The 288,358-nt window shown below is 39.6% G+C and overlaps 2 protein-coding genes, 1 non-coding gene and 1 pseudogene across 8 annotated transcripts in view; all 4 read left to right on the top strand.

Moving 5' to 3' along the window:
* Window positions 1-69,520: 69,520 nt before the first annotated feature.
* On the top strand, window positions 69,521-209,756 carry Mlip (muscular LMNA interacting protein). Its single transcript, XM_051140834.1, has 14 exons — window positions 69,521-69,681; window positions 75,801-75,956; window positions 78,600-78,992; window positions 89,350-90,903; window positions 102,881-102,952; window positions 126,370-126,435; window positions 126,517-126,600; window positions 126,724-126,783; window positions 133,050-133,094; window positions 140,270-140,314; window positions 159,051-159,179; window positions 178,657-178,863; window positions 206,547-206,621; window positions 209,607-209,756. Exons 1-14 carry the CDS (start codon window positions 69,637-69,639, stop codon window positions 209,754-209,756), a joined length of 3,081 nt encoding a protein of 1,026 aa, XP_050996791.1. The 5' UTR covers window positions 69,521-69,636.
* A 6,447-nt stretch (window positions 209,757-216,203) lies between these two features.
* On the top strand, window positions 216,204-218,306 carry LOC127184450 (coiled-coil-helix-coiled-coil-helix domain-containing protein 2-like; annotated as a pseudogene).
* A 22,430-nt stretch (window positions 218,307-240,736) lies between these two features.
* On the top strand, window positions 240,737-240,927 carry LOC127184507 (U2 spliceosomal RNA). Its single transcript, XR_007830145.1, has one exon. It is a non-coding gene; the product is annotated as a U2 spliceosomal RNA (small nuclear RNA).
* A 14,446-nt stretch (window positions 240,928-255,373) lies between these two features.
* Window positions 255,374-288,358, top strand: part of Tinag (tubulointerstitial nephritis antigen) — a 140,409-nt gene continuing 107,424 nt past the window's right edge. For 4 of the 6 annotated variants that reach the window (XM_051140161.1, XM_051140159.1, XM_051140158.1 and 1 more), the window contains exons 1-4: window positions 255,374-255,912; window positions 276,023-276,086; window positions 276,723-276,812; window positions 283,412-283,526. In XM_051140161.1, coding sequence (XP_050996118.1) covers window positions 255,558-255,912; window positions 276,023-276,086; window positions 276,723-276,812; window positions 283,412-283,526 — 624 coding nt within the window. In that variant the 5' untranslated portion in view covers window positions 255,374-255,557. The remainder of the gene's footprint in view (window positions 255,913-276,022; window positions 276,087-276,722; window positions 276,813-283,411; window positions 283,527-288,358) is intronic. The other 2 variants (XM_051140163.1, XM_051140162.1) reach the window with 1 other exon arrangement.

The raw sequence follows: 288,358 nt of genomic DNA, 5'->3' as shown, positions 1-288,358 counted from the left end.
GTGCTTTATGTAAAGAGCTGAACACCAGGAGCAGCCAAGCAAGACTTTCCTAAATGTGTCTGTGCCCCTGCCAGCTCAGTGTTTTTGTGCCATTGATAAGCCTTGGCCTTGATATTACTTATGGCTGATTCTTTTTTTTTTTTTTTTTTTTTTTTTTTTTTTTGAATCACAGCCATATTACACACCTGCTGGATAGGGTTGATGGGATTCACCGGATCCTCAATTCAGGTCCCACAATGGTAACTGTTAGATGCAGGTCAGCGAATGGGGAACCTATCTGGTGTTTACAACGTGAGGGACGGGTATGACTAAGATACAGGCTTGGCATGTGGAGATGCTTTTTTTTTTTTTTTTTTTTTTTTTTATATCACAGGGCAGGTTCTATAGTTCTCTGCACCCCCCACCTCAAACCCCTTATTTAATGCATTTAATGTTGAGCTCTTCTGTCATAAGATTACTAATCTAATACAAATCCTCTGTGTTGTCATCAAGTAGTTTTGGAGAATTTTTGTGAGATGGTACTCAAAAGAAATTAAAGAGTTTAATTCTTTCTTTCAGTTACTTAAAAAGAAAGCGATGTAAAATTTTACTATGCTAAAGCGCAACATTGCATGTTTTCTGATTGAAATGTTTCTGGAAGCTTAAAAAGTATTCTGGAATCAAGGAAATGAATTTAGGTTTGACTTAAGGACTTGATGGAATTGTACAGTGGGCATGGGAGTTTTTATTTCAGGAAAAAGAGAATGGACATGCATTGATTTACCATTTTTCAAGTAAGCACAAGAATCCCAGAGTTTATGTATATTTTAAGATTATTTTCACACAAGTAAGGAATTAGGCTTGTATATCACACACACACACACACACACACAGACACACACACACACACAGACACACACACACACAGACACAGACATATTCACGCATGCACACATAAATAAGCAAATAGAAAAAACTGAAAACACACGCAACATTTCCACCTTCCTATACAAGGGGACCACTATTAATGCTTTGGGGTAATTTTCCCACGTTTTCTACACTCACACATGCATTAGTTCTGTCTAGAGTCCTTAGCATCCTTCCGTTTACTACATTTGGACACTGTGGCCCTCATCCAGTCTTCCTCCACTGTACACTTAACTAGACAATGTTTTTACGGTTTGAATATTGTACTTTATTTGACAACCTTCTGCTAGGTATTAGATTGGTCCTCCTTTGAGATTTTAATTTCATTTTGCCTTTTCCTCCTGTAAAGGGTGCTACATTGAATATGTTAAAAGGAACACTCAAAAGACATTAATGCACAACCGCAGAATTCTGGGAGAGAAGGCAGTTTTGTTTTGGTTGAAATAGTGTGAAACAGGATGCATGCTTTATACGTCAGCAAATATAAAGCACGACACTGTGTTGGCACCCTGGCTCTGACAATACTCGAAGCCCATGAACTCACTAAGCTCTCTCAGCAGGCCGCACCTGCTATTATTATTATTATTATTATTATTTATTTTTTTAACAAACTTTCCTATGATCTCTTTGGGTCTGTGACTCTAGCTTAGAAACACACCATGACCTATCTGCACTCAGGCTCTTTGCCAAGGATGAGGCGCTATTGTGCTGTCCCCTGTCTGGGTCAGGCCTCTGAGACGCGAGTCTTCAGTAAAGCCAGTGTAAAGGTCATTTTGTCAGTGAAGTCTCCCTCAGTCTTTTGGAAAGAGTTTGCTCCTTTTCTGTGCCTCTGGATCCCCACTGTCCTTTGTACCCACACACCCTGTCTTCTCATTGGACCTACAGTTTACCCAATGGACAATATCTGAGTGGCTATTTCTACTGTAAATATCAGACACTTCCCACACTGTGCTATGTTGGGCTTTTTATGTACCTGAGTTCAATTTAAATTCTTGGAATTGATTAATAATTCATCCTTAAAAAAAGACACTTCAAATACTGAGTTTTTTCCTTGTCTTTTTAAAAAAACTGTAGCACAAAGGCAAAGAATGAGTAATAAAACAAATGAGTAATAAAGCATAAGTAGAAAAACTATAATTTACTGATTATTACCCAATCTTATTTGAAAATAAACAAAGTTCTAAACACGCAAAAAATACTTCTCTACTCAGCTTGAAGGTAGGCTGTCCCTTTTCACTTCTTTATCTGTGCCCGAGGGCTTCTCATATGTATCTTAAGCCTTAGTTAATTCTGAGAGCACCTGCATTTCAGATAATAATATAATATTATTATCTGTATTATTAAAAATATAATATACAGTGTTTTAAACCGAACACATGGGTAAGAGAAAGTTTGGGTTAAGACAATAGATGTCCAAATAAGAGCAGTTTGATTATAAAAAGTTCTCTAGCCTTCTGGGTCTCAGTTCCTCTGGGAATGGGTGATCTCTCTTCTCATCTAAGTGTAAAGTTCCATATTACAAAAGCGTGGTCTCCCTACATTTTAATTTAGGACACTTGCTATCGACTAGCAGTATGGTGAACATTAGATATACTTTATAGATAGAGAACACTTGCCATAGACTTTTACCAGCCTAGTATTTCCCGTATCTCTTTGTTGACAGCAGAAATCTAGTTGAAATGGCTGTATTTAAAAGGAATTCACCGGCTGACACTACTCTAAGGATGGGAGGATATGGCCTGTATTATGAAATCCCAGAGCATTGGTGACACAATCAAGTGCGTTCACACAGGCTTACTGCTGTCATGATATTTTTGTGTGTTTATCCCTTGGCTTCTCTGTGTTGACCTTACATGCCAGGGACACAGTGCCAGAATATGCAACATGGAGCTTGAAGCTCGGCCCCCTGGGTCTCATGCTCACATCTTAAGCCTTCCAATGGGTTCCACTATATGGAAGTTTGTTTTTGTGGTTCAAAGCAGTCAAATAACAATTATTTCTTAGGGTAACAATCAGAAATGACCAGATTCTTTGACTTCCTTGCCTATCAGTAAATAACTATATTTTTCTGTCTTTCAAACCTCCCACGAGTACAATAAGAATCCATCCTATTCTTCTGGCATAGTTTAGAGCCATTTGTCTTTTTCTCTCTCCTGATTCTCATTCCAGAAAAACAGAGTAAAAATCTATAACCTGTAGCCTTGATTACTATAGCCAGAGATGTACATACAATGTCATTATAAAGTTCAAGTGGCATGATACTAAGTTTTTGACTCACCGTAGCAAGTGGTTGTAAAATTATAATGGGGAAAAAGTCATGTCAGCTACAGTGTGCTGATGTGATCATGGCATTTGTGACTTGGAGGTAGGTAACCGAGCATAATGTAAATACATTCATAATGTAAATGTACTGTCATAATACCATTGGAACAAGAAAAATAGAAACTACACAGAAAACTCCGAGGAGACTGCTGAGTTGAATACTTTTCTGTTGTTATTGTCATCATGCTTGCAGATTTTTAAGTGTGGGTTTGAGAATTGTGTCTGTCTGGATGTTTTGCGATATTGGGCTGAGACAATTATACCAATAACTGATACAACAGACAATTCAGTAATTACTTGAAGCAGGAAGTGCTCTACACCCTCTCAGGACACTCAAATCTCTGTTCTACTGTCTACTCCTGTGGAGATGTTTACGAGCGAAAGTTTAATTCAGAGTTTCAATTTTCTGGCATGGAAACCTTCCAGTTTTGTAATTTGAACTTACCAAATCCCAGGAAACCCACCCGTCTACAACTTGCTTATTTTGTCACAGAAAGACTGAGTGGTAAAAGTTCTTAGCGGTCTGTCATAGGTCATAGCGACTAGGAGAGCGTATGAGAGAACTTCCCCCTTCTTCTGAAAGGGCCCTTCATCAGCACACTACAGGAATTTACATCCGTGCTGAGTGAGTCACGCTGTAGGCTTAGTGCTTCCCGGCAAGCAGCTTAGCCTCAAGTTCCACAGCTATTCTTAGCTGCTCCACACCCCGTAATGGATGGAAGACACTGGATGAACTTACAAATGACACACTGTACTGATGGCAAACAGGACAGGCATATCTGTCCTATTGGGTTTCTTTGGTGTATTAATGTAGGAGAGGAGGGCAAAATTAAAACACACACACACACACACACACACACACACACACACACACACACACACACACACACACACACACACACACACACACACACACACACACACACACACACACACACACACACACACACACACCCACCCCCCCCCCCCCCCCCCCCCAGAAAAACAACAGATGGCCCTCCTTGTGATTTCAACACTTCGGCAAACATGAGAGCTCGGATGGGATTCGGGGAAAGTGGACTCGCTCTTTTCAGTCCTCCGGATCTCCAGCTTCCGGCCTACATTCCGGCTTAGACACCGTACGTCATGTTAAAGCAATAACGATTCATGCTTTACCAGCGCTACAGCACCGTGATCAGTGATTTTTTTAGGAGTTGCAGCGTTGCTTGTAAAATGGTGTTTGGGGTGGCAGATTGTATCATCCCTGGCTGGCAACGTGGCCAGTGAAGTTCCCGTCACGCAGGCAGACATTTTGTCTCAGAAGCTAAATGGTTTCAGTTCTTCCCCAGACAATTTGTAGCTCTGCCTACCAAATTGCATCATCACTATCTTTTTTTTTTAATTAAAAGAATATAGTCACATTTAAACAGTCTGCCTTCCTGGCTTTTGTCACACATGTTTGTGTATCACTGTTCCTTGCTCGTATTTCCGGCGCTGCCCTCTTCTGCAGCTCACCGTCGGTGGTCGGCTTCCTCGTCTCCAGTCGTCCTTTTGCCCTTACCCCTCATGTGTGCACATGTGCAGATGCCTTTTCGGTTTGGATTTCCCATGAACGAAAGCATGTGAGATTTGCCTTTCTGACTCCCAGTCTGGCTGTTGTTTTCCCAAACAAGACCCTCTTTGCTTCTATCGTGTGTCTACAGCACAATTCTTCACGTACTCCTCTGTCGGTGGGTCCCATATCTGGGCTATTTGTACACTTACGTAGCAAACTTCAGTATCTCTGTGGGATGCCCACTAACGTGCCTTCATTGTTTTTCATATGTGTATTTCCTGTGTATGATTTTCTCTTCTATATTTCCCAAGTACACGACAGAGCTTGTTATATAGCTGGGAGTTATGTATCAATCTGGACTTGCATATATATGTGTATGTAGGGAAGATAGGATTATGCAATACTTATATTTGTTGCCTGACTTTCAAATTCTTCAATGCTTCTAGAAATGTAGATAGTGTTCAGCATCAAGATATAGGGATGCATACCTTAACACAGTTTTTAAAAAAGAAGTTATCTTTTAAAAACACTTACAGTTATTTTAGGGAGAGGAGAGAAAAATTTTAAAAACCCAAATTTCATAATAAAGATTCAATAAATTCACTTATGACCTTCTATTTTTCTGAATATATATAAAACATATGAATCAACATAACTATTAACTTATACTGAGTTCACACGTGATCAGTAATATATATAAAAAAAAAAAACTTGAACGGGAAGTATTGGAAGGAGATTTGAAATAAGGACAGCCCAAAAGAGTGACATTAATTAAAGGACCAGAAGAAGGGCTCCTGTGGACTTCCTCCAGGGCAGAGGTCCCAGCTGTTTTTGTCATGTGTACGTGGGGCTTCATGCATTCAAGCAGATATAATAATTTGGATAGTTTCCAAGTACGGCAACATCGATTATTTCTGTATTTTATACAGGCATATCATTTCCATAGTCTTATACAACAACCATATGGTACTTTTGAAATAGAAACAATCACTATTCAATATTCTCTCTCTCTCTCTTCCCCCTCCCCCTCCCTCCCTCTCTCTGGTGCTGCAGATTGAACCTAGGGTGTTTTGAACTAAGCTTTATTTACCATGTATGGGGACAATTCTTGCTTTGGTTTAAGGGCTTGGTATATGCATCTTGAATTTTGGCTCTAAGTTCACCAGGACTGGAAAATTGCAAGATTGTGCTGAAAATATGAACTGGGACACACTGTACAGTAGCTTGAATGTGAAAGGTCAGGCTGACCTTTGGGAGTAATTCGGAGGCTGTTGCTCATCACTGCCATCTTCTCTTCCCCACTTTTGGCAAGATGCCGCCCTTTCCCTTCGTTGGAGGTCACGCTACCCTCCCCTGCTCAGTTGATGGCTTGCTCTATGAACTGAGGCTCCAGGAAGTATTCACAGAACTAAACAGTGGGAGGCTCAGGGCAGAGACCTCTTCTGATCCTCAGAGGATGCTCTGACATTTTTGTATAGTGTGTTTGTAGTTCCCTCTGCAGTGTAGCAAAAGCCTCAAGGTTCTAGATGTAGATACAGCCTAAAAGCTGGCTCTGGAAGCTGAGTGTCAAGAATGCCTTTGTCCCTACACTGTCATCTGCGCTGCGAGCTCCACTGGCCCTTCGTGGAACATTTCTCACAGAGAACAGAGAATCAGGACGAACAAGCACTCTCAACTGAAGGAAGGTCATTTCTTAGTTTACGATTCTGGGACTTTTTTCCCCCCTGCTGGTTTTTGTATAGAAGTCATGCACTTGGAAGCATGTTCATGTCTGTCCTGTGATTGTCATTTGCTCTAAGTTGGGGGTGGTTATGTCTGTGCAGTCTTTTCAAATGAGAAAACCAAGACCTAGAAAAGGTAAGAAACTTGCTTGCAAGGATAGGGCTAACAGGTTTTGGATGCCTACCTGTGTCAGCATGGCTGTGTTTGGTATGGGTCTGATATTTGTAAGCTCTGTACGATAGTTGAGGGGACTTTGGTGTTATATCTTTCCCAGTTTTTCAGATCAGGAGATGAGGCACTGTGATTTGCCCAAGGACAGGAAAATCTAGTTAGTGATGGAGAACGTGCTACTATCCCACCCCCTGGGCCTGGCAGAGAATACTGAGCTCATCAGTGTGGAAGCTTGGTGAGGGTGGAAGGAGAGGAGCCTGTTTTCAGGGGCTTCCAAGTGTAGTTGCTGCAACTGCCTGACCATGGCTACGGAAACTGGTCTCATGGCTTGCACAGCCAACACAGGGAGCACACAACCGAACGCACTCCTAGTGATCCTATTGGGATATTTGCTATAATAGATAACGAAATGACAAAATGCCTGTAGATTTACATGAAGGGAAACAGTCATTGCTCTGTTGGCAAAAGTATCTGCATTCGTAGGAAATGCTGAGACTGTACATTTCTTTGCACTCTTTTCCTTCTTCTGGATTCTCTTTATAACAGCCACCAGCCCACTTCTGCTCCCTCGGGCCCTGAGCCATGCATGCCTGCTTCTCCTTCTCTCTGTCTCTGTCTCTGTCTCTGTCCCTGTGTCTCTGCACGTGTAGTTTGATTTATGTGAAGATACTCTGGTACTCAGAATTTGCTTTCCTTTTTTAAGTATTAGAGCGAGAGCTATGGTTTTGAATTGCCTTTACTGAAAAATAATTTGCACACCCCATGTTATCTAATTAAACGTAGAGTTTAAATAGCAGTTTAAGTAGCAGTTTCCAATGCATTCTCAGAGGTACAACCACTAGTATAACCCACTTTAGAGCCATTTTTTCTATCCCTGAAGAAAGAAACCCGTAACCAAAGAGCAGACACTTCCTCACCCCTTCTTCTCCTGCACTCTAGTCATCCATTGATTTAAGTTTTGAATTTATAATTAATTAATTAATTCACTTTATATCTCGGTCATATCCCCCTCCCTCCTCTCCTCCCGGTTCCCACCCTCCCTCCCTTATGCTTTGTATTTTGAATGTAGTAAAATATTTTATTTTAAAGGCTCCAAAATGGTATTTATACCCCTGCAGTTCATTAGAACTCTTATACATTTACATGTATATATATATATATATATATATATATATATATATATATATAAACTCTCCATGTATATGTATATATGTTTCTGTGCTCATTGTGTTGGCTCTGCATATATACACACACATATGTGATGTAGGCATCAGTAAATGTTTGTTCATGAAGGTAAGAAAGAAACAATGATTCAAGGAAGTTTGAATTCAGAAATCCATGTAAACAGATGTCAGTAAGCACATACTAAATACTAACAGAGCAGCCTTTCCCAGAGCTTTCTCAGGATAGGCCGATTGAAACACAACTGCCTGGTATGTACTATATATTCTATCTGGAAAAGCACGAGAGCAAGGCAGAGGGGCATGCCCAGGTTCAGGTGCACTGACCAGAGTGGGTGCTATAGCTACTTCTGACATCCAACAAGAATAGACATACCTTATAATTTGGATGTAAGTGTTTCACACAGGAGGCATGAAATCATTTTCAAGAACAATCCAGAAAATGAAATACATCTGAGGTAAAAGACCCTCTGTCTTTTTTTTTCCCCTGGAGCCTCTCTAACAGTTCCCTGAGGCCTTGTTCACCATGGTTCATTCTTTTGACCATGTTCCAACAAAAACAACTACAGAAACAAATTTTAATCAGCCACTCATGTCTATTCTTGTTGGATGTCAGAAGACACCTTGCTACTGTCAGGTCTCGCCTACCTTTGCCTTCTCAATCTCAGGCTGTCAGTCATGATGACTACTGCCTTCTCTCCACCGAGCCAGCCTCCATCTGAACACATTAACTGGAAGAAGTGATGGTTCTTATGGTTAGACCTTGACTTGACTTCTGAGAGGCAAAGTTTACAACATCACAATTAAACTTGATGATTAAGTATTTTCCAGGTGCCAGCTATTTGTTAGGTTCTGGGCACAGAGTGATAAAGACGGAAATGGTCTCTGGCTTGAGGGCGCCATGTGTTGGTACATGTCCACTGCCATTGTCATAAGTGGGGCCAGCCTTGGGCAAGCATTTCGGTGGATGAGCCCTCACCATCCCATAGGCTTAAGTGCTGGAGAAAGGGAACACCTATGGAACCAGCACAGGCATACCATGTGATCTCTAGCTCTGCTCTAAGAAGCCCAGATGCTAGCAAGAAAGGAAGTCTCTGAACACATGAGAAGTAAATGAGAAATTTAAGGCATTTTTGTTTGGGTCAAAATGTGAGAAAACCCTTTTTGAGGAGTTGACATTTCGAAAGATTATCAGAGAACATGGTTAGGAATTGAAGCCACACTGAAGAGCCAGCTGCTGGCCTCATAGAGAAAATTGTAACGGAAATGCATAATGTCCTCTCAGAGACAGCTGTGGTTTGCAGATAGCTGAGCAAATGAGAGGAAGGAAGAAATTTAAGGAAAGGTGTAAGGTTGTTGACACATCTTCCTCCACTCCTGCGAACTTGAAGTTTGGAATGGGTGTTTCAGTGCTAACAACAAATAAGCACCATACAGCAGGCCCAAAGTGCTGTAAGAGCACACTCTGCTTTCCGCTGGATGACAGAAGACCGCAGCCATGACAATTGATGGCCGTTTTATTTCGTTCCTCATCCAGAGGCTGGGATGTCTTGGCTAATCTGCCTCTATGTCCTAATTTACTTTTTTTTGCTCTGATAAACACCATGACTGAAATGCAACTCTTATAACTTCTCATTCACTCGTGGGGGAAGTCAGGGCAGGAGTTCAAGGCAGGAACTGAAACAGAGGCCAACCATGGAGGAACATTGCATTCTGGCATGCTCCCCAGGGCTTGATTGGTTTGCTTTCTTATACAACTCAGGACCACCAGTTTGGGGGTGGTGCTTTCCACAGCAGCCTGGGCTTTCCCACAGCAATCATTAGTAATAATAATAATAAAACCTATTCCTATAGAATTCCCTACAGGCCAATCCAATGTAGGCAATTTCTCAGTGAGATTCCCTCTCATCACCAGACATGGCTAGGTTTGTTTGTTTTTTTCAATGGTTAGACTTTGATTTGGCTCTAACTAGGCAGCATAGTCTGTGAATGTCTTTGTTCTGCATCATGGGCAAGGGACAGGGGTCAGAGTCTGTAACTATCCCACTCCAACCATAGCGACATTAGTATAGTCATGAGAACAGACTCCTTGTGGCTTAAAGGTATCTCCCCCTCCCATTTTTTTATTTTTTGTTTTTTGAAACAGTCTCTCTATGTAGCTCTGGCTGGCCTGGAACTTGCTATGTAGACCACATTGGTCTGGAACTCAGAGATCTGTTTGCCTCTGCCTTCTAAGTGCTGGAATTAAATGTGTGTGCCATCACACCAGGCCAAAGTATCCTTCTCTTAGGACCATTAACAATGGAAATTAAATTTCAGCATACATTTTAGAGGGAGCTAACATTATAGAGACTGGCGTATTGGTTGGAAATATGTTTTCAACGTAGACAGGAGAGAGAAAAGAGGAGAAATCATGAGGGAGAGACAGAGCGTCAGAGACAGAAAGACAAAGAGAGACACAGAAAGAGAGGAGACACGGGGGGGGGGAGGGAGGGAGGGAGGGAGAAAGGGAGGGAGGGAGAAAGGGAGGGAGGAGGAGCCTTTCTTTAGGGATTTGGCGTTCTGCTCTTCCTATATTACAAATATACTGGTTTTATTTTTAAATAAAAATAAAGAAAGAACACCACTCTGCTTCATCCTTCACATGAATTCAGCCAAATCAAATCTCTGTGCCTTTTGCTGGGGCTGCAGTGTTTGGGCAGCTGCTGGACGTTGCTTTGCTCTTTGTGTATGCAGCTTAGGATGCTTAGAGTTGATGACGACATTAAGCTCACCGTGACAGTGTGCTCTGATGTGATGCTTTCCCAACACTGCTCCTAGTTCCAGGAAATGCTTCCACTTCACTCTCACAATCCATAGAGACTATTTGTGTATGAGAATGGGAAATACTGGGGGAATATGACATGAGTTAAAAGTTAATGACTTTTAGAGGGGAAAGTGAGCAATGGAATGCTCCTAACTTTGCTGTCTCTCGCAGTTACAATGGGGATACTCTTCTATGCCTGCTGAATTTGCTTTCATTTATTTCAATAGCTACTTTTATTTTCTCTCACAATATTTGAAACCTGATTAATTCATTACAGGTATGCATTGCTACTCCAAAAGACTCACAAAGTACAATTTTGTTTAAAGACCATTTTTAGAATAGTAAACTTGGTGCCATCCTGATGTCCTGAGTTTTCTCTGCAGCCTCCACATAGTGGAAGAAAAGAAATGTTTTCAGCAAGCTGTCCACACACTTGACATAGTACAGGAGAGCCTGGGCACACACACCAAAAGATCTAAGTAAATCAATGTAATTAAAACAAATTAGCTATGGTAAATTTACTGTGTCCTTGTAGTGCTTGCTTTGTAGGCCAGGCTGGCCTTGAACTCACAGAGATCTGCCTGCCTCTGCCTCCCTGAGCACTGGGATTAAAGGCGTCCACCATCACAGCAGGCTTGTAGTTTTTTTTTTAATCCTCACATTGCTACTATAAAGTGCAAGATGATGCAAATGCCTGCCATGGAGATTGCTGTGTCCTGGAAGCTGCAGGCCTCTCTCTCTCCCTCCCTCCCTCCCTCCCTCCCTCCCTCCCTCTCTTATTCCCTCCCTCCCTCCCTCCCTCCCAGAAACTTCTAAGTGCTCTCACAGCTTCTGGAAGCCATAGTTACAGATTATATTTAATGGCAATATCATGTTAGGAAACTATAGAATTCTTGACAGAATTCTAGAATGTTTCACACTAAGACATTATTTTCCTGGGTCACAGATCTTTAGAAATGCTTTTCAACTGAGAGGGAGAAAAATCTCATTAGAGAGCCTATTTATTTGTGCCATGGTTTGGCATTTTCTCCTGTTTATCTAATGTTCCTAAATGTTCCCAAAAGGCTGGAGAAAATCAGATGTTTGCCTCAGTGGAGGTGTTTGTGGTCTAGGTGCATAGTGATATGTGTTGTCAAGGCTGCAAGGTATGACCCCACTGGACACTCTGACCTGGACTACACTGTCTCATTGATTGTGCTTCTTGTCATTCAGTTAATAGATGTATCAATAACATTTTGACATCATTATAGGAAAGCGAAAATCTATGAAATGGGGGGGGGGGTGGGGTGGGAAATATCTTTATTGTCAAAGGCAATGAATCTGTCAGGAGTAACAAGCATTCTCATTTATTAGTTCTGGAATTAGCTGAAAATGAGATGAAAAACAAAATGTATTTAAAATAAGAACAATAAATTCCCAGGAAGTGTTTATAAAGACAGAAGGAAGACTAATCATGACATGAACAAAGAATACAGGCAAAAAATAAAAAATAAAAAAAAATTTCCTTAATTTGAAGAAACTAGTACCTACTTTGGCACACCACCTTAGGGAGGAAACCAGTTAGAGGTGCTCAGGGAAGCTAAACCTAAACCCCTTGATTAGGGACACCACTGGCATTTCAAATTTTTTTTTTTTTTTTGCTAAAGAATTAAGACATTTGAATTTCACAAATCTAGCCACAGTTGGCATTTCACAAAAACTGAAAGGGGTTGAGCTACCTGGGAGAGCTGCCAGGACAGGAGACTTAGCTGCCAGCCTTTGTCCATTTCACCCTTCTGAATACTTTCCTGAATTACTTTGGCTTTGTAAATATTTCACCATATTATTAGAAACACAGCTGGCTCAGACAGGCAATGGAAGCAAGAGAATGGGGCTAACAGAGTGACGTGTCTTGTGGACAAAACCCAGAAAAGCAGGAGGAAGCTCAGAGGTAGACTCTGCTGCCCACCTGGTAGTTCCTATCAGCTACTCAACACGGGGCTTGTTTCTTATCCGTGGATGTGAACCAAACCGTGGTCTGCTAGATATTTTCGATGATCAAACACATTAGTGCATAATCCTCCCTAACTACAAGATTGACAACATAAGCAAGTAACCCCTGTTAATGATGGTATTAGCTGGTATTCTATTGTGGTGAAGAGACACCACGACCACAGCAACTCTTATGAAAGAAAGCATTTAACTGGGGCTGCCTTACGGTTTCAGACTTACTCCATTATCCTCATGGCACGGAGCATGGTGGCATGCCGGCAGACATGGTGCCGGAGAAGGAGCTGAGAGTTCTACATATGAATCTGCAGGCAGCAAAAAGAGTGACACTGGGCATAGTTTGGGTTTTGGAAACCTCAAAGCTCACCCAAAGGGACACACTTCTTCCGATAAGGCCACACCCACTTAAACAAGGCCACACCTCCTAATCCTTCTCAAGTGATGGTACTTACTCCCTGATGACTAAGCATTCAAATGTATGAGCCTATGGGGGCCACTCTTACGCAAACCAACACAATGACTCAGGTCCTACCTTTGAAAATGTTTGATAATTCCAGGAGTAAAGCATGCATGCTGACTTTAAATGTCACTGAGTAAATGGAGAACATTGTGTGTTAACCACTGTACAAACTGCGGCATCACCTGTTCCCTAGGGGGATTTTACACTGAATAATTAGCATAAAAGCTAAGGCAAATTGTACTGAAATGACGACGACAGTGCAGATGTGAAATGTTAAAGAAGTCACCAGACTATTGCAGGGTTAAACAGGAAACTCTTGGAGAGACAGCAGAGCCAAGGTTAGTTTAGAAGTCAAATTGGTTGGAATGCAAGGATTGCCTGGGGATTTGTGTCAATCCCATTACTTCCTCAAATTGGTTATATATATATTTTCCAAACCACTGCCTTTTAAAAGTCTTTCCTTTGAAATGTTCTTCTTTTCACTCTACACGTTTTAAGCATTTCACTTTTAAGAGACTTCTGAAATCTTTTCTGGTTGACCTGATTTTATATTAGTCACCTTGGTTATCAGACAGGCAATGACATACAGACAGTAAATCCCCCTCCTCCCCATCAGTGTGAGGGGCCAAAAAAGGCACGAGGATAACCATTATTTTTGATATGAGAACTGTTTTAGTTTTCTGTATGGCCATTAACTACGGCATTAGTCTTCCTAAACTTCTGTTTTCGTATATGACTCTTCTCTTATGCAGTCATGGTGTTTTCTTCCCTTTTGCCCTTGTCAACTCCTAACACAGTTTTTATAAAAGTGTTGTTTGCCAGCAGTTCATCTCTTCATCACCATGAATATCGTGGGCTTTAGTCACATGCTTTCAAAGCAGAGTACAGAAGGGTCGAGCAGCTGCCAAAGTACATGTAGAGGCTATTTCATCCTTTAAAAATGTCAGGGTCTCTCCTCAGAATGAAGTACAGTGTCGTCTCCAGCAGCATTTATCTAGGTCAGTGGCTAGTGGCTCCCTCTTCTGAACTCTGCAGAATATGCAACCCTTTCATTTTGTTTCCACTGGAAGATAAAGATGGAAGAGGCTGAGCAGCTGGAAGTCCTGGGTGGATGTATAATCCCTGCTCCATGTATGTCTGCACACCAGAAGAGGGCACCAGATCTCACTATAGATGGTTGTGAGCCACCGTGCAGTTGCTGGTAATTGAACTCAGGACCTTTGGAAGAGCAAGCAGTGCTCTTAACCTCTGAGCCATCTCTTAGGCCTTCATTTAACATTAACATCTACTTCAGACTTTAAAAAAGGAAATGTGATAGTGCGTGATCCACAGTTATCCAAGAACGAAGGAAAAAGAAGATGCTGGGGGTTGGCTTAAGAAGAGAGACTTTTCAACATAGTTTGAGTGGAAGTCAAGCTGTGTCCCTACCACACAGCAGGTGCTCGGCAGCATCTGTAGGGTGACTAAGACCTGCAGCTGGAGACAAAGTGGGCCAAATGGTGAGCTCTTCTCCCCCCCCACCCCCCGACCCCTCCCGAGATCTATCATTTCCTCATTGCTTCCTTCCTCTTTTAGCTTGAGAAATCTTGACACTATCAATCACCAGGGATGTGTGAGCCTTTAAAATTAATTAGAGGCAAAAACATTGTATTTAAGGCTTCCTTGCTTTGCCTTGTTTTGTAAGCAGTAGAAGAGATATTTTGTATATGATAAAGATGTTACGTTTGTCATTTAAGAAAAAGACGCACTAGGTTTATGTATGTGATTAATTATGTTGATGCCCTATAAATAGACATTAAGGAATTCAAGCCATTTGGCTTCATCTGTTACTTATGACTGTAGTTAGGAGATTTGCACATGGTAGGTGAATTGTAAAAGCTCTTCTAAAATAGGGTAAGGTGGAAGAAGGCAGAACTTGGGGTGGCGTGTGCGTGCGTGCGTGCGTGTGTGTGTGTGTGTGTGTGTGTGTGTGTGTGTGTGTGTGTAGTATATAGTAGTGAAATCTTGCTCTAGATTTTATTGTTCAAGGCAAATATTTGTGGTTTGAGAATCCGTTGTTGGCTCCTGGAATTCCATGCTCAGTGTAATTGTTCTAATCAAAGAGTTAAATAAGACGCTTATGGCTTTAAATTAAATATTTTGTTTTATCTAGAATTTCCAATTAATGTTCCATTGGAACCAAGTTAGCTCTGCTTGAGGAATCGTTCTCATTTGGACTTTTTGCTTCAGGTCATAATATTAATGAGCTCTGAATTTCACACTACTAAAAACTGCTGCCTTTACTTTAAAAATAATTTGAGAGTAATTTTGTTTAAGAGAGTAGGGAATAATGAAAATAAAAGACCAATAAATTACAGTGGGTCATGGTTAATTTTTACTGTTTAATTAAATTAATTATTAATTTTTATTTTCTTCTAAAAAGTGTATTCTTTGAGAATGTTCACACACACACAATGATATATTATAAATTTGTATAAAATAAGATTTTCCCCCCACTAACTTCCATGGAGCCTCTTGACATTTCCCCTTCCCATCCTCATTTTTTTAAAAAGTAAGATGACCCACTAGGTCTAATTAATTAGTGCTGCCATTTGTGCTTATGTATAGAGCCATTCACTGGAGCACGGGCAACCTGCTGGTGGCCACATCTGAAACAAGAATGATTCCTCCTTCTCCATTAGCTCTCACCTACCAATAGCTCTTCAGCTAGGGATGTGCCCTTGTGAGAACTTGTCCTTAATTCATGCTGGCGTTTCGGCTGGCTTGATGTCATGCAGATCTTATACAGGAATCTATTGCTGCAATGAGTTCATGAGTTTAATAACCGTGTCATATCCAAAAGGCAGCATTTCATAGCATTTATCCCCCTCCTCTGGCGCATATATATATATAATTTTTTTTTCTGTCTCCTCTTTCACAACCTCAGAGGAGTTAATAAAAATGTCTCACTTAGAGTTGATCACTCACAGTGGCTTCTTTCTGTTCTGATTGCTTTTCTGACTAAGGTTGATAGCAGCCCAGATCGATGTATAAACATACACATAAACATCACTTAGCAGAATTACAATAGTAGTGTCTACTCTAGTGTATATGACGTCGTGCCATGGTATTTTGAAAAGATTTACAGGAGCAAGCATAGAATTCCTCCTGTGGAGCAGGCCCCAAAGCCAATCAGAAGGCAGTTGGCTACCCCCATACCAGTTACACTGCTATTGCATGGTTAGCCTTATTAAATAGATTCACTTCCAATTGGTTCTTGGCTTAAGAGTTCAGAACAAGGCAACATTAGGTTATCTAAGGCAAGTGATTTGACTTTAAGAAATAGCAGCATTAGATGTCTGAAGCCCTTCATGTTTTCATCACTGCTGATGGCTGAACTGTAGACCCCTGCAGATTTGTCCCTTTCCTTCTGCTCCCCAGCACCATCAATACCCAAATGTTAGGGCATTCAACTTAGTAGGTTTTCATACAGCTTTCTTGACTAGCCTTAGCGTTAGTTATCTCTTGCTCTACAGCCCTGCTTTGCCCTGACCCCCATCTCCTTCCCACTAATTCCTTCTTCCCAAAACCTGCCTCTCCCTTTCCTGTCACCAGTGTTCTGCTATCTCTGTCCCTCGAAACCTTTCTTCTACCTTTGCACTAACTGTCCATTTCCAGTTTCCTGAATCCCATAGGTATTCATCTAAACAAAAATATAAAGATTATATACCAAGAAAAAAATATGAGTGGGAACATGAGATGTTTATCTTTCCAGGACTGGGCTCCTTCATTCTATAGACTTTCAGAGTCCCTCGAATTTGTGAACTATCAGATAAACATATAATCCCTCATATTTGAATCACTGTCATATACATGAAGCTTAGGAGTATTTGAAATGGAAATAATATATTAACATACACTAATCCAAGGATAGTAACCCTGTCATGTCTGTGGGTCACTTACCCGAGTGACTCATGTTGAGCAAATGGTAACTTCTAAAACATTAGAGTTTAACTGTATATACAGTGCATATATACACTGTTCAGGGTCACTGCTGAATGTAGGGTTGAAAACATCTGAAGTTGCAAACAGCTACTAAGGAAAGGGATACCCTTAAAGACAAGCACTAAAATTTCCACTCTCATGTCTTGCCTGAAGAATAATGAACCAACATACAGAAACTGGTGTTTTTAAAAAAAGATAGACACTCACAGTTTTCCATATGATATTTAACTTTATTTTTTTAAAGATGTGAATTAAGGGCTAAGGTAGGCAGTGTTGAATGTGACTGGGCAGCTCTTCATTTAGACAGTCGTTATCAATCCTAACTCTCTTGTAACTGAGCTGTCAAGTCTTGGACAAAAGCTATCCCTCCCGGTTCATTATATGAAGAAAGGACTAAGTAGCAATGCAGGTACGTATGGGTGTCGTGCATCTAAACAATCCATGCTAAGCACCCAGAGCAGTGCCCAATACATGCATGGTCTGTGTCCGTTGTTAGCAGTGTAAGCTACGAAGAATCATTCGCACATAAAAACAGTCAGGAAACCTGATGGATTTCCTTCACCCTGTGTCAGGTGTGGGTGCTATAACTTCCCAAAGGTGTGCCTTACCAAACATTGGTCCCTTTGTGGGGGGTAGGGGTGGTGGAGAAGGAGGTGGAGATTGATGCAAAATTAATTTTAAAATTCATGAGTTGGCACTTGATCTTTAGCAAGGCACTAGATTAATCCAGCATGTTATGTATGTGTAACCGAATCAATCAAATTTGCTGAAATTAATAAAAGAAGAAATAGACTTTGACATGCTGTTTGATAGGTGTCATTAATTAAATGCCCAAATGCTTTAATAAAGTGTATAATTAATGTGGAAATAAAATGTGGCTTATTTTTTTTCCCCAAAATTGTCTAGAATTACCTCTCAGTGGGTTCTGAAAAGCCCTTAAAGTAGAGGATTCTTTGAAAAAAAAAATAACCTGCCCAGTCTATATGTTATTCATATGCATGTTTTCAGGGATGACCACTGGTTTTGAATAACCAATGGATGTGCTCATCCCTGAGGAAGACTACTTCTCCCATTCCCAGTATTCCTGTAGCTCTTTGTGTAGGGCTCAGGCCTTGTGGGCTTTCTCCCACTTCAGTCACAATATATTTATTTATTTTCCTCTTTAGGACTATCAGATGTATTTGTTTCTTTCTGAGATAGTTTAGAAATTGTTCAAAGAAGGTTATTTCCCCCTAAATTAATTAGATTTATCTTTCTCACTTGGGTGTTTGTGGCTAACAAACAGGACAAGGAGAGTCATTTGTACATGTTCCCCTAGGGGTGCTGCACAGTTGCTGGATGATAAAGATAATGCCTATTTCAAAATGAAGTTGCTTGACAACCAGGAGATCAGTCCTTTCAACAGATGCATGGGAGTTGTATTTTTGTACCAAGCATGATAAACGGAGCAACAAAACAAGCTTAAATGATATGTTATTTCTTTTCTGTACTGTAATGTTGTAAACATAACTCTCTGAAAGCAGAACCAACGTAGAGTAAGGCCCAGAGCAGCTCCTTTTGGCCTTCTCATTCTGCTTTCCTGTTACCACAGCGATGGTCCAACTCCTGTGCAGATGTTGTCTGAACAGTTTCCAGTCACATCCGGGATACCCAGAGTCCTTTGTCTTGGAAAAGCTGGCCAAAATTTACTGTTGTGCAGCTCTAAAAATGATCTCTCTTTGGTAAACACGAGCCTGTAATTCGTGCACTGCTCAGTCCCCACTCTGGGGATTCTGGATAGTGTCATGATGAAAGATGTGGCCACACCCTTCCTCTCCTGAAAGATATAATGGTAAAAGAGAAAAAGATCATCTCAGATCACCATCAGGTGTAGCTGGGCTCTGGGACAAAAGGGGCGTCATAGTGTGGAAAGAGTTACTGAGAGCAAATAAGAAAATCTTCAAAGGCTGAGGTGCTCAGCCTTGGGAAAATATTCTAAGCTGTATCAGCTCGGATCTTTGTTGTGGAAAACTCAGCCAGTATCAAGTGACTGCTAATGATTTAAAGACTGTTGCTACCTCAGGAGACCAATCCTCACCTGATTATATCAACCACACTAAGGTGAAATAGAAACAGAGGGCAGTTGATGGTTATCAAGCTTTAAGAGATGGGGGCTGGCTCACAGAATTTACCAGAACTGAGCAGCAGCAAGGCTGTGCTATCATCAAACTCAGAACCACCGAATGCTGTCTGTTGTGAGAGCCAGTCTCTGATTACAACAGAGAGATCTGTGTCAGAACACAGAAGGAGAGCTGGATTGGAGGGCGTTGCCCCTGATGGAACCCCTGTTGGATTCCTGGCCATCTGCTCCTCATCCTGAAGGCTGCCAGGAGTAATACCTGGAGGTGGCTGACTGTCTTCCTGTTAAAGGCTTTTCATATGAGAAGTGTCTTGTAAAGAAAACAGGCCAAGGAAACATCCTGCTTGTGGACTTCCTCCCTCTAAATGTGGACAAGGCCATCATTTAGATAGGAATGGATTATTCAAAGTTGGGCATTTTATATGTCTGCTACACTAAGGCGTGTTATGTAGAGAGTCTCTGATGTTTTAGTCACAGAGATCCATGAGGTGGATCTAGGTAGTTACTTCCAGGTTGGCAGTGTTTCTCCAACCATGCTGCTGCATTTCTGTCTGGAGAAGGCAGCACGTGTCAAGCTTATGACATGCAAAATGTGCCTTGTAATCATGTTCCTGTTTTCGTCACAGCTAGAAGACTACTGTTGTTTTCAATAGATGGTTTGTCTTCAGAAAGAGCCAAATGTCACGAGTTACCTTCTTTTGGATCTAAAAGAAAAACAGGGCCTCTTTTAAGACAATGGTATCCGTTCTTTTAGAACTAAAAAAATTTTAAATTAATTCTGAGGAAAAAAAACGTAAAATGTTTCAGAAAGTAGAGCACCGTACTCCGCCTGGATGTATTGATATTGTGGATCAAATTCAGGTCCTTGGGCGTGCTCAGCAGTAGCTCTGCCGTCCAGCCACACCCAGGCCCTCCAAAACAAGCTTGTCATACATAGCAGTCACATCAGCATATGTTTATTGAACACACCTTTCTTCCAGGCAGGTAAGATGGATTCGTGAATGAGGATGCTTGCCACTGAACCTGAGGCCCTGATTTTGATTTCAGTACTCGCATGGTAGACATGGAGAACTGACTCAAGAGGGTGTGTGACTTCCACCCACGTGAATACTGTCACACACACACACACACACACACACACACACACACACACACACACAGAGACAGAGAGAAAGAGGCAGAGACAGAGAGACACACAGAGAGATGTAGACAGAGAGACAGAGACAGAGAGAATAAATAAATAAATAGTGAAATTTAAAAGATTAAAAAAAATTAGTTTGTGAGTCACGTTTTGCAATTGGGGCAAAGGGAGACTGTTTGATTGGCTACCCAGTCCTCTGATTTAGCTGTCTGTTTCTTGCTGCTTTAGTTCTTTTAGACTCAGCTGCAGGCTGGATGGAAGGAGGCCTTGCTTACACAGGTGCTCACCAATGTTAGCATTAGCGTCCTGGAGTTTCCTGTGTTCCACTGCTCAGAGCCTACTGTGATTTGCAATGAGATCCCGCCATGACCTGGGAGAGGTACTAAGCAGGGTAGAGACACAAAGTCTTTCCCATCTTAGTCAGAAGAAGCCATTTTGCCTTTCTCCTTTCCCCCTGTAAATATTTTCTGTAACTATTTAGTGGTTTGTGATCTAACATTCTATTTGCCCCTGATTATGAAATGCCAATAGCAGTTTTAGTATGAGATATCTAACTGTAGATGTTAAATTGGTTTTTTGGATGTGACAGACTTTTTGTATTGCATTTAGATATTTGTAGGGAAAACAGCACATAATTTGTAAATTTTAATTTCTGTAGGTTGAGAATTGCTGCAGTTATATTTTCCCTTGATTACTCCTGTGTGTTTATATTTTATCCAGTTCTAAACTGGATCACATAGTTTGTATATCCTAGCACATATAAAATTTTCAAGTTTTGTACAGGCCTATGCTGTTGTCTTTGCCACCAGACTCCAGAGTTCCCAATTTGCAAAGGTTGGGTCGGAAAGTTTGCACTCTAATGGATTAAGAAATCACTGTTAAGTTCTTCTGTTTAAATTTCTTCTGCATTAGATCGAGTTGTTTATTTCAATCTGAATATGAACTGGTCAGTGTCTCATAACTGAGCACAGTCTGCAGGACACTGAGTCCTTCCACATCCTGCACTGAAGGAGGTGTCGGTAAGGTCCAGCCTCCTGCCAAGGAGCTGTTGGAAGGTGGTGATTGCAGGGGTTGGGAAGTGGTAATTTCCTCAGGGGTGTAGTCTGTACTGAGTGCCCCACATTTCAGCAAATAGCCCTCATCTAGGCTTTTGCAAGCAGCCTTTAGTGGATTTAAAAAGACAGCTTTGAGAGTAGGGGAGCGACTATTTGGGAAGGAAATGGCGGGAGATGGGAAGTGGGCAATAGGTGCATCAAATACCATAAAAATATATTGTTTGTATGTATATGAAATTATAAAAAGGGAATATGAGTTTTAAATTACTCAAATGAACACAAAGATCAATGGACATGCATCATGTTTAATTCTTTGCTTATTTTGAAGTTTGCAATTAAATCCTAGGCCCTCAATTTATATCAGGAATCTTACCCTCATTCCTCATCTTGTGATTTAATCTATTAGATCAATCTACTTTTACTTAATTGTGATCAATTTTCTTTCTGGTCATTTGCTTTTGAGCCATACTTTCTTGGGAATTGCCTTTCCACAGTTTTACAAACCAAGTTTGTTATCTTTTTAGTTTGAAGTCAATAGTTTCTGCCCACATCCTGCTCACCCCCCCTCCTCCAACTATTGACAAATGGCTTCCAGTGTATTCTTGCTACAATAGGTGAAGAAACATAACTAACTTTATTGTAGTGCCAGGACTCTGCTCTGGAGACTGCCTACACTTGGCAGATGTGTGAATGGAATCAGAATGGGGGGAGTTCTGTTGTTACTCCCTGAAAGGTGCTGGGCTGGGCTTGGGAGGCAAACAAGCATAAGGTTGCTTTCCTTTTTGGGGATGTGGAAATGAAATCAAAGCCATGACATGTTTCTATGGTTGGCTGATATGTTTTCACTTTAAAAACCATGTACCTTTTGATTAAGGTAAAGATATCTTAGTTGAGATGTCGCTGTGAAATCTGAACATTTCTCTTATATCTTTGATTCAGGAGGTTTGCCTATAAGCAAAGAACAGCTAGAATTTGCTATGTTTTATGAAAATGAGTGAGGTGTTTCCTTGTCCCTGTGTGCATGCTGATACATTCTGTGCACTGGGAGGCATTGGTGCCACCGAGAAAAACAAGAGGTATTAAAGAATGAGGCCAGAGGGAGAGAAGTCTTGAGTTCAAAACTCAGTCTGTTACTTTAGGTAAAGTGCGCCCTTCACCTTGAAAAATTAATCAATTTCCTTGTCTCTAAGCTGGGAGACAATTGTAGGGGGCCTGTAGGCCTGGGAGAGATGGAACACACACAGCAGCTGTAGGATGCTTGGTACTGTGAGGAGCTGATAAGTAGAGGTTATTGTACACAGAGATTCAGGGATTTGTGTATTAATTTAGAGCCCCAAGTCATTTGCCATTTGCAAAAGAGCAGCTAGCAGTTGAGAAGCCTCCTAAGGCATTTGGTGATAACCAGCAGTCGCTTACATGTTTCTCACAAAGTCTTTATTCAAGGTGACTTCTGATCACTTTTCATAGCTTTTGTTTACTGTGTAGGGAGATTTGCGATTGGCTTGATGAATTTTAATTGCTGCATCAGAACTTTTACCCATTTGATCAAATTCTTCAAAGCAACTTTTAAGTATGCAGTAGCTATAAATAAAATGTCTATGATCATCTGATAAATGTTGAAAATCTTGCCCAATATTGCCTAGTGGTTCTTTTAAGAATAACACTCTACAGTATATGTTTCAAGTGTTTCCTGTCCCGACCACCACTTAAATGGTGTCTGTTTCAGATGCAAGTTGAGATAAGAGCTGTTGCCCTTTTTATACATATAACTTCTTTCTGGTCTTTCAGACCACTAAGGTTGTTTTCCTACTTCCCTAGTTACTGCATCCAAGGAGCTTTTCTACTCTGCATTAGCATCTTAGAGGCCAATCCACAAACCCAAGTGAAGCCTTGACAACTATGACTCATTTCTCTACACTTGAAAGAAGAAGTTTGAATATATATTTAATCAATTTGGAGCCATTTTTTTCTTGTGGTTTGTAAATGGTATAAAATGCAGAAAGAAGTATAATCAGATCCTGATTAAGAATGATATTAGCCAAGTGTGGAGGCCTGTAATTCTAGCACCACTGGGGAGGCAGAGGCAGAGGCAGAGGCAGAGGCAGAGACAGGCAGATCTCTGTGAGTCTGAGGCCAACCTGTTCTACAAAGTGAGTCCAGGATACCCAAGGCTACACAGATAAACCCTGTCTCAAAGAGAAGAAGAAAGAGGAAGAAGAAGAAGAGGAGGAGGAGGAGGAGGAGGCGGAGAGGAAGAGATGGAGGAGGAGGAGGAAGAGGAGAAGAAGAAATAATGATGTTTGATATTAAGGTTATTTCTCTCTCTCTCTTTTCTAAGTACCAGAGCTTATTGCTTTGCTAAACATAAGAATGATTCATTTCTGATCTTTGGAGAAGTATTCCTCTCTGTCTGTAGCTCCCCATCCTCTCCTATCCCCATGAGTTTGGAATCAATGAATTTGGCAATGGATGAGTTAGTGTGAGAAAACCTAAGGTTTTGATTCACTGCAAATCTATCCAAAGGAAACAAAAAAATTATCTATAATTCATGTACTGATTGTTCAAGCATTGGCAATATGTAGACAACATGAAGACCATGTTCAGACAGGCTGATGTGTCTTGGCTTTGTGCAAGGAGGGCAGTCTGTGATGCAACAGTGGGAGGGCAAGTCTGGGTCATCGTTTGGGACCAGTTGCTGAGCCCTGTTTTGGGAGGAGGTGTCGGGACAAGGTTATCATGCCATTCAAATGCCGATTTCTGTAACCCACCCCATACCTGGTTGCAAACATTGTTCTGATAATTTCCTGTCTAAATGTTGTATACACTTTGCTCCTCAATTGTACCCCTGATATGTCAATTAAGTAGCTTACAGCCAATTGATATGAGCAGGAGAGAGAATAGGGCTGGACTACCTGCCAGCCAGGGAGGAGAAGTTAGAAGAGGAAGGAGGGGACTCAGCATCAGATCCGGCCACCGGCAGGAGAGCTGCAGCAGGGACAAAGAAGATTCAGCTGTAGCAAAGGAAGAACTGAAAAGCAAGTTCCGGAGGGATTTTTGGCTAAGAGGGAGTCAGGATACCATAGAGGGTCAAGAACAGACTTAAACTGCTCAAGATTGTGTTGTAAAGCCTTATAAACAAACCTTAAAAAAGTCTCAGTTATTTGTGTGATAGCTGGGTTAGGAGAAAAACTAAGAGAAAGAAACACAGCTTTGTAAAAAAAAATAACTACAACAAGGAAGTGAATCCAGTGCATAATAAACAGAGGTGGATTGAATCTCGAAGACTCTCTGCTATGAGCCATGGTTATAATTATTCCTCATGGGACATACTGAAAGAAACTCTGAGTGGCCAATAAATGACTTTTCCAGGCATCAAAGAATACATGTTGTGTAGTATGTCCATTAGCCTTAATTGCCAATGACACAGCCAAGATTTATCAGGGCAAAGTGCCTCAATGAGAGATTGTTTACCTTGGATTGGCCTATGTGTCTGCTGTGATTGCTTTAGTTACTTGATGTGTACAGAGTCAGCCTACTGTGGGCAGCATTATCTGTTAGGTCTTAGGCAGATGGTCTTGGCCTGTGTAAGAGTAGATAAACAGCTGAGCACAGGCAAGCAAGTGAGCACACATGCTCTCTCTATGCTACTGTGGGTGTGGTGTGACATATTGCATCAAACTCTTTACCCTTGGCTTCCATCAGTGATGGACCAAGACCTGGAATTGTGAGCTAAAAGAAACCCTTAAGCTACTTTTTGTCAGATTATTTTATCATGGTAAAAGAAAGGAAATTAAACGCAGTCTTCAAAGATGCTGCCAGGAATGAAGCCTGTATGAAATTATGTCTGAACAGCCTGGTATGAAAAAGCATATGTGCACTATATTGCCCTAATGGAAGCATATGAAAGACCATCACAACATGTCGCTATTGTTTATGGTCTTGATTTAGGTTAGTGTTTCTAGGGTGAGGGTAGGAGTTGCTGGAGGAAAGAATTTTGTAGTATTTGTAAGGTGTTTAGGGCTAGGCAGAAACAAATAAAAACAATTAATTAACTTGAGTTTTATAGTAACTGGCAAACTGTACCTTAGGTGTTATTCCTACCAGAGGCAAAGTTCAGGGGTGAAAGATCTTCTGGGAAAGCCTTTGCATTGAAATGAATGAGATTTATCTTCTATGCTGCTTTGCCAAACAATTTTATATCAATAGTCTGTCAGACATCACACAGTAATACAAAGTCTAAACTGTCAAGCCTGCAATTATTGAAGCTTCAAAAATATATCTGTACCAATTCCAGAGGAGTGGTCAGTACACACAGCTGTTGGTAAGTGTGTATTTAGACCACAGGTTGGCAAATAGTTTTTGTATAGGTCCCGATGATCAACATTATAGGCTTTGTTGGCTATAACTACTCATTCTGCTTCTGAGCAAAAAACTAAAATGTAACTAAAACTGTGAAGGTGTCTGTTCACGCAAAACTTATTCCACATTAGGTCAAAGGTCAAAATTAGAATATAGACTGTTAGGTGTGACTCCTCAGTTCACACCATACCGACAAACCAATAGATACCAAGTAAATTCCAAGTGTCAATTCTAAAAATAATGAAAAATATGATGCATCATTGTTATCTGTGAGCAATAGCTGTATGAACTTACAACCAAGACTGATGTTGCCATGTCATTTATAAAGCTTGTAAGCACAAACCTGCTTTGAAAAGCAGACTATGAAGTTCAGTGAAGAATATCTGTCCTCAGGTATATATGATTCAGAGAACATACCTTTTTTTTTTTAATCAGATGTAGAGATGAATTGTTTAAACCTTTATGGAGGGTTAGGGAACATTTTTCCCCATTGATGAGAAAACAGCTTTTTGTGGGTCAAAATTAGCAGCCTCCTCTATTGGCAATCCACTTTGCTGTTGTCTAGACTATTCTTATTTTCACTCAGCAACTGAACAGAAAAAGATAGAATGGTGACCCGAGTAGCCTTATGTCCTCAAGGGCTGTTATGTCGGCAGAGATGCTTAAACGTGCCCCATTTACCTCCGCTGACAGGTAGTGAGTTCTTTGTGATACTAAAGCAGCCAGCCATCTTTGGGACACTCTGTGCTTCTTATTGTCACCACGTTTACAGTTTGTAAGTGGGTTTGCAATCAATTCATTTTCTCTTAAAAACTGATGCTCAGGAAACATCCCAGAGGCAGTAAGTGGCATAAATACTCTTCTGTTCCTGCCTGATCACATGTTTCGGCTCCTTTTCTCATCACCAGGACAAAACACCCAACTGAAGCAACACTGGGAAGCGAGGCTTACTCCGACTTATGGTTGAGGGGACACAGTCATTAAGATGACATGGCTGGGTTCATGTTGATGGGAGCCTGCTCCATGGCTTGTTCACATCTGAGGGGATCAGGAAGCAGAGAACTGGGGCTAGGAGCAAGGCCCATGACCCCAAAGGCCTGTTCTCAAAGGCCTGGGTCTTACATCTTCAAATTTCTACAACATAGAATTACAATATGATCAGCTCTACTATCACTAAGTATTTATCCAAAGGAAATGAAATCCCCAGACAAAGATAGGTGGAGGTGGAGATCACTAAGTTAACTGAAACAAGCTGGACACAGAATGACAGTATCCCATTTCCTTTCTCCTATGCAGGAATAAAACTTAAAGTAGTGACAATAAAGGGAATGGATAGAACCACCAATGAGAGAAGACATTCTTCTTCTTCTTCTTCTTCTTCTTCTTCTTCTTCTTCTTCTTCTTCTTCTTCTTCTTCTTCTTCTTCTTCTTCTTCCTCTTCTTCTTCCTCTTCTCCTCCTCCTCCTCTGCCTCCTCCTCTTCCTCCTTACCCACCCTCTCTTTCTTCTCCTTTTTTTACTGGATGATTTGCCTGCTTCGCAAGGTCTCCAATCCATGTAGTCTAAAGAGCTACACTCTGGTGGGGATCATCTTTATCTTTAGTGTTCAATAGTTGGTTTGATTTCTTTCTCCATTGGGTGGAAGCCCCTCAGAGCCCAGAAAAATATTTTATTTTATTTTTTCCATTCTTTAATTTTACTAATTTATTCATATTACATCTCGATTGTTAGCCCTTCCCCTGTTTCCTCCCATTCTTCCCTCCCTCCCATTTCTCTCCTTCTCCCCTCCCCTATGTCTGTGACTGAGGGAGACCTCCTCCCCCATATATGCTCTTAGAATATCAAGTCTCTTCTTGGTAACTTGCTATCCTTCCTTTGAGTGCCACCAGGTCTCCCCATCCAGGGGACATGGTCAGAAAAGGGGCACCAGAGTTCGTGTGAGAGTCAGATCTCACTTTCCACTCAACGGTGGAGAATATCCTGTTCATTGGCTAGGTCTTGGTAGGGGTTCAAAGCTTACTGCCTATTTTCTCCTTGGCTGGTGCCTTAGTTTGAGGAGGACCCCAGGATCCAGATCTGCCTGTCATAAAGTTCTTCTTGTAGGTTTCCAGGACCCTGTGGGTCCTACTATTTCCCCTTTCTTCCATGCTACTCTTGCCTAAAGTCTCAATCGGATGTCCTCTCCTCTGACCCACTTTCTTGATAAGTAAAGATTTTCATGGTACGTATCCCTTGGACTAGTGTTTTGATATAAGTGAGTGTATACCGTTTGTCTCTTTTTGCTTCTGGGTGAACTCACTCATTATGATAATTTCTAGATCAATCCATTTGTCCACAAATTTCGGGAATTCCTCGTTTTTAATAGCTGAGTAGTATTCCATCGTGTAAATATACCACAGTTTCTTAGTCCATTCGTCTACTGTGGGACACTTAGGCTGTTTCCATGTTCTGGCTATTATGTATAAAGCAGCTATGAACATGGTTGAGCATATGTCCCTGTTGTGTGGTAGGGCATTTTCTGGGTATATTCCAAGGAGTGGGATAGCTGGGTCTTGAGGAAGCCCTATTCCCAATTTTCTGAGAAAGCGCCAGATAGCTTTCCAAAGTGGTTGTACTAGTTTGCATTCCCACCAGCAATGAAGAAGTGTTCCTCTCTCTCCACATCCTCACCAACATGTGGTGACATTTGAGTTTTTGATCTTAGCTATTCTGATGGGTGTAAGATGGAATCTCAGTGTCATTTTGATTTGCATATCTCTGATGACTAACGAGGACGAGCATTTCTTTAAGTGTCTCTCGGCCATTTGATATTCCTCTGTTGAGAATTCTCATCTATTCAATGGAAAAAGAATAGCATCTTCAACAAATGGTGCTGGTCTAACTGGATGTCTACATGTAGAAAAATGCAATTAGACCCTTATTTGTCACCATGCACAAAACTCAAGTCCAAGTGGATTAAAGACCTCAACTTAAAACCAGAGACATTAATTCAGTTAGAGGAAAAAGTGGGGAAGAGCCTGGGACACATAGGCACAGGAAACAACTTCCTGAACAGTACACCAATAGCCCAGGCCTTAATGTCAACAATTAATAAATGGGACCTCATGAGGCTGAGAAGCTTCTGTAAGGCAGGAGACACTGTCAAGAGAACATAGCGACAGCCTACAGACTGGGAAAAGATCTTCACTAACCCTTCATCTGACAAAGGTTTAATATCCAAAATATATAAAGAACTCAAGAAATTAAACACCACAAAACCAAACAACCCAATTGCGAAATGGGGCTTGGAACTTAACAGAAGAATATTTTAAAAGATCCCTGGGGAGAGTCAGACTGCCTCCATTCTCCGTTTACCCCATTCCTCACCCAGTTCCCTCTCGCAGAGCTTAAACTGTGACTTTGGTCCTCTTTGTTCCTCTAGACACTGACTCGCTGAAACAGAAACGGACTGTTCCAAAGATTAGAAAGGTACTGAGGGCGACTCAGTAGAACACAGTGTCCTGGGTAGTCATTCTGATTCTGGAAGATTCTGGAGATTGGCTTTGCATTTGCCGCATAATTTCAAGCCCAAGTCTTTTCGTCAAGCTCTCATCTTGTTCAAGAGCCTTTCCTGGCCCTGGCAGTTGTTGCTTTGCGATGTCTCCTGTCTCTCAACCTGAATCCTGGTATTTCTAATCCAGAGTTGTACATTATTTAGGCCGCCCTTCCTGTCTACCTTTCCAGGGGCCTTTGTTGAGCCCTTAAGTCCCCTTTCCCAGCAAAGATGATGAATATTCAAAATAGCTGGATCCTATAATTTTAGATTTTTCTCCTTTATGTGGTGCTTGGTAAGTGACACATCTCTACCTTTTCACGGGTAACCTGGTGGTTTGTATATTATTTTAGATGAAGCTCTTTCATTGTGTACATTCTTATTTTTCTAATCATTTCACTTTACATTAATGAAAATGAAAACATTAAAATTTGCAAGAGGTTATATTCAAATTGTAAAGATGCAGTTTTATATTCACATGTAAATACAGCTACACAAAAAAAGCACATCGATTTTTTTTCCTCTCAGAAATGTACTGACAAAAGAACCAGGACATACTTTGAGAGTAGCCTTTGAAACTGTGTGAGCCAGGTCAGTTCTTGGGCACAATTTCCTTCACAGAGTTGTTCCTGTGGGTGAAAGGTCAGGTACTTTTCCTACCTTGGTGCCCCTGACCTCTTAGATATTTTTTTTTCTGAAGTCTGCCCCAGCTCTGCTGCATCATTGTGTGACTGTTTCAAGTGCCCTAAGAATGTCACCAATCTTCGAGCCTTTCCATTTCATTTTGTTAGGTTGTCCTGTCAAATTGCTGCCTCATCTCTCCCCAAGTCAGCTGGAGTGTGTAGATTCTTCTAGACAACCATCCTGGTTTACACATCTCTCTGGGAGCTTCCTGCAAATGCAGGCTATGTCAAAGTCACATTCTGTGTGAGTCATTATCAGCTCATTGGTCGTAGAACATGTAGGTTGTTGTGTGTCCTGGCTATTCTGAATAGAGCAGCAATAAAGGTGGCTAAGCAATTATCTCTGCAGTAGGATGTTGAGTCTGTTGGGACTCCAGTGTTAAATCTGGCACTAATCTCACCAATATTCCTCTTTCTCTTCATGATCTTATTGATTATCTGGTTTTTTTGTGCTTCTCTATGAATCAGGATTTTTTTTTTTCTATTTCAATGAAGAACTAATGGGAATTGCATTAAACATGAAAAATATTTTTTGATAGCTTGGTTATTCTCACGATATGAATTCTATCAGTCCATGCGTGGGCTTTCTTTCCATCGTCCGGCACCTTCCTCAAGCACTTCCTTCAGAGATTTAAAGTTTTCACTCACTTCATTCTTTTCATCTTTTGTTTGTTTTACTTGTTGATATTTTCGAGGCCGTTTTGAATAAGAATGATTTGATGAACTCTCTGTTAGCATTCCTGGCATTGGTCATTGTAAGGCAATTTTTGTATCCTGCCACTTTGCTAAGAGTGTCAATCATTTCTAGAAGTTTTCTGGCACAATTTTGGGGATCTCCTATATATAATATTATATCATTTGCAAATAGGGATAGCTTGACGTTTTTCTTATTTGTATTTTTTTAACTTTCTTCTCTTATATTATTGATCTAGCTAGGTCTTTAAACACTGTAGGAAGGAGTGGGTAGGGTGGGCAGCCACGTCTCATTTCTGATTTTAGTGTGTTTGCTTCTACTTTTTTCTCTATGAAGGATGATGTTAGCCATGGTTTGTCGTTTGGATCCTATGTTGAGATATGTTTCCTCTAGTCCTACTCACTCCAGAACCTTTATCAAGAAGGCATGTTGGCTATGCTCAAGGGTCGTTTCTGTATATATTGAGATAATCATGTGATTTTTGTTTTTAAGTCCATTTATATGACTGATTTCATTTATTTACTTGGTGTGATGAGCCAGCCTTGCATTTTTGGGATAAAGTTAACTTGTTTGTGTTGGATAATCTTTTGGATATATACTTGTATTCAGTTCAAAATCATTTTTGAGAATTATTGCACCTATGTTTTTGTATGTATATTGGCTTATAGTTCCTTTTTTTGTGTCTTTACCTGGTTTTGATATTAGAGTCATTCTGGCTTTGTAGAAGGCGTTCAGAAGAGTTTCTTCTATTTCTTTTCTCTTTTATTTTTATAATTTAAGAAGTATTGATTGCAGTTCTTTTGGAGTCTAGTAGAGCTCTGCTGTGAAGCCATCTGTGCCTGGGCTATTTGTGGTTAGAGTCTTTTTATTGCTGCTTCAATCTCATTGTTTGCTTTGAGTCTGTTGAGTTTGAGTTGTTTATTTCCTCTTGGATAACCTTGGTGATTCAGATGAACCTAGAAGTTGGTCCATTTCTTTTCGGTTTTTTAACTTAACTGAATATATGTATTCATAAATATATGCACTAACCCATACTGTCCTGAGTTTCTTTGATGTCTGTGTAATGTTTGTCTCTGATTCTGTAATCTGAATCTCCTCTTTTGCTTCACTCAGGTTAGGGTCTGCCAATCTTGTTTACCTTTTCAAAAAACCTTTTTGTTGCTTTGTTTCTATTTCATTAGTTTCTTCTAATAAAATAAAATAAATTTTAATTTATTTTATTTCAACATAACATTCTTATTGGTTATTTGGGAATTTCACAAAATGCACTCTAAATACTCTCATTTCCCAATTTTCCCAGGTCCAACTTCCCACTCTTGTGCCCAACCCCACCAACCCACCCCTGCAAAAAAAAAAAAAAAAAAAAAAAAAAAAAATCACATTAAACCCAATTTGTGTTGCCCATATACTCTTTGGAGCATGACCAATCTCCCAGTGGACAGACCCTTTAAAGATGATGAGTCCTCTCGTCCCTCCCCAAGACAGAAGCCATCAACTGTGAAGAACTACAGGTCAGCATCCTTACCATACTGTTTAAGGACTTTCTTCAATGGCTTTCTGTTTAAACTGTTTCTTTCTTTTTTGGCGGGGGGAGGGGGGGTTGAGAGAGGTTGTCACAGAATACTTTGCAACCTCCTCCCTTTCCCAAAGAAAATAAGATATAAAAAAAAAAAAATAAATAAATAAATAACATGTTGTTGTGGAAGCTGTAGTGTGTGACAGTCTACATGTCTTGCAAATGCTCGTTACAATGATGGCTACACTATCTATACTAGATCCTCAGGAGGATTTCTCTCGGATGTCCTGTATCCTGGAGATCTCACAGTTTTGGATCTGCAGGACTGACCCTTTCATGTGCTCCAGTAGTTAGTTTATTGATGGAGTAGACGTTGGGGTGAGCCAACTCAAAGTCCTGAATCTGGGTCTGGAAGGTAGCTGAGTTTGTCAGCTTGCCAGCTGTCCTGTACTCACACCAGCAGGTTGAGGTCTCCAGCATTGCTCCAGCTAGTTCACCCCATGGCACAGCCGGAAAGGGGCATGGTCAGTCTCCTGCCTTCAAGTTCTTGGGGCCAGCTTACTTGACCTTCCATCACCTGGGCCAGCCAGCTCCTGCAGGGCCAGCTCTCCTGAGTGCTGCTGTTGGTGAAGGGCAGAGACAGCTCTCCCACTCTCATGACCTCAGAGGTGGCAAGGGATGAGGAGAGGGATAGCATCTCTCCCTCCCTCAAGCCACTTCACTGCAGACTAGGGGTGGGGCCAACTCTCCTGAGCACAAGCTCTTGGGATTGCCTCCCCTGTCATCAGTGTCAGACATTGACGCAGACCCCAGTTGCAGCAGGACCAGGGACCCAGACATAGCCCTTAATGGCTGTCCAGGCGAGGACCTCACCATGGTCTCCTCATATCTGCCTGTTACTGCCATCAAGACTCCAGTTCCACCTTTCTCCACAGTGTATGAACTCCACAGCTTTGTTTTCTCTTTCATCTCTCCACCGTACTCCATCTTTTCCATCTCTCCATCACATATTTGTCCACTGGACTTGTGCCCACTGGCAGGTGCATGGCTGTGTTTCTTCTGGCCTCTCCAGGCCAGTGTGGCTGGGGTGGGCAATTAGGTGTCTTTCTTCTGGCTGCAGTGGGCAGGCCAGCTGAGACCATTAAAGTTTAAAGTTATTATTGAAAGGTTTGTGATCATTGCTGTCCTTCATTTATTTTTGTTTTTGTTGTTAGCTCTACTTTGTGTTTTAGTAATCATAACATCATTTGTTTGGTTTCTGTGGTCTCTTGGCTCTGCTTTTAACTGCCTATAGTTTGGGGTATTGTGTCTAGCATTCTCTGTTGGGATGGTTTGGTAGACATTAATTATTTTAGCTTGTTTATATCATGGAAATTTTCCTTTTGCCTTTAACAGTGGTTGATAGTTTTCTAGGTGAAGTAGTCTGGATGGCCACCCGCCACCTTTTACAGCTTGGAGTACATTGCTTGACGCTCTTCTGACTTTTAAGGTTCTATTGAGAAGTCAGCTGTTATTCTGATGGGTTTTGCTTTACGAGTAACTTGTGGTTTTTCTCTTGCAGCTTTCAATGTCCCCTCTTTGTTTTGTAGAATTAGAGTTTTCATGATACCATAATGTGCAGAGTTCCTTTTCTGGTTCTTTTTGGTCTTTTTTGTGATGTTTATATTTGAATGGATATGTCTTTCCTTAATTTAAAGAAGTTTCCTTTTACGATTCTATTGGGTGAATCTTTGATCTGTGCCACCAGCCTGATATTTTCTCCTTCTATGGAAGCAAGCCATAGATTTGCGCTTTCACAGTGTCCCAGGCTTTTTACATATTCTTTGCTGGAGTGGTCCTGTTCCTCTACGTTAAGTCCTCATGGTCTATAGCCACTTCTTCTCTTCTACTGGTAGGCCTGAATTTTGAAATTGGACTGTTCAGGTTTCCACTTCCATCTGATGTTCAGCTTGCCCTTTCTTCAGCATTTATATTTCATTGTTTAATTCAGTTTTCAGATTCAAAATTTCTTTGTGTTTTCATTCATCTGTATATTCATGTATTCATGTCTTCTTAGACTTCACTCAGGAAGTCTTTCTTTCTTTCTTTCTTTCTTTCTTTCTTTCTTTCTTTCTTATCCTCTTTAAGTTCATTGATGTGTTTGTTCATCTCTTCTTTCAACTCTAAATTCTTTGATCATGTTTATTATTATTGCTCATTTAAGTTCTGCATTCTGGAATTAAATCTATGTACTTCTCACTGGAGACCATTTCTGCAGAGGTGACACACTGCCTCGGCTTTTCACGTCGTTTATGTTTGGGGCATGTAACTTGTGCACGTGAACTTATTTTGTTTGTTGTTGGCCTGATGTGAGATTGAGGCCTTAGTCTGTTGAGGGGAAGTTTGATTCTGTTTTTGCTGTTGCCCAAGATTGAGTGATTCAGAATCAGAGATGAAGAAGTGGCAGGCCAGCCCTCAGTGTTAATTTTTGAATTCAAAGATTTAGGAGTGATTCCAATTAAATGGTGACCAAGGAAGTGTACAATATGACTTCTGGCTATGGTTGGCTGGTCTGGTGTGCAATGTGTGCTAGCTTGGCTAGCTCTTCTGAGAGTGTGCTTTTCCCCGAGTCGGAGGTCTGGGGTACCCAGCATGACTGGCAAGCAGGCTGTGTAGTCCCAGCTAGATCTTCTGGGAGTGTGGGGTGTGCATGGGAGGTTAGGGGGTCTGGAGCACTCAACCAGGAAGGGCAGATGCACCAGTTACTTAAACTGAGCTAGGGCCAAGACTGTAGGGTAAGCATATACCAGCAAAGATTTAGAAGCATTTTCACTTTGAAGAGACACCTTCAGATCTCCATTTGTGGCATGAAAAACCAGAGCCTTTCATGCTTTTGAAAGCTGTATGAACCTTTGGATATTAGGGGCTGTTTTCAGCCAGGGGTTTTCTATGCAAGCAAATGGGTGGAAATGCAGTGGCCTCGGTGAATGGGTCCAAGTTTTCAGAAGAATACTTGAAGACACTCTGACCTTTCTCTGGAAGACTTTTAGTACCCATAATCATCCATTGTCATTTTATTTGTTTCAATTATTGTTGCGTTCTCAAGAAGGACCAAATGTGCCATTACTTGTGTTTCAGTTATTATGAACTTTTTTTTTTTTTTTTTACTATTTGGGACTATTTTACATTTAGGGAGAGGGGATATAACGCATGTTCACTCTTACCAGAAACTTCTTGAGTAGCCATCCCTCTGGCTTTTGCTCATTTCTGACCAGTTTATGATGTAGTTTATAATTTTCATAAATGATTTACATTAGTGATCGGTACTGAAGCAAGCATAAAATGATGTATGCTTACCTTTTCATTTCTGGGATATTCTACATATCATAAATACTTTTTGTTTTGAGTTTCAGGTGTGTTGAAGCATTCAGACCTATATGATGCATTGCTTTGTGTCTCTCTTCATTCAGTGACTGTTTTATGCATGCTTATGTGTACTGAGCATGTATGTTGTTGCTTCTGTTTCTCCCTATAAAGCAACAATAGGACATGCAGGCCCATGGCTTCTTGGAGTAGTCGCTGGGATTTCTCTAGGGTTTGCCTCTGGGATAAAGACTGCTGATCACACCGTGTATTTGTTCGCAATGCCAGACGGCTTTCCAAAGCACACCTGCCAATCTGTGCTGCCTTCATGTGACATAATGTATTGCTCCACATTCTTGTCAGCATTAGGTTTTGCCCATTTGGTGGGTGAGAAATGAAATTTCATTGTGTCTTTAATTTGAACTTTTGTGACTCTTAGTGAGACCTTACATGTATCTTTGTCATGCATAGTTTTATGTGAATTTTTTTCCTAATAGAAACTTCAAATCATTTTATTCTTTAAAAAAAGATGAATCTCAGAGAACTTAAGTACATTTTTATTGGTTTCTATTACATTTATGTATTGATATATGTGTGTATGCATGCACATGTGTGTGTGTGTGTGTGTGTGTGTCCTGTGGGTGAGTCTCAACAATGAGCCCAGCCCCTTTACCTATCGAACCACATTTTTTAAAATCCACTTGGTCTGAGAATTTAGGTTATTAGGTCAGCATCCAAAGCAATGGCATTCCTACACATACATGCTGCCAGGCTTTGGTCTCAGTGATCTCTCTTTCCTGCTGTTCTCTTCTCTCTGTTCTCCTCTGACTGGTTCCCTGCAATCATGCAGGCCACACCCTCTTCTGCTTTCTTATCACACGGATGCCACAGGAAAGACTCTCGTAAATGGACAACTATGACTGTGTGAAATTAGAAAACTTCCGTCCAGCAAAGGAAACCAGAATGAAGAGACCGTCCACAGAAGAGAAAGATCTTTGCTTACTTAAATAGACATTTTACTTTTAAATCCTCTTTTGTTTTTATGTTTGGCAAATACACTCTTCCCATCTGTGAATTAACATAGTAGTTTTAAAATAACTCTAGGAAAAAAGTTAATATAATTATTATAGGAGCAGTTATAAATTTAAGCCTTTGCTGAAGTTTCATCCTAAAGGCATTTCTATCATTCCTTTCATAGGACATATGCATATATTCATTTTGTGCACATGAACATATAACCATATACATGTTAAGAGTGGCACTGTTGTACCCTGTCAGAATAGGCTGTTTTTTCTTTTATTTACTTTCAATTGAAAATATTTCCATTTGTTATTATTATGATGATGATGATGAAGGTGATGATGATGATGTACATGTGTGTCTGCATGTGCAAGTGTGCATGTGTGCATGCATGCATGCATGCATGCAGTGGTGTATGAGTTTGAGGCATAGGTGTGTCATGGCACTCACATAGAGTTAGAGCAGCTTTCACAAGGCTCCTCTCTCATTTCCAGTTACTGACGAGGGGTCTCTCCTATGTTTCTGCCCTCTTGTGTGTTCTAGACTGGCCAGCTAGTGCGCTTCTCAGCAACTCGGTCTCCACTTTCCATTTTGCCAGGAGGATGCCAGGATTACAAATGTGCGCCACCACATTCAGCTCTTTGTGGGTTTCAAGGATTGCGCTTGGGTCATCAGTAGTGCATGTCAAATGTTTTTGACCATTGAGCTATCCTGCCAGCCCCTTCGGAACGTTCACAACAGAACTCTTGCGTTCTAGACAGTTATTCTCAGAACCTTACTGAGGCTGAGTAGGTTAATCGATCCAGGTGGGATTGAAATGGCTGGTTTATTGTTCAGAGTTGTGACAAAGCAAGAGGAAGGGGGGTGTGATTTGTACATTACTTTGTCATCTCTGCAGCTCGTCACTATCAGTAGCTGACACAGGCAAGTGTCTGTCAGTGAGCACTATTGGCTGACACTAACGTTGTCATTGCAACCACTGCTTTCTTAATGCCTGTTAGTTTAACATGTTCCACCTTCTGTGCAGTTGGTAAGTTAGGCTGTGTGTTCCCTGATATTGGTGCAATTCCTTTAAACTGTCACTGTGTCGTACCTCTGACATCAGTGATCATTGCATACTTTAAAAAAAAAATCTTGTTTCATGTCACATTAGCTATATTTTAGGCAACAGTTGCTGTTTATAATGAAGAACAGTAGAGAGCAGATGTTGAAGTGGCCATGAATCAGCATGCCTTCATTTAGGAATTGTTCCCTTTTACTGTAAATTTATATATAATGAGAAATGAAAAAGAATTTATGTAAGTAAGTTGTGGGTAGGAGTGAGCATGAAGAATTTGAAAAGTTATTTTGAATTTAAGCTGTAACTTTTTCCTTTAAGATTTCAAATTTGTATTATGTTATATTTATATAATTTTGCTGCTACAAAGACATAAAACATAAGATAAGATTAAATTAAGATTACACATTTAAAATTTTCTTTTTTATATTTTAAGTAGGGAGAGCTTGGGAGTTTCAAATGTGGCATGATTGTAATTACTAGTTATTGAAACAGATTTCAAAATGTAAGCCTAACTTTTTATTGCAGTCTTAGTTGTGAATTAAGATTATAAAATACAGAACCAGCGTCTCTTCCTCCCACTCTCCTCTTCCTTCGCCTGCCTGGCCTTTCAGATATACTTCCGTTCTTCAGGAGACGCTTAGGACGTGACTTAGGAGGTTTCGTCCTCTATTTTGCTCTCGATGCTTCCCTTTACGACTAAGAATCCTACCAAGAGACTTGATACCCTAGCACCATATTCAGGGGGAGGAGGTCTCCCTCGGTCACAGTCATAGGGAAGGGGGATTGGGGTGAAAGTGGGAGGGAGGAGGGAATGGGAGGATGCATGGGATGAGATAGAAAATGAGATGTAATATGAATTATTTTATTTTTCAATAAAAATGTGTTAAAAAAAAAAGAATCCTGCACAGTACTCGAGAAGCACATCGGCTGTGTTGGCTGTCGGGGAGAACTGCATCGGCTGCTGGAATAATAAGTGGTACTGAATGTTCCAGCAGCTTTTATGGGAGGCACTGCTCTGCCACAAGGGTCATATTACCTAGACGGAGGCAAAAATGAGATGGGCGGAAGAAGATTTGTCTAATCCCCTGCCAACCCATCCCGGAGTGATTTGATTGTTCTCAGAGTCTTTGAGCAGGTTGGGTGAGTGGGTGGGACACGGGCACGCGTACGAATAGCTGGGAATATCTTTGTATTTGTGTAAGTAAGGAGGGGAACGTGTTTGCTGCTTTGCATAGTGAGGGATTTCCCCCTCGAGTTCTTCAGATAAGAGAGATCAGTATATTTTTAGAGATTCTTAGCTTGTTCCCCCAGCATAGCCGCTTTAACTGTGCTCAGTGAAACCTGCTTATTGTAAAGGCCCTTTAAATGAATAGTGAACAAAAGCTCCGCATTTTCAACCACTGTGGATTTCTGGAAATCTCTCTCTACCTCATTTATTTTCTTTCTAAAAGTTTAGTGTGTCAAGACTCGAAGGCTCCTTGAGAGGGATCTTCAACGACTTCTCTTGAGTGTGGTCACGTTTTGTCACAAACATACACTTCTTAAAAGACCCAATAGCGTAGACAGAGGTGATATCAGATGCACTGTGTCTGGGTTGCAGAGAGCTTCTCGCTAGAAGCTGGACTCGTGGCGCACTGTTTGTTTTCAGTGAGTCATGACTCCACATGACGGTTCCCTAAATGAACAACCGAGGCACAGAGCCAGAAGAGTGACAGCCACATCTCAGCCTTACTCATGACAGCAGTCCAGCGGCACCTGTGAGAGGAGTACCCCACCCCCGGCCCTGAGAAACATTGCACTATAGTGGTTTAATAGCTCAGTGCAACGAAGCCCAGAAGACCTGGACTCTGCTGAGAGCTCAGCCTTGGTGAAGGTGAAGTTATTATTGTCAAGCACTAGAATTCCCCCCATTTTAAAATGTGAATAATACTAGTGTTTAGCTTATGGTCTCTATAAAGTCTGAATAGGAAGGTACTTGGAAACATTGTGCATACAGTTAGCAGTAGGTGCATGCTAGCTTGGATTTCATGTTCATTATTATGTTGTGATTGTCATCGCTATTTCTGGTGAGAACAGAATTCGGTTGGGGGGGCGGATCTTTGTACATAGCGGGTTTCTCGTTTATAGCTAGGATACAGGTAAACAAAAGCAATCCGTGAGATTAAGCAACAAAAGCCAGCATGGCGAGTCTGAACAGTGCTGAGAGCACAGCTGCAGTATTCTGTGAGAAACCTTTAACTTGCCAAGTGCTGAGCCTCTCTTTTGAAAAGGTCACGGTGTAAGGGACTGCCTACCAGTGCTTACCCTCACACTATTCATGTCCGTTTTCTTATTCATATGTCCAGAGTGCGAGCCTCTACTCAAAGCCGTCAGTTTCTTTCCCCCTAAGAGACACAGTATAATTTGACTTCCTGTCAGAACATTCTCCACAATTGAGTGGAGAGTGGGATATGACTTTCTCACATACTCTGGTGCCTTACATTTGACCATGTCCCCTGGAGGGGGAGACCTGGTGGCACTCAGAGGAAGGACAGCAGGTTGCCGAGAAGAGACATGATACCCTATGAGCATATACAGGGGGAGGAAATCCCCCTCAGGGACAGTCATAGGGGAGGGGAATAATGGGAAAATGGGAGGGAGGGAAGAATGGGAGGATACAAGGGATGCGATAACCATTGAGATGTAACAAGAATAAATTAATAAAAAAAGGAAAAAAAATTTGTAATTAAATTTAAGTAAAATTTAAAACTAAAAAAAAAAAAAAAAAAAAAAAAAAAAAAAAAAAAGAGACACAGTATAAGTGAGCCAGGCTTTACCTTGCCTTATGTGATGCCTGCAAGTCCACAACTTCTGTTCTTGCTCGGACATTCTAAAGAAGGTTTTAGGCTGCATTCTCTCTGAGATGTCTCCCCGTAGCCTAAGGTTCCATAGCTCAGCCTCCCATCCTGCATCCTACAACTGAGCTACTGAAGGTGTTCTGGAGACACACTGTAGTTTTCAGCCTTCATCCTCCCATATAATTGCTTTTATAACTACTTTTATTCTTTGGTTATGCAATGTAATGTAATCTAAGGGCCATGGACACTCCCTGTATCTTGTCCACACCACTTATGCTGTCTCCACACCTTGGATTTGAGTGTGTTCAACTTCTTGTTCAGCCTTTTCATTTGAACATCTGAAAGATCTCTCTCATCTAAATCTAATTCTAATCTCTCTAATGTCATCCAAAAATTGAACTCCAATATGTTCTTACCTTAATTCATGTACTCCGAGTGTATACATAAAATTTTAGTTCACCCTTGTCTTAGTAACTTTTTGCACCGGTGGGACAAGACGTTTGACAAAAGAACTTATGGAAGGCGGGCTTTCTTTTTGCTCATGTGTGAGACTACAGTCCATCATAGTGGGGAACGCATGGCGGCAGAAGCAGAGAGACAGGTGATGATGTGGAGCTACCTTTTCACTTTTATTCAGTCCAGGACCCCAGGCCATGAGTAGGTGGCACTGTCCACATTTTGGGTCTGTCATTCCACATCATTAATTTAACATGAACACCTCCCCTTGATGGGGAGGCCTGGTGGCACTCAAAGAAAGAATAAATAGGCTACCAAGATGAGACTTGATAGCCTACGACCATATAGTGGGGGAGGAGGTTCCCCTTGGTCATAGACCTAGGGGAGGGGAGTAGGGTGAAAGTGGGAGGGAGGGAGGAATGGGAGGATACGAGTGATGGGATAACAATTGAGTTGTAATCTGAATAAATGAATAAAATTAATTTAAAAAAACAACAAAATGTATCAAGAATCAAAATGTAAGAGTCAAAGCAATAAAATTACTAGAAAAAAAAAAAAAAAAAAGAAAAGAAAAGAAACTCTCAGAGTACGTGAGAAAGTCATATCCCACTCTCCACTCAACTGTGGAGAATGTTCGGACCATTGGCTAGATCTGGTATGAGCATATACAGGGGGAGGTAATCCCCCTCAGGAACAGTCATAGGGGAGGGGAATAAGGGGAAAATGGGAGGGAGGGAAGAATGGGAGGATACAAGGGATGGGATAAACATTGAGATATAGCAAGAATAAATTAAAAAAGAAAAGAAAAGTAAAGAAAAGAAAAGAAACTCTCTACTACCCATTACTGTGTCTCCAGGATCTAGTACACTATCTGGAATTGTGATTTAAGTCCCTCCTTGTAATTTTTCGCTTATTAGTGCTCAGTTAGTATTTACTGAACAAGTGTAAGCAAGGAACACAACTGAGAAGAAGGAAGGGAGGGATGCTTTCCAGAAGTCCTTACTGACAGGCCCAACCTCCAGGCAGCCTCAAACTTTGTTGTTTCTGGGCTTGTGAGGAGCTAAAGAATCACCTCAAATGTTTACACTGCAGAGGAAGTAGAAGTTTCTAATTTATTGCAACTAGATTTAGTTCAGAGTCTCTACTGCCAACTGCTCTGTTGACTCAGTAACTCAGGGGAGGTAGGTGCTTTTGTAGAAGGAAATTGCCTGGGAGATGGCTCAGAGGTTAAGAGCACTGTCTGTTCTTCCAAAGGTCCTGAGTTCAATTCCCAGCAACCACATCATGGCTCACAACCTTTTATAATGAGATCTGGTGCCCTCTTCTGGGGTACAGATATACATGCAGGCAGAGGACTGTATACATAATAAATAAATAAATAAATCTAAAAACAAAACAAAACAAAACCAAATAAACAGAAATGTCATTTGATAAAAGAGAAAGTTTGTAAGAAAGATGGAGAGGAAGAGGATGAAATAATGGAAAGGACAAAGAAACTCCAGATGACTGACGGACTCTTCGAAAAACTGTTGTGTTTCCTTGATTCTTCACCAAGGGGCAGGGAGGAGGGGGGAACCCAAGTTCTGGGTCCACATGCTTAGATCCATTTTTGGGGATCCTGAAACTACTTAGTCTAAATAAAAAATGCGATGAATCCCAACAGGCTGCTGCTTCCTGTTAGTGGCTCAAGTAAGGGCAAAGTTTATAGAAAAAGATACTTTAAGATCCTTTTGGGGGAAATAAATGAATTGATTAAGTTTTTAAAATTTACTCTACTGTGTGAGACCCTGGCCCCATGTCAGGAAACCTGTTCCCAGTGGGAGTGGCCTTCCTGTGTGTCCTGAAGTCAGCTTGTGGAATGTGTGCAAAGGAGAGTCCCTGGGTGGTTAGACATTGCCAGTCACCTCCACCCAGGAGCTGCCTCGGCACTGGGAACATCCAGAAGAGGCCATGGTGCTTTGTTCACATTGCTGGAATTTCAAGAGATAATGCAACGTTTTTTTAGGATAATGTATTTTCTGTGCTTTACATGTTTAGTTTAAGCAAGAGGGTTTAAGAATTAAAGTGAAAGGATTTGTTTCCTTTGAAGAAAATACAAGGGAAAGGTATGTGCCCACATGCCCCCCCCCTCTCTCTCTCTGTGTGTGTGTACCAGATGCTAGGATTTGAATGTTCCTTCCACAACTGCCTTTGAAATTTAATTGATGTCTTAACAGTGTTGAGAGGTGGCACCTTTAAGTTGTGGTTGGGTTGTAACGATTCTACTGTCACAAATGGATTAACGCACCCGTATTGGAAGTGGATTGGATAGCAATGGCCTTCAAGCCTTTCTTGTCTCTCTCATGACCCCTTCTCATGGTGTGTTGTGATGGTGCAAGAAAGCTCTTGCCAGATTTGGTCCCATCAGTCCTGGACTTTCTAGCGTTTCAATCTGAGTCAGATAATCGTTTGTTTATCTTACCAGGTCTGTGGTATTTTGTTATAGCAGCAGGAAGCTGACTAAGACATTGAGGTTCTGTGGTAGATTAGACGATCTTGGTGCCGGAGCTGCCAGAGATGAGAATGTGATAGACCCTGAAAACAGATGCCGCTCATCGCCTTTCTTCCTAGCTCATTGTTTTAATAATTGGGAGCATCAGAGAGTGAGTCTCCCAAAGCGTACCTGCTCCCAGGTGTTGAAACAGACTGCCTCTCAGCTTTTGTGGGCATCATTTTCCAGTCCCTGTTAACTCTGAAACATTTATGTTAGAAAAATCAGCTCCTGCTCTTGAATAGACTAAACTACATTGACTGTAGTGCTCTCATAACCGGTAACTACATCCACACTTTTAGTCTCTCTTTGTAATTCTTCATTTACATGATACATTCATGAAGAAGTATGTGCCTATTGAAAAAAACATTCATACATTGACTGAAACTTGAGCATCCTCTGCTCAGACTCAGGCAGTGTTTCATAGGTACTTAGGAGTTTTTGTAAGTCCTCAGCATGGCAGAGGACACTGGTCAACCACAAGGGACCTTCATCTTTCTAAATGTACACACTCATTCTTATGGATAACTCAGTATTTTAATGTATTCTTTTTATTAAGAGCTATATGAAAAAATGGAACCACATGGAAGGGAGCAACCTTCCAAAAAACAGGAAATTAAAAATTTTAGGGTTAAATTATGGTGAATTTTAAAGAAGTAAGTTGTGTTGCCATAGTAACAGTATAACATAAGCATTGTTATTTTCAGAGAAGCCATCTTTATTTCCTAGGGGGAATTGAATGAATAGAGGAGCAAAGACTTAAAAGATGTATATGAGTTTGTAGAGATTTTCCATGTAGAGGTATGCTGAATCATGTAACTAAATTTTTCAATGCTAGAGATCCCTTGAGCATAGCAACAGGTCATCAAGGGATGTGAGTGCTGTGCGGACCTGTATCGGCTGAGCTTGAGTTTTGGACTATGTGTTATTGCATTTTGCCTCGATAGTGTTGTGTCCAGAGGACATAGGATAACTTTTTTTGTAGGATTCAAGTTCATGCTTTTTTTTTTTTTAAATAAAAAAACAAGTGCAAGTGTGTTGATTATGTCTTTGTTTGGTCAATGCTGGAAAGAGGAAGGGCCTTGGTTTCAAGCCTGGCTTGGTTCTGCGGCTGACTTACATAGCAGAGCTCTCACTCTGAGATGGTCCCTCCTACAAAGTGCTTTCACTTGGTCATTTGAGTCTCACAGGAATAATCCTCAAACTCTAGTCCCCAAATAAAGTGCAATTTTCTGCACTACCAAATATACTTGAAGGATTTGATCAAGTCCGAATTAAGTCCAATATTGAGTTTATTTTCTTAGCCCAAAACTTGTACTGATCCTACTTAATTATATTCTTCCACTATCTTTTGTGAACTGCTGTGAAACCTAAACATTCTCAAAGTTATGATGCTGTAACAAAACTAGGCTGTCAATATAGTCTCTGGAAGGAGGGGGCTTAGCCCAATGCCTTGCCTTCAGTCCTGAACTGAGCCGGCTCACAGCAGTAAAATCCTCCAGTGCCCACATGCATCACCACAGTTTCCCTACTTATTTTTGCTCACAGTGCCTTCCTTTTTTTTTTCAATCCACCTTGCTCCTAACATAGAAACATTGTCCTGATAGAAAGTAAAATAAGTAAAATGACCCATCAGTTTACATTTATTTTCTCCTTCATTATTTCTTGTGCTCTTGCATTTGTAGTCGCATGAGCAAATGTTCCTCAAGTCTGTTGATCATCAGAGGAAATCTGGGTTTTGTGTGAGTTCAGAGTTTGCCTCAACTTTTCCATTGCCTAAAAAAAAACCCTTAGCACTTGAAGCAGGAAATGCTCAAGACAGAACTGTACAGAGCACCTGGATCTCGTGAGGAAACATGAGATATATGTGCTGTGTCCTACACAACTGCTCTATTACAGATAGTGACTCTTAGAGTCTACTAGATTTAAAAATTATCATATTTTATTGTACACTTGTATGAAATGCTCAAGAATATTGTGTGTGTCTGCATTACGTACACACACACACACACACACACACACACACACACACACACACACACACAAACCTGTCCCCAATTTTCTAATAAAAGAAGAGTAAAAACAAAACAAAACTCCCAAAACAAAACACTCAGTTTCTTTGCCTCCATAGCAGGGTGATTTTCAATTTTAGTCTTGATTTTCTATTTACAATGTTTTGCTTTCGAGTCAGAACCACTTCCTTTGCCCATTAAAATGATGCAGTTTAGATCTGGACTGTCTCTTACAGACTCATGGTTTGAATTTGGTCCCCTCCTAGTGGCACTGTATTGGAGATGGTAGGCCAAGCTCAGCTTTTAAGGCTGACAGTTTTAAAGCTCCCACTTGCTCCTAGTTCAAGGCTTTTGAATCCATGAGCTGATATAAACATTCTCTTTCTTCTGCTGCATGTCAGGCATTTCATCACACTAGCAACAAAGGTCGTGAGTTACAGACATCAGTCTCTCCAACATCAAGCCAGCCTTCTAGTTGCAACCGTCCCATGGTGCTGAAGATTGAACCCGGGCTTTGAAGCTGTTAGAAACTCCCTCTGCCACAGGGCTACATCCTCATCCCAAGGCAGTCATCATGACTCCGACACAGCAACTATATATGAAACAGTTGCCATGAAGTAATGAGGACCAGTTGTGTTCAGGGTACTCTCAGTGGATGTGTGTTTACATGTGTTTGAGGCAGAGCAATTCCCAGTGCTTACTCTCACATACCTGATGGAGGAGCTTTTTGGCATATATGCCTTTGCCATTCATTAGCAGTCCTCAAATTCCAAGTGAGGTACTCAGGGGACGATTGATCCTTTTGCCCAGCATAAATTTGAAACTTATATACATGTACAAATCAAATTTCAGCATTGTTCCAATCATTTTTTTGTGTTTCTGTTTTCAGAAAGTGTGTTCTATGCTATTTCAAAAATCACAGCACTATTGAAATTTTAGGTTAGTTATATCTAGTTTGTTTTTTGGGTGCTATTCTGTGTGCATCAGATGTCTCAAAATATCCTTATTTTCTTCCCACTAGATGTCAGGAACATAACTCTTCCTGGTAACAAATCAACATGTCTTTGGACATAATAAATATACCATGGGGGACAAAATCTCCCATGATTAGGAGACGTTTGGATGATGAGTGAAAGTTGAGCCATAATTCACACCTATATTGTTTTTTACAGATAATCTGTTATACTTTGTGATTTATTCCTAAGAACCCATTCCATTCACAGCATTATAAATTTGACTTAGACTATTTTTGTTTTTTAAAAGTATTTCTTGATATGGAAAATGAAGTAGATTAAAATCTCTATTGCTTTTAAGGAAAGAAATCTGATAGCTATGGCCCTTGCTATCTCTCCTATGATCTTTGATCTGAATACTATCAGCTTTTTCTGTCGAATATCAGTGCACTTGCTTGATACAAGTGTTCTTCTTCATTTACAGAAATTACTCAGCATTTGCATGTGTGATAAAATGGTGAATGGGAGCAGTTATCTTTTAGAAACCTGGGCAGAAGACTGTTGCGATTAACCTGTTTGTAATATAGGAGGAAAGATACATTTTAAAGAAGTCATAGAAAAAAGTCATTGAGTTCCAGAAAAATGTCACATTCCACCCAGTGCATTACAACTGTCCGCTGCCACAGTGGGGACCCAGTGTGGACTGGATCTTCAGAGTTGAAGCCTCTAGGGGCTCAACCTGGGCAATTCTTGCAATCATCAGCCCTCACGCCTGCCTTGCAACGCTTATAACCATAGCTATTGTCTATTGTTTCAGACCATGTAACGGTGTTTTTTTAAAAAAGTTCTGTCTCACATTTTTGTACTTGACTACTTTCATGAATTCTAAGTCTTCAGTTCTCCTAGTTCTTTCTCTATGCATCGTGATTGGCACCATCCAAGCTTGTGTTTTTGAATGCTAACCCACCAAGGTAGTATTCAGAAGAGAAATTGCATCTAAGGGAAGCACTGGCATTTGTCAGCCTGGAGACTCTCCACATGACTGGATCAGAGTCTATACCCAAACACCCAAGAGATGACCAAGAGCAGAGCGGGTCCAACTTCAGAACACGGCTTCTCTCGCTGTCCTTCTGGTCCTTTGTATTCCATTTACTACCTGCACTGTGGATTCTTCAGAACTGGCAGTGTTTCCTCTGGGGCCTCTAGTCTGATGACGCAGAAGCAAGGGGCCTTGTTTGTTCAGCTGGATAGTTTTTGCATGCTTGTTGGGTATAATTTTAAGGCAAATTGTAATTATTTGCCTACAAATAGCATAGGCTTTTCTTCAAGTGGAGGTGAGAAATGGTAGATTTTGTGTTTCTTATGCATTTTTACTCTAGGTTTACTCTAGGACTCTAAAGGAATAAAGCCAACAGAGTGAGTGTATATGATGTCCCAGTAGTCCCCAGTATGATGCTGGAATCCTGGAGGATTTCCAGGAAACTGTTGGTCTTTAGTTTGCACTGGAATCCTGAAGTTGTAGGTTCTAGTAGCAGTGAAGAAATGCCTCAGCAGCAGAGTAGATGAACTTGCCACTAAGAGTGAGAACAGGCAGGCAAAACCCAAAAGATTCCTTTTCTTTTCACACATATCTTTTCATGTGTACTGCCACCAGAAGGGGTGACCCAAATTTAGAGTAGTTTTTTTTTCAGTTCAAATAATCCAGTCAAGAAAACCCTTTTAAAATATGCCCAGCTTCTTGGGTTTTAGTTGCGTCCTGATGTGGTCAAGATAGCAACCAAGCTGAGTCACCAGAAATGATTGACATTGAGTCACTTCAAAATAATCCAGTATTTGATGTTATAAATATCTTATTTAATCTTACTGTTCTATTAGTAGTTAAGAAAGTAATGCCTCAAAAGACAGGTGACTTTTGTAGAACTTATTTTTTTATAGTATTTTCCAATCCAAATATAGTTAAATATATACATATGGAATTATATATACTTAAAATCTAGCAAAAGTAGTGTTATAACAGTAAAATAATAGGAATACAAATGCCATTGTGATAGAGTTACTATGGCAACAGAATGGTGGCTATGGTTTTCCAGCAATTGCACCACCTGGCGTTGTGGAGGAGAGGCAGTGCCTCTGTCACTTCAGAGTATGGACTTAGTGGTTTTATTCAGTGAGGGTGAGCTATAGTTGCCAAATCTCAAATCATTACATAATTCTTGGATCATCTGCTTCAGTAATTTTCAAACATAGGAACCACAAGCCAAGAGCGTATGTCTTTATTTTTTCAAGCTAACAATGCTTATTTTATTCGTCTAAACATTTTCATTTTGCTATAGATCCTGCATGGAAACATTTTCCCTTTCCCCCCCCCCCAGTGGTAAAAAAAGTCAAATTTTCTGGTGACCACTTAAAAATAAATGTATGTTCTCCTGAAGCAGCTATATTAAGTAACATGGAATATGATGAGAACAGTGGCACAACTTAGCTGCAATGGCGAGAACACAGGGAGGCAGAGAGGATACTGTTATATATTGGTGCACCCTGGAGGTCATCTCAGTCCCTTGGAGGAAAGAAACAAGAATATAAAGGGTAGAGGACCGCTGGGAAAATCTGTCCTTCAATTGACCAGAAACTGTGGGTACTGTAGCTCTCTACCTTAAGGGAACAGTAGTTGGGCTATAACATGTTTAGATGTTTTCAGAGAAAGAAAAGAAGCTCATTAGATGTTATTGAACAACTGTATGAGCTGTGGAGAATATGCTTGGTATTTTAGCGGTTTAATGTCAAATTTGTGTGAAATCAATTTGGGTGAGGATTTTTTATTTTATTTTATTAATTTATTCTTGTTACATCTCAATGGTTATCCCATCCCTTGTATCCTCCCATTCTATCCCTCCCTCCCATTTTCCCCTTATTCCCCTCCCCTATGACTGTTCCTGAGGGGGATTACCTCCCCCTGTATATGCTCATAGGATATCAAGTCTCTTCTTGGTAACCTGCTGTCCTTCCTCTGAGTGCCTCCAGGTCTCCCCCTCCAGGGGACATGGTCAAATGTGAGGCACCAGAGTACGTGAGAAAGTCATATCCCACTCTCCACTCAACTGTGGAGAATGTTCTGACCATTGGCTAGATCTGGGTAGGGGTTTAAAGTTTACTGCCTGTGTTGTCCTTGGCTGGTGCCTTAGTTTGAGCAGGACCCCTGGGCCCGAATCTGCCTATCGTAATGTTCTACTTGTAGGTTTCTAGGACCCTCTGGATCCTTCTACTTTGTTATTCTCCCATGCTTCTCTCATTTAGAGTCCCAATAGGATGTCCTCCCCTCTGTTCCAGTTTCCTGGTAAGTGACGGCTTTTGTGGGACATGCCCCTTGGGCTAATATGCAGATATAAGTGAGTATATACCATTTGATTCTTTCTGCTTCTGGGTTAACTCACTCATTATGATCATTTCTAGCTCAATCTATTTATCCACAAATTTTGGGAATTCCTTGTTTTTAATAGCTGAGTAGTATTCCATAGTGTATATGTACCACAGTTTCTTTATCCACTCTTCTACTGAGGGACACTTAGGCTGTTTCCATGTTCTGGCTATTATGAATAAGGCTGCTATGAACATGGTTGAGCAAATTTTCTTGTTGTGTGCTGGAGCATCTTCTGGGTATATTCCAAGGAGTGGAATAGCTGAGTCTTGAGGAAGCCCTATTCCCAGTTTTCTGAGATAGCACCAGATAGATTTCCAAAGTGGCTGTACTAGTTTGCATTCCCACCAGCAAAGAAGGAGTGTTCCTCTCTCCCCACATCCTTGCCAGCATGTGGTGTCGCTTGAATTTTTGATCTTAGCCATTGTGACGGGTGTAAGATGGAATCTCTGAGTTGTTTTGATTTGCATTTCCCTGATGACTAAGGAGGTTGAACATTTCTTTAAGTGTTTCTCAGCCATTTGATACTCCTCTGTTGAGAATTCTCTGTTTAGTTCCAAGCCCCATTTCTCAATTGGGTTATTTGGTTTGGTGGTGTTTAATTTCTTGAGTTCTTTATATATTTTGGATATTAGGCCTTTGTCAGATGTAGGGTTGGTGAAGATCTTTTTCCCAGTCTGTAGGCTGTCGCTTTGTTCTCTTGACAGTGTCTCCTGCCTTACAGAAGCTTCTCAGCCTCATGAGGTCCCATTTATTAATGGTTGACATTAAGGCCTGGGCCGTTGGTGTTCTTTTCAGGAAGTTGTCTCCTGTGCCAATATGTTCCAGGCTCTTCCCCACTTTTTCTTCTAAGTAACTTAGTGTCTCTGGTTTTATGTTGAGGTCTTTAATCCACTTGGATTTGAGTTTTGTGGAAGGTGACAAATATGGGTCCAGTTGCATTTTTTTACACATAGACCTCCAGTTAGACCAGCACCATTTGTTGAAGATGACCATCAAGTGACCATATGTGTGTGGATTCATATCTGGGTCTTCGATTCGATTCCACTGATCAACCAGCCTGTTGCTGTGCCAGTACCATGCTGTTTTAATTACTATTGCTTTATAGTACAGTTTGAGATCAGGTATGGAGATTCCTCCAGAGCACCATTCGTTGTACAAGATTTTTTTTAGCTATTCTGGGTTTTTTATTTTTCCGTATGAAGTTCAGAATTGAACTTTCAATGTATTTAAAAAATTGTGTAGGTATTTTGATAGGGATTGCATTGAATCTGTAGATTGCTTTTGGTAGGATGGCCATTTTTACTATGTTAATTCTCCCGATCCATGAGCAAGGAAGATCATTCCATTTTCTCATGTCATCTTCAATCTCTTTCTTCAGAGTTTTAAAATTTTTTTTCAAACAAGTCCTTCACTTGCTTAGTTAGAGTAAGTCCTAGATATTTTATAGTGCTTGTGGCTAATGTGAAGGGTGTGGTTTTCCTAATTTCTTCCTCTGCAAGCTTGTCATTTGTTTATAGGAACTACAGACTTTTTTGAGTTAATTTTGTATCCAGCCAATTTGCTGAAGGTATTTATCAGCTGTAGGAGTTCTCTGGTGGAATTTTGAGGGTCACTTATGTACACTATCATATCATCTGCAAATAGGGATAATTTGACTTCCTCCTTTCCCATTTGGATACCCTTGGTCTCCTTTTGTTGTCTTATTGCTCTGGCTAGAACTTCGAGTACTATATTGAAGAGATATGGAGAGAGCGGGCAGCCTTGCCTTATTCCCGATTTTAGAAGAATTTCCTTGAATATCTCACCATTTATTTTTATTTGGGCTATTGGCTTGCTGTATATAGCTTTTATTATGTTGAGGAAAATGCCTTGTATCCCTGATCTCTCTAAAACTTTAAACATGAATGGGTGTTGGATTTTATCAAATGCTTTCTCTGCATCTAAGGAGATGATCGTGTGGGTTTTTTATTTTCAGTTTGTTTATATGGTGGATTACACTGATGGATTTCCGCATATTAAACCATCTCTGCATGCCTGGAATGAAGCCTACTTGGTCATGATGAATGATATCTTTGATGTGTTCTTGTATTCGTTTTGCAAGTATTTTATTTAGAATTTTTCATCTATGTTCATAAGAGAAATTGGTCTGAAATTCTCTTTCTTTGTTGAGTCTTTGTGAGGTTTAGGTATCAATGAGACTATTGCCTCATAGAATGAATTTGGTAATGTTCCATCTATTTCTATCTTTTGGAGTAGCTTGAAGAGTTTCGGTATTAGCTCGCCCTTGAAGGTCTGGTAGAATTCTGTACTGAAACCATCTGGCCCTGGGCTTTTTTTGGTTGGGAGACTATCAATGATTGCTTCTATTTCTTTAGGGGAAATGGGACTATTTAGCTTGTTTATCTGTTCTTCACTCAACTTTGGCAAATGAACTTGATTAAGAAAATTGTCCATTTCCCTTAAATTTTCAAATTTTGTGCCGTATATGCCTTCGAAGTAGGATCTTATGATTCTTTGAATTTCTTCAGTGTCTGTTGTTATGTCTCCCTTTTCATTTCTGATTTTGTTGATTTCGATACTGTCTCTCTGCCCTTTAGTTAATTTGGCTAACGGTTTGTCTATCTTGTTGATTTTCTCAAAGAACCAGCTCTTGGTTTTGTTGATTCTTTGGACTGTTTTCTTAGTTTCTAATTTGTTAATTTCAGCCCTGAGTTTGATTATTTCCAGGCGTCTACTCCTCTTGGGTGTTTCTACTTCTTTTTTTCCTAGGGCTTCCAGTTGTGTCGTTAGGATGCTTATGTGCGATGTTTCCAATTTCTTTTTAAAGGCACTTAGTGCTATGAATTTTCCTCTTAGCACTGCTTTCAATGTATCCCACAAATTTGGGTATGTTGTTCCTCCATATTCACTGAATTTCAGAAACTCCTTAATTTCTTTCTTTATTTCTTCTCTGACCCAGGTGTCATTTAGCAGAGAGTTGTTTAGTTTTCACGTACGTGTAGGCTTTTTGTTATTTCTGTTGTTGAATTGCAGCCTAAGAGCATGGTGATCTGATAGGATACAAGGTATTGTTTCAATCCTCTTGTATCTATTGATGCTTGCTTTGTGACCTACATTGTGATCAATTTTGGAGAAGGTTCCATGGGGTGCAGAGAAGAAGGTATATTCTTTCTTGTTTGGGTGAAAGGTTCTATAGATATCTGTTAGATCCATTTGACCCATGGCATTGGTTAATGATGTTATTTCTCGGCTTAGTTTCTGTTTCAATGACTTATCCTTCAGTGAGAGTGGGGTGTTGAAGTCTCCCACTATTATTGGGTGGGGATCGATGTGTGGTTTAAGCTTTTTTAGCAGATCTTTTAGAAATGTGGGTGCCCTTGTATTGGGAGCATAGATGTTCAGAATTGTGATGTCATCTTGGTTGACTTTACCTTTGATGAGTATGAAGTGTCTGTCCTCATCCCTTTTGATTAATTTTGGTTGAAAGTCTATTTTGTTCGATATTAAAATGGCTACACCTGCTTGCTTCTTGTAACCATTTGCTTGGAATATTTTTTTCCACCCTTTTACCCTGAGGTAATGCCTTTCATTATGGGTGAGATGTGTTTCTTGAATGAAGAAGAATGTTGGATCTTGTTTATGTACCCATTCAGTTAGTCTGTGTCTTTTTATTGGAGAATTGAGACCATTGATGTTGAGAGATATTAATGACCCAGTGACTGTTAAGAGTCTTAATTTTGATGTTGTTTCAGTCGAGCGTTTGTGTAGTTGTGTTTTTGCCATGGTATAGTTATCTATTTCCTGAGTAGTTTTGGTTGCAGCTTGACCCCTTAGGATGGAGTTTTCCTTCTAGTACCTTCTGTAAAGCTGGATTTGTGGATAGGTACTGTTTGAATTTGTTTTTGTCATGGAATATTTTGTTTTCTCCATCAATGGTTATTGATAGTTTTGCTGGGTAAAGTAGTCTGGCCTGGCATCTGTGGTCTCTTAGGGTTTGCAGGATCTCTGTCCAGGCCCTTCTGGCTTTTCTGGTCTCTGCTGAGAAATCAGGTGTAATTCTAATAGGTTTGCCATTAAATGTTATTTGGCCCTTTTCCCTTGCAGCTTTTAATATTTTTTCTTTGTTCTGTATGTTTTGTGTTTTGATTATTATGTGACGGGCAGTTTTTCTTTTCTGGTCAATTCTATTTGTTGTTCTGTAGGCCTCTTGTATATTTATAGGCATCTTTTTCTTTAGATTGGGGAACTTTTTTTCTATGATTTTGTTGAGAATATTTTCTGGGTCTTGGAGTCTGATATCTTCTCTTTCTTCAATGCCTATAATCATCACATTTCTTCTTTTCATCATGTCCTTAATTTCTTGGATGTTTTGTGTCAGGAGTTTTACAGATTTTACATTTTCCTTAATGGTTGCTTCAAGATCTGTGATTATATTTTCCAGACCTGAGATTCGTTCTTCCATCTCTTGGATTCTGTTAGAAAAGCTCACCACTGTGTTGCTTGCCTTCTTCTCTGAGGTCTCACGCTCTCGTTTTTCTTCTGTCTGTGTGTTTATCATTGAATCAATTTTCATCTTCAGATCTTGAACTGATTTATTGATTTCTTTCATCTGATTTTTTGTATATTCCTGAGTTTCTTCCATTGCCACTTTATAGGTCTTCAGAACTTGAACCGTTTTATTTATTTCTTTCATCTGGTTGTTTGCATTTTCCTGAAAATTTTCCATTTCCACTCTATGTGCTTCTTTTATGTCTCTCACCTGTTTGTCTGCATTTTCCTGCATTTGATTACGAATTTTATTTGTTTCCTCCATTATCATCCTTATTACCAAAGATTTGAGGTCATTTTCTTGTGTTTCTGTTGTATTTGAGTTCTCTGGGTGGTTTTCTTTGGAATAGCTGGAAACTGGACACGCCATGGTTTTTTTTTTTTTTTTTTTTTTTTTTTTTTTTTTTGGTATGCTTTTACACTGTCCTTTAGACATCTTGCCATCTCAGTTTTTGTCGGGTAGCTTCCAGAGTTGGATGGAGGGAGTCTGATGAGAGATTCACTTGTTTTCTCACGACTTCCGTAGACTGGAAGCTCTGATGCTTCACTGGTGTAGATGGTAGGAGATTAGCCCTATCGTTTTGGGCTCTCACAGCCAGTGATCTTCAGCTCCCCTGTGCTGTGGGTCCTGCAATTGTTGGTTCTCTGAATGAGTGTTGGGTCAGGCCAAGGTATCAACAGCCTCCTGGGTTGCCTGCCAAGTCCAGCCAGGGATACTGGGCCTGAACCACAACGTCGAGCTCAGCTAGATTCTCAGGGCCTGAATCGTCTGCCGAGCTCAGCTAGGGATTCTGGGCCCAAAATGCACACAGGGTCCAGCCAGAATTTTTGGGCTGGGACTGTGCACCAAGCTCAGCTAGGGGCTTTTGGCCCAAAGTGCGTGCTGTGGTCAGTTATTGACTCAGGGCCAGAACCGTTCACCAAGCTCAGCCAGGAATTTTGGATTCAAACTGCACACTGTGTCCAACCAGAGTCTTAGAGCCGGGACTGTGCCAAAAGCTCAGCTAGAGTGTCTGTGCCCAATATGTCTGCCAAGCACCGTTAGGGACTCTGGCCCCAAACTGCACGCCGAGCTCCACTGGAGTCTCTGGGGTGGATTTGTGCACCGAGCTCAGCCAGGGACTCTGGACTCACACTGCACGCTAGGATCAGTCCTGGACTCCGGGCCTAAACTGCGTGGATAGTCCAGCCAGAATCTTAGGGATGCTGAGCCTGTGCGCAAAGCTCAGCTAGAGTCTCTGGGCCCAACTGCCTGGCAAGTCCAGCTAGGGCCTCTGGGCTGAATCTGCGTGCTGACCTCAGCCTGCGTCAGCACCCCAGAACTGCCCGCCGAGCTGAGCTAATGTCTAGGGCAGAACTGTTCACTGAGCTGAACTAGTGCCTCTGGTGGAACTGAGTGCTGTGCTCCGCCTGTGTCACAGCAGGAGAACTGCAGCTGCACTGAGCTAGCGCCTCTGGTGGATCTGAGTGCTCCGCCCCGCTTGCGTCACAGCAGGGGAGCTGTGGCTGCACTGAGCTAGAGCCTTGGGCAGAATTGCTTGCTCAGCTGAGCCAGTGTCTCCACGGCACTGCGCAATGAGCTGAACCCGGGACTGTGGGGCTGAACTGTCTGCCGAGTCCAGTTTGGGTCTCAAGGCACCACGTGACCCAAATCCTGTCCAGAGTCCCCTCTCCTGCAGCAACTCCCACTGGCTACCACACCAATTGCCTCCACCAGAAGGCTCTGAGCTGCAAACCTCAGCCACCGCCGCTGCTGACACTGGTGCCGCTGGTGCCACTGGTGCCGCTGCTGCTGCTGCCTCTGCTACTGCTGCTGCTGGCTCTGCAGCTGCTGTTTCAATCCGAGAAAATTTGTGCTCCTCCCATGTGCAGGGCCACAGAGGTCCTCCACACCCTGGTCCCTCCCAACTGTGGAGCACTCCTGCTGACGTGGTGTGGGGACCTTGGTGTTCCTGGCTCAGAAATCTGTGCAATTCCCTGAATTGTTCACTGGAGCCTCCAAACACAGTCCACACTGCTCGCTACCATCTTGGATCTCCCCAAGAGTGTATGTCTTAATAAAACACCATGATAGCTTCCAAATTATAACTTATTCAAATGTTTTTTACTGAATTTGGTTCTATTCTATTTTCTAGCTAAAAATTTAAAATGTGGGCAGGAATCGCCAAAAGGCCTAATTCCCAGCTAGAAAGTGCTCTCCTCGGCCAGCAGTTGCTTCCTAGATGGAGAACCTGTACCTGGCAATATGAAGTCACTTACGGAAGGTCAAATGGTTTATTAGTAGCTCAAGGCAGTAGTTTTTTGTGAAAACAGTTGTAGAATTTCAAATTTAAGTCATTCAGCATTTGGTGATTTGATGATGGCTTCCAGCAAGTCCAGTGACCCTGGAGGCAGTGAGGATGTGAGCATGCCATATGATGGCTGTGCTTGCTCAGTGACACATGTGTTTGCTCTGTTGCTGGCCTTTGACCAGGCTTATGGTCTCATTGGAACACAGGCAAACCAGTTTATTAGGATGTTTTGTATGGCTGTATTATCCTTATAATAAGACAAGTCACTGTGATGGAGCTGATATGGTTCATAGAATGTTCACCATTTGTCCCTTCACAGCAACATTTGCCAATCCCTAAGAATCATTTAATGTGGTATCTATAAGTTCCAGCACATAGGAGCATAAAAAGAAAGGTGGTTACTATGCAGTGGAAACGGTGACTTAGATGACAAGATGATAACGGTGATGCTGGTCATGATTCAAATACATTATAATATTAATGATACTAATAGAGTATAATATTAGTGATAATGTGGACAGAAATAACAAAAATATAAATGAAAGTAATCTGTTTCTTGGGCTACATATTTTGGATTATTTTATCTTTTTAGAGAAGCAGCTTTTTATATTGCTCAGTTAATACACGCTTAATACGTTTCCGTTGGCTTGCTATCAAAATTTATACCGAGGTTCTGGAGCCTGCTGCGAGATAGACACATGAAGCTCTCAATGTTTTTGTCCAGTCCCTGAGTGCAGGGAACTACTTTGGATGACACTCTGGCCTACTTCTTGTGAACATCTGCATAATGAAGTCTCTAATCTTCTCATCTCTATATTTTTTTTTCTCATGTCGGACATCTTGTGGAGAATTTTCCCCTTTGAAGTTCTCTCAGGTCCCACTGGCAGTGTCCATTAGAACCTTTACCAATGTGAGTCTTGGAGGTGAATTTTGATCATTTTCTTCAGTCCTGATGGTCTTCCAGGAAATATGTTTGCCTTGTTTATGTAATTTTAAAGAAAACATTTCCAAAGACAAAACAATGAAAGAGTTTTTGGCCTATACCGATAAGAGTTCCTATTAAAAGGATAATTTTTGCTTTGTCTGTGGCCTAAAAATGTATCCCTTGTTTATGCTACCCATGGACATCAAATGTGTCTTAAAGAAAATAGTATTCACCCAGAGACTTATCCATTTCTTCTCTCAGTTATAAATTCACAAATAGATCCATCTCTCCTTTTAAAGTGGTTTCCCTGGCAACCAAACCACCCTGATGTGATCAGAGCAGTTTGTCATTTTTGAAGTTTGACTTTCTGACAAAGGTGCCTGACTTGGGAGGATTAGGAAAACAACATCTTAACACAAACATCCCAAAAACTTGCCAGTGGTGGAGTAGAGATGGGGAGTATGCCGAGCTGACTCCTCTGTAGGTTACATGTCAGCCCCCATCAGCACCTCCCTCCCCCATCAACTGCAAACAGAAGCATGTCTTGAAGTAGCTATCTTTGTAGCAGGGAACAGATGGGAGTGATTCTTAAAGTGGATCAATTACCATAAAGATATATTCTGGGCAGCAGTGGGTAGACTGAGATAGGGAAGACGGCAGCAGGCACACAAAGTGAACTCACCTTGTGATTGCTCAACCATGCCTATCTTAAGGCTAAATAAACACATGGGTCACTGCTGACAAGTTGTGGGAATACAGACACATGTCTTGCTCACAGCCAGATAGGGCAAAATGAGAGCAGTGTGGGTCTTACTGAGTCCCCAGACTGCCTTTTCATTTGTTTTACTATCTTTACAATGACATGAATAAGAATATTTAGTGTCTATCCCTGGTGCTCCCCCAGCACCACAGGGATTGTGTTCATTTCTGGTGACCAGTCAGAGCCTCATTCACTTTGAATTTTCCTTCCTTTCTGCAATTCAACTCTAGCTCTTGTAACTAGAGAGAACGCATCCAGGGTGCCTCGTGTGGAAGGAAGAGTGTAAATCTGTTTGATTTTTAATATAGTTCTCTTCTAACCTGTAACAAAAGTGAGAAAGAAATTTACAAAGCTTGTAGAAAATGTTGAGATCTATAGTGACTGCCCCCCCCCCCACAACCCGGATGGGCAGAAAGTCAAAGAAGACAGAGGAGCAGAGAAGATGCCACAGTTGGGGACCTGGTCAAAGTTCTCTCCTGATGAGTTGGCAGTTACTGTTGCAAGCAGAATGACAGGCACATGCGCAGTATGGTCCAGCTTGCTGATGTTGGGATGGTGCATCATCGGAGGCCTTATCAACATCCAACAGGGGGCTCAGCGCTTATGCTCCCATTACAAGGAGCAGAAGAGAAATATTTGACAGTTTTTTTTCCTCATAAAGGAACTTTTGAATACCTTTGCTGAGGTACAAGGGGATTAATTTCCTGAACATGATATAGATCGTGTTTCTTAGCTTACTCAGAGAAGAAACTAAAATGAAGAGCTCCATAGATATTTAGCAAGAATAGATTATATGTATTCTTAATATTAAAGTTAGCATTTTGGAAAGTGAGTGTAGATACACACAGAGATAGGGAACATGCCGTAGTTGTCTTTTGAGAAAGATCCTGCTCTTGAGCCAATAGTTGGTAGTTTGTTTCTACCTGGTGCCTATTTGGGGGACACCTCAGCTAAAGAATGATACTTTGCTGAGTTCCCAGCATGCCTGTGCAGCCCATACCAGGTAAAGCTGCTTTGGATAGGTATGATATGCTTTTCTTTGACATTGCTTCAAACCAGCACATATTAGGAGATACAACCATTAGGGAAATCCCAGTTTCCTGCTCAATTAGTTTTGGTGGATCTGTACTCTGACTTAGTTTTTCATTTGTCCCACTCTGTTTCTGCCATAGTTAATCTTAACTGTCTACTTGATTAGATTAAGGGCCACTAGGGGCGTATTTTTGGGTCCTGGGAATATGTTTATGAAGGCACTGGAAGAGAGGATTAGATCATGAGAGCTCTTGCCTAATGCATAGATTTATCTATTGATAGACTCTTAATACAATGACATTACTGAAGATGGAGAAAAGTAAGGAGGCTTCAGAGACTAGGTCTTGCTCAGGTTACTTTTTGTGTGTTTCCAGTTTCCCATAAAGTGGACAACTCTGTGCCATAAGCTTCTCTCACCATGATGTTCTGCTCACATGTATGGGGCAAGGCCCAGAGGCTATGTTCTCTGAAATGTTGTGCTAAAGGAGGCCATCCTCCATTGAATCCTTTTGTTTAGGCCTTTGGGTTACAGTGATGCAAAAATAAGGGTTCTATCCCATCTTCTCACCTGTGTTTACTCTTCAAAAATGTGTGGCATCCTGAACACATCTTGGGGGGCTGTTTCTTGCACACCCTGTTAATGAAGTAACTCAAGACATGAGGTGATCCTCTGTGGATTACTGGTGAGACCAGCAGAATATATGTGCTATGGTGTATTCACATGAGAGAAAGATGTTTAATCAGTTAAAAAATATGAATGGTATGTATGTATGTATGTATGTATGTATGTATGTATGTATGTATGTATGTGAAAAATTGCAGAGGAAAAGCTGGAGCTGAGGTCAGGGCAAGTATGGAAGCCAGGGTGGACTGTGACTCTCACCCCACTCTGTTGACTGTTGGAACCATGATAAAAGACCATACAAAGTCAAGGAGGAAAAATCTCTGAAGATAGGCAGGCAGGTAGCATGCCCAACTTGTCTCTCGGAGGAAGGGACCCAGAGGAGTCACTGGAAGAAAACCAAGGAGGGAAATGTCACACAACTCCAGGAGAATGATTTCTGGAGAAGAACGGAATTAAAATATCAACAGCACAGAATTTTTCAAAGGGAGGAAAAGCCAATGGAGCTGCCCCAAGAGCTAGCATTGGGCCACAGCCCTGTGGCATCACTACTTTGACCACCTCTGTGTGACCTGTCCAAGGCCATACTGCTCTTCAGTGATAGAGCTGGCTGCTGACGTCTTGCTTATGATTCTAAGAAAATGAATGCATGTCTTGTTTCTCTTCTTCTCCCCCCTTTTTGTTGTAGCCTGTTGACCTCAGGGGCCAGTGCGGCATACAGACTATGACTGAGCTGTGCTCCAACCAAAGGCTTTTTTGTTTTAATGTTTTTTTGTTAGGCAATGGAAAAAGCCCATTGCTTCCCCCCTCACTGCACACAACATATAATAATATTGGATGAATTTTCAAAGAAAATACTAAATATATTTAATTATTATTTATTCTTTCCCCAAATAAAATGTTTTAAGGAGAAGTGAATTTTGGTCTATTTTTGCTGCATTATCTTTTAAGGCTATATATAACCATTATTTTAAAAATACTGTACGTGAACTTTGAAATTCTTTTGGAAAATAGTATAATTTTATGAGTAAGCATATTGAGACAATTCAAATGATACACTCTGGATCACAGTAAATGTCTCTGGAAATAAAGATGGCATTTTATCTTTAGGACAAAACCTTCTACCAATTCTGTACTACAATAGTACTCCTTTGTGGTTTGAATTCCTTTATGCCCACAGACTGCTGAGCTGAATGCCATAAGGACCTCTAGAAATTATTTTCACATATTTGAAAGCTCACCCCTCTCCTACACGGTCATCCTGATAGGAGAAAGCCACCATGTGTCACAGCTGGGCATGGCACAACAAGGGCAGCTATTGGAGCCTGAGGCTTAACAGACTGCTGCTCCATGTTCCAAGCCCTTCTCAGACAACCAGATTAACACCACCAAATACTTTCAAATTTCTGGTAAGAGACTTTTAAAATATTTCCAGAATGAACATGGCAGATATATCTTTAATAAAATAATACGATTGAATTAAAAAAGAGTTAGGGTCCCTTTAAAAAGTGTGTGTCTATAACTTGGTAGTAATTAAAAATCAGGTGATTTGAAGACAGTTGGTTTGCCATATGAATTAATGGAAACATAAGTGGGAATAAAGTCTGTTTATATACAGACCTATGAAGGCAAAGCTATCAAAGCAAGAAAGATAAATAGAGATGGATTGGGAAGGAAAGAGAAATCAAAATGGTGATTTCTCTACAAAGAAAAGTACTTTGGAATATACTTGGTGCCAGTGTTTCAGTTCCGTCACAGATATGTACTGGCTTTTATGGTGCTCTCAGTGTTACATGCTAGGTAATTGGGAAACTGTGTATTATACCATACAGCCACAGCAGCAAGTGGTATCCATAGCTGAGTGCTTACTGGAGGAGGCTCATGGTGGGAATGTTCTATACCTATTTTTATTTAATTCTTAGAGAAGTTATAAGAGTTAGATCACCTGGTGGTTTCTGGAAATGAAGGAGTCATTTCCATCGTTTTTTACTAATAACTTTGTTTTGACCTGTGGGTCAGTTTAATATGTAGAGGCCCTCTCCTTTTCCCCATCCCAGGTGGTTGCTCTTATAGTCTTTCTATGTTGTACAAAATACCTTTCAGCCATGTTATTCTGTTAGCTTGGAACGTTTTCTTTTTATATAGTACATTATTATTTCATTATATCCCTTGAAAAAATTAAGTAAACCATTTTCTCATGTCATCTTCTGTTTTCTGTCTTGCTATCTCACCTTTGAAATATCATCTGTTTCTGATTTAGGCAACTTTCTATCACCCAAGGTGGCTTGGTGAGAGACAAGAGAGTGGCAGAGGAGGGTTCAAATACATCTGCTGCTCCTGGTTTACACTAACTAGTAAGAGCTCTGGGGGAACAATTCTTTCCCCTTTGTCTTCCAGTCCTTAACTGCGGACACACAGTACCTGTGTCTCTTGCTTTCTTTGGGGTGAGTACACACTATAACCTTACCCAGGGGCACAGGGTACCCACTGAGCCCATGCAGCGGGGGCAGAACAACAACTCAAGGAGTCATTATCATTATTGCTGTCCGCATAGAAGACTGCTGTACTCTTCCCCAGGATGCTTCTCAGGCTGTGGGGACATGCTGGCTAACTATGGTTTCGAGATGCATAGAAACTGCTGTGTTGAAAGTAAAGCCAAAAGCAAAGACCATTCTAGTATAACCTGATTCACCTTCAAGGTCTCACGCATCCTGCTAATTGTTTACAAATGCACACATCTTCTTGCAAAACAAGACTTCAGCGTAAACGGAGTGAAAACATTATAGACAGAAAAAGGGAAATGCTATAAATAATAAACATACAAATGTGCTGTTTGCATTAAGTAGAGGTTTTTGCTAAACCTCATGTGTTTATTCTATTCTAAAAAGAAAGAGAAAATAGTATTGATTGGGCTTCTACTGTGTGTAAAATATCTACTAGGGGCTTAAATGTCATCTTAGTTTTCACATATTATGAGACTCTTTAATGATCATTTTATAAGGAAAGAAACTAAAGTTCATAGAGTTTAACTAAAGATCATTAATTAATAATAGATTGATTTAGAATTTGAATCTCATTCTGAACATCATTATTTCTATTAGCATAGATAATAAACCAATGAAATCACACAAGAGCATAGAGAACACATATTACCTCAGATATATTTTACACTTTTTATTTTATGCACATGGGTGCTTTTCTTATATATATGTTTGTGTATCATGTCCATGTCTGGTGCCTTGTGAAGCCAGAAAAGGGTGTCAGAGTCATTAAAACTCATGTTACAGGTAGTCATGAGCCACCATGTGGGTGCTGGGAATTGAACCTGGGTCCTCTGGAAGAGCTGCCACTGCTCTTAACCTCTGAGCCATCTCTCTAGCCCTACCTTACGTATTATTTAAGATAAATATTATTTGTTAAGAACTTTGGTAACTGTGTGCATTGCACTTCCAACATTGAAAGTTGTATATAATATCTTTGGAACTCTACCAAAGCTATTTATACTTGGGCAAGCTCTTTTCTACCTTAAAGCAACATGCATTGCTTTCACATCTCGGATTAAACATGTGGACACTAAGTGTAACATCCATGAATAGTTGTATAGTCATATGAACAGACAGCCTTTGACTAACAGGGGCTTAAGGGATATATTTTTCTGAGCTCAATTTTCCTGGATAGGAACCATGTTAAAAACAAATTCCTCTCTCACTATGGTGCTGTAATTTACCATGATCTCCCACCTTTCTTATCACTGTTCTATAGTTGAGCATGTCTAAGATAAGCTTCAGAAATGGGGACCAAAGAAAGGCAGCCTGACCCCACCTTCTGGCATGTGGGTGCCACACAAATCCTCACACTGTGTGCTGGTCAGTGAGGCCTTTAATATTCCTGAGGACTCATTTTTCTTTCTTGGCTCATGAGCATCATTCTCTTCATGCTTTTTAAGAATCACAACAGATGAAACATTGAATACCAAAAGCAACCTCATAAAGCTTGCTAAGTGGCATGTCTCTGCTGTATATGCAAAGAGAAGTCAAGTCTCTGGATGAATGTCTGAGTTGGCTGGCATGTCAGAGCATAGCTGGCTGCCAAGGAGGTCTGATTTTGAACCGGGATGCTTCCTTCATCTTTCTTCATGGCCTGTCCCTCTCAAACACATACCAGCTTCATGCTGATTCTTCTCCTGGGTTCTTCAAACATCCAACAATTTGGCACCTGGCATAGGCTATGTCTTATGTTGCATCTTCAAAGTAAAGAAACAAACAAACAAACAAACAAACCAACAAACGATGACTAACTCCTGTTCCTCTGTAGACATTGAGAATCTTGGAACAGAAACCTCTGGATCTACATGAACAATACACACTATCGCTTGTTTATTTAATAATAAACGTGTTGGCCTTTGGAGGTGATGCACAGTGCTTCATTTAATTTTATTTTTTAATTTTCTAAATTTTTATTTATTTATCTGTTTTGTTTTTTGGTTTTTTGTTTTGATGCACACTGTTTTAGGTGCTAGGGGTATACAGGGAACAAAATTGAAAGAATTTCCCGTTGTCTGTGTGGTGATACCCCAACTGGAGAGCTAGATGCTAAAGAATTTGCTGTCTACCATAGAGGTAGGACAACAAATAACGCCTATGTAGAAGTCCAAGGTGAGAAGGGAGAGTAGATCAGGAACCTCCCTGGGACCTGTGCTGTCAGGGAAGCCATTAGGCAGTGCATTTACAAAGAGTGACCTGTGTGAGAAATTGCTTTTTTTTTGGTGACATAACATAAAATATCTGCAACATACTCCATGTTTCTGAAAGATTAGCAGAGATGTATCTAGGGAGAAGGTTGTGGGAAGAATTTGAAGCAGACAGTGTAGCACCTTAGACATGTGTCCTACTCCATTAAAAAATATCTCCCTATTTCCCTCTCTCCTTCTCTCTCTCTCTCTCTCTCTCTCTCTCTCTCTCTCTCTCTCTCTCTCTCTGTGTGTGTGTGTGTGTAAAAGAGATGTGCCATGGTACGTCTGTGGATCTGTGGAGGTCAGAGGACAGTCTTGGCTGTCAGAAACCACACTGATTAAGATGATTTATCAGAGTGAGAGAGTGTGTCAGGAGGGAATGCACCCTATCTTCTGGATGGAGAAATGGTTTTTTACCATTGTTTGGACCCCTCTTTTAAGTTCTTCTGTGAATAGGTCATGTTTATTTCATCCGAATATATAATTACGTAAAAATTTTAGATGTTCGACTTCTGATAAGTTCCTAGAAATTTCTGGCACACTTTAGTTAAGGAAGGGCAGTGATACATTTTTAACCAGGGGGAAGACTCCACTACAAGGGGAAGAGAAGACACAGCATTAATGGCAAATGCAGATGCAACCTAATTGCTCAACCTGCACAAAGTTAGAGTTGTGTGTTAGTGGGCTCTCCCTGACTCTTGAGATGACATTGGCTTTGCTTGACATATATCATATACCTGTAGATTGGGATGATCCTGATTTGGATCATATAATCATTATAATCACCCCAGGAGAGAAGAATCCATACTCTTAGTATTTCTTATCAACAGGGGGACAAAAATCACAGGATGGAAACAGAATAATAGCTGTGTCCTAATGTTGGTCTCTAGAAACAGGACCAGAGAATGCAAAACCTAAGATGACTCTTCGCCAGGCACAATCCGAGGTCGATTTCCCATGCAGCCTCCATTCAGTGCCTCTCTCCTTTCCCTCCTTTCCTTCATTCACCTTGATGTCACTTGTGATGGTGTCTCCTTCCAGAGCCTACACGCCTTGCTTCGGATGTCGCTTATGAAGGCATCTCCTTCCTAAGACTATATGCCATGTTGATAGTAGGGTCTCAGAGTGTAGACGAGAGCATAGATGTTTTTGGAGGCCGGTGAATGGGAGTGCTGCTGTGTGCGTGTGATCAAGCACCGAGCCTAAGATCAGACAAATATATGTCAGAATGACCTTGGCAGGTGACTCTGTTCAGTCATAGGTGTCTTGGCAAACTTCGAGTGGGCTCATCTACTATTTGTCTCAGACTTGAATCTCGTATCAGGAAGAGAGATTGTTAACTCCATACTATCTATTTTAAAAGCAGCATCTCAGTCTTTCAGCTCAGAGGAACTCCAACAATATTTGTTTCGTAAGAAAGGAAAATGATGTCTGCTTTGGCCATCACCTGTGCTGGATGCCAAGGAGAGCTTTAGACTGAAGACGTCTGTTGTGAGCATTAATATTTCACACTTTCTTTTGGAGAAAGAATGTCCAGTAGAGTAGTTTCTGGTCCTTGGTGGAAGAGAGATCACTGGAAGAATGTGCTTATAAAAAGCTTAGGGTGCATGGGAAGATGGTTCTCCTTGACCAGAGGAAAAATTATTATACTTGTAGGTGACACTCTGCCACCTTGTTCAACCCAAGTAAAACACCACATTAGAGCCTAGAGGGGTTTTTGTTTGTTTGTTTGTGTTTTGTTTTAATCAGAGTCATCAGTTCCTGGCCAAGTGAGCATGGCTTCTATAGAAGTTATTCTAAGCTCACGGACTCTATAGAGCTATAAGTGTTACTAACCAGATGGCTGCCGTGTGTTGCTTTTAAGTTTTTTTTAATTTTAAGTAAAAATTATGACTTTGTCACTGAAATAGTTCTAATAGCAAATTATTTTTAATGAAACAAAAAAGAAAATTATTAGAAAAAAGTTGTTAAGACATAGGCAAAAACATCTATCTAGACCCCAAAACATCTTAACCCCTAAACAACTAATGACGAGATGTGCCAGATATTGATTTACATTGAGAATTTTAGATGCAGCAAGATGGGAAAGATATTTTCTTCAAGGCTGCCAAATACAAATAGCCAAAACCACTAAGAATGTAGTATTTATATAATTCCTGATTGTGTCATGGTTCTTCTTGCTGTAGGTAGTTTACTGTATATATGTGTAATAATATAAATGTATATGTAAAAAAAAATTATCAAAAAATAAAAAGTGAAGCATAACAAAAGATAGACAAAAATAGCAATTTCACAGGTTAACTGTTCTCATGTTACAAAGTGCTTCAAGGAAGGCCTTGACTATAGTAAAGACAGAGGCTAAAATATTTCCTTTTCCAAATTTGTATCTTATTGCCCACCTTGCTTTATGGTAGGGGAAGAGAACGGGTCAAAGAGGAGACTGTAGGGGCGAAGCAGAGTGACAGACAAGGCAAGAGCACCAGAGGGGCTGAATTCATTTAGAACACATGGAAGCACGTACAGAAAACTTGATTTCGCTGGGCCAGGATTCAGAGACAAGCTACAACTCAGAGGAGAGTATGACTAAGACACAATGGCAGCCACTCTGAGGTCTTGGTCCTTACATAAATGTGCACATGTGCATCTCTGCACCGTTACTCCATGCCGCATAAAGCTAAACTGTCTTGATTCAAAGTCTTTGATGATCATCTCGATTCAAAGTCTTTGATGATCTAGATTTGACCTTCTTTTCTGGTCGTGTGAGCCTTTATTCTCACTAATGTTATTTATAAGGTTAAAAAAAATCCTCAAACAAGCCACGGTGCCAAGAGAAGTACCATCCACGGGATATTGCCTGGCACATAACCACAGGCTTCCAAAGCTGACTCTAACTGTAATACTCTGAGGTCCCCCGACTTGTGTCCCATGCCATGTGACTACTCCTGCCACTCACTTCTCTCGATGCCCTAGCAAAGGCTTCCACAAATCTCCCTCACCTGCTAAATAAATTCTTCTAGATCTAATAGGGCACCATTTCCCCATTCCAAGTGTAGCCAGATGCTTGTCATGATTTCACTGCAAGTGTCCGTGATCCCTTGGCTTTGTGAACTGTTGGTAGAATGCCACTGTGCTGTTTAGGTTTTGAGAACTTGACACAAAGTTAGAATCACAGGGAAAAAACAAACTTCGATTGGGGAAATGTTTTCCTTATATTGTCCTGTAGGTACGTCCGCTCACTGAGAGCAGAGGGCCCAGGCCACTGTGAGCAGTGCCACTCCTGGGCACCTGGTACTGGGAGGTGTAAGAAAGTGAGTTGAATATGAGGCTGGATGCAAGCCAGGAAGCAGTGCTTCTGCATGGTGCCTGCCCTGAGTTCTTTCAGTGGTGGACTATGGTCAGGATGTATAAGTCAAGTTAACCTTTTCATCCCCAAGTTACTTCTGGCCATGGTGCTTATCAGAGTGACAGAGAAGCAAAGTGAGACAGCAACGCAACCGCAACAGGACGGAGCCAGGAAGTTTGCTGGAAATGCAGGTGTGGAGACTCCACTACAGAAGCTCTCAAGCAGAAACTGCTGTTCTAAAGATGCCCCAGATGGTGTAGTGTGCAGTGACATTCAAGAGCTATAGGGTGGGAGTTTCTTTTAGATTCTCTTTACTTCGTCTCTCTGTTACTTATATGCCAGGTTTATATTCTCAGCAAAAATGAAAAAATTATTTCTTGCCATCAGGTATACATTACCTCTTTGTATCTTTAAGTGTATATGTCAGATTATATATATTAGTGATGTAACAGCACATACATTCAGAAATTTAGCCCAATTCTAGGTCAAGATGTATTAATGTTATTTGCAATAGTTTTCCTGCTTCTTAACAGAATCACTTTGAGTTATTATTATACTCATGATTTTCACAAATTCAGGATTTTGACCATGTTGAAAATGTTAAATGCTATAATTGTACAAAAAATAAAGCCTTCATTCCTTTGCACAACGCGTAGTATATAACCAATTCCTTCTGCACTGCATCTTCCATTGCCTAGGCACAATTATAGATAGTACAGATTTGCAGGAAAAAAAATCAATGCTTAGAAAATAAAAATACTGTACGCTGATACCTTCAACCAGTCTCCCGAGAGACACTTTTGATTTGTTTAATATTAGTCAGGACAGTCACTGTCTTGCGGAGACAGTGGAAAGGAATTTTATTTTGACAACTATTTGGTGACAAGCTCTATTTCAGAGCTACTTTTGTTTAACAGCAAAACTTGAGTCACTCAGATGCTCCCGTATCATTGACTGCCATTCACCACCGAGGACTCATTGAAATGATTGGCTTTTCCAAAACGATCGCTGTGTTTTCCGGCTCTTTATTTAGACACTGTGTTTGCATGTGTTTGTACCTCTGAATGTTCTTTGTGAGTGTGGCCAACCGATCACTGAGACTGGCAGATGCCAGGGCCCTTCAATCAGCTCCTCATTGCTCTACAATCTGGCTCCTTTTCCTTTCACAGAGTGCATAATTGGACGGCGTGCATGAAAGGAAACGAGGGCAAACACATATAGGTGGCAATTTTTCACTTCCACTGATCCCATTTTAGCAGTCAGTGTGACCTCTTGCGAAGTTCCAAATGTAAAAATTGTCAAAACAAATCCTTTGGAGCTGAAAAATATTCAACTCAGAGAAGACTCTGCTCTGCTTTCTCTTAGATTCCACCCCCCGCCCCGCGCCCCGCCAACGTGTGTGTGTGTGTGTGTGTGTGTGTGTGTGTGTGTGTGTGGCGCGCGCGCGTGCGCGTGTGCCTGTGTTGTTTTAGTAACAGGCTCTCTTCCCACCTCAGTCATTGGTTTGCTCACTCTCTTATGTGATGAGTCAGTGCTTCCAGAGCAGGGGCTTCTGAGTGACTGTTGCAACAATTGCTTCCAAATGACCTCCTGCATCTTAGCGGGGAGCTTTGAGGCCACACCCAAGGTAAAAAAGGACGTCTTTGCTTAATGCTTTCAGTAACTTTTAAAGGCATCAGTATTCCTGGTATATGGCAGAAGGTGTGAGGGCGCGCTACCCTGGTGCTGGTAAATTTGTATGTGTATCGACAGGAGACATTATCTACAGCTAGAGAGAAACGGGCAACCGATAACGACAAAACTGCTCACTGGGCAAAGAAAATGTTAACGATTGCTCCTGGCACAGAGTTAGTGTTAGAATGCTTATGATGCCTTTCCTTAGGAAGAGGCTAGTGGCCCTCTGTGCTATAAGTGTCAACGTGGTGAGTGTGTATGTGTGTGTGTGTGTGTGTGTGTGTGTGTATGTGGAGAACTTTTAGGGAAATAGGAGAAACAAAGGCACACAGCCTGAAGCTGAGCAAACGAGCAAACAGCCTGTAAGGCTTTGGTGAAAAGCATTTCTCACATTACTAGACTGTGTGGTGATTAGGGGCCAGTCTTACAAATTCGGGGTATCGCAAGCCAAATTTAGGATATCATTTTAATCCATTTAGCTCTTATTTCTATTATTAAAATAGTTTCCCGGTGATGAGTTGCTTAAATGGCATTGGCTGCTGAAAGTGTTAATTGGCAATTAAGAAGTGAATGCCATTAACTCGCATCTGCTTCTGCTTTGTTGGAAAATGAATTTTTTTTGTCACCATAGCGATTCATTTTGGGGCTCTGTTGGATCTACCACACAGCATGCAATAAATGGTAAATGGCTTTTTTTTTTTTTCTCCCGAACAAGGAATTCATTAGTCTACTGGTTAACGTGGTTCTTCAGAATATTTCACAGTGTGACTAGTGTGGTTTCAAATCCCATTCCATCAAACGGTCTTTTCAAGTGAACTTTATTTCTTGTATGACACAGGTGTTAGATGAAGATGGTGAAAAGATCCCTGTGCTAATTTTGTAGTACTTTCTTGCAAGATAATAACAAAGGCTTGCCCTTTTCCTCATGTTCTGGGCATGTGCATATGGACAGGAATTAACCCCTGAATTTATCACTATTCAGTGAGCCTTTAATAATCATATGCCTACATATACAATACATATATACAAACATACATACATATACATATATATACAACTAAAATAACAAGGTAGAATTGTTTTCCTGCATTGGTGAAAATATTTTACTTAGGGCATTACGTTTTCTCTGAGGAGAATGCAACCATAAAGTTGACGGCGGCCATCTTGCCTCTGTTTAGTGGCCATCTTTTGCATCATGTAGTGATGTTTAGAAATCCCTCCATGCTACTGTGATAAGAGCATATCTTATTCCCTCATGAACTGGCTTCCTTATATGCTTTGTTCTTGGTTTATTCACTAAAGTTATAGCTACAACTTTTAAAAAGGTGATAGGTTGTAACATAGCACCTGTAGAATTCTGTACGGTAGAGATTTAAGCCAAGTTGATTTGAGAAATTGTGCAAGGCACTTGGAGAAGTAAGTTCTGATCACAGTGGGTGTGTTAGAAGGCGTGACTACTTGCTGTTTATTAAGGGTCAGTGAGTTTTGTAGCTCTGGGGTATTTATATTGAAGTCTTTCACATAGAACTATTTAATTTCCTTTGGATAGTCTTCAGGTGGACCAAGCCACTTCATAGGAAGATGGGGGCAGCTATAATCACCAGGAAGTAAGGCCAAATTTCACCCCTCCTTCTTGATTGTAATCAAATTACTGTTTTGTCCAAATGAGAAGATAGGATGATTATTTGAATTACTACAGCTACTTTTCTTTTTCGTTGTAGCTAAATACTGATCAAAAGGCCATTTAAGAGAGGAAGGGCTTATTCTGGCTTGTGGTTTGAGCATGTAGTTGAACATACTCAGGGAGGCATGGCAGCTGGAGTGTGAGGCAGCCTGCTCAACTGTGCTCTCAGTCAGGAAGCAGAAAGAGATCAGTGCTGCTGCAGACCTGGCATTCAAAGAACTGATCTGTTCGTTTAGTTGGAAGCCCAGTCTACTGGATGCTACTGCCCACGTTCAGGTGGGCTCTCTTCTCTCCTCAGGTCAGCCATTTCTGGAGGCACTCTCATAACCACACCAGTGGAGTGTCTCCTAAGAGATTTCAAAGGCCTGTCACATTGCCAATGAAGCTTAACTCCTGAGTATTCCCAGCAATGGCTTTTGACATTGACAAGATGAGCTTTGTAGGCAAAGCTTCCTAGGAAAATCCAGGAAGTCTATAGTATTATGTGCTGTTGATCAGCCTAATGGCTCTTCTTAGCCTTATAAGGGATCTAATCTTTCTTCCCACTAAGGGAAAAGAGTGACTGACTACTTTCTGATGATGGGCTACTGCTTGTGGACTCCGACATGGCTATCATAAAGGGTTACCGACAAATAATTTTTAAATTTATATTTTGTTCATATTATTTCCCCTCCCCAGCTCCTTCCAGATATTTACCCTTTCTACCCACACAACTTCATAAACTGTCTCTCAAAAAATAAAATAAAATAAAAGGAACAGAAAAGAAAGAAAGAAAGAAAGGAAAAAAAGAAAGAATAAAGACCTATTTATTGGTGAGAATTTGGTATTGAAGTCATCCACTGTGTGTTAGGGTCAATGTGATTTTTAGCTGTGGTAGGTTCCTTTTATGAAATTGGATGCCCTTGCATTTATTACACAATTGTTTACAATTATCTTATTCTCTTGTTTGACTTTCTCCTTTTAATGTGTATGCATTGTGATTTCCTGTGTCTTCAGATTGGTTTTCATTTGAAGTCTATTTTTGTCACTTACTAAAATAACTACACTTGCTTGCTTCTTGGATCCATCTGCTTGGAATTGCTTTTTCATTCCTTTACCCAGAGGTGATGCCTATCCTTAATGGTGAGGTGTGTTTCTTGGAGTAGCGGAAAGGCAGATCCTGCTTTCCAATCTAATCTGTTGGTCAGCGTTTGTCTGTTGGGGAATAGAGACTCTTGATGCTGAGATTTACTATTGAGTAGTATTCATTAATTTCTATTATTTTGTTGTGGATTTTTTTGTTTTCTTGCTTTTGAACTCTGATTATTCATTCCTCGGGTATGGTTAACATTCTGTTCAAGCTGAAGCGTTCCTTCTAGTACCCTCTGTAGAGCTAGATTGCTGGACAGAAATTTCTTAACTTTGTTTTTATTACAAAATGTTTTTATTTCTCTTGTGATTGTGATCACTAGTTTCTCTGAATATAGTAGTCTGAACTGGGGTCTATAGTCTTTCAAAGCTTATAAAACATCTGTCCAGATGCTTTTGGCTTTCAGAATCTCCATTGATACGTCAGCTGCTGTTCTAATTGGTCTATCTTTATAAGTGACTCGGGTTTTGTTTTTGCTTTTAATATGCCTTTTGTTCTTTATAGTTAGTGTTTCGATTATTATGTGTCACGGGGATTTTCCTTTCTGTTCCTAGCTGATGTTCTCTGTGCCTCTTGCACCTTGATAGGCATCTCTTTAGAGCTAGGGATTTTCTTCTATGATTTTGTTAAAAATATTTTCTGTTGTTTGGCTTGTGTTTCTTCTCCTTCATCTACCCCTATTATTTGCAGGTTTAGTACGGTTGGTGTTTTTGTAGAGGAAATTTTTGTACTTGGATTTTTTTTTGAGACAAGTTTTGTCTGTGTAGGCCTGGCTGTTCTAGACTCACTTTGTAGACCAGGCTGGCCTTGAACTCACAGCGATCTGCCTGCTTCTGCCTCCTGAGTGCTGGGATTAAAAGCGTGTGCCACTGCTCCTGTCCATTGGATTATTTTTTAATTTAAATTTCTTTTTGATTGAGATACCAGTTTCTCCTTCTTTTGTCTTCAAAACCTGAATTTTTCTCTTATGTTTTATCTAATCCACTGATAAGGTTTAAAAAAAAACTTACTGTTTGATTTCTTGAGTTTTCCTTTCTAGTTTTATTTCAGTTTGACTTTTCTTTAGTGATTCTATTTCTTTGTTAAATTCTATTTTCATGTCTTAATTGTTTTCATTATATCATTAAACTGTTTGTTTATATTCCTCAGTCACTTAACATATCCACAGTTGCTGTTTTGAAGTTCTTGTCTTGTCCTTCCATTAATTTTCTTTCCTCAGGGAATATTACAGTAGGGCTGGGGGCTCCTGGAGGAGGCATAGTGTCTTGGTTGTTTATATTTATATTTTTTGTAATGTTTTCCAGGCATCTGGAGTTAAACATGTGATATTCTCGGTGTTGACATCTTGTCACATCTTTGTTTTGTGGGCATTTGGAACTTTGTTTTCTGGTACCCTAATCTTCCAGGTTGTGGATCAATTGAGTGATTCTTCTTCTTCAGTTCTGAAGCCACTCTGGTTTTCAGGGTCTCAAGGCACAGTGGTTGTTAGGTTGGCTGCACATAGAGAGAAGGGGATGGGGAAACCACTCTTGGGAACCTCTACCTGAAGCTGAGGATAAAGCTCTGGGCTCTGACACCACTCAGTCCTAGATTGCTGCAGTAGGAATGACAGAAGAACAAAGGGCTACTGACAGATATTTTTAAAGGTAGAAGAGCCTATTACAAAGTAAAAGTTGAATCAAAGGAGGGTGTCCATATGCTTTACATGCCCCAAGGAATAGGTGTTGTTCCCACAAGGCATGGTTGAGTAAATTACCAGAATATTATACCCTGTGATAAACAGTACAGAGTAATCTAGATCTTTCTAGAATGTGGGTGAAATGTAACACAGGCATACCTAACTTTCTTCATTTGATTCATGCTCACAAAGAATATTTCCAATCAACAATCTTATTTCGATGTTGCCAGTTCCAGAGACTCTTTGGACGCCATCTTCACATTTTTACATGTTTGTGCCAACATACTGTCTCTTGGTCCTCCTAGCCTTCCGCTCACCCCACAGGGAATGGCTTTCCTCTATACAAAGCTAGCCCTGTCCTCCATTGCTTCATATTCACTTGACCTTTACATGTTTAGTGCCTTTCCTTTCAGCTCATCTTCTCAAGGTCAAAGGCCAGAGTCCAGAGTCATTTGGAATTTCTATACTACTATTTTTTGTGGGAACACCTCTTACTTTTCTAGGGTAAAATATAGAACTTGAAGTGGTCAAGATAGAACACATGCACAGTTACTGTGGAATATTCAAATGCTTAAGAAGTTTCCCTTTTGGCTCATATATGCTTTTAAAAAGTGTCAAAATTGATGCATAACATGAATTCAGATGGGGCCTGGTTTTCTACTGAAAATGAGACATCTATGTTACACAAACAATGGTCTCACAGAAGGCAAGGTAAGCCCGGTTTTCCTCTAGGATAGCTAGATTGCTGGATTGCTGGCCTCCCCAAGTTACAATGCCTCTTTCCAGGCATTCGTAGGCATCTTTCAATTTCCCTACCAAGTCCTGCAACTTTTTAAGTTTTTAATTGTGTGTGTGTGTGTGTGTGGTCTGTGTCTGTGTGAGTGTAGGTGCCTCAGAGTTTAGAGGAGAGTGTTGTTTCCCTTGGAGTTGGGGTTCCTGGTGGTTCTGACCTAGGATCCCGACTCAGATCCCTGAGAGAGCAGTATGTTCTCTTAACCACCGAGACATTGCTCATCCCCTCTGGTTTTGAACTCTACCCTCAAATCACTTCAAATGACTGGGTTTCTCATTTCAGTGAGTGCACTCCCATTTCCCGTAGTTACCCAGTTAGAAGATTTTGTACTTTTTTTTCAAATCTTGTGTATCTTAAATTGCAATTTTCTTGCATGTTTGTTGGCTTGTAAGCCAATAATCTGAGTCTTGTTACCTTAGGGTTAAATTATTGGATGCCACATTTGAAGCAGACTAGGTTCTGCGTCTAGAGTGACCCCTCTGCACACAGTAGGGCCACAGTGGGCATCTGCTAAATGGATTCCAGACTGCTGCTTTGTGCTGTGCCCCCTGCCCCCATCCCCCTGGCAGGACTCCTCTAAGGCAGACTGCTTTCCTTGCTACAGCAGTTTTAAAGGGGTTCTCATGTGCTGTGGATATTTTTAATGTGGATTTTATTTGTATCAGTACAGGTGAACCCATGACAGCAGGCAGTTTATCAAAGTGATTGAGATAAATATGGAACATGGAGAATAAAGTCAAGACAAACCCCTGCCAGGCTGAACGTCTAATTTATTACGTATCTCATAGGTCTCTCCTGGAGATTCTGAAGCCAAACCTCTGATCTTCACCTTTGTCCCCACTCTCAGAAGACTACCAACCCACATTCAGTTGGCTGACACTTCTAAATTCCTTGTTAAAATTCCTGAGGAACCAAGTGATAAGAGTCCAGAAACTGTAAATAGGGTAGGATTATTTTTCTTCTTTTAAAATTTTGAATGATAATCTAAACATTTCATAGTAGTGACTTAGAAATTTATACCAACGTGTATTTCCTCTGTTTAAAGTAAGATGATGATGAAATCTAAGGATGATTTAATGTCTAAGAAAGAGGGTTGAAAGTTTAGCTCTACTGTGGAGCAGGAGCCTAGCCCGAGCCCTGTGGGTTCCATTTACAGGACTGCCATCTGTATGCATATGCATATATGTATAATATATGTAAATTTAGCCTAAATAATGTCAGTTTCTCAAAGTGCATTTCATAATTTTCTGCTCTTCTGAGTTGCTGTTTTATTATCTTCTACAATTTTTGCCTCCTGGGTTCTTTCCCAAATGCATCTGAAAACAAAACAAAAAAAGCAAAACAAAACAAAACAAAACCCCAAAATGTTAAGTGTCACAATTCACCCTAAAATAATCCAAGAGAAAACAGCAAAATGTTATGATTTTTTAAAAGATTTATTTATGCAGTATTCTGGCCATATGTGTGCCTGCATGCCAGAAGAGGGCACTAGATCTAATTATACATGGTTGTAAACCACCATGTGGTTGCTAGGAGTTGAACTCATGACCTTTGGAAGAACAGAACTTGACCTCTGAGCCATCTCTCCAGCGTAGGATGCTATGATTTTATATGTGGTGAATAAAAAAATACATATTGGGACAATTGTGGGACTATTGACATGCTGTATTTTGTTGCTAGGACTTTTTCTTTTTGTATGTTTGATGGGAAACCCTTATCTATACTCATAAAGCTGCTCAAATGTATTTTAATGTATTAGAAAGAAAAGAGTTACACAGAAAATGATTGGGGGAAAAATAAAAACACCGTGATATCTGACAAAGAAAAAAAATATTTCTAGCATATGTTCTTGACAAAATTATAATTATAATATGTATGTGATTCAATAGAAATCTTAATCTTTGAATATTAGGTAATAAAATATACTATAAAGCTATATATATATATATGGTTAAGATTTACATTGAATCATGCATTCATTATAATAACTTTAACAAGGACATATATTATACGCATATACATGAACACATATATACATATATATCTATAATCACTAAGCGTCTAAAAACTTAAAATTTTTCTTCTTAGATTTAAAAGGTTTGATATTATAAGAGATCATTCTTCATTTGTTTATATATTCAATAACTTTATGATATGTATTCCAAGTGAATAAAAACAACTTGCAGGATTACTAAGTAATAATAAGAAGGCCATGGAAGTAAATACAGGAAGAGGGCACAGTGACACCTGAAGTAGTGGCAGGCAAACGCTGCGACACTCATCAGAGTAGAAGAATAGAGAGAGACAGAAGGCCGCGTAGACAAATTTTACCTGTGCCAGTTAGGCTGCCTCAGTATTGGCGGCAGCCACACAGTGGGGCTTGGGAATGTAATTTACCTCTTCAACTCAGTTGTATTTAGTCAACTTTTGACTTCTTACTCTAGACAGGTAACCCATGCATGTTAGCATGTGTGAAAATGACCGCCATAGTTGAACTTATTTGAGCATTCTAGAAAAGTTGTCCTTAAAACAACAACAACAACAACAAAAAAAAAAAAAAAAAAAAAAAAAAAAAAAACCAATCACAGAGTAGTTATTAAAACAAGGAAATTGGCATTGAGACTTATAAGTACCATCTGTCCCTGGCTGTTATTTTAGAAAAAGAAATTTGATAGCTTGATAAAGTGATATTAATTCAGGTCTCATAAACATTCTGAGTACTCATAGAAAAAGTGTATCAAAAAACAGAAAATTCTCAATGAAACAGTGTACTAAAACACTTTATATTAAATTTGTTTATGTGTTTATACATGGGCCTGTATGTCTTGTCCATGTCCGCATGAGTGGAGGCCAGAGGTAGACCCTGGGTGTCTTCCTCAGTTGCTTTCTTACCACATTGCTTGAGCCAGGGCCTCTCACTGAACCTGGACCTCACTGTTTTGGCTGTAGAGGCTGATTGGTTGCTTAGGAAGCATCTTGGCCTCAGTGATGGATAATAGGCTTGTGTGTGCCACTTAGCTTTTTCTTTTGTGGCCACTAGGTCTTCATTTAATCCACTCACACGTCTCTCCAGCTCCTGTATCTTTAAAAAAAAGTCCTGTTTATGAGCCACATCCAGTTAGCTTGGATTGTTTATTCGGATGCACTTTGTGTCGACACTACCTCTCCTTTCAAAAGTTTAGAAAGTTACTTTATTTTGGTATCTTTTAACTAGGATTTCCTCTCCCAACAAAACCATTAGTAAAGGGTGTGCTGGTTGTTTGACAATTACGTAAAACCTTTTCCCAATGCACATCACAGCTTCTTTGTGAATGTTGTCACTGCTCGACTTTTCCATCCCAGCACCTTTCCCAAGCACTAAGTTTTACATGTTGATGTTAAGTCTGAACTCCAAGGCTTTTGGACTTGGGGCAGTGAACAGGTGAGCTAGTAAAAAGGACCATGTGTTTCAACCCGTCTCTCTCAGGCAAGCCTGGTATTTAATGTTTTAAAAGCCTTTCAATGAGTAGGTTAAAAATTTTTAGCATATTTTAACAAAAAGGTGTCACCCCCTTGTCAACAATTTTATCTTTCTACATCTGTTGCAGTATGAATATAGTGACCATATGACCTTCAGCTGTGAGAGCAAGCAGGAGAGGGACCAGAGGACACAAGCTTATCCCTCAGAGGTCAGTGGAAGGAATTCACAGAGAAAGGAATTTGATAGGGTTGAGCTTCAAGGAATGCAGAAAGGCGATCTCTTCAAAGCGGAATATGTTTTTATTGTGGATTCTGATGGGGAAGATGAAACTACAAACAGACAAGGTGACCAAGCACCCCCCGGAGGACCAGGAAACATAGCTACCCGGCCCAAGTCCCTGCCTATTTCTTCGAGTCTGGCCTCTGATGTGGTGCGCCCCAAAATACGAGGGGTTGATCTCAAGGCCTCTTCCCATCCTGAAGTTCTTCATGGGATGGCCCCTCAGCAAAAGCACGGGCAGGTAAGTTTCATCTGAGTGCTGTTTTCATTCTCTTTTGTTGTGGGTGTCCTGCAAACATCCTCCTTTATAAAGAATATATGACTCTCAAAGAAAACTTTATTAAAACCATCCAATCTCGAGGTCACAACTAATCACAGTGTAAATGAACATGGAGAAATTGATGACACCAAAAATTGTATTGTGATTCAACTGGGCAGAAAATATAACACATTTAGCTAGAGTGGATTTGGGGAAATTTTGTCATTTCCTTTTGAGTGGTATTTGGAGAAGGTTGGTGTGATAGAGGGTCTGTGGAGGGTTGGGTTGTCTAGAAGCACATTTTAAACATGAACTATCCAAGGAGAAATGTTATACGTGTCTTAGGAATAAACACATGCTTTTAGACAAATAAAGGAGTAATAAAATGATGGGGCAGAAAATAAGAGAATGTAAGGAATATGATTTCCCCACATGTGTCTTAAAGTAAGCATCCGTCTGGTGTGCTTCTGGCGTAGCTAAGACAGGACTGACTTCAGCGAGGCTTGGGAGGAGAGCTCACTCTGAAATTTATCAGTGAGAGATAGAAGCCTCCTCTCAGGTGGAGAGCTGATAGCGTGTGGTAGAAGAAGCCTGTTCTGTGATGGCGAGAGAGCTAGGGAGGGAGTGTGGAGGGAATCATGAGAGGCAGATTCTTATGTTGACTGAAATGCCAGCATCTCTGCAATGCAAGGTGTGGTTAGAAGACCAGGGGACCACTTGGCTTCTGAGGTAGTCAGTGGGGAGTGATCTGGTTCTGAGACACCCTGTCTAGGTCCTATCAAACCAAGCTCTTCTAAACAATATACAGTAGCTTGAAGGACGTTTTTGGTTGATAATTGGTCTTTGTGTGACATTAGGATTCCGCAAGATGGTACAGTAGTTCTTCCGCGTATGTTGTCACTCACGTCTATTCCTACAGCCTTCCCTGGTTTCTGATGCTGTAGCTTTTATTACTTTCATGCACCCAGGATACTTTACTGCCTTTGAGTAATGGAAGATGCTCATTGGGGTACTGCTATTCTGGACCTGGGTCTAAGACGTCTCTTCCCCTCCCACATTCTTTTAACAGTTTTGTTGGTATGGGTGTTTTGTCTGAGTGTATGTCTATACCTGTTGCCCATGGAAGCCAGAGATAGCTTCGGATCCTCTGGAACTGTAGTTATAGATGGCTGTGAGCTGCCATATGGATGGAGGGAATTGAACTCAGGTCCTCTGCAGGAGCATCCAGTGGTACTAACTACTGAGACATCTGTTCAGCCCCTATTTTTTTTTTTTTTTTTTTTCTGATAGTTTTTTCTCAGCCAGGTGCTGGAACAAAGTACTATAGTAACACAATGTAGGGTGTTTTCAAAAGGCAGTGTAGGCTCAGACATTGTTTTCTTGCCTCAAGAAAAATGATAGAAAAACAAAAAATAAGAAACAGAGCCTGTAAGTTAGCATCACTGGCTCCTCAGGAGAAGGGTATTCCTAAGGAACGGCTTCAACTCTTCACCTGGCTTTTTCCCTTTCCGTAGTCTAGACAGTGCCTAGCTACATCTTGCACAGCTTTTCTTCAGCTCTTGTGAACTACCATTCAGTATGAACAGCCTACCTTTCTAATGCTGATTTCTTGACTTCTGTCCTGAATACTGTCTTCCCAGAGCCCACATCCATGTTGCTTGATACTCAGGCTCAGGTTTAGCTGGATCACTTCTCAGAGTTGAGTAAGTCCTCCTCTGTTTCTATAACTTTCTTTGATGATGGATTTAAGAGCAGGGACTACCTCTGGCATGGACTTTGATGCCAATGATTTGATCACTTCCCCCTTGGCAGGGCGACCTTGCAGGGCCACAGAGGAAGAGGATGCAGATTATCCTAATGAGACCTGATAGGCTGGGGTCAGATTGTAGAGCCGGAGGGCTTCCCCTGTCACAGGCCTAGGGGAAGGGAACAGGGGGAAGAGGGAAAAAAGGTAGCAATGGGAGGATACGAGTGAGCGGGTAAAAATCGGGATGTAATGTGAATAAATTATAAAAATGAAAAAAAAAAAGAGAGAGAAAAATCTCCACCATAACTTCTTTCTACCTTGAAACACTTGATTTTCTTTTTCCTTCATTAGATTGAAAATAACTTGAAATAAAGGCGTATTTTTTGTTAATGACTTTAGTGTGGTGTTTCGTATATAGGTGGGCTCCACTAACGCATAGGAAAAAAACCCTCCCATATCATTAAGTGCTCATTCTGTTCATGTCTGAAGTCCCTGCTCAGGTACTAACTCCATGAAATTTGTTCGAGTTCCCTCAGTGAGAACCACTTCCCCCTATACAATTCTGATAGTTCTTTAGCACACAATTATGTAATGGCCACAGTCCAGCATGCATTGTTACTGTATGGTACATGTCTTATCTCCCTTAACTGTTTGTAAGCCCTTAAAGATAGAGCTCATGTTGATTATCTTTTTATTAAACATTTTATTTCCTATTGAGCTAGAATAATATGAAAACAATAATATAAATTTTGTGGTTTGGCATAACTCAATGATGTTCTTTGCAGTGGAATGTTTACAGGAAAGCACTTTACCTAAATGAAAATAAATAAGTGGGTGTAAATAAGAAGTAAAGATAGTATTGGAAATAAGATAAATAATAGAATAAAAAAATCTTCTTAAATGAAATTTGGAACGAAAACACTTAAATGTTCATGTAAATGTCTTAAAGGTTTTCTTGTCTATTGATAAGAGACTAAAAAAAAAAAAGGAAGTAAGTTTGTAATTAAAATATAAAACGGGACCAACAAAGTGGGCACTTTAAGCTCATTAAATGTTAAAATTAGGAGATTATTTGATGACCTTAGTGGGAAGAGTATGAGTAGGGTGCTACGAGCAGAAACAGAGCTGCAAATGGACGGGAAGTGAGATCAGGAAGTCTTGTGTAGGAGGCAGAGCTGTAGGAAAACAGGTGCAAGACAGGAGCTTCCTTGCCTGAGACTCTCAGCAAGTACTCGGAGTCACGACTCCTCTCTTCCCTCATAAAGTGAAGTGAGAATATTAGCCCCTATCTGTCAAAGACTAGGCTCACAATCAAAACATCAAAAGAACATCAACTTCTTTTATTATTAAATGAGATGATACAAACACACACACACATACAGACACACACACACACACACACACACACACACACACACAGACAGACGGGGGTGGGGGACTTGGAACTATGGAACTGTGTCTGTCTATGGTAACCTCTTGACACTTGATTTTCTCAGTTTAAGAAGGTTGGAATGGCAACATGTTTGGGTTTACATGATAAGAGACATATAAAAAGCAAGAGACTTTATACATTTGTTCAGATACAGCCTGGATATGGGAACTGGGGAGAGGATGGAGACAATAAGATTAAAAGAACTGGCTAAAGTAAAACACAGGGCTATTATATAAACTTCTGGTCACTTCGGACATTACTGCATGCACTTGCTGGTTCCAATAGTGTGCAGTGTAATAGTCATTTGCCTGGTGATAGATGCACATGCATTGTGGTCCTAATCAAAATTACAGCACACAGTGCTGCTGTGGAGGCCTTGATTCTGTTTGTACGCTCTATAATTTTTGCACAATGATGAAATCAGGTAATGATGCATTTCTTAGAATGCATCCCAATCATAAGTGTCAGTAAGTACTTGCGTTTCATAAATCTTTATGTTTTCCAGCTTCAGTTTTTATAAAGGAACACCTTCTTTGTACCAGCACATCGTGTCCCAGTGGCTTCTGTATGTATGTCTTATCCCATTAGAACAGTTCGTTGACAAAACTTTGTCTTCCTTCTGGTCCCTAACATCTAACACAATACCTGAGCCAGTGAGAGTACTTAGAAAATATCACAGGACTGATTAAACAAATGGTCCTGGGAAATATATACAGAAAAGATATTATTTATAGATTAAAACTCTTGATGAATGTTCACAGATGAATGAGAGCTATAATAGGGCAAAGAAGATAGCCCTGGGCCACTGTCTCATAGTTACAGACGTTGCTAATGTTTTGCTTCCTAAAGCAAATCATCCTGAGCTTATAGCCAGAGGAATTTAGATGCCGAAGATCTTAAAATAAGTTGGAGTATTAAACTTCTTTTTGGATCCAGCGAACTTCTGGAAGTACTAAGTTGGGGCCTACCACTTGGTTTCTGCAATGTGGCATGCTTGTAACAGAAAGTCAGGCAGCAATACATACATGATTACAACTGGAGGACTCCAACTGTGGGCAAGAGAGAAAACACAAAAGTAGTCCAAACTTGCATGGGCAGGTGACAGGTGATGGAAGTCTTAACTAAATACGTCGGCTCTCATAGTTGATAAAAAAACCCCCATGAAGTTATATTCATTTAAGCCACCTTTCTCTAGTGATGTTTCTTTCCTCCATCACCTCACTGTTCTTTTTCTGCTTAAGTTTGCTCCATTAGTAATCTCTCTCTCTCTCTCTCTCTCTCTCTCTCTCTCTCTCTCTCTCTCTCTCTCTCTCCTCTCTCCTCTCTCTCTCTCCCTCTCTCTCTCTCTCTCTCTCTCTCTCTCTCTCTCTCTCTCTCTCTCTCTCTCTCTCTCTCTCTCTCTCTCTCCTTCCATGGCAAGTAAGAGTGGATACAATACAGGAGGAGCCTTTTTCCTGAATTAGTTGGAGTCTGCAGGCTCCTTGAAATTCTGGGAAAATCCCTATTATTCATGAATAGTGGTTATTTCCTCCACATGGCTCAGTTTGTATTAGTGGCCATGTGCAACAGGAGTACGTGAAAGTCAGGTGGCAGTAGAAATTCCAGCAGGAAAGGCTGTAGGCTTTTTACAGAATGGTCTTCTGATTTGCTCATGTCAGTCATGTTGACTGTGTCTGGGGAGGTAAGAACTACATCAGACATCAGTGTCCAGAGCCCAAGGCAGAATAAGAACAGTGTGGTATGAGCTGAGAGTCCAAGAGGAGCACAAGCAGGCGACTATTTCTGTAGAATGGTACTTCTTAGCCTGTGGGTTGTGGCCCCTCTGTCAAACCTCTATCTCCAGAGATATTCATGTTCATAACAGTAGCAAAATTAAAACTATGATGTAGCAATGAAAATAATTTTATGGTTGGATGTTACCGCAGCGTGAGGGGCTGTATTAAAGAGGTGTAACAGTAGGAAGGTTGAGAACCACTGCTGTGGAAGACATTTTAATCATACCACTGGCCCAGATTATGTTTTGAGACAAGAGACTCAGTGACAAACAGAATATTGTTGGCATTTTTCACCAGCCACCACAGTGACACTTCCTGTTAAAATTTGGAGAGATAGGTCCTTTTTTTTTTTTTCCATTTCTGTTAGGATGGGAGAGTTAATAAAACTATAAAAAGAAGGCTACATAGAACACGTGGAATACAGTTGAGTGGAGAGTGGGATATGACTTTCTCACATACTCTGGTGCCTCACATTTGACCATGTCCCCTGGAAGGGGAGACCTGGTGGCACTCAGAGGAAGGACAGCAGGTTACCAAGAAGAGACTTAATACCCTATGAGCATATACAGGGGGAGGTAATCCCCCTCAGGAACAGTCATAGGGGAAGGGGGGGGGGAAGAATGGGAGGATACAAGGGATGGGATAAACATTGAGATGTAACAAGAATAAATTAATAAAAAAATTAAAAAAAAAAGAACACGTGGAATAGCTGATGAAGTGAGATGCCTGGAGAATCAGCAGTGTTCCTGTGGGTTAGAGTCTACGCAGAGAAGCCAACTTTTGAAAAACTGCTGTGGTAAGGGTGGAGGAGAATATTAACTTTGGAACAGGTACAGCATGGAGATGGAGAGATGCCAAGTTCTAAAGCAAACATACGAACAGACGCAGCCAACACATATAAAGTCCAGCTGAAGCTATTGACCTTGAAACCGATCCATGGTGCATTGTCTTACCCAAATGTGTCTTGAGAAAGGCACGAGTGCAGGGTGTTTGCCCCATTCTCACCTGGTGCTTTTGTACAGGGCATGCTGTAAGTCAAATGCGGTGATCCTGTTATTTGATGTGGTGGTGCCATTTTTTTTTTCTTTCACAGCACCTTTGGGCAGATAATGGCCAGGAATGTAATGACAGTTGTAGGATTAAACATGAAGATTTTTTTTTTTCCATAGCATTGACTAGAGATCAAGTTTGCTAGAATGTTAACAATATTTGCAAAAATACTTGGGATGAGGAAAGTATTGTCAAAATCTAAGATGGAAAATAGCAAGAAATTGGGGTGATGAGACAAAGTAGCTAGAGAAGGCCTTTGTAACAAAAGGGAGATTTTTGGTTCTCAGTAGCACTGGTGAGGTCTTGAGTATCTTGAGTATAGATGTTCATTGATTAGACCATAGCAACCTTATTTGTAATAGCCAGAATCTGAAAACAACCTAGATGTCCCTCAACTGAAGAATGGATAAAGAAACTGTAGTACATTTATGCAATGCAATACTACTCAGGTATTAAAAACAAGTGAAATTTGCAGGCAAATGGATGGAACTAGAAACAATCATCCTGAGTGAGGTAACCCAGACCTAGAGAGCCAGGCATGGTATATTCTCACTCATAAGTGGATATTAGCCCAACATAGAAGTCCTCTGAGAGATTCCACCCAGCAGGGGATCTGGACAGATGCTGAGACTCAAAACTAGACTCTGGGCAGAGTGCTGAGAGTTGTGTGGAAGAGTAGGGGGGGATGGAAGGACCAGGAGGGTTCAGGAGCCCTACAAGGAGACCATGAAGGCTGGAGGGTCTGGACCCAGGGGGCTTGCAGAAACTGACGCACCAACTAGGCACAATGTGTGCGGAGACCCTAGACCCTCTGTTCAGTTGTAGGCAGTGGACAGCTCGTTCTCCACAGTTGCAGGGGGTGGGGGAGCGGGCACTGCCTCTGACACGAACTCTGGTGCCTGAGATTTGATCACATCCCCTCTGCAGAGGTGCCCTGTGGGCACACAGAAGAAGAGGATGCAGGCTGTGCAGATGAGACCTGTTAGGCTGTGGTCAGAAGGTGGGGGAGGAGCCTCTCCAAATCAGAGGTTTAGGGGAAGGAAGTAGGGCAGAAAAGGAAGGAAGAGTGGGAACGGGAAGATACAAGTGAGGGAATAACAATTGGGATGTAATATGAGTAAATTATAATAAAAATGAAAAAAAAATCCCCAAAAGTTCAATTTAGTGCTGTGTTATATGGATTAAAGCTAGAGTTAGGAAAACCAGAGAATATTATTTCATTAATTCAGATAGGAAAGGCTGGGAATCATCCTGAAAGCATGATGTGCATGCTTTAGAGAGAAGAGGACATGGTTGTGGAGGACCAGCATCTGGCAATGTCCATGTGTCAGAAAACAGAACAATCCTTTCAGCTTTGACTTAGAATGTTCTCAGACCCTTTTGACACATTGGAAGAAGTGGATGTGTAAAGCCCACAGTTAACTTTAGATTCACTAAAATAAATTACACGACAGCTCTCTAATAGTATGGTTGCTTAAAGAACGGAGGGTCTCGATGGCAGGAGGCACAGTGTTGAAGTTCACCTGCCCCCAGCTCACAGCAAGAGTTCTGCTGCTGCACCCCACAGTGGAGGCTGGTCTTTTGTGGAGAGTGGAGGAAGCCTGTGGTTAAAAGCTCAAGGACATGAGAGAGTGGAGGGTAAGGCCAGCCAGCACTGCAGGAGTGTTCAAACACTATGGGGGAGAGGACGAGTGGTTGAGAACCCAGAGTAGTTATTAACAAAATGAAAGGAGGTACTTTGCATATCTCGACTAAGAAGTTTTCCCCATTGGTGGTGCTGGCAGCCACAGTGAAATGAAGGGCTCATTCCAGGTTACTGACTGAGAATTTGATGAGTGCCCCTTCTTTCTCTGTGAAATTATTCATTTTTGTCTTCCTCCTTTTTTCTTTTTCTTTTTTTTTGAAAAAATAAAAATAATATGGATTCAGGCATGTGCATTCCTTTTTTTTTTTTAAAAATTAAAAATGAATCCCTTGTATTTGGAAAATATGTAATATTATGATGCCACACTTAATTAGTGTTTTGTAAATTGAAACAGTGTTAGTGTAAATTAGAATAACATTATAGTTCATTTGGAAATCACTAATGAATATATTGTAAATATAGTAATATGCCCACTAGAATAAATAAGTAAAGACGTATGTAGATCAATGTAAACTAGTAAATATTAGACAACTGTGTTCTAGAATTTTCTCAACAATTAGATCTTAAAATGTCTGACAAAATTCTGAATTGTTAATAGAAAAAAAATGTCATGTAGTGTAATATGCTGTTGGTGAATTAGAAACCTTCCATGTTGAGGAAGTTTCAGGGAGACCTTTTTCTTTTAAAAACACCTCAAAATTATGAACCTCTGTTCTTAACCTGCTGGTAAATAATTGAGGTTAATTGGTAGTTTGTTGCATATGTTGAAACTCTTAAGAAACAACATAACTTGAAAGATAGTTGGATTCTTGTAGCCGGCAGTACTAATTTGGAAAAAAAAAAATCTCCAGCAAATTCTAACAGCTTTTCTACACAGCAGGCAGAGATACCCTGGACACGTGAACTGTCTCCATTCTTCTTGAGAGGAGAAATAAGGTGTGGAAATGATAAGAGAAAAATATTTCATGGTTAAGACAGATGCACATGTACACCAGCACACACACACACACACACACACACACACACACACACACACACACGCATATCCACACACACTTGAAGTTTCTTAACATTAACCATGACTCCAGCTACACATCATTGCAGAATTCCAAGTGAAATGTCGTCTTTTAGTAGCAGAAGCATTGTGTTGCCCAGTCACTGATGTTTGCACTTAAATATCCTCCCCAACCATATGAATCAGTTCAGTAAACACCAGCCAAGTGGTGTTGGGTCCAAGATAAACTGCACGGGCATGATTAAGCTCTCGCAGTTTGACTGAGTTCTGTTTCATTTCCCATTTTCACTGATGTTTTGATATTCTAGACTCTGTCAATGATTTCAAATATTATTTATGTGGTGAAATTACTTGTTGATCTATAAAAGGAGTCTTTGGGGTATGTTTGCTCAGAGGCAAATAAATTTGGAATGAAATGTTTGAATTTGTTTGACTTAAATGTTTTTAGGGCTTAAGGATACATATCATGAAGGTCATCGCAGTGGGTCTTATAGAAATTTTACCCACATGGATCTGAAACAAATTTCTAAAATATGTCTTTTATCTGCTGATAAAATTTTACTGATTTAATTTTATAGGCATTTCCTTAGTGTAATATATACACACATATATGTATATATATTAGTATTTGCTAATATTTTAGATTACTCATATTTTTCAAATTTACTAGTCATGTTTATCTTTATTTTATAGTCTAATAAAATGAAATGAATAATTTTAAAGCCTCTGTGTAAAAACTTTGGCATGATTTCACCATTTGCCTTAAATTATGGACTAACCAAGTGGTTCACAAACACATGTACAGGCTGTCCCACAGGCTACCTCTGTCTTATACAGGCGACATCGCAGGCTTTCCTCTACCTTTTAAATTAAAATTATATTTTAAAGACATCATTCTTTTTATGTGAGATTGACAGTTGCCTAGTTTCCAACAGATAAAGTGCTCTGGTTTCTCTTCCTAAGAAAGAAAGCCTATTGATCCCAGAAGAACGCAAATCATTGGTTATGTGTTTATTAAATTACTATGATATGTTTATTCTGGCAAGTACATGGGGAAAATAAGCTAAGGTGCCCCCTCCCTCTATTTTGAGCTTGGTGTTCACTTTCTCAATTTATCTTTTTGTATTGGTGTTGGGAATTTCATCCTTTAAATTCTGGGCACCTTTTCAGGTTCAAAATATGTGGCCATATGTAGTCCAAGTCCTTAGAGTTTTAAGCAATTGAAATATATTAACTTACAGGTTTCTCATCATCATTGAACTGTGGTTTATATTCTTTCAATGGTAGAAAAGTCTATCTCATTTTCCAAAATGAAGTTTGAAATTTGTAATGATGACAATTCCAATCCTTTCTGATATTCCAATTCCAAATTATGACAACTATTTTAAATATTGTGAATGAATTATTTTTACAGTAGAATTATGAAAACAAATTTTATATTGATTTTGTTTCAGGGATTAAATGAGCCATAGAATGTAATACTTCACAGTTTATGTCATAAAGTCAAAGCCATGTCTCATTTGTAAGTATTAACTCCTTCATTATTAATGGAGGCTTAAAATGTCTCATTTCACGTAAAACTAGTAGAAGGGCTGTTTGCACACGCACACAGCGAACAATATGTTGGTAATTTCCTAAGTAATGTCCAATTTCAATCTATTTTTCTTCCCTCTAGCTAACCTGTCCCACTACCTCTGGGCAGCTTGCTCATAAACCACCTGCTTTCTCCTTTGTTTTTCCAACTAATCAGAAAACGCCACGCGTCCTAGCTGACTTCAGCGGAGCCTCTGTGCTAGAGGAGTTTCACACTCGCAGGCTGGATGTCGCTGGGGCCTCAGTGGAAGAAACAGCTACGTCTTTTTACACTACTGCTCACGAATCCCCTTTCTCTGCATGGAAGGGCGCTTCGACGTTAGCATTTTCTCCTTCCACTCAACTGCCAGGTTCTAGTTTCTGTGGCTCAAATGTCACTGATCACACACACGGGCTGGCATCTGAAGCACAGAAGAAAGCGTCGACTTCGCATGCGCTTAACCCCAGGGAAGATCTGAGAACCTCTCCTTCGCCTGCCTCTGGTGCTTCTCTGAAGTCACCTTCAGCTTCCTACATACCAGTCCGCATTGTCATGCATTCACTGTCTCCAAGTCCCAAGCCACTTACCTCCTCTTCCCATGGTTCTTTATCTACGGTCTGTAGCCAAATGTCATCCAGTGGGAATCTCTCAAAGTCAGGGCTGAAGTCCCCGGTACCCTCTCGGCTTTCTCTCCTCACTGCTATCCTTAAGTCAAACCCTTCTCACCAAAGGCCTTTGTCCCCCGCGTCCTGCCCAACTTTCTCCCTCAATTCCCTGGCCTCTTCCACTCTTACACTTGATCAAAGAGTAAAGCAAACACCATCCACACCTAAGAAGTCCCTCTCCAGTTGCTCCTTGACAGCTGGATCTACAGAGCAAGGCGATCACCAAGCTCCTGCAGAGACCCACCAATCCCGCCACCTCCCTTTCTTTACCAAGTCTACCCCACTTTCTCAGGTGTACCCCCTCTTTCCGCCAGCACCTGCCAATAGCAGCTATGCTTCTACAGATGTAGAGAGAGTCCCAGGAGGCACACTGGGGAGCAGTGCAGCTCCACCCCCATTACAGACTGATACAGCCAGTCTTGCTGATGTCCCTTCCGTGGCACCAGGCTTGTCCTCTGTTTCTTCCTCCAAGGGCAGAAAGGATGATGACCTCATGGGTCCGGAAAAGAACAGGAATATTTGCACATATCCTTCCACCTTATCATCCTCTGCACTGCCTGCTAATGAGAGCCCTGCCCTTTCCTCTCCAGAGAAATGTTTCCATCCTTCCCCAGCCCTCTCAGACCTGATAGACAGATCCAAAAGAGCGTGCTTGCAACAGCACCCAGGCTCAAGACATAGCCCCTCAGTTCTCCCTGCTCCCCCAATCTCCAGTGCTGCCTCTGCTTCTCCTCCCAGCTTGGGGCTCTCCGTTCTTCTCCCCCCTGAGAGTTCACTCACCCGGGTGCTCCAGCCTAATCCTTCAGCACTGCACCCAAGTTGTGGGGGTGACACAAGTCCTTCAAGACCTGGGATGCCTGAAAGTACAACATGCAGCCTCAGCTCACTTGTTCCAACCCCATCACTGCCTGTCTCTCTAACAAGAACCAAGGAGCTGATCTCACCTTATGCATTGTCCATGTCATCAGGCCCTGAAAATAAGAAGCCCAAGGTATTTTTTTTCTTGCATGCTGCATGCTTATCTTGAAACACAGAAGAATCTTCTTTTTAGGAAAAAGTCAGCTATTATTATATCCATTGTATGACTACGACTTCAGGGACACACAGACACAGACAGACAGACAGACAGACAGACAGACACACACACACACACACACACACACTTTGGTCCCCTCAAAGCTTTGGTCCCAGCAGATAGCATTTTGCAGTATGCTACTTTTCTGATAACTTAATATCAAGGGTCTCATTATCCATCAAAATAGTTTGTACTGAGCATTGAGTTAGTTGACAGAATTATACTGTAGGTGTACACTATAGATGCATATTATAATGTCCTAATGCACCTACGCTCATGATATAGCCAACACTACTTTGAAAATTTTCTGTTTCTTTGTCTTTGTTTTATCACCTTTCTTTCCCTCCTGCATGGCTGAGTTTTCTTTTTTCATTGCTCCCCATGCTGCAAACTATATCAAATTGTATTTTATTCTATACATACAAGGCAAAATAGAATAGAAACTTTTATATATAAAAATATTTAATTTGCTATAAGCACTAAATATTCCACATTATTCAACACAGAAAGAGTGAACAAATGGCATAAAGAAACAGAAATAAGAAAAAAGTAATGCTGATTTTAAATGCTCTGCTGAGAAAGGGTGTACAATAGCATTTAGCTAGTATGAGAGACGAAACATTTGAGGAGGACCCCACAGTTCAGTGCTGCTGGAGCAGGCTCCACCCTGGGGCGCAACAGCTTTCCATGACTCCTCAAAGGACTCAGGAATGGATCTTAGTTCCCTCAGAATTTGATAGTAGTTAAGTGAGTAAAATAAAGCTATGGACGCACCAGTGTTAGTAGCATGTGGGATCTTCAATTCAATGTGTTTAAATAATAGGATTTCAAGGCTTTGGAGTATCACAGAAACTGCGCTTAGTTCTGGTATTACCAGATGACAAATGTAAGGCTAAGGAAATAGAGCAACTCACGTGATATTGTCATTGATACTGCAACACACTGCAACAGAAAAAGTAGGCATTGCTCACAGTATGCCGACCACTGTCTTAGCTTTCTTAGGGGTCTATGTGATAATTTTAAGAAGAATTAAGAGGTAACTATTTATCTTGAAAAAAACTCATTAACATTTGACTATAAATGCATGATTGTGGAATTTGTGTGTTATGTACTAAAAATCATCAATCTAACAATTTCCTTAATGTGTTGATTTGTTATTTTTTAAATTTAACATAGGGTCTCCCTACATAGACCAGGGTGGCCTCGAACTTGTGATTCCTGCTTCAATCTCCCCAGTGCAGACACATATCTCCCCAATGCTCTGCTACTGATAATTATTCTTTAATGGTTTCTTGATGTTCTGGTTTCCTTTTTAGTTGATGTGATAAAACATCATAACCAAAAGCAATGTGAGGGGGACATGGTTTGTTATTCCTTACAGCTTATAGTCCATCATGAAGGGAAACCAGGGCAGGAAGGCAAGCAGGCATGGGACAGGGACCAAGGAAGATGTGCTGCTCCTTAGGGCTGTTCAGTTTGATTTTTATACAATCTAAGTCCCTATTTCCAGAGATGGTGTCACTCAGAGTGGGTGGGCCCTCCTACATCAGTCACCATAAAACAAAATATCCCCACAGACATGCCCACAGGCCAATGTGATGGAGGCCTTTTCTCAGTTGAGATTTCCTCTCCCCAGGTGACCCAATGTTGAGTTGAGTTGACAGAAACTAGCCCGCACACTTGCCATACGCTTATGTTGCTCATTATCCTTGTGCAAAGTCATTTCACCACAGAAGCTTGTTCAAAGGGTTTCTATTTGTGCTCCAGTGTGCTTTATTCACATTTGGCCCTATTGTAGATACAGTCAAGGTTTGATGAGGATAAGCCTGAAAAGCTTGTGATAAATTAAAGGCCTGTATGTCAGACCTACTTTCCCCTGGTTTTCTTTCTGCTCTCAATTTTGAAGAATTTTCAGTACAAATTTTCTTTATTTAATTTCCCTGACTTCTAGTTAAGAAAATTGTAGCTCATGGATGTCTTTGTTGAAATTGGCGTCTGTGAAAATAACAACAAGAATAGTTTACCCATCAGTCAAAATATTAACCTATTCTTTTGTTTATAAAATGTTTTAACACACAAATTTATAATTTCTGCCAAGAAGATGTTTCTGAGACATACTCTTACCTCTCAAATTAAGTTTTTGTCTTCTTCTTCTTCTTTTTTTTCTCCTTCTTCTTCTTCTTCTTCTTCTTCTTCTTCTTCTTCTTCTTCTTCTTCTTCTTCTTCTTCATTGCATAACTTTAGTTTAGAAGTTTAGAATTAGAAAACCAGCTCACTTTTTAATACAAACTACCCTTCTTGGGAGTTATGCCTTGAGTACAGCATTTCATTCAAGTTGACATGAGCAGCGGTGAATTGCGTTTCAATTTTATTTTTACACCTGGCTGTTTTGTTTAAATTGGTGCAATTACTTCACAGGAGGCAATGACAAAAGCTCTGAGACACCAAAGAATTAATTTGCTTTCATGAGTTGTGTCTTGCCTTAGTCCTTCCAGGGTGGTGCCAATCCAAGCAAAGTGCTCTTTTGAAGTTGAAAAAAAAAAAGTTATGCACCAAACAGATAGGGGTCTTCAAACACAGGTAGTCAACAAACTGAAACAGAAATGCCTGCAAAAAATCAGTTCAAAGTCTGGGCTCTACCTCCTATCCTTTGATACTAAAATAAAAATGAAATGGCTAGGTAGAGCGTGCTGAGATGAATTCAGAAAGAAAACATGTTTGAGGCTCCTTTGTCATTGCTGTAATTATATTGCATTAATATGGTATAATTTACATGCTAATTTCAGGTGTAGCTTTAATATATTCTGTTTTATATTCATGGCCTAGACATGATTGGCCTCTCCCTGAGTATTACTCAGACTGTTCTCTGGTCAGCTTCTATATTGTTTGAGGCAATTTCTCCTTTTGGGAAAGATGGGGATACAACATTCACTCGAAGTTGGGTTTGAGTTACAAATATAATTGGTTGTCATTTTAAAAATAGTTTGATATTTCCCCTCCTAGTAAGCTACCACGATGTTTCACATAGAATTGGAGAGAATATTATATCAAAAATCTCATATAATCTAGTGCACACTGAAAGTGGTTTCAAATTTCTTCCAAATGAGTGCTTCCGATGGTCTGGCTTGAAGCTATCTGGACTCAACTTGTTTACGGGATCAGTTGGCGTATTTATTGCTGCACAGGGTTTTATAGCCAGTGCCCTATTTATTAAACTCCCAGTCCTTTAAGGCATCAAAACATTTCCAATTTTGCTACACTGAACACTCAGTGCAGCAGACAGGATGCGACTTCCCTTGTGTTGTATAACCAAATATCATTTTAGAAATGAGTGACAGGAAACATGAGCTAAAAAATGAATCTAGGTCACTCATTCAATAAACAGATATTGCCATTCTAATCGGTGCTTTCCAAAGCCATAAACATTACGAATAGTGAAAACGAAACAAAACAACAACAAGAAAGGAGGTTTGCACTGTGTGGTGGAGGAGAAACAAATCATTTCCCAAATTTAAAGTCAGTTAACTTCTTGGAGGGTGGAGAGGTTATGGAGAAAGTCACTACAGATCTGTGTCAGATGGCTGGGCTATGTGTCTTTGAGAAGTCATCACGCAGGAAGTGTGCAGTGAGGAAAACCCCTGAGATTAATAGCTACTTGATTGGTAGGTAGCAGGACCAGGTTTGGAGCAGGTGCTGGACCCTATAGCCATCAAGAGGATGCTGACTTCTGACGTTGTCTGAGGAAGATGGGCTGGAAGCCAGATTCTGCTATAAAGTCTCTGACTTTCACTTTGAGGAAGGCAAGAAGCTGGTGGAGGTTTTTCATTTTTTTTTTTTAAATTGAAGTTTTAAAAATGTTTTTTGAAAGTTTCATACAAGTACAGTGCCCACCTGGTTTTCACATCTCTCTTCCCCACCACACCTCTTCCTACGCTTCCCCACTCCGTCTTCAATTAATGACATCTTACTAAGTATCATTTATAGATGCTTGTATACAGATGGGCTTAGGGCTGACTGTGTGACTTTACCCATCACAGGACTTCCTTCTGAAGAAAACTGATTGTCCCTCTCTCAGTAACCATTGAATGGCTGCGGTTCTTCATCTAGAGACCTAACTGTCTGAAAAATTTCCCATCCATGTTGTCATGCTGGATAATATTTAGGCAGCCATATTGCTGAGATTTCACGGGAAGGATGTTCTTGTGATGTCAAGAAGATGCTGTTTAACAGCAGGCGTCCTAGTCCTCTGCCTCTTACGATCTTTCCACCCACTCTTCCTCAAGACTCCTTGAGCCTTAAGACGTAGGGGTTGCATTGCAGATGTAGCAGTTGAGGTTGAGCTACCGTGATTACTTATACTTTGCATTATGGCCAGTTGTGCATCTCTAATAGCTTCCGTCTGCTGTGGAAGGAACCTTCTTTGAAGAGTGGTGAGAGCTGCACTGATTTGTGGGTATAAGCATACATGGTTAGAATACATTTAGATGTTATATTTATTTTTAAAAAAAATGATAGCAGTAGGTTCTTCTCTGGGGTCTTTGACCCTAGGGTAGTTGGCTAGGGTTACAGTATCAGGCATGGATTCTCCCACTTGAATGAAAGTCTTGTGTCTTTTTAGACAGCTGTTGGTTACTCCCTGGATAAAAATGCCACTATTGCAGCAGCTGGGTGTGGTGGCGCACGCCTTTAATCCCAGCACTCCGGAGGCAGGTGGATCGCTGTGAGTTCGAGGCCACTCTGGTCTACAAAGCGAGTCCAGGACACCCAAGGCTACACAGAGAAACCCTGTCTCGAAAAACCAAAATAAATAAATAAATAAATAAATAAATAAATGCCACTATTGCACCATTGGCAATATCTCGCTTGGCTGCTCACTAGTGAGTTTGTAGCTTAGAAGACTGGGTAGGACTAGCGATTGCTTTCCTCCATTAGAAGCTTCCATAGCACCTTTGGATACAAGGAGAGTCAGTTCTCAAAGAGGAAGCTTCCAGTTCCAGTTCAATTCTGTTCAGTCCTGTGTCTGAAGAGTGCAGGGCCTTCAGTAGCAGGGTTTTATTTCTAAGTTCTGGGAGGCTTTTGAATAACTAGGTGACACAATCTCGACGTGTATAAAGAATGGAATATACAAGGGTAAGCAAGGAAGTAAAAAGGCCTTGGGGGTGGTGGTGGTGATGGTAACTGTCTAGGTAAGTCATGGCCAAGTAACAGAAGTGAAAGTAAAGATGTTTGTTTATATTTTGTAAGTTGTATAACTTTTCTGTCACTAACTTTTTTTTTTGTACTCTTAATATGTTTCCTGTGATTTTTAGGGGACTAATTTAGGACATAATTCTCTTATCCTTACTTCTGTCACTCCCATCTCAATACTGAGTAGTTTTGTTTCCCATTTCTTTGTCTTTTCTCCAGATGGACACTGAGGTCTTCTTCGTGATGCATCACACTCACGTGTCAGTAGTTGATTAAAGCGTCTTTTTCATCCGAGGGGAGTGCTTGCTGTTTAATTGGGGAGTTGTTCAATTTGATTATAGAAGAGACTTCTTATTTTTCTTTTTGACGTGTGTGTGTGTGTGTGTGTGTATGTGTGATATAATCTTGAGTGTATGTGTGTCAACTAATTTGTGTGTGTGTATGTATATATATGTGTGATGTAATCATGTGTATATGTGTGTCCTCACCTGCTATGAACATCTGTAGCTCAGCTGTTGATAATATGATACACAACCTTTTTCAATTTGCTCTGTACCATATATTTTAAGATGGGGCAGCTCACCATTTTGACTTGACTGGCTGGCCAGAGAGTCCTCGGGTTCTTCCTGTAACTGGCCCCTGCCCCATTTCCCCCCCCCAACCCCTGCCCCAAGTGCTGGGGTTGCAGATGCGTGGAGTCACACCTGGCTTTTGCATGCTCGGAATCCAACTCAGTTCCTCCTGTTTGAGAAGCCAGCACTTTATCCAGTGAGCCATCTCCCTAGCCCCGGATACATTTTTTGAAAAAAAAAAAAAAATGGAAAAAGAAAACAGGTTCCAAGTTCATGACTTAAATGTTACTATTTCACATCAAGAAGAAAAATAAGGCTGAGTGTGGTGGTGCACACCTTTAATCCAGCAGGCACCCTGAAGGCAGAGGCAGGCAGATCACTGTAACTTCTGGGCCAGCCAGGACTGCAGAGTGAGAGACTGTTTCAAACAAAACAAAACAAAAAAACCAAACAACAACAAAAAACCAAAACCAAACCACACACACAAATCAACACCAACACCAACACCAACACCAACACCAACACCAACAATGATGCCTGTAGAACTTTAGCGTTGGAAGTTCCTGGGGAGGGTTTGATGGGGAAGGAGAGGCTCCTGATGGTCAGGGTTGTCTCGGGCCAGAACAACAGGTGAAGAACAAAGCGTGTACCTTTTCATGTTCTTTGGATTTTACTGTAATCTTCAGTTACATTTTTAGTCCGATACTCATACAAGCAAAGCGTGCTGCACATTTGTTCTGTGCTAAGCTGGTTTTAAGTATAAGATAATAAAATAAGAGGAGAAAGAATATAAAATCTCTCTGCTAAAAGACCTAGCAGTTGAATAGGGGCAGAAAAAAAATACTCTAATGAAATAAGTTTAATATATTTGGGATGTTCAAGTCACAGAAATGATAAATCAGATATGGGTAGAATTCCTGTGAAAAGCAGTGTACAGACAAATTTTATTAGAAGCTGCATCTTTCAAGTGTTCTGTTAGGCATGGGTCCTGACTGTAACATCCTGGCAGCAATCTGAAGGCAGTCTAAAGAGATACTTGGCCCATCAGACTATTGAAGCAAGGGGCCCTAAAAAATTGGAATTTTCTCAGATATATCATGCTGAGAGAAAGAAAAGACAGAAGTCTTGTGTCAACTGGAAGAATAACTTGTCTCTGGGGAAAATTCCTTATAGTTGACATCTTGTCAGGATGATTTGCAAGAGAGACAAGCAATGGTGAGCAAGCCACGTCTGGTCCAGGACTGTTTCATTACATATACACTGCTTTTCATTTGCTTACGTTGGAACCTCTCATACCGGGACCCCAAAGATGGATGTGGTTACCGCTGGGTATCTTTGTTTCATTCCTAGTATGGCCTCATTAAATAAGTCTTCTTTCTCTGCTTTTCACTATCACTTGTCTGTTTAATTGACTTACAGAGGAGGGCAGAGTACAAAGCCTACCTTGCCAGGCCTGCCAAGGTCCAGGGTCTGGGCCCAGCAATCCCAGTTACATTAACCCTGCATGTTCAGTTATCAGAAACATTAGAGACTGTGTTGCCAAGCACTGCAGAAATAATGTGATGGGTGTCTCCTACGAGTGGGCTCTGAGTTGAGGCTGATCTCAGATCTTACACCACAAAGATAATGACTGGAGTGAAGTGGGTGTGGTCCTGGAAAACTCAAAGATATAAAAAGAAGCTGGTTACTGTTGCAGTAAGAATTTACACCATGGAACTCATGCTCTTTATGCTGTGAAATAGTCTATATTTAAGATATATTAGTCCTGGGCCAGCCAGGACTTAACAGATGCTTAACTGAAAATACAAATTACAAGTTGCAGATCTACAGTGGATATCGTTGCACTGTTTGTCAGATTCAGAAAGATGCTTAGAGGTGCGTTTTCATTTCTATGTGAAGCTGAATATGATTCTTCTCTTTAATGCTTATGATGATTGTGCAGGTATGCTACACGGGTGTGAGCGTATACATGATGTATGTGTGTGTGGGGTGGTGGTGAAAGTGAGTGGAGGTTGGGGTACACCTTTGTGGTGTCAGATCGGCTCTTTGACCTTTATGTAGTTTCTGGGGATCACACTTACGTTCTATGAGGCATGTCGGTACTTAGCTACTGAACCATTCCTTCCCACCCTACTGAAGGTGATTCTTGTAATAGCTCAGGCTGTAATTCAAGTCATCTCAAATTATCTTCTCTACAACAGTTTAGAGTTATACTAAAGAATTCACATTTATACCAATGAGCTTTGCGTATCACCTGGAAGCTTTGGAATCTGGGAAGAAATTTGTTCCAAATCAGAACAAGGAACTCCATATTCAAATCTAAAAATATTGAGGAAACTCAGAGGAAAGACGCTAAAATCCAAAAAAGCATCTCTTATGGCAATAAGCGTGAGTTTTCAGGCTGAAAAATCAGGGGAAAGGCACTGTCTTAGAGAGGTACTGTATGCCAGAGAGTAGCCACTCAATAGGTAATTGTTGATGAATCTATTAGCTAAGTTATATGTATCAGTAAGATTGACAGGATGTTCTAGTCTACCACATTGAGAGAATCTGGTAGTAAGAGCTTTCCATTTTTGACGTATGTCTTGGATAACGATAAAGACGACACATCTAACAGAAATGGCTCATGAAATAATATAAAAATTCTTATTGTCATAGTTTAAAACAAGAAGAAAATCCTCTAAGAGGAAACTAGATAGAAATAATGCTCCAAGTCTAGGATACATGCTTTGACCTCAGATTTTCCCGATGAGTCTTTAGCTTCAGGGTTCTGTAAATGGATGCAATTTCCCCCATTGTTAATAAAGAAATTATAATTTCATTCTAAATCCTCACCCAGATACATTGCTTTCTAGAGGTGGCAGTGTGGCGGGATCACTGTAGGTACTGGGACTGGAACTGACCCCAGGGATCCTCCAGGAATTGTGCCTGAAGAAGATGATGAGAATACTGGACCCAAGGGAGTTGGAGGCTTACAGGAGATTACAAAGCTGCTGCTTCTTATAGCAAAGATGTGTTTGGAGAAAAGAGAGTACAAGATAAATAAACAGAACCTATTTTCTGATGAGAGCAGTGTTCGTATTCGGAGGTCTCTTTGTGTTTTTATGTTTATATGAGATTATGGGTATATGCATGAATAGAAATGCATGTGTGTGTTTGTATGTGTGTGCATGCATTGAAATACGTGCAATTATTTGCATGTGAGTGTCAGTGCGGGGTTGTGATTGACAGAATACAGCAGCTTCCTGACATCCTGACCTTTGGTTGCTAGTTTCACTATATATAATATAGTAAATAGAATGAAGAGGAAGAAAGTGACAAGAAGAATGTTTTTGGCTTTCAATACGCACCGTTGTTCTTCCTCTGGGTCTGCCATAAAGCTTTCTCTCTCCTCAGGCTCTTCTTAGGAAAATGAATGTACTAGATGCAACCTCATCATACAGGCTTAACCAAGTTTATTTTAATCACATCCAGAAAATTCAAGGATTTTTTTTAATTGAAAAAATTTTTCCATACAATATATTCTGGTCATACTTTTCTCCTCTTGCAACTTCTCTCACGTCCTCTCCACCTCCTAATGCACTCAACTTATACACCCTTTCTCTCCTTAAAAAACAAACAGGCAAACAAACAAACAAACAAACCCCAACCAAGCAAGCAGAGGAAAAACCCCACAAGAAACAAACAAACACCACGAAACCCCAAAATTGAAAACCACATTATACAAACAAAAGACCAATAAAACCCACCTCCCCACAAAAGCCTAAATTGTCTTCACAAATACCATTGCATTTGCTTTTTGTTGGCCATCTACTGATGGGTGTAGGGCTTACTCTAAAGTATGTTAAATATATCTAGTTAGAGTCTATTGGAGAAAAAGAACCCTCTTTGTAAGCAGGTTTCAATTGTAGATAGTGTCTTGGTTAGGGTCGGGAGCCTGTGTGTACTCCCTGCTCTGCCCTGGAACCCAGTATAACTTGAAACTGTGCAGGCACTGTACTTGATGCCACAAGTTCTGTGAGTTCACAAGTACATCAGTTCTGTTGTGTCTGGAGTATGCTGTTTCCTTGGAGTCATTTATTCCCTCTGTCTCTTAGAATCTTTCCACCCCCTCTTTCCTATAGCTTCCTGAGCCTTGAGAGGAGGGACTTGATGAAGTCATCTCAGTAAGGACTGAATGTTTCAAAAATCTCTTATTCTCTGACCATTGTGGGTCTCTGTGTTAGTTCCTCTTCTGTTGCAAGAGACATCTCTGATGAAGGCTGAAAGAGTCACCAAGCAGAATGTCACTAGAACTTATTGTATTTTTTTTTTAGCAAAATGAAGTTTGTGGCTGCCTGAGATGTGTCAGGCAGGGGCTCCACCACTTGGAAATGGCCTTAAATTGAATCAAACAGTAGTAATTAGTCACTCCAACAGTCTTTGTGACATCATTGTAGCAGTGTGTCTTGTAGGCAGGTCACCATGATAGTTCACAGGGTTTGTAGCTGGGTTGATGGCTACCATCATCCTTGGTACTGTATGGGGCTACTTTCCATAAACACTAGCCAGGAATGGTGAAACCTCTAGTTAGGCAACAGCCCAACTTTTCTGTGTCCAAGGAGACATGTTAATATTGTCATCAGAAATAAGATGACATCAACCATCAGTTTGAGGACAGCAACCAATAGCCCTGGCATTAGCCTGAGATGTCTGGGGCTTCCCATTGGGTCCCTGTGGCCAATATTCAACTAGATATAACTTATTCCTGAACAGGAGATATTACTTGATATTGAAAGGTGTCTAGTTTGGGGCATTGTCTCCCCCATGATTTGCTTTCTCCACTTAGATTTATTTCTCATATAGATATATGCAGAAGCCTTTTCAATAACAAGTTTACACACAGCCCCTCAAATGGCCCTTAGTGTTAATTCTCACTCCCATATCCCCTCCCTTGCTCATTTCTTCCTAATTTAATCTCTATTATGATTTAATCCACCCACTTCAGTCTTCTACCTCTCTATAATTATATATTCTATTTCCCCTTAGGTTTTATTTTTTGACAACTCCAGTTTTTATTGGTTAACACTTTGGTTTGCTTTTCAAGGAACTGAGGCAGCTTGGAGTGCTGTGCCATGCCCCTGCTGGCTGTGAGCCTCTGGAGAAGCTGCCTCAGGTAGGGAATTTGGTATAAAAGGAGCCTTGAATTTAGGTAACTAACTCAAGACCAGAGTAACACCAAATCAGAGCTTTTAATAATAGATTTTTATCTCATCCTAATTTCTACAGCTTCATTAATCTCCAACTCTCCCAAACAACTCCAAAACAAACCAGAGTTATGTTTGACTTAAATTTGGGATGTTTTAAATTTCTTTTGTTAACATCACTCATTAGAAAACAGAAGTATTTATAGCACTAAAAATGAGATTAAGAGATTGGGCCTCATTCCCACTATGGTAGAGTTTCTGATACTATTTAATTGTTGCCCAGATTGCTGTGTTAAAAACATCTGTCAGCCAGGTATAGAGGTCTAGCCAACAATTCCACCACTTGGGAGGGAGACACAAGGAGATTGTGAATTTCGGGCCCAGCTTGCGCTACATAGGGAAGTCAAGCCTTTCTTAGGCTATGTAGAGAGACCTTGCCTAAAAAATTAAATCTAACCAACCTGAAACTGCTGCCAAATTTTTTAGTATAATCTTCATTTTTATGAATGATACACATATGTATCAAGAGCTCAATTAAATTATTGGCATATTTACTAATAATAGCTATATAAAAATAAAAAAAATATTTACTTGAGAATCCAACAGAATTCTTATCTCATCTATAGAACTGTACATTGCTGACGAAATGCAGTTACTAAGACATTTATGCATACTGTTGTGAAAATGAATATTTGAAGTAATAAAACTGAGTACTATATAATTGCTCAGAATCTGCAGGGTAGCATGTTATTGTGGTGTTTCTTGACTTATCATTCTAACAAAATATTAATATGGTGGACTAATTTTTCTTTTTCAGAAACAAGTTGTGGAAAATAACCCTTTCCTTCATCTGATATTGTGTCCTTTAGCTTGATAGACCTGTCTAGAGTTATGTCATATCCTTTTCCCTTTTCATCTCCACTCTTGCTTTCTGGTTACCCATTCTAGCAATACAAGACCAAGCCAAGCTACAAGGCTTTTGCAGCAATACCTACAAACACATTGCTCCTGGAACAGAAGGTCAGTGTTGGGCTTCACAGAAAAGTGATGTTTATGTTTCTAGTATCTGTTTCGTTATTTGTATAACACTTCTACTTGGAAGATGTATGTTTTTCCAGTTATTTTACTAAAATCAAAACTGCTCCTAGTTTAGGACACTGTGGTGAAAGCATCTTGGTTAACATAATGGCTGACATCCTTGTTATCATTAGGGCTTGAATATGATCTCACAGATGTCTTGCCAAGCAGACTTGGAGGTTTGGCTGAGACTTCAGTATGTCTTCCTTTATGAATTTAAAAGATGTTTTGTTTAAGAATAAATTAATAAAAAAAAAAAAAAGAAAAAAAAAAAAAGACTGAAAGACATAGTAACATAGGTGTATAAAAATGAAAATTTAGGACATAAGGTGAATACTATGGTCATTTAGCAGAATAACAGTGCTAAATTCTCTTAGGAATTATGATCTAGCCAGATACCTGGCTTCTTGTTTTGTTTTGTTTTGTTTTGTTTTGCCAATTAATGGTACCAGGCATGAATTCCTAAACAGGCAAGTAAAGCAAGATCTCAAGTAAAAACCTCAAACGAAACACTTGGTTGTGGGGGACAGTGGCCAACAGTAGAAAGAGAAGGGGATGGATCATAGGGCTGTAGCCTATGGGATAAGACAGAAGGCTCTACAGTCTAGCATGAAGAAATTTCTGAGTAGAGAGCAGGAAGTTGCCTTTCAGGTGCAAAATAAAAAGTGGAACTATGTAGATTTTGGGCTAATCATTAAATGGCAATGTAAAAAAGATCAGCAAATAATTTAAAAGCCTAATGCACTAATTGCTAACACCAAAATTATACAAGCCGAGGATGGGAGCAGACGGTTATACTAAAGAAAGCCTTTCTTTAAACCTAAGAACCATTATGAAACTAAAATCCTCTATATTAATCTATACCTGCAACCTGATGATTGTTGCAGCTGGTTCAGGAAGAGGGAATGTGTGTGTGCACACACATTCACATACATGAACACATACAAGCACAGACATATGAAGACATACATACACACAAACACACAGGAACAATGATCAAAAGCAAAAAGATTTTTTACCGTCTGTTTCAGCACCCCACTATATTGTGTAATAACAAAAATAATGGTTCGTTATTCTCAGTTATACATTAGGGGATTGAGTTAGACCAAGGTTGGATGCATATGATTTAAAATTTATTCAAATAAATAACAATTGTTACCCATTTTGTAACAATTTCAGTTTGACCAGATAAAACAATGGAAAAATATTAACAATAATGAAAGAAAGAAAAATGTAGTATGAATTTCATTACCTCAAAAATGATGCTCTACAGGCGGGTTGCTGTGAGTTCGAGGCCAGCCTGGTCTACAAAGCTGGTCCAGGACTGCCAAAGCTACACAGAGAAACCCTGTCTCAAAAACAAACACATAAAAATGATGCCCCAAAAAAAGGCCCACATATTACAATCACAGTATGTATTATTTTTCTGGCCATTATTTATCACCCACAATTCAAACAGAAATAAATCATAATATTTCATATGGAAAAAAAAAAAAAAAAAAAAAAAAAAGAGTTTCTTCCTCTGTTTGCAAAAACCAAAGTAAAGGTGAAATAAGATCATATGTACAATTGGATACCTTTGTCATTAATTGATTAAGATTTGAGTAATATCAGCTTTCATTACGATATAATGTGCATACCCAGATATAATACCCAAATGTCTGCTATAGCAATGCAGATTCTATCACCAGATGAACCCCTTTTTTCATTCCTGTCAACCATTGGTTTTATCCTTCTCCCTTCTGATTAGCAAGGAGATTAGAGATCACTCCTAATGACTAAATAACTTTCATATGGATCTAGGTACTTTATTTTCCTTTTAAACATCACCAATTATAAAATTATAGGATGATATATATTTTAATAAGTTAATTACATGTATACAAGTGAAATCGCGTGAAGGAGTCACATCAGAATCAAAGTGAAAGTGTCTACCAAGTGTGGGAAATTATAGATGTCATATGTTATTTTATGGTGATTTATTTAGGATATTTAGTAGTTATTGCATTAAACCTATTTTTTTTTACATGGTTAATGATAGTGTTTCAAATACTGTTGCTATCATTTGTCAAATGTTAATTGTTTGTCAGCCAGATGGTATTTCGATAACCGGTTTATGATTCTTCACTCTTATTCTCTTAGAATGATCCAGAAAATGAAGCTTTTGTATGGTATCTAAAAAGTAGAAAGTATGTGGGAAATATTTAGCAATGTACAGTCAATATTAAGTAGGTAACATTTCTTGTAGCATATGTCTATGGTAACAACTCCCAATTATACACATGTGGTGTCTGAAAGTTTGTATTCTGTATGCACAAATGCTTTGATCTACATAGTTATCCACTGGGGAAACATCTGAGAGTTGGTCTCTAGATCCTTTCCCAACTTTCTACCTGGAATACCTTGGTAAAAGTTAAGATCGGAGTAAAGCCTTGGGAGAGATTGGGAAGTGACACTCCCCCAGGTGCCCCTTTTCTCCCTGTCTAGGGGCACCATGGTGGGACATGGTGGCAGCGTTTAGGAACATAGACTGCCAGTTTCAGGTGGTCATCTCTGAATTCTCACACCAGCATCTGCCTTCAGAGAACCGGGAGAGGTTTCTATAGTGAGGCAAAGCAGGCTCCCAGCCTGTTGTCTCTTCGGAGACACACTCCTTGGGTGTGAGATGCTGTGTGTTACTATCCTAACACTCTATGTAGGAAAACAGGTTGTTAGTACTACCTGTAGGTCTTTTAGATATGATACTAAATCATATTTCTTTTAGCACTTCTGACTTTCTAGCTTTCTTTTCTACTAACAAAGTATTTTATAGGGGTTATGATCTGTTGGATGGTAAGGGTGAAATTCCATCTGTTAACTTCCAGTTTTATCACAAAACTATTTCTAAAATGTATGTGAGGATATTGCTGCATACACAATCTGTGAAGTTCATATGAGATAGATTCTGTGTTTTACTTTGAATATAATATTATATAAGAAAATTAGTATCTTATTTTGGTACAATGGGATGTAGATGTCATGATACATGATTTAAAATAATGCTTCTCTAAGGAGGAGTAGATTATTGTAGCAAACACTAGTGTAGTTATTTGGCCAAGGTGAATTATTCTAGACCATAGATATTTTGGCTACTGAAAATCTATGAATTAAATGAGAATGATTTTTCATTTTCAGATCATTTGTATAATTAAAAAATTACACTAGTGACCTCACAATGCCACCAATCTTCTTCTCTTTAGTCAAAAGTGTCTCCCATGAACAACAAAACATTCAGAGTATACCCTTCATAGTGTTCACTGGCCACATTCTGGTTTTTACCTGCAAGGGATATGATAGCTTTGAAATAAAAGAACCCCATCAAACAATAAAAAGAATGAGCCTGCTTCCTCCAAGCCTTTCACCAGCAGTGTTGCTTTCATAGATGGAACCAATCAAGTCATATGCAAACACAAAATGAGTGCACCATTTGAACAGCAGAAAATGGAGCAAGGAAATTGTAATTTTACAATTTTCCTTCCATCCTTCCTTCCTTCTTCCTTCCTTCCTTCCTTTCCTCCTCTTCCCCCTCCTCCTTCTTTTTGGTTTTTTGAGACAAGGTTTCTCTGTGTAGCTTTAGATGTCCCAGACTCTCTTTGTAGACCAGGCTGGCCTCAACTCACAGAGATCCCCCTGCCTCTGCCTCTCTGAATGCTGTGTACAGGCATGCACCATCATGCCCAGCTTACATATTCTTATTAATTTTTCTTTTTGCTTGTTTTAAATCAGATGATTATTTTAAAATACTTTTTTTTAATAATTCAAAATTTCCCCTTTATACTTTCTTTTTCTTTCCTCTTTTGACCCATTCCTCTCCTGTTTGTGTCTTTTTTTTTTTTTTTTTTTTTCCTGTTCGGTAATCCTGGAGACTAAACCCAGGGCCTCGCGCATGCTAGACAAGCACTCTATCATTAAGCTCTATACTCAGCAGAGCAAAACTTTATGTAAAGTCACGTTCATTTCTTCCAACCTTTTCAAAGGATGGCGTACTGCTCATTTTCAGTGTTGTAGCTTATCGGAAGTGATTCAGTAACTTGAATTACTTGAAACCAACTGTTTATATGCAGTATAATTCATCAAGTTATCGGGGTAAAAGAGATTCACTTCCTAGTTGAGTGAGAAAACTAAGAACTTAACACTTAGATGCTCTTTTATTTTGGAAAGAATCAGTAATTTGGAATTTTAAAAAGTCTGCGTGCTTCATTTGTACATCTGTTTGTGCACCACATGTTTGTCTAATGCCAGGAGAAGGCACAAATCCACGGAAACTGGAGCTTCAAAAAGTTGTGCCATATGTGTGTTCAGGGAATCAAATCCCCTGGTCTGAAAGAAGAACAGCCAGCACTGTTCACTACTGACTGAGCCAGCCCACCAGCTCAGTAGTTCTCAGGGGTTACACATCAGATACTTACATGTCAGACATTTACATTATGTTTCACAAAAGAAGCAAAATGACAGTTATGAAATAACTTTTCGGTTGTGGGTCACCACAATATGAGGGACTCTATTAAAGCTCCTAGAACATTATAATGTAATATTTTATTAATTATTTTAAAATGTAATATAATGCGTTTTGGCCAATATTCGCTCCAGATACTCCCTTTATTTCAGTGGTTCTCAACCCGTGTGAGCTCGCTGGCAACCCTCTACACTAGAAATATTTACAATTATGATCCATAACAGTAGCAAAATCACAATTATATAAAGAAGATAATTTTATGGTTTTGGGGGGGGGTCACCATAACATGATGGTCTGTATTAAAGGGTCACAGCATTAGGATGGTTGAGAACCACTGCTTTAACTTCTAGACCAACTTCTCGCCTTCTTTCTTGTTTTTTAATAACCCACTGAAATTCGTTGTTCATGTGTTTATGGTTTGGTCTCATGGCCATTTGGTTCCAATGGAGAAAGGCCAACCTACCAGGGGCCTATTTCTTAAGGAAAACTGACCCTCCCTCCCAAAGACACAAACAACTGTCAACCACCCCCCCAGGTTGTGGTGGGGTCCATACGCTGCATCTCTCCCTCTGTGCTCAAACAGTGACTGCCTTGAGTGTGGGTAGGTCTCATGCATGAAATAACAAATGCTGTGAGTTTGTGAATGAGAAAGTTCTGTCATGTTCAGAACATGGTCCCACCTGACCTCTGGCTCTTAAAATAATTTTCACTCCCTCCTCTGCAGAAATCACTGATCCTCAGGGAGAGGGTGATATTGCAGTTGTCATGGTTGTCTCATTTTGATGGAGTACTCTGTAGACGTTTATCCTCTTTCACCAGTTGTATGTTTCTCTGTAAACCTCTGTTCACTGCTCAAACAAGCTTCCCTAGCGAGGTCGGAAAACTGCACTAATCTCTATGTACAGAGATCTGTATTTAGAGAACAATTTGGCACTTTGCACATTTAGCAGCATAATCGTTCTAGGTTTATCCACAGGGCCATGATCTCCCAAACCATGAGTTCTTGGCCAATTTATAGTATCAAGCATCTGTTTCTTTGTATGGAAGGGGCCTCAAATCCAATCAGAAAATGATTGATTACCGCCATAACAGTCATGTCACTATGGTTCCCTTGGGGATATCTTGCCATGCCAGTAGTTATTAGCTATTACAGACCATAGAGTTCAGAGCTTGGAAAGACAGTTGATAATCTGCCTCTCTAGCAGCCTATACAGCACCTTCTAGTACTCTGAAAGTTATCCAGCAGGGACAAAGCTTCCTCTTTAGTACCAACTTGATTTATTTATGTCCTAAGACCAAAGTTGGTAGCGTCTTCAGCAATAGAGCCTTACCTTCAAGTTCTGGAGGGTGCCCGTCTTAGTTAGATTTTCTATTGCATTGAAAAGAACCATGACCACAGCAACTCTTATAAATGAACACATTTATAAGCTGATTTACAGCTTTATAGGTTTAGTTCAACATCATGGTGAAAGCATGCCAGTGCGCAGGCAGACATGATCCTGGAGAAGGAGCTGAAAGGTCTACATCTTGATCCACAGGCAACAGATGACTGTGTGCCACACTGAGTGTAGCTTGAGCACAGGAGACATACCCATAATGATACACTTCCTCCAACAAGGCCACACTTCTTAGTAGTTCTACGCCTCATGGCTAAGCCATTAATCTATGGGGGCCATTTCTTTTTTTCTTTTGTTGATGCTTTTTTTTTAAATTAAAATTAAGTTAATTTATTCAGATTACCACTCAATTGTTTCCCCATCACTCGTATCCTCCCATTCCTCACTCCTTCCTGCTTTCACCCTATTCCCCTCCCCTAGGTCTAGGACCGAGGGGGACCTCCTCCCCCACTATATGGTCATAGGCTATCAAGTCTCATTTTGGTAGCCTGATTATTCTTTCTTTGAGTGCCATCAGGCCTCCCCACCAAGGGGAGATGGTCAAATATAGAGCACCAGAGTTCATGTCAGAGTGAGTCCCTGTACTCCACATAACTGTGGAGAATGTCCTGTCCGTTGGCTAGATCAGAGTAGGGGCTTGATGTTTACTCCTTGTATTGTCCTTGGTTAGTGCAATAGTTTGAGCAGACTGCCCTGGGCCTCAATCCACCCATCACTATGTTCTTCTTGTAGGTTTCTAGGACCCTCTGGGTCCTTCTATTTCCCCATCTCCTACATTTCTCTTATCTCCCAACAGATGTGACCATGGGATACTAATGTATATCCCACCTTCTATAGACTTAGTTAGGAATGAGGTACCTAGATAAATGACTTTTTAAATAGACATTAACTTCAGTCATAATGTGTACTTTTGTATATTTCAGAAAGTGTTTGAAAACTTTACAAGTTTTTTAATTAGTTAAGGCTGACAGCAATAAGAAAAACTTTAAATTGTGGAAGCATACTAATATTCTGAGCAAATATTGTTTTTACTATGAAATTGCTTTAAGGGAATAAAAAAGGAAGAAAAATCTATATGAAATAAAGTTATATGCACCTCATTGTGTTATACAAGACTAATTTTTTTGTAGAAAGATAGTTTTTCCCCTGAAGGAAGCTCATATTGTCTATTCCTGACCTTTCAAGCGTCCATAAGGATAACATCTTCATCTAGTGTTAGATACAACTTCCCCAATAAATACCATTACTGCTTGCCATTTTAATGCTACATTTAATTTATAAATAACTGTGTCTTTCCCAGATTCCAGAGCAGTTCAATCTTATGTAATAAAGTAAAATTATAGAAATAGTTTTTCAAATTTAAAGTTAAAAGGTTTATTTTACCATAGCAGAAGGATATAAGAAAGCTATTTTGACAACCACAATGAAAACTGTGGCATAAAAAAATAGAAAGGTAGAACTTTGGTTTATCCTGTTATCAAATCAATTTATCTCAAGTTGTCTGTTTAATATTTTAAAGCACAGTTGAGTGGAGAGTGGGGTCTGACTTTCACATGAACTCTGGTGCCCCATATTTGACCACGTCCCCTGGAGGGGGAGACCTGGTGGCACTCAGAGGAAGGACAGTAGGCTATCAAGAAGAGACTTGATACCCTATGAGCATATACAGGGAGAGGAGGTCCCCCTCAGTCACAGTCATAGGGGAGGGGAGTATGGGGAAAATGGGAGGGAGGGAGGAATGGGATGATACAAGGGATGGGATAAGCATTGATATGTAATATGAATAAATTAATAAATATAAAATAAATAAATGATAAAAATATTTTAAAGCACAGGTTGCTAGCTGCAGCCTGATTAAGTATAAGTCTTTAGTGAATGTTTAAAAATTTCATGGTTCAAAAAACAGTTTAGGACATGACCTACCAGAGTTATCAGTTAATATTCTGTTTTTTTATTTAATAAAGATATGCCCAGGACTCAAATTTGTACTAATTGGTTATACTCAAGTGTTGTCAGCTATGCATACATTGCCTTTAGAACACCTGTAAACACCAATCAGGGACCTATTGGTTCCCTTCTTTTAAAAAATTACATCGTGTCCGTCTTCTCTTTCCTTTCCCCAATCTCTTCCATGTAACCCCCTTCTCTCATTCAAATTCATGGTCTCTTTTTAAAAGATTGTTACACACACACACACACACACACACACACACACTGCTCAGTTCATAAACTATTATTTGTTTGTATACGCTTTCAGGAATGATCATTTGGTGATGTTTGTAGTTCTTTGTCTAAAACTGAGACCTCATGAGCTTTCTGTTTTCCGTGATTGCGTGCCTATTGGCATTGTCCTCATTCAGATTTTGCATAAGCAGTCATGGTAGGGAAAGATTCTCTGTAAATTTCTGTCCCTCAGAAAATTCTAGCTCTTACAATCCTTCTGTCCCTCTCTCCTGCAATGATCCCTGAACCTTAGGTGCAGGAGTTGTTGTTTTATGGGAACTGAGCTCTGCAACTCTGTTGTGATCAGTTGTGGTTTTCAGTAATGCTGTGTCTATTGCATATAAAATGTTCCTCGATGAGGGGTGAGAAATACACTTAACTGTGGTATAAGGACACACACACACACACACACACACACACAGACACACACTATGCTGGTTTAGCAAAATGACAGTCGGTCATAGGATCTCTTTTGAGGCCATGACTTTACTAGCCGTGGGTAGTTTGCTAGATTCTTAGTGCCAGGTATTTTTTTTGCCTTTATTGAGTTGGGCTTAAGTCAAATTAGAAAGCTGTTTATTACTACCAAGGTATGATGCAACTACTATACCGTAGGGTTACTGTGCTGTACTGGACATCGTTGCGGTGTAGAGGTGCATAGCTGGTAGGACTGTCAATTGCTTCTATTCTTTGGAAAATTTCATGGAACCTCCTGGAATGGTGAAAGCTAGTTCTCAGGAAGGAGGCTTTCAGGTCAGATACAGCTTAGGGCCTCTGATCCCTGTGTCTCTAGGCTGCAGAGACTTTGTTTGTCTATGGGAGACAAACCAAGGCAGTATCGATGGCCTATACTGTTTTGGGAGTCTCTTGGACAACCCTGGCCAACAATTCAAAAGAATGATTCTCATGTCTGTTAGGCTTTTTGCTAGCTAGTCTATGGCTCTTGGGGGAAGCATTGTCAGCCCAGATGGCAAAATTTAATTTAAACTATATGTATACACCAGCTTATGTGTATTATCAATATTTGTAGCTAGGTGGTTAGTAGTATGATTCCTTATTATTTTTCAGATGTCCTTACCGTTATTTTATCCTCCTCCTTTCTTCCTCTCCCCTCTATTATTAATTACAGTTGCTCCCTTTTTCACATTTTCCTTTATATCACTTATACACTGCTAGTCTAGTCCCCTCTTTGTTTCTTTTCCACTTTGATACCAGTGAAACATTCTCTTGTCACTTTCCCTGTTTCTGCAGTTACTCCAGATTGTATATTCATATCTGAAGATGTGTTTTAGGAACTTCAGATGATAGAGAAGAAGTGACACTTGCCATTCTGGGTTTGGGTTGTCTCACTATGATCATTTTTAGTATCATTCATTTACCTGAAAATTTCATGATTTTGCTTTTCTTTTTAGGTTAATAGTATTCCATTGTACCACATTTTCATTATTCATTTTCAGTTGAAGGAAGTTTAGATTATTTCCATTTTCTAGCTATTGTGAACAGAGCCACAGTGAACATGGATGAGCAAGTATCTGTGGATTAGGTGTTGGTTGAGTCCTTTGAGCATGTGCCAAAGAGTGCTATAGCTTGGTAATATGGTAGATTCATGTTTAACTTTTTAAGAATTCCTTACATTGATTTCCAGAATGGCTGGACCAGTTAGCATTACTCCCAACAGGGAATGGTGATACTCTTTCTGTATACCCTTTTCAGCATCTAACACTGGTTTTTTTGTTTATCTTTGCCATTAGGTAAGACAGAATCTCAATGTTAGTTTGATGTGGAGTTCCCCAATTGCTAGGGATGAGGAACATATTTTGGGATATTTTGTTTTTCAATTTGTCTAATTTTGCTTTCTTTAGTTCTTTTTATATTGTTTATTAACCATCTGTCAGATGTAAAACTGTCAGAGTCTCCCCTATTCTATGGACTTCCTCATCATTTGATCGACGGTTTCTTCAGCTCTTTAGAAGCTTCTCAGTTTTACGAAGTTCCATTTGCATTCATTTGCCTTAGTACTTGGACAAATAGGGTCCTACTAAGAAAGTCCTTCTGTGCAATATATCAAGTAGGGTACAGCCTATGTTTTCACCTATAAGTTTCAGTGTTTCAGGTGTCACATTGAAGTCTTTGATCCATTTAAGAGTTAGATTTTGTATAAAGTGATAGGTGTCTAGTCTAATTATTTATATGTAGGAATCCTTAAAAATAGTTTATTTTCTCCAGTGTATGATTTTGATGTATTTGTTAAATATTTACTGGCTGAAGTTGCATGTATTCATGTTTGAGTCTTCCATTTTGTTTCATTAATCTTCATTTAATTGTGTGCCAGCACCATTTTTTTATTATCAGGTATCTCTAATATATCTTGATATCTGGATGGAGCAACCTCTCCAGTGTTGTTCTTTTTCCTCTGGATTGTTTTGGCTGTCTGAAGTCTTTTGTGGTTCCCTGAAAGTTTTAGAATTGGGGATGTTGACTTGGATTTCACTGGATCTATAAATGGCTTTTGATAGAATGGCCACTTTCACAATACATAAACTAGGGATGTCTTTCTATTTTCTAGTGTCTTTCCCTGCCTGTTTCTTCAGAGGCCAAAAGTTTCATTGTAGAAGTCTTTCTCCTCCTTGTTTATGTTTATTCCTAGATATTTTATTGCCTATTGAAATGAGAGTGTGTTTATGCTCCTTCTCTGTGTTTTTGTTGCTGTGGATAGAAAAGCTATTGACTCATGAAAGCTATTGATTCTGTATCCTGCCATGTGCTGAATTTGTTTATCATTTCTAGAAGGTTTCTGGTAGAAGCATGTACAATATGTGTACAGTATGTGCATTTATAATAATGTGTCATCAAAACAGGCATAGATTGATATCTTCTTTCCTATTAGTATCCTCTTAAGTTCCATCTTTTGCCTTATTGTCCCAGCTAGTGACTTGAGCACAATACTGAGAAGGAATGGGGGTAGTGGCCACTCCTATCTAATTTCTGATAACGTTGCTTCATATTTTCTCCATTCTGAATGATAATGGCTATGGGTTTCTCAATACAGTCTTTATTATATTAGGGTATGTTCTTACTTGTCCTTCTTTCTAGGATATTTGCCATGAAACCATATTGGATTTTGTCAAAAATTTTTCTGTACCCCTTGGACTAGTGTTTTGATATAAGTGAGTATATACCCTTTGTCTCTTTTTGCTTCTGGGTGAACTCACTCATTATGATAATTTCTAGATCATTCCATTTGTCCACAAATTTCGGGAATTCCTCGTTTTTAATAGCTGAGTGGTATTCCATCGTGTAAATATACCAGAGTTTCTTAGTCCATTCTTCTACTGAGGGACACTTAGGCTGTTTCCATCTTCTGGCTATTATGTATAGAGCAGCTATGAACATGGTTGAGCATATGTCCCTGTCATGTGGTAGGGCATTTTCTGGATATATTCCAAGGAATGGGATGGCTGGGTCTTGAGGAAGCCCTATTCCCACTTTTCTGAGAAAGCACCAGGGATACATGCCATGAAAATCTTTACTTACCAAGAAAGTGGGTCAGAGGAAAGGATATCCGATTGAGACTTTAGGCAAGAGTAGCATGGAAGAAAGAGGAAATAGTAGGACCCACAGGGTCCTGGAAACCTACAAGAAGAACTTTATGACAGGCAGATCTGGATCCTGGGGTCCTCCTCAAACTAAGGCACCAGCCAAGGAGAAAATAGGCAGTAAGCTTCGAACCCCTACCAAGACCTAGCTGACGAACAGGATATTCTCCACCGTTGAGTGGAGAGTGAGATCTGACTCTCACACAAACTCTGGTGCCCCTTTTCTGACCATGTCTCCTGGATGGGGAGACCTGGAGGCACTCAGAGGAAGGATAGCTAGTTACCAAGAAGAGACTTGATATTCTGAGAGCATATATAGGGGGAGGAGGTCTCCCTCAGTCACAGACATAGGGGAGGGGAGAAGGGGCGAAATGGGAGGGATGGAAGAATGGGAGGAAACAGGGGAAGGGCTAACAATCGAGATGTAATATGAATAAATTAATAAAAAAAGTTTTTCTGCATCTATTGAGAGAGTCATGTGGATTTTGTCTTTAAGTCTGTATATTATGTATATTACATAGTTTATTATACTTATTGATTTGTATATATTGAGCCATCCATGCCAGTTATAAAGCTAATTTAGTCATGGTAGATAATCTTTTTGAAATGTGTCTGTATTTGAATTTTAATTATTTTTGAGCATTTAAAAAAATCTATATTAATCAGCAATGTTGGCCTATAGTTTTGTTGTATCCTTTCCTGTTTTTTGGTTATTAAAATAATACTGGCTTCATAGAAAGAACTTGGGAGAACTCTTTTTGTTTTTATTTTCATTTTTAAAAAATAGCTTAAATAGGAAGCTGGACATGGTGGCACACTCCTGTAATCCCATCACTTGTGGAGGCAAAGGCAGGTGGATTTTTGTGAGTTCAAGGAGGTCAGCCTAGTCTATAAAGTGAATCCAGGACAGCCAAGGCCATATAGAGAAAACTCTGTTCAAAAAACAAAACAAAACAAAAATAAAACACACACACAAACAAACAAACAAACAAACCAAAACAACCCAAAAGTTTAAAAAGGGTTGATTATAGATCTATTTGGAAAGTCTGGGAGAACTGTGTGTGTTGCAAATCCATTGTTTTAGTTGGGGGACTTTATTACATTTAAATTTTCTTATTTGTTAAGGGTTTCTTTAAATTGTTGACTTCTTGTTTAATTCTGGTCATTTGACTGAATCTAGTAATTATTCTATTTATCTTAGGTTTTCCATCTTAATGTAATACAGGCTTTGAGAGTATTCCCTTATGATATTCTGAATATCTTTGAAGTATCTTTTGGTGGCTCCTTATATGTTTCTGATTCTGTTTAATTTGGTTTCTCTCTTTACTTTGAGTAGTTGTGTCAAGGGCTTGTCAATGTTATCTTCTCAAAACCCAGCTATTTTACTTTTTGCATCATTTTCTTTGTCTTTATTTTATTTATTTCCCCTCTGATTTTTATTATTTATTTCCATTAATAGAGTTTAGATTTGGTTTGTCCTTGTTTTTCCAAAATGTTGAGTTGCATCATTAAGTTACTTATTTGTACTTCTGATTTTTCCATGTAGGTACTTGGTTCCCCTCACAGGATTGCTTACAATATCAGAGGATTTTTGTGTTGTGTTTCATTTTCATTTAGCTCCAGGAAAAAATTTCATTTTTTTTCTTGAGTTGTTTTTTGGCAAATTTACCATTCAGTAATGAGTTGTTTAATCTCCAGGAGTTTGTATATGTACTAGAGATTTGTTTGCTATTTACCTTTAGTCTTATTGAATTATGGTCATATCAGATATACTTAGTTATTTTAGTCTTTCTGAATTTGTTACGATTTATTTATTTTTGTCCATAGGTGTGGTCTGGTTTAGAAGTTTCCGTGTGCTGCTGAGTAGAATGTATAATCTTTGGCATTTGGATCATGGCTTAGTTAGGGTTTCTAATGCTATGATGCGACACCATGACCAAAAAGCAATTTTTGGGAGGAAAAGTTTTATTTGGCTTATGCATCCATAGCACCATTCATCACTAAAGGAAGTTAGGGCAGGAACCCAGTCAGGGAAAGAACCTGGAGGCAGGAGCTGATTCAGAGGCTATGAAGGGGTGCTGCTTGCTGCCTTGCCCCACATGGCTTACTCAGCCTGCTTTTGTATAGAATCCAGGTCCACCTGCTCAGGGATGGAGCCACCCACCATGGGCTGTATCTTCTCGTACTAATTAAGCAAATGCCCACAGGCTTGCCTGCTCTCAGCTTATGGAAGAATTTTCTCAACAGAAACTCTTTCATTTCTGATGACTTAAGCTTCTGACAAGTTGACATAAAACTAGCCAGGATATGTGGAACATTCTGTAGGTACCTGGTAAGTCCATATGATGTCTAATGTTATTTTATTCTGATGTTTTTCTTCTTAATTTTGTCCAGGTAACCTGTCCATTGTAGAAAATGGGATATTGAAATCACCTACAATTAGTAGGTGGGTCTTAATCTGTGATTTAAACCCAGCTATACCCCTGTTTTAAAAAAAAATGAAATTGGGTGCACCAGAATTTGGTGCACTCAATGTTTAGAATAGTTATCTTCTTGGTTGACTGTTTCCTTGGTTAGAATGAAGTGTCCTTTATCCCCTTTGAGGTAGCTTTAGTTTGAAACCAGTCTTGTCACATAGGATAGCAATGACTGCTTCCTCGTCTCATTTGATCAGAGAGTAGCACCCTTGTATTCTATCACAGTGCCTATTTTTAGAGCTAAGAAGTACTTCTTGAAGACAGAAGTTAGATGGATTTTCTTAATCCATTTACCAAGCCAGTGTCTTTTGATTGGAGAACTGATGTCAATAATATTGAAAATTACTGAAAGTGTGTGTGGTTTGCAGTCATGCATTGTTGATTTTTGTTCTCAGTGGTCCTTTGTGTTTTTAGTAATTATGGCTTCATATTTCTTTCTACAACTTCTTGACCACAGTCCACAGTCTTTTCAGTCCAAAATTTTGCTTGTTATATTTTGTTAAGGTTATTTTGTTGCATATGGTTATTTTTAAATTATTTATATTGTATATTTTTTTCTTTCTCCTTCAACAATGGCAGATAGTTTTGCTGAGTAGTTTAGCTTAGGCTGGCTGTCATGGTACTTTGGGACTTGGAGTACATTGCCACAGGTTCTTCTGGCTTTCTAAGTTTCTAACGAGAAATCAGTTGTTATTCTAATGGATTTTCTTTGTATGTGACTTGTGTTTTTTTCTCCTGAACGTTTCAATATTTTTTCTTTGTTCCGTATAGTTAATGTTTTAGCTATATAATACTGCAGGGAATTTCTTTTCTTGTTTGGTCTATTTGGTGTTCTCTGTGAATAATGTATCTGTACAGGTATGTCCTTTTTAAGTTTGGGAGGATTTTCATAGTTGAAAATGTGGTTTATGCCATTAACCTGGAATCCTTCTCCCTCATTTATTATTATAATTTAAAAATTTGGTCTTTTCATGGTATGCCACATTTTCTGTATATTACTTTTATGTTTTAAAAATTATATTCTTTGCTTATTTCATCTATACCCTCTACTTTATCTTCAAGTACTATTGTTCTATTTTCTGTTTGCTTTACTTTGGGCTTTCTAGTTCAGTGTTTGTGTTTTTGAATTCCATCTTAATTTTAGCTTTAATACTTTTCAGGGTTTCTATCACTATTGAATTCTGTTTTCATATCCTAGATCATCTTCATCTTCATAATTCCCATCAGCTCCATGTTTGTGTTTTATTGTGCTTCATTTAGGCATTTTCTCTTTTTTAAACTCAAATTCATTGAACTATTTGTGCCCGTTCAACTCTTTGAATTCTTTGATAAAACTTAATTGTTGTTTTAAATTCTGTGTTCTAGGGTTCATCTGGGTAATTTCCATTGCCACACTAGTGGGGTTGGAGGGAGGATACAGCCTTGATCTTTCATATTCTTTTTATTTTTGTGATGAGATCTAGGCATGTGGGCTTCTTTTGTTAGTCCTACATCTGGTATGCATAGAGCAATTTGGAGCCACAGAGAACATGTATAGGTCAGGTTGGGCCTAGGAGTTGGGTATGGCTTAGGTGGATTGAAGTCAGCTGGATGCAGGAGATGGGGTTGATGTGCAGTGTGCATCTGGGTCCAGGAGTGGAGTTTAGGGGTAGAACTGGGGATTGGTGAGGCTTCCTGGGGATTTGGATAAGAGCTGGCTAAATCCTGGGGAAGGATTGCAGCATCTGGATGGATAGATAAGTGCATGCAGTGTGGTAGGGTCCTGTGGGTGGGAGGCAGGCATGGAAGTCCTGGAGGAAGCTTAGAAGTTGGATATTGTATAGGCAGAGTTGATTGGACTAGCCTAGGGCACTTGGGTACCACAGGGGCTGGATCTGAGAAGCTGAGGTAGACATGTGCATAGAAGAATCAGGATTCCTCATCTGGCTGGAGCCTAGAGAAGGTTCTGTAGAATCTGGCTGTGTGGTTGGACAGAATAAGTCCCATTCATTGTACATTCACTGAATAGTTACAAAAGACCTAACTAGAAGGGAAGTTATTTTATACCTGATGACTTTTAGCACCTGGACAATGCAGTTAAGAGAGCTTCTGTATTGATAACTCAAGGATATGATACATGCTTTGATATTTTTCTTTTTAAAAATTCTATTTGATTATTCACTTTACATCCCTATTGCAGCCTCCTTCCTCCCCTCCTCCCAGCCCCACCCTCTAACCCTCTTCCTCATTTCCCCCTTCCCCTTCTACTCAGAAATGAGCGTGCCCCTACCCCATCCTCAACAAATCCTCCCCAGACATCAAGTCACATCAGAACTAAGTGCATCCTCTTCACCTGAGGCCCTACAAGGCAGCCCAGCTAGAGGAAAGTGGTCCAACAGTAGACAATAGAGTCCAAGTCAGAGACAGCACCCACTCTAATTGCTAGGGCACCCTCATGAAGACTGAGATGTCCATTGGCTACGTATGTGTAGGGGACCTAGGTTAAGTTCTTCCGTGTTTTTTGGTTGGTGCTTCAGTCTCTGTGAGTCTCCACGGTCTTCGGCTAGTTGACTCTATCGGTCTTCTTGTTTCTGAATTCGAGTCCAGCCTAGTCTACAGCGTGAGATCCAGGACAGCCGGGGCTACACAAAGAAAACCTGTAACAAAAAACAAAACTAACGAACTAACTAATTAATTTTATTTATTTATTTATTTATTTATTTATTTAGTGAAATTTAAGAACATTTTTCTCCAGATGCCCTTTTATTTAACATAGTGTGGGCAATTGGATTGTTTCAAAGTCACAGCCTCACTTCCCAGCATTCATTGTCATGCTGACATTCATTAGGTATAGTTCAGTATTTCAAGTGGCATAAGAATTATACATTCCTGTGGTGATTTTCCACAGACTACGTATTGACTTCATTTGGTTTGGGCTGAAAAAAAAAAAAGTCAATTCATGAATACTGATCACATACTAAGGTCTTTGATGGCAATGAGTTGAATAGTAATATTTAACATACTTATTGTGTTAAACACTCAGTTTATGATGGGAGCAGACGCAGAGTCCTACAGCCAAATAGTAGGCAGAGCCTGAGGAGTCCTGTGCAGCAGTGGGAGGAAGGATTAGAGGAGCAAGAGGGATCAAGGACACCACAAGAACATGACCCATAGAATCAACTGATGGTGACTCAAGTGGGCTCACAGAGATCAGGGATCCTGGATGGGTCTGTCCTCTGTCCTCTTGTTATGGTTTTGTATCTTAGGGGTGTCAATCCACCCTGGAACCTCAAGTTCTCACAGGACTAAGTGCATCCTCTTGCACCGAGACCAGACAAGGCAGCCCAGCTAGGGGGAAGGGACCCAAATGCAGGCAACAGACTGTCTCTGATTCTTTTGCTCATTGTTGGGATCTTTTTTCTCTTATGGGGTTGCTTCATTTAGCCTTACTGTGAGAATATATGCCTGGTCTTCTTGTAGCTCATTATGCTGTATTTGGTTGATAATTTTGGATGGCCTGTTCTTTTCTGAGGTGAGGAGGAGAGACTGAGGAGAAGAGGGATGGGAAAATGTACTCAGGATATAATATATGAGAGAAGAAAAAATACAGGGAAAAAGAACCACTCAGTTTAAATCACTTTTCTATAGTATTTTACTGAGAACTACAATAAGTATGTTATTTATCCATTTAACTCTCTTTCTTCCTCAGTTTACCCTTCAACCTATTCTAAATACCTTTATTAGTTCCTTGATCACAATGTAACGAAAGATTCAATAATTTAGAGATACAATTGAAAAAGCATCCCTGATGCAATAGTATTTTTTTGATTCGTGTACATGTGCGTGCGTGCATATATGTGTGTGTGTGTGTGTGTGTGTGTGTGTGTGTGTGTGTGTGTGTGTGCGCGCGTGCGTGTGCGCGCATGGAGAGATCCAAGGTTGATATTGGGAACTATTTACTATTGCTTTTCTACCTTAATTCTTTGAGGCAAAGTTTCTCAGTGAAATGAAGAGCTCTCTAGTATGGCTAGTCTTGCTAGCAATTTGCCTTGTGAGTTCCCTGTCTCTACCCTCTAAAGCTGGAGACACAGGAGGACCACGATGCTTACCCTGAATTTATGTGGGTTCCTGGGGATCTGAATATGGTTCTCATGCCTGAGTGGCAAGCACTTAACTGTGGAGCCATCGTCTCATGATACAATACTCTTCAGATTTGCAAACGGTACTCCTATCCAAGGAATGGCTAAATTTTGGACTGGATTGAGGTCAAGAGAAGACATTTGGGTCTTCACAGGTGAGAGGAATCCTCTATGTGAAATTTAGAGCAAGTCAGTCCCTTCCCCCACAAAAAGATATGGAATTCAAGGGACACAAGTGGTTCTTTTTGGCTAAAGAATGGCAGTAAGACACACATGGGAAATCATAGCTGGGAAGTCGAGGAGTGGCATAAAACAGCTCTTCTGCTGTGTTTAGCCTCCTATACAAAATTTGGATTTTATTTCTTGTATCTCTTTTCTCTATAACTAATACTATAGTGAGGGTCTCTGTGGTCCAATGCCCAAAATAGATTCAATATTTCATGTGGCTCCACATCTGGCAAATGAGAAGATCCTCCAATGTTGAACTATACCTTGCTTCTCCTACATATCTGGGTAAATGTGGCTCCCTCGCCAGACAACTCTTCTTCTCGAAAGACCAGGTGCTGCTCCTGCTTATGCCTTAGAAGCAGCTTTCAGTAGCAGCAGGTTTGTTGCAATAGTCGAATCACATATCTCTGTAATCAGGTGACACCTCATCCTCTTGATACTGCGAAGGCTTCCCTTACAGTCCTCCGTTGTTCTTTAGTAGGGTTCCCTGGCTTATTTTACGGCCTCATCCTCTGGACTGTAGCTCCCCATCACTGCACACACTATATTTGAAGCACTGTCACTCAATCTGTGAAGTGCAGGCATCTTGTACTCTGTAACATTAAAGAACATTAAAGAACAAGTTCTTCCTCACCTACAGGGGAAATAGCGGATGAGAAACCCACACCGGGGAAAACTAAGCTCTCTGAGTAGCTCTTATGAATGTCTTTGTTTCCTTCCCACTATTTCTCATGATTAATCATAATTTTAGGACATAAAGGACAAAAGCATAAGGCTAATTACTGTAAGATTGTCTATTGTTATAATTAATCTCCCAAATTTTGTATTCTAATAGAGATAAGCCGAATTTGAAAACAAAAAATTTCAGACAATATTTTTCTAAATAAGGAGTGTTGGAAGAAACAGTCTTCCCCAGGGAAGATCATTCCAAATGGTTTTCCAGTGCCAAATGGTCATCCCTGAAAACACATAGGCGACTTACATAAGACTGAGTGGTTATATTTAGGAGTATATATGTGCATATATGTATGGATGTACGAACAAGTAAGGAAAAAAGAGGTAATGAATTTAAAAAAGACCAAGAATGTGTATCGGGAAGGCTTAGAGGGAGGGAAGGGGAAATGATATTAGGATCTCAAAAATTAAAAAAAAAATATAAAAATTTAACTATTAAAGTAAACCATGAAATTTATCTTTCACGTTCATTTTCTTGAACTCTTAGGCGTATATTCCGTGTTCAGATCATAGTTCTACCAGACACAGTGCCTGTTAACAAAGACTAATAATTTTAGATCTGTGTCAGTTCTTGCTCTGTAAAAATAAATAGGAAAAAAAAAAAAAAAACCCCAAACACCAGATCCTGACGAGCAGTGAGCGCTGGGGTCCCATGGCTGGTGAGACGCTTTGTTGTCAGGGTATAAGAACATCAGAATAAAGGAAGGAAGGGTAATTAAATGAAAGTGTAATAGAAAATAAATGGCTATAAAATCAGAAAGAAGTCATTGGAGGAAAAAGGTGGCCTGTGGGAGGATCCAGGAAATGGCAGACAGGTATGAAGGAAGAATATCAGTAAGATACAAAGTACACTACAGAATGCCACAGTAAAACTGCGCTGGCTAATCTTGGTTTTCATTTGGAAACATTTGGGAATAGTCAGCTTTTAGTTGAAGAACTGCCTCTATCAGATTGTCCTGTGGGCATGTCTATGGTTTCCTCTCTTGCAATCCTCTTTCCACTTTCGTCAACTGTAATCACACACACAAAATATAGAAGATAGATAGATAGATAATAGATAGATAGATAGATAAACAGACAGAGTGATAGATGATAAATAGGTAGATACAGATATATAGATATTGATATAGATAGATATAAATAAAACTAGCACATCTGCATATGAGAGAAAGAACCCAGCATTGTCTATGTCTGGGTTATTTTGTTTAATCATTTCACATTTCATCTATTTTACTGTAATGATGTCATTTATTGAAAATAAATTCTCATAAATAAAGCAATTTGATGGGTCAAAAAAAAAAAAAAAAAAAAAAAGAACATCAGAATAACGGTGACAACGTCAACACTGGGAAGTGAATGCAGATGAGAAGACAGGGCAGCTTGTTATTCCACACACTGCAGAAGCCATTCCAGCCGAGAACTGTCTTATTCGTCTGTTTACAAACCCTACTAGGACACACTTATGCAAGTGATCATTTTTCTGTTGTAAAGCTACTGCCTTAAGGGATCAGACATGTGTTCTAATTACTGTGCTAATCATACTTTATAACCTTTTATAATTGCCTTCAAACTCATCCCACATATTTTTGAATGACTTTAATGATGATAAATTGTCAAACTTTGAAAGTGAATTAGGACTGGATATCTTGAGAAATTCCCTGTAGCAAAAGACTGAGAGTCAATGATCAGAAATTTAAAAGACAAATAGGTATAAAGGGTTAGGATATGTTACGGAGTAGGAAAGGTCGAAGGAGAGGCAAGGGCAGCGTAGAGGAGAGAATATTGAGAGACAGAAATGTCACTAAAGGCTTTTGAAAAAGTCATATGGAAGCTTACTACTGTAGAAGCTTCTGCCTACATAAGTAAAAAGACTTAAAACAGAGAGAAAGAAGGTCAATTTTCTTTACCAGTGTAGCCCCTAATAAGTAGACTATGACCATGCTTTAGTGGAAGGCCACATATCCACATTTAGACAGCATAAATTGGTCATGACAGAAGAAAAAATCGACACAAAGTTGGCTGAAGAGATAGGGGAGGTATGTGTGGGATAAGTTGTGGGGGAGAGAGTGAACATGATCAGAAATTCTCAAAAAAGTAATGGACTAGATAGAAATAGGTAGAAATGTATGAAATTACCATTTACTTAGGTAATTTTCAAGTGAATACTGATAATTCCATATGCTTCGACCCAAGAAAAACCTTGACAACAAAAATGTAAGAGGAATCTCCAAGTTGTCAGAAAATGTTTATTTGCTTTCTGATGCTATTTGGAAGGTGTTGAACTTTTGTCAACCAGGCAAGAGTTGAGAAGTGCTGGGCTGTGAAAGGCAGAACTAAAAATTGCATTACTCTTCAAAACCAAGATTTTTAAAATACTGAATTCTCTAGAACAAGATGGATGAGAAAATATTATTCTCAAAGATACATGACAACGATATTTGCTTAGGTAGGTTAGAAGTGACCTTTAACCAGAATCTTAACTTTTAAGTGAGTTTGAAACTTAAATTCACAAAATCTCCATGTTAAGAAATTAGTGAGCTTAAAAATATTAAATTAGCTTCTGAAAATGGATGGACAGTCCATATTGGGGCAGTTGTCTTGCAGATCACAAATAATCCCAGAATAAAATGTCTAAAAGAAGCTTCTTGCTGTAGATATAGCTCAGCTGATACAGTGCCTACCTGACTTGCACATAGCCCTGGGTTTAATCTCTAGTAGCAGATACACTAGGCAGAATGGTGGCCCATGCCTAAGGTTCTAGAACTTGGGAGGCAGAAGCAGAAGACCAGAAGTTCATATCATTTTTGGATACACAGAAGTTGGAGATCAGTCTAAAATGTATAAGACGATAGCATCACAAAACCAAAGAGGATGGTATGACATCATTGGAAGAGTAGGGAAAAATTACTGAGAAGAAGAAAATTCCACTTGGTTTCCTTCTAGGTTTTATTTACATTCTTTCAAGACTGACCACTATTTACTCACGGTCAAGTAGCTAAAACTTAGCAAAAATCTAAAACCTTGTTGATAAAGAATCAGAGAAAAACACATGAGGTCATGTAGAAACTAGAATTCGAGGGGAAGGAGGGAATACTGGAAGTCTCCTCAAAGAAGGGCCCCAAGTGCTGCTTCATAAGACCAGACATAGTGCACAGTAGCTGAGTAGAGACTTTGGTTGCTACTCAATATCAGGGAGACCAAGTTTAAAGCAAAAGACTAAAGAAAGGGCTGATGAGATGGCTCAGGAGGCAGAAGTGCCTGCTACACCTGAGGGTGAGTCAACTCGCATTAGAACATCCATGGTAGGGGAGAAGTAGTCCTCTGATATCTGCACAGGTATTCATCACGGCACGCACGCACAGAGCAAACAAATACAATGGAAGACTTGATACCCTGTGAGCATATACAGGGGGAGGAGGTCCCCTCGGGCACAGTCATAGGGGAGGGGAGTAAGAGGAAAATGGGAGGGAGGGAGGAATGGGAGGATACAAAGGATGGGATAACCATTGAGATGTAATATGAATAAATTATTAAAATAAAAAAATGTAAAACTAAGTGAAAGTAGTATTTATGGGTTTAGAACAGAATCAGGAGTCTTTTTACATGTACTGTTGCCTCCAGATCATAACTTTTAGGCATTCAAAGAAACAGAATAATGTCACCCATATTCAAAGGAAGATATAAATTCATAGCAATGACTTCAAGGCTTTGCAGATGTTGTAATTAACTGGCATGGACTTATGCTGTTGTGGAGATGAATAAGAAACAAGCCACATTTTATCAGCTAAAATTTTAAAAATTGAGTAAAGGCAAAATAGAAAATATAAAACAGTTGTAAGAAAACAATAAAAAACCAGACTTCTGCCTTTATCATTACTGCACCTTATACTGAAAATACTGACTTCAGAAGGGAAAGTGGACAGATGTAAAACGTGTCTTCATGATGCCTGAGAATATCTCACCAAAAGAGTCCATTAGTGGGTTTCCATAAAAATACTGAGATTTATTTTCTGGGCTTCTTAGTAAGGACTTCAGCGCAGCATTGGAATTGACAAGAAACCTCATATGAGAACTGTTTCATTTATCACTAGGCACTAGATGAACCAGCCAAGACTGACAGCAACTCCAAGGCCAGCGTGTTAGACCTCCCAGTACAGGTAAAGACGTCAGCTTATCCTGCTTTGGTAAGCAGTGCCCAAACTCATTGCTAACCCCATTCCTGGTTTCAATTCTTCCAGTTGTGTTTCCCTGCACAGCTCAGGCAGCAAACCGACGAGCTCTGTGCTACTATTGATAAGGTCTTGCAGGACTCCCTGTCTATGGTAATGCTGTAGAGTAGAGTGCGCTGTTCAAATCTTTGCTTTGCTTTTCTTCGTTCCCCTCTGTCTTGCCACGATGCCTCATAGGCTTGTCCTTTCCTTTTCTTCTGTTCTTTTCTTTTCCAGCAATCTTCTGACTCTCCTTCACGGCCCCCGCAGACAGTGTTGGGTTCTGAAACAATCAAAGTATGTATGTATTTATGACGGTTTACCATACCCTTCAATTTTCTGCATAGATGATTTCAAACCTTTATTTAGGGTTCAGTAGTAAATTGAGAAACCAACTCACTAGCTAGTAATCGGTGCACACACAGCAAAGTGCAGAGTTCACTTTTGCTTCTGTTTTGTTACGTGTACACACATAGGTCAGTCTTCCCAGAACTGCAATGTAATTTTTTTTTTGGCCATGGATCAATTTCAAATAGTTTGAAAACCAATATATTAGACTTTTGTGGATTTACATGTCAAGTTTGTAGCTTATATTAATTTTGGACCATAGCTTCAGTGTTAATGTAACTTACATTAGAGGTATAGAATTGAGATTTGAAATTGGGAAAAGCAACACTCTTTAATAAAGCTTTCATATGAGTGTTAATTCTTCAGTTCTGATCAAATTTATTTCACTGTCTGTGACTTAAAGGAACAGAACTTCGGAGCCATTAGATTGTCAGAGTTGCTCTGAGTGTTTGTTTCTTTCTCATAATGTAGCTGTTTTCATTTGCTAGATCAAAGCATATAGTTCTACAATTTTGTATCTTTCAGTGCTTAATGTAGCTTTGCTCATCCCAATTTCAAAATAAATTGTTTTTTTCCTATATGGATAACAAATTGCTTTAAAAATAATTTCCACCCTTGTTTTCTCTCTTTCAATGAACACAAACACTTTTGGCATATACTGTTTATGATGGGACAGTTATGGATAAATGCAGATAATGTTATAGATAAATATCACGATTTTTTGTAGTATTGAAAAGTTTCCTTTGCTTCAAGTAACTATTATATGCCTACTATGTGCTTGGGCTTTGAGGCACTAGAAAAATAAAGACAAGCTAGGTGAAAATCCTAAGGAGCTTACTGCAGCCATGTAAGAAGAGATAGGATTTACTCTGAGATACACACATGGAATGGAGTCAGAAAGACCAGGGACAATGTCTTCAGGTAAAGGCATAGAAATCTCCTAATTTCCCGAGGCAACGTAACTTGGTTCTGTGTAGATGTTGAAAAAGTCAGTGTATTTGAAATTTAGTGAACCAGGGACAAACATCATGAAATTAGATTGGGAATCTATTTGTCATGATATGAGAGTTGGGTCTGAAGGAAAATAGAGAAGTATAAAAATGATCACACTGGCAGCTGGGAAGAGGCTACTGAGGAGGCCAGGGTCACAGTTGCTGTTGGTGTCCTGGAGCGGTGGACTCAAAAGATCCATGGAGAATCAAATGGGCTTGTGGCTTGATAACAATTCAGATATGAACAATAAAGGGGAGAAGCCATGAATGAGCCCTACATCTCTGCTCAGGGTACATGACAGTGAACTACATGCAAAATAATGGAAGACAGAGGATGCGGTAATTTAGACAGTGTTTGTATGAGAATTGTATGAATGGAGTCGTTCAGTTTGCAGCTAGTAGGTGAGCTGTGGGCATCACATACTGCCAACCTGTACAGAGATCCAAGGAACAAAACATAGGCAGGTAGAGGTAGAGCAAGTCAAATATATTGAAACGGCTTTGTTAAGAGGATAATCAGAACAGTATGCTATCATAATAGATGTGAGAGTATTTAAGAGAATAGAATTGTTTATTGCTACCAAGAGGCAGGAAAAATAAGTCTAGGAGAGAGTTTATGAGATTTGACTTGTGTATTTTGAAATTATATTACTAATGTTTATAGTAAGATCATTCTCAAATTTAAAATTGTATAACTTTGCTAGAATATAATCTTTTTTTGAACATAGAAATTTTCCTGTATGATAACATAACCTTATGATAAAGTAACATTATGTTTATAATTTTTTAAATGTGTTTTTCTACATGTGTCTTCTCTACTTTTATCTTTTGCCTTTTTGTATCCCTTTGCCCATTTTTCTTTATGGTCACATATTTCTACGTATCCCTTTATATTCAATGGATTCTGTTTATTTGGAAATTTAAGCCAGTTACAATTATTGTAGTATTTGTCATTTCAGTACTGACTACTGTTACTATTAAATAATATTTTCAACTTAGATATTTTTGCTTTTTTTGGTATTTTGATTAATTTATATTTTTATTTAAGTAACTTGACATTTACTAATTTGAAATTTAAAGTATATTACATCTTGTCATTTTTGTGATTGCACACATGTTAAGGAGAGTGTTTTTGCATGTTGGTAAACCATTTCACATTGGATGACTGAAGAAAGAAAGACACTCACGGATGTAATAAAGCTTTACAGCAGCAGAGTGGAACAGCCTCAAAGGACCGAACCCTGATCTGCTTTGCAGAAACATTTTTATTGATTATTATAGAAAAGCTAATTTTAGAGTAAGTCATACCAGAGCCTCTGATCTGATCTATGTGCTGCCTGAATGAATACATGACCCACACACTTCTCATTTCCTTATTGGGCAGGTTTGCAGGAGTGTCTTGTGACTGAGTCATGCCAAGTGCATAAAGTTCCTTCAGAATCATAGCTCCGTGAATCTCAGAAAAGAATTGTTGCTCAGACACAAAAGACTTCCTCAGGGCTTAGGTGCATCTGAAAACAATCCCAACAATCCAGTGTTCATGCCAGATACAACGTCTTTATTAACTTCCCACTGCAGTTGGGTTTATGTAAAGCTCATGAATGTCTTTCTCAATATTATATGAGACAGGACTTTTTACATGTTTTTTTTAACCAAACCAACACACAGATACATACTATTTGTTAGTATATTTGGAGTTGTGTCTGAATTTTTATGAATACACCTTTCAAATTCTTTTTTACTTAGATCTTTCATTATCATGTATTTATATGCTTATTTTTATTGTTTTTGTAATTGTGCTGCTGGTTGTTTCAACCTAATCTACTTGGGTATATTTTGTGACTTCATCTATAATAAAATCTTCATTTTGCTTTTTCATTTAGTCATAGATCTTGGTTTGATAAGATGGTCAGTGAGTAAAGACACTGTGCCCCAAGTGTGATGGCCAGAATCATACATGAAAGAAGGAGAGAACTGGCTCCTCCAAGTTGTCCTTTGACCTTCATGTTTATACTATGGCCACCCACCCCCCCCCACACACACACACACGTGCACACACACCAATGTAATTAGAATTATAGTTTTGCTAAAAATAGGGTAATAGATCTTCTCTTTGACCTCTGTCTGTCTAGATTCTCTTTCTCATACTTACAAAATATTTTGACTGTGACATTTGTAACTCCTCGAGGGTGACCGATTTTAATTTAGCTCTGTATACAATTTAAATATTGACTAAAATATTGATAATTTTCCCCATAGGTATGTAGGAGTGAATTTTCATGTTATGTATGTCTACTGTTACTGTCTATGATCTTTCACCTTGAGCCTTTAGGCTTCTTCCCTAAGTTTTGTAGACAACTTAGCCGTATGTGTATCTGACACCGAGCATAGCAATAATAATTTCAGTACTAGGATTTGCCAGTGTTGTCAAGGTTCCCTCAGTATTTTCATGGTAAGAGAAATGTCTACCTCAGATGTTCCCTAGTACCACCTTTCCCGTTGCAGGTGCTCCAGGCAGTAGGGACCCTGAGCCTCATTCCCGACCCCCTCGCCCCTCTGCCTACAGCTCTCTTCTACTCCTTGTCTTGGTTGTCATTACAGAGGAAGAGTTCAGCAGAGAACTAGCAGAAGCTATAAGCTGTGTGACCGTGTAGCAAGCTGCTTCCTTTTCTGCGGCCTGCACAATGGAGCGTGGTGACACAGTCACTCCCTGAGTGTGACCCTTTGCTTGCCTCATTGCTGGTGTTGCAAGAGGGCCGAAAGAAAACATGGAAATGTCAACCGTCAACAGTTGTTATGGAATAAGATGGCGCCTGGTGTTATTTCGTAAAAGATAGAGCAGTTGTTTAGGAAAGGGATCAAGGAAGACATTTTTGTTTGCCTTTTGAGGTTTGGAATGACGAAGTCACGTTGCTATGTTGGTGGGTCTCGTGTTTAGAGGCATGTGAGGTGCTGGGTCTACAAAGAAGCAGAGATGCTGTTGAAAGATCTTCCATCTGGCAGATCTTAATTTGAAAAACAATGTATTACGGTCTGACCCCCCTCCTCCAGGAATTAATCATCCTGGAAGCCATTGTTGATCTGATGGTATAATGTGTGGCTCTTCAAGTGTGACTGGGTTATGGGGATAGAGTCTTAATTAGTGGGATTATGAAGAAGAGCAGGGAGAAACTTTTTACCTCCTCCAACATGTGAGGAAAACAAGAGATTTTAAACTGTGAAGGAAAATACAGGGCCTTACCATGCAGTAAACCTGTCTAAGCCTGTCTGCCCTGAACTGTGCAGACGAAGGAGCTTTCATTTACAAGCTACCCAGTCCATTGCATTTAGTTTTAAAATGAGAGAATAGCTTCCACTATAGTAGGACAAATGATAGGAGACCCAGGTCCAGATGTAAGGATAGTTATAAGGTGAGGCTGAGAAAATAATTTCTTGAGTGATCTTATTTCACAGTGAACACATTTCAATGGAATAAGTTTAAGATCACAGCTGAGCACAATGTTCTCCCAACTTCTCTGTGTTATTATGTCTTGCCTTCCTCTGCTTGCTCATCTGCCTGTCCCACACTGACCGGTGTGGGAGTGACTAAAGGATCGGTTTCTCCTTCCTTTAGCATTGTCACTCAGCCTTGTGCAAATTGCATACATGCTGACAGCATCAAGTGTATACATGTGGCCCAGTACCTTTTTCTATTTAGATTCCTATTTAGCCTTTGTTCCATCAGAGCTACAACAACCTTTCAAACTCATCATAGCTGAAGATGAAGTCAAGACTTTTTTCTCCCATCTGATCTCACCTTCCCCCTTTTCACGACTGTTTGATTGTATTCTTTTATTTGCTTAAGTTCATAAACTTTGTATGAAGGTTTTCTCTTTTTATAACATTCAATATCTTTTCTTTTTCTACCATAGCAACAAAATAGCTGCAGAATGTGATTATTTCATATCATCTGTGCTACTAAAATATCAAACTGACATTTTAGCATCATTGTTACATGGGTACCTCACTCTACTCTGTTATAAATAGACTACACATAGATTCTATTAAAGTATTCCTTTATTACTCTTGTCTAAAACACACATATTTTCCCCCAGAATATAAGGCAAAGTCCTTATAAGATGATTTATTATCAGGTCTCTGAACACTATCGTGGCTTGTCCTCCCTGGTACTCTCTACTCTGCCTTGAGTCCTGGTAGCCTCTTGCCTTGAATGTCCCAAACTTGCTACCACTTAGTACATATTTGGTTATCGAATTCCAGAGGCTGACAGGTTAACAATGAAGACCAACCATCACAAAGAGCAAGTGGAGTCTTTTGGGTCACTCTTGAGGCTCATATCTGTTCTTGGAAAATCTTGTTCTAATATCAGAAAATAGAACTAAAAGAAAAACTATTGGGGGATTACCAAGCCATATGGATCACACACAGGCGAAGTTGATGACCATTTATTTAACACGAAACCAAGCTGTGGTTGAGAATTCCACAAAAACGTTTTACTTCTCAGGTATAAGTATAGAGAGATAAATAGATCAGAGAGCCATGTAAGACTTCTGTTATTGTTTTACAAGTGAACTTCTCACACAAAGTGAAGGTGTCAGGAGGAATGAAACTATGAAACATGAGACTGTGAAATAGCGGTAAACTAAGAGGTAATAGAACCAGAATACAGTTATGGAGGGAAAATACTTTAGAGATCCCACTGTAGCATAGCTGAGAGCTGAAGAGCTAGAGACATGAAGGTATGGGTAAAGAGGTAGAGTTCCGAGAGAGGGACATTTGAAGTTGAAATTTCAGAGAACTTCTATGTTATTGTTGGAGGTAAAGTTGGGTTTGGTCTTCAAAGTAAGTGATTTAAATGGATGAATGTCTTTGGATGTAAGGAGTACAAAGAACTGACAGAACAGAAATTTTTAGTACATTCTGAGACAGCCAAAAATGATAGAAGAAATATGATGAGAGACTCTAGGACTCAAGGCTAACATTATCAGTAAATAAGAGGAAGTTCCCAGAGTATTAACAAATGATAGCCGTGAAGAGAATAACTTAATAAAGAGGTATAATTTAATAAAGCAACTTTCAAAGTTAAATGGAGTTTTGTATATATTAGTGGGATTCATGGCTACAAAGTCTCAATAGATAAAAAGATGCATTTCTGCCTTAACTTCCGAACCTTTCATTATTCACTAATTATTGAGATGCATAATTATTTTTATTTTCATGCAGACTCCTACAACTCATCCAAGAGCAGCTGGTCGAGAAACCAAATATGTAAGTATCTTTCTAACTATGCTTACTGCTTCTTCAATGGAGGCCTGTACATATTTTAAAGGGAACTCAGCTTTACAGCAATTATAGTGGAATTTGCCTCTCTTTCATAAATGGCATGGGGCAAGATGCTATGATTGGCTAAGACACAGGAAATCAGATTATGCCAGCTATACAGCAGTAAGTAGCCTGATCAACTGAATTCCTTCTTAAATGAATTATTGTCTAATCCACTTAGCCATACAAAGCATAATTGTATCGCACATCTTTTGCACCTTCTGGGTTTAAGAAGTAGTCAACTCATATGCTTGGCGCACTGAGGTTAGTACACATCTGAAAGAATCTCCAGTTTAATTGAGTGACTAGCTTGTTGCTTTCCTGTGTTTAAACTAGCAAGTAATTCAGTGTCTGTTTATGAAAATATCTTAACCAGGGATCTGGAGAGATGGCTGAGGGGATGAGAGCACTGGCTGCCCTTTCAGAGCACTCAGGTTTGGTTCCCAGCATCCACAGCTGGGTGGACACGCAGCTCCCTAGCTCACAACTGGCTGTAACCCCAGTTCCAGGAAATCTGATTGTTTAAGTTATTTTTATAAAACTCTATCTGTTTCTCTTAGCTTATTTCTTAACCCAGTTATCACACAAATAATTGATACCCTTCTATATTTTTTATAAGGCTTTTCAACACAACCTTGAGCAGTTTAATTCCATTCTTAAACCTCCATGTTATTTTGACATACTCCCAGCAAACATGCCAGTGATACTTGCACTTTGTAGCTTTCCTTGGCTCCAGCTCCTTCCTCCTGATCTTTCTTGGGCCTCTGTCCTGGTCTGAATACCCTGGCTGAATCACCTACTTTTTCCTCTATCTCCTCCTCCCCTGGATGGCAAGAAGCCAGTACTATTCTCTCCCCTACTCAGTGACTGGCTGTAAGCTGCTTTCTTGGCATACCAGGGGACAGTTTGAGAGCCGTACTTACACAACGCTGAGACAGAAATGAGAATCTAAGCTAAACAATAACCTTATGACTACATCTGATGTTAGTTTTTTGGCCCTTGGCAGGCAGCAAGTGCTCACATGGCACACCTGTATACACTCAAACATGCACATATAGATAAAGAATCTCAAAGAAGAATATTTACACTAACAGAGATGTAGACATGAACTCACACTCTTAATTTGAATGATGCTGGGCTGGTTTAGTACGCTATGCCCATAGACCCTTACCCGTTACTCTCACTCATTTCATGATTGTGGTCCTCATCTGATTCTGCACAAAAGCATTCTGTTATGAATGAGGCAGTTTCTTAGCAAGTATTGAGCATTCACCCTAAAACAGCTCATTAAACCACTTCTGCTACACCACATACTGTTTTCTCTACCCTGCAGTTTTCATTGCTAGGATAGTTATTAAATATGTATCATGTATCATGCCATCCTCACACTTCACACCTTCCCACCTTCATTTGGTTCTCCCTAAGGCAAATAATAAGCTCAGTGAAACTAGTAAATTTTATCACATTCAGGAAGTGACGTTTACATGATGTGGCCGGAGCATGGTTCCGAGCATTTCCTGGAAGCGCTCTCCATTGGTGTTCATTACTATTGGAAGCCCTTTGGAGGCATGCTCTGAAAGAAGCCAGTAGGCTAGACTTGGATGGAGACTGCTGCTTCTGTGGAAGATCGCTTTCCTGGGCCTTAGTTTTCACCCCTAAGATAGGGAATGGTGATAGCTTTCTCATTTGATTAATTTAAAGCTTACATAGTCCTTATGTGAAAAGTGCTTAGAGCAATCCGAACACACTGGAGTGATCAATCATAGTCGCTCTCTTTCTTTCCCGTTCATTTTTGCCTTCATCTATACCCTCTCCCTCTTACATCTGCCTATTGTTAGAAGACTAGCAGCCTCATGATTCAGGTTCCTTGATTCTTTAGTGGGTACAGGAAACACTCTCTTTAAAAAAATCTTTATTCTCTTTATTTTTTTGGGGGGGGGGGTGTGCGTGATGTATGCATTCTGTGGTCATAAGGACTGGTCCCAGAACAGAACAGCTAAACTCTCTTTCCTCACTAAACTTTCTCATCAATTGCTGCAGTTTCACAAAGTGTTCTTGAGCAGGCCACCTTCCAGGCCTGTTTGGCAGCTGCTAGTTTCTAGCTAACCACACCCCCGGGGGAGGCATCTTAGTGTTAATAGCCGCTGGGATAGCTCGGGAAGTGCTGCTTTGATCACCAGAGATTATTTTAAATCATTTTTTAATTTTGTGTTTCTTTTGCACATTCAAATGCCGGTAATAACTGCACTTGTGTGGGAGTAGAGAACGGAGGCTGACATCATGGGTTTCTGAAATCACTTTCCGTTTTATTGACCAAAGCAGGGACTCCCACTGGAACTGGGAGCTTGACACTTTAGTTTGTCTAGCTAGCTTGCTGTCTCTTGAGTGCTAGGTTATAGGTGGCTTGCTCTGTCTGGTGAGGGTACAGTAAAGGCTGGGGTCCTCAGACACACATAGCAATCATCCTACCCACTGTCATCGACCCAGGCCCTTAAAAGGTTCTTTATTGTTAGACCCAGCCAAAGATTATTTTTCATCCCCAGGGCTTGTGAGAGCAGTTGAGTCATTTTAAGTTAACTGTGAATCATTAAAGGCAATTCAGGATTAGACTAGAACAAGCATAACTTTGATTCTCCTAAGATTCGTGACCTTAAAGTTTGTTTCTTGAGCAAGAAGCTTTGGTTTTTTACTCTCTTACAACATAATATTGTAAAAGTGTGGCATCTCAAATATGTCATTGTCTTTGGAAGATATGTCTTTTGGAAGAAAATCTTTTATAATGGCAGGTAAAAAGTTGGTGTCAACTTTTAGACAGCTCACACTTGCCAGCACACAGTTGCTGTTACTGTAATTACTAAGTGACAGCTGATGCATTTACTCTGAGAAGAAAATAATACAATTTTAAGACAGAAGTTCAGTTTAGCTTTAGGCCATCCTCTTATGTCAACCATCTCTCTTAAACTCAATATATTCTAACTTTTAAAAAAATGAACAAGGCAATAATTCATTTTTGAAATTAGACTATAATAGATAAAACACATGATGTTTCATCAAAGTACAAATTGAATAGTTTTTAGTTCATTAATTTCTCATTTTAGTTTTCTGTCATGTACTGTCAGGGCAACTTTGAAAAGTTTGTAGATTAACGTTTTAGTATTTCACTCTGTTGGGTAAATTAGACACATGCACTGTAATATATATGCCGAGACTCCTTGTTTTATTAACTTTGAAGAGAGTCCTAGATTCCGTTCAAATGTGAGGGTCATGTAGTTCACCAGCCCGTGAACTACAGAGAGGGCAGAGCAAGGTGGGATTAAAGCCAAGAAGAGAACTGTCTTGCACTTGAGCAGGTTAGCTCCCAACACACTAAACCCCTCATTTCAAATGTCATCCGGGGATCATTAGTAATGGAAACACTAATTATCATTTTCTAACTCTGCTGTCCAATTTCCAGCTTTTAATTATTGGTTTGGCCAATATTTATTGAATATCTTGGACAAGTCACTGAGGCGTGCTAGGGCGAGTGAAATGGACACAGTGGTAAGGTCCTCACGTCTAAGATGCAAAAGGCCAAAGGAGGCCACAGCAAGCAACTAGCACAGCACACGAGCTACTCATGTTCTTACAGAAATAAAAGAGGACAGGCTAGAGAATTGAGTGACATTAAAGGAGACAGAGAGAGGGGGCAATTCCTGGTTTATCAGCATGTCAGGATGCTCACGGGATTTCCAATGTAATAGCTTAATTGAGTAATAAGGCCTTTATGGATCATTATTCTATTTGGGTCTTGGGTGGAAGGCTTCCTTCTTAGAAAGAGAAGAAGAAAAGTGGTGGAGAACAAGAGGAAGAGAAGAGAGGGGAGGGAGGAGGGAAGTGAGATAAAGGGATGACAAGAGGAAAGTAGAAGGGAAACGAGTAGACCACAATGTTTCTTTGGCCCTTATTAAGTGTCTTACTACCTTTTACAGTCTGTTTTAGGATGAGTCTGGATCAATGAAACTCTCATTCATTTAGATTAAAGGTTACTTATTGCTTCTCCCAAGGTGTGCTTGAATTAAAGGCCATTTTAAAATAATTTAGTTGAGATATCTTAAGGATAATAGAAGCAAAATAGGGCTAACAACATATTGACTATGTAGTGTTATTTGTCTTCTGTAAGACCAATAGGTCAGTTTATCAATAATTATTAAACAGACGTTAAATTCAGCAATAGCAGCTAGTGGCAAAGAAGCTTTCACTAGTTCATTTAAACCATCTATGAGTCCTATGAGGTGAGCTTTATTATTACAAAAATTTACCCCCTCTTCTTCTAGTGCTGGGAATCAAACCCAGGCACTTGTATATGCAGGGCCCTGATGTACCACTGAGTCAAACCCAGGCACTTGTATATGCAGGGCACTGAGGTACCCTGAGTCAAACCCAGGCACTTGTATGTGTAGGGCACTGATCTACCACTGAGCTGAATCCAAGACTTCATTCAGCGGTGATTCTGTCCTCTGTGTGAAATAAAAAATCTTATATTAAGACACTGCTTCTGTTTTCATTCAATCTCTTGGCATTGGAAGGAATTTTTTCTGTTTTGTCTTTATTATTTTACGAACTATCACCTTCATAAATCTTTCATTCATGCAATTTAAAAATCATAACATGCATTCTTAATAAGATTCAATCTTAGAAAATAGAATATTTGTGCTTCTAATGAATTTATCAAAAACTCTTGATTTTGGAGTAACATTCTATTTGATGACAACTTATTTCATGAACTTTTTACATTTCATGAATTACTTTTAAGTTCCATAAAAGTAAATGGTACAACCTTAATAAATATATGATCCTTTATAGGTAAAAATCTCACTTTATGAGCTTGAGGGTCAGAAAATGTCATTACAGTGGAGGAATATTGATTCCTAAATATCACAATATATTGAAAAATGTGTCAAATCTTATTAAGAATATTTCCCATTCTATACACAGATATTCAAATAAAGGTCATCTTCTCTCATTTACTCAGCTCCCACATTCTCCTTGTTGCTATGCTTGGAGGCGTTGCTATGCTGAGGTGACTCAGGCACTGCTAAGCAACAGGCATAGATCTTAGTGGAAAGGGTACCCTAAATCCCACCTGGGGTCCAGATCTGATGCTAGAGGCTGAGGCCAGGGGCTGATGAACTATAGGAAGAGCTGCACACAATGGAGACAAGAAATGCCAGGGTACCGATTATCTTCATTTTCCTGTCAGATGTGCCTCTGCAGTGCGCGTGCGTGTGGCCTGGGCTGAGGGAGGAGTAGAGGTTACCATCAGTCTCTGCTCCGCTGAAGTGAAGAGGACAGAGTTGGTTCTGTGTCTTACATTCACAAGAGGATATATATATATATATTGCAATTTTGGAGTTTTTCCAATATCGGTCCCAAGGAAATAAAGCTCTAGACAGTGACTAAGGGGCCTGGTGGCACTTTATGACTTTGGTATTATGTCTTTAGGAAGCAAAATTAGTTTCTCTAAATCTATCTAGCATCACAGGGGTCCCTGTGAAGTCATTTGTCTTTCAGTGACAGTCATATTTTCACTTTATAGTCTCTACTCTTTTAGTTCATATGTAACCTAACTGTAAGTAAGGCATCCTTGCACATGCTCCCATTGTCGGCACATGGAGGCTGGGGCAGGAAGGCCAAGAAGTTGAGCCCACCTTATGCTGTAAACAAAACCCAGGACACTCCAAATCCAAACTAACCAACCAAACGATATAACTAACAGACTTTCTTTGGTGTTAACAAGGTTGTAAGCTCACTGAAAATGTGATCTACTATTTTTTTTTAAACTGTGTATCTTCTTTAATTGGCAAATAATTTTATATTCGTGGAATACAGTGTGGTATCTGAACTGTGCATTCATTAGAAAATCTTTGGGTAAATTAATCAACATACATATCTCCCTACCTAATTTTATATTTTTCTATGTGGTAAGACTCTTAGAAATAGACTAGTAATTTTGAAGAAAATGTTATTCGTAACTGCAGCCCCAGTCAGTGCAGTTGATGACTCATACTCAGTCTGAATGGAACTTCATCATGTTTCCTTCATCATCACATTTTATCTTCCCTCTGCATGGCCCACCCACAGCACCCCCAGACTCCAAAGCATCATAGTGAGGCACATAATATTATTAAGAAAAGGGCAAAATATTAACTAAAGGTCTGATCACCAAATTATGGTTTATTTTAAGGGCAACAACAGAAGCCAGTGCCAGTGAAACAGAAAAGTGATATTAGCTTGGAATTCTGAGGGCATTTCAATTCTAGCTCAAGTAAAGAGAAAATAAAACACTTAAAGGAAAAAAAATATCATGGAAGTAAAATCTGAATTAAAAAGTAGTATTTACTACAGCAAAAGGAAATCGGCATTAGTGGCACTGTGAGGGAGGGGACGCTGCGTGGTGAGCACTAGGCTTCAGTTAAGCAGGTTGAAAGGTGCAGTGGACAACACAGACAGGTGGAGTATGTGCTGCTAACAGCTCTGTGCACACACTTAAAGCTCGTACAGAATGTAGAGCTTATGTTAATACTCTTGACAAAATACAGTTTAATAAAAAGAACCAAATTAAGATCAGGTGAAAGGGGTGAAATATAGGAACCGATGATGATGAGATAATATTAACAAACTCGCTAAGAAAATTTGAAAAACAATTATTTCCATTCAGAGACTCTTTGCATTCTTTTAGTATAAGCAAGTTTTGAGAAAATCCTGCCTTGTTTTTTACTTTCATGTAAGTAAAAATAATTAACAATATTGTTGTGTTTAAATAAAATATGGACTGAGCAAACAAAAATATTGTTTAACCCTGAAGAATCTTTGGCATCATGTGATCAATGGTGCTTACATTGATAATAAGAAGGAAAGCAACATATACTTTACTATGTGAACTAAAGTACAGAGGACATGTGCCACGTTGCTCCAAAGAACAATTTCTTGATGTCATGCTTTAAAAAAATTTTTTTTATATTTTTCAATACTCTATAATAAACATGTATTGTTCTAGTAAAGTACTTAAAATACGTAGAAACATGCATGTAATTCTACCAAATAATTAATTTCACTAATATGCATCATATTTATATTTTTAGGCAAATCTTTCATCAACATCCTCTACAATGTCTGAGAGTCAACTGGTATGTATCTTATTCTATGTGGTTCACCTGCTTTGAACATTCTTAGCTCTCAAGAAATCTCAAGGAAAGAGAGGGAAGAGATAATATGCTTGCTTGCTCATTTGTCTAACAAAATTTGCTGATGTTTTCGTAAGGCCACATGATGGCTGTATTTTTTTAGGTGGCTAATAATAAGACACTTTATAGACTGTAACTACCATTAGCTCTAACAATGGTGTTACAAGAGATTGAATTGAGTCACAAGAAAAGGCGATTTGGATTTAGAGATAGTTTCTTGATGAGAGGGACCCGAAACAGTTCAAGGAGAATAAAATAGGTAATGTGGGGAGGAGCTTCTGGATGTGTGGGCAAGAAGGAGACAGCCATACATGGGGATTAGCACGTGGATGGTCTAGATCTACGCCGATCAGTGGAAAGATACTGTGAATGACAAATGTAACTCACACATGAAATTTTAAAAAATTACTTAAAGTTCTTTGAGATTACAATATGGCTACATAATTTCCCCTCCTTTCCCTTTTTCCCATCTTAAATCTTCCCCTATATCATCCCTTGGCTCTATCAAATTCATGGTGTTTGTCTTAAATTGTTATTACATACATATTTAAAATTTTGTAGTCACTCTATGAAAATTTGAGGGAAACAAATGAACCAGTTTCAATAATTGGATGCAAATGCTAGATAAAACATTTCAGTAGAATGTTGATATATTTGTACATTTTTTTTAGGAAGCAAAGTCTTTGAGATGGGCTAAGTATTTACATATTTATCAACTCTCAATTCAACTATTTGTACTTATCATATGAGTTGAAGGGCCAGTGCTTTGCACTCTTGAAGGACTCAGCAGTACTGGAACTGTGATGAGCATTACAGATCTAACCTCTAGAACATGACATTTTAACCCACCCCTGGTAGAGCACAACTGTACCCCAGGACCTTGAAGACAGAGGCAAAAGGAACAATATTAGATCCAGGCTAGCCCTTGATGCCTACAGAATTTGAGACTAGTCTGGGCTACATGAGACTGTGGCTTAAAGAATAGAGACACACAAAACTGTTGGGTAATTTAGTAATTTTATGCCCCTAAACATTTCGGCCTGGCCCATCTACTTGCTTGTTGTCATCGCAAGTATGCAGCTCCAAAGAGTCATGACTTCAGCTCTTAAAATACTTGCATTCTGGATTTGGGGTACAGCAAAGCAGTGACGCACTTGTCTAGCATCCATAAGACCCAGGTTCAATCCCCAGCACTTTAAAACACAAGCAAACGGAGTGTGTGTGTGTGTGTGTGTGTGTGTGTGTGTGTGTGTGTGTGTGTGTGTGTGTGTGTCTACATTTCCATCGTTTATTCTAGGAGTCAAATGATGAGAGACTATTTTGGGGACTCTTTTGTTAAAACTTTTTTTTTAATTGAAAATTAAAATCTTTCATATTACATCTCAATTGCCTTCCCATCCCTTGCATCCTCCCATCCCTCCCTCCCTCCTGCTTTCACCCTATTCCCCTTCCCTATGACTGTGACTGAGGGGGATCTCCTCCCCTTGAATATGATGCTAGGGTATCAAATTTCTTCTTGGTAATCTGCTATCCTTCCTTCCAGTGCCATCAGGCCTCCCCATCAAAGGGGCATGGCAAAATATGGGGCACCAGAGTTCATGTGAAAGCCAGTCTATTTTGAGGACTCTTATAAGACTCTCCTACAATATTAGCTTTTCCTCTATTAACCATCAAGATAGTAGATAACATCTGGAAAGGAATTTCCTACCTGTAAGTAGGAATAAGTACTGTACCAGTCTGAGAGATTTGATTGAGGCTCATGTAGAGGCTCATAAGGTGGCTAAAGAATTTTCAATATGGTCCTGTAGAAAATTATATCACTCTACCCCAAAGCCTTAGCTTATTAAGATTCAAGAAACCACTTTTACAGGTGGGATATAGAGGCTGCAAGGGTTTAACTAGATTATCTAAGACCATAGCATTAGTATTCCTCCTTGCTCTGTTGGTTTTCCAAAGGAATCACTATTATTGATCTTTAACTAGTTCAGGGGTCTTAAGAAACATCTGTTGAGTAAACTGAGAAATGGGCCTCTGGAGAACCGTGGTCTTCCTTGTCCACTTCTAGAGTCTGGCTCATGCTGACATTTTTCATTGTCTGCTAAATGTGATGATTTAATTAAGAGGTGCAGACAGGGTGCAGAGGGTGGACGCAGTAGGGGCATCAGGGACACTGGAGCCCATTGGGAAGCGCTTCCTTAGCATATTAAGAAGAGCAAGAGGAAATGGAAGAGAGAGGCTCTCAGGTTGAAGCTTTGATGAAGCTGTCCTAATTGTGCAACGGGACCATCTCAGTCTTAATAAAGGTGGCTGTGTCCTTTTTTCTCTGCTTGGGAAACAGTATAGTTGGGACAAGATGGGTAAGCTCTGTTTGTTTATTTTTATTTTACAAGAGGAGCTAGCCCTTTTGCTCTTGGAGTTCCATGCCATCTCAAATCATTCAGCGTTGCTTAGGATGAGCTGCTAAATCTGCAGAGCAGACCTTAAGAGGTTTAGAAAATAAACCACATGACCACATAGAAGTAAACGCAAATGCAGCTTACTGGAACAGAATACAAAAGAGCCTTAAGCCGGTAGTTACTTTGTCCCTGGTTCCCAGAGAGCCAGCTGCTGTATCCTGCTTTACTGGGCATGACTCATCTTTCTGAGGGCCCTTAAGTCCCTGTTGTTTAGAAAGGCTTTTGTGTAGAACTGATGTCTTCTTTAGGCTCAAAGGCAGCTTCTCCTTGACCAGTTTTCCTTGACACAGCATCCTTAGGAGCCACAGTATTCATCATGTACGCCTCCTCAGCTGTGACTCATGTTATTGTCTTTTTTTTCCATTGAAACAGTTCAATCGGGTCAATCTATTTTGTGTATACTCCACAAAACGATTCTTGAGCTATGGGATGTGATTTGTAATATTAAATCCCTGTGTTTAGTTTTATAGAACTGTTATGGTGGTTGTAAAACTTTTAAAAATAAAAATACGGTAGGTAGATGTTTCCATGAGTTGTCTTGGGTATTTACAGTTGACATATTCTATATACATTCTATATTTTTAAATATGTATTTTACCTTTCATTTTAAATAGTTTTCTTTACAAAGTTTTGTCATTAATCTTCTTATTGGACACACATAATCACTATGTGCCATCTCAGTTATCTCAGGGTATAAAAATGAACTCTCTTTATTCTCAGGAGACTTAAAATATGTTAGAAGGTTTTGATATCTGAGATACTTATTTGAAGGGAAAATAGCAAAAGTATTTGATTCAAGTACTTTCTAATGAGTTAGACTCAGTTACCCTTTACTGATTGAAAGAGTGAACCACTACATAAACAAATTAGATAATGCTTCTTTTACCTACCATGTATAGTTATAGATTTTGGGTTCTTACAAGCTTTTTACTACAAAGTTTTGAAGGAAAAAATCAACTACTGAATGGTGCGAAGATGGGAAGCAACAGACACAAGTACCAATCATGTTACTTTAAAAATGTTTTGGTCTGTCAAATCAGTTGAGCTTGTAGCAGGTTCTCAGTGTTTGCTATGTGCTGCTCTATTGCTTTTTAACTGCTCTGTGACTATCTTATGATTCAAAAACAAACAAGCAAAAGATGTAAGAGATTTGAAAGCTGGGTCCGCCTTATGTATTTTGTTGCCCATCTTATCACCTTATAATTCACTCCTGTAGCTACAGGCAACCTATCATTCCATTTGTTGAAGTCATTAATTTAGAAAAGATGTTGCTCTAAGAAGCCATCACTTTAAAATGTTGGCAACAAACTTGCTAGGTCACTGCTGGCAGTAAGTCTCAAGCTTTGGTCTACAGCCAGAGACAGTATCAACTTTCTGTCAAAGAATTATGATCGTAAGTTTTCAAGGCTGGAAAAAATATCTAATTTCATGTGCACTAGTAGCAGTGCTCAAGTGAAAATGTGCAAGTGATGGATTATAAATACAAATAAATAGCAGCTGTACACTAATGTCTTTCAACTCCTCCAATCACATGAGTCAACTCCCAGGACTCTATTCTTTTCGTCTCAGACTTTTTTCCCTGAGCATAAAAGAGAGTGAGATGTAGTGTAAGCCTGTCTCACTCCTCATTTGTATTTTCCAGAAATGGTGACCTTCAAAAAAAAAATAAATAAATGCACGTGTGAGTGTCTCAACCTGCATGGCTTTGGCATTGGGATTGACCTAACTGGAGTGACAAAAATAGAGAAATGACAGGCACACATACTGAAATGCTGGGATTGAATGGGCCGTACACTCTGATGGAGACACTACAGTATCAGCTTGGAAACTCAGTGCATTGATTTTATTATCTACAGAGTGAAGGAGGAGGTGGCAGCTTTGCTAATCTCTATAGGAGACTCTGGGGGGCAGGGAGCATGCTCAGGCTGCAGTCCTCCTGGAGGAGGAAGCTGCAGTTCCTACTTTCTGCACATGTTGTCAACTTGTCATACTTGTACCAGGGGAAGGTCTTGCTGTTGATCTGAGGCTGACCCAAGGAAGGCTTTGCCATTTTTATGAGCCTTATTTGGGGAAGGACTTGCCATAGGTCTGAGGTATTTGGGTCCTTGACATAATTTATTCTCATGTCATAATACACACTTACTCAGGACTCCATCCACTTTCAGCATATGAGTGAGGAGTACATGTGTATGGGATGGCACACAGATACATTTATGTATATGCATATTGTGGCCGATGTAGCACCTGAGGTGTAATTCTCAGAAATGCCACCCACTTCTTTTTTTGTTTTTGTTTTTAAAATTTTATTAATTTATTCATATTACATCTCAATGGTTATTCCATCTCTAGTATCCTTCCATTTCTCCCTCCCTCCCATACTCCCCTCCCCTATGACTGTGACTGAGGGGAACTTCCTCCCCCTGTATATGCTCATAGGGTATCAAGTCTCTTCTTGGTAGCCTGCTATTCTTCCCCTGAGTGCCACCAGGCCTCCCCCTCCAGGGGACGTGGTCAAATATCCCACCCACTTCTTTTGAGATAAGGTTTCCCAATAGCCTGGACCTCATCAATTAGGCTAGGCTGGTTGGACAGCTCCAGGGACCATCTTGTCTTCCCATCATTTGACTTGGATTACAAGTGTAGGCAACCATGGTGACAATTTTATGTGCAGCATCGGGAATCGAACTCAGGTCTTCAGAGATCTCTGGCCTCATGGAGTTTGTTTTGTGTCAGGTAGTGCAGGACAATAAACACACACACAGATGCCAGATGGTGGCAAATGCTGCAGGGTTGTAGAGATGAAAATTTTATGTGGATGATCAGGAAAATTCTCTCTTTTGAAGTGGTATTTGTGCAGATACTTGAAATAACATCCGCATATAGGGAAGAGCAAGTGAAAACTCCCGGAGGAGGTCCACAGAGGGCTAGTTACAGTGCTGTCTAGTCAGGGAGCCAGGGTGAGTGTACAGATGTGAGGGGTGGAGCATCAGAGGACAAGGTAAAAGGAAGAAGACAGGGGAGATGAGACAGCGCAAGAATTTGTAAGTTTGAGTGAGAAGGACAAGGGCTAGGAGTCTTTGAAAGATCCGTTGACATGATTTGTACATGAACTGAGTGACATTATTTGGCAGTTGAATGACACAATGTGACCTACACTGTAGTTATTCTGTGGATGACTTGATGGGGCTGTGAGTTCTCTGAGTTGGAGTTGTGCTGTATCCATTGACACTACAGTTTTGGTAGAGCCTAGGTCTCATTCGACAGAACAGGTCATAACAGCCTTAGATAGAGGCATCTTCAGAGTCCACAAACAGGCGGTTTCTTTTTGAGGCACCTCGGAAGGTTCGCACCCAGAGTTAAGTTATTTTTCTCAGTCAGCTTGTCACGTTAGCCAACACTCTCCATCTTGAACCCCATCCTTTCTGTGGTCTGGGCATGAGCTGTACGAAAAGGCCCTTTCAATTTTCCCACTTATTCCAGACTCAAAATTACAAACTCTCACTTTCTGGCATAATTGGAGTGATGTGTATCTATCTGTCAAAAGTCTGTTTATTCTGTAGATTCTACAAGTGACAAGAGGCCCTCTTTTGATGGGTTTAGTTGTTGGGCAGTGGCAGTCTTACAGTAACTCACTTTTATGGACTCCTCTAATTCGGTTCATCTAATTCTCTTTGTATTTGTTTGCACACAGACTTAGAAAATTAGATTTGCAAAAATTAGGGAAATCCTTCAAGAGAACTCCTACTTGATGTTCAAGGGTAACAGATTACTTTGAGCAAAGAGAAAACAGAGATGCGGAATTTGTAAAGAACAGCCTGTCCTTCTTCCACAGGAGACAAAAGATTCTTATAAACAAATGTGTCTGGAATGGCAGAGCAACTTTCAGCTAAGCAGCATATTTGACAGAAGCCCTGGTGTAGTTCCTTGTGCTTTTTACTTTGCACAGAAATCATCTATGGATCTTGTAAAGAGCGGGCTTTACTTCATATGTCAAGGATGGCTCTAAGATCTGCCCTGTGTTAAGCTAGGTTCTCAGGAGATGCTCATAACTTCATGTATATAGACCCTATTCTGAGTGGCAAGGCACTGGGAGACCATTTGAATGGAGCTGTTAGTTTACTTTGTGCAGTAATGCTATGTTGAGAAAATACAAATTATATTATCATTTGACATAGAGAAACAGCATATCAGGAAGAATAGGAAGGAAGTTACTGTGGAAGAGCCTCCTGTGTGCCATGCTAGTCCTTGCTGCATCATGTACATTAAAGGCTTTCTGAGGTGTATTTTGGAACTGCATTTGGGTGATGGATTTGAATCCATAGAAACAAGGTTGATGCACATTCATTATGTGGTGTCATTCCTGAAGAGACAAGGAAATTAGGAATATAATGTGGCACTACCCACTACTAAAGGCACAGTTAAAGATCAGAATTATAACACTTCATGAGGTTTGCTATATGAAATGATTTCCCAAGATTTTGTTGTCTAATACCTATGTTACAGAAATGAAAATTATTTCCTTTCACTCTCCTTATCCTCCTATCATGCTTTGGGAGTGGATTGTTAATTAAATCTAGAGAGTAAAAAATTTAAGACTCATTGGGTGGTGGGATTGGGGAGGAGTGTGTGTGTGTGTGTGTGTGTGTGTGTGTGTGTGTGTGTGTGTGTGTATTTTAGCAGAGTACATATATATGTATATAAATCAGAACTTAAAAACTTGGAGTTTTAGCTGGGTGTGGTGGTACACGCCTTTATTCTCAGCACTTGGAAGGCAGAGGCAGGCAGATTGCTGTGAGTTCAAGGCCAGCCTGGTCTACAAAAGTGAGTCCAGAATAGCCAGGATTGTTACACAGAGAAACCCTGTCTTAAAAAAAAAACCTTAAAAACAAACAAAAAATCCAAGCAAAGAAAAACTTGGAGTTTGATAGTGTTCAAGAAATATTTAGAAGATCTAGTGGGGAAAAAAGGGAAATTAAGAATGATACAATGAGGATCCAAGATGGCGGCGAGCAGTGTGGACCGCGTTTGGAGGCTCCAGTGAACAATTCAGGGAATTGCACAGATTTCTGAGCCAGGAACACCGAGGTCCGAACATCACGGCAGCAGGAGTGCTCCACGGTTCGGAGGGACCAGGGTGCGGAGGACCTGCGTGCCCCTGCACACGGGAGGAGCGTGGTTTTTCTCTGATCGGAGCGGCAGCGGTAGAGGCGGCAGCACCAGCGGCACCAGCAGCGGCGGCTGAGGTTTGCAGCTCATAGCCTTCCGGTGGAGGCGATTGGTGTGGTGGCTGGTGGGAATTGCTGCGGGAGAGGGGACTCGGGGCAGGATTTGGGTCGCGTGGAGCCTTTGGACCCAGATTGGACTCGGCGGACAGTTCGGCCCCAGAGTCCCGGGTATTGGCCGGGCCCAGCAAACAATTCTGCCTGAGGCACTAACTCAGCGTGGCCATAGCTCCCCTGCTGTGGCGCAGGCTCAGTTGAGCACGCTGCTCCACACTAGGCACCACCTCAGCTCAGCGGCAGCTCCCCTGCGGGGACACAGTCTGGGCTGAGCACTTGGTTTCACCACAGGCGCTAACTCAGAGCAGCCGCAGTTCTCCTGCTGTGGCGCAGGCTTGGTGACGTGCTCGGTTCCATCCTAGGCACCACCTCAGCTCAGCGGCAGCTCCCCTGCGGTGGCACAGTCCGGGCGGAGCACTTGTTCCACCACTGGAGCTAACTCAGAGCAGCCACAGTTCTCCTGCTGTGGCGCAGGCTTGGTGACGTGCTCGGTTCCATCCTAGGCACCACCTCAGCTCAGCGGCAGCTCCCCTGCGGGGACACAGTGCGGGCGGAGCACTTGTTCCACCACTGGCGCTAACTCAGAGCAGCCACAGTTCTCCTGCTGTGGCGCAGGCTTGGTGACGTGCTCGGTTCCATCCTAGGCACCACCTCAGCTCAGCGGCAGCTCCCCTGCGGGGACACAGTCCGGGCGGAGCACTTGTCCCACCACTGGCGCTAACTCAGAGCAGCCGCAGTTCTCCTGCTGTGGCGCAGGCTTGGTGACGTGCTCGGTTCCATCCTAGGCACCACCTCAGCTCAGCGGCAGCTCCCCTGCGGGGACACAGTCCGGGCAGAGCACTTGTTCCACCACTGGCGCTAACTCAGAGCAGCCGCAGTTCTCCTGCTGTGGCGCAGGCTTGGTGACGTGCTCGGTTCCATCCTAGGCACCACCTCAGCTCAGCGGCAGCTCCCCTGCGGGGACACAGTGCGGGCGGAGCACTTGTTCCACCACTGGCGCTAACTCAGAGCAGCCGCAGTTCTCCTGCTGTGGCACAGGCTGGACAGAGCTCTCGGTTCCACCAGCTCTAAGACTCTGGTTGGACACAGTGTACAGTTTGAATCCAGAATTCCTGGCTGAGATTGGTGGTCAGTTTGGGCCCTGAGTCAATAACTGACCACAGCACGCACTTTGGGCCAAAAGGCCCTAGTGGAGCTTGGTGCGTAGTCCCAGCCCAAAAATTCTGGCTGGGCCCTGTGTGCATTTTGGGCCCAAAATCCCTAGCTGAGCTTGGCAGACGGTTCTGGCCCTGAGAATCTAGCTGAGTTCTGCCCGTGGTTCGGTCCCAGTGCTCCTGGCTGGACTTGGCAGGGAACACAGAAGGCTGTGGATACCTTGGCCTGACCCAACGCTCATTCAGAGACCCAGAACAATTGCAGGATCCACAGCAGAGAGGGACTGAGGATCACTGGCTGTGAGAGACCAGAACAACAGGGCTAACCTCCTAACATCCACACCAGTGAAGCTTTGAGCTCGCAGCCTAGGGAAATCGTAAGAAAACAAGTGAATCTATCATCAGACACCCTCCATTCAACTCTGGAAGCTACCCAACAAAAACAAAGACGGCAAGATGTCTAAAGGACAACGAAAAAGCATACGCAAAAAACCCCAAAACAACATGGCGTCTCCAGTTTCCAGCTATCCCAAAGAAAACCACCCAGAGAACTCAAATACAACGGAAATACAAGAAAATGACCTCAAATCTTTAGTAATGAGGATGATAATGGAGGAAACAAATAAAATTCGTAATCAAATGCAGGAAGACGCAGACAAACAGGTGAGAGACATAAAAGAAGCACATAGAGTGGAACTGGAAAAATTGCAGGAAAATGCAAACAACCAGATGAAAGAAATAACTAAAACGGTTCAAGCTCTGAAGACCTATAAAGAGGCAATGGAAGAAACTCAGGAATATACAAAAAATCAGATGAAAGAAATCAAAAAATCAGTTCAAGATCTGAAAATGAAAATGGATTCAATGATAAACACACAGACAGAAGAAAAACGAGAACGTGAGACCTCAGAGAAGAAGGCGAGCAACACAGAGGTGAGCTTTTCTAACAGAATCCAAGAGATGGAAGAACGAATCTCAGGGCTAGAAGATACAATCACAGATATTGAATCAACCATTAAAGAAAATGCCAAATCTGGAAAACTCCTGACACAAAACATCCAAGAAATTAAGGACACCATGAAAAGAAGAAATTTGCGGATAATAGGCATTGAAGAAAGAGAAGACATCAGACTCCAGGGCCCAGAAACTATTCTCAACAAAATCATAGAAGAAAATTTCCCCAATCTAAAGAAAGAGATGCCTATAAACATACAAGAGGCCTACAGAACACCAAATAGAATTGACCAGAAAAGAAAAACTGCCCGCCACATAATAATCAAAACACAAAACATGCAGAACAAAGAAAAAATATTAAAAGCTGCAAGGGAAAAGGGCCAAATAACATTTAATGGTAAACCTATCAGAATTACACCTGACTTCTCAGCAGAGACCATAAAAGCCAGAAGGGCCTGGACAGAGATCCTGCAAACCCTAAGAGAACACAGATGCCAGGCCAGACTACTTTACCCAGCAAAATTATCAATAACCATTGATGGAGAAAACAAAATATTCCATGACAAAAACAAATTCAAACAGTACCTATCCACAAACCCAGCTTTACAGAAGGTACTAGAAGGAAAACTCCATCCCAAAGGGTCAAGCTACAACCAAAACTACCCAGGAAATAGATAACTATCCCATGGCAAAAACACAACTACACAAACGCTCGACTGGAAACAACATCAAAATTAAGACTCTTAACAGTCACTGGTCATTAATATCTCTCAACATCAATGGCCTCAATTCTCCAATAAAAAGACACAGACTAACCGAATGGGTACATAAACAAGACCCAACATTCTTCTGCATCCAAGAAACACATCTCACCCATAATGAAAGGCATTACCTCAGGGTAAAAGGTTGGAAAAAAATATTCCAAGCAAATGGTCACAAGAAGCAAGCAGGGGTAGCCATTTTAGTATCGAACAAAATAGACTTTCAACCAAAATTAATCAAAAGGGATGAGGAAGGACACTTCATACTCATCAAAGGTAAAGTCAACCAAGATGACATCACAATTCTGAACATCTATGCTCCCAATACAAGGGCACCCACATATGTAAAAGATCTCCTAAAAAAGCTTAAACCACACATCGATCCCCACACAATAATAGTGGGAGACTTCAACACCCCACTCTCACTGAAGGATAAGTCATTGAAACAGAAACTAAGCCGAGAAATAACATCATTAACCAATGCCATGGGTCAAATGGATCTAACAGATATCTATAGAACCTTTCACCCAAACAAGAAAGAATACACCTTCTTCTCTGCACCCCATGGAACCTTCTCCAAAATTGATCACATCGTAGGTCACAAAGCAAGCCTCAACAGATACAAGAGGATTGAAATAATACCTTGTATCCTATCAGATCACCATGCTCTTAGGCTGCAATTCAACAACAACAGAAATAACAAAAAGCCTACACGTTTGTGGAAACTAAACAACTCTCTGCTAAATGACACCTGGGTCAGGGAAGAAATAAAGAAAGAAATCAAGGAGTTTCTGAAATTCAATGAAAATGATGAAACAACATACCCAAATTTGTGGGATACATTGAAAGCAGTGCTAAGAGGAAAATTCATAGCACTAAGTGCCTTTAAAAAGAAATTGGAAACATCGCACATAAGCATCTTAACAACACAACTGGAAGCCCTAGAAAAAAAAGAAGCAGAAACACCCAAGAGGAGTAGACGCCTGGAAATTATCAAACTCAGGGCTGAAATTAACAAATTAGAAACTAAGAAAACAGTCCAAAGAATCAACAAAACCAAAAGCTGGTTCTTTGAGAAAATCAACAAGATAGACAGACCATTAGCCAAACTAACTAAAAGGCAGAGAGACAGTATTGAAATGAACAAAATCAGAAATGAAAAGGGAGACATAACAACAGACACTGAAGAAATTCAAAGAATCATAAGATCCTACTTTGAAGGCATATACGCCACAAAATTTGAAAATCTAAGGGAAATGGACGATTTTCTTGATCAAGTTCACTTGCCAAAGTTGAGTGAAGAACAGATAAACAAGTTAAATAGTCCCATTTCCCCTACAGAAATAGAAGCAATCATCGATGGTCTCCCAACCAAAAAAAGCCCAGGGCCAGATGGTTTCAGTGCAGAATTCTACCAGACCTTTAAGGGCGAGCTAATACCGATACTCTTCAAGCTACTCCAAAAGATAGAAATGGATGGAAAATTACCAAATTCATTCTATGAGGCCATAGTCTCATTGATACCTAAACCTCACAAAGACTCAACAAAGAAAGAGAATTTCAGACCAATTTCTCTTATGAACATAGATGCAAAAATACTAAATAAAATACTGCAAAACGAATACAGGAGCACATCAAAGATATCATTCATCATGACCAAGTAGGCTTCATTCCAGGCATGCAGGGATGGTTTAATATACGGAAATCCATCAATGTAATCCATCATATAAACAAACTGAAAATAAAAAACCACATGATTATCTCCTTGGATGCAGAGAAAGCATTTGATAAAATTCAACACCCATTCATGTTTAAAGTTTTAGAGAGATCGGGGATACAAGGCACTTTCCTCAACATAATAAAGGCTATATACAGCAAACCAATAGCCAAAATCAAAGTAAATGGTGAGATACTCAAGGAAATTCCTCTCAAATCGGGAACAAGGCAAGGCTGCCCACTCTCTCCATATCTCTTCAATATAGTACTCGAAGTTCTAGCCAGAGCAATAAGACAACAAAAGGAGATCAAGGGTATCCAAATGGGAAAGGAGGAAGTCAAATTATCCCTCTTTGCAGATGATATGATAGTGTACATAAGTGACCCTCAAAACTCCACCAGAGAACTCCTAAAGCTGATAAACACCTTCAGCAAATTGGCTGGATACAAAATTAACTCAAAAAGTCTGTAGCCTTCCTATACACAAATGACAAGCTTACAGAGGAAGAAATTAGGAAAACCACACCCTTCACATTAGCCACAAGCAATATAAAATATCTAGGAGTTACCCTAACTAAGCAAGTGAAGGACTTGTATGAAAAAAATTTCAAAACTCTGAAGAAAGAGATTGAAGATGACCTGAGAAGATGGCGTGATCTTCCTTGCTCATGGATCGGGAGAATTAACATAGTAAAAATGGCCATCCTACCAAAAGCAATCTACAGATTCAATGCAATCCCTATCAAAATAACTACACAATTTTTTAAAGACATTGAAAGTTCAATTCTGAACTTCATATGGAAAAACAAAAAACCCAGAATAGCTAAAACAATCTTGTACAATAAAAGATGCTCCGGAGGAATCTCCATACCTGATCTCAAACTGTACTATAAAGCAATAGTACTTAAAACAGCATGGTACTGGCACAGCAACAGGCTGGTTGATCAGTGGAATCGAATCGAAGACCCAGATATGAATCCACACACATATGGTCACTTGATTTTTGACAAAGAAGCCAAATCCATTCAATGGAAAAAGGATAGCATCTTCAACAAATGGTGCTGGTCTAACTGGAGGTCTATGTGTAAAAAAATGAAACTGGACCCATATTTGTCACCTTGCACAAAACTCAAATCCAAGTGGATTAAAGACCTCAACATAAAACCAGAGACACTAAGCCACTTAGAAGAAAAAGTGGGAAAGAGCCTGGAACATATTGGCACAGGAGACAACTTCCTGAACAGAACACCAACGGCCCAGGCCTTAATGTCAACCATTAATAAATGGGACCTCATGAGGCTGAGAAGCTTCTGTAAGGCAGGAGACACTGTCAAGAGAACAAAGCGACAGCCTACAGACTGGGAAAAAATCTTCACCAACCCTACATCTGACAAAGGTCTAATATCCAAAATATATAAAGAACTCAAGAAATTAAACACCACCAAACCGAATAACCCAATTGAGAAATGGGGCTTGGAACTAAACAGAGAATTCTCAACAGAGGAGTATCAAATGGCTGAGAAACACTTAAAGAAATGCTCAACCTCCTTAGTCATCAGGGAAATGCAAATCAAAACAACTCTGAGATTCCATCTTACACCCATCAGAATGGCTAAGATCAAAAATTCAAGCGACACCACATGCTGGCGAGGATGTGGGGAGAGAGGAACACTCCTTCATTGCTGGTGGGAATGCAAACTAGTACAGCCACTTTGGAAATCTATCTGGTGCTATCTCAGAAAAATGGGAATAGGGCTTCCTCAAGACCCAGCTATTCCACTCCTTGGAATATACCCAGAAGATGCTCCAGCACACAACAAGAAAATTTGCTCAACCATGTTCATAGCAGCCTTATTCATAATAGCCAGAACATGGAAACAGCCTAAGTGTCCCTCAGTAGAAGAGTGGATAAAGAAACTGTGGTACATATACACTATGGAATACTACTCAGCTATTAAAAACAAGGAATTCCCGAAATTTGTGGATAAATGGATTGAGCTAGAAATGATCATAATGAGTGAGTTAACCCAGAAGCAGAAAGAATCAAATGGTATATACTCACTTATATCTGCATACTAGCCCAAGGGGCATGTCCCACGAAAGCCTTCACTTACCAGGAAACTGGGACAGAGGGGAAGGCATCCTATTGGGACTCTAAATGAGAGACGCATGGGAGAACAGCAAAATAAAAGGATCCAGAGGGTCCTAGAAATCTACAAGTAGAACAATATGATAGGCAGATTTGGGCCCAGGGGTCCCGCTCAAACTAAGGCACCAGCCAAGGACAATACAGGAGGTAAACTTTAAACCCCTTCCCAGATCTAGCCAATGGTCAGAATATTCTCCACAGTTGAGTGGAGAGTGTGATACGACTTTCTCACATACTCTGGTGCCTCACATTTGACCATGTCCCCTGGAGGGGGAGACCTGGTGGCACTCAGAGGAAGGACAGCAAGTAGCCAAGAAGAGACTTGATACCCTATGAGAATATATAGGGGGACGTAATCCCCCTCAGGAACAGTCATAGGGGAGGGGAATAATGGGAAAAATGGGGGGGGAGGAATGGGAGGATACAAGGGATGGGATAAAACATTGAGATGTAACAAGAATAAATTAATAAAAAAAAAAAAAAAAAAAAAAAAAAAAAAAAAAAAAAAAGAATGATACAATGACTACTCAAAAGCAATTTGAAGCATAAATGAAGAGATTAATTCAATTTAAACAGAACAAAAAATGGAAGGACTACACTATTAGTTGGATGTTATAGGGAAGCTGCTGTTTTACACAGATTTTAGTTTTTCTCTATTGTTCTTTCTGTCTCTTAAGTACAAGTGAAATTAAAATTACAAGCAGGATGATCAGACCAACTGACCTAAATTTAGATCTCGGTTCATTATATTAACTATATGACTTTTGGCTTTTTGTCTTTAAAGCTCCCACAGTGTTTGTGAAAAATAAATATATAAACCTTAGTGCTTTGATGTGGGTGAACTATGGACTCAGGGTGTCTGGAAGAATGAGATGTTATTAGCCACTGATGGCCCACAAGGGTGTGAAACTGGCTATGAATTATGCAGAACAAGACCAAGAGGCATGGGATACCCTCAGCCTGATTTGTTGTGTACAACGATCACAGTTTTTTTCTTTTATTTTTTTTTCATTTTATTATTTTATTCATATTACATCTAGATTGTTAGCCCTTCTCCTGTTTCCTCCCATTCTTCCCTCCCTCCCACTTCCCCCTTTCTCCCCTCCCCTATGTCTATGATTGAGGGAGACCTCCTCCCCCTATATATGCTCTTAGAATATCGAGTCTCTTCTTGGTAACTTGCTATCCTTCCTCTGAGTGCCGCCAGGCCTCCCCATCCAGCGGACATGGTCAGAAAAGGGGCACCAGAGTTCGTGTGAGAGTCAGATCTCACTCTCCACTCAATGGTGGAGAATATCATGTTCATCGGCTAGGTCTTGGTAGGGGTTCAAAGTTTAATGCCTATGTTCTCCTTGGCTGGTGCCTTAGTTTGAGGAGGACCCCAGGTCCCAGATCTGCCTGTCATAAAGTTCTTCTTGTAGGTTTCCAGGACCCTGTGGGTCCTACTATTTCCTTATTCTTCCATGTTACTCTTGCCTAAAGTCTCAATAGGATGTCCTCTCCTCTGACCCACTTTCTTGGTAAGTAAAGTTTTTCATGGTATGTATCCCTTGGACTAATGTTTTGATATAAGTGAGTATATACCATTTGTCTCTTTTTGCTTCTGGGTGAACTCACGCATTATAATAATTTCTAGATCAATCCATTTGTCCACAAATTTTGGGAATTCCTTGTTTTTAATAGCTGAGTAGTATTCCATTGTGTAAATGTACCACAGTTTCTTAGTCCATTCTTCTACTGAGGGACACTTAGGCTGTTTCCATGTTCTGGCTATTATGTATAAAGCAGCTATGAACATGGTTGAGCATAACGATCACAGTTTTAAACTGACCAATAGTGAGAGAGTTTGAAAGCTATGATAAAGGCCATGTGACAGACAATATGAGTGAAGACATTGTCTGCCTGTTTCTCTCCCCACAACCCCCGCTGCCCCGGTTTGCACTTGTAGCTATGAAATACTGACAATTATACCAGGTTATGGTACAGAAGCAAAAATAAAAACGAAGAAAGAGCCAGTGCAAAGTTTAAGGAAGAGCAATTTGTGACAAGCAGGGTGGCCATGTAGAGCAAGGATGACTCAGGTGTCTCCTGCAGACTAAGCCTGATGTGCAGTTCTTAGTAACAGTAAAAGGTGGAAAACCTCACAGCACAGTGGAAACTGGACACAAAGCTGAGAAATCATCTAGTAGCGAGGAGACCATCATATCCAGGAGCACACAGAAAGCCGCCAACATACAGGCTGGCACAGAGGCAATGTGAGGTAATAGTAACTGACTGATAGCTTAGTATTTCACACCCTCAAAAGTCTCCTTCCTTTTTTCTATTTCTACATTATTTTAAAGTGTGTGTGTGTGTGTGTGTGTGTGTGTGTGTGTGTGTGTGTGTGTGTGTGTGTAAAAGAACAGAGGAGAACTGCTAATGGGAATCAGTTGTTTCTTTCTACCACGTGGGTCTTGGGGATTGAACTCATGTCCTCTGGCTTAGCAGCAACCTCCTTTCCTCTCTGAGCCATCTCAATGGGCCCAAACGGTTTCTTTTCTCATCTCATCCTTGAAGGTGTTGGCCACAAGGAAGATGGGCTCCAGGCCAATATAACTCAAAACACCTGCTTGCAATGCAGGAAATGAGACAGGCACATTTCTCTGGCGTGGGAATTCTCTACCATATCATGTTCGGTTAGGCAGTTTCCCCTCTCTATGTGCTGACACCTGCCTTAAACTCCTAAATTTCTATGTTGGTTTGGGCCCATGGAAGGTCATTTTGATTTTCCATACTGATTTCATGAACAAAATGGAGGAATAGAAGAATAATTAAGGAGAAATTAGCAGGTCATTTCATGGAAAAGAAAAACATCTGTACAACATAGGTCCATGGTCCTGGCACCTGGCAATAGCATTGGAGTGGCATGGTCATGCTGTGCACTTGAGGACACTTGCTCTCACGCTTGCTAAATAACTGGATACCACTGGCTTATTTTTCTCCCTGGAGATAAAGCAGTTTCTTAAGTTGGAGCTATTTCTCAGCCTGGAGAGAGGAAACACTTTCTCAATCTCTATTTCTTCCCTTGGCATATACGTGGAAAACAGCTGGGGAAATAGCAACTGAATGAAGTATTGCAGAGCGACATTTATCCAAGACTCAAAATACATCAAATGCCTTACAGAGCAGAGAGATAGATGTAATCCCCTAAGGCCTAACTTGTGAGCCCCAGGATTGACTAGCTGGTGCTAATTTACAGCTTTCCAAGAGGAATGGGATTGACAAGAAGGATTGTGGGGGGAAAAAAAAAGCTTAAACAAAGAGTGGTACAATTTCCCTTTATTGAATTTTCACTTGGCACGATTCAAGATGTATCAATCATCTTGTGTCATTTGACAGTGTGACAAGATTTTTACACTTTGTGAAACATTTAGACATTTTTTTTTCAAGAAAGAAACCCCTTCTCATATTGCCATTGGCTACAAATTTATGAGTTCCTAGTGACTGATGTGGTAGCTGACGGTGTTCTGACATAGGCGACATCAGCTGGAGCATACTGCATGAGGAGAGGACAGCCTTAGGGAACACCAGGGCAGGAAGCCCAGCGGGGCCCCTTGACTGTTTTGGCATTTAATTCCAGTGCTTTCCTCTTTGGGCTGCAGCTTCATAAAGCTTCTTCATTTCACCAGAACTGCCTATTAATTTAAATTAGGGCATTTTATCGAACCTGCTTTGATGCAAAGTAATTGAAGGTAACTCAGATCTCACTATCACATTGTGGGGAGGTATAGCCTCTATTCCATCTAGACCCAGCTCAGCTGTACATAATATTGGCTTTGCTTATACATAATTTGGGTGGTATATTTTATATTACAAAACAGACACTCAAAGAATATTTATCAAATGAAGGGTATAGAAATATAGCTGGTATGGTTTTGCAATTTTAGATTATGATGGTAGATCTTTATAATTTGGTTGCTTAGTCAATGAACTCATTGATTATGATTTTTTTTTAACAATTATATTGACTTTTATGAATGGTTACATTGTTAAAATGATCTCATTTCTAGAGTGTCCTATCCATTACTTTAAAGTTAAAGTTGCTTTATTAAAAAAGGATCCTAAATTAAAAAGAAATACTGTGAGAACATTTGGATAACAACAATAATGATACTTACTCATTTTAATAGTATTTTCCCTCTCTATTTTAAAAACATTTTCCTTCATGAAGACTAAGCCTGGAGTAATTCGCCCAGTACCTATAAAATCCAAACTGTTACTGAGAAAGGAGGAAGAAGTTTATGAGCCCAACCCCTTCAGCAAATACCTTGACGACAACAGTGGCCTGTTTTCTGAGCAGGTGCGTATACACCTAAGGAAGTATTTCATATTATGATAAGTGCCCACATAAAGAACAATATCATATCAAGTGCAAGAAAATGTGTTTACAAGGGTCCATACTGGTTAATAGAAAAGGTCATTTTGCATACAAATAGAAATTATTTATCCTTCAAGGGTGCTATTTTGAAGCATCTCAAAGTTTTTCCTAAACAAAACAAAGCAAAACAAAGACCAAATGAACAAACCAAACTAACCAACCAAACCCCCAATATCTACACATCACGGTGCTGTGTAGGAACCTGCACTGTTCATCTTAAGACCTCAGGAGCATGCTGTGGATGGCCACCTGACACTGAATTATTATTTCTGAGTCTAGCTTATATTTGAGAATATATGATATTTTAGATTTCTTAGAGTTGGAAAAAAATCCCAGTGTCCAGATTCATATTAACATAGTATGTGTGAGGAGCGATGCGATTCTTCTAGCTCAGGAATGCTAATTACTGTATAGGACTCGAGACATTTCACTTCTGTGTGTAGAGAACGCATGCTCTATTTGCATTTAGTGTGCTGAACGCTGCAGAAGGGAGAGAGGAAAACTGTCAGTAGAACCTTTCTATAACGAAAGAGAATATGGCATTACACATGCACATAATATAAAACTGCAGAGCCTAGAGAGGTAGCTCATCAGCTGAGAGCACTCCCTGATGCTGCCGAGGACCCAGGTTCAGTTTCCAGCACCCACATGGTGGTGCACAACTGTCTGTAGCTAGTTCTACGGATCTTATACCTCTTCTGTCTTCCTTGAGTACTGCATGCATGTGTGCACTTATACATGTCAAGAGCCGAACTCTCATGCACATAAAAGAAAAATAAGTTTAAAAATTTAAATGTATATGCAATTTCATTTTGCCACCACAGAGTAATTATACAGCTTTACTTGACTTTATTAAATGCAACATATAGACATGGGCTGTACTTTTTTTGTTCTTAAGAATTAAGTGGATAAGCAATGCGAAACAGAAAAAAATGTCATAAAATCAGAACACATAAACTCATTACGTTTTATAGTCTGTGATGGATATATTCATAACAGAATGTGAGTATAATATAGTCTTTAAATGTTTAATTCAAAGGTCATAGCCGGCAATTTTCTTAAAATGTAAATTACATTTTTATTTATAAGATGTAAGGGATGTTTCTTACGCCTGGTATTAGCTCTTTGACCCCAGAAAGATTGTTTTCCTGTGGCTTCAATTTCTTAATATGTGCAGTAAGCTTTGAGGATCAAGCCCTTTTCACAGGTCATTTAAACTCCAAGACTTGGGTTAGTTTAAATCATTGCTTAACCCTATATGGCTCTGAAGTCTTTAAGGAGCCTTGAAAAAGTTGGTTATATATACTTTTTCATGAACAACCATTGACTTTATTCATGTCCAGCTGTGTTTCTGGCCCCACGAGAGGCTGAAGTGGTACAACCTCCTGATGCATTAGTTCAAGTCCAGACTCGACAGCACAGTGAGATTTCATATCAGAAATGAGAAGAAAATTAAGATTAAAATGTTTCCCAGTTACTTACGTTCACTTTGTGAGACTGCTCTGGTTTTTACAAGTTTGAACCTTTAAAGAGGGTCAGAGGTAGTCTGTTTTCATTTGGGGAAGAAATCTTATTGGTATGTAATTTATCATTATTAATTATATACATTATAAGAATATAAGTTTCTATTAGGAAACCAGATTTCATTGTCAATGAAAACACTTATGAAGAACCTATTGTTTGTACAACACTAATATTTTTTAAGATTAATGTGACGTTTTGGATCATAGAAAGGCTATTAAAATATAATGTAGTGTTTATATGAAAACAAACTAGATGCTAAAATAAATTTCACATATTATTATCTATGCACATTTTATTCCTCAAAATTTGGTTAACTGCTATAAATTAAAGATTGTTAGTTTTTTTTTTATAATCTTGAAACTTAATTTTTCTTCAGTCAAATGCTCTTTTGGAACATCAGGTTAAGTTGCCTATAATTTATCACTTTCATTTTCCTGTGTAATGATGAATTTCATTTCTAGTTCAGGAAATTCTTGTCATTAAAAAGAATTGACTTGTGGTTATACAAGTCAAAAGATTTGTTTATGCTACAACTTACATATGTGCACTCAGATAATTGGATGCAAATGTCTGTTTTTCAAATGGTTGTGGACTAGAGACATAATTGTGTCTACATTTTCTTTCATTAATTAACTCTTTTTATATATCCTTGTTTGAAGGTAGGACATCTGACCTAATAGGATGCTACAGAATATTAAGAACTGGAAAAAAAAAAACCCTAGCATTCAACATATGAATTCTAACACTTCCTTGGCTTTGTTTGCTGACTGTGTGGGAAGGGTGAAAGTCTGATAGAATCCTGGGGCCACTGCACTACCAGGAAGGGCACATAAGCTCAACTGCTTTCTATGTGTCGAGCACTATTTGTAATTTCTTTGTGTCCAGAATTTACAGTGAAGCAGCTCACACATGGACATAGCGATGTCCGCTTAGAACTCGGTGTGTATCAGTGACCCACGATGCTAGCCTTGCTACCTCACCATGACTTCATATGAAGGTGCTCACATTCAGCTCCAGTCACTACTGCTCTCTCTCTCTCTGTCTCTCTCTGTCTCTGTCTCTCTGTCTCTCTCTCTGTCTCTGTCTCTCTCTCTCTCTCTCTCTCTCTCTCTCTCTCTCTCTTTCTCTCTCTCTTTCTCTCTCAATCTGCCACAGAACAACAAATCAAATGTTTCCAGACTTGGTTGATCTCATTCACCCATGTAATAGAAAATTCCTTAGGCGGGAAGCCAGCCAAATTGAAACAGCTCACACACACTAATCTCCCTTGTAGCGGGGGGCAGTTCCACATGACAGGACGTGTTGGATGGGATTGTTAAGTTCATAAATTTCCCCTAGCAGCTTCACTGCCATAAAATACGATTTCAAAAAACTCTGTTACAAAATGTCAGATGCTAAAGACGATGAGACGAGGCAGAGATGTACGTGTCGTAGCTCAAAGAGATTCAGCTGAGCACCCTATTGAACAGATTAGGAGCTGACAAATTGCCTGAAAATAGCCTCTCAGCACTAAGAGCAAAGTTTGAGACTAAATGCAAAATCTAGTAATTGAGACTTATTATTTAATGATTTTTCTTCATCAAAATGTCCTAGGGAGAAGAGTATCATTCTATATTATATGGATTTAAAAATCAAACTATTTTGAATGAAGCTTATGCTTCTTGGAAATCAAGTCCAAATTCATTATTGTATCAATTTATGGCCCTTTTTGAATTATTATAAAGACATCTTCCCATTCCACCCCAAATATACAGACTTACCATGATGCCCATGTCCTCTGAAGGATGCTTGTATTGACCACTGGGGCTTGATTGGGCCAGTGAGCACTCTGCAGGAGCAGAGATCCGAGATGAAATTTTGTTCAGATTGCTTTGATGACTTGTCAGCATGCAAAGTAACCAATGCCTCGCTAATCATCTAACCTATCTATTTAGGTGAAGGTAATTTCTCCACTGAATATTTTCATTTTAATATAACGTACAATAACTTAATTCAGTCTTACAAAGCAATGTGTAAAACACCTTTTCTTCTTTATAGTTATAATGCTGTCCCTGAGACTAGATGTGTTATTACCTCCTTAAAGCCTTAGCGAGCCAAGCGTGAAGGCCTGGACTGAAAGCAAGTGAAGCTCCTACTGGTTTTTTTTTTTTTTTCTGTTTTTCTTCCAGAGCCACTTTATTTTTCTTTATGAATAATAGTGTTTCTAGCATGTCTGCCCTCTCCATTTTATTTTCCTTCTGACCTGTTTCAGTACAGGAGGAGATGTGTTTTGGTTAAAACAACCATTTAGAGCAGTGGTTCTCAACTTGTGGGTTGTGACCCCTCAGGAGGCTGACTGACTCTTTTACAGGAATCACTTAAGAGTATCAGAAAACACAGATAGTTACACTATGATTCATAATAATAGAAAAATACAGTTATGAGCTATCAACAAAAGTAATCATATAGGTGGCGGTCACCACAGCACGAAGGACTCTATTGGAAGGTTATAGCCTTAGGAAGGCTGAGAAGCACTGACTTTAGAGAATTTTATCCTTAGCACTCATAGAAATATGAAAGGATCATTGTGGGAGAAATTTCCTCCTTGTATTATTTTCATTCATTCCTCACCCCCCCCCCACGCCAGATATTTTTAAACCTTCAGCTTGTCTCCCTTCCCTCCCAATTTCTCTCTGTTCAATATTTCATCTTGACAATGATGTGAGAACGTTTCAGATTTCTATTTAATTATCCATCAAGTTATATTTTAACTGTGACCTTCAACTACTCCTCCTTGCTCCCCACCCAAGTGAAATAATGGGAAAATATCTTTGTCACAGATAAAAGGAACAATGCCTCCTTTTTATTCTGAGTGCCATAAATTACCAACTTTTTTTCAAAAGTCATTTTTCAATCAAGGTGGCTTAGTTTCTTCTGTCACAAATGTGCCTTCTATCATGACTAAGCTTTGACTCATATTTTCAGGTAAGATGTTTACAAGAACCTTTTTAGCTGTAGAAATGACTAAATGACTTGGGTTGTTTAAAAAAAGTGAAAAACAGAGTATGTTTTAGTGTTGCCTCGGTTTTGGAAAGTTTAATCAAGAGGATTTGGCGTTTTCTCAAACAGTGCTATTGTTGTGAATGTTTCTTCCTTCCTCCCTCTTTCCTTCCCTTCCTCTATCCCATACAGCCCTCCTTCCCATATATATACATACATACATACATACATATATATATATATATATATGAAGGTATTATCATAAATATACTGATAAATATATGTAACAGATATTTTGTCATAAACATAATGAGCTGATTTATTCATTTGTATTTTTTGAAAACTGTCCCTTTGAAATAATACTATTTCTCCCCAGGATACAATCAGATATGCTCACTGCATATTTAAGCTTTCATTACTCTTCTTAGGCATTACAATTATCTTGACCTTGTCTTCACATAAAAATCGTAAGGTCATAACTAAAGCACTGTAGTTTCTGTTGCCAGCCTTTATACTGCTAAGGGAGACTTCTTTTTCTGTCCACTTTACCTGATGTATATAAGGGTAAAAATTTTCAAAAGATTTACTTTTGTTTTGTTTTTGTTCTTAAGCAAATATAATAAGAAACTCAGCTTTGTACTTCTGATGTCATGATACAAGGCATTATTTGTTACGGAATAGTTGGTGGTAAGCCCTCATTCAACAAAGGAAGGATATCACTGTGAAAGCTTTACACAGTCGTGTCCTGAAATCTGTGTAGCCCAAGATTCTCCGTCTTTGTTCAAGGGCTTGGCCATTGCCACAGTTAGGGCCTCTCATAGAAATGCAATCTAGTTTTAAATAAGAGCCTCGTTAATATAGATTTTTTTCTAAAATCCATTTTGGTTTCAATTCTAAAAGTATTAAACAATGGAACTTCAAAACAGAAGATGACTGTATCCAATGGATGCTATTCACAGGGAAGAGCTTTGGCGAACTTTACTGGTTGGGAGGAAAAGAGGATGCATTCTTCCATGTCACTTTACAGGAGTCTCTATGACAAAAGGTTCCCTTGAACTTAGCGTCAAGGCAGCTTATGTCTGTCACTGCAGAGTGTTCTGATCATATGCCTTATATTTATGTCCTGTGGCTTAATACAGGATAATGCCTATGGCTCTCTCCCTCTTTGCACAGCTCCTTTCCGCAGCTTTATTGGGGGGTTTTTAAAAAGATGTCCTTTAAAAGTGTGCAAAGTGACAGAGGAATAGGGATTTGCTGTAAGCTTGTGTCTTCTAGTCATGTCAGAAGCTACAGCCTTCAAGCCTCACCAACATGAGTTGAGTTCAATCTGCAAAACTCATTTTGAAAAGCCATGTGTAATTTCAGGGACTTGCAGGGACTGTGAGGACGGACAGGGTTCCTGGGACTCACTGGTTAGGCAGCCAAATCTAGTGGGTGAGCCCCTGGTCAATGGGCGCCTCAGTTCCAATAAACTATATGGAGAAATCCTAGGGATGAGATATGCATGTGCACACTGGTGCAACACATACACGAAACACCCTCCCCACACAAACACACCATATACACACACATCAGGTAGCCGTGTGGGCTTCTCTCCACTCTATATTTTATTCTAGTGGTCTATAAACCTGGTTTTGTGTCAATAGAATGGTGTTTGTATCACTGTGGCAATAATATAATTTAAACCTAGCTATCTTGGTACTTCAAATATTGCCTTTTCTGCTTGGATTACCTTGACTTCTCAAGGACAGTTATGCTTCCATGTGAACTTAGGATATTTTTTTTTCTAAGTATGTGAAAAATCATCTGAACTTTGGTGGGGTTTGCCTTTAATGTGTAGGTAAGTTTTGGTATTGCCTCTTTTCTAATATTAACTAGCCAGGGCCTACGTCCGGGAAAGATTTTGCCTTCTACTGTTTTTAATTTCTTACTTCAGTGTTTAATGTTTTCATTCTATGTGTCTTTTGCCTCTCTGGCTAGGGTTATTCTTAGGTATTTTTTTCTTTTTATTAGTTTTTTTTCACATATGTTCTATTTTGATGATATTCTTCTCCTTTCCTCCCAACCCAGTCAACTTTATGTTCTTTCTCTATCTCATAAAATAACCCAAAACCAAACAAATGAATATCAAAACAAGCAAACAAACCAAAACCAATAAGATGGAAAATACGCAAATTAAACAAAATGAAACAAATAAGCAAAAAGCTCTATTTCTCCATGGCTCATAGCACAAACAAGTAGTGTCTCTAGAAACAGTTTCTTACCATCAGGTTGTGCAGGGTAACCAATAACATTGACAACAGTCTATGAGTTTTGCAGAAATTTATGGGACCCCCTTTCTACATTTTGAATGAATGAAATGTAACCCATTTCTGATACTGGAGTTTTTACTTGGTGACATAAGATTTCCAGTTGGGGTTCTGTATCACCCACTGTTAGTAGTTTAATATTCTTATGTATTCTTTTGTTTTGAAGCTATTGTGAGTGAGATTTCTCTTCATTGCCCTCAATTCTTTATTGACTGCTTTTTCTATTGGTGTATAAGTTTATATGTTGATTTTGAATCCTGTCAAAAGTATTTATTAGGGCTTACTGGTTTCTTCTGGAGTCTTTAAGAATTTTTAAGGGGTAGATCCTGTCGTCTGGAAGCGGGCTTCTTTTTCTATTTTTCTTCCTTTTCTCGTTTTGCATTTATGTTTTTCCTTTGTCTTATTGCTCCATCTTAGAATTTAAGACTGTATTAAAGAAGAGAATAGATAGTCACAACCTTGTGTTGCTCTATGTTTTAGGGAAAATGCTCTTAGTGCTTCACTATTTAGTATACAATAGCTATAGGTTTTGTTGCGTGTAGCCTTTATGGTGCTGAGGTATGTTTCTTCTATTCATAGCCTTCTTTTAATCATGAAGAGATAGTTCATTTATTGTCTTTTGTGTGTTGAACCAACCTTGCATATCTGGAATAAAACCAACTTGGTCATGGTGTAAAATTTTCGTAATGTGCACTTGAATTTGGTTTTGGAGAAATTTGAGAATTTTTGTGTCTCTGTTCATCAGAGAAATTGATCTATAATCATTTTTTTCCTGTTGTGTCCTTTTCCAGTTTTAGTATTAGAGTGATGCTGATTCATAGCAGGAATTTGATAATGTTCCTTCTGTATTTATTTTGTGCATCTCTTTGTGAAGTATTGGAACCAGCCCATTTTTTAAAGGCTTGTTAGAAGGTGGCTGTGAGGATCTCAGGACACGTTTTATTCTTCCCTCAATCTCATTCAGTGCTGTGGGTCTGTTTAAGGTCTTTGCATCCTTTTGACTTAATATTGGTAGTTCTTACGTGTCTGGTAATTTACCTATTTCTTTTAGCTTTTCTAGATCTTTAGAATACAAGTTTTCAAAGCACTACCCATTGATTCTCTGTATCATATTGATATCCACATTGAAATCCCATTGAAATCTTATTGTACTTTAATCTTATTAATTATGTCATCTCACTTTTGCTTTTGACTGTTTTTGCTAGGAGTTTTTCAATATTGTCTTTCTTCCCCCCCCCCCAAAATCAACTATTTGTTTGATTGAATTTCTCTATATTTTAATTTATTAGTTTTTACTTAATTAAAGTATACTTATATTATTTACCCCTTCACCCCTTGTCCACCCCTCCCAAATTCAACAACCTTTTTAACCCTTGCTTTATACAGTACATGTAAATGAATAAACATATAAATATAACCTGCTGAAATTGTTCAGTGCTGCTGGCATGTCTATGTCTCTAGGGCTAACCAATTGATATTGAATAAACAATCAGAAGACTCAACCCTGAAAGAAGACTAATTCTCCTTCTAAACATCCATTTCTTTCTATGCAGCAAGCAAAAGTTGTCTATATATTATTTTTTATTCTATTTCATTAATTTCTTCTCTGATCAAGGGTGTTTTGTTTATTATTAAAGTATTTGTATCATTTCTGTAACTTTTCATGACATTGACTTTTAACTTTATTGAACTATGATCTTTTTTTTTTATTAATTTATTCTTGTTACATCTCAATGTTTAACCCATCCCTTGTATCCTCCCATTCCCCCCCCCCCCCCATTTTCCCATTATTCCCCTCCCCTATGACTGTTCCTGAGGGGGATTACCTCCCCCTGTATATTCTCATAGGGTATCAAGTCTCTTCTTGGTAACCTGCTGTCCTTCCTCTGAGTGCCACCAGGTCTCCCCCTCTAGGGGACATGGTCAAATGTGAGGCACCAGAGTACGTGAGAAAGTCATATCCCACTCTTCACTCAACTGTGGAGAATATTCTGACCATTGGCTAGATCTGGGAAGGGGTTTAAAGTTTACCTCCTGTATTGTCCTTGGCTGGTGCCTTAGTTTGAGCGGGACCCCTGGGCCCAAATATGCCTATCATATTGTTCTACTTGTAGATTTACTATGATCTTATAAAATGTATGAAATTATTATATCTCATTTAGCCTAGAATTGCACATTGATACTCTTGATATATTGTGTTTTCTAACAGAATTTTGGTATCCAGTGTCCTAGATATTTGAAGGCAGAATGTTTGCCTCCCAAACATGTACTTTGAAACAAACAGACAAACAAACAAATGAGTAAATCTTTTGTATGAAATAATACCTTAACATCCCCACTCTGAGCATTAAGTCAGAGTTCATCTCTACCTTCCGTGAATAGCTGAAAGAAGAGACTTGAAGATACAATTGCGTGGCAAGTGGTTTGTTTCCCCCAGCGTGGTGGTGTTGTGGTTGGTGATAGTTGGTGCTGCTGTCTCCCTCCACACTCTTTCCTTCTTGTCAGTACTGTGTTAGTTCCTATCCTGCTGCTGTGATAGAGCATCATGACAAAACACGGCTTGAGGAAGAGTTTATATTGGCTTACAGTGCCACAGTGATGGGGAGGGATGGCAGCAAGCTTCGGACATGAGAGTAGGAACAGGAAGCCGAGCCATCATGTCTTCACCAGCAAGCTATGCAGCAGAAAGACGGTAGTTAATCAGAAGTATGGTGGAACTAAGAAAGGTCTCAAAACTGCCGCACTGCGTGTCATTTTCCTCTAGCAAAGCCACACTCCCGAGCTTCCGTAAATGGCAGCACCAACTGGGAAACAAATGTTCACGCACTAACTTTCTACACATTGGTTACCGTCTTCCTAGCCCCTCCCCACTCTTCACCACTGCGTTGTTCGACTCTGCTTCCTAGGGTTTGGCTGTTTCGCCTTTTATGTGTAAGATATGCAATATTTATCCTTTTTGCAGTTGACTTGTTTCATTTGAAATAATATTTTTTGAGTCACGTGTGTTGTTGAGAGAGGCAAGGTTCCCTTTCTTAAGGCTGCATAATATTTCATTGCCTACATTTTACATTAAAAAAAAAATTCTATTCCTCAGTGACAGGCCCTTGAGCTGCTTTTATGTCTTGGTTGTTGTGAATAATGTTGGTATAAGTAAATGAAACGGACTTGGTCAATGGGTTCTGGCCTCTTTGAAGGGGTACAATTTAAAAGTATTTACTGTCATAATTTTCTTTGAAAAATCATACTTTGGGAAGAAGGAGATGGACTTTTTCCAGAGAAGTCACTGAGTACATCTCCTTTCCATTTTGAGGGACCCCAGAAACTTTTTAAAATAAGCCACCCTTACATTTTTTTTTCAACCTAGGCTTCTCTAAATATGTCCATATGAACAGTGTACAAATGTGAAATCAACCATAGATACCGAAAGGTGAAAGACTTGGTATCTTATCCCTCCCCTGCTGATACGGTTAGGAACTATTTCCTCCATCTGTTCTGTTGAGTTCTTGCTTCAGCCATCTTCATCCTGATCCACATGCTTTGTGAAACTGCCAGACACCACACACTCTCATTACTTAGGATCCAAAGTCTTTCTTGAAAATTAGGGTCTAATTATTTTATTTTAAAAGAAGTAGATTTGAAATAACTAAACACATGCTAAAATTTTTCTTACTTCGCAAGTTCACTTCTTTTGAGTTGCCATCGGTTTTCAAAATAGATGTGCTAGTTTAAATGTGTCTGTTCTTAAAATGCATATGGCTTTGTCAAAACTGAGATCTGTGAACAAGGAGTTGTGCCTCACGTTCACAGTTATGAAGCCTCGTTGACTTGACTGATCTTCATCTGCTTTTAGGTCTTGGTTGTTGTGAATAATGTTGCCAACAAACAGCCAGAATCTCCTTCAAAGTACTGTGGGTTCTGTGATGTTATCTGTAAAACAGTGAATTTATTTTGGATAAGTGATTCATACTCTCAGGATATACTATAACTGTTCCTGACTTTAACTGGGTGCTGCCTTAAATTAAAAGAGAAGATGAACCCCATGATTCTGAACAGTTGAAAATATAGTTTACTGTTTCAGCAAAGAACTGGCAGGTGCCTAGGGGATGTAGCTGAGACTTGGGACTCTACCCACTGCTCTGGGTCCCACAGTTGGCCTGGGCTCTGTAGATAACCCTCAGCACAAACAGACAGCATCCGTACAGAGACAGTGAATTTTCACTATCACTTCCAAACTACAGGAAAGGAGGTAGCATTTAAAATGCTAGGAAAAGAACAAAGGAGTCTGAGATCTGCATTCTTCAATAAGAAGCCTCCAAAGTGCCTTAAAATGCCCCTTTATTGCAATGGAAGTAGCTTTTGAAGTTAGGAGTTTAATGGTTGAGGAGATGGTAACCTTTTCTAGAGTGGCCAGTGGCCCAGACAGGACTGTGACATTAATTTTCTGATGTCTTTGTCAATTAAGCAGAGCCAAATCAATTTACTTACCACATACTTGTCTGTTAATTTTTTTTCTCTAATGAACAGGAGATTATTGTTTCTTATACCCATGGCTTCTTGAAGTTTTGCAGTGTACCATATTAAAACCAACGAAATTAATTTGCCCCCTTTCAATAATCGAACTTAAATAAGGCTTAAAGTTTTGGAAAGTTTTCTGAAAGTAATTTTATACTGAAGAGGGAAATTATGAAGAGAGCAAGTGGCTTGAAACATTTTACCAGAAATAGCTCCCTGCCTATTATACTAATAAGAGCAGGTATGATATCTTTGTCCTTTAAAAACTAGAACTTGAAGATTCACGTGCTGAGTGCTGTGGTGGAGGAGGATGGCAAGCCCTTGAGATCATTTAGAAAAGTGATTTTCACCGGGATGTGCTGAGCACAAGATAACTCACTAGAATTGAGTGAGACAGGATGTGGGTGAGGTATGAGAGATCATTAATGCACTTTAATAATAAACTGAAAAGGGAGTTTGAGACCATGGCCGGAGAGCAAACCTGTGCCACCAATATCTTTATAAATAAGCTCATTGGAGGTCAGCTGCTCCCATTTATGATGTGTCTTGTCAAGGCTGCTGCCACACTATAGTGGCGAGGTCAAGTCATCACGGAGGGCATAGATGTGGGACTCTAAAACATCCATATACTGATCATTTACAAAGTGGCTGCAGATTCCACCTAAAGTAGGAAGGCTTGTGCTTTGCTTACTGTCTCTTGTAGAGTGATTTCAAAATGGTTGACTATCAAGGGCATTCAAAAGTGAAGCTTCATGGGAAATCAGCATTGTCCAGAGAGGTGCAGGGTTTTCTTGCATTTAATCCTCTTATATTTGCCATTTCAACTCCCCAATAAAACTAATATTAGCATAAATAGCAAGAAACACTATGTCCCACATAGGCTTATCAACCATAAACATAAATTTGAAAAAGACAAGAAGACCAGTCTGAAATTATATGAATTATTTAAGATATAGATGTATATCTGCACCCTTTGTGAATTTAACTTGTTGTAAGTGTATAATTTCGTCTTGTGCTATGACTAAAATACAGCTTCTCATGATAAGACATGAAACCGAGGGCATGAAGGGCCTGTGAAATTGTCAGTATTGTTTGAAGACAGCATATTAAAGGCATACAACATTTAAGGTAATTGTTGAGCTAAATAATAAAGTTCTCACTACAAGAAGTGATATAAAATGTTAATAACCGAATTTAATAGGTGATAAGTATATTCTTTTTTGCTGTAATAAATATCATATAATGATGAATGGAAATTTTCCTTTGTAGTCAAGTACTTAGAAAACGCATATGAGTGAGTCAACCTTAAAGATTTTGTGAAAACGAGTAATGAGAAACTCAGCTTATCACATTTATGTTCTAAATATAAAACATATGAACATCGACATTCTTTAGCCTTCAGGGAAAAGTAGGGAAAGAGCAGAGAAATAGCCTTATTAATAAAGTCACTGTTAATGGGATAATATGGAATATGTTGAGTATAATTAAAGAAGACTGTGAAGGGATGATGAACATATAAGAAAGGCCATTGAGGAGCGCTAATGACACAGAAGAATCTACATTAGAAGGTTAAGGGGTAAGGGGCTCCCTACCCCACTGTGAGGCCTTGAGTTCAGCTCTCCAGCACCGATATGTAAGACCTGGGGCGTAGGGATAGAGAGGAGACAGGTGGCACTCAGGGACTTTTGGCTCAGCCAGTCTAGTTAAGAAACTGTCTCATAAAAAAAAAATAAGAGACAAGATGGACACGCAATTTAGGAAGACATTTTACACCCACCTATGGCCCTCACATGCGCCTGCAAATGCTTCTGCGCACATATCTTCAGAATGAACAACAGATCCTTAAGTAAGACAGTGTTTTCTCCTAATGCTAAAGAATAAAACTAAAAAGGAACATGTGGTCAGAGTATCTTAATGCTAAATTTACTATCCACATACAAAATTATGAGATTATGTGAAAAGATATTAATGACAAAATCAGTTTAACTTATTTTCTGGCTTATGACAGAACTATTGGAAAACAGAAACAATGATGCTCTGAACTACATATAGTAAATAAAATTTTGAACTCTGAAATCTCACAATCAACCCCAAGTGAGAGAAAACACTATTCCCTTAATATCATAAAACTTATCTGTTAGGATGAACACAGTCTTCCACTAATCGTCAATGTGGGCACAAGACACTCAAGTCTGTCAGACCACAAAAGTTCATAAACTAACAAACCAAGAATCCCCAAAAGTTTCCTGATATCTGTGTAAGAAGTATTTGCTTTCTGATTAAGGAAGAAACTCATAATAAAATTTCTAATTTTCTTTATACCTTCTTTTGTTGGTTTATGATAAAAATAAAATCATATATGCTTAAGGTATACATCTTGATGTTTTGATATTCTTTTAAGTTACAAAATGGTCTCAATCAAAGTAGCACATCCAGCACCCAAATATACACATCAACACTTGTCATTGCTCCTGCGGGAAGAGCACTTTGGACTCATTCTCTCAGCATGTTTAACAGTGAAGGATTGCCACTTATTGCAATGCTACATACACCTGACCTCCACAGCCCATTTAATTTGCTTAAGTGAGGCTACGTGCCCTTTGGCAGGCACCTCACATGTACGTCACTGCTGACTCCAGTCACCCTACATTGTAGCGGCACACCAGAACTTCTTGTTACTCTCTGACCATCAACCAACATTTCTCATCTCCCGTCCTTCCTTCTCCCCCATCCTTCGGTAACTAGCATTCTCCTCTCTGCTTCTATGAAGTCATCTCTCCCAGATCGCACAATGTGTTAGTGAGATCACTTATTACCTGTTCGTGTATGGCTTTCCACTAAACAACAACAACAACAACAACAACATCTTTGTGTCACATCTGGTGGGATTCTATTCTTTTTTTTTATTAAATTAATCATATTACATCTCAATGGTTATCCCATCCCTTGTATCCTCCCATTCCTCCCTCCCTCTCATTTTCCCCTTATTCCCCTCCCCTATGACTGTGACTGAGGGGGACCTCCTCCCCCTTTATATGCTCATAGGGTATCAAGTCTCTTCTTGGTAGCCTGCTATCTTTCCTCTGAGCACCACCAGGCCTCCCCATCCAGGGGATGTGGTCAAATATGGGGCACCAAAGTTCATGTGAAAGTCAGACCCCACTCTCCACTCAACTGTGGAGAATGTCCTGTCCATTGGCTAGATCTGGGTAGGGGTTTGAACTACGGCACCAGCCAAGGGATTCTATTCTTAAAGGATGAACAGTGTCTCATGCTGCCTATGTGTCACCTTTTCTTCATCCGTTTGCCGGCTGATGAGTATAATAACCAGGAAAGTAATCGTCAAAATACTTTTCATTGCTTTTTTTTTTCCAGAACATTTATTTAAAATGACTTTTGCATATGTTGTAAGGGTCCAATTTCATTGCTATACATGTGGCTATCCATTTCCTCCATTTTGCCTTGACTTTCTTATCAAAGGTCATGATGAACTGAGCTTCAGACTCTCTCCTCCGTTTTGCTGGCTTATGCACCTCCTTTCCCAGCCACCATAGTGTCTTGATTATTGAAGCTTTGTGATTTATTTCGTAACCAGGAGACATGTTTCTTGGCATCCTAAAAGCCATGTTAGAAGAATGCTTCTGGGTTCATAGGATTAAGAGAAGCTCTTCATATTGTCATTTTAGATTGTTCTGTGTTTTGATGTTTTAAGTAATGGTTGTGTTACTTTACGGTAATACCAAAGCCATGTTGTAAAATAATAAAATAGAATACAATTAAAAACCAGTTTAATGTCTATCTAAAAGATATACTGAAATCCCAGTACTTAACATTGTTATTTATTAGACTACTCTAGAAATTGTTAAAATGGTTTTAGAGGAAATTTTTATAACTGTCTACATGCTCTATGAAGAAAAGAAAGATAATTGTGTTTTCACACTGGAAATCCCAAGAACAGCTAGAAGACAAAAATATAAACAATTAAAGAAAATATTATTTAGGAAGAAAATCATTATCTGCTCCCTGTAAAAAGCAAGAGAGTAGAGTTAACACTAGATGCCTAGAAAGGAGAAAATGTATAAATCACAAACATGAAATGTATCCTTTGAAAACTATGTAAAACAGCAAGCTGTTTGCTAGAAGATTAGAAAAATAGAAGAAAATATAAAATACAGAATAAAAACTATACGTGGAAATAGCTAACAACACAGAAGCCATTAGAACTACAGCACTCTTTCCTCCTTATACAGAGGTAAATCCAAGGAAGACATACAACTTAGATATGTCAAATTTCGGACATATTTCCTAGAATATTCCACCAAACCTGTTACCAAAAGAGAAACCATAGAAGTGGTAGAAGGCATTTCAGGAGCACAAATGGGTCAGCAGGGCTTCAGTGGAGACAGCTGTGGAATATCCACTAAAGTACTGGATGACACTAAAGATGATGGCAAGCCACTTAGAGCCTTGTGATCACCACCCAAGAGCAAGTGCACAGAAAGGAAACAGGCCCAATTCAGTTAGGAGAAGCCATGTAAACATCTCAGTTTTGCCTGCACAGACTTAACAGTGCATTAAAGAGCCAACAGGACTCATTCTAGACATGCAGGGAGGAAATAGACCCTCACTCTGTAGGCTTCACTTTTATCAAACAAGGATTGAACATCGTCTCTAAATTTGCTCCCCATCAATAATTTTTAAGAAATTACTCTGTGGTTGTACTTTCATGATAGGTCTCACAAATGCATAGAAAGGAAGATGAAATAGGAGAGTGTACTTTTAGAGGTATAACAGTGTCTTGATGAGGTGAAACGTATATAACAGACAGAGAAACTAAATCCTGAGCTGACCTCTTAGATATCCAAGCCTTGATTTTATCTTTACCTTAGAGGTCTCAACAGGCTAAAGATTTAGATACACCTGATGATGACCTCCCTGAGGAGATAAAGGAACAGCAGCTAAAATAAGGAAACAGCGCGAGTTATTTAAGTATCTATCCCCAAGCTCCTGTTTCTCAAGTGGCTGGCATGCTCCTCTTCTTCAGGGTGGAGGGAAATTGGGTTTCAGATGGACAGGGTAGCTGGCACAGCAAAGGGCAGCTGGGTTTTCCAGGAAATGGCATTGCCTGACTCCTGCATTGATAGCTCTTTCTCATTTCTCCTACTGTATCTCTAATGCTCTAGCCCAGGCTGCTTTATCTGCAGGTATTTGTTCTTTTGACCTTTATCCTGGTGCTTTGGAAAGTTTTCAGTGAGCAATCTGATCAGCCCAAAGGAGAAAACTCCCAAACCACTGAGATTTCCATATTGTGGACAGTGAACTCCAATGACAGTGTGTGAGCTCAGCATCTCTAAGAAAACCTATTTTAGACTCACACAACTTAAGCAGGCAATAGATACCCAGATACTTAGAGGAAACTTCTAGTACAAAACACAACACAGCAAAATTAGCACAACCATTAAACCATAAATTAAACAACATTTAGAGGTGCTATTATCTATGGGGAAAACAAAACCCTGTCAACACTAATATTTCCAGAGGCTAAGAAAAAACAACGACCTTTATAAAATCATAACAAAGGACTGTTTGGAAGACAGAGCAAAGTCTTGGTAATTAAATAAAGAGTAGTACCAGTGATACAGAATCAAAGTCAGAGTGAGGGGAACCAACAAGTTGCAATGTGCTTTAGCACCACAAGTCTCAGAAGCGGAAGGAGTGTGTCTCAAGTGTTAAATATTCTCACCTAGAAACTTCTTTTCATTTTGCCTCTGTCCTTCCAAGTACTCAAGTCATCTTGGCAAATACTCAGCTTCTTCAATGTGTCCATAGTGACCAAAGTATACTTTTTCTTTTTGCTCAGCTGTCTACACAACCTAGAGACAGCACATGATTCATAGAAGTGTACAGCTTGACCCACTTCCTGGTCTTGAGATTGGGCACAATGAAGCAGATGTGGCAAGCACACACAAAGGTTTTCTCTTAAGTTACACGAGGCTTGACCCTATTTGATTCCCATAACTTCTCCTGGATCTCAAGACTTGACTAGTGACATTCAGAGAACTGGTACTTCACCTTCCAAGAAATCTAATTGTAAAGGGGCAGGAGGGACAGGAAAATACAAGTGAAGAGATAACAGTTGGGATGTCATCTGAATAAGTTATTAAAAAATAAAACATAATCAAGGAAAAAAAAAGGAATCTAATTGTCTGTAAACAACAGACGATTAGGCCATCCTTTCTTCAGCTTCCTCAACTATCAACAGGGACATTGTCTTGTTCTTACACAGCCAGGTTTGCTCTTGCTACTCAGTTTCCCACTAATTGCTTTTGACACTAAATGATGTCATTGGTTGTTACTAAATTAATAACTACATGACCAAGAAATCAGAGAAAATTAGAATATATTTCAATTTAAATGATAGTCCAGTATTTAAATGATCAAAAAATTAAAAACAAAACAAAACAACAATGCCAGACGTGGGGGCACACGCCTTTAATCCCAGCACTTGGAAGGGAGAGGCGGGCACATCACTGTGAGTTTGAGGCCAGCCTGGTCTACAAAGTGAGTCCAGGATAGCCAAGCCTACACAGAAAGACCCTGTCTCAACCCCCCCAAAACAAAAAAACAACAAGAACAAAAAAAACCCCCAATATTTAATAGATCAACTATACGTGTTTCATTTAAGTTGCTCATTAGTATGAGCAGTACTGTGCAGTATTAACCAAAGAAATTAAACAAACACACAACAAAACCCAAAAAGGGAATATGTATTAACTAAAAAAAAAAAAAAGGCAAATTCAGTACTGTGTTAGGTGAGTTGACATTTAAGGTAGTATTCCTAGAAGTTCCAAGAGAATCAACTAAATACCCACAGAAATTAATAAAGAGCAATGTTCCTCTTACAATCAGCATTTTCATTTACTGGTTTAAAGGCCTATTAGAGACTTAAAAATATATTGCTTAAAATGAAGGAAATGGACATAAAATATTAATTTCACTGTTACATGTTGAGTGTACCTGTTAGTCAAATGTCATCTTGACCCACATGTACTATTTTATGCTAGTGTTGCTCCAAGTATGAAAAAAATAGTCTTCCTTTGCTTATGAAGCACAGAAGTAACAGAATACGTAATTGAAGATATTAGAAAAATCATCTTCCTTTAAAATTCAATGTTAATGTATTAAATATCTACTGCCGCCTGATTCTGTGGTCAAACAGGTAAGAAAGAGTAAGTTGCTTGTCATACAGTGAATATCCTAGTGGGTTTTGTCTTCTGACATGTATATAAGATGTTTATATGCATCTATAAATATTAGCCCTTTGTTTTTATAGCTATATACCCTACACATACATCAACTCTTTCTATCCTTTGTGGATTCCTGTATATATTCACATGCATGCTCTTATTTTATTGCCTACCCCTTCAAACTCTTACATTCATCCCGTTTCCATGTTAATAAGCCATCCTAAATAAAGCCTCCTGTACAACGAACTCACTTGCTTGCTGTACCGCTAGGCTCCATCCGAGACACCATCGCTTGGAACTGAATATGGTCTTCAATCCTTTAAGACTCACCTCTATCTGATTCTTTATTCTGCTTAGCTCAGCTGGATAAATTAACGCTCCTGGAGCTTCTATGCTTCTGTTCACAATTTAACTCCTGCCCATTGCTCCAGCACATTCGAGACCAAATCAGCTGCATTCCCAAGTTGTTGACTTCCACTGCTGACTTCTCTTCACTGACTGCTTGCCTGGACCCACCCAAACCCTGAGGATAGGTTCTGCTCTTATACATTTCTTCTCTCAATATATTGAGGAATAACAAATGTAATCTTCAGGAGATATGTTGCAAGCTCAGGTTTTGTTTGCAAGAAAGGTGGAAGCAGAGTAGAAAGGATTATTCAAAGAGACAAGTTATTCACTGTGAAAACAAGTTATTTTTGTGAGGGACCCCTTACAAGAAGTGCTCTTCTTACTCCTTAGAGGCTGTAACAAACATAGATCTCTCATAGGTAAGTCGCAGTGTGCTTGACTTTCATACACTAACCTACCCTGTGCCTTTCTTCTTCCTAGGATGTGGCCATCCCTCACAAGCCTGTCTCTCTCCATCCTTTACATCAGTCTAAACTCTATCCTCCTGCTAAGTCCTTGCTGCATCCACAGACCCTCTCTCATGCTGACTGTCTTACCCCAGGACCCTTCAGTCATTTGTCTTCCTTCTCATTGAGGGATGAACAGGAGAAATGCCCCACTCTCCTTAGTCAGAACACATACAATAAGGTGAGACTATTGTGTCCAAATGAGAATTGCTCTTCGCTATGAACTTTAGAGTACTTAATTTCTAAAACTCATATATGAAAATATCTAGATAATATCGCTAAATGCTTATATTTTTAGCATTTAAGTATATTTGAAATATTAAATATATTTGGGTTGAGTTATATTACTTTAACTAGGTAACAATTGACTTGGAGAAATAATAGATATGCATTTTTCTTTTTAAGACTATTCCTGTACTGTGTTCTTCATCATTTCATGGTCTAACCCAAATGTGTAACTATCAATGAAATTTCTAGAAATTAATACAATACCATTAGTAATTTATGTTCTAGTCTTAATTCAATATCTTTAGAAGTTTAACTAATTACTGTGACTTGTTAAAGAGATATAGCTGCAGACAGTGAGTGAAAAAATATTTAGAATTACTTTATGTATCTGTAAAATGTTAGCATTTTATTACAAAATATGCCCATTTGTCTAATAATTTATAATATATACTATATATATACATTACATATATGTATATATAATATATATAATATATATATATTATATATATATATATATACACACACACACATATATGTGGTTGCAATTCACAAAGTGCTCAGCACCTGGACTACACATGTATGCTAGTGCATTATATGTATTATGATATAATTATGGTTGGTATCGGGGTGCATTCACCTGACCTGATAACAATACACAGCATCACTGTGTGGCCTTTGAATAAGTGTCCTTGCCTTTCTGAATGTTATCATAGCAATATAGTTATCTAATACAGACTCTCAGACCTTAAAGATTCCCCAGAATAACAATCATCTTCAATTAAATAATTAATATTTCAAAATCCTACTTAAAAGTTTATCTAAAAAATAAATAAAGTGTATCATTGCCATTAAAAAGAAAAGCAAAGGTATCTCCTAGGAGATGACAGGACAAAATTTTTGGCCCTTGAGGTTTTATTCATTGAAAAACAAATCATGTTGATAACCTATTACAAGCACAGTCATCTGAAGAGTGGGCATGGGTATATGAGGAAAAGTTCACTTTTTATATTTTATGATGAATGAACAAAGTCTTGAACTAAAAAAAACGTTTAGATTATCTGTTTTCTACAATATTTAGGATGATATTATTTATCTGAGGTGTGTTTTGCTCTTCGTGTTTGATAAAAAGGAGTTTATATCAGGGAAGGAACCATCTTAAAATGATTTCATCTTATTTGAAATGTCTATAAAACCATTTTATATAAGTTATTTGTGATAATAATGTAAATACTATCTGTCTTACAAAGTTTCATGCATGATAGGTAATGGTTATATTTATAGGGATCAGTTATTTAAATCAGATTCATCTGTTGATAATAACTGCAACTGTTCAACAACATTACATCTAGCATTCCTTTCCTACTTTGGCTTTGTTTGTCCAGGCTGTGGGAAACAATGCACAAAAGTCATAGGCATCCAAATACTGCAGAGTTGCCTGTAGAAGCCAGGTTGTAGTGGAAGGGTCACTTGAGTCCTTGAAATTGGTTATCAGCACAGGCAACACAAGTGAGGACATATTTTCCAAGGGAAATGGAAAAGGTCAAAGCTGTGTATGAACTGAACAATTTTCATGAATAGATTTTTGTCTTTCCGAGTCTAAGACTCATTTATTTTGAGCAAAAAGCCATTCATATCCAAAATACAATAAAAATCATCTTGTAGTAAGGCAGTATTTGTCAAAGGAAGACTTAATTGATAAGCCATATACACCTATCCTTCCTTTTAAAATATTTTAATTAATGATAGGCATAGCCATGGCGAATATCACTGACATTTCTTGTTTCCGTGTGAAATACCCTGGCCTGTGGCTGTAAAACATAGTCTGGCATCTCAGTAAACGTTACTCTAATGTGCTAATGTGATCTGCAAGGTGGCCCTCACAACTTCACCTACAACCAAATCTCCCCACCCTTCCTTCTAAAGAACTCTCTGGAAGCACATGATGAATTTGCCGTGATTGTTCAGTCCGCAGGGTTTCTCATCTGAAAGGACTGTGAGGTGCCGTCCTTCTTTTGTTGGTCTTGCGGTGCATTGTTCTAAATTTTCACCAAGTTCCTTGTATCTTAAACTCTGACCCACAATTCCTTCCCTCCTGTAATAAATGAGGATTATACTAGTTTCCCCTTACCAGAGGCTAAAAGAAACAGGAGGACTAAAGTATGTTAGCACATATTAATGGACCTGAGATCTAACAAGAACCATGTAGAGGCAAGATGTTATATGATCAAGTCTTTGAACTGCCATTTCCTCAAGTCTGTGTCTTCATTCATCTTTTCTTCACTGGGTATTCCCCTGTAGCACAAAGGAAAATCAAGAAAACAATACAACACAACTCAACACAACTTCTCCATCCAGTTCCTCAAATATGCTGTAAATCTAGCAATTTCTTTATTTCTTTTTCCTTCCTTCCTTCCTTCTTTCCTTTCTTGAAAGTATTCTAATTTTGCTTCCCCTATTCAACTGAAATTGATCTAACAAAGATAAGTTGATTGTTAGCAACATTTCTTCAGACCTCTATCTCTGTCTGTAGTGATTGCTTCTCCCCTTTGTTGAACATCTCTTGTCTACTTGTTGCTTTAAAAAAAAAAAATCCTTTCCTTGGCTTGGGATTGAACCAAGGGCTTTGTGTATAGTAGGAATTGTTCCAACCACTTAGCTATACTCCAAGCCAAAATTTTACTTTATTTTGAGACAGTGTCTTGCTACATTGGTCAGTCAAGGCTTTTTGCGTAGCTGGGGATTATAACCTTCAGGCATGAGTTGCCACAACAACTGGCTAACTTTCTAGTTGATGCACTTCAGAAATTCGACTGCACACAGATTTCAGCCATTATCACAGTGTTGGTGAGTACTAAAGGCACATTTCCAATTCTTATTCCTCCATTGAGATCCAGTTTCTTCTTACCTCTACCCGCCCCCTTGGTGTGGTATTTTGAATGAGAATGTCCCCTGCAGGTTCAGATGCTTGAATACTTATTAGGTCCCAGCTGTGGGCACTGTTTGGCTTGAGAAGCATGGCCTTGTTTCAGGATTTGTGCTGTAGTGAGTGCTGGGAACTCAGACTCACACCATTTCCAGTGTTCTTTCTCTGCTTCCTGGATGTGGTTTAAGGTATGAACTCTCAGCCTGCTGCACCAGTTGACATTCCTGCCTGATGCCACTGTTCTCACTATGACGGCAATGAACTCTGAGCCCTCTGGAACCATACGCGCAAATAACCCTCTCCTTCCGTAGGTTGCCTTGGTCATGGTTTTCATTTTATTTATTAATTATTTTGTTTATGACAGCAATGGAAATACAGCTGGGAAATCAAGTTGGCATTTCACACTCATTCATCTTACTCGAAACTAGTCTGTACTGGTTTCCTTACTTGTGTCATTAATATCATAATTTTGAAGTCTCCAGACAGAAAGCTGGCTTCATCTATTATAACCCATTTCCCTTTCACTTTGTTCTTGTAGCTAGTGATTTCGCAGGCTGAATGGGATCTTTCTTGGCTGTGCAGTAGCGCTATTTCACACTGTTCTGCATGGCCTGTCTACTTAATTTGAAATGATGTATGTATTGTCCTGTAGGCATGCCATCAGCATCCTTTACAATTCTAGCTCTACACAGATTCACCCCATGTAAAATTATCTAGTTTTCCCCCTTGTGGGTCTGAGCATTTATATATTCCAAGTCAGTCAAATTATGCCTCCTTTTCAGTGAGGCTTCTTCATGCAGCATTCAAAGTGATCATTTCTCCTTCTCAATCTCTACATTTTTTATCTGTGCCAAGCACCTCATGTGCCATTATAGACTGACATGTTTCTTTATTTAGCTTTTCTTGTTCATTTACGATGTGATGTACTTGACGTGATGTTTCCGCACATCATAGGCATTGTAGCAAATGGTGTGTTAATGATGAACAATCTCAAAATGATACATTTTCCTCACTGGGAACCCCAGATGCCATAATAAACCACATTGTTTCTATTTTAAGCAAATACTGATCCTGAATCAACGTATGGTGTGCCAATATGTTTAGAATAATCCTGATAAACTGAAGAGAATACTTTTGTTAAAGGCTGGTTATCAGTTCTTGGGGTACCCCAGTATTGGAATACAGGTAGACAGAGAAATTATGGTGTAGCCATTTGATCTTCCTGTGTGTAGATTCTGGAATCTTCTGGTGGTTCCCCATTCCATGTATCTATCTATCTATCTATCTATCTATCTATCTATCTATCTATCTATCTATCACCTATCTGTGTTTTGTTTGTTTGCTTGTTTGTTTTTGACATAGAGTTTCTCTGTGTACCCTTAGCCGTCCTGGACTCGCTTTGTAGACCAGGCTGGCCTCGAACTCACAGAGATCTGCTTGCTTCTGCCTCCCTTAGTGCTGGAATTACAAGCATGCACCACCAGTCCTAGCTAGTCCCACATTTCTTTAGGGAAGCTGACCAAAAGTGCAATGGCATATGTTTTGTCCTTCTGCAATCTCTTGTGTGGCATAGCCTTACAGCATCCCAGCCAGCTACTTCTGAGCCTCTAGAGTACATTGTTATCTGTATGAGAAGCAAGAAAATGCTGAGGCTACCTCAGAGCCATCATCTTAGTTGCTCCACAAATCCTTAACTCCTCTGTATCTGTGTTTTTTGTAATCATAAGCCACAAGTATCCATACCTATTGCTGCACCTAGCTAAACTTTATTTGTATTTGCAAATTTAAAAGAGTGTTACTTTGTATATGCATGGCATATGTGTTTTGGAGTGCATGTTATGACATGCATTGGCAGTCAGAGGACAGCTTTGTGGCGTTACTTACATCTTTCCTTCTATACACAGGTTGCAGAAATCAAACTCAGGTGTCCAGGCTTTAAAACAGCAAGTGCCTATGCTCACAGAGCCTGATCACTAGCAAGTGTAAAAATATGATCTTGATTTGATTCTCCAGCTGATTGTGGGCACACCCCAAGGAGTACAATTCATGTCATTCATGCATCTTTTTATGGTTGACCTTCATTGTCATCTTGACTGGAGTTATAAGCACCTCTAAGGTTGTCTGAGGGTATTTAGAGATGACTACCTGAGGATGCAGGACCCAGCCTTAACAGGGGCAGCATGGGTAGTGCCATTCCATGGGCTGCAGTCCAGGATTGAAGGAAGCTGGAAAGGGAACAACAGCCGGTCAACCTGCAGTATTCCTTACCCTGCTTTCCGGTTTGTAGCACAGACTAAGCTGATCCTATCATTACTTCTTTGCAATAGTGTACACTGTCCTCAATTGTGCGCCCCATGGGCCCCCCTGGTAAACCATGACTTGTCTGATACTTAATCATAGCAATGAGAAACGTCACTGGTGACCCACATTCCCATGTGATGAGCGAGGCAGTGGGTGCTCTGCTCCCTCTCACATACCATGCTGGGATGCTCATTCTGGTGAGCTGTCCAGTGGTTTTTTATTTTTTTTTTATACCCTTTGTATTTAAAAGTCACGATTTTACTATTTAAAATGGACACTGAATCTGGTGTTGGGTTCTTACTCGAAGAGGCTACAATGTATCTTTTAGGCAAAATAGTTGAGTTAAACTTTTCTTTAGCAAGAATTAGAGTGCTGTTAGCCAGGCATTTATTATCATTGAATCATTAGTCAGGGAGTTATTGTCAATGGATCAGGAACATGTAAAGCAGGTTATTTATTGATTAGTTAATAAATATATTACTAGAGATAATTGATTGTCTGTTTATTTAAATTCTCCAGAGAAGGGAATTCACATATGAGAAATTATGTTGGGAGTGAGTTCCAGACAGGTTAGGGGAGTGGGGAACTGGCTCAAAGAAAGCATCCCATGGAGGTTATATTGACAAACAAGTTATGACTGTGGAAAAATTCCAAAAGACAAACAAACAAAAGACAATTGAGGACAAGTCAGCGCAGTCTGTAGTACCCGGGCAGAGGAACTCGGTAGAGAAACTGTACTAATCACTAGAGAGAACAGGCAGCAGGCAAGAACATCACAGGCAAACAGCAGTAAGTTTGTGTTAAAAGCGATAAGATGCCACGTGTAGACACTGGTACAGGCCTGCTCACCCAGTCTTGTGCTTTTGAACTAAATTTGAAGTCTAGGCTTCCCCAACCCACAGGCTGACATCACTGCTGGCAGCAGTCAGCGCAAGACTTTAGGGTCTCTCAAATAGCTAGGAAAATCCATGTTTCTGTGTAGATAACATTGTGACCTAATCAGATTGGACTTTAAAGAAACACAAACTACCATGTGTATTATTTATTTTGAGGCAGTTTTATTTTTAGAAATATTTTGTTTGTTCATTTTTTTTTTTTGGTGAAGAAATATTTGGTTTGTTTTGTAACAAACCATTTCAGTCATGCTGATAAGATATCTGTTGCTGAATTTCTTTTGGTGAATCATTAAGTTCTGTTATGCCTATATTTGAAAAATCAATTCAACCCCTTGGGGGAGGAATAAAATCTTTAGATTGTTACCAAAATCAAGTAAGTTTATTTTTCTGACCAGACCACAGCACAAGTGCACTCTGAGGACAGTGAGCGCGCATTCTGTTCTGTTTGGATCTGAAACTACCCCAAAGGTTGGCACACAAAAGTTTCATGTGGGTGTAGTGAAGCTCTCTGTTAATACTCTGAAGAGTGATGTGAGAGGTTGCCATTGTCTGAGGCTACCCTGTGCCACACAGCAGGATTTTTGTCTCAGAAAGCCAAGAAACCAAAAGAAAGGAGAGCTGTTTCTCCAAGATGCTCCCCCGCGAGGAAGTGGAGCTCTTGAGTCAGGCCTCTTAGGAGGAAGTTAGGTTACTGGGCCAGGTCCTTGGAGGGCATTGAAGGATACTGATCTCTTCTTCTTCCTCTCTCTTCCTGTGCCATCATAAGGTGAGAAGCTGGCTCCACTGGATATTGCCTGCCATGGACCCAAAACAAGGGGCCTCAAGTAAAATTTTTACTAGGACATTCCAACTTTAGTGTTGAATTTAATTTGCTTTCCCACATATAGCTTTATTAATATAAATTTGATGCTAGAATGAAAGAAACAAGCCATCTGTGTAACCAGGAAGACATGTCTTCATCTTAGATGACTTTTCCTTCATTGAAGCATATTTCTTTTTAAATACTTCCGTTTAATCAAACGTGTGTCTTGTCATTTGCCACCCTCTTTTCCACCTTCAGAAACCTTCCCTGAATATTTGGATTTTATGTTCTGCTGGACACACACACATACACACACACACACACACACACACACACACACACACACCACCACACACACACACACACACCACACACACAAAACACACACACACACACCACACCACACACACCACACCACACACACACACCATACCACACACACAGACACACACACACACCACACCACACACACACACACACACCACACCACACACACACCACACCACACACACACACCACACACACACACACACCACACATACACACACGCACACACACACCACACCACACACACACACACACACACACACCACCACCACACACACACACACACACACACACACACACACACACACGCAGGCTACTCTTACTTACAAAAGAATAAGAGATGATTTATTCTCAGGCCAAATATAAATGACCATGATGGTCTGTAATCACAAACTTAAGTCACTCCAAATTCTATGGAAGCCGTTTTACAAAATTAATATATATATATTTTATTTATTTTTATTTTTGTAACGTTGATTGAACTCAGTCTGGACAATAACAATAAAATACTCTGGAAGTCATTTTATAAAAGTATGTTTACTTTTCTTTTTTTTTTTTTTTTTTTTTTTTTTTTCCATTTATTTTTTTTTTTTTTTTTTTTTTTTTATATTTTTATATTATTATTTTTTTTTTATTAATTTATTCTTGTTACATCTCAATGTTTATCCCATCCCTTGTATCCTCCCATTCCTCCCCCCCCCACATTTTCCCATTATTCCCCTCCCCTATGACTGTTCCTGAGGGGGATTACTTCCCCCTGTATGCTCATAGGGTATCAAGTCTCTTCTTGGCTACTGCTGTCCTTCCTCTGAGTGCCACCAGGTCTCCCCCTCCAGGGGACATGGTCAAATGTGAGGCACCATAGCACGTGAGAAAGTCATATCACACTCTCCACTCAACTGTGGAGAACATTCTGACCATTGGCTAGATCTGGGAAGGGGTTTAAAGTTTACCTCCTGTATTGTCCTTGGCTGGTGCCTTAGTTTGAGCGGGACCCCTGGGCCCAAATCTGCCTATCATATTGTTCTACTTGTAGATTTCTAGGACCCTCTGGATCCTTTTATTTTGCTGTTCTCCCATGCATCTCTCATTTAGAGTCCCAATAGGATGTTCCCCTCTGTCCCAGTTTCCTGGTAAGTGAAGGCTTTGTGGGACATCCCTTGGGCTAGTATGCAGATATAAGTGAGTATATACCATTTGATTCTTTCTGCTTCTGGGTTAACTCACTCATTATGATCATTTCTAGCTCAATCCATTTATCCACAAATTTTGGGAATTCCTTGTTTTTAATAGCTGAGTAGTATTCCATAGTGTATATGTACCACAATTTCTTTATCCACTCTTCTATTGAGGGACACTTAGGCTGTTTCCATGTTCTGGCTATTATGAATAAGGCTGCTATGAACATGGTTGAGCAAATTTTCTTGTTGTGTGTGGAGCATCTTCTGGGTATATTCCAAGGAGTGGATAGCTGGGTCTTGAGGAAGCCCTATTCCCATTTTTCTGAGATAGCACCAGATAGATTTCCAAAGTGGCTGTACTAGTTTGCATTCCCACCAGCAATGAAGGAGTGTTCCTCTCTCCCCACATCCTCGCCAGCATGTGTGGTCGCTTGATTTTTGATCTTAGCCATTCTGATGGGTGTAAGATGGAATCTCAGAGTTGTTTTGATTTGCATTTCCCTGATGACTAAGGAGGTTGAGCATTTCTTTAAGTGTTTCTCAGCCATTTGATACTCCTCTGTTGAGAATTCTCTGTTTAGTTCCAAGCCCCATTTCTCTATTGGGTTATTTGGTTTGGTGGTGTTTAATTTCTTGAGTTCTTTATATTTGGATATTAGACCTTTGTCAGATGTAGGGTTGGTGAAGATTTTTTCCCAATCTGTAAGCTGTCACTTTGTTCTCTTGACAGTGTCTCCTGCCTTACAGAAGCTTCTCAGCCTCATGAGGTCCCATTTATTAATGGTTGACATTAAGGCCTGGGCTGTTGGTGTTCTGTTCAGGAAGTTGTCTCCTGTGCCAATATGTTCCAGGCTCTTTCCCACTTTTTCCTCTAAGTGGCTTAGTGTCTCTGGTTTTATGTTGAGGTCTAATCCACTTGGATTTGAGTTTTGTGCAAGGTGACAAATATGGGTCCAGTTTCATTTTTTTACACATAGACCTCCAGTTAGACCAGCACCATTTGTTGAAGATGCTATCCTTTTTCCATTGAATGGATTTGGCTTCCTTGTCAAAAATCAAGTGACCATATGTGTGTGGATTCATATCTGGGTCTTCGATTCGATTCCACTGATCAACCAGCCTGTTGCTGTGCCAGTACCATGCTGTTTTAATTACTATTGCTTTATAGTACAGTTTGAGATCAGGTATGGAGATTCCTCTGGAGCACCTTTTATTGTACAAGATTGTTTTAGCTATTCTGGGTTTTTGTTTTTCCATATGAAGTTCAGAATTGAACTTTCAATGTCTTTAAAAATTGTGTAGGTGATTTGATAGGGATTTCACTGAATCTGTAGATTGCTTTTGGTAGGATGGCCATTTTTACTATGTTAATTCTCCCGATCCATGAGCAAGGAAGATCATGCCATCTTCTCAGGTCATCTTCAATCTCTTTCTTCAGAGTTTTGAAATTTTTTTCATACAAGTCCTTCACTTGCTTAGTTACGGTAACTCCTAGATATTTTATATTGCTTGTGGCTAATGTGAAGGGTGAGGTTTTCCTAATTTCTTCCTCTGCAAGCTTGTCATTTGTGTATAGGAAGGCTACAGACTTTTTGAGTTAATTTTGTATCCAGCCAATTTGCTGAAGGTGTTTATCAGCTGTAGGAGTTCTCTGGTGGAATTTTGAGGGTCACTTATGTACACTATCATATCATCTGCAAATAGGGATAATTTGACTTCCTCCTTTCCCATTTGGATACCCTTGATCTCCTTTTGTTGTCTTATTGCTCTGGCTAGAACTTCGAGTACTATATTGAAGAAATATGGAGAGAGTGGGCAGCCTTGCCTTATTCCTGATTTTAGAGGAATTTCCTTGAGTATCTCACCATTTACGTTGATTTGGGCTATTGGCTTGCTGTATATAGCCTTTATTATGTTGAGGAAACTGCCTTGTATCCCCGATCTCTCTAAAACTTTAAACATGAATGGGTGTTGAATTTTATCAAATGCTTTCTCTGCATCCAAGGAGATGATCATGTAGTTTTTTATTTTCAGTTTGTTTATATGGTGGATTACATTGATGGATTTCCATATATTAAACCATCCCGGCATGCCTGGAATGAAGCCTACTTGGTCATGATGAATGATATCTTTGATGTGTTCCTGTATTCGTTTTGCAAGTATTTTATTTAGTATTTTTGCATCTATGCTCATAAGAGAAATTGGTCTGAAATTCTCTTTCTTTGTTGAGTCTTTGTGAGGCTTAGGTATCAATGAGACTATGGCCTCATAGAATGAATTTGGTAATGTTCCATCCATTTCTATCTTTTGGAGTAGCTTGAAGAGTATCGGTGTTAGCTCGCCCTTGAAGGTCTGGTAGAATTCTGTACTGAAACCATCTGGCCCTGGGCTTTTTTTGGTTGGGAGACCATCGATGATTGCTTCTATTTCTGTAGGGGAAATGGGACTATTTAGCTTGTTTATCTGTTCTTCATTCAACTTTGGCAAGTGAAATTGATCAAGAAAATCATCCATTTCCCTTAGATTTTCAAATTTTGTGGCGTATATGCCTTCAAAGTAGGATCTTATGATTCTTTGAATTTCTTCAGTGTCTGTTGTTATGTCTACCTTTTCATTTCTGATTTTGTTGATTTCAATACTGTCTCTCTGCCTTTTAGTTAGTTTGGCTAATGGTCTGTCTATCTTGTTGATTTTCTCAAAGAACCAGCTTTTGGTTTTGTTGATTCTTTGGACTGTTTTCTTAGTTTCTAATTTGTTAATTTCAGCCCTGAGTTTGATTATTTCCAGGCGTCTACTCCTCTTGGGTGTTTCTGCTTCTTTTTTTTCTAGGGCTTCCAGTTGTGTCATTAAGATGCTTATGTGTGATGTTTCCAATTTCTTTTTAAAGGCACTTAGTGCTATGAATTTTCCTCTTAGCACTGCTTTCAATGTATCCCACAAATTTGGGAATGTTGTTTCCTCATTTTCATTGAATTTCAGAAACTCCTTGATTTCTTTCTTTATTTCTTCCCTGACCCAGGTGTCATTTAGTAGAGAGTTGTTTAGTTTCCACGTACGTGTAGGCTTTTTGTTATTTCTGTTGTTGTTGAATTGCAGCCTAAGAGCATAGTGATCCGATAGGATACAAGGTATGATTTCAATCCTCTTGTATCTATTGAGGCTTGCTTTGTGACCTACGATGTGATCAATTTTGGAGAAGGTTCCATGGGGTGCAGAGAAGAAGGTGTATTCTTTCTTGTTTGGGTGAAAGGTTTTATAGATATCTGTTAGATCCATTTGACCCATGGCATTGGTTAATGATGTTATTTCTCGGCTTAGTTTCTGTTTCAATGACTTATCGCTCAGTGAGAGTGGGGTGTTGAAGTCTCCCACTATTATTGTGTAGGGATCGATGTGTGGTTTAAGCTTTTTTAGCAGATCTTTTACAAATGTGGGTGCCCTTGTATTGGGAGCATAGATGTTCAGAATTGTGATGTCACCTTGGTTGACTTTACCTTTGATGAGTATGAAGGGTCCTTCCTCATCCCTTTTGATTAATTTTGATTGAAAGTCTATTTTGTTCGATACTAAAATGGCTATGCCTGCTTGCTTCTTGTGACCATTTGCTTGGAATATTTTTTTCTAACCTTTTACCCTGAGGTAATGCCTTTAATTATGGGTGAGATGTGTTTCTTGAATGCAGAAGAATGTTGGATCTTGTTTATGTACCCATTCAGTTAGTCTGTGTCTTTTTATTGGAGGATTGAGGCCATTGATGTTGAGAGATATTAATGACCAGTGACTGTTAAGAGTCTTAATTTTGATGTTGTTTCCAGTCGAGGTTTGTGTCGTTGTGTTTTTTGCCATGGGATAGTTATCTATTTCCTGGGTAGTTTTGGTTGTAGCTTGACCCTTTGGATGGAGTTTTCCTTCTAGTACCTTCTGTAAAGCTGGATTTGTGGATAGGTACTGTTTTGAATTTGTTTTTGTCATGGAATATTTTGTTTTCTCCATCAATGGTTATTGATAGTTTTGCTGGGTAAAGTAGTCTGGCCTGGCATCTGTGGTCTCTTAGGGTTTGTAGGATCTCTGTCCAGGCCCTTCTGGCTTTTATGGTCTCTGCTGAGAAGTTGGGTGTAATTCTGATAGGTTTACCATTAAATGTTATTTGGCTCTTTTCCCTTGCAGCTTTTAATATTTTTCTTTGTTCTGCATGTTTTGTGTTTTGATTATTATGTGACGGGCAGTTTTTCTTTTCTGGTCAATTCTATTTGGTGTTCGTAGGCCTCTTGTATGTTTATAGGCATTCTTTCTTTAGATTGGGGAAATTTTCTTCTATGATTTTGTTGAGAATAGTTTCTGGGCCCTGGAGTCTGATGTCTTCTCTTTCTTCAATGCCTATTATCCTCAGATTTCTTCTTTTCATGGTGTCCTTAATTTCTTGGATGTTTTGTGTCAGGAGTTTTCCAGATTTGGCATTTTCTTTAATGGTTGATTCAATATCTGTGATTGTATCTTCTAGACCTGAGATTTGTTCTTCCATCTCTTGGATTCTGTTAGAAAAGCTCCCCTCTGTGTTGCTCGCCTTCTTCTCTGAGGTCTCCCGTTCTCGTTTTTCTTCTGTCTGTGTGTTTATCATTGAATCCATTTTCATTTTCAGATCTTGAACTGATTTTTTGATTTCTTTCATCTGATTTTTTTGTATATTTCTGAGTTTCTTCCATTGTCTCTTTATAGGTCTTCAGAGCTTGAACCGTTTTATTTATTTCTTTCATCTGGTTGTTTGCATTTTCCTGCAATTTTTCCAGTTCCACTCTATGTGCTTCTTTTATGTCTCTCACCTGTTTGTCTGTGTCTTCCTGTATTTGATTACGAATTTTATTTGTTTCCTCCATTATCATCCTCATTACTAAGGATTTGAGGTCATTTTCTTGTATTTCCATTGTATTTGAGTTCTCTGGGTTGTTTTCTTTGGGATAGCTGGAAACTGGAGACGCCATGTTGTTTTGGTTTTTTTGCGTATGCGTTTTCGTTGTCCTTTAGACATCTTGCCGTCTTTGTTTTTGTTGGGTAGCTTCCAGAGTTGGATGGAGGGTGTCTGACGGTAGATTCACTTGTTTTTCTCATGATTTCCCTAGGCTGGGAGCTCAAAGCTTCACTGGTGTGGATGTTAGGAGGTTAGCCCCGTTGTTCTGGTCTCTCACAGCCAGTGATCTTCAGCCCCCCTGTGCTGTGGATCCTGCAATTGTTCTGGGTCTCTGAATGAGCATTGGGTCAGGCCAAGGTATTCACAGCCTTCTGTGTTCCCTGCCAAGTCCAGCCAGGAACACTGGGCCTGAACCACGGGCTGAACTCAGCTAGATTCTCAGGGCCTGAACCGTCTGCCGAGCTCAGCTAGGGATTCTGGGCCCAAAATGCACACAGGGTCCATCCAAAAATTTTGGGCTGGTACTACGCACCAAGCTCCGCTAGGGCCTTTTGGCCCAAAGTACGTGCTGTGGTCAGTTATTGACTCAGGCCCCGAACTGACCACCAATCTCAGCCAGGAACTCTGGATTCAAACTGCACACTGTGTCCAACCAGAGTCTTAGAGCTGTTGGAACCGAGCGCTCTGTCCAGCCTGCGCCACAGCAGGAGAACTGCGGCTGCTCTGAGTTAGCGCCAGTGTTGGAACCAAGTGCTCCGCCCAGACTGTGTCACCGCAGGGGAGCTGCCGCTGAGCTGAGGTGGTGCCTAGGATGGAACTGCGCACACTCCACCAAGCCTGCGCCACAGCAGGAGAACTGCGGCTGCTCTGAGTTAGCGCCAATGGTGGAACCAAGTGCTCTGCCCAGACTGTGTCACTGCAGGGGAGCTGCCGCTGAGCTGAGGTGGTGCCTAGGGTGGAACTGAGTGCTCGGCCAAGCCTGCGCCACAGCAGGAGAAGTGCGGCTGCTCTGAGTTAGCGCCTTTGTTGGAACCAAGTGCTCTGCCCAGACTGTGTCATCATGGGGGAGCTGCCGCTGAGCTGAGGTGCTGCCTAGTGTGGAGCTGCACGCTCAATTAAGCCTGCGCCACAGCAGGGGAGCTGTGGCCGAAGCTGAGTTAGTGCCTCGGGCAGAATTGCTTGCTGGGCTGGGCCAGTACCCGGGACTCTGGGGCCGAACTGTCCGCCGAGTCCAGTCTGGGTCTGAAGGCTCCACACGACCCAAATCCTGCCCCGAGTTCCCTCTCCCGCAGCAACTCCCACCAGCCACCACACCAATCGCCTCCACCGGAAGGCTATGAGCTGCAAACCTCAGCTACCGCTGCTGGTGCCGCTGGTGCTGCTGCCTCTGCCGCTGCCGCTCCGATCAGAGAAAAACCACGCTCCTCCCGTGTGCAGGGGCACGCAGGTCCTCCGCACCCTGGTCCCTCCGAACCGTGGAGCACTCCCGCTGCCATGATGTTCGGACCTCGGTGTTCCTGGCTCAGAAATCTGTGCAATTCCCTGAATTGTTCACTGGAGCCTCCAAATGCGGTCCACACTGCTCGCCGCCATCTTGGATCCCAAAATTTATATTTTAACAGAACAAAGAAAGTAACAAATCAAGCTGTTTTGAAAAGCACATTGGTGGCAACTTCAGAGAAGCAAACTAGCGTTAGGTGGAAGAATCTCAGCTATGGACTTCGGAAGCTGTGTGATAGCATTCTTGCCACTTTGATTGGTGGAGAAGAGAGTTTTGTTACGATAAAACAGTCTAAAAGTTTATATCTGTTTATCATAATACTCACAGAGGTGGGCAAGCGATAGCTCTTTAAGGGCTAAAATATCCCAAGATATTTAGTAACTAGGCTCTATGCCTACAACATCCCAACCTCTCCACAGTTGTGGAAGTTTTATTCATTAGCCCTATAGCCTCTGTAGATAAAGCCTTTTCCCAGAAATTCTTATTCACAATATAATTCAATCTGCATAAATGCTACTGGATATATATGTGTTTAAACTGTGTTTTCTGTCTCTGGGCTATCCTTGCAGAATATTTGACTTGATTTTGAAACTTTGCCTTGACCCCCAAATTGAGAGGACTGCATTAGAAGTACCGGGAGCACTGGAAAACCACAAGCTCCTGACCCACACAGAATTCCCGCAAGTGGAGTATAATATTGACATTATAGGCATATTATACGAAGCTAAGTTAAATGGAGTATCTCTGAAAGAGAATTTCCTCTCGTGTTTTAACAAAAAGTTATCAATAAACAGAAGGGGAGGCTGGTCATAATTGAGCTGAGCCAGGAAAGCCCTAAGGTAATCCTAACTTTTACCTATTGGTGGCTCAAAGGCTTTGGGCAGCTTTGAAACCATTTGTTTCTTGAAGGTAAGTTGTAAGCATTTAGATTGAGAGACACAAAGCTCAGTTGAGAGGAAACCAGCACATTGAGATAACCCGACCTTCAATGTTAAAATGAATGTCACTTAAAAAAAATTAGGTCCCAAATTATGAAAACCTTCTCTAACCCTTAACCTAATTCTCTTCCCAAAGAATATAGATGATGTCTATTTTATACTGAAATCTAGGAGCCTGGGAGTCCAGAAGTAGACACAATGTAATTATTTATTTGTGTCACAAAGATTTATTAAGTCTCCAGTAGGCAAAAGCCCTGGCTGGTCAGTGCTGCCTGAGCCAGAGGGAGCAAGAGCTGAGAGAGAGACGTGAAAGGCTTAACCAGAAATTTGTTTTCTATGTAGGAAAAATCAAAGTTCTGTCAAAGGTCTAGGGGAGGGGAATAAGACAGAAGATGGAGGGAGGGTGGGAACGGGAAGATACAAGCGAGGAGAAAACATTCAGGATGTAATCCGAATAAATTATAATAAATTAAAAAAAAAAAACGAAATTAACAAGAAAGAAAGTGAACACAATCACCATGCAAATGTCCTGGCATCTTTGAGGTCCCAAACTCCTCTGATGAATTAGGCTGACTAAGGAAGGATGTGACCCTGCATGCAAGATGGGAAAGAAGGCTCTTGCTGGGTAAGCCAGAGCAGTGGGGGGAAAGGCAGCAGCCCACCCAAAAGAAATGGCTCCTCTGAGAAAATACCCGAGGGGCGGGGCAGCTCTGGAGTGGAAGGAGCAGGTAGGTCGGGAACCATCCGAATGGTTAGAAGTCAGATTGCTGATGGGCTTCTGTGTTTGTGGGCGTTTTGGGCTGTTTGAACCACGAAGGAGAATCTGCGCAACACATATCAGGCACACTGTGTGGTCGGCTTCTCCACCAGAGGTCAGGGAGCACTTCAGATTACAAGTGTCTTACTTCTGGTTTGTCAGGTATTGAGGAGTTCCGGAAATTTAGTAAAAGAAGAAACTAATATTTAGAAAAAAATAAATGAATTGTTACTTTACACACAGGGTTTATTTACATTTCAAAGCAAGTGTGAAGTAGACTTTATTTCCCCTATACATGAGGAAACAGGAAAAGAAAACATAGCTTATTTGTCTAATATTACACACGATAACTTAAGCTTGCTCTTCCGAGACCTCCCACAAGCCTTGTCAATCAAACAGCTCCGTTTTCTCCACTGTTGCTACCATGGACTTCTATTGGCTCCAATGTTGCACCACCTAAGTCAGGACTGGAACTCAAGAGGCCTGTAGAGTTCCACCCAGAGTCACAGCATGAGCTCGTCATCCTCCCCAAAACACTTCCTACACCCTGTCTCCAGACCCCAACGTTCTGTTGTCAGCCATAGTGCTAACGGCTAGCGGGTACCAGAACATTGATTATTTTGGCAGCCATGAACACTGAGCACATGTTAGGAGAGGAAGAGATAGGAGACTTGCTTGTGCCACAGGACTTCCAAAACAGCCTACACAGCAAGACCAAAAAAGAAGAGAGAGAGAGAGAGAGAGAGAGAGAGAGAGAGAGAGAGAGAGAGAGAGAGAGAGAGAGAGAGAGAGAGAGAGAGAGAAAGAAAAAAGAAAAAAGAAAAAAGAAAAAAACTACCACCAACAACCACAAAACAAAAATAATATACTTTGGCAGTCACTTTACTGAAAAAGGTCATTTTGAAACTTGGAGGCAAAACTGCCTATAACTACCTCATTAATCATGCTTGCTACTCTCTGACTGTATACACAAGTAGAAACCTGTCTGAGTGAATAAACCAGGGTAATTTATTTTTGATCAACATAGAGATAAATGGCCTTGCTCTCAATTTGAAAACTTTTCTGACAATTTTTGGAGGTAATGGGAATTGGATGACGATTAGGATGCTTCAGAAGAGAAAAAAATCTTTGTGGTGGGTGGACTAGGACATTTCATCAAACTCCAAATGGGTTTTTAATGTTCAGAGACTTTTCAGGAAAGCAGAGCAGAGGCTGTGTTTTCAGATGCTAAATTGTTTTCAGAATGGATGGACTCTCTCAATATGTTCATTAAAAATGTTCTGTTCAGTTGGCAAAATCAGACTAATTGGACTTTTAACATTAAAAAAAAAATGAATGTCTATGAGCAGGTATTTTAACAGACGCCCTTGTGCAATTGACGCAGCAAAGCTTTTTAGTCAGATTCTTTTCCGGAGGGCAGAGAGACTAGTTCAACATAGTAGAAACTTTGCGACAGTTTGCCATGTGCACTGAGAGTGTCTAACTGGTTGCTGTCACCCTGAAAATATCCTTAATTAATTTAACATAACTGTTGACTTATACATTCCTTCTGGGAAGCTAAGAACAATCCACTTTTGAAAAATTTCATATTTCTCTTTTTGCCTTAATCTTAGTGACAAAAACATCTGTCCCTGAGCACATTTGTTATATGGCTTTAGACATGTAGTATCTCACTGTGACTTTATTATTATTATTATTATTTGGTCTTTTTTCTTTATTGGTTTTTATTGAAATCATTGTTTTCATACAATGTGTTCTGATTACAGTTTTCCTTCTTCCCCTAGCTTCTCCCAAATCCTCCCTTTCCCACTACTCAAATTTCAGCCTTTTATTTTCTCTCTCTCTCATCATCTTTCAGATGCCTGTTAGATGCCATTGACTTTGTTTTGTGTTGGCCACTTACTGCTAGGCACTGGGTTTGGCCTTGAGAGTGGTTTGTATACTCAGTGGGCCTCCATTGGGAAAAAACTAAGTTTTCATTTGCAAGTAGTTATCAATTGGAGATAGCTTCTGGCTTAGGGATGGGGGCTTGTGTCCACTGCCCCTCTCAGTGCTGGGTTCTAATCTAGTCCTGACTTGTATAGGCTCTTTGCATGCTGCCACTGTCTCTGTGAGTTAGTGTCTTGCATGTTTAGAAGGCCTTTGTTCCTTTGTGATCTCCACCACCTCTGGGTTTTACACTCTTTCTCCCTCCTCTTCCCTTCTAAAGCCCCAGGGGCAGGGCTTGATAAAGACATCTCTTTAGGGCTGAGTGTTCTAAGGTCTCACTCTTTGCACATTGTCTAGCTCAAACTTACTATGTAGTCAAGAGTGTTCTTTGATTTCATACCTTTTTTTTTTTTTTTTTTTTTTTTTTTACCTGTGCTTCTTGAGTGTGGGATGCTGGTAGGAACAACTGGGCCTGAATTAAGTTGTATTGGTGGTAGGTTCCATAGCCTTGCCCATGCTAGGCAACACAATTGTATGAGCTAATGACCTCAGCCCACAACATTTCCATTTTACTTTTCTAGATATTACCCTTAGAGACTGTTGAAATCAATGGTAACATAGAGTTTTCCCTAAGATACATGTAATCAGTAAATACCCTACTTGTGGTTTGAATTTGAATAAAGGCGTTAATGGATGTTTGTGATTCTATAGAGAACATAGAAGTAAAAGAAGATGCATTTTTCCCTTTTTTCTTTCTTTCTTCTTGTTGTTGTTTTTCAAGACAGGGTTTCTCTGTGTAGCCTTGGCTGTCCTGGACTCACTTTGTAGACGAGGCTGGCCTTGAACGCACAGAGATCTGCCTGCCTCTGCTTCTCCCAGTACTGGGATTGCAGGGGTATGCCACCGTGCCTGGCTAAGACACATTTTTCAAATGGGAGATCTCAGACACTTTCAAAGTCATCAGGACCAGACATGTTCGAAGGCCAAATTAGAGAGTCTGATGGCAAAGTACAATTAGGGAAAGGCCGATAGGTCAGGGTGCCCTGACATAGTTTTTGTATTTTTAAATATAATTTAAATATAATTTGAAGAAATGCATAGAGGTTTATGGATAGAAGAGTGGGGACATAATGCCAACATGGGGTTTATTGGCACCTTATTTAAGACAACCCTTCAGTTAGTGGCACCCAGGCTATCCTTAGCTCCCCTACACTGTTGCTCCTCAGCACTGCCCATCTGTCCTCAGCACTGTTGTTGGTAAGGAGACCTTAGCAGCCAGCCACAGAAAGATTGATATGGGTCGATGAAGAAAGAAGGCCAGAGTATATAATTTCATAATTACTATTCTTCATTAGATAGACTTATCAGTACTTGTGACACCTCGCTTTACAAGTGTTGAGAAAGCACTGGGCTCTGGAGTTGGTGTCCCATGGTTTTTAGGGAGCTTGCTGTCGTGATAGGGATCTAGAAAGAAAGAGCAACTGGGACTAAAAACTATTTCTGTAACTGAGACTTTTAGTATAGATCCATTTACTTTCTATTATGTCTCTACAAATAAAACAGCAATGCTTGTATGATACAGAAAATAACGAATAGAGAGAAAACAATTTACCAATATTTCATTTGTGAACAAAAATAGATATTTAGTTTATATTTGTAATAGAGCAGTGGGATATAAAAAATAAATGAAAATATTTTATGTGCAATTCTAAGTAACTAATTGTGCTCTTAAGGGAGAGACAAGAAGAACGGCAAATACTCTTGCTTGCCAATTGCAATCTCAATTTCTGCAATCCATTTTTGACCCTAGGATGGTGTTGGCATAGAGATTTTTTGCTCCATTTTTATTATTGCATGGGAGCTTTGAACTAAGATAAAGTGAATAGTGCAGTTAAGCCCCCAAGGAAATGGTTTTCTGCTTGAGAAGGAAACAACTCCAGGTAAAATGTGAGTAAACAAAAGGAAATGGAATTTATTTTTAAACAGCCTGAACATAGCATGGACAGAGCATTCCATTATGCTATAAGCTGCCCCTTAGAGGACAGTCCTGGGTTATTTCATAGCATGGGACAAGAAAGGCAAAAAGTAAAACAAGTGTATGTGCAGAAATTTTCAGATATGTCACAGAAACCAGAGCAGAAGGGTTCCTTGTTTTCTTACTGTATTTCAAGAACTGAGATTAGAATGTGATAAAAACTGATTATTAGCACTCACCAGTGAGCTTTCATGAGCACATAAAACAGTGAACATGTATATACCAAGTGATGTGTGCCCATGTCATCAACTAAGCTGATGCCATGCAGGGAGCACAGAACAGAGCTCTACAAAATTTGACAGTGTTTATAAAAAGCCCGAACAAGGAGACCTCGGGGAACATAAGAACTGAGGACCTCAGCTCATGCCCTCAGGGAGATTCCTTTCTCTGTCTGAGGGCTAGAACCTCTAGCTTAGCTGTGGCCCAGAACAGGAAACTTCCAAAGGAAAGACCTTTTACTTGGAGACTGTGCCATTTCTCAACCAATAGTATTTTTCTGAAGAATCATGGAAACAATATGTTGACCAAATGAAGAAGAGACGTAGGAATATCTGCTTAGGACCCAGCTGTCTTTAATTTGTACATATTAATTTTACAAAGAGGTAGTTCTCACCCCAGCATTTTCATATATGCACGTGGTATACTTTAATTATCGCCCTCACTACCACAATCCTATTCCACTGGGATCAGTATTTTATTTTAATTGACTGACTAATTGATTACACTAGTTATCATTGTTTGGGTAGTGATGGATAGCAAACACAGAGCCTCACACATAGTAAGCTAATGTTCTATCACTGAGCTATAACCCCAGCCTGGGGCAGATTTTAAGAATGAAGAAACTGAGGCATGCAGAAGTCACATAGGGCACTGGTGAAAGGACAAATTTGTAAGTCTTTGGGGACCACCAAAAAATGCATTCTTTTAAATGAAAGAAATAGTTAAACTACTCATGTTTTCTGTCTTCACTTTTTAAATTTAGCTAAAACAAACAAAGGATTTAGGACATAAAGACAGTTCTCTTTTGGAATCAGTGGTGTTTTCCTGAAGTACACGGGAAGCCAGTCTCTAATTGTAGACACGAGATGTACAGATTTTCATAAAGATAAACCCAGAGCCCTGATGTGTGTTGTGTTGCCCTAGGCCTGGAATCATGAGTCATATTTATATTTTTGATTCGCAATTGCTAGGATATGGCAGGGCCTACCATCTAGCAGCCTGTAGTCTTTTGGGGAAATGAGACAAGTTCCAATTTTACAGTGTTCATTCATTTAGCAATTTGAAGAGCTTGTTCATTGACTATGAAGTGAAGATGATTCTTGCAAATATCTGCACAGCAATTCCCCAGACATTTTCTCAATGGCTCATGTCATCCACTCCATCTGAATTTTCTCCTAACCTGCCAATCATCCTAACTATGATTTCTTCTTAGTGAGTGGAGGATCCATATGCATATTTCCCGTTCCTTACTTCTAGCAGGTAACATGCTTCCCTGGGAATTTTCCCTCATATCCTTCTGGACTGGCTGAGGTCTATCAGTAACAAATCCTCATGGAACTCAGAGTATTATTTCCTCATATATTATTATGTGTCTGCATGATTATTATATTATTATAGTAGTCATAATTATATTTTATTTATTATTTAAAATTTTTTGTTTTGTTTTGTATTTTTGAGACAAGATTTCTCGGTGTAATCCTGGTAGTACTGGATCTTGCTCTGTGGACCAGGCTGGCCTTGAACTCACAGAGTTCTGCCTGCCTCTGCCTTCTGGGTGCTAGGACTAATGTCAAAGACCACTATAACCCAGCTGTTTTATTATTATAATGATGTATCATAAATTACATAATTATTATCATAACTATATGTCATATAGTGATTATCATATTAATAAACTGTATAATTAATTATTAAAATAACATACTGTAATAATGTAATGAAATTTATCTAATAATATATTATAGACTTATCAATAGTGTAACTGTGTTTTTATTAATGTAATTATGTTCTAGTTAATATATAAATTAACATGCAAATATTGAGAATATAAATAACATCTAGCTCTCACACTAGACTGTAATCTCCAAAGTCAGGATACTGTTCACTGCTATGTTCATGACATCTGGCAATATTCCTGGTATAAAATGAAAAGATCCGTGGAAAATAATTTTATTGCACAACTGACATGTATGTTAATTGACTAGGACATTTTGAGTACAGTTAAATGGAGATGTGACTGGGCAATGTCTGAAGCATACTTACCTCCTCTTTCCATACGAGGATGTGGTCCATGGCCTTCCTACTCTCACTGTGTCAGCGTCAGCAGTTAGAAATGCAGAGCCTCTTCCTGTGCATGTTTGAGACATTTACAGAGTGTCCTCTGCACCATGAAATGTTTGACCTCAGGGACTAGAGCCCCAGAAGCTGTGAATGGCCAGGCAGATCTCCAGAACAAGAGCGACAATTAGACTTACGAGTTTGGATATGATGACAGATGGCCCTTGACCTTTGCCCCCTCATTGTAGGATTGACCAGACCATGTCGTCTTTCGGTTCTTTAGCAGCTACCCAGACCCAGAAGATACAAACCTTTGAACAGTTCAAGAGAAACCCGAAATAAGAAGTGGTATGGGGAATCTGCGGAATTAAACATGGACAGATAAAGTCTTCTTAAAGCAAAAGAATTGGAATAACCCAAGAGAACCTTCCCGTTGTTCTATCTGCAATGTTCCGTGTGTGAGGTCCCATGTGAGACGTTCGAGGATGTGGCAAACAGTTCCTAATTATTCCCAAAATTGGAATTCTTTCAGTTTTGTAAATAATTTTTCCTCTCTAGCAGTGTGATTCATTTATTTTATTTTATTTATTTATTTTTCCGTATCAATTTGTTCTCTGTGCTGGGTGAGTTGTTGGCCAGGCACAGACAGCATGAAGATGGATGGCACATAATATAGGACCCCCATGGAGTTATGGTCTCATCATAACAGCCCACATTCTAAGGAAGCAGACAGTGCTCTGTAGCTCTTGCCACAGTAGATTTTCGCAGCTACTTTCTTGAGGTATTTTTATGAAGGTCACACTCTACCTTGAGTTGCTAAGTGTAGAGACAGAAGAAGGGTTGAGTTTCTACAGATAACACAGTATGAAGACTTCTAAGGTATTGTAGATGAACTTAGGAAAGCAATCTTAAAGAAGGAAATTCTATGCAGACTGTCTTTCATTGATAATTTCAAGATGTTAAGACTTCTTGCAACACTTCCTCCTCTGGCAGACAAGAAAAAAAAAAAAAGTGACTCCAGCTTCAGACAGGAACTAGTTCATAAACGTCACAGCATTGAAATCCACTTAAAAAAAAAAAATTTTATTCTTGTTACATCTCAATGTTTATCCCATCCCCTGTATCCTCCCATTCTTCCCTCCCTCCCATTTTCCCCTTACTCCCCTCCCCTATGACTGTGACTGAGGGGGATTACCTCCCCCTGTATATGCTCATAGGGTATCAAGTCTCTTCTTGACAATCTGCTGTCCTTCCTCTGAGTGCCACCAGGTCTCACCCTCCAGGGGACATCATCAAATATGAGGCACCAGAGTACGTGAGAAAGTCATATCCCACTCTCCACTCAACTGTGGAGAATGTTCTAACCATTGGCTAGATCTGGGTAGGGGTTTAAAGTTTACCGCCTGTATTGTCCTTGGCTGGTGCCTTAGTTTGAGTGGGACCCCTGTGCCCAAATCTGCCTATCGTAATGTTCTACTTGTAGGTTTCTAGGGCCCTCTGGATCCTTCTACTTTGCTATTCTCCCATGCTTCTCTCATCTAGAGTCCCAATAGGATATCCTCCCCTCTGTCCCAGTTTCCTGATAAGTGAAGGCTTTTGTGGGACATGTCTCTTGGGCTAGTATGCAGCCTAAGTGTCTCTCAGTAGAAGAATGGATAAAGAAACTGTGGTACATGTACACTATGGAATACTACTCAGCTATTAAAAACAAGGAATTCCAGAAATTTGTGGATAAATGGATTGAGCTAGAAAAGATCATAATGAGTGAGTTAACCCAGAAGCAGAAAGAAATCCACTTCTTATGGACAGACTTACTATGTTTTTCAAATTGTCTTCCTTTGAGTTGTTGGTGTCTCATTTCTCCACTTGGCCTGGGAAGATTCATCTTTTTGTCTTTACATGGAAGGTCAGACGTCCTCTGGGGAGATGACGGCATGTGCAAGGAAGCCCACAGGTGGTCAACACTTCACAGGTTAAATGATAGCTTATGGCAGCTGTGATCAAATGTAGTGAAAAGCAAGTGAGTGTGCTATTTTAAAAACTGCAGCCACTCATGTAGAAAGGTCTAATTCAGCTGCTATATAGATCCAAGATGGAAGTGTCCTCCGGGATGGAGTATGCGTTTCCCCAAACACCCGCACACCCCATTCACTCACTGTCCTATGCTGAATCATTCTGAAATGGGTACAGTAACTTTTCAGCTGTATTTGTTTTAATTCGAGGCCAAATAGTTTGTTTTTCAGAACATTTCAACCACATATGCATCTCTTCTCTGTGTAGCAGCTATGGAAATTTATTCCTGTTCTGAATCTTGCAGGGCATTTTTTATTTACTGTGTTCTATTGCCCTTAACACTTGACATCTCTGTTCTTCATGATTTACAAACTCTCTGCATGCAACAGAGATTTTACCCTTTACCACTTTTCTTTCTAATATTTCCCAGCTCACCCATTCTAGTCAATGTGTCTGCTTGCTGCTTCTGTGATTCCTGGAAAGTAAGAGGGACACATGGCGCCAAACTCAATCCCGTTGTCTTTTCCTAGACAATATTTTCATTTAAAATTCTTTCTTTCCCACTTTCCCATCCTCCACCTTCCTTTTCTACTGTTCTTCCCACCACACTCATCTCTAATGGGGTTCTTAACTTAGAATTCAAGTTGGACTATCTCATCATGTGCCTCTTTCTTGCTTACAGTACCTGGGGGGCTCCTTATGGACATCTCTTCTCAGATTTCTTTCAATCATTCTGTCTTTGGAAACCATCTCCCAGATTCCAACCGTTGCTCTCTATTGATACTTCTGGCCCTTAACTAAATGATTCTGTGTCAGTGCTATAGTTTATCTGTGAAGCAGGGGCTAAACATAGGACATCTAATTGAGGAGTCTGGTGTGGGGACTTGGGCTTATAATCCCAGCACTTGAGAGACGGAGACAGCAGGGTTAGAGTTGGAGGAAAGCCTGGGCTACAAACTGAAGAGATTCCCAAAGAACAAAAGAGGATTAAAAACAAAACCGTTACTGAAAAATCACATACAAGTAACTTAGCACATGAGTATAAGATGAATTATGCCTACACTCATGATCTTTAAAAGATGCCAGTGGACCTCAGCTGCCTCGAAAAAGATGGAAAAAAAGAAGATGGATCATTCTTAGGCCAAATGGAAGCAATGTAGGGCTTAATAATTACGTATAATCAGTTAGCTACTGTTCCTTTTTGTTCATTAGGGAATCACTACACAGGTTTGGAAGTTTGAAGTGATAATGAACTTGATCTAAGTTAATGGATGCCTGTGTTGGAAAGAAGGAAAGGAATAAAAATACAGGTGCCACATGATGCCTCAGTTGCTTTTCTGATTTCAACAAAATTCTTTTAGGGAATTCTGAAGTTTAAAATTGTCAGGTTGATTCTCCTTTTATTAGGAAATTAGAATGATGAAAATGTGCTATTACAAAACTATAGAGAACCGTATAAATACTGTGTCACCTTGCCTAGGTGTACTTAAGTGTCTTCTCTGTCCAGGACCAATTACTCAGGTTGGAAGTTTGAGCAGAACATAGGGACTGATCCCAAGGGAAGCTTAGTGTCAGTGAGACCATGAGACCGTAGGGCAATAGATTCTTTCAGCTGCTTCCCGGATTGTTATTTAGAGGTTGGACTGACTCCATTCTATTTAAGCAGTGGTGCTGAGGATAACTGCTGATGCCATGATAAGCGGAGGATTTGTAGCTGGGGTAGAATTCAAGGGCTGGAATTTAGTGGAGTTAGAATTTTAAATGAAAGCAGGCTCAATTCTGTAAAGCTGCTGGAACTGAGTGGGGCCTGATAAAGTGTCAGGGGAGAGACCTCCCGAGTCCCCTCAGCAGCTGGGACCAGAGGCTTCTTAGGGCTGTTTCAGTTACTTTGAAGAAGTGGGAGGCACTTACTGTCACATTGTTTGTTCAAAGCAGGCCTGTGTTGACAGTTGAAGGGGTCCAGTCAGTTTTGTCACCCTAATTTGCCACTGACAGAGGCCAATGTGGCAAATGGTTTCAAAAACCTTAAAGTTGGAGTCATAGAAGTGACACGAAAGAAGATGGAGGAAGCTGTGAATGGAAACTTCTGCATAAGATCCCAGCCCTTGGGAGGCTGAAGGAGGATTGCTATGAGATGAGCTACGCGATGAGTTCTAGGCCAGCCTGAGCTATGCAGGGAGACTGTCTGAAAGCCTTTAAGGCACATCGAGGACTTCTTTCTAACTTAGTGGATTTAAGGGTCTGCATAGCACAGTAAAAGTAAAAATTCCCACATGGGGGAAGAACCTCCTCCTGTTAAGCTTTACTATGTTACATTATAGTACAGCAATATTAATCTGGTGGAATTACAAAATTTATGTAACTTCTGTGTTTTGAGATTACTGAAGTTCAGAACAATGCATGCTATTGTGTTGCCCTAAGAAATACATACTATCCTTGAGATGTATGGATACTTATTGTGAGTCTGAGCTGAGCTGCTGTTTTAATTTTGAACTATATTATCAGGGATCAGCATATGAGGCTTGAAACATCAATTTCACTTAGCTCCTTTTCTGTGAAATTTATCAGAGCATTCAGTAAATAACTAATGGCAGTATCTGCTATATTGCTTAGGACTGTTGGAGCTGATGTGTGGCAGAAAAATAAATAAGATGTGGTTTCGTGCTCAGAGCACCCATCACCTGCCAAAATACTTTCTACACATTTGAAATGGTAGTCAAGGCTCAATGCTTACCTATGGTACAACCTACTACTGTTTGTGGCAAAATATTAGATGTCATTGTCTAGTTATCTGTTGAAGTGAAATCTAAACATCTGTTTCTCCTCACTTTGGCTCCTGATCACAAGCTGGGCATCTTTTCTATGAAGTTGGGTCATCCCATGGTGGCAATTCCTGAACACGACACTCTTGACTCTAAAGAGGTAATGTAAGAGAGGAGTGAAGATCTATGTCATATTGGTTGCGGAAGTAGGCCAACCATATTTCTTTCAATATCACCAAAAGTCATGACAGTTTTAGTTTTGATATTATATATAACTACAATATTTATCCCTTCCTTTTTCTCCTGCCAAACCATCCTGCATATCCTTGTTAATTTAAAATTTATGGCCTCTTGTTTAATTAATCATTGTCATATGCATATATGTACAAACATATTACTTAATATGACCTGCACAATCTGTATAATGTTGTTTGTATGTATGTTTTCTGGCTGACAATTTGGCATTGGAAGCCCACTTAGTTTTCTCTCCCCTGGGAAAGACTATTTCCTTAACTGTCTGTAGTTCTTTGTGTAGAGTTGGGTCTGTAGAGATATTTCCCCTTCCACTTTGGTGTGCCTATTGGTGTCACCATTGTACAACTCATGTTGGTGAGACTTTGTAGGTGTAGCTTCTGCCATCACTAGGAGATACACTCTTGTAGCAACCTCCCTGATCTTCTGTTTCACAAGCTTTCCTTCAGCATTGTTCGCTGAGCCTTAGGTGCAGTAGCGTTTTGGGCATGTATCCATTAGAGCAGGCGCCACATCTCTACATCTGGATTGATTGTACTTTTCTGCAGTCCTCTTTGTCTGGCTTAGTTAAGTAGGAGTTGTAGGTTCTCTTCCAGTATCCATGACTTCACTGGTCCTGGTTAGTTGACTAAGTTTCCTGTACCAGGTATGATTTTCTTCTTGTTGAGTAGGTTTTTAACTCATTAGAGAGTGGTTGATTACTGCCAAGTCTGCACATCACTACTGTTCTCTTAGGATATTGTGCCATGTTGGTCACGGCTGTGGTTAATAAATGTTATAGCTGGTTAGGACTTTTGGTTGCTTCCCTTCTTTGGGAGTTTCTTTAGGGCCTTTGGGCACTGTGAAAGCTCATACTCACTGGGTAGGTGTTCAGGTCAGTTCCAACTCATAGGCATCTTGGCCCTGTTTCTGAAGTGCATACTATCTTCAACAACAGGGACTTATCTTCTGCTTCTGGGAGCAACCAAAGCCAATTGCAATAGGCTGTATGTGCTGAGTGTCCCTTGGAAGGTTCTGACCAACAGTGCAAAAGAACGCTTCTCATGCCTGGTATTATGAATTTTCTTAGGTGAACTTTGGCTTTTGGAGGCAGTTTTGCTATTTCAGATAGAGTAGAAAATCTGAGAAAAGATAAATTTTACATGTATTTAATGTGTATGTGTGTAGGCATGCCATGGTGTTCATGTGGAGGTCAGGGGACAATTGTTATTATTTTGTTATTAATGATGCTGATGCTGATGATGATCCTGATGATGCTGATGATGCCGATGATGAATTTTGGGTAGTGTTCAGGATTGAACCCAGAGCAGTATGCATGGTAGGCAATTGCTCTACCAGTCCCCAATTTGGACAAATTTTAAAGCTGTTGTTGTGCAAAATCTGCTAGGCTTTCTGCAGTGACAATAGTGTAAAATGTAAAGCTGCACTATGAGTGGCTCACACTAGTGCCTTTAGATACACTTCTGGTTATCTTTGAGTAATATACTAATGATGGGATTTTTGGTTCCTTAAGAATATATATATGGAAGCATATGTTACCTCTAACACCCGTGGACACTGCTGTACTAACAATTATATAACTCACCTTACCATCACTGCGGGAAGCCATTCTACTGGAATCACTGGGACATGTAGGCACAATCCAGTATGAAATCGTTACCGATTGCCTAGGAACTTGGTTTAAATACTCTTTTGCACTCTGTTCAGTAGTTAAATTGAAAATCTTAATTTAGATAAAGGTTTAAAGATCCCTCTCTATCTGTCTCTAAGACTTCTCTCATATTATCTACTTCCTTCTTCTCATACAATATTCTGGAATATTTGCCACTTTCAGTCAAAAGAGTTTACAGTTCTGTGTTTTGTCTATTGTGTTGCATAGACGTATGCTCTGATCCACTGGGTGGTGTCACTGCTATTGAGCAACAAACTCCCTTTATACAGTCGAGATAATTTCCTTGTCACATGTGCCATCTCCTTTCCTATATTCATGACAAATTGTATAGAAATAAGAATTTGGACCAGCGTATATAAAACCAAACAGGAGAATGGCTGAATAAATTTTGTTTTTTTTTCTGATGAATATTTAAAAAATGAAATATTATCTGTATTTCCAACCAGTGAGTTTGAAACAAATTTGTATATGCCACAGCTATTCACTATTGGTGGTCTTACAAAGTCAGGTAAAAATCAGATATTTATGTGAGCAACATAAATATCTATCCAGTTCAGATAGTAATACTGAACTGAGAACTTGTCAATTTCTGGTAATATAAACCACTGTTTTTGAATTGCCAAATAACATAGGGTAGACAGAGCATTTCATTGTGTTTTATGTGTGTCAAAAGAACCAATTCAGAAAAAATAGCTGAAGAAAAAGCACATAGATACAGAGACACACATGTTTGAACTCATGGGGATCCTACAAAAACACAAAACTGGAAGCCATAATAAGAACCTGTACAGTAGAAGAAAACAGACAGACAGACAAACAGACAAACAAACAAACAAACAAACAAACAAAAAGCCCCAAACTCCCTGAGTTAGCATTAAGAGATAAAGAACTCCCAATGATGTTGCTGAGTTCATTTTGTGGCAGCCATTACTGCTGGTCATGGGGCCTACCCTTTTGGAGTGGGATGTTTCCCCAGTGAGATTCCCGTAGAGAAAAAGAATGTTTCAGTTTAAGTGGTTATCAATTGGAGATCGCTTCTTGGTTAGGAATGGGGGTATGTGTCTACTTCTCCTCTCAGCTCTAGGACTATTGTGGTGCAGACCCTCTGCATGTTGCCATAGTCTCTGTAAGTTCTTGTGTATTTCAGCCCTGTTTCCTTGATTTCTGGTGCTCTCCATACCCTTTGGCTCTTACTTTCTTTCTGCTTCATCTTCTTCACAGTTCCTGAGCCCTGAGGACAGGGATTTGAAGGGGGCATCCTTTTTAGGGCTGAGTAGCCCAAGGTTTCTCATATTCTTCATGTCGTCTGGCAGTGGGTCTCTGTATTTGTTGCCATTTGCTGCAGGAGAAAAGTTCTCTGATGATGGCTGAGCAAGGCAGTTATCTATGAGTATAGCAGAATGTTATTAGGAGCCATTTTATTGCTACATATCTTTAACAGAGCAGTAGTATTTGGTTTTCACCTAGATCCCTGACCTATCCAGCCTCAGTTTCTTAGCCACATTCTTGGTAGCATTAGGCATGGGTTCCATCTCATGGAGTGGGCCTTAACTCACAGCAGGTATTGATTGGCCACTCCCACAAGTTTTGCGCCACTGTTGCACCAGCACATCTTGCGTCTTGGCCACTAATGTAGATTAAAAGGTTTGTAGCTGGGTTGATGTTTAGCTTTCTTCTTTAGTAGTGTGCAGAGTACCTTCTAGTACCCAGTGTCTCCAAGAGTGAAAGCTTTAAGTAGGCACCAGTTTTGTTTCATTGAGTTGTGTAGGTGTTGTTTTCAGCAGTAGTGTCTTACCATTAGTGTATGGAGATGAACAACCTTTGTCTTATTTATTTTTCTGTATAAAATGAACATATTAAAGAAAACGTTCTGTTCGTATAAAGCAACTGTCGTCTAATGACTATATACCTGGGAGATCACAACTTCCTATTTATACACACATATTAGTATATCTACATATACATATGGAATTACATATTTACATATATATATACACACATGCCTACAAATGCATACATACATATACACATACATACATGCACATATATACAGAAGCATATATCCACTCATATATACACACCCACACAGATTCATACACATACTCACACAAACATACACACTTATATATACACGTACACAGAAACATACACACAGAAACTCATACACATATATACTCAGGTGCACATATATGGTTATACATGCATATACATACTCTCACACATATACTTACACACATGCATATATATATACACACACACATGCATACATACACACACAGATGACACACACATATACACATACATGCATGTATACACATGCACACAATATACACATATACACATATGCATACATAGTACACATATATACATGCATACATGCATACATACACATGCACGCATGCATATACACAGACACACATGCACACACAAACATGGTCATGGATGAATTCTCAGATAGCCAGATTAGCTTCTTAAATAATCAGTTTGAGCACATGTTGGTTGCCTGACCAGTTTTGAAAGGTCACTTATGCTGATTAGTATGGTTCACAGTGATATAATAACCACCAGTAGGTGACTATTTAACACTTTATAGAGAGCACATAATTTCCGCATAAGATTAATAATGTCTGAGTAGAGTTACAGAGAAGAACTTTGTATTAGATCATATACATATATACAAATTACACACACACACACACACACACACACACACACACGCATTCGTTGATCCACAAACACCTGGGTAATTCGCATCTCTTTTCCATGGTTAATTGTGAATGCCACAGTGTAGAGCAACATATTACCAAATTTGCCCTCTCTTGTCCTCTGCTAAAGAGATCCCAAGATGATTTCTTTTCAGCTTGAGGGTCAAATGACTTCCAGAACAGAACCAGATTTCCCTCTCAATGACACAGAAGCTAATTATTCACTAGTTTCCTATAAAACACATGGTCAGCAAATTCCTCTCTCAGTTTCATAATGATTTGCATGTGAGGTGCTGGGGGTTGAATTTAAGGCCTTACCCATTCTGGGAAGCACTCTGTCACTGAGCTACACTCCCCTCCCCCCGCCGTGCATGCTGGGAAACACTCTGTCACTGGGCTACACTCTCAGGTGTTTGCCTGTTTTCTTATCCCTCTCCTTTTGCAGATTTTGATAGATATTAAGTGTTGTCAGGAGTCTGTTTCTGATAGTAAGGAACAGTGATTGATTAGCTGCTGTCTGGGAAATGAACTTTGTGTGCTAATCTTATAGTGAGTTTCAAAGGCTCTATTGATATCCCAGGTTCTTATACAAAGAAGCACCTTCCCCTCTCTCAGTGAACACAGAGAAGGGAAAATTTCACCTCCTTACAGCCACCACTTTCCCATTCTGGTTAGAATCAATGCAAATATAAAGTTCTTAAGAAGAATGGACCAACTTTTCCCCCTCAAACTCTTATTTCTCAAAATCAAGCATGGATTTCTAAGCATCCAAGGTTGGACTTTCAATGGTGAACTTGAACCCTGGCTTAGCAGATGATTAAAAGAAAGGCCACATACTTTTATATATAACTAGGCTAGAGAACCAGAGTGAATTTGTCTCAACAAAAATAGATGTATCCATGAGAGGCATACAAATGGCCATCTCCTGGTCAAGATGTCCAGAAGGCCATTCCTACGCCTAGGTTTAGTGACAGTGAATCATCAAATGTCTCTCCTGTCATTATTTTCTCTGTCGTGAGCTCCAAGTCTGTGTAGGTAATGTGTGCCCCCTTTTAGATTTCCTTTTGAATACTCCTCCAGCAGCCCTGTTGCTTACAGTGCTTTCACCCCACATTCTCCCATCTCAAACTCCTTCAGTACCCGTTCTCCAAACCCCCTTTCTGTCAGCCCTCATATCCTTTTCTAGAATAAACAGACTGTGTGACTACATGTTTAATATTGAACAGCGCTGACTCAGCAGAATGTGATGTGCATCATGGGCAATCCATTAGGAGATTACAAACCCGGGAGAATTCTTATCAGAGAGCCAAGTAGAGTTCATTAGGTATATGTACACTCTCAAGGTAAAATGAGTCAGTTTACCCTCAAGTAAGAAGCATGAATGTACTGCTTGCATCCAAAACTTGTCCTTAGGTTTACCTGCTCATTTGGGAACTCATCTGTGTCATATTTTTACTCAGAAATGAATCATACATCTTTAGGAAATAGTATCACAGCACAGAGCTGGGTACCCACTGAAGATGACACCTGCTAAACATTAGGTGGAGAGAGAGACAGAGAGAGAGACAGAGAGACACACACACACAGAGACAGAGAGAGACATATACGGAGAGAAAGACAGAGACAGAGACAGAGAGAGAAAGAGAAAGGAGGGAGAGAAAGGAGAGAGGGGGGAGAGAGAGAGGGGGGAGAGGAGAGAGAGAGAGGGGAGGGAGAGAGAGGAGAGAGAGAGAGAGAGAGAGAGAGAGAGAGAGAGAGAGAGAGAGAGAGAGAGAGAGAGAGAGAGATTTTCACTTTCAGAAAAGATGGTTGGTTAAAGCCTCAGAAAATACTTTCTGGGATCTCACAAAACTTCCATCTAACTCCTGAAAGAATTTCTAGACAATTCAAAGAACAAGAACAACATTGCTGACATATTTCTAAAATACACACTTAGGGAAAAAGGAGGGGAGAGAAATAATGTTCCCTTGTGTTCGATAGTTGAGGGTGAGGCTTTTATTTTTAAACTTCCATTTGTCTTTATATTTTGTTGGCAGATCATAGAGCCGATATCTTAGAGAATCTTTCAACTAGGTGACAAAAAGAGACAGGTCTGGTTTGTTTTTCCTTCCTAAGACTTTGGGTGAGTCTACTATAGGAGAGGTGTAAGACTGACAATACAGAGGTGTTTTCTCCAAAGGCTTCTTAGCAGGTGAAACATAAGCTGTGTACTATAGTGAGCTGTGAAGGGAGCAGGCAGGAGGTCCCAGAACAGGACAGCTGGCAATATGGGATTACAGACCTGAAAACCAGACCCTACAATGAATTTACGGCTTTTTTTTTTTCTTCTGACATCAGACTAATTTTCAAAACAATAGCAACAAACAAAGCAGCGAGGCCAAACTTAATAACTATTTGGTTCTTGGATATTCTAGAGAACAGTAAGTTTGAGTCCAGATTCAATACTGAACTCCTAGTGTCCGTTATATAATACCTGGATTCTCCAGCATGCAATGTCAGTTCGCAACCCCCAAGCATATCAGGTATTTATAATACAATTTGAAACAATAGGAAAATTATAGGTATGAAGTGTCAACAAAATAATTTTATTCTTGGAAGTCACCACAACATGAGGAACTGCATTAAAGAGTCATAACATTAGGAAGGTTGAGAACCACTGTTATATAGAAAGAAAACCTAAATTTCTGAAGGCTTCATAGGCTTATGGATAATAAACAGTAATACTGTGTCTGATGTCTTCACATCAAGGTGCACAGTTATAAATATGTACAAATGACTCATAATCTTAATGGGAGAAAATTTTATTGCTATTATGTGTGTATTTCTTGGAAGTAGCATGAAATCTGGTTTTATATTTTCAAGAACAATTATGCAGATAATATTGCCTTTATTTTGCAGGAAAATATATCTATATCTACATTAAAAGATAGCAAAAAATTTTGTTTACATTGCTCATTCTTGAAAGAAAATGCTTTCTGCAACATTGGTTTAAAGTTTTACAGGCGACATTCACTTATTAACCAAAGTCAGCGGTAGAGAGAAACAGCTGAAGTAAGATTCTTTTCAGAATTATGGTTTGGTTTTTAAATGTATTAAGTGCTTTATTATATTTTCTTAAAATCACAGTCAGTGTGTTGTTCAGTTGGCAGTAAAACACTGGGTCTGAGGTGCCAGACTGTCAGCTTGAAGATAAGGATTTGTTTATTTGTCTTCATCCTTCCTATGTGTTTACTTTTGTTGCTCTCATGCTTAGCTCTTTAACTATATTGTGATTGGCAAAGAAATGTAGAAACTTCAGAATGCATCTAAAGCAATGGCTCTACCTGGCACAGTGTCATGTATCATTTCTAACTAGACGCTGAATTGTGGCCCAAATGTGACTCTGTTCTCCCAGCAGCATCTGAGGGTGGTGGCGAGCATGGGCCAAACTGTTTGTACCGTTTCAGCCTCTTCAATCATGTACAGAACTGCAGCATGCCATGTTTGGGAAGGAACTGAGAGGCCATGGGGTGTATAAAATTTATTTAATGTAAACACATGTATACACCTTTCAGATGACAGCATACAAGCTGTGGTACTGACTAAGGCAGACTACTAACTCATGACCAAACCAAAGATGAAAACAAGAGGGAACACTGATTAAACTGAGGCTGGCTGTGGAATACCATGGGCTTGTATGTGGCATTTAGTCTTCTTGGATTTTGATTTCATTCACTGTAAAGGGGCATCAAGATATTATGTTATACAGATATGAATATGTACATATATATATATATGTGTTGTTTAGCATACAGTTTAGCATATGTAAGTCATAGCATTTCATAAATGTGAGCAAAACAATGAGTTAAACATCATTTGTGATATTAATTACGACATGATGACACCTTGAGGAAAGTTTGATTAATAATAGTTATCATTTATTAGCAATATAAAGGATCTGTGATTTAGTCATTTCCTCAGAGAATCTCTGACAATAGTGCTCTGGTTCTTATCTCACAGCTAATGGCAGTCCATGGCTGAGCCCTTTAGCACTCCACAGAGCTGCCCCTACGCCTTAGCACTGCACAGAGCTGCCCCTCTACCTTAGAGCATTCCTTCCTTCCTTCTACCATTCTACTGAATACCGTTCATCATAAAGGATGCAGATGGTATAGATTTTTACAATGCAATTAGATTTCCTTGAGCCCTTAGACTATGGCCCATCTTGGAGCCAGCTCCAAGCCACAGGTCTTTTGGGCCACTGTTCCTGGCCATGATGTAACCTAGTGTAAAGCCAAAAGGGTTGTTTATGAAAGAGCAACTAGCCTCCCTCATTCTCCACTGGCCATGTTGGATTGTGTCATCTTCATTCAGGAGTCAACACCTGGAAATAGAAAATGCTAGTAATTTCCTCCATTGTTACTGTATCACAGTGTTCTATCAGACTATGTTTTGGAAATTAATTTCTTCCCATCTCATCTGTGGTGCTTTCTCTTGTCCACTTGGACTTCACTGCTGCAGACATCCATCTTCGTTAGTCATGGTTATCTTATCTGTTCCAGACAGTCTCACTGTATCAACTGGGGACAAACAGAAGTGAACAAATAAAGACCTTTTGCAATAGCTCCTCTTTTGCATAGCAATACTGTAAGTTCAAGAAAATCGACGCAGAAGGAAAGACAAGAGAGAAGTTCTTGGCTGTTTTTGCTTTATGCCATGGTGCATTTATATGAAAGCTGGACTTTAGTTGACTTCCAGCTCACTTGCCCTTCTTATTTTAGATACTAATTTTTAGAGAGTGAAGAGGACAATGCTACAAAGACAGATGAGATCCTGCAGGGAGGCGGGATTGGAATTGCACTCTCTAGACTGGACCAGCTCGGAAAGACAGCAATATTGTTGTGAGACCAGAGCTGATCTGCTGAGCCTCCTGATGAAAGCCTGATGCAGAAACTATTTTCACTCTTGACACTATATCGACACATGAATGCATAGCCTTCCATGTATTTTTCTAGCTGTCCTCACCTTCATCAATCTATTGTTTTATTTTGCAGTAATGAAGCTGGAGAGGAAGTGGCAAGCAGTGTGCGGAAGTTTTGGAATGCTGGTGCTAAGCACTTGCTAGGTTTAGCTCATGCGTTTTCAGAACGAGTGCTCTGTTAATAAGCTCACCCAGCAGGAGCACCTGAAAGGTCTGCAGCAGCCACATAGCATCGCCATAGTCCATGAAACCCAGAGTTGGATGACTGACCTATAGCTTTTTGCATTGCCATTCAAACCTATAATGCCTTCCATTAAATTGACAGCAATACTAATGCTCCCCGATACTTAGCAGCCAAATAAAGAACTATAGCTAAATACAAGAAAGACTGTGACTATTTTTTATGATAGTTTTGTTTAATGTATGTGTTGCTAACTGAATCAAGTTTCATTATTTTAAAAAGAATATTTGTAACTCAGACGATGCTGATATTTTTGGGTCCATCATTGAAACTGAAAACATGAGAAAGGTGGTATTCTTCATAATGCATGCGGATTCCTAAACTGTTAGGGTTCTGACATGCTGTACGGACTGTGTCTCAGGGACATAATATCGGTGATGACAAATATTATGCTATGATGCCTCAAACAGCCATGTCTCTGCTTAGTGGCTACATGGTTCTTAGTTTAAAAAGCTACTTCAAAGATAGTGCTCCCACAGAGCAAACCCACACTATGATGGCTGTTGCAAGAGCCCAGCAGGGCCACAGCTTTTGCCAGCCCTATTAAATATGCTCCATTTGACCCCCAGTTGTCACCCAAGCAGTTGATTTTAGTGTCCTTCTAATAACGTCCTTCTTCTGCCCACCAGGGAGGACCAACACAATGCCCACTAAGGGTCCTCAGCAGTCTCCAGCAACAAACTTCAGGTAGCATAGAAACCTTTGCAAAAATGGTTTTGAATTGCCTTTGGCATGTAGCTCACATGTCCTGAGAGACCGATCTCAACTATTGCTTCCTTCTTTCACTGTTTCGATAGCCCAGCCACCCCACTCAAGGGAGGTTCCCACGAAGGAGCAACGTCAGCCGCCAGTTGGTACCTGGAAATACAAACTTTAGTTTCCTCTACTGGTATTAGAAATGCAAAGGAGCCTTGGTAAAGATCTCTGTTCATCTCTACCCCCAAACAACTACACCATCTCCATGAACCACTTGATAGGTCTTAGCTGTCACTGAGTCCTGTTGTGCACCCGTTACTAGAGATTGCTAAGGTGACTTAATTTGACTTAGCCTTCATAACGAATGATTTTGTGAGACAGATAATTACCTATGTTTTGTGCTTATAAAAGTAGGCATATCCAAATGGTTATATCAAGCCAGTAAATGGTAGGGGTAGAAGCCAGGTATATTAATTCTAGCACCAATACACTTTCATACTTTCTTAATGTTCCATTTCATTCATTCATTCATTCATTCATTCATTCATTCATTTACTCATATCCTTTAATTGTTGAGTTGGCCATACTCCCCAGATCACATACAATTGCTATAAATTTGGGTAAATCTGAGTTAGTCGTCTCTGAAGACAGAGGTTACTAGCAAGAAGGGTGCCATGTGGAAGCCGAAGCTGCACTTCCCAGGTAGCCCCTCTAGCCAGCTGTGCTCCTCAAATGAGGGCTGCTCCCATAAGAGCACCTGCAGCTCAGCCTCCAGCAGCAGCTGCACCACCTGCAGTTGGCTCACCTGCAGCTGCACCCAGGCAGCCAGGCCTAATGGCCCAGATGGCAAACTCTGTGGTGCAACATACCCTGGGTCACACCATCACTGGGGGCTTCAATGCAGGAGGTAAGGCTGAGCTCATGAAGCCTGGCGTCACTTAACATGAGCCTCAGGAATCCCAGGTGCTGGACCACCACTTACCAGGAGCCTCAGGGATCCCAGCTCCTGCACTAGCAGTCTCGTGGGCCTTGCTCTCTTGAGATCAAGCAGTTTCTGGAGTGTGCCCAGAACCAGAGTGACGTCAAGCTCTGTGAGGGCTTCAGTGACGTGCTGTGGCAATGGTTTAATCTAATCAAGAAATTCAAACTAAAGAAATGTAAATTGGCTTTACGAAATTGTAAGTGCAAGTATGGAGCCTTATTTCTAAAGCTCCATTGCTTCAGAACAGCCATAAAAGAGTTCTAACTGCAGATGTTCACTGAGGCTTGTAGTGTTGGTGGCTGGGCAAGTGGTTGGCATTGTGCTTTGTGAGTTAATATAAAGTTATTTGAAAAAAATTGGGAAAATCCATTCTATTATTTGATTATTAATTGGGGATTAATTTATAAGACTTTCAATTTTTCCCTTGCAGAAGGCAAATATTTTAATGCATTTAATGTTTATATACATTTTGAAGATGTGGTTTTGGGTATAAGTATTTAATATGTGTAAATTATACTGCTTCTGTTGCTTCCAGTATTGGTGTACCTAGTTTTATTCCTACCAGAAGTTCAACAACTCTAAAGACAACTCTTTTAATCTGCAGAGGTTGTTGGAATATAGTATCCTGTTTATCTTAGGTTTCCAAAAGCTCGGGTTATTTGTTTTATGTCATTGTGACAAAAGAACTGCTATTAACAATTTAAGACAAAAAGTAAATTTTATTTTAGCTTGTGGTGGTTTCTGACATTTTCAACCTATAACCCCATTAATTCTAGGCCACGGTGAAGCAAAATATATTGCTGACTATAGTATGCAGAACAGAGTGAGTCTGTTTACTTCATAGGGGGCAGGAAGAATAGAGATAGGATGGGGTAAGTTGTAATAAAGGCATGACTCTCGCTGTGCTAGGACACAGAGCCCCTCAAAATAGTGCCATCAACTGAGAACAAAACCTTTATTACATGAGCCCATGGGGGATACTTCATAGTCAACACATATGTGTTGAATGCATTGCATTGCCAACAAACATTATTACACTAATTTTATTGGAAAAGTCCTTCAACTCTTTTTTGACCGAGCCATCAAATTAATGAGCATCAAATGCATCAAGAGGGCCTCTCCTCCTTGTCCTGCCTCTAAAGACTCACGTGGCTCTGGACATCGTGTTCTTATGTATTTTTTCAGCATCTCAGTGAAGAAGAGCGTGTTACTAGTATGAAGGCAAGAAGCGCGAGTGTTGGCTTTAGGCAGAACATGAAACATGGAGAATTGGCTGCTTTATAAGCTCATGCTATGGAATCCAAGGAGGTTGGAGTACAGTGGATGTTTCTGAAGAGAGAGGTAAGGGCAGTTAGTACAGAACAGACAAATTTGAAGCTGTGTGTCCTCTCAGTTTGGGTTTCCAGAAGCCAAAGGTAAGATAATGTTTTAATGCAGTTAGTTTTATTCAGTAGTGAGTACTAGGAAAATGCAGTGCTTGTTATAAAGACATTTACCAATATGGGCAACTGGAGCATGTTCCACCAAGGAATTGGCAGTACATGTGTTAGAATTAGTTCAACCCCGAGAAAAAGCAAGACTGTTATTCTATAGCTTGAGTATGGACCTTCACTGGCCACAGATTCTGTTTGTGAGGCCTTTAAACAAGCAAGCAAGCAAGCAAACAAACAAACATTTCTCTCTGCAAGCCCAGTCGGCCTCATTATTTTATTGTGAGGTTGTTCTTTGGAGGAAACGGATACTCTGTTGAACTGTAGTGTTCACTCCAGTTTCTGAAGTAGAGAAGAAGAAGAAAGACGAGCGAGTGCTTGAGTAGCGAGGGACCACTCTCACGTTAGTGTCCCTGGCAAGCAGCAACCCCTGCAGGTAGCAAGTGGCACCAGAACCTTTCTTTAACTAGACTTGTGTAGATTTCCACATTTGAAAGCATCTTCTATGGGAGATTAGTTCAGACAGTAAGAGGAGGGCTTTGTAAGAAAGAAGGCTTGTTTTGTTTAGATGATGTCCAGAGGATTTAGAATTACAACCTAAGTAAATACTTTTCAGTTTGGTGGGAACCTCTTGCATTTGAATGATTCCCCCCCTCCCCCCATTTTCTGCGGTGTACTATAAAATTAACCATTATATTGCTCTGAAGTTTTGAACGCTCAATTTGTTTGGCTGGAATTAAATTTTCTTTACCGTATATTTAAAGAGTGTATGTTGATACATTTTAAATGAAGGTTTTATAATGTGCTTTAAAAATGTTTTTGCAGTTTCTCAGTACCACTTAAGCACCTGAGCCTAGATTTTTTCATTAGCTGAAAACTCTGGAGGTAAATTAAAAAAAAATAATAATACTACACAAGAGGCAGGAGAAAGCTTCACAAATAATGAAATAAAAACATGAAAATATAAAAGCAAAATCTCTACTCTAAGAACAATAACAGGCTCAAGCTAGTGGCAGAGAGAGACATCCTTGTGTGGCCAGAGGGTAAAGCCAAGGTATGTTGTGGAAGAGTCCATGTGCTGTGGATGGAAAAGGAGATGCTACCTCAGGAGGCTTGGGAAGTCTTTCCACTTGAACTGAGTTAGATCATTAATGTAGGAGTCCAGAAATATTTTCCAGCTCTTCTTTTGGGACTCAGTTGAGCATATATATATATACATATATATATATATATACATATATACATACATACATATATATATATGTATAATATTAGATAAGAGGAACAGAAATTGTGAAGAATTTAATATGAATAGTTTTTGTTTTCTAATAAACATAGTTTATGAAAATTTGTTAAGTCACCTCACATTAGAGAAAGATGTGACCAAGGGACTGCAGATTGGACTCCGTGGGCGAAATATCTGGTGATTTAGTGTACCGGTCTTACTCCAGATTCCTAATACACTAAAAGCCCAGTGTGCTGTTTGCAACCTCTCTCTCATGGCACAAGGTGGAGAACATAGAGGCAGATCCAAGGAGCTTGTCTTCAGCCAGAGTCACCACTCGGTGAACTCCAGGTTCAGTCAGGTCCTGTTTCAAAGGATAAAGTGAACGAACAGGGTTTGAACCCAGTATTGATCTCAGGCCTCCACAAATGTGAATGCACAATTACACATCTTGACATCATAGTCTGGTTTCCTTAGTATAGTTGTGTGTGTGTGTGTGTGTGTGTGTGTGTGTGTGTGTGTGTGTGACAATAAACAACAAACAAGTAATAAATAACTATATAGTAAACCATGCTCTGAATAATCTTAGTCTAGTCCTGGATAAAAATGCATTTAAAAAGTCCAACAGAATTTGGGAGAATACATAGGCAAGAAGTCAGGTTTTGTTAGTTATAACATGTTAAATGATAATGCCATGGAGGGGGTTAAAAAACAAAACAGAAACATCATCTTCCCAATATTTTAACCTACATAAAACCAATGACATTTTCTGAAGAAAGAGATAATCAAAATAAGCCTTCCTCTGGAGTCATGGCTTTTAGCCCATTATTGCCCAGTGAAGCCAAAGGGACTCACTCCTCTGCCTGGGAGCAGTACTATGGGGCGGTTTCTGTGTGTCTTTCTACAGAGTGCTCTTACAAGCAAGCGCCTTTTCATCTCTCCTTGCCACATGCCCTCTGTGCAGGTGTATCTTTGCTAGTTATTAAGTGGAGATGAAAGCCAGAGCCTGTTGACCAACTGAAATAGCCTTGAGCCTTTGATTTCTCAGGTTAAGAGTTCAAGTCTCCCCTTGAGCAATCAGCAGGAACTCTTAATGGCTGCATCTTGACATCGTACCCTATTCCCTCAGACGAGGCCTGTGTGCGTGACGAAACAAGCCTTTGAGAGCTAAGTTCTCTTCAGTCAGCTCTTCTCAAATTAATAGAATCTGCGGCAGGGTAATGTGCCTGCTGAACTGTGGAGACTACTCTGGCTTTTAGTGTTCTCTCTTTAAAAGTTCCACTACAGCACTCCGTCACCACACAGGAAGTATCCCAGAGGATTTGGTCTTCAGGTGTCCTTCAAGCGTCACCACACGCTTGGGCTCCACTGCCTTGTAAAGTGTCTCCATCACACTATTACCTGTAGTCAAGTAAGCCTAGCATGATTTGTTCACGATTCCAGAACGTACTTGCTAAGTTGTAATCAAGACTACATAGAAAGCTCTGCCTCTAGTCCAGATTGAGTTGGAGCTCTACCTACTTGCTAATAGAAATCCATTGTTCTCTCTAAGGCATCTCAAAGACTAAGATTTTTTTCCTTAGCCTTCCTTAGAACAAAATCCCGCCTTCCATAAAAACTCACACTCCATGTTGTAACTTGCCCCTGTGTTCCTAGAATGTTCCCTGTGCGGTCACACTCTTTTTTTTCTTGTACAACTCCCCTTAAAATTCTCAGCAACATGGTAAGAATAGGTTTCACCATCAATTTGTGGGAGTGGTGAGAGTTGAAAAGACAAGGATATTTAGCCTCCCATCAAGTGGCTGTCTATTTAAATCTAGTTACTTAGTTCTCTGTTCTTAGAGAAAAATAGCAGATTTGTGTTTTGGATTTCCATCTTGGGGGCAATGAGTTTTCCTATGTCTCACATCTTCTTAAATCTACTCCATTTACAAATGGTGTCTTAATATCGATACAGCTGTTTAATGTGTCTCTCTCACATCTCACAACCATTAAGTAGCATGTGGGCTTTCCTAAATAAAAAGCTGGCATTCCCACCAGCAATGTATAAGGGCTCTCTTTTGCCTGCATCCAGTTTTGTAGTTATTAGCTTTTTTACTGTCTGCCCTTCTGGTGATATAAAGTGGATTTTCAGTGTACATTTACTTTTCATTCTTCTGTTGGCTAGGGAAGTTGAACAATTTTTATATTAATTTTCAGAAGAATGTGCTTAACTAGAAATCATCATATTTAGTGAATTAAGTCAGTCCAAGAAGAAATTTTTTCCTTTCATTTGTGGATCCCATATTTTATATATATACATGGAATAATTTGTGTGTATATGAAGATAGATATGAAGTTGTCTGGAAGAAGAAAAGGAGGAAGTAGAGGGTAAGAAAAGGGTGAGGGGGGGGGAAACGATGGGGAAAGGTCAGAGGGAATAAGCCCAAAGCGTATTTGTGTGAGAATTAATCCCCTAAAGTAAACATGAAAACAGAAGAGTCTTTCTTCAGAACCTCACCCAAGAGGCGATACCATACGATATCAGTTATCAGAAGATCATATTGTAAAAAGCAGTAAAAAGCCTGGCTCAGGCTTTCTCCTCTCTTCCATCTTTACAGAAGAAGGAAACACCATGAAAGTCAAGTAAATTGGAAGCTGCACTGTGAAAACGAAAACAAAGTCAGTCTGCAGACCAAACCCACCAGCTGGACTTGGGCATCCTATGCCAAGGTGGCAATCACTGATGGATGCTGAATTTCCACACAGGAGGTCTGCTCCTTTGACTCACTCAAACCTCTTATTCTTTCAGATTTTCTTAGTCCCCACCAATATCCAACTCTTCCTCCTTTTCTTTGCCACATATTCCGTTTTTGCAACTTGACTTTGGAGCAAATCCTAGGTTCTGACCTGATGGCTCTCTGAGGGGCAAAGTCCTTAGTGTTAAGACCCCTGACACTGCATGGGTTCTTCTGCAGCGTTGGTGGTCTCGGGCAGCGGGCTCACTCTATACAGGAGACTTAGTGCAGGGCTATAGACTGGAGTCACCTGGGAGAGTGCACTGGCAGCAGGACTTGATTGAGCAGCTGAGGTGAAGGGGATCTGTGCTGTCCTTTATCTCTAGTATCTCATTACACTTCTAATATAATAATGTTAAGGAAACAGTGCTTATGACTGAAAATATACTTTTATTTAAACAAAACTCATAAAAATTTATTTATATTGATTGTCCATGGGAGCATTAAATGTACTACAGAGGATTTACATGGAAGAGAATGTATAAAGGCTTGCATATAAGCTTTGAATCCTAGTATAATTTATTACATAAAACACTTTTTTTCATGCTTGTTAAAGCATTATATGTAGTTCCATTTCCTAAAAATTATCGTATCTCTGTACTTATCAAAAGAAGTAAAGCAAACTCCGAGATGATAGAATGGTCCCTTTAACTGATGGGCCACTTCTATTTATGCAAAGAGTCAGGATGAAGCTAAGAGTGTGATTGTAGCCTGAAAGAGCCTCTGCCCAGGGAAATAGTTCCTGGTATTCTCTACAAAGAAAATTTCCTATTGCAGTTGTGACAACCCAAACACCACCTGGAAAAATGCTCTCAGGCCTTGGCTTTTGAAGTGTCACAGCCTTCTAGAACCTTTACCTGGTTCAGTGATGGAGCCAGGGAACAAGAAAAAACCAAAACCAAAGAAAAACAAGAAAATAGACAAGGTGTCAGTTTTTGACTTTTGATCCACCATACTACCCAATAGATACAAAGTGTGTGTGCATACTCTCATACATGTGTCCATGTGCACAAGTGCACACACACACACACACACACACACACACACACACCACTATTCATACAAAAATACACATTTGCACTTCACAATTATCAGACAGCCATAGCCATTATTTTGTGATTCTGTTGGCTCAAGAATAGTCTGACCATCCTGCACACACCCTTGAATACCAAGATGGTGGTTCATGTAAGATCTTAAGTGAACCTAGCACTTCAGGAGATGGGAAAAACTCATTCCAGTTACAACACTAAACTTCTGACATCGGTCTTACTATTTGCTGACACATCATGGCAAGATTTCTTCCTGTTCTGTTGGCAGAACCCTCTAAGATCACGGTTCTGAGAGCTACAATGTCTTGGTTCAGCCTCAGTATCCGCTGCCCAGTATTCCAGGCTGTGAAAATCAGTGGTTTTCATTTATGTCCACGATGAGCCTTGCTACCGTTCCTGCCCCAGAGAGCAGTATGAGTTTTGGTTTCTTTAGAAAGCCATTTATGTTATGTGGCTATGTTTCTATTTTAATTCCAGGCAGGGTAGGAGACTGCTTCACTGCAGGTGATTATGATTTGCCTTGTGCACTAGCAGGGGAGTGGCATTTGCCAGCTGCAGATGATAGTTTAATTCTGGGTATGCTGGAAAGCATATAAATCAGAGATCCCTAGAAGGTCTGTGGTAGTTGCTGCTCTCCAAGCTCCTGCTGGTTCGAACTGCTGCTGTGTTTACTATTGCTGGATTGCTGGTTTACTGTTTGTTTGCTGAACTGGTGGGTATTCTGACTAGAAAGATTGGACTTGCCTCAAGGAATTTTATATCCCTAGTCAGCAGAAAGGAGCCCATAGAGGTCTAAGGCTGCTTTCCCCTCTCACCTTCCTTTCCTATCTAGTGTTGGGAGGTTGGAAGGGATGAGTAAGGGTTGGAAGGGAGATAGAAGTATAAGAAACCCCCAAAATATGCCAGCACCAAAGTGTTGTAAGTTTGCTCCTTGAAAACCAATTCTTTTCCATTTTCCCTAGGCATCATTATCTCCAGCTGTGAGCCAACCCAGAGGCTCAGTGTGCCTCTTATGCCCCGGCAGATGAGGATGACACTCTATTTTATAGTCCAGAGTACATAGAGATGCTCTGACGTGTCTGTATCCCTCCTTCAAATCTAAAACAAGCTAGGGCTGATAATGTCAACAAAACAGGACCCTTGTATTAGGACAAACAGCTACTTAAGCCCCCATCCCATGCAGAGATGTTGCAATTAAATTTTCAGTATGGGCACAAAAAACCCACACAGTGAAACTGTAGTATATTTTAAAGCTGCAAGCACTATGCTGGGCAGAATCTAAACAATTGCTAATCTACAAGTAATCTAAACTAAACTAACCTAAACTAAACTAAACTAAACTAAACTACTCTAATCCCTTGGCCTCAAAACCTGTATATATTCCAATCACTTGCCAATCTGATCCTCCCCAGGTGGCTTCTTTCCTTCTCTCCCCAACTTTCAACTGTCCAGCTACCTGCTCTTCCAACCTCCCTTGGAAGCCCCGCCTTCCACTTCCTATCCTTCTGCCCAACTGATTGGCTAAACAGCACTTTATTGACAACTGCTACATCCACTCAAGGCATTCCTCTACAATTCCCTTTTTTAGTCTAATAAAAAGCCACCCCCCCCAGCTCTCTATCAACCTAAAAACATCTTAATTCCTAAACAACTAAGCTTAATTATAAACTAAACTATCTGTCTTCAACCCCATCAGAGACTTGAGGAGGAATAAAATTAATTATTTGAGTAAACAGGAAGTGTAGGAGAGAGCTCCCAAAATGAAAAAAAAAAAAAAATGACAGAGACACTTTGCTGCCTGAACAGTCACTCAAAACTCTCTATAACGTTGGAGTATCATCTTCAGCCTTCTGGCCTAGTATATCTGGCAGACATATTTGTGAAGCAGGCACTATTGAGGACTCGCTTACCCTGTCTTGGCAGAGTTTGGCTATCAACTCCACCTGTACCAAAACTTGCCCATTTCAGTTAGAATTCTGTCTGTGGCAGAAAATGAGGACATTCCTGCTCAGTGGCTAGTTTGCCACATCTGAAGCCATCTCCATAAGCAGGTTCTTTGATGTTCATCACCTTCTTTGAGGCAGGCTGGGAGTTATCAGGAGTACCTGTCTCATTGTCAAAGAATCCTCAAAAACAATACAAATTATCTTTAAATGCCATATTCTGTAAGTCTCTGAGGTTTTTGAAGACCTTATCTAAGTATTTTACCTTATCTATCAAATCATATCTATCTGTTATACATAGGCTGTATATTCTTGTGATAAAAATAGAGCAATATTTGAAATGACCAAGAATTGACCCACTAATAATTAACTTGGTATGACTAATTATCCTAAACAGCCTACAATAGTATTTTCAAAGAATTGAAAATAAACCCTGTATAATAATTTAGTTGTATGGATACAATACCTCATATTAGGGTAGAAAAAAAATATATATGAATAACAATTAAGGCCTTATGTAAGCTCAATTTTCTTAAGTTAAGAAGTAGATTCAATAATCTAATTTTTGTCCTATCATCCACATATATTTATGTAGTCTCCTATTCTTTCTTTTTAAACCCCTATCTCCATACCTAAGAAAGAAAGATAAAGGAAAAGAGAAAAAAATCCATGGATTCAATCTTGTTTTCTCTCTAAATAAGACCAAAAATAACAAAACCAACCCCAAAGAAAATAAACATTTACAACCCCCTAAAACCAACCAAAACATTACCCAACTCCCCTTAAGGGAAATGGGGTAATTTTTTAAAGGCTTCGTCCGGTTGTTTTGGGATGATATCTTTGTAGGGGCCCAAATAAAATTGGGAAAATGGTTAAACAAACTAGAGATAACATTTGTGGTCCAGTCTCTAAATATTGAGAAATTCCATGCTTAATAAAAGTCTTGTGTGGGATAGTCTGACATGCTGGACTAATTGGAATCCAGAGCTTTCTTCAAAGCTCTCCTGGGAGCTGTCCTGTTCTGATGAGGAAGAGCAATTGAAGCACTTGTGGCTGGAACATGAAGGATGTAGGATGTCAGCATCTCACCATGCTGGAGGATGAATCCTGCCAGGTCTAATCCAGTGTCAGTGTCCGGTTCTTTAGTTCTGTAAACATATAATTTCTCACAAACATTATACGGTCCTAAAACTATAAATGTATGAGGTGTGCAGGATGCACAGAACAATCAAGGCTGGTTCTCTGCTCTTTGTATGAGCAGAAAAAAAGACATCTGAAAAATCTTCATTCATGCCATATAAAGAATGGCATGTAATAATATGTCATGGGCATTCTGTAACTAACAGGAAGCATTGACTATGCATAGACATTCATGTCTCAGCCAGTCTTAGAGTTATTCCTATGTAATGGGATTAGAATTATAGGTTACCTGCTTGTTTTGTAGTTTGACATCATGTAAGTATAGACTGACTTAATTTAGGTCTGTTTCATTTGGACCTCTTTCAAAGAGGAAGTATAATGTTACAGTTACCAAAGAACATACAATCATTATCTAATTGAAATCAAAACAATATTGTTTAGTTCTAAATGTCCTTCTCTAGTCTCTATGGTGCCTGATGTATAAGCCAGGCTGCTACCTGTTTCCAAGAAAATGTATCTCGTTTTAGAAACAAGCTGTTGCCCCGAGAAAAAGAAAAGCCATTAAGCATTCAATAAATTTACATAAACTCTCATTTAATTTAAAATTTGTGCATACACTAGGCAACTTGTATCTGGGTTTTCATATTTATTGCAGGTGTTTTTGTTTCACCCTTCCTCTCCATAAGGGATGGATGCTTCAACATTTTAAGGAAATGAACTGTAGCCTTTGAATTTCTGGAACCTAACTAGGCTGACATGTACTTTGTTATCTATGAGTCCTCTGTGTCTCTTGTATCAGGTATGACCATCACTTGTCCTCTGTGAAAGTGACTCACATTTAGAGGGATAAGCCGGCTGCCAGAGCAGGGACACCTCAACTCAGTCAGTAACTGTTCATCCACTCAAGGCATTCCTCCACACACAGGTTCTCTCCTGTTTACAATATGCAAGAGACAATTGCAATATAAGAGATAGTCATAGACTAATGGCTTACATCCCAAACTCAGGAAGTGGGTGTAGATAGAGTCTCTCATAAAGGACATCTTACTGAAATGTTAGCACCACTCATGGTCTTATTTTTTCCTCCAACTTTCAAAAATCTTATTTTCTCTTATTTCACAAAATTAAAAAGAATCCTAAATTAATTTATTTTTAAATTTGGGGAAGGGGGAGGAACTTCACAGAAGTACAGTAGGCAGAAGTAGAATTTTCTATCCAGTCATTAATTTCTCCAGCCATGGGTGTTTTGTTAGATCTCAAGTACCAGGCATGCCTTTCCTCTTATTGAATGAGGCTTTAGGTTCAATTAGACAGCTGTGGATTTTCCTCAGAATGAAAATGCCACTACAGTTTCACCGAGCATATCTTGCTGGGATGATCATTGGAGAGGCTCAGAGATTTTACATCTGGTTGGACCAGTGATCTCTTTTTCTCCCTTTGAAGTTTATTTGGAACCTTCCAATGCTATGACAGTCAGTCTTCAGGGAAGAAGCTTCCAGGTAGTTCCAGTTCAATTCCTCTGTTCTAAGTGTTTGACAACATCACCAAGGTATGACAGGTAGTAGCTTAGATTGGTTTGGGAGTTACTTGGGTACAGTGTTCCACCCCTACAGTGAGCAACTAAGTCAAGGGTAAGTTTCCTATGCCTAGATCTAGTTTTTTGTTTTTGTTTTTTTTTGTTGTTGTTAGATAACATATGGCTCTTGGGTAAAGCATTATCACCCCATTTGTCATTGTTTCATCAATATATAGTAATATATATGTGTAGACTTTAAGTATGCTCATGAAATATTTCTCTGAAATTGTCAAGCATCCTTAGAGTAATTTATCCCTCTTATATTCATCTCACTCTGAATTATCCTGAGTTTTGTCTCCTTAATGTTCGTGGATGTTTTTCATACTTTCCCTTTTATTTATTATTTATTTACTTATGTATTTATTTATTTATTCATTTTTTTTTTGAGATAGGGTCTCTCTGTATGGCCTTGGTTGGCCGCCCTTGACTCACTTTGTAGACCAGGCTGGCCTCAAACTCACAGCGATCCTCCTGCCTCTGCCTCCCAAGTGCTGGGATTAAAGGCATGCGCCACCAGGCCCGGCTTCACACTTTCTCTTTTATAACACCTGTGCCCTACTGTCCTTTTATCTAGATTCCTTTTTCTCCTCTTTCCCCATGGTCCATAGTCTTTGTTTTTGTGGTTGCTTCACGTTATATATTCACATATGAAAATTTGTATCTGGGATGCACAAACAAGAGAGGTCATCGGTTAGTTATCGTTCCTATTCTGGGTTACCTCACTCACTATTATATTTTCTAGTTCCATCCATTTACTTATAAATTTCCATCGTTCTTTGCACTTGAACAGTATTCCATTGTGCATATGCAGCACATTTCCATTACTTTGGACTTCACTTAAGAGTTTATTTTTATCCTCATTAAGTTCGGTGAAGTGTTTGTTCATGACTTTTTTAAACACCTGGAATTCTTTGATCATATTTATGATATTCTTTTAAGTACTGTATTCTGGGGTGTATTTAAGTAACTCTCAGTACCAAATCATTTCTGTAGGACTAATGGTTTTAGCAGTGAGTATTTGGTATTCCTTCGTTTTTGTTTAAATTGTTTGTGTGTGTGTGTTTTTTTTGGGGGGGGGTCTGGGATAGGCATATGGAAATCTGAGGACTGGTTCAGCAAGTAGAGTGCTGGCCTAACATGTATGAGGCTTGGAGTTCAATCCTCAACACTGATAATCCAAACAAAGTGATGCTTATGTACAATCCTAACACTTCAAGAAGGAAAATTAACAAGTCAAGTTCATCCTGGGCTTATAGAAAGTCTGAGGATAGCATGGGCTACATACAGCCCTGCTTCACATAGAAAAGTAATTATGCACTAGCTTCCTGTATAATCAAGAATCTCACCTGATAAATAGGCTCTTGTATCGTAGTCATGGGAACAGCCATATCCAATATAGTAAGAAAATAGCTCTTCTTTCTGACCTCATATCCATGCTGAGGAGGAAACTATGAGTGCTAAAAACCTCTTTTAAGACTTTGTAATACTTTAAAATTACATTTATTTATTTATTACTAATGTGCAAAGGAAAAGGGGCTACGTATGCCCCATGGTACAGGTGTGAGAGTTGAAGGACAACTTGTGGGAACGGTTGTCTCCTTCCATCTGGTGTGTTCCAGGAATCTCAAACTCAGATCATTAGGGTTTGCGGCAAGCACCTTAACCTGCTGAGCCATTTCTCTAACACTGTGTCACATATATTTTAAGAGGCACCCAAAGATTTATATCTGTTCTGAACCACCGATTATATCTAACATAACACTGATATCTGGGATACTCTGGAGTCATTGGTAATAAAAATAGCTGGGCAGCATGATACCACTCCAGAAAGCCCATGGTCGGCTCTTAGGGCTTTATACAGTCATCTTCAACGGGCTGCCCAGGAAATTGGTTTCTGTCTCTCTTGTTTGGGGAATGCAAAGAGAGAGGGGGTGTGAGAAACCATCAAAGCAACTACAACAGCAAAAATAAAACAATGGGAGACAGCAAAGTACGGAAAATTAAAATGAAATTATACTTTTCATCAATGATTATACTAATTATAAAGAATTGAGCTTCCTAATGAAATATAATAGAGTGTCAGATAATAAAACCAATCAAACAAAACCCCCCAAGAACATGAGATCTTTCTTTATATTATATATTACAAATTTGCCTTAGATTTAGATATGTTGAGGATGAAGGCATGGCAAAGTATTCAGTGTGAATGTTAACTCAATGGCATCATGGATAGCAACACCTGTACCACACAAAGTTTAAAGGCTGTGATAAAGTAAGGTGAGACATTCTATAATGTTAAAGGGTAAACTCAGCAGGATGGTTAATGTATATGCACCTGATATCAGAATACCTAAACAGGAAATGAAGAACAGTAAAATTGAAGAAAGACCTCAACAGCAACACAAACATAGCAGGGATTTTCATGTCTGACTTTTACTAATGAGCAAAAATACAAAAAGAAGATCCATAAAGAAAGAGGACATAGTAACACTACAGAGAGATGGAGCTAACTGACCCACACTGAGAACTGAATCAATACAGCACAAATTGTGTTATTCTGAAGTATGTACAGAGCCTTCCCAAGGATACACTCCATGTAGACCATAGCATTCCTAATAAATTTAAAGAGCTGGGAATCATATCATATGCTTTTCCTTACTGTAAGGAAATGAAAAAATACAAGTCAATAGCTGATGGGAATTGGAAATTTTACAGATAAGTGGTAATAAAAATTACAAACTCTTGAGCAGTCACTAAATTCAAAAAAGAAAAATGACATGGGAAAAATCTGTAGACAAATGAAGAATAAATTGCATGTCAGACTTATAAAAGGCTGCCCAGCCACACAAAATAGAAACTTTTAACAATAAATGCTGACATAAAAAGAGAAACATGTGTCTCAAATGGATGCTCAGAGACTAACACAGGAAAACATATAACCACAAACATGGTAAAGAGAAAGACAAAGTGAAAATTAGAGAAGAAAAATGAAATAAAGAAGAGCAAAAACATTAGAAAAAATTCATTACTATAAGATTTGATATTTGAAAAGATAAATATCATTGTCAAAACTTTAGCCTTACTATGAAGGAAGAATACTCAAATAAATACAACCCAAAGCAGAAGAGGACATCACAGCTTATACCACACAAATACAAGAGAACAACAAACTGGATAATATAAAGGAAAATGAATAAACTCCTGTAACATACAAACCACCAAAGCTAAAAACAAATATAGACCACCAAGACTACAAATTGGACAAATAGAACATCTGAGCAAACCTGTAACTAGGAAGCAGATTGAATAGATACAAGGCCAGGTGGCTTCACTGATGAATTTTTGCTGGATTTAAAAATGAGATTGAACGTCAGTCTTTCTCAAACTCTTGCAAAAACTAAAAGGGAACAAGGTCTTCCAAACCGATATGAGATGGGCTTTTCCTTAATGCCAAATCCAGAAAGACGTCATTAAAATGAGGATTTAGGACAATGCCTCTGATGAGTATAGACAGACATGTCCTCAACAAAACACCCTCAAACAAATTCAAAGTCATGTTAAAGAAATCAGACACCATGTCCATGTTTAATTTAATTGTGTATTGCAAGGATGGTTCAACCCATGAACCTCCACCAATGTGATACATTGCCTTAACAGAGGAGGCATAAAAATTATACGACCATCTTCCGTAGGCTCAGAAAAGAAAAATCTAAAATGCAGGGACATTTCATGATAAAGTACTTTATAAACTAATAGAAGGAAATTGTCCCAACATAATAAAGGCTGTATTCAGAACTCCACAGCTGAGATCATACTGAATGCTGAAGAAAAACCCCAAATTATTTTTCTTAAATTAGAAATAGAGTTCTCCTTTGAGATGAAGATGAAGCTGCCTACTCTTGCAACTTTAGCCAACGTCATACTGCCAGACTTTTTATTCTTCCAGTCTTATCCAGAACACTTTTTCAATAAAGAAATGAAAATATCCTAATCAGAAGAGAAGTGAAATTATCTCAGAGAATATGACATGATCTTACACGATCATAAAACTATTTAAACTCTGTACATATGTATTTATAAAAACAAAGGTATTTTAAACTATAAAGTATGGCCAGCAAGATTGTTCAGTGATAAAAGCACTTACTACAGCCCTAACTATGTCTGATCCCATGGGTCCACAAAGTAAAGGGAGAGAACTGACTCCTGCAAGCTGTACTGTGACCTCACCCACATGCTAGATTATGTGCATGGCCATCCACATACATAAAGCAAAGAAATAAACAAATGTATCTCTTTAAAATAAATTTCAGCATATATAAATTGAGCCATAAATTAAAAAAAAATAAAATTAGAAGTAAAGAAAAATAAGAACAAGGAAATTCATAGAAGTTACAAAATAGAAAACCAATATTTAAAAAACACCAGTCATATCTCTACACACAATAATACAACTTAAAGTATGATCAAGAGAATAATCATATTTATATTAATCTAAAAGTGTTTGGGGTGAATTTAATCTAGAAGTGAAAGCTCTGTACATTTAAAACCATACAGTATTGCAAAATGAATTAATGAAGACGGTAACTGAAAAAGTATTCTATGTTTATGGGTGTGAAAAATTCCTGGTTTAAAAATACCGTACTTCCCAAAGAAATCTACAAATTCATGTAACCTTAATCAAAATTTTATTGGTACTTTTAAGTTAAATAAGAAAATCATTCTAAATTGCAATAGAACCACCAGTAATCCAGATCTCCAATGCTAGAAAGAACAAAGTGAGGGGCTTTGCTTATGTTTCAAAACATATTAAAATATAGTAACTACACCTGCACTAACCTGCCATAAAAGGAAGTATATAGACAAATAAGTGAGCCAGAATAGGAAGACCAGAAATAAGCTTATGATTCATTAACCCATGTATCTTCCACAAGGGCTGTGCATACCTGGCGTGAGAAAGGATAGTTTCAGAATCAATATGTTGTCTCTGATACAATCCATGCTGACTGCAGCCTCCTCTCCCTCCTCTCCTTCCCCTACCCCTGATGAGTCCCCTTTCCCCCAGATGCACCTTTACTTCATTTTACTTTTTTACATTTTCACTTCATTTTACATTTTACTTTTACTCCATTTTACTTTAGGAAAGAGCAGCCTCCTGGTGTTATCAGTTGAACATGGCCTAACAAGCTACAATAAAACTAGGCATAAAATGCTCCTATCAAAGCTGGACAAGGTAACCCAGTAGGAGAAGAACGGTCCCAAGCACAGGCAAAAGACTCAGAGACAACCCCATCCACATTTGTTAAGAGTCCATAAAAATGCCCCCCAAAATCCCAAAAATCCCACAGCGTGTATGCATAGAGCCAAGCACAGACTTATGCAGGCTCCATAGTTGGGTTGGTTTTTAAAAATGATGTTGAGACTAAAAAAAAGAAAAAAAAATACTAGATTCTTATCTTATGTGTATCAAAAATACACTTAGGTGGGTTAAGTATTTAAAGAAGAATTTTAACTTTAAAACATCTAGGAAAATGTTATATGTTTATGACCTCACCCAGTGCCACTCTGGTCATTCCATTCATGACTAAACCCTGTTTTCAAATACAATTTCCAGTAATTTTCGATACTCATGCTAAGAACTCAAAGACCATTCTAATTTTCCATTCCTGACACATCCCCTGCCTTTCTTGTGCAGATTCTCTCGAGTTGCTCTGTTTTCTTCTTTTCTATGTTACAAATTTGTTAACATGTAATTCACAGGCCAGAAGAGCACCTTCACGCAGTATGGGAACTCAGAGGCTTATTACATGTTTTTATTACATGTACAAATACCATCACTATCCAATTTCAGATATTTTCACCATCCCAAGGGAACTCCCAAAGGAGCTGTCACTCCCACCTTTAATCCCTAAAAAACTACTCATCAGCCTGATTTCTCCATGGACCTATTTACCTATTCTGAACACTTTACATAAATAGTTGGGACTTTGTTACTGATTCCTTTATGAAACATAATTATCAAGGTCTATCCATGCTATAAAATTTATCAGGACTCTGGTACTTTTCATTGCAAGCATTCCATTAGATGAAACGTATTACATTTCTGTTGAGTCATGTAAACTGATCTCATTCTTTAGCTATTCCATTATAAAACTTCTGCAATTAGTCTTCTGCAATAGAGTCTTATACAAATTTTATGAACATATATGCTGATAATTTATCGATGCAGATGATTTTTATTTTGCTTGAATACTATTTGTTTTGTCTTTTAACCTGTGTTCTTTGTGCATTAAATCATTGCTAGGAACAATGTCACAAGGCTTCTTTGAATCTATGCGGTCATGTGGAGTTCCCTATGGATACCAAAGGCTGGGAGACCATAGAAAATGGACAGGCACTACTGAGAGAAGTGTGTATGAGGACAGTAGGACATGACACAGTTCAGAGGGCTAGATAGGCCAGACTTGAGGAAGAAATGGATTCAGCAAGGACTCAAGAGTATCACTGGGGATTAAAGAGCTTTGGTGAGCACTTTAGTGAGGCAGGGTCTTTAGCCCATTGGAAAGGCTTTGGCACATGTACAAGACTCACACCAGCATGTAAAGTACCTGTAAAGTGAGAGAGCAATCTAGAGGGGATGAGAGAAAGGCAAAGCTGACAAAGATCCCCTGTCCCTCATAGTGGCCAGAATGTCTCTCTCCTCTAGCAAAAGGCTATAATAATTTGAGCAAATTTCCCACAGAAATGAATTTTAGCAACATTAAGCCATCTATTTATTTGTTTTATGCCATTTTTATTACTGTTATTTTCATTTTATAGGTAAAAAAGAGTTATATGGATATTAAGAATACTACCAAGCCTACTCTGTTTTAGAAATCTTCAAAGCCCAAGATCATTCACCCAAGAAAAGATTTTGGCTGACTCTAGCAGCAGGACTGGCCTTTGAGAGGGTATAGTGCAAAGCTGTGATTTGGACTTACTAATTGTCTCAGACAGTCAATGCATACATTTTTTTTTTTGTGGTATGGAGCAACTGATGTGAACAGGTGCTGGGCTGTAGAGGTGTGACTTAATAATCTTAAGCCAAAACATGCCCACCATAAAGTAAGGACACTTGATCAACTGTTCATAGCAGTTTTATTTGTAATAGCCAGAATCTGGAAACAACGTAGATATCCCTCAATCGAAGAATGGATAAAGAAACTGTAGTACATTTACACAATGGAATGCCACTCAGATATCATAAACACAAGGATGTCTTGAAATTTGCATGCAAATGGATGGAACTAGAAATTATTATCCTGAGTGAGGTAACACAGACTTAGAAAGATACAAATGCTATGTACTTATTTATAAGTGGATTTTAGCTTTATAGTACAGGATAAAAATACTACAATACACAGACCCAAAGAAGATAACTAACAAAAAGGACCCAAGGAAGGATGATTTTTTCCCCAAGGAAGGATGCTTAAATCTCATTCAGAAGGGGGAATAGAATAGACAGAGGTAGTGGCTGAAGACAGGAAACAAGATAGGAGAGGGATCACAGAGATATGAGTGTGGGGACAGAGGGGTCAGGAGGACAGATGGCCTATGCAGAAAAGAGAAACTATTGGGGCAGGGGATCTCTGTGACAATCTGGAGACTTAAGTCAGGAAAGATATGGCAGGAAGTCTATCAGAGACTCCTAGTAGCAGGGGCCATAGAGACCGAAGAGAACACCCTCTAACTAGAGATGGCTCCTAGTAGAGGGAGAGGAACACCAACCCACCCACAAAAATCTTTGACCCAAAACTCACCCTGACCACAAGATGTACAGCAAAAAAGATAGACCAGATAGAGAAAAGATTGACAGAATGTCCAACGAATGCCTAGTCTAACCCCAGGCCCACCCCATGGGAGAGAGCCAACCCCTGACAGTATTAACAATATTCTGACAGTATTAACAATACTATGTTTGCAGACAGGAGCCTGGCAGAGTTGTCCTCTCAGAGGCTCCACCCAGCAGTGCCTCAAAACAGATGCTGAGACTCAGAGCCAGATACTGGGCAATACATAGGGAGTCTTGTGGAAAAGTGGGGAAGGGGAAGAGAAAAAGACCTGGTAATGACAGGAGCTTCGCAAGACCAACAGAATCAACTGACCAGGGCCCAAGGGGCCTGCTGAGACTGAAGCACCAACCAAGGACCTTGCATGGATTGGACCTGGACCCCTATAAAGATGTAGCTGTTGGACAGCTCAGGGTTCATGTGGGTCCTCTAGTAAGGGGAGTTGGGCTGTCTCTGACATGGACTATCTTGCTAGCTTTTTGATTACTCCCTCCTGGCGGGACTGCCTTGCCTGGTCACGGGGGAAGAGGCTAAGCTCAGTCCTGAGGAGACTTGATGAGCTGGGGTAGATGGGAAAGGAGGTTTCCTCTTTCTGAGGAATAGGGGAGGGAAGAGGGTAGAGATGGAGGGAGGATGGGACTGAGAGGTGAGGAGAGATGGGGCTACGACCAGGATGTAAGGTGAATAAATAAATTAATTAGAAAGTGAAAATACGGAAGAATGCTTTTGATACTTGTTCCCAAATATATTGTTACTTTCAAGGCAGTTTTAAAGTAAATAATAATAATAATAATAATAATAATAATAATAATAATAATAATAATAATAATAATAATGTAATTTTCTTCAAAGAAGAAGAAGAAGAAAGGAGGAGGAGAAAGGAGGAGGAGAGAAGAGAGAAGAGAGAGAGAAGAGAGAAGAAGAGAGAGAGAGAAGAAGAGAAGAAGAGAGGAAGAAGAAGAAGAAGAAGAAGATGAGAAGAAGAAGAAGAAGAGAAGAAGAAGAAGAAGAAGAAGAAGAAGAAGAAGAAGAAGAAGAAGAAGAAGAAGAAGAAGAATTAGAAGAAGGTCAAGCCTATTTTGTAAGGCCAGAAAACGGTGGCTAGGGCCTCAAACCACTCCCGAGCAACTCATTAACCAAGCTCCCCAAGTCTTGAGGTATGCAATCTCACCTCTCTAAACTAGGGCCAAAGACGTTCCTCACACCATGAGAAACTATATATCTTACAGCTTCTATCATGCACAGAGCAGCATTTCTGAAGAATCTCACATTTGTCTCCATGTCCAGGAACTCCACTACCACCCAGTGCATTCCTTATTTTCCTTTGCCCAGATGCTAGTACTTTCTTTGTTAATTCCTCTAGTATTTACAACATATGATATATATGTATATATATTCCAAAATCTTCTGTGCTCAGAGTTTTAAACTAAATTATCAATGTGTATTAATTCTTTCTCATTGCTCTTTATTGACTCTTCCACATGAATCTCCTTCAAGGTTGCCAATTACAAATAGCCAAAACACTATGAATGTAGCATTTATATAACTCCTGATTGTTTCATGGTTCTTCTTGCTGTAGGTAGTTTATGTATATATGTGTAATAATATAAATGCCTATGTAAAAAAATAAGAAAACATAAGAAATACTGATCTTATTACCCCCCCCCCACAAAAATACAGGATTTTGCCATTGCTCTGTAGTACCCTACAGAACTTGACAGAGAGACTATTTCTAAATACAACAGATACATGTTCACTTTTTTTTATTACTATAACTAAGTCTTAGAATAATTTAACAATTCTATGCACTTGAATTTATAATTAGAATCAGTATTCTGAGATTACTTATAATTCTCAAATCTGATTCTCTTACTTACATATTTACGCATGCTGGATGGTATTGCTTTTAAATTATATTTGTAAAGTCAAAGACAATAATAGAACAGGAGGTTAAAAAAGGTTACTAAGCATTAGATGTTACAGCATAATGGAATATCCAAGACAATAATAGTTAGTGAAAAATAATTAGTAAGCACCAAAATAAAATTAATTAGGATGTATATATCAGTCAAATTGGTAGTGAGTCAGGGTAAGTGTGAAGAGATGATGTATGTGACATCCACAGGAGAAGAAAGGTAGCCTAACGGAACTTGACTGGCAGGTAGACCAATTCTTAGTGTCATTTTACTACTATAAATAATGTTATTTAACTAGATTGGTCATCCAAGTTGCCAAGGCCAATAAAAATACCACTGAAAGAAAGTGTTCACCCTCAGGGAACAAACATAAGAATAGCTGTAATGGGGGAATAATGAAAATTCCTTACAAATGTTAACCCCATGTGTGCTTACCTATAGACTTTTTCCAGGATGAGCCATGGAGCCCTTTCAGAATGAATCATAGAGCTTTCCCTATGAAGGGCTGTACTGTTGAGAAAGGTAACTCTCCTGAAGTTATATATAGTAGTTGATTTTATATTTTAAGGAAGTCAGGGGCTCTGAAGGAGGTAATAATGAAAGAAGTGGTTTTCTAAATAATTTAATTCTTCCTTAGCATATCACAATGTAAGTTGGAGAATGAATTTAAGGGACAGAGAGATCTCACGACAGTGGAGAAAACATCAAACGTGTGTACTAGCTTTGTATATGAACAAAAGAAAGAGGGTAACAAGAGGAAAGATAAAGATTCCCAGAATAGTTCCAGCTGTCACCTAGTTCTCACACCCCAATCGTTATTGAGTAAAGATACAGCAGGTGAAATGTAAATAGCCTTGTCCACGTACTGAGTTCTGAGGACCCTGTACCTCACATGTCAGAGATACTGGTGATCCCATAGAGCAAGTGCAGGCCTGTTTTCAGAGTTAAGAGTCTATATGTTCTATGCTTCAAGCTGAAGCCAAATGACTGGACCATGGATTTAATGATGAATCTGTCAGGTTAACTCAGATGTAGGGGCATTATAATTCAATTTTTCAGGAAGAATGAATTAGTTAGAGGCTGAGTAAGAATGGAGAGAAGGAAGGGTACACATGCAGTGCCTAATATGGAGTTCATGGGAAAGTATCTTTGTTGATATAGTATTTATGCCAAGTTCTAAAGGATATGTAGGTTTACTACAGTGAAATTTGGGAGGTGAGAGTGGCTTTCTGGTTCTCAGACACAGATATGGAGCTTTTTTAAAAGGAAGATTTATTAAATTTATGCTATGAGAATTTCTAATGGCTTTAGAGTTCTCAAATAGAAGTTTAAGGCATGCCTTAGGCTCCCCAGGAAACAGCTAAGGACAGTCTTTAAATTGGATTTATTTATTTTTATTTGTATGTGCATGGGTGCTTTGTGATGTATATGCCTGGCACTTATGCAAGCCAGAAGAGGGCCCTGGGACTGCAGTTATAGATGGTTGTAAACTGCTACATAGGCACTGGGAGTTGCATACTGAAAAAACAAGGTGTGCTCTTAACCACAGAGCCTTCCCTGCAGTCCCAAGGACAGCTGTTGATAAAGGGAGGTATGTGGAAGTATTCCTAATGAAACCAATCATCGGATACTGAAGGAGAGGATACTGGGTGGTATTCTAGTTACAACCAAGCCCACAGAAAACAATCAATAGTGAATTCTGGAGGTTGAGGTATTGGCCTTGTGTTGACCTTGAATATAAACTCAAAGGTGGGGGAACAACCTTTCATTCTCAGAAAAGCATTTTCTTCTGTGAACCATTGTCTGGTCCCCTCAAAGCAACTAGGATGAAAAGTGGCTCTCAGTTGTAAGGGAAATCTGCACAGCACATAAAAATGTAAACTATATTGCTTCTCGGCCTTTTGGCTAAGATCAAGTGTAGTATCTGTTCTTATCAGTTTAATATCTGATACGTCCTCTATCCGAGGACAATATATTAAATGGATTTTTGGAGCTAGGAGTTGGAATAGGAGCTTGCTCCGTCCACTCCACGCATCGACCTGGTATTGCAGTACCTCCAGGAATGGTGCACCCCCCTCGGAGACCCTAAAAAAATGTCAACTATGTCTAAATAGAGCTAGAGTAAAAAGTGCATGACCAGGAGATAGCAGGTTTTGTAAATCACCTTTGAAGGTTTATTAAGCTGAAGGGTAATTTTAAACAATGTGTGTTAATAATTTTGAGTCCAAAATTAGCACATGTGATTGTCTTAGTACTTTTAAACAGTCAGTATGGCTTAAAGGTAAAGTTGATTTTAGGGTAAGGTTAAGAAAAGTAGAAAGATGCATTACAAAGTTGTTCTAGGTGACAAAGAGAAAGTGGTGATAATGTGATGTTTGTAGGTAGAGCTTGGAATAAAGAAAAGTGAATTAGTTAAAGGAATCTAGAAATAGTATAACTGGTGGACCATACTTCAAATAAAAAAGGAGCAGGGTGGTAGAGAAAGACGGATAAAGGTAGTTTCTGACCTGGACTCTGAAGTAGGAAGTTTGGTCAAATACAATGTAATATGATTTTCATTTCCACTTCTTTCTGTCTGGCTCATAGAACATTGTATTTGGCAGTACACTTGAGGTTAGGAGGAAATGTGCAACCATCTCTGGCTAATTAAGCATGATTGGAAATGATGCTTACTATTTCTGAGATGAGGCACTAGAAAGCCCTCAGCTATACTGTAGCCTTTTTCTTTCATTTTGGCAGGAAGCAGGGAGGCCATATGTGAGATGTTGTGTCCCAGAATCAAAGTGCTGAGAACAGTGAATCCCCTCCTGGAGGGCAGATGCTTTGGGCTATTGCCCAGGCAAGAAAGGACCTTGTATGAGCTAGGAATATGCTTTATATGGCATGCTTTCAGACCTTGTTGCTGCTGCTCCTGAAATATAGGGCTAGACTGTCCTGATGTATATACTGGTACATAGAGGGAGTGTGTGTGTGTGTGTGTGTGTGTGTGTGTGTGTGTGTGTGTGTGTAGTTGCAAACAAAAAAGAGGGGAGCGAGCAGGCACAATGTGAGTTTAGTTAATAAACACTGTGTTTGAGATAACTAAGATATTAAATCAGTATATCTAGAATATACTTAAGAAATACGTGTGGTGACTTGAAGCAAATTCTAGACTCAGGATGTAGATTTTAAAACGGTCATAGCCAATTCTGAATTGTGTGTGAGATGATTACTAAGCTGTGTGTAACAGAATATCCTGTGGACAGTACCCCAAAGGAGCAAAGAACTCACCCCCTCATCGTTAGCCCTCTGTAGCTAGCTACTCTTTGGTTGTGAAGTTTCAAATTCAAATCAAGAGTTGCATTTGAAAAATTACCCAAGGGGGGCCATTAATCACACAAATGTAGCCAATAATACCATTATCAACGACTGTAAATTAATCTCGGTGCCACTACTTTAGGGTAAGAAAGTAAGATAGCTATTTGGTGATGTGAAAGTTACATGGTTAAGCCAGGCTTCATGATGCTGCAAATGCTGATGCACTGGGGGAGGCAGAGACATAGCAGAGTCAGTTATGGATTCAACCTTCCTTAGGTTAGTGTACTGTTGTTCAGTTGTAAGTGTCTGTTCCCACTCAGCAGTTAGCTGTCAGACACTTAAATTGAAACCCTGAATTCATCTGGAAAACACAGTCATGAGGTTCACATCAATTTTGTAAATGAAGCAGAAAGAAAGAAAGCTATTTGAACATGCCCAGACTACATGGTCTAAAATGTTGATGTCTTTCACATAATAACCTAAATGTATGTGAGTGGGGGTGAAATTCATACTGAACTTATGTATTATGCAACCTGTAAATAAGTTTCAATGGTAAGAAACTGTCAAAACCTCAGGTGAACTCTCAAAGGAATGTCCTGTAGGATAAAGCCAAAGCCAGAACCCAAACTGTGGTCTACTTGATTTCAAGTCCCACAAGCTTCCTTCTTGTCCACACATGTGGCCTTACATGGGATTGTCGTGAGGTTCCATCTGTCATGTTAAAATGTGTTTCCTTTCCCTCTTCTCTCCCTCCCTCCATTCCTCCTCCTCCTCCTCTCTCTCTCCCTTTCTCTCTCCCTCCCCCTCTCTCCTTTCCTCCTGTTCTTTCTTTCTTTCTTTCTTTCTTCTTTGTGTTTGTAATACTGAAGCATATTAGAAAGCTATTGGTCTTTATCCTCTCTGATTTTGTGTGTGTGTGTGTGTGTGTGTGTGTGTGTGTGTGTGTGTGTGTGTGTGTGTGAGAGAGAGAGAGAGAGAGAGAGAGAGAGAGAGAGAGAGAGAGATCATTAAAACAGTTTCCTTCTTCTCTTGTTTTCACTAGAGCAATGCTAAAAATAACTTATCATTTCAAGCCAGTGATGGTGTGTGCCTTTGGTAGGGCAGAAAAATTGACAGCATACTATCTCTATAGCAATATGCAGAAAGGTACCCTATTCTGGTAAAGCAAGGTACCCTGGTCCTGGCCAGAGTCATCAGCTATGTCAGCCCACATACTTCCGTCTCTTCCTGTCTTCCATCTCATCTTGCTCATTCTATTCTGATTAAACACCATTTTTTGAATGGCTTGTTATCATCATCTTTATGAGTAAATGGGAAATGAATACCCTGAGGATACCACTCATGAATATAAACTCTCTTCTGTTATACAAAGGAGACACATAATGCTGCTGAATAATAATAACCCACCAGAGATTAGAATTTAAGATTAGACAAGTTCTGCCTAATGCATTTATTATCTGAAGGCGAATGATAGGAAAGGGAGGACAGAGCAGGCAGTGGCAGATACTGACTGCCTATTACGCATCTGGTAGAGAGCCTTTTAAATCAGATACACTTTCAATTTATGGATTCTCAGTAAGTGAACAAAATTATACTGTAATTAAAATCACCCATCACCATTAGATATGGTTAGGATGGTGTTAGGGTATTTTAGTCTTTGTGTTTCTAGACTCATGGACAGGAAGTAGGCCATCTGCTTAATTTTGGAGGCAATTTCTTACCATGGAAAGCCCTGCATGCCTGATAAGTAGGAAGTGAGCACCTGAAATACAAAGCTTCTCGGGTAGAGAGTGAAAGTAACTCTTATAAATTAGATGATGGGAAAATGGATAGTTATGTACAATTGCGGAGGGTGACTCATTTTTATCAGAGAATGAATCCAGCTTGTTGAAGTCAACCAAAGCATACGAAGGCCTGAGTCTATACTACTGAAATCAAAAGGGAAGAGATGATGAGAGAGTGATTGATAAATAAACCAGATCTTACTTTGGCAGCTTCCTGAATCTCATTGGACACTAATGATATGAAGTGTCATTTTACTCTTCCTTGTGCTGCTGTCCCTAATTCTACAAGGAAGAGTTGGGCATTACTCTGTGTGTTCTTTTATATTTCCCTGAAATAAAACATAAGGGCTGATTCCCATGGTGTATTTACAAGTTTGTTTCCCTGACCACACTGGTTGGTCCTTAGTTACAAGGAACATTTTCATCAATCTATGTATCCTCAGATGCAGCACGGTACCTGAGATACACTAGGGGCTCGGTTTATTGGCATGCAGTATGAGCTAACAGTTTACTACGTCATTTCCTGGTGCATTCTGATCCATAGTTGTTGTGAATAATTGGATTAGGAGTTCAGGAATGAGATTATGAGTTTATAAATGAAAAGGCTTTTTAAGAATCTAGAAGTATGTGTTCCATAATACCAACATGCCAGTGGTAGTTCTGCAGGCTCAATGCTATTCAATGTAGACCTTAAAGCCAATGAGGATTCTTTTCTCTCTACAAGCTCTCTGTCCTCCCTCTCTTCTCCCCTCTCTCTCCATATCTGATTCCCACCTACATATCCATCAGCACTCCCTTTCCTCCCTTCAACCACTTCTTCTGTCTGTTATTAGTGGGATTCAAACATCCTTTCTTGGGCCTTCCTTGTTACTTACCTTGGGTCCATGAATTGCAGTATGGTTATCCTCTCTGGCTAATATCCATGTGTAAGAGAGTACATACCATGTGTGTCTTTCTGGTCAGAGCTATCTCACTTAAACCATGTGTGGGGGCATCTCTGAGACAATCTGGAGACCTATGACAGGTTAGGCTCCTGGCAGAATATGGGAGCAACTCTAGCTGAGACCCCTGGTAGCAGGGATCATGGGGACTGAAGAGGTTACCTTCTAACAAGACAGGACTCTTGGTGGAGAGAGGAGAGCTCTGGTATGGAATTTCTGGTTTCTCAGTTACATTATGTAAACATGTTTTTGTTTTAATCCCAGATGTGGGATATGGAATTGTCCACAGTAGCAGATCATTTGCCTCTTGGGCAGCTCTGAGAAGGGCATGGTCTTTGCTAGCTGCAGTTAGTTTAATTCTGAGGACTCTCAAGAGAGGATAAATGCCAGAGTCCAGAGATAGATGGGGATGAGGGGAAGGCTCCAGGAAAGAAGGCTGCTGGTGCTTTTCCCCTGCTGCTCCTGGTTGCTGTTGATGCAGTTAGACTGAAATGAAGATCGGACTTACCCCCAAGGAATGACAACCCTAAACAACAGGAAGCAGCTAAAAAGAACTTTGCCCCATCCTCCCAACTAACCTTCTTTTGCTCCTACCTTGTGCTGTGTTGCTGGAAGGAATTGGGGTGAATCCCTGAAAATGAAATAAAAGGAACCCAATAATATAGTCTAAAAGTATGCTAACAAGTGGTGCTCCATTTTAGGCTCTACCTGTAGACTGATTTTTCAAAAACATGCTTTATTTAGGTCTCTTATATTTTTTGTTGTGAGCCTAGCCTTTAATGGCTGATGTTGGGGGATGGTCTGATGTATTTTGATATAATCAATAAAAAGCTATCTCACTTTGCCAGGGCAACTGAAATAGATGTGGCTTGGAGAGAGAGAGAGAGGGAGCCTGGGAAGAAGAAGAAAGAGAAAGGGCCGGAGGAGAGAGGAGGAGAAGGCTGCCATGGGTTAGATGGAAGAGAAGCATATGGCCAGTATGGATGGAGGATTTGGCCCAGAAGAAGAACATTAGCAAGTATTTGGGATTATGGATAGGAGGTTGCTTGATAGAAGTTATTAGAAACAGATGGCATGGGATTGGGGCAGGTATCACATACCTGCTGCACTATGGGAAGTAGTTTAGGGGACTAATTTCTGCCCTGCCCCAGGTTAAATAAGGCTATTTTAAAATATAACAAGTGTCAGTGTCTTGGTTGATTGCTAGCCAGGCATACTGATAATACAGATAAATAAACTACAACAAGCGGGCATACTGAAATAATAATAATTATAGGCATGAGGCTGAGCCATCTCTCCAGCCCTATTTAGGTTTCTTAATCACTTCTACTTCCCTTCCAACTCACTGACCAGAGGTAGGAGAGAGTGGAGGTTAATAGGGGAGGGGGATATGAACCATTTTAGACATAGTTCCTTAGGGCAATTCTACTCTGTGTTGTCAGGATACCAGTAATCCAGTAAAATAGCAAACCCCAAACAGCAACACGGATCAGTAGCAGCAGCATGATCCAACAGAAACAGCAAAACTCTGCTGAATTAGTCAGAGGACTCAGCCAGAGTGCCATGAAAAATTCTCTGGAGTGTTTCTTGCTGCAAAGTGAGGTGTGGAAAAATGAAGACCAGTGAAGTGATGTGAACTGTTGCAAAGCTTAGCAATGCAAAAAGCAATCTCACTGTCTGTGGGCTTCTATTCAGGTTCTCTTCTCAGAGCTCACCCACGGATATTTTCAGCTGGCCCAAATCAAGACCATTGCGGGAGACAGTTTCCAGCAAAACATCACATGACACAACTGAGTTTTTTTTTTTAAAGAAACCATAAATTTTCACTTCAGAACTCCAACTCATGCACAAAAATTTCAACCCACAATTTATCCTGCCTACAAGATGTGCAGGGATAAAGGTAGAGCAGATATTGAGGGAATATCCAAACAATGCCAGGCCCAACTTGAGACACTCCTACCCCAAGGGAGAGAACCAATCCCTTGACATTAAGGACAGTTATACTTGGAGACCAGAGCCTAGAATACCTGTTCTCTAAGAGACTCCACAAAACAATAGATGGAAACAGATGCTGAGATTCACAGCCAAACACTGGATGTAGCATAGGGAGCCTTGTGGAAAAGCTGAGGTAAAGATAGAAGGACCCAGAGTGGACGATCCAAAAGAAGACCAACAGAGCCAACTAACCTGGGTCCAGGGGCTGTTTGTGGAGACTGAAGCACCAACCAAGGACTGGAAATAGACCCCCTACACATATGTACCTGATGGGAAACTTGTTCTTCGTGTGAGTTCCCTAGTAATGGGAGCAGGGGCTGATTCTGACAAGGACTCAGTTGCATGCTTTTTTATCACTTCCCTATGGCTGGGTTGCCTTGCCAGGTCACCAAGGAAGAGGATGTGCTCAGTCCAGATGTGACTTGAAGTGTTGGGGTGGTTTGGTTAAGGGGGCTCCCATTTTCTGAGAGGACGGGGAGGGGGACTGGGGGAGATGGAAGGAGTATGGATCTGGCAGGAGAGGAGGGAGGGGCTACAATTAGAATGTAAAGTGAATTTAAGAAAAAAAAACAATGAAGATTCAGTGATTGTTGACACTGCATGCTGAGAAGAATTGTTTATGTGTAGACATCTTTGGGAAAGTTCCAAATTCCATTAATGTATTTTTTTTTATATGTTTCAAAAAGGCTTCCTAATTGAAAGAAGATATTCTATTTGACTTTAAGTCATTTTAGATGAATTGTATCCGGGGATCTCAGTTTATAATTTTTCTCAGTCTCTAAACTTCAGAACACAGGAACTTTGTGTCAGCCTTTTCAAATTGACCTTTTGCAAGGAAAGAAACTTTTGCATGTTTCCAGACCATTCATCTGCGTTGTTTTATTTAATCTCCAAAGCAGCTCTATTAATTTTAGATTATATTTCCCACTTCAGTACTTGGGGTAGTCAAATCTACAAAGACATAACTAGCTTGATCAATGTCTCATGGCTTGGAGGGGTTGAATTCAAAGTTGAGAATCATTCTCTTATATCGTGTCTCCCAAAAATATAGATATGAGGTGCATTGGAATTCACTTACCATTTAAAGGAAGAAATAATAAAACATTTCAGTAGAGCTCATAAGGTATTAAAATACAATTTCTTGCTGTTGGCTTTTATAAACACACTTAGACTGTTTAAATAACTAATTGACAGCGTCACACTTCAGTCCTGGCTAAGGACAGTAACACCATTCATTTCTACAGGTTTCAATATCAACTATATGTTGATAGCTTCCAAATTTACACTCTGGCCAGGATGGAAGTGAGCTTCTCATTAGACATTTCCATCTGGATAAACCAGCGGAAGGTTAAACTGGGTACATTTCAAACTGAGTTCATTTTTGCTTTAAATAGCCTTTTCAATGTTACTGATACCTATTATCTAGTCATTCAAGTGAGAAAACTAAAATTCACTCTAGGTAACTACAGTGTCTGTTCTCTCAGCTCTGAGTGATGTTCACAGTCCTCAAACCCTTACTGTGCCTCTTCATTCTAGTCAGTTCTCAGAGGAAGGTTCTCAGCATCTTCAACACCAACTACTGCAATTTCCCCCAGCTCTTCTTCTAACCTCCAGTCTTACCATTACAGAATCTGTCCTCTATTTTGATGACATAGCAATATATTTAAAACAGCATTCTAGAAAGTGTTGTTGCACATCTCTCAACCCTGTTTCTGAAGTGTATCATATCTTTGTCATAAGGACTTGCTCTCTGCCTCTGGGAAACAACCAAGAGGAATAGTAGACTGTATGTTGGGGGAGCTTCCCGGACAATTCTGCACACAACTCAAAAGAGGGCTTCTCTGTCTGGTGTTGGGGTTTTGTTTGGTAGTCTTTGGCTTTGTAGGGATCACTGTCAAAGGCTGATATTTTTAAATGCCATTCTGACCTTATTCTTGTCTTGTTACAAAACTGTGGTAATTTACTGTCTCGTGGAATCTTTGTTTTGGGGCCGAAAGAGGAGTGAGTTGAGTGCGGATATGATTAAGATGCATTATATGGATTAAATTGTTAAAGAATAAATACAAAATATTCAGAAGAGATGAATTCATTCTTTGGCTACAGTCAACTAAACTCTCTGCTGACAAACTAAAAAAAGAAAAAATAAGAATGTTTTAAGAAAATATTGTCACTTACAGAATTAAGGAAAAGTTGAAAGTGTGTAAGTCATGATTAGGTTTTGGAGTTTCAGTGAAGATAAAGGAGGTGATGAAGATAAAGCCTGTGGATACCAATCTCACTCAAACATCAGGATAGAAGCAGAGCAGTCAGATCCTCGAGGAGAATTATGTACTGTTACATAAAACACAAGAATGAGAACAAATCAAGCAAGTCTTTTAAGTCCTCATTTCTTAGTACTTGGGTTTTATTGAAGATACAGATATGTGGGTAAATGAGCTTTGCTGTTGTGATGTGTGCTGTATTCTTTTTCTCAGTCTACAAATTGCATGTGTAATGTCACTTGGTGCTATTTTTTTCTATGTCCACCAGAAAGGGCTGATGGCACCCTTCTCTATGCTCTTGTGAAAACCTTTTATGTGTCCCAGCAATAAAACCTAAGGGGCTCACTTAAATGATTTATTAACAAGTTTGCTTCCTGGCTATACTGGACTTGTCTTTAAGGATTAGGATTAATACTTCTGAGCATATACCCAAAGATGCTCTACCATACAACAAGGTCTCATAGCAACTTTATTCATAATAGCCAGAATCTGGGAATAACCTAGATGTTCCTCAACTGAAGAATGGATAAAGAAACTGTGGTATGTTTATTTACACAATGGAATACCACTTAAGCTATCAGAAACAAGGAATTCATGAAATTTGCAGGCAAACTGATGGAAGCAGAAATGATCACCCTGAATGAGGTATCTCAAACCCAGAAACACATGCATGGTATATGCTCACTTATAAGTGGATATGAGCCCAACATAGATGTCCTCTGAGAGACTCTACCTAGCAGAGGACAGGGTCAGGATAGATGCTAGGACTCTCTGTTGGATTCCAGGTGGAGTAATGAGAGTGGTTTGGAAGAATGGGGCATGGAAGGACCCAGAGGGTTCAGAAACCCCACAAGGAGACCATCAAGGCAGGTGGGATCTGGGTCCCAGGGTGGCCTTATAAACTGGTGCACCAACCTATGACAATTCATGCAGTAAACCCGGAACCCCTATTTAGATCTAGCCAATAAACAGCTCGTTCTCCATGGTTGTAGAGAGAGTGGGGACTGCCTCTGACATGAACTCTGGTGCCCCCAATTTGATCACTTCCCCTTGGTGGGGAGACCCAGTGGGCACACAGAGGGAGAGAGAGCAGGCTGTTTAGATGAGACCTGATAGGATGTAGTCATATGGTCGGGGAGGAGGTTCCCTTCTGTCAGAGGTCTACAGGAGAGGAATAGGGTGGAAGAAGGACAGAGGGTGGGAATGGGAAGACACAAGTGAGAGGATAACAATTGGAATGTAATCTGAATAAATATGAATAAAAAGGATTAGGATCATTAATTCACATATCCTATTGTGTGGCATGTCATTTGGAACGTATTTGATATTAACTTTTTTTTTCTTTCTGTATTTGCTGGCATCCTGCCCCAGGGTCTTTTGAACACCAGGCAGGCACGCGCTCTACTTAATGAGCTAAATCCTCAATTCCCAACATTTTTCGGAGTGATACAGAGTGACTGCTATTTACCTTCTTCAAAGTATTATAACTCTGAAAGTGTTGGGTATGCTTAGTTTGAGATAGCAGACTTATTTCTTTTTTTTTCAAGTGCCTCTTGTGAAATGAAGCAGTAATTAAACATTTTCTTAGCTCTAGAACTAACGCCTTTGTGCTCTCACTTACCTCCCAATCTCATACATTGGAATGCCAGTTTTGAAGTGAAACTTTGTTCCAACTCATGTACAGCCTTATTCTGCAGAGAACTTTCTGTTGGCCATTTCTCTCCTGATGTTTTGTCTTTGCTGCCTCATATACCCTATATGCAATTTCCTCTCATTTCCTGTTTCATTTTTTTGGCTACTGTGGGGGATTTGTAATTATGGAATTTGAATGACTGCTTCACAGTCCACAATGAAGCAAAAGGTTTGTAACAGTGTCTCTTTGGGAGGCCATTTAGAATCCAGGGAGGAGGTGAGGCAAGGCTTCATTGAGAGTCTTCGCAGGTTCAGAAGAACACATCATATTGGTTAATTAGAAGTTCTGTGTTGACAATCTAGCTTGACGAAATATTCAATTTCACAAACCACAATACTGTACAGCTTTGTTTTGGTACATAAATGGAAAAAAGATATTGAAAAAAAACAATAAAAAAATATTATGCAAAGCATCCATCTAGCTATAATGAGATGTTAGAAGGCCATGAACAAGGTTGCTAAAAAGCTCAGGCCTCAGCAAGCATCTGGAATTGTACTGCAAGATCCTCTTTTCCATCTTGTGGTTCTGTGAAGTTTTACTATTTTCTAATTTTATCAGCACTGTATAATTAGATACTGAATCTGCATTAGTGGCCAGAATTTTGCAGGAGACTATTCTTTTATCACTTAGATATTTGTACAACACATAACCGGTTAGTGAAACTCATTATCCTTTTCTAGACCTCTACCTCTGCCGCCCACCTCCATCACACCCTAGACCTCTGCCTCTGCCGCCCACCTCCATCACACTCTAGACCTCTGCCTCTGCCGCACACCTCCATCATGTTCTAGACCTCTGCCTCTGCTGCCCACCTCCATCACGCTCTAGACCTCTGCTGCCCACCTCCATCACACTCTAGACCTCTGCCGCCCACCTCCATCACACTCTAGACCTCTACCTCTCCCGCCCACCTCTATCACGCTCTAGACCTCTGCCGCCCACCTCCATCACGCTCTAGACCTCTGCCTCTGCCGCCCACCTCCATCACGCTCTAGACCTCTGCCTCTGCCACCCACCTCCATCACGCTCTAGACCTCTGCCTCTGCCGCCCACCTCCATCACACTCTAGACCTCTGCCTCTGCCACCCACCTCCATCACATTCTCTGTCCTCTGCCGCCCACCTCCATCACACTCTCTGTTCTTCAAAGGTCACTAGTTTGGAAAATGACGTAGACCTTTTTTTTATTTATATTTAAACAGAGGCCATATTTAGACAACAGACTCAGGTGAATGTTTAGACAGAAGAACAGAGGGGCCAGGGAGATGTTTCTGAACTTGATATCAAACATTTCGTGTAACCTTGATATGACTCTTGCTCCATAGCCTGCCAAACTGAAAAAGTATCACAAAAATTAAAATATGAATGCCATTTATAACCTGTGTCATAGAAGATGCAGTTACAAAGATCATATCTGACCACATGCCACCATATATGTATTTTCTTTAGTCACTGAAGTTCTTCGTTGTAAAACACCGAGGTAATTCTGTGGAGGAGAAATAGGCAGCCTCAAGCTTGAGTTGATGAGTCAAAGTGTGAGCAAAGACCCCCTTCACTTCAAGTCTTTAGATGACTTTCCAGTCCGGACAGTTTTCATCAACTCACCAGACATTCTAGGTCTCTTGGCAAGATAAAAGTAAATCCAAGAATGCTCAAAGGTTGAGACCATATTGCCTAGCTTCCCTTACCAATGAGAATGCCAATCAGTGGACATTTTTCACTTAGTAAGTCAATACTGATAAAACTTGAGCCACCGAGGCCTGTTATTTTTTTTGCAAGTCTGCCTTTCTGTTCTAGACTCTGCCCCTCTCATAACCTTTTCCCCCACATTGAAAGAGCCCTATCAACTCCCAACAAAAACACAGAATGGCAGACATACATGACATCTCATCAGTCGCTTACACAATGAGGACACTTAATGGAACTCTATCTGCTGGGAGGTTACAGAGCCCAAACTGGAGGTAAGCACGTTACAGGCTCTGTTTACACCAGGGTGCTTAGCATTTACCCTACCTACTCTCAATTAAGTACATAGCAGCAGCTTCTCCACATCTCGGACAGGAAAGTGTCCCCAGACCCTGCCACATCCCTTCAAATGAAGTCACCCTCTGCTGAGAACCACTGACTGAAGGGCATCAAGCTTTAGTAGAACATGCATCACATACGATATTTTTTTTTAGCATGGAGTTCCTCTCACAAAATTTAAAGCATTAAATTAGAGGTCATATATTAGGTAAAATTAGCTATCAGCAGTATATGTACTAGACACTGAAAAACTGAAGTGTTTGATAAACTGGCATAAGCTCGGGCATGAAGATAAATCTGTTCATTCTTATCATGACTGAGATTCCCATGGGATATAGTATGTATTGATATAGATCCCAGAAAGAACCTGTCCACATACGGGCAGAACATGCCACTTAAACGCCAACTTTTACACTGTTGTTTGAGATCTGCTTCTGAAAAGGTCCATAGGATTTTTAAAAATGTTTTAAAAACACATTCTGTGTTTTCACTCATTATGGTATACACACGCACACAAGCGTGCACGCGCACGCACACACACACACACACACACACACACACACACACACACGGCGTGAATGTAGAATGGAGACAAGGGAACAATCTGGAAAGAAGAAAAAGACCCAGTGGAAAGTTGAGTGGAGAAAAGAGAGGGTATTAGAGGGTAAAGTTAACCCAAGTGGATGATGATGACCATACATGGGATTGTCATAATAAAACTCACTATTAAAATTTTCACTCATAGACTAAATATTGATTAAAATAGTTTAATACTGTGTTAAAATAAAAGGAAAACAAATTGAGAAAGACACAAACAGATGTTTCTCAAGAGAATATACACAAATGGCTAATAAGAACAGAAAACATGTTTAAAGATGTTCATTAGGTAAGTAAACAGTAATATCATGAGTGATCATTTTATATCTGTTTGAATGGCTATGATCAAAAGGACACACAAATATTAGATATTCGTGATCATATGGAGAAAAGGGAAATTGTTTGCTGTTGGTAGAAGCATAAACTAATGTAGCCATTTTGGAAAACAATATGGAAGTCTCTCAATATAAAAATTGCTTTAGTGATTGGGTCCTAGTGATAGTACCAGGGACCTCATCCATAGTAGGGAAGTTTGGTGACTCTGTATAAGGCAAAAAGGCGAAGTTACCAGTTACTGGGAAGGAGGTAAGACAGAAGATAGGATAGTGATACTACAATGGTGAAAAATCTTTTAATCATATAGAAAGAATTACACTTGCGTTTACCCCGAGAATTGGCAACCTAAAGTTGAGGAAGAGAATGCGCAGAATCAAAGACAGAGCAAGATCAGGGAATATATAGATGATAGGTGTAAGTTATGCAGTGGCCACCGAGAAGAAGAGCCATTGTTTTATAGAAACACAATTGAAGAATATAAGTAAAGATTCTGACATGAACTCTGGTGCCCCATATTTGACCACTCCCCCTTGGTGTGGAAGACTGGTGACGCTCAAAGAAAGAATAGGAAGGCTACCAAGATGAGACTTGATAGGCTGTGACCATATGGTGGGGGAGGAAGTCCTCTTCTCTCACAGACCTACGGGAGGGGAATATGGTGAAAGAGGGAGGGATGGGAGGAATGGAGGAATGGGAGGAGACAGGCAAGGGGATAAAAATTGAGATGTAATCTGAATAAATTAATAAAAAAACTTAAAACTGGAAAAAAAAAGAGTATAAGTAAATAGTAGTCTCCGGGACATAGAACTTGGAGATGGAAGTCCAGGTTTCTGTTGCTAAGGTAGGTCCTTTTCAATAGTTCACTTAGATACTCTTGCTGAATCATTGCCTGCTGGTTATTAATTCCACGTCCAAAGGCAGTTACTGTAGTTAATGAATAAATACAGCATGGCAAGACCCATTGTAAATGCATAGCTCCACAGAATACCAGACGTGTGACCTCTGAGCGTCCCTTACAGCTCCCTCCCCCACAGCTGCTTAGCAAGGAGACCTGATTTTCTTGGCTATAAATGTTTCTCAGAATTTAAAACTTTCCCATTGACATTAGGTAGAAACTTGGGTCAGGAGAAGTAAGGTCGAACTCAGAGTATTCTTGCTGAATAAGGTTTTGGTAAACCTAAAAACTGAAATGCTTGCGGTAGGTAAATGAGGTACAGATGGGAAACGAAACCAGTGTGTGAGTGATTCAGAGGAACTGCTGTGGATGAGACAGATCCTAGCAGGTGACATTGAGGGAGCTTGGGTTTAGTCACCCTGCAAGTAGGTGAAATGCATAATTATATTTTTTATTTATGAATTTCCTGCATCTAGCCAGTGTTTTTTATAGCCATAAAACATGCATACACCAGGGTTTTTCTTAGATTTAGAAACCTAAATTTTTTCTGAGGGACAAGCAACACTGTATGTATCAGTTATACTTAATATTTTAGGTAGATTATTTTTGATGATCACATAAAATTTTTTAACACTGGATGAAATATCCATTTTTTAACTTTAGATAAATTACAAAAGCCTATTTCTAACACTTGTACTATCTTGTGCAAACACTGAAAGTTTTTTAAAATTAATGTTTAACTCGAAGAGACTCAAGTAAAGAATGAGTCTCAAGGTCCAGGCTGAGGTGTCCTGATGACCAGTGACCAGGCTTCAGGGATAACCCCCCAAGACTAAAGGAATCAGAGGTGGCTGAGAGTGGAAGCTGAACCGACGTCCAGAGAATGTGGACCGGATATAAGATCTTAATCTTCTGGTGTCTGACGGCAGAAATTTGTGCAGAGGCTCACTATTTATCTCAAAGAGAACTGGATCCAGGGCTGCGATTCTCTAGAAATCACACCATTTTCCAAGGTACTCGGCGCAAAAGGGCCATTTTCCAAGGGCAGTACTGTAGGCGCTTTGGCTGTTGTGAAGCCAGAGATGATGGCTGTGTCACTGAGTTCTATGAGGCCAATGCACTGTGTTACTGCGACAGCTTCTGTGAGCGGGATAACTCTGATTGCTGTCCTGATTACAAGTCATTTTGCCGAGAGGAAAAAGAACCGCCACCTCTCCAGCAGCCTTTAGAGCCAGAAGGTAGGCTTTGGGATGTTTCGAACATTATCCTAGTCATTAGATCTGACGAACTTATCTTCCTCTCTCCTGCCTTCCGCTCCTCTCCTCTCCCCTCCCCTCTGTCCTCCCTTGTCCTGTCCTGTCATGTCCTCTCCTCTCCTCTTTTTCCTCCATTCTATTTCCTTCAGTGGAATGAAAAGAATTATTTCAGCAAATTTTGTTGGAATGTTAGGTTTCTTTGATGCAGGGCACTTCTACCATTCTGGCAACATTGAGAAAGTTCTGGTCTGAGTACAGTAAGTGTTGATCTGGATTCTGCTTTGTACATTCTTTCGACATATGTGTTGTTTAAAAAGTTCTATAGTGTACTTGTCATGACTTTCAAGCATTTTAGTGTGGTATTCTTGGGGAATTTCATGGCTGTTAAAAGCCTTATCATCTAGAAGCAGTGCACATTTCCCCCATGTACCATTTTACTTATTATTTTGCCAGGCTCATGAACCTATAGCACTATGATACATGGTATTAGTAATGGCATTAAAATTCATCAAGGCGAAATAAAACTAGTAAGTTTCCTTGCCTAAGGATAATGCATTCAAGTATACTTCTGTCTTATTCCACAACTTTGGAAGTTTTAAGACTGTCAAGAGAGGGATGTGAATGTGATTGATAGTAGAATGCTTTCTCAGCACGTGTGACCTGAGTTTGACCCCAGCACCACACAAACTGGTCACTGGTAGCATGCACCTGTTGTCCTAGCACTCTGGAGGTAGAGTAAGGATGAGAAGATGCACAAGGGTACTGTCAGCTACCCAGTGAGGCTGTGGGCAGCCTGGGATGCATAAGAGCCTGTCTAAAGAGGTAATTAAAGAGAAAGGACAGTCACGTTCAATATTGTTATAAGAGTCTAAGACTCAGAAGATAAACGGAAATGACATAAAGGAAGATAAGTAGGATGACGGTGTTTGCTACACAGATGCAATTAGAGGAGAGTGGATATTGATTTGGGGAAGCTGCCACAAAAATGTAAGTAGGGTACACAGACAAATTTACTCCATACACTTCCCTAGATGTAGATCTCATAGCACCAGATCTCTTCATCAGAAATTTGTAGGTAATCAGAGCCTTGCCACAGAATTATAAGTGGGTCTCTGACTAGAATTTGTAGTGGGAAAGCACTTAAAAATCTGTTTCAAAATAGAGATGGTATTGACTGCTCTTATTTTTAATAAACTCATCTTATCTATAAAATTTTAAAATATTTCTTTAAATGTACATTTATTGTTTGGAATTTTTCACAGAATTTCTATTGAGCCCAGGCTTTAACTTTTCCAACAGACAGCTCACTAAGCATATAATTCATTTTACAATGTGGCAGATACTTTGTATGACAAATCTAGTCATCCTTCAACAATTCTTCCAGTATCCCTGCTGTACCACTCAATGTGAAAGTCTCCTGTTATAAACGTTGGTAAAGTTGGACGAGTAGGGAAAAATTAGAAAATCTGATGAGTAGCTGCGAACAGTGATGCATTCTTTGAAGAAAACCTGAGTGCCTCTCTGGGCTGTGGCAATAGCATATATAATTAAAGCACTTGCCTGGTAAGCACAAGGACCTGCACTTGACACTTAGAAGCCACATAGAAAAGCAACATTGGTGGCAGATATTTGTGATCCATGGAATGGAAAAGCAAGGGTAATCAGATGCCAGAGGTTCAGTGGTCAGCTAAGCTACTGTACCTACTCTACAAAAATGGCAGACCCTGTCTCAAAAGGAATGCACTCACATACAAATTGAGTGCCGCGAGGAAGCCTAACACAAGAGAATATTGGTATGTACCACGCTATTTGCTGTCTGCTCACTGGAGCACCGGTAAGAGAAAGCACTCATACTTCCACATGATAAGGAAGGGGCTGAATTGGAGAACAGTTTGCACAAGAGTGTTACAAACCTGAGTGTTAAGAGCATAGCACTGTGCTCTTTACCAGAAGAAAGCATTGTTTGTGGGGAATTGTGATGAGGAAAGAGTAGGTAACAGGAGGTCGGTTTGAGAAGTGAGTGTAAGTTACTGTACAAGAGGCCATTCGGGCTATTGCTGGGCATCTGAGATTGCATTTGTTTGCTAGAATTTATCAAAAGATGCTACATTGGAGCAGGGATGAAGCGCTTTAAGTGTGTGTGAACAGTACGGTCAAAGAGCTTCCCCTTTTTCAGAAGACTCCCAAGCTCAGCTGGTGCTATCTTGAAGCTCTTGATAACTTATAAGCCATGCGTCCCAATCAGATTTTTGGCTTTCTTCCCAGATTTGTGTATGCTTCATATTTTAAAGAGTAGGATAAGATGAGGAAACAAGGTAGAATGGATAAGTCTTGCGACAATTAGGCTCAGATGATGGAAAAGCGGAAACCTTGGAAGACAGAGTCTTACTGTAGAGAACCTTAGAAACGTTAATGACACCCAGGGGCAGTAGTTGTGACAGGGATGCATTCAGTTGGCTGGAACCCAGGACATTAGAACTGAGTCATAAGAAATGAGTGGGTCATCTAGAGGATAATTGAGATGGGCTGTGTTTATTTACAAGGGGAATGTGGTGTGTGCATGATGTGTTTGTAAGAAACTGCATAGGTCAGAATCAGAATTAGGCAGGAGGGAAAGAAAGGTTACCAGGGACACTGAGGACTGCCCTAAGGTCCTAAGTGCTGGAGTCTCGTACTGCATACTGCTTGTCTATAGAACTGTGTCTGACCCCACAGACAGGGCTCTTTTTGAAAAACAAAATATGTTATTTTTTCCTCTGTGTCATCTCTGGACAGAGAGAATTGAGTTAATTAAAGTCCGTTTAGGATTCAATGTATCTAATGTGTCATTATAAACCATGTGGCATGATTATATGGATCTGCATTATTAATTTTTAAAATTACCTTATGTTAAAGACAATTTTCTTTATGACTTTTTTCAGACAGCATGATGCTTAAGGGCCTGTACCTGTCTCTGTGCATGTCTAGACCTCTGTGTTTGTCCCTTTATTTCCCTTTCTGTTCTCTCTGTGAGGAATGAGTATCTGCAACCTCAGCAAAGTCTGTGGTGGAAAGTGTCCTGCACAGTCTTTGTTTATGGACAATCCTACTGCATCCAGCTTTTGTGTGTTACAAAGTGACATAAGTGACATTTTCATCATTTTAAGTGTACGTCAGTGAAATTTGGTTATTATATAATGTTTATAAAATTTTTAATTAATTGAATTTTACCTGTCTTTACCACAAATAATTCCATTCTGTTATATTCTATATTATAAAATAATAATGCTTAAGCATGCATTGGTCCCAAAATACTAACCAAATTTATTTTTTATTTGATTCTATATTATAAAATAATAATGCTTAAGCATGCATTGGTCTCAAAATACTAACCAAATTTACTTTTATTTGAATTATTCTTTTATGGTGTCATACATACGTATAACATACTTTGACCATATTCCCACCCAATTATCTTCTTACTTACTTTCCCCAGTCATTGATCCTCTTCTTTCCATCTAACTATTCTCTTACTTCCATGTAGTTGTCCTCTGTATTTAGTTAGGGTTGCCTGCATGAGCCTGGGTGGGAGTGACCTGCTGGAGCAAGTGTTACTTCCTAGTGGCTGAATTGCTGAGAGGAGTATGACCTCTCATCCCTGGTAGACATCAAAGTCTATAGCTCTCAGGGAGAATTGGGGACTTGTGTCCCCCTCCCTGACCTGTGATAGACTATTAATGGGCCCAGTCTTGAGCAGGTCTCATGTAGGTAGCTACTGCTTCTGTGAGTTTATGAGTGCAACAACCTGCTATATCCAGAAGACAGCATCTCACAACACTCCTTCCATCCATCCCCTGGTTCTTATATCTTCCCGCCCCTTCATCGAATAACTTCTTCTGGAACTGTGTAACAACAACAACAACAACAACAACAACAACAATAACAACAACAACAACAGACTGAGATTCCAGGACTAGAACATGCAGATTTTAAGTTGAACACTGCTCCATGTTCTCACTTTGGAAGCTGCTAACCTGCACTTCCTGTCTATTCAGCTAATTAGTTTTATTCCTTCTCAAGTCTCTGATAGGGTTTGAAGACCAGACAGTTTAGTTTTACAGGTAAGCTTCGTTGTTTAGGAGTTAAGATGTTTTTAAGTCTAGATAGATGTTTTAAGTTGATAGAGATGAGATATGGTAGATATTGATTTACATTCAGAATTTTAGACTCACCAAGATAGGAAAGATGTTTTCTTCAACGTTGCCAAATACAGGGAGCAAAAACACTATGAATGTAACACTTATATAATTCTTGATTGTTTTGTGGTTCTTCTTGCTAGAGGTAGTTTATTGTATATATGTGTAATAATATAAATATATATGTAAAAATTGTACTAATTAATTAAGTTGTTCACTCATTAAAAAAAAGATTGTCTACCCCTGTCTGTTAGTCCCATCTGCCACTGTATACAAATTCATTTACCCAACTTTTTAATGCTCAGTGTTATAATCTTTCTTTAGATTTAGATGAGCAGTGAAAACTGACTTCTAACTAGAAGCCGATTTGCATAATATATGCCTACTGTAGAGAAAAGCATATTATTTTATCAAAAGACTTCTTCAGATACTCTTAGTAAGAGGAGAAATAATTTATATTGTTAGATGGAGTATCAAATTATACAATACGATGATCTTGAAGCAGGTTTATAACTTCTGGTGACTAGGAGAGTCTTGGGGAAAAAGAGCTATGAGTCACCGAGAAGGGTGATAAGTGGTGACATGCCCAAGTTAACCAGGAACAGGAAGTCCTGAATACTGATGCGTCCGAGCTTCTCTTCCTATCTCACATTGGACTTTCTTCTCATGATGTGTTCTTGACCATCTATAGCCTTCTGCTTTGTCTTAATATCTAGAACAGCCAGTTTATTTATTTGCTCTCTTTTTTTTTTTCTTTCTAGAACGACAGGACAGGTCCTTAAAAATAAGTTACCTTGTTACTTAAAACAAGCTAAGACTATGAGAATAATTGGTTAGAATTTTAAATTTTTATTTAAATTAAAATTGTTTTCTAATCAACACAAACTAAGTATTAAGGGCACAGTATGATGTTTTGGTACATACGTATATTGTGTAATATTTAAATGAATCTTGGCATTTATCATTTGCTTATGGTAAAAACATTCCAAAGCCTTTCTTTTTTTTTAAAAAAACTATTAATTTATTCAGAGTACAACTCAATTGTTATCCCATCACTTGTATCCTCCCATTCCTCCCTCCCTCCTGCTTTCACCCTATTCCCTTCCCCAGGTCTAAGACTGAGGGGGACCTCCTCCCCCACAATACGGTCAAGGCTGACAAGTCTCATTTTAGTATTCTGCTTATTCTTTCTTTGAGTGCCACCAGGCCTCCCCACCAAGGGGAGGTGGTCAAATATGGAGCACCAGAGTTCATGTCAGAGTCAGTCCCTGCTCTTCACATAACTGTGGAGAATGTCCTGTCCATTGGGTAGATAAGAGTAGGGATTCGATGTTTACTACTTGTATTGTCCTTGGTTGGTGCAATAGTTTGAGCAGACCCTCCTGGGCCCTGATCCACCCATCACAATGTTCTCCTTGAAGGTTTCTAGGACCCTCTGGGTCCTTCTATTTTCCCCGTCTTCTATATTTCTCTTACCTAGAGCCTCAGTAGGATGTCCTCACATCTATTCCAATCTGCTGGTAAGTGAAGACTTTCATGGGACATGCCTTTTGGGCTAGTTCCCACTTATAAGTGAGTATATACCATTTGAGTTTTTCTGCCTCTGGGTTAACTCACTCAGTATGATAATTTCTAGTTCCATCCATTTGTCCATAAATTTTGGGATTTCCTTGTTTTTAATAGCTGAGTAGTATTCCATAGTGTAAATGTACCACAGTTTTTTTTTTAATCCATTCTTCAACTGAGGGACATTTAGGATGTTTCCAGATTCTGGCTATTATGAATAAGGTTCCTATGAATGTGGTTGACCATATGTCCTTGTTGTGTGGTGGAGCATTTTCTGGGTATATTCCAAGGAGTACAATATTTAGGTCTTGAGGAAGCCCTATTCCCAGTTTTCTTTTCTTTTTTTAAAACATATTTTTATTGAAAAATAAAATAGTTCATATTACATCTCATTTGCTATCCCATCCCATGCATCCTTCCATTCCTCCCTCCCCTCCTGCTTTCACCCCATTCCCCTTCCCTATGACTGTGACTGAGGGGGACCTCCTCCCCCGAATATGATGCTAGTGTATCAAGTCTCTTCTTGGTAGTCCGCTATCCTTCCTCCGAGTGCCATTGGGCCTCCCCAACAAGGGGACATGGCCAAATATGGGGCACCAGAGATCCTGTGAAAGTCAGTCCCCAATCTCCACTTAACTGTGGAGAATGTTCTGTCCCTTGGCTTGATCTGGATAGGGGTTTGATAATTACTGCACATATTGTCCTTGGTTGGTCCCTTAAATTGAGCAGAACCCCTGGGACAAGATCCACCCATCATAGTGTTCTTCTTGTAGGTTTCTAGGACCCTCTGGATCCATCTACTTCCCTATCTCCTATATTTTTCTCATCTAGAGTCCCAATAGGATGTCCTCCCCTTTGTCCCAGTTTTCTGGTAAGTGAAGACTTTTATGGGACATGCCCCTTGGGCTAGTGTGCAGATATAAGTGAATATATACCATTTGACTCTCTCTGCTTCTGGGTTAGCTCACTCATTATGATCATTTCTAGTTCCATCCATTTGTCCACAAATTTTGGAAATTCCTTGTTTTTAATAGCTGAATAGTATTCCATAGTGTAAATGTACCACAGTTTCTTTATACATTCTTCTACTGAGTGATACTTAGGCTGTTTCCATGTTCTGGTTATTATGAATAAGGCTGCTATGAATATGGTTGAGCATATGTCCCTGTTGTATGCTGGAGCATCTTCTGGGTATATTCCAAGGAGTAGACCTATTCCCAGTTTTCACTGGCCATCTTACCAAAAACAATTTACAGATTCAATGCAATCCTATCAAAATACTTACAAAATATTTTAAAGACATTGAAAGATAATTCTCAACTTCATGTGGAAAAACACAAAACCCAGAATAGCAAAAGTAATCCCATACATTAAAAGATCCTCTGGAGGAGTTTCCATACCCAATATCTATAGAGCAACAGTAATTAAAACAGTATGGTACTGGCACAGCACTAGGCTGGTGCATCAATGGAATTGAATCGAAGTCCCAGAAATGAATCCACACACATATGGTCACTTGATTTTTGACAAAGAAGCCAAATCTATTCAATGGAAAAAAGGATAGCATCTTCAACAAATGGTGCTAGTCTAACCGGATGTCTACATGTATAAAAGTGCAATTAGACCCCTATTTGTCACCATGCACAAAACCCAAGTCCAAGTGGATTAAAGAACTCAAGATAAAACCAGAGACACTAAATCAGTTAGAAGAAAAAGTGGAGAAGAGCCTGGAACATATTGGCACAGGAGACAACTTCCTGAACAGAACACCAACAGTCCAGGCCTTAAGGTCAACAATTAATAAGTCAGACCTCATAAGGTTGAGAAGCTTCTGTAAGGCAGGAGACACTGTCAAGAGAACAAAGCGACAGCCTACAGACTGGGAAAAGATCTTCCCCAACCCTACATCTGACAAAGGTCTAATATCCAAAATATATAAAGAACTCAAGAAATTAAACACACCAAACCAAATAACCCAATTGAGAAATGGGGCTCAGAAGTAAACAGAAAATTCTCAATAGGCGAATATCAAAAGGCTGAGACACACTTAAAGAAATGCTCAGCATCTTTAGTCATAAGAGAAATGCAAATCAAAACAACTCTGAGATTCCATCTTACACCCATCAGAATGGCTAAGATAAAAAATTCAAGCCCTTTCTTCTAGTGATTGTGACATGTAGGCACATTATTATTTTTGTCTGTTGCCATGCTGCTGAGCCTTAGCAGATCAGGCCTTTCTGTTTTGGCATATCATCTCTTGCCCACCTTCTCTGTGTCTCAAGGCTCCTTTCCCCCAAATATCTGCTAGCCACTGGAAGTCACAAAGCGACTTCAAATCATTGCACTTGTAGTTTGATATTCCATCTAACAGTATTTCTCCTCTTACTAACAATGTTTGAAGAAGTCTTTAGATAAAAATTTTTTTCTCTACAGTAGCCATATATATTGTGGAAGTTTGTGAATTTTGTGTGTGTTATTGAGGACTGAACCCAGCACCTCAGGCATGGAAGGTAAGCACTCTACCACTGAGCTCTAAACCCAGTGATATCTTTAGAGTTAGTTTTCGCTATTTTAGGTAAATGTTATGGTTTCATGTTTGTTCATGAAACTGAGCAACGTTCCCAATTCTTTTTTAAAAGAAATAATAATGCAATTAATTATTGCAATGAAGAAACCATAAAATAAATTTTATGAATAATAAAGGAATTTTAGCTATATTTCTTTAAGACTTGTATCAGCTCATGTAAATGCATTATTTTCACAACTACCGAATAAAAGGTTCCTGCTTATGCTTTTAAAAAGTCATGGGAAACAACTTAAGAGGTGAAACTCCCATTATTGGAGTCAACGTAATTATGCAACAGAAAATATCAGTTACACTTGAAATCAATGTTTTCATTATGGAATGTAAATTGTTAGTGACCCTTGGGCAGCTGGAAAGCTTGATGACACTGGGTCTTTCTCCTGGCGGTGAGTACAGATGTCACCCTTTGGGAACCCATGTAATGTCCACTCAGCCATATTCCACAACCCCTATTTTTTACTTTATTTTTCCCCTTCATTTTATGCAAAACATCTAAGTTTCTTTGAGTAGAAATTCTGGCTGTGTCTAAAACCCAAATTGTATAACTGTATACAGTAGTCCTGGGACACTATTGTATGTATTTTAGATTTGAAAGACAGTGATTTCTTGGAAAGTGTTAGAAGGTTTGTAGAATAGACTATACTGTTTATTCTATTATGTTGAAATGAATATTAATGGAGCTAATAAAGCCAAATTCCTGATAATCTACACTGATAACTCAATTGATAATGTATAGGTATTATATAGACCTCTACCACAAAGATCAGTCAAAGGTAAGATTGAGTATGTTTGAGTGTTGTAGATAGGAGAAATTCACTTCTCACTTTACTACATACAGTAGTATGTATACAGCTTAAGCAATATGTTTCCTACCAGCCTAGTGTCCCTTCCAAGTACTTAATTCTACTGAGTACTTACTTTTGCATGTAAGACTGTTCCAAGAATCTTCCAAGCTTTAATCCGTCCATTATATTGTGCCCCCTTGTCTAATATAGATTGTACAGGAAGTTATTGAAAGGCTAAGGTGCTTATTTCCTGTGTTGTAGTTACAGCACATGAAGAGGGAGATTCCTACGGACCTTGTTAAATATTGGCTCAGGTAGCATTAGATTGATTCACAGAAAGATTTTTTTATGTTTTGAATGATATATTCATGAAATTAAGTAATAACCTTATTTCTGTATAATTATACAGAATAAATACATTTTAAAATTATTTTTCTAATTTTTTGAGAATATAATTACATCATTATTTAAGTTTCTTCCATTCAAACTCTTCTATATATCTATTTTTGCTTCTGTTTAAATTCATTACTTGTTGATAGCTATCTATCTCTACCCCTAAATCTTTATCCCTATCCCCATACATATCTATACCTATATATGTTTGTATGTACTTAAACATATTTATTCCATATACATATATTGTGAATACACAAACATATATTAGGAATATAATATAATACTATTTAACATAATATCATATATTAAATATATCATATAAGCACATATCATATATGTTAATGTAGTATATATACATATAATATATTGTGTCATATGTAATATAATCTGCCTTAATACACTATAAACAATATATAAATTATATATTATTACATAATATATTCTATATCATTTATAATATATAACAATCACATATATAATATTGTACATTATAATATACTATATAAAAACAGTTTATAGGGAAAGGGGATTGGGGTGAAAGTGGGAGGGAGGGAGGAATGGGAGGATGCATGGGATGGGATAGCAAATGAGATGTAATATGAATTATTTTATTTTTCAATGAAAATGTGTTAAAAAACAAAAAAAACCAATATATTATATTATAAGATATAATACATAATATATTATAAAATATAAAATAAAATAATATATGATATGATAGCATTTATAAAATATGATATACACTCATATATTATATTATTTATAACATAAATATGTTATATATCTATATTATATAAATTATAGCAGGTATTATATATTATATATATACTTTATATATAAAGTAAATAATGTGATATATAATATATTATATTTGTTGTATATATAGATTCCTAAATACATAAATATAACATACTCAGTGTGTATGAAGATACTTCCATGTATGTGCTTTCATTGCTGAGCATTTGGTATTGTATAACTGATTGGGTGTTCTTCCCTTGCTCTCAGCATTCCTTACTTGCCTATAGTTCTTTTTGTACCACTGAGGCTTCCTGGGCTTTCTCCTGTTCATGTTAGCGTGTCTATTTGCATCATCCTTATTCAGCCCATGTTTAGGCACTCATGCTGGTGAGACTGTATGTGTGTAGCTTCTGACGTTCCTAGGGGGCACAACTTCACAGCAAACTCCCCGACCCTTTGGCTCGTACAGTCTTCTGCTCACAATGGCCTCAGATGCAGCAGTTGCGTTGTGCGCAGAGCTGGAACAGAGCTTCACCACTCTGTATTTTGATCCTCTTCACTTTTCTTTGATGCCATATGTTTTAAAGAGACACCTCTTAAAAGGTGAGGGAAGGCCAAGCATATCTCTGTATAAGGACAAATATTTAGAATACTGGTAGGAAAATATGTTGATTTCACATATAGGTTCTAACAGCATTGGGTTGATATCTAGGAAATTGTTATGTTTTTGATTACCATATACTCCAAGTAATAATTTATTTAGGTATATTTTAAAGTTTTTATTTGTTTTATTTTTGAGATTGATATAATAACAATAATTCTCCCTTCCTTTTCTTCCATCCAAACCCTCACAAATATCCCTTCCTGCTTCCTTCAAATTCATGGCCTCTATTTTCACTAATAGTTATTGTGTGTATGCAGTATATATATTTATATATATTTATCACATAAACATACACACACACACACACACACACACACACACACACACACACACACAGGCTTCTCAGTCCATATAATGTTTGTGTGTATGGTTTCAAAACTGACCATTTTGTTAGTACTGGATATCCAATTAGTTTGCTTTTCCAAAGAGAAGACCACCTCTCTTGCTCCCATTTTTCCTGTTGTCTGTAATTTTCTTCATCACTTTAAAGAATAAACACATTTTTAAGAACCATATTTTTTTCATGCATGAGATAGTTATTAGAATGTATTTGTAAAGTAGTGGAACATATTTTTCCCAGATATTTGGGATAGGGTGTTTGTTGCTGTTTTTATTTTTTTTGGGGGGGGGGGCTTTGAGACAGAGTTTCCCTGTGTAGCCCTGGCTATCCTGGAACTTTGTAGACCAGGCTGGCCTTGAACCCATAAAAATCTGCCTGCCTCTGCCTCCTGAGTGCTGGGCTTAAAAGCATGTACCAGGCTATTTTCCCAGTTTGATAGGTAATTTTTACATCTTTTTCCAAGGCAACAACTGTAAAGGAGCTATTGGCGGTGTTTAAACTTGTAGTGCACCTCTTCTTTATGTAAGCATTAGTGTGACAATAAAGGAGTATTACAAAGTATTACATCTTGAGAAACTTATGGTCTACAGGAACTAGAAGATTTTTAGCATATTAAACAATTAGAACCACTGTAAAAGGATATATAGATATCCTATGGACAACCACATCACATCATCTGAAGAGCCGATTGTCCTTCAGTGGTTAATATTTTTTAATAAATATAATATGACAGAAAATATTGGTGTAGGGTTTGGGAAAACATTTTTTTGACACAGGTTTTTTTTTTTTTTTTTTTTTTTTGAGACAGGTGTTTTAGACTTGCTTTGTTTGAGGACCAGGCTGGCCTTGAACTCACATCCATCTGCATCATTTTTTTTAACTTTTCTGTGTATGTGTTTGACTGTGCCCGTGTGGAATGTGTAGAGGTCAGAAGACAACTTGCCAGGTTGATTTTCTTCTATCACTGCATGGATCCTGGAGGTGCACTTAGGTCATCAGGCTTAGCAGTAAGTGCCTTTACCTGCAAAGTCATCTTACTAGCCCCAAAGTACATATTTTTAAAATGTATATATATATATATATATATATATATATAATATATTTTTTTTTTTCCTGGATTCCTAAACCTAAGTTCCATCCATCTCTCCATTCTTGTGTTTCCTCAGTAGCCCATGGCTCTTGTGTTTGCAATTCCGATTAGCACCACAACATTTATTAGTCAAATATAAGTTCCAATAAATAAAACTAGAATGCTGACATAGTATTAACATTCTACGAAGAGATTTTGGAGGTCAGAATAGCACTTTTACTCTTGTCTATTTGAACAGAACACAGTTATGTAGCCACACTTTCATGAGAGGCTAAACACCAAAGCTTTAATCTGGTTTTCTTTGGTTTTGCTGTGTGGAAATGTGCCTTCCTAAACATGGGCTCTGTTAGATGACACGAAGAGTAAGGAATTATGTTAGAAACAACCAGTGCAGTCTCTCAAAAAACTAAGAGTCATGTTACCTCGGTGCTTGCCTTTTTATTTCAACCATAATTTCAATGAAATATAATTATCTCCTACTTTGAGGTCGGTTTTGCTTTGATTCTCAAGCTAGGCTTTAATTCTTGGACTCAGTCAAGTCTCTTGCCTTGGCTCTCTGAGTACTGGGATAGAGGTGTGCCTAAACTCAATTTACTACTAGTTTGCATATTAGTATTATAACACAAGATAATGTACTGTCCTTTCTCATTGACAAGGGAGACAGGGCCTCACTTTCAAACCCAAGCAGGTCTTTACCTCACTGTAAAGTTCAGACAGGCCTTAAGTGCACAGCCAGCCTCCCTCCTACTTTTCAGGATTATAGGTGAGCCCGCCATGCCAGACTCAGCAGTAGTGCTGTCGATATGCTTATGTGTTTTCAGCAGACTTTCCTTACTTAAAACATATACTCCATTCTGACAGGTAAGTGCTACCTCTTAAAGACTCTTTTTTTTTTTTTTTTTTTTTTTTTTTTTTTTTTTTTTGCTTGAGAGAGAACATTGCAAAGATTTCAAGTCAGAGTTAAATTTTACATAGAATTGATGTTGCAGGCGTCGCTTTTACTACCTTCATTATGGATAGACACAATTATACATTTCATTTAGTGTCAAAAAGTTCATTTTGACTATAATTGCTCTCAAGAAAGGTAATTTTCCCTCTTGTTTTGTCATACATAGGGAAATACTTTGTTGGAAAGGGTACTACATGAAATTGAAGAACTGTGTGAAATTGACTGAAAAGAAAGAAAGCATATGATTTGCAGTGATTTTTACGTACAAAGCAGCTTTTCTCTGTGACGGTACATGTTTACTCAGTGATTTATTAGTTCTAAATGACCTGGTTCCATGGGTGTTTCTGTTTCTGTTCTGATAACTGTTTAAATGAAAACCTTGAAATTCTACATTACCTTAAGGATTAAAGATAAATATATCAACTTTGCATAAAGTGGAAGTAAAGCATACATAGGCTAAAGTCCTTTCTTCTTTTATGTGAAACGCCACATCTGATGGTAACTTCTAGTCACTTGAGGATTTCAAATGTCAAATAGAAAAAAAAAAACACCCAAACAGTGATAGACTTCAAAACAAACCAGCATGGAGAGCACGCACACACACACACACACACACACACACACACACACACACACACACACACACGTTGTGTGTGTGTGCGTATCACTGACATATGTGTGTATCACTACTGTATTTGAATTTTTGAATGTTTTGAGTTCCTTTATCCTTTTGCAATCTCCTTAACCATATAAGAATGCAGATGAATCACAATCAAAATTTCAAGTTCTCCTACACACATGGACCATTCCAAACATCTACACTGGTAAAGAAATACAGGCAAATCCACATAACCTCTGTGTTCTGGGTGAAATCTCAAGTCTCTGTCCTGTTAGCAATGTGTTTCTTGGAAAAAAAAAAAGAAACTAAGGAGGAACATGTGATACTATTACAGAGGTTGAGCTCCATTATCCTTGCAGTAGGTGACACATCGGCAAATCTTAAGTGATGTCACAGTGTGCATGACATAGATCAATCTGAGGACACCAGGTCCATGATTGTGTATGGATAAGGAAAAATAGACAAATATGAACTGTGAGGTGACATTGAAATATTTTAGCTAAGCACCTAAATTGAACACTGTTAATTTAACCAGAGTGAACTCTTTAGATCCACTGTGCTTCTTAACAAGCTACTAATTTTACCAATGAAATCCTAGCTTTATATTCATTGTGCTGAAAATGTGGTTAATACCAGCACACAGAGCAGCTACCCTCAAGTCTGGCCTCTTAGAATGCATGCTAGTGCACACCCCTGGGGTGCAGATCCCTGATTACAGCAAGTGACAGCCTTTCCTACAGTGCAGCCTCAGCCTGCACAGATATTTATAACACTCCATGATGAAGTATTTTAAAATAAATCACATGCACCATATTATTATCTTTTCTTGAAGCAACAAGACCAACTATTTCCCTCTCCAAATATATGATTTGCTTAATTCTAAAAGCTTGTTAAAGTTATAAGAATCCCTTAATTTCAATGGTCATTAAGTTTATTTTTAATTTAATGTAGTGTTTTTGACAAAACTGGTATATCTACAAGCCTTGGAGTCCTGTAATTCTCTCTCTCTCTCTCTCTCTCTCTCTCTCTCTCTCTCTCTCTCTCTCTCTCTCACACACACACACACACACACACACACACAGAGAGAGAGAGAGAGAGAGAGAGAGACAGACAGACAGACAGAGACACACACTTCTCTCAATTAGCTATCAGTTTTCTAAATATAATTTTAAATATATAATTAAACATTAAAGAGACCTTTCCTTGACTCTTTCCTTAACAAGTTCTATCTTATTTTCCTTTGCTCATTTAATGGCAAGCTATCTGCAAGAAAATCTTTCTTTAAAGTTCTTCATCACCTCACGCCCACAAGATTTCACTCTTTTCTACTCTGCCACTCTTTCTTGATGAGCCCTTTGGCAAGTGCTCCAATATTTGATGTAGTGTCCAGATTTCCTCTTTCTTATCTTCGTCTCTTGGTAATATTGTACATGACTGAATACACTAGTTTGTTTGCTATTGCTCAATAGACATTGGTAAATAGGAGGAAGAAAGCAACTTGCAGAGGAAAACATTTATTTTATTTAAAAGTTGGAAACCCATCATCCCAGAAGGGTATGGAAGGAAATACAAAGCTGAAACCTGGAGGCAGGAGCAAAAACAGAAGGCATGGAGTAGTGCTGCTCTCTGCTTTGCTCCTTATGGCACTTTTGGTTTGTTTTCTTATGCCACCTGCCCCAGGGGTGGCATTGCCCACAGTGGAATGGGCTCTTCCACATCCACCATTAATCTACATGTTCTACAGAATTGCCTACAGGCCACTCTGATGGAGACATTTTCCCAATTGAGAGATGACCCTCGGTGTGTCAAGTCACAACAACAACAACAACAACACAACAACACAACAGGAAACTAGCCAATGTACCAGCTATTTGGCTCCCATGAAATTGTTGTCTTTCAGATTCAACCTCTGTGGAATTCCCTGCTTCCTTGCGGGCCATCCCTTCCCAGATCCTTCTGAAAGTTTCCCATCTTGAGTGCTTTGAGCTCAGTCCTGAACAGCTTTTTCTTGCCTAAACACATTACCGCAATAGACATGTAGTCTCAGGCTTTAAGAAGTATAGAAAATATATTATCATTTCTGGGTTTCTATGAAGTACTACCAATAGTTACGTTCAGATGCCTAGCCTAGGTTTACCCTAAAATATATGCAGAGCAGAACAGAAGCCTTTCTGTGTGCTAAGTGAGTCCTTAACTACTGACACAAACCTGAAGCCTTAAGATCCTTTAGCTCCTGGCCTGATTCATTATTCCGGTAAAAGCTGTACTGACTCATTAGTAAGACTACCTCACCCCTGGAGTAATTACACTCCAAAGTTAAAGTTAAATCTCCCCTGTACCTGAGTTTGCCTTATTTAAAAATGCCTGGTCAGGAGAGCCCAGTCAAAGGTTATGCAACATCAATTTTTCATGGAAAAGAGTGAAAAGATGCATTTACTTGGAGCTTTAGCTCATTAAATGTAATATCAGTGACAAAAATTTCATGTGTTTAAATCAAAGCATTTGAAATAAGAAGCTGTCTTGTGGCTAGCAGTTGAATCAACTCTCCTGGAGACTTTTTGAAATGTATTGACCCCCTATAAATAAATGTAAGAAAATTAGAATTCCTAATTGATACTATAAATCAATTATATATATATTTATTTTAAAATGTTCATAGATATAATTTATCCACTTTATATCCTAATCATAGGCCCCTCCCTCCTCTCCTCCTAATCCCACCCTTCTTTTCCCTGTACCCTTCGCTTACTGCTCAGAAAAGGGGAGTCCCCCCCCAACCCACCCACGCACATCAAGTCACATCAGCCTGAGCGAGTCCTCTTCCACTGAGGCCAGGCAAGGCAGCTCCTTCAGAGGGACATGATCAGAAATCAGGCAACAGAGTCCATGTCAGAGACAGCCCCTGCTCCCTGTACTAGGGGACCCACATGAAGACTAAGTTACCGACCAGTTACTTCTATGTAGAGGACCTGGGTCTAGTCCATGCATGGTCCTTAGTTGGCGCTTCAGTCTCAGTAAGTCCCCCTGAGCCCAGGTTGTTTGACTCTGTTGGGCTCCTTGCACCCCCCTCCAGGTCCTGCTATCCCCTCCAACCCCACTCCACCCAGCAGCACATTGAAACAGATGCTGAAAACTATATTTTTAAAACTGACCTAGTTTGTAATCTGAAACTACTTTCATAATATGTTGCTAACAGTTTCTATATTATTATGATTCATCATTGGTCTCTTTTGGATAATTTACATAATTTTATAAATCAGTTAACAGTCAATTTCAAATAATAATTAAGAGTCAGTTGGAGCCGGGCATGGTGGTGCACGCCTTTAATCCCAGCACTTGGGAGGCAGAGGCAGGTGGATCTCTGTGAGTTTGACGCCAGCCTGGTCCACAAAGCAAGTCCAGGACAGCCAAGGATACACAGAGAAACCCTGTCTTGAAAAAGAAAAAAAAAAGAGTCAGTTAGATCTCTTTTTATTTTTCTTCTTTTCTTTAAAATTTTCATGTAATACATTTTGACCATGCTTTCTTTTCCCCCAACTTCCCCCACATACCCCCCCACCTCCCTACATATCTAACTCTGTCTCTTTTGCTCTATTTCTCTATCTCTCTCAAAAAAGTCCATAAAATAGAAAATCAGAGCAAACAAATACAATAAGACAATAATGTCCAAACAAAACAAAATTAAACAAAAATCTTATACACAAAGCAACATGGAGTTCAGTTTGTATTATGTAACTACTCTTGATCATGGGGCCTGGTCTGAAGTGTGGTTGATATAGCCAGTGACACTTCATTGTAGACAACTTATTTTCCGTTTATAAGTGGCTATCAGTTGCAAGTAGCTTCTTGGTTAGGGGTAAGACCCGTGCCCACTTCTGTCAGTGCTGATATGCTGATACCTTGTCTGGCTCGAACCTGTACAAGCCTTTGTATGCTGCCATGATATCTGTGCACCTGTCCTGCCATATCTGGAAGACACTGTTTTTTTTTTTTTTTGAGTCATAGATACCTATGATATTGGGGGTAGGACTTGATGAGAGATCCTGTTTAAGAAAGAGGACTAAAACCTCTAGTCTATCAATCCCTGCACAATGTCCAGTTGTGGGTCTCCAAATTAATTTTCCTCTACTTCAAGAAGAAGCTTTCCTGATGAAGGCTGATCAAGGCACTCCATTATGGGTAGAGCAAACTGTCATTAGGAGTCAGTCTATTGCTATGTTCCTTCATCAGAACAATAATAGGTTTCCTCCTAAGGTCCATGACTTATCTAGTCTCAGGATTTTTGCCTCATTAACAGTGTCAGGTACGTGGGTTCCATTTTTTGGAGTGGACCTCAAATCCAATCAGAAACTGATTGGTTACTCCCATAACCACTGTTGCAGCAGTATTTCTTGCAGGCAGGTAGCTGTCGTAGATTGCAGGGGTTTTGTTTGTTTGTTTGATTGGTTTGTTTTGTTTTTAGCAGGGTGGTAGTGATGATTACCTTTCTCTTCAGGTAGTATGTGGAGTACCTTCTAGCACCATGAACACTAGTCAGTAGGGGTGAATATTCTTTGGGCTCTAGCTTGACTCCTTTGTGTTTGATTGCATAGGTAAATATTGTCTTCAGAAAAAGGTCTTACTATCTGGTTGTGGAGAAAACCAATAAACTTAGCAATAGCCTGTGCTTCTTGTGAGGATCCTTTTGGCTAATGACTCAGCAAAATGTAACCCATTTCTGGCACTGGAGGTTTTACTTAGTGGCATAAGATGTTGAGTTATGGAATTATTTTCTCATTATTTAGTGACTCCATTTAAATTCCTTTCATAAATGTTTATATTTTAGGAGGTGCCTATAGTTGTAAGTTTACATACAGTTTTTCCAAGGGCTTTCAGTGTTATTTGTCCCTCCATATTTTCCTACTTTTCCTTGCCCTCTCACCCCTCCTTATTTAATACTATTTAGTTTCTGCCTGATATCGCCATAATACTATATTCTATTTCCCTTGTCTTGGAATAGCTTTTCTTTCCCTACTCTATGATTTCTTATTAGGTGCCTAGCCTCTGTGGTTATTTGGAATGTAGCACATACATCAAAATAAATCTAGCATCCAAATATAAGAGAAAACACACAATATTTGTCTTTGTGGGTCTGTGTTACCTCATTCAGGATATTTTTTTTAGCTCCATTAATTTAAATGCAAATTTCATAGATTTATTTTTCTTAACAGATGAATAGTATCCCTTTGTGTAAATATACAGTGTTTACTTCATTCATTGAACAGTTGATGATCATCTAGGCTGTTCCCAATATCTGGATATTATAATGAGAGGAGCAATGTACACGGATGATCTTTGTAGAAACATCCACAGTCCTTTCAGTATATGCTCAAAAATGGTACTGAATTTTGAGGTAGATGTATCTCCAGATTCCTGAGGAACTACCATCTGATTTCCATAGTTCTTTTTTTTATTCAGGGTTGTTTTTAACCATACTGGTATTTTTGTATTTCCCTGTAAAGTTGAAGGTGTTTTTTTTTTCTTTTCTTTCAATTTCTGTGGAGAGTTGTGTTGGAATTTTGATGAGAATTGCACTGAATCTGTAAATTGCTTTTGTTAGGATGGCCTTTTTTACAATATTAGTTATACCAGTCTATGAACATTTAACATCTTTGCATTTTCTGATGCCCTCTTTATTTCTTCTCTAAGGCCCTGGGTCTTAAAGACAAATGACTGCAATTTTACTAATTTTATGAACTTCTTGTCATGAGCCAAAATCTAGAGAAAAAGTAGTTTTGCAGGTGAATACAATTAAACTGCTTTATAGTGGGGCAATACAATTTTGAGTTTGAGTCATCTGTTGTAATTATACCCACTTACAAAATTTGATAAAAAATTAAAAGTAGGAAATGCCATAAGTTAACTCAAGAGCTTGAACATTACCTATTTAAACACTTTAAAAGCAAAGTTAGTTATTAATTCCATGATGATCTAGTTTCCATGTCTTACAATCCTCTGTTGTGGAATGTAATGCATACTATAAAAACAAAATCTTGCAGAACAGGGGCTAAATAATTTTATATATATATATCTTGCCACCAAGTAGTTTTTCACAGTCTATGAACTTCTGAAAATCATAGGTGGCTTGTCACTTGAGCATGACTTACTCAGTTTGAACTTTTCCTGTGCTTGCGTGTCCTGGATCAGGTTGCTCCAGAGATAGCCAACATTACGAAGAAGGATCGGTCATTAAGGAAAACTGCAACTCCTGGTAAGTACGGTGAACAGCATGGAACAGGGCTCCTTTGTCTGCATACCTCCTCAGGAATGAGGAAATCTGGAGGTTAAAGCATTCACCTAAACACATCTAGGTCAACATCACATTGCCTAGAGATGTCCTTTTCAGAAGCATGAAAACAATTTTGGACATGTAATTATGTATGTAACTAATGCAAGCTTTAAGTCTGAAGTCTTTATAGTAAGCCTTCTCCGTATAGCAAGTATTCATTAGCATGTTTTAATTATAAATGTTTGGATAGACTGTCGAAAATTGTGTTTTTTGAGTACAGTAAATGTACATGGAGACAGGCTAGTTAAATTGGATTAGAGTGCAGAGAATTTTCAAATATATATATATATATATCAAATCTATATTTTAATTTGTTTTTTATACTTCAGTGAGTGTGAGGTTTTGCCATATGTAGTCACTTCAGGTTAAGAACACATTGACTAGAACCTAATGCAGGTTTTATGATTTGTTTTTTCCAACAATCAAATAGCCACCTAGCTAACATTAATCAAGAAATTTGTTGTGTGACTTACTTAACAATGTACTATCTTATTATCTTATTTTGGAAACATACCCTGTAAAGGCCAAAGGACTTTTGTAATGTTTTTGTCTTTCCAGTACATGTTCAGGACAGCAATGGAAATGCTCCCAGCATGTATGCCTTGTCCACCCACAATTAATTGACCACATCAATAAAGGGGACTATGGGTAAGCACATCTTTCAGTACAGGCTTGTTGGCATTCCCATTTATTCAAAACACATACTGTGTGTCATTCACGTCTAACATGGTCACTAATCATAAAAAATGATTGGGAAGAATATGAAGGGAGATTTTTAGAAACCTGCTTTTCAGATGTACAAGATGAACATTAAATGGTTAAAATGAAAACATAGATGTTAGCCTTAGACTATCTAGGAAAGATTGATGTCATAGTGTGGTGAAAGAGTCAAAGAATATTCTCTTGCATGCACAATCGGTAGAATCAGAAAACTGAAAAGACTTATTCATTCTAATCAGTTTCTTTCTGGTGTTGCCTTAACCAAGCCAAACCTGTACTCAGGTATCCTAGGTAGGCTATGAACTCAGATGGTATTCTAGCGAGACAGTCCACTAATCTATAGTTTCATGGAAGTGACCGACATTTAATAAAATTTACATCCATTGACATCAAAGGACATGTGGGGATGAACTATGTTGCTAGCAATTTTAAGGTATAAGGCTAGCCAAGAAACATTGGACATAACCATTGCTTAGCTGAAGACTATTAAATTAGGTCACGTTTCCACATGCATACAGGGAAATAAAATGCTTGTTTTCTTTAAAGAACTGAATTAAAAGAGAATAACCTGGCTAATTTATGTCTTAAACTTTCACCACGGCCATTTACCAGCCTATATGTCATCAATAACATTATTGATATTCTTCAAAATACCGAACATATAAAGACCATGTTGAAGCAACTAAAAAAATAAATTTTCAGGCATACTTTAAAGACATTTTGAAATTACATTTAAAAAATTGTGTGTGTGTGTGTGTGTGTGTGTGTGTGTGTGTAGGAGTGTGGGAATAAAATAGTTCAAGAGTGATCGTCATGCCATGGCTTGTGTGTGAGACCAAAGCAAACTCAGAGGGGTGGGCTTTTTCCTTCCACCATGTGGACACCTGGGATTGAACTCCATTAGACTTGGTAGTAAGTGCCATTACCTCCTAACCTATCTCAACGGCCCTTAAGATACATTTTAAAAATATAAATAGTATTTCTTTCAGGTATAAAATTTTATGTCTCTCAGGGTGATAGTAACACTGAATTTCAATGTATCTAACATACTTTCTTGGAAGACACAAAGTACAGAAAGTCACATTTTTTGACATTAGTATTCTGAAGTCACTCTTAAGTTCCCTGTATGATGTGTTTGTTTAATGTGTGTTTTAGATGATAGCTTGATGACATTTGACTATATCTATGGAAACCAATTATGGTTTTCTGTGCCTAAATTATATCCAAATAATTAAAAAGACATAACAAGCACAAGAGTATGTGTCATCTCGATAAATGACCCTATTCAGGTTTCTCAAAGGATTTAAATGCTGGAGCTATATAGAACAAATTTCTGAAAAGTCGTAAAAAACACTCCAGCTTTCTCCTGTTACAACGTGAGTGGGAACCACTCCTCAGCAGGCTGGCAAGTAGGCATCTTTAAGAACACCAGTGTTGTTTGCCACTTGCCTTCCTAGGGAGACGTTTTCTTTTCTCATGTTTTTCTTGAACATAATAGAGGACTACTTATGAGGCAAGAGTTTTTTACTTTTGTAAAAAATATTAAAACATGTGACTTACAAGTGCATAAGCTTTGCTTGAAAACATTACTTCTCCAAATCTCCAATGCATTTTAATCTCAGATCATTATTTATTGTGAATAATACACTGTAGTGTGTAATTATCATCTATGTATCTATCTATGTATCTATCTATGTATCTATGTATCTATCTATCTATCTATCTATCTATGTATCCATCCATCCATACAGCATTTGCTGCATGGTTGAGGAAAATCTCAAAGTTAAGACAGTCTTTCTTGGTCACTCTGCCAAACTCTGGTACTATAGGCACGAATCACTATTTCCCACTCGTCTGTGTTATTTTTTATGGCAATAATTAGTGGAAAATGTCTTTCTTTCATGGAACTGATGGAAATATAAACATTTTCTACCTTAAACTAATTTACCCTCTACTTGAAAAGCCAACATGCCATGCCATTATAAAAGGCCAGAACCTAAAGCCAAATTAAAATTGCACATAATAATTCTGTGAGTTATCAGAACAAAGGGTGATTCTTACTTGTTATAGTTATCTGAAATTGTGAAGCAAACACTGCAAACTCAACACTTTAAAGCCAGAAACTCAGGCAGGCCTGATGGCTCAATCCTGAAATCCCTGTCATTGAGAGGCTGAAGCTGGAGGCTGAAGCTGTTTGAGTATGGCTAGCCAATCTGGGCTGCGGTGTGAGACACTGCCTGAAAAAACTAACCTAACTTAAACTACCAACACAACACAACACAACACAATAAAACTAAACACACCCTCCAAATGGACTCATGTTGACAATTAGGAATGGGTTCATGTCAGGCTTTTTTTTTTTTTTTTTTTTAAACATTTTCCTCCAATTTACATATTCTTTAACTCACATTTGTAACTTTTAGATCTGTCTTGATTTCATAACTTTTTTTGTATACATTTTGAATTAAATTTATCACCTGCTTGAGTGCTCTTTTGGCCATGGAACCTTATAAAAAGCAGAACTCTGAGAATTTTCTCTGTTATTTATGCTAGCTTTTCTGTCTTTGTTCTCAAGTGCTGGTAAGCTCTTGACTGTGGGCATGTCATGGTAAAATGCTGTCTCATGTATTTTTTTCCCATCTACTGTGTTTTTCATCCCCACTGGAGAGGACTTGTCTTCCATTTGTAAGTTTTCCTCTCTCTCTCTCCTCTCTCTCTCTCTCTCTCTCTCTCTCTCTCTCTCTCTCTCTCTCTCTTGGTTATTTTATGTGACTTCTCCTTATGTGCTTGCTTATGTTTGGGATTACATTTAGGAAAGAAATAAAACTGCATTAAAAACTGATGGTTTGAAATAGGTCTTGGTGACAGCTTATCAAGATACTATGCAAAGGTCCATCGCAACCATCGTCTCTATGTCATGGTGTAGGTAGGAGTATTGATAACCTCTGTCCTGGTTTGCTTCTGTGTTGCTGTGATCAAACTGATCAAAAGCAAACTTGAGGAGGAAAAAATGTGTATTTGGATTATAGCTCACAGTTCATCATGGAGGAAAGGCAAGACAGGAATACAAGGCAGGAATCTGAAGGCAGGAATCTGAAGGCAGGAACCGAGGCAGAGACCATAAAGAATACTGCCTTTTTGCGGGTTCTTAGGTTTAGTTACCTTATAGATTCCAGGCCTAACAGCCCAGCAATAGAACAGCTCACAGAGGGCTGGGCCCTACTGCATCAATGAGCAATCAAGAGGATGTGCCATAGACATATCCAATTAAGACAATGCTTTGGTTGGCATTGCCTTTCCCCAAGTACTTCAAGCTAACAAAGCTACCCAAGGCACTCCTCTCTTCCAGCTCTTAACACACTTCAGCTGCTGCCTACACCATTTGTGGTTTGCACTGAAAGCCATGCAGTGCTCTAAGCTCTGTCACACTCTCCCGTGAATCTGAGTGGATCTCTTGTTCTTTCTGCAATAGAGGGTGGGGTGTGGATAAACTGTACAGGCGTTCCAGCTTTAGGGTCCTTTACACTTTCTATGGAGTTGTATTTGAGGGCTGATGTGCTTCTGTCACTTAATGAGTTAGGGAATGCTGAGTTCACATTTTGTGCATCTCCCAGTTCTTCCTTCAGTCTGGTTCTGTGGATCCACAGTCTGATCATGTGCTTCTTCAGGCAACAGTAGGGGTGGAGCACTATGAGCATTGGAAATCTCTCCATTTCACATTTTCTTTTTTAAAAATATATTTTATTAATTTATTCATATTATATCTCAGTTGTTATCCCATCCCTTCTATCCTTCCATTCCTCCCTCCCTCCCATTTTCTCCTTACTCCCCTCCCCTATGACTGTGACTGAGAGGGACTTCCTCCCCCTGTGTATGCTCATAGGGTATCAAGTGTCTTCTTGGTAGCCTGCTATCCTTCCTCTGAGTGCCACCAGGCCTCCCCATCCAGGGGACATGGTCAAATATGGGGTATCAGAGTTTGTGTTTTCTTACACTCTTCTAGTACTTACAAAGAGATTTCTATCCAATTCCCTCTTGCGTGGTTGAGTTCAGCCTACGATTTGGGTTTCCTGCTGAACCAACCAAATCTCCAAGCTCTGAAATTCTCTTGGTTCTTCCTGACAGGATCTAACTATATACCCTGCTGAGTGTTTTTAGTTGCCTTGGCTTTTTTTTTTGGTAGCCAACACAGTCTTAGTTTCATGGTCTATAGCTCTTTGAAACTTTTTTCTTCTGTTGGTGGCTTTTTATCTTGGCTTTCTTTTACTTACTTGGTCTCAATTTCTGATCCTCCACTTCTCCATAATTGAACTCAAAGATTCCACATGGCTTGCAGGATCTATTAAGGTTATTATTATTATTATTATTATTATTATTATTATTATTATTATTATTATTATTATAAAACTGTGTTTCTCAGTATCTCTTTTTACCCAGCTATCACACAAATAATCGAGACACTTTTACGTTTGTTTAATAAGCTTCACAACACAATGACAGAGCAATTATTACTCTATTTTTTAACTCTCTAAGCTAATTTGCTTTACTCCCAGCATATATCCCAGAGATACTTGCACTTTGTCACTTTCTATGTCCCAGCTCCTTCTTCTAATCTCTCTTGGACCTCTCCCACTGCTCAGTACTCTCCTTCTTATGTTTTTTGAGCCTCAGCCTATGGCAGAGTTCGTAATTCCTCCTGTCACCCTTCCTTCCCTGTCTGTCAGGAAGTCCAGCCTTATTCTCTGCCCTGCTTAGTGATTGACTGTAAGCTGCTTTATTGGCATACCAGGGGACAATTGGGGAGCAGAGTTTATACCGCATTGAGACATGAGATTCTCAGAACAAGACTTGCAACAAGATATGGGGGATACAGAAATCAGTGTTTGGATTACACAATAACCTTATACTTACATGAACCTTTAGGGGAAGTGGAGTTCCTACATGCCCTTGGCTAGGAAGACTATCTCTATTTTACTTTAATATTTATATATTTATTATGTGTATGAGTGTTTTGACTATATGCATGTATATATATATACATGTTGCACGTATGCCTGGTGCCTGCAGTGGTCAGAAAATTGTTCATGGAGTTACAGAGGGTTATGAGCTACCATGTGGGTGCTGAGAATCAAATCCCAGTCATCTTCAAGAGTAGTGAATGCTCTTAAGCACAGCTGAACAACCTCTCCTGACCATCTCAAATGTGTATCCCTGCCTGGAGTAGAACTTATTTTCTTGACCAGGCTGGCCTTGAATTCATAGAGCCTCCTGTGTGGTAAGATTAAAGGTAGGAGGCACCACTCCCTTATATTTTAAAATGTTTCTTCATTTTATTTAATTGAGTACTGAGTTACATGACCCCTGGATATCTCTGACTTATTTGAAGACTACTAATGCAGGGTGATACCCCTAACCCCATCACACTTTATCTGTTTGTCCTTTAAACAACATGACTATGCATAACACACATCCAGAGGTTTCCACCTTGAAATTCCTTAGGTTTTACAAATTTTACTTCAAAAATGTTACTGAAAGTTGAATCGAATTTCTAATCACTCAAAGGATCCTCTCACACAATGAGCAATTTTGATAATAAACACAGAGAGTACAGTACAGACCTGATTTAAATAGTGAAAAAAGTTGTCTGCAATGAAGGTGGTTTGGATGAGCAATGCTTAGAAGCCTGTCAGATGTTCAGTTTTCAGCCACATCACCTACTGGAGAACTCTGGCTTCAAATTTTCATAGCATATCTTGAAAATAAGGCATTTAAAAAAAGCAAAGTAGAAAAGTAAGTGTTTAGAAAAACAAGAATTTTGTTATCTTATTTCACAATAATGGACTTAATATGTTTGCCAGTAACTTAACAGTTAACACTAGGTACAAATTAACTACCTTACACAATTATCTTAATGTATAATTAACAGTTGCTGATATAATCTCTTTAAAGTAGGACAATGAAGATTGCCATGCAGGCACTCAATGGTCAAACATTTTCCTGCATTTATGAGTTTTTAGGTTCAGTTTCCAATACTGAAAGAAAATAAGATGTGTAGCTAGCTAACTTTCAATTTTTCATTGGTACTTCTTTGTATTTGAGAAATCAAATGTAAATTCTAAAGGCACAGATTGTCCTATTTAACCTGTAAGTACTTGTCTGTACAGTCAGATTTCTTTCTACAGAGCAATTAAGCATGTTTAAAGGAAAGTGCATACATTAGCCTTGTTATACTTAATCCCTTCAGAATATGTTTTTATATTCCTGATTTTGACTTGTAATTATGTGACCTCACATTTCTTACATCAGTCATTACTGAGATGGGCCAAGTCCAAGACTAGTATTTCATGCACCTGATTTTAGAAAAATGAGTGCTGAATCTGTGCGAGGAGTGTCCCCACCCTGCATTGTTATTGCCCATATTTTGAGAGCCTGCTGCTATACACTATTCAGACTGAGAAATAAGCATGTCTTTGTAAGAGTGATATCATGTAACCCACATGTATCTTTCTGCTTCATTTGTAAGGTAGATGGACAGCACAGAACTATAGCCAATTCTGGGGAATGACTTTAGAAGAAGGGTTCAAATTTCGCCTTGGCACCTTGCCACCTAGCCCCATGCTTCTGAGCATGAATGAAATGACCGTAAGTGTTCTTTCTAATTCATAAATGTACACGTGTTTTTAAAGGTGAATTCATGTGCATGTTTAAAGAAATATGAACTATAATATACAGTTTTGACTTTTCAGAGCCACAAAATGTGACATTTTGTCATATAACTAAAAAAAAAAAAATCAAAAAACAAAAATAAAACATCCCTCAATGTAACACCCATTACATACCTAGAAAGTTTGTGTGCCCTTTAAGCAATGACTAGGTATTCTGTCTCATTGTCAATGATTTCACAGAAATACATATTTCAGCTCAAGGGTTGTTCAGTGTTTTCAAAGGTGAATCTCAGTTGTCAGGCTGATTTGAATGAAGAGGCATATTTGTGAGAGTGCTTCCTGAAAGTATAAATTAAGGGAGAAAGACCCACTCATAAATAAGCGGTGCTATCTCTTAATGTTAAGGCCCACATACATAAGGAGAGGAAAGTGGGAAGTGCATTCTTGCTCCCACTCTGCTTCCTGGTCACCTCAATAGGAGCTGCTGACTTTACTGCTCTCTCCCCATGACAGCTGAAAGGTTCAAAACCGTGGGCCAAAATAAGTGCTTTCCCCTGTTAAATAGTGTAGACTGAATGTTTTGCCACACCGAAAAGTCTGAATGGACAATTTGTATACAATTTATTTGCATTTATTTTCATTGTAATTTTAAAGACATTGTTCTATTGTATAATTCAGGGTGTAATGGAATTGACTATATCAGTCTGGGTAGCCTCAAATGTGAGTACGCTCAATCACCTGTGTGCTGAGGTTACAGGAGTACGCTGTCATGTCTGGTCATACTTTCATTTTAAAACTAAATGTTTTGCAAATTCATCAAAGCTTTGGTAGTGCCTTTTAGACTATTCATTATCATGAGAGGTTAAAGCAAATGCTGAGAAATTCAAGCATGGATCCCATGATTATTAGAAAGAAAAATTGTCCTCAAACCGCCTTAAAGAATATATTTGAATTTTGTGTGGAGACCTAGCACACTCACTTGTGAAATTGTTTCTTAGTATTTTCACGCTTTGTGCTGTTGCACAGGTTGTATTTTTGTCTTACATGAAGAAGCTCCTATCTTTCTAGGGACCGCAAATAGTTACCACTTAGTGTATAGTGTTTCCTAGACACACACGCTTTCAAGTTGAGATGTCCCTCTGAGATCTGCTACTGCAGTCCAGAGCAGAGTAGCCTGCAGTGGCACTGTGGTTCAGTGTGTCAGTCTACAATAAAGACATCAGGTTCCAGCTGCCCAAATGCTCTCAGAATTCTGCTGTTAGAGGAATTGTAAATTAACTAGCACCTATAAGCCATCTAACCCAAGCTTTGCTTTCCAGGCATATGAACACCCCAGTTAAGTTCCAATTAGATTCCAGCATTGCTACATCATAACTAGCATCAGAAAAAAAAAATCGTACCAACTGACGTTTATTGAGCAGGTGTGTGGCAAGCATGCAAATACCTTCATAGTTCATCTAATTCCCACAGCAGCTTGATGGTCCAGATACTACTGCTTAATGCTTTAATGTCCAGAACACTGAGACTGAGTGAGCCCACATCACACTGGTACAATCAGCCAAGGGCTGCCTCAGATTCAAGGCATTGCCAGAGTCTTGTGTGTGTCCCCTACCCTATAGTCTGTAATGTAAACAGGTACAGGTAACGCCAGCCAATTCACGTGCAACATAGAGAAATGGTTAACCTGCTACCAAGGGCTATTTTTCAGAGATGCTCAGTTTGAAAACATTTTGGAGTCTTTTGTAACAGGGCTGACAAACTCTTAAGCAGCATGGCCCATTTCATGGTATTTAATGACTAAACGTTATGCTCAATTAAAGATAGTTATTTTTCCTCTCATAGTTTTCTCTCTCTCTCTCTCTCTCTCTCTCTCTCTCTCTCTCTCTCTCTCTCTCTCTCTCTCTGCCACTAACATTGGTAAAGATAATATTCATTATAATGATTATTCTTGCATTTTCTTTCATTGAGGGCCACAGTGATCCCAATTATTTTTTGTAAATATTAATATTAACTTCCTCAAGATTATTTCCAACATTTCTGTAACTTTTCAGCTTCCAGTGATTTATAAATTTTTTCAAGTTGCCACTCACCACAGTAGTGGCACTGTTATAGATGGGTGATGTGGCCTGCTTTTGGTACTTGGGTGGAGGGTATCCGCAACTCTGAGGCCTGGGAAGGTATCCCAGCCCTCAGAGGTGGGACAGGGTCCCAAGGGTGTCCTGAGGCACGGGAGCCCAAGAACCACACAGGTCTGAGAGGAGGCTTCCTCAATGGAGACACGGGGACCCTTGTCACCCCAAAATCTGAGGAGCTGGGGAGCCTTGAACCCTGAGCTCCACTCCTTGTCCAGCAGGTGCAGCTCCAAGGGGAGGGTTGCCCCAAACCCTGAGGAGCTGAGTAGCTTTGGAGTCTGATCTCCCTCCACTCCTTCATTTCTTCTCTTCTTCATAGCTTCTTCTGATGAGTGAGTCACAGCAGGCAGCAAATCTCTTAAGGGAGATTTATTGGAGGGACAAATCCAGGAGAGGCTGCCTCTGCTCTTGGAAGAAGACAGCAGGGAAATGGGCAGAGACAACTTTTATTTTATAGAATTTCTTAGGTGGTGCAGCTTTCTGAGTCATGAATTTCCAGAGCATGGCTTGGTGGGATTTCAAGTCTTGAGCTGGGTAGTAGCTCAGGGGTTGGTGGGGTTTAGTGTGAAGCTCAGGGATTGGCCAGTTTTTCTGCTCAAGGATTGATGGGTTTTTGTCCAGACTTTTCATCCCAAATTAGCATAATCTGGGATGAGTCCTACTGAGGGCCTGGAGATGGCAATTACAGAGGTCTGGGGACGGGCTGTTGGGGCTTTCTCAGGCATCGATCTGGCCACTTTTTTGCCTTGAAAGGTAATAAAGTTTGCAAGCTGTCCAAAAGTTATAAGGAGTCCACTATGGAGGCAGTAGGCTGAAGCAGGAAAGGTTGTCACCATCATGGACAGCTTCCATGAAGGTGCCAGTAGGCGTTCGGAATCAGGAAAGGTGTCTGGTTTTTATAAGCAGCTGGATGAGGCAGGAATAGTCACCTCGGACAGCTCCCACTGAGGTGCTTGCTGCCAGGAGCCAACATTTTGTGTCCTGTCACCAAAGGAGAGGTTGACTGCCCTGAGGAAGGAAAGAGGACTGGCAGGGAGCCACTTGAAATTTTAGTGGTCCACTGCTCAAAGGCTAGATATAGCTCGTGGGTGGTGGTGGTGGTGCAATTGGCCTAAGGGCTGGAGATCAGTGGGCTCCCACCCCCCACCCCTCAGCAGCTTGGGGGAGGTAGCATGTCACAGGGCTGGAGGCAGGAGCAGTGGATAGCTGAAGCTTAGGGGGAAGCAACAGACCCCCACAACTTGGAGATGGGGCACAGCAGCTTCAGAGCAGATCACCATAGCTTAGGGTGGGCTGCTGCTGCCTGGGGATAGACTGCCCCAGGCTTCAGATTGAGGTAGGGCACGGGCACAGCCCCCACAGCCCTCTGCACAGCCTAGGCAATGGGCTCCCTCTGCTCTGTGGTGGCAGGAGTTTTGCTCTTTTCCACGGAGGCAACAGAGCTAAGAAATCCCTACAAGAACATTTCACTCTAGCTGTTTATTAGTTTCTGGGTATTTACTTGTCTAAAAGTTTCTGTGACAATATATAAATGAAAAAAATTAATGATTAGTATTCTAGGAGAGCCTAAAATCCCTAGTTGCTAAGTAATTCTAAGAAAGCAGCAAGAACAATTTAGCTGACCTACAAGAGTTCCATTACCTTATTATAACATAAGGCATGGAAGTAGATTCTGACTTTTTGGGCACAGTAGCTTGAGGGCTAAGTGTCTGTCTAAGTATTAGAATTGCACTAGGCAAGTGGAAGAGAATAGAACTAAGGCAAGTGCTTTTATGAGGGACATGGGGTCAACATGAACTGATCTGAACTGGAAGCCACAGACACGCTGATGATGTAGCCTATTACTAATAGATTAATACCCAATAAATGATATCATATTGACTCAAATTATAATAACAACGAACAATTTATGCAACTAGATTTCTAAACAATGTATTTCTTCCATTTAAAAATTATTTTCAGCACAGGATGGACTATGTTTGTAAGAAGATTATTGGCATAAAATCCTTTAGAGGGAAGATTATATACATTTTGTGAGGTTATTGGTCTATTATAGATCTTTACTCGTTCTTGCCAAACCGTGATATGAGTGCTGATATGCTGGAAAAAAAAATCATTTCACCATAAACCCCAAATCTCTCTCATTCTTCAGCCTCATTGCTTAGATGAATGTTGGGACTCAAAAGTCTTTTGTCTGCATTGGAAAAATGGGTGCTGAACCATCGTTAATTCCTGATCAAGCTATTCTTTCTTCTTCTTCTTCTTTTTTTTTTTAATTTATTTACATGCAGTGACAATTTTGGTTTTTTAATCAGTTTCTACATTTTTAGCAAATACATCTCCTCCTGACCACCACCATCAAGATTCAGAGCATTTTGTCACCTCCAGAAGTCGGCTTGCCCCTTTAATGTCATGAAAGCATGCCTTCACTGTCCTCCCTTCCCAAACTGTCTTCATGTAGTTTCCAAGTTATATAGTTCAATCCGTATAGTAATATCTCCTCTCTTTTATTGTTTCTTTTCTTCTTGTTAATGCTGGGGACTAACACATAACCTTGTACTTGCTGGGCAAGCTTTCTACCACTAGCTAAATTCCATGCCTACCAGGTAGGGCTTGATTTACTTGATTATTTGTGGCATTTGGGAACCCAGTGTAGGGCTTTTATTTATATGAAAGC

The sequence above is a fragment of the Acomys russatus genome, chromosome 32, assembly GCF_903995435.1.
Source record: "Acomys russatus chromosome 32, mAcoRus1.1, whole genome shotgun sequence".
Lineage (NCBI taxonomy): Eukaryota > Metazoa > Chordata > Mammalia > Rodentia > Muridae > Acomys > Acomys russatus.
This window is presented reverse-complemented; position numbering and strand designations above follow the sequence as displayed.

Bases quoted from the DNA above. Each gene is read 5' to 3' on its own strand.
- Mlip (XM_051140834.1), top strand. From the start codon at position 69,637: ATGACCTCCTGCATCTTAGCGGGGAGCTTTGAGGCCACACCCAAG. The intron at 78,993-89,349 runs GTAAGTTTCATC...TCTTCCCTCTAG, and splicing joins CTCAGCAAAAGCACGGGCAG to CTAACCTGTCCCACTACCTC. The intron at 102,953-126,369 runs GTCAGTGTTGGG...ATTTATCACTAG, and splicing joins CATTGCTCCTGGAACAGAAG to GCACTAGATGAACCAGCCAA.